Source organism: Scleropages formosus, chromosome 1 (assembly GCF_900964775.1).
Source record: "Scleropages formosus chromosome 1, fSclFor1.1, whole genome shotgun sequence".
In the NCBI taxonomy this organism is placed as follows: domain Eukaryota; kingdom Metazoa; phylum Chordata; class Actinopteri; order Osteoglossiformes; family Osteoglossidae; genus Scleropages; species Scleropages formosus.
In genome coordinates, this window is record NC_041806.1 from 27,037,101 (window position 1) to 27,317,959 (window position 280,859).

General features: G+C 45.4%; 13 protein-coding genes across 24 annotated transcripts; 8 read left to right on the top strand and 5 right to left on the bottom strand.

Moving 5' to 3' along the window:
• Nucleotides 1–21,652: 21,652 nt before the first annotated feature.
• Nucleotides 21,653–30,067, bottom strand: dnajb11 (DnaJ heat shock protein family (Hsp40) member B11). Its single transcript, XM_018732385.2, has 11 exons — nt 29,842–30,067; nt 28,634–28,907; nt 27,722–27,878; nt 26,628–26,725; nt 26,246–26,378; nt 25,966–26,108; nt 25,780–25,862; nt 25,353–25,410; nt 24,116–24,227; nt 22,881–23,040; nt 21,653–22,677 (listed from the first exon to the last, which is right to left on the bottom strand). The coding sequence occupies exons 1-11, from the start codon at nt 29,909–29,911 to the stop codon at nt 22,613–22,615; spliced, it is 1,353 nt and encodes a 450-aa protein (XP_018587901.1). The 5' UTR covers nt 29,912–30,067; the 3' UTR covers nt 21,653–22,612.
• Nucleotides 28,876–35,602, top strand: tbccd1 (TBCC domain containing 1). 3 transcript variants are annotated; one of them, XM_029250613.1, is made up of 8 exons: nt 28,876–28,923; nt 29,622–29,809; nt 30,751–31,115; nt 31,210–31,371; nt 31,643–32,009; nt 33,055–33,241; nt 33,330–33,833; nt 34,976–35,602. In XM_029250613.1, the coding sequence occupies exons 3-8, from the start codon at nt 30,786–30,788 to the stop codon at nt 35,163–35,165; spliced, it is 1,740 nt and encodes a 579-aa protein (XP_029106446.1). In that variant the 5' UTR covers nt 28,876–28,923; nt 29,622–29,809; nt 30,751–30,785; the 3' UTR covers nt 35,166–35,602. The 3 variants fall into 3 exon arrangements, with proteins under 3 accessions (XP_029106446.1, XP_018587898.1, XP_029106442.1); XM_029250609.1 differs by having other exon boundaries at nt 28,906–28,923; nt 29,567–29,809; XM_018732382.2 differs by lacking the exon at nt 29,622–29,809 and having other exon boundaries at nt 28,882–28,923.
• Nucleotides 35,603–36,561: 959 nt separating this feature from the next.
• On the top strand, nt 36,562–39,138 carry crygs2 (crystallin, gamma S2). Of its 2 annotated transcripts, none has more exons than XM_018732280.2 (3): nt 36,562–36,593; nt 37,500–37,761; nt 38,810–39,138. In XM_018732280.2, the coding sequence occupies exons 1-3, from the start codon at nt 36,562–36,564 to the stop codon at nt 39,080–39,082; spliced, it is 567 nt and encodes a 188-aa protein (XP_018587796.1). In that variant the 3' UTR covers nt 39,083–39,138. The 2 variants fall into 2 exon arrangements, with proteins under 2 accessions (XP_018587796.1, XP_018587797.1); XM_018732281.2 differs by lacking the exon at nt 36,562–36,593 and adding an exon at nt 36,724–36,741 and having other exon boundaries at nt 37,519–37,761.
• A 125-nt stretch (nt 39,139–39,263) lies between these two features.
• lcmt2 (leucine carboxyl methyltransferase 2) lies at nt 39,264–45,518 on the bottom strand. The gene is made up of 14 exons (XM_018732279.2): nt 45,372–45,518; nt 44,363–44,487; nt 44,105–44,186; nt 43,820–44,009; nt 43,510–43,666; nt 42,765–42,954; nt 42,397–42,504; nt 42,083–42,170; nt 41,727–41,969; nt 41,147–41,392; nt 40,931–41,028; nt 40,198–40,385; nt 39,801–39,936; nt 39,264–39,686 (listed from the first exon to the last, which is right to left on the bottom strand). The coding sequence occupies exons 1-14, from the start codon at nt 45,399–45,401 to the stop codon at nt 39,525–39,527; spliced, it is 2,043 nt and encodes a 680-aa protein (XP_018587795.1). The 5' UTR covers nt 45,402–45,518; the 3' UTR covers nt 39,264–39,524.
• Nucleotides 45,519–46,153: 635 nt separating this feature from the next.
• Nucleotides 46,154–54,053, top strand: rab5b (RAB5B, member RAS oncogene family). Its single transcript, XM_018732381.2, has 6 exons — nt 46,154–46,295; nt 49,018–49,261; nt 49,512–49,663; nt 50,136–50,258; nt 50,743–50,836; nt 51,157–54,053. The coding sequence occupies exons 2-6, from the start codon at nt 49,099–49,101 to the stop codon at nt 51,267–51,269; spliced, it is 645 nt and encodes a 214-aa protein (XP_018587897.1). The 5' UTR covers nt 46,154–46,295; nt 49,018–49,098; the 3' UTR covers nt 51,270–54,053.
• An 18,027-nt stretch (nt 54,054–72,080) lies between these two features.
• armc8 (armadillo repeat containing 8) lies at nt 72,081–86,543 on the top strand. 5 transcript variants are annotated; one of them, XM_018732268.2, is made up of 22 exons: nt 72,081–73,279; nt 74,914–74,990; nt 75,933–76,004; nt 76,424–76,566; nt 76,788–76,885; nt 77,035–77,127; nt 77,245–77,325; nt 77,416–77,491; nt 77,696–77,786; nt 77,898–77,958; nt 78,835–79,035; nt 79,444–79,539; nt 79,776–79,858; nt 80,105–80,186; nt 80,457–80,543; nt 81,842–81,934; nt 82,040–82,189; nt 84,525–84,620; nt 84,796–84,891; nt 85,017–85,152; nt 85,474–85,567; nt 85,939–86,543. In XM_018732268.2, exons 3-22 carry the CDS (start codon nt 75,937–75,939, stop codon nt 85,970–85,972), a joined length of 1,959 nt encoding a protein of 652 aa, XP_018587784.1. In that variant the 5' UTR covers nt 72,081–73,279; nt 74,914–74,990; nt 75,933–75,936; the 3' UTR covers nt 85,973–86,543. The 5 variants fall into 5 exon arrangements, with proteins under 5 accessions (XP_018587784.1, XP_018587780.1, XP_018587783.1 ...); XM_018732264.2 differs by having other exon boundaries at nt 72,081–72,755; XM_018732267.2 differs by having other exon boundaries at nt 72,081–72,755; nt 85,017–85,089.
• Nucleotides 86,544–88,615: 2,072 nt separating this feature from the next.
• Nucleotides 88,616–174,662, bottom strand: kcnh3 (potassium voltage-gated channel, subfamily H (eag-related), member 3). Its single transcript, XM_018732321.2, has 15 exons — nt 174,544–174,662; nt 127,176–127,409; nt 121,311–121,442; nt 119,428–119,567; nt 118,221–118,470; nt 113,441–113,598; nt 112,808–113,015; nt 108,812–109,201; nt 100,493–100,692; nt 99,803–100,052; nt 94,838–95,052; nt 92,405–92,664; nt 90,744–90,847; nt 90,304–90,356; nt 88,616–89,911 (listed from the first exon to the last, which is right to left on the bottom strand). Exons 1-15 carry the CDS (start codon nt 174,617–174,619, stop codon nt 88,979–88,981), a joined length of 3,603 nt encoding a protein of 1,200 aa, XP_018587837.1. The 5' UTR covers nt 174,620–174,662; the 3' UTR covers nt 88,616–88,978.
• A 5,543-nt stretch (nt 174,663–180,205) lies between these two features.
• idh1 (isocitrate dehydrogenase (NADP(+)) 1) lies at nt 180,206–190,429 on the top strand. The gene is made up of 9 exons (XM_018732389.2): nt 180,206–180,350; nt 181,693–181,822; nt 184,024–184,315; nt 187,032–187,134; nt 187,315–187,492; nt 187,978–188,129; nt 188,283–188,423; nt 188,554–188,716; nt 189,636–190,429. The coding sequence occupies exons 2-9, from the start codon at nt 181,701–181,703 to the stop codon at nt 189,727–189,729; spliced, it is 1,245 nt and encodes a 414-aa protein (XP_018587905.2). The 5' UTR covers nt 180,206–180,350; nt 181,693–181,700; the 3' UTR covers nt 189,730–190,429.
• A 5,757-nt stretch (nt 190,430–196,186) lies between these two features.
• On the top strand, nt 196,187–230,426 carry plekhm3 (pleckstrin homology domain containing, family M, member 3). 2 transcript variants are annotated; one of them, XM_018732397.2, is made up of 8 exons: nt 196,187–196,223; nt 199,370–200,257; nt 203,046–203,957; nt 211,343–211,488; nt 212,719–212,912; nt 217,832–217,895; nt 225,873–226,030; nt 226,904–230,426. In XM_018732397.2, the coding sequence occupies exons 2-8, from the start codon at nt 199,813–199,815 to the stop codon at nt 227,082–227,084; spliced, it is 2,100 nt and encodes a 699-aa protein (XP_018587913.1). In that variant the 5' UTR covers nt 196,187–196,223; nt 199,370–199,812; the 3' UTR covers nt 227,085–230,426. The 2 variants fall into 2 exon arrangements, with proteins under 2 accessions (XP_018587913.1, XP_018587914.1); XM_018732398.2 differs by lacking the exons at nt 196,187–196,223; nt 199,370–200,257 and adding an exon at nt 202,605–202,792.
• Nucleotides 230,427–238,367: 7,941 nt separating this feature from the next.
• On the top strand, nt 238,368–241,379 carry fzd5 (frizzled class receptor 5). The gene is made up of 2 exons (XM_018732317.2): nt 238,368–238,515; nt 239,152–241,379. Exon 2 carries the CDS (start codon nt 239,154–239,156, stop codon nt 240,867–240,869), a length of 1,716 nt encoding a protein of 571 aa, XP_018587833.2. The 5' UTR covers nt 238,368–238,515; nt 239,152–239,153; the 3' UTR covers nt 240,870–241,379.
• A 3,851-nt stretch (nt 241,380–245,230) lies between these two features.
• Nucleotides 245,231–257,307, bottom strand: ccnyl1 (cyclin Y-like 1). Its single transcript, XM_018732354.2, has 10 exons — nt 256,857–257,307; nt 252,162–252,236; nt 251,643–251,677; nt 251,447–251,547; nt 250,861–250,896; nt 250,496–250,547; nt 249,081–249,200; nt 247,953–248,119; nt 246,104–246,266; nt 245,231–245,568 (listed from the first exon to the last, which is right to left on the bottom strand). The coding sequence occupies exons 1-10, from the start codon at nt 257,023–257,025 to the stop codon at nt 245,452–245,454; spliced, it is 1,035 nt and encodes a 344-aa protein (XP_018587870.1). The 5' UTR covers nt 257,026–257,307; the 3' UTR covers nt 245,231–245,451.
• Nucleotides 257,107–261,658, top strand: mettl21a (methyltransferase 21A, HSPA lysine). Of its 3 annotated transcripts, XM_029250647.1 has the most exons (5): nt 258,050–258,375; nt 258,479–258,536; nt 260,171–260,335; nt 260,488–260,599; nt 260,695–261,658. In XM_029250647.1, the coding sequence occupies exons 3-5, from the start codon at nt 260,189–260,191 to the stop codon at nt 261,084–261,086; spliced, it is 651 nt and encodes a 216-aa protein (XP_029106480.1). In that variant the 5' UTR covers nt 258,050–258,375; nt 258,479–258,536; nt 260,171–260,188; the 3' UTR covers nt 261,087–261,658. The 3 variants fall into 3 exon arrangements, with proteins under 3 accessions (XP_018587868.1, XP_018587869.1, XP_029106480.1); XM_018732352.2 differs by lacking the exons at nt 258,050–258,375; nt 258,479–258,536 and adding an exon at nt 257,107–257,174; XM_018732353.2 differs by lacking the exon at nt 258,479–258,536 and having other exon boundaries at nt 258,049–258,375.
• A 2,056-nt stretch (nt 261,659–263,714) lies between these two features.
• Nucleotides 263,715–275,444, bottom strand: creb1b (cAMP responsive element binding protein 1b). Of its 2 annotated transcripts, XM_029250632.1 has the most exons (9): nt 274,869–275,444; nt 268,805–268,884; nt 268,559–268,671; nt 267,497–267,643; nt 267,078–267,178; nt 266,170–266,309; nt 264,796–264,978; nt 264,368–264,521; nt 263,715–264,025 (listed from the first exon to the last, which is right to left on the bottom strand). In XM_029250632.1, exons 3-9 carry the CDS (start codon nt 268,661–268,663, stop codon nt 263,881–263,883), a joined length of 975 nt encoding a protein of 324 aa, XP_029106465.1. In that variant the 5' UTR covers nt 268,664–268,671; nt 268,805–268,884; nt 274,869–275,444; the 3' UTR covers nt 263,715–263,880. The 2 variants fall into 2 exon arrangements, with proteins under 2 accessions (XP_029106465.1, XP_018587866.1); XM_018732350.2 differs by lacking the exon at nt 274,869–275,444 and having other exon boundaries at nt 268,805–269,547.
• Between the last annotated feature and the right edge of the window lie 5,415 nt (nt 275,445–280,859).

The window sequence follows — 280,859 nt, forward strand, 5'->3', positions numbered from 1 at the left end:
AATTAAATTGTGTAGCGCAGATTTAAGGCGCTCAGAAAAAAAAAAGTTTAATGGGTTGATGAGATTGATTCGGGGAGGGTGGGACATATGTGCTCTATTCACGGCAATAATAATAATAATAATAATAATAATAATAATAATAATAATAATAATAATAATAATAATAACTGCTGAGTTATTGCACATATTACACTCGACTGTCAAGGTCCAGAAAGAGTCGCTCACAGTTTCCCCTGAAAATCCTAAATTGCTCTCACACGATGCTTCTAGAATACACTTCCCTGGCTGTCACTACAGGAGGTAAAAGTGAAGTACCTTACTCCACGTCCACGTGCACGTCCACGTGCTCCCCTGCGGCCATCGTGGCTGTTCTGCGCCTTCTCTTCCTGTCACTGATGTCACCTTGTGCACCGCAGCTATGTGTCACGGCCCTTTACTCGTGGACACAGCACAGCACAGGTACTTTACCCTACTTGTCACGGCTGAAGTGACCCAGCGGGTAGTACTTCATCCGCGTGACAACATCATGACATCCTCGGCCGCGCGCGGTGCATTGTGTTTTGGCCCCACGCGCAGCTGTCATGTGGCATTTCCAAAAGTAATCATTAATCTATTGTGGCCTGACCCGGGGTGGGGGGAAGGACTAGACACCATAATAATCATAATCTGGTGTCTCTCGTGGGCGTGGAAACTTTTTCACAAATTGGGGTCCCAAAAAATATTGGCAGTTGTAAATGGGGGCTCTAGGCTCGGAGCGGGTGTCTGTGTGTGTGTGTGTGTGTGTGTGTGTGTGTGTGTGCGCAGGCTCTCGGGGCCGCAGTCTTGAGAGACCCTCCAGGTAACCCGGTACCCCAGAGATACGTTTGTCGGGATGCGAACCAGTCCCCGACTGGCACTGTGCAGCTCCGTCATTTACCGACAACCGGCGTGTTCCTTCAGCGGAGCGGCGCCCTGCGGGGGACGACGACGACGACGACGACGACGACACACACCTGTGTGTGTATATCAGCCGGTCCTTTTCCAAGTCTCATCATGGTGGAGGAAAAACGTCAAACACTGTGTGTGACCTGAAGGTCCACGCGGACCTGTGACCCTCCTTCTCATCTGTTGTGTGCGACCGTTCGCGACCCCCTGGGGACCCTTCACACTGCACTCTGTGTGTGTGTGTGTGTGTGAGAGAGAGAGAGAGAGAGAGAGAGAAACACTCATGTGTTGCTCTCCATGGTTTTCACATTTTCCATCCGTGTCGCGCGGTTACCCTGTGTGTTTCACACTCTGTTCTTCAGTAATTCCTCACACACTTCGTAAACCCCACGAAACCAGACGGACGACTTAAAATCACATATTGAAGGTAAAACGATTTGATAAGTCGGTAAAAGGGGGTAAAAAGTACTTGCTACCATGTAAACTCACTCACATGTAAGCATAATAAATACGATGAAGTGCGTTAAAGCGAGTCATATAATAAAGTGCCTTTGTTATTAAGAAAACATCCTTAATGCATGATTCATAACATGAAGAAAAAGAATATTACAATAATTATACTTTTACATTCCTTATTGTTATTATTATTATTATTATTATTATTATTATTATTATTATTTGCGGGATTTATAAGAGTCATGTCTTGATGCATACTTCAGTGCTCAGACTTATTCGTTCACATTTTCTATTCTAAATACAGAGACCCCCACTGCCCATAAGGTTCACCTGAAATGTCATCATTTTGGGGGGTGGGGGGATTGCGGGGGTGAAGAGAGAGAGAGACAGTGATTGAGAAAGATAGAAAGGGGGGAGACAGAAGGACAAAGAAAAAGAGACAGACCGAGTCGGGGGGAGAAAGAGAAAGAAAAAGAAAGAGAGAGAAAGAAAGAGAAAGAGCTGTTAGCGCCGCTGCCCTGCACTCTGTCAGAGGCCCCCAGTATTTGACAGCTGGAATTACCTGTAAATACATCATTAGTCTGTACGGTAACGTGTACAAATGACACCGTAAACAGAATAAAGGGAGACCTGCCTTGCTTTGGAAAGCAGAGCACAGCGGCTGAGCCCCAGAAGACGAAGCTGCGAACCCAGCCGGCCCTCTTTGCGCACACACACACACACACACACACACACACACACACACACACACACACACACACACACACACACACAGGGCCACTTCCATCTGTGTACCTCTTCTTCATACCCTGGACATTGACGCAAATATTTAATGCCAATACGGTGCTGAACAGCAGCAGTGCTGGGGCCTCATAGTGCCTGAGCTGCGCAATCAGGTGTCAGTTCAAATCCCACTGCAGTTTTGTGGCGTTTATATGGTATGTGGCAAAGAAGGCCACAGTAATACTCTTCTATACCATTCTTTACCATGATGTGAGGGGTCTGACTGGAGGGCATCAACCCCATCTTACCCTAGAGTGTTAGTGCTAAAAGAGAAACATTTTGTCTTTAAACAATAACCATTTTATATTTTATTTGCACATCACTCATATGCTGAAGGCAAGTGATGTTTTGAAGGTTGTAGAGCTCCATTTCATCTTATTCATTTCCAAAAGTGTTTCCATAAATATGCTTTTACCCCTGGTTTAATATGCTGGAATTTCCGAAACTCTGCAACTGAAATTACTGGCACGAGGACAGCGTTAAACATGGTCAACTGTAGGTAAATTCCCTGTTTTATTATGGCAAACCATGCATTTGTGAACCCAAAAGTCACACATAAACTAACTTACATGAAGCACAGTGAGATTTGTACAACTAGTTTGGCTGAGAGAATCAAAATGCTAAATAAAGACAAAGAAATATAATTTACTTTCTGTAAACATAAATGCACTGGTAACACACGGGTGCAGGCACTGCACACAGTGCCCAGCACAGCTTTATTATTAATAATAATAATAATAATAATAATAATAATAATAATAATAAGAAGAAGAAGAAGAAGAAGAAGAATCATCATCATCATCATCATCATCACCATGAAGAACAAAGAAAGGCTATTTACTGCCAAATTTACTTTTATAAACATGAAATTTCGCAATGAAAACAAGAAGACTAATAAAATAGTTCTTTCTACGTCTCTTTATTAAAGCAAGCAATAGAACTTTAAATATTACTTATTGCACTGATGGTCATCACTGAATATAAATCAGTGTTAGATGAGGCCTGTACACTAATTCCTTCTGCACAGAAAGAGCAGTTCGGGGGTCGTTTTCTCCAGTGACACTTGTGTACCTGTTGTTGCTATGGTTACAGGAAAGTCTCCCTCTAGCGGCTCGTAATCGACACGACTTTAATTCCGAGCGCGTGTTCTCACCACGTTACTGTATTTGTGCTGTGCGATGACATTTACTTGAGTTCATTTTCTCCAAAAGCACACATAAAGTGTCAGAGAACAATACAAAGAGTCAACTACACCAGAGATTGTGATGCAGACACGTGATTCTTAAATACAGTCCATTCATCACAAAGTACCATACAAACCAGAGTAGGCTTTTCAATTATTAAAGAAATATTTGAAATTATTAAACAGATAAGACACGTACGTGTTTATGAAGCTCTTAGGCATTCAGGGGTGAAGTGAGTATGAAAGAGGTCAGTTTTGTGACCATTCTTGAATGTAGAGGGAGATTCAGCAGTTCTGAGTGAGAGAGGGAGGTCATTCTGCCACAGAGGAGCCAAGAGTGAGAACCTTTGGGCTTTTGATTTTGCGCCTCTTGTGCGGGTGGGACCACCAAGGGGTTGAAGTGTAAGAGTCTGGTTGGGGTGCAGTGCGTGATCAGGTCTTGTACTGGGGAGCAGATGTGTTCACAGTTCTGTAGGCAGTAACCAGAGTGTTGAGTTTGATGGTTCCAGCTTTGGGGAGCTAATGGAGAGAGACTGTGAGAGGGCTACAACTTAACATCTTTTCAGATGGGAGCAGAGCAACACAGTGGACACACACATACACACACACACACACACTCTCGAGCCAGGGAGGTTCATCCATCGAGGTGTTTGGAATCCCCTGCCATAGGTATTTATGACACATCGTAAATAAGTCCCAGTAAAGAACCATGACAAAGGTAACTGAGTGTGTTGCTGCTCACCTGAAACTCTTCAATCCCTTCTTTTACTCCACACATTACAGGTGCATGAAATTCACTAAAACTCAATACAATCATTATAATAAGAAATGAATAGATAATTAAAAGAATTCTAGAAAAAATAAATAATGTCAGTTGTACTTCATTTATGTTGAAGCCCAGACGACAGCTGTATTTCAACTCGGAGCTGGTGGTGTCACATGGAGGTGGAGGATGACGGAGAGGCGACACTTCACTGATGCCGCAAACCCAGTGAATGTAGAAGGTACTGGATCGCCTACAGCTTTTTCACCTTTTCTTTGCGTCTCCGCTCTTTTAAAAAACTGTAGGCAATGCTTACTCTTTGTGATCGCGACGCGTCGGTGCGTCGGGTGATGCGCTGCTGCACTATTCTACCTGCAATGGTAGCTAAAGTTTACAACTTTTCACAAACGTTCATAATGACAAAAAGTTTGTTACTCAAAGGTGCACAGATTGCGGGCCCAGGGAATGTGAATCTGCTACTTATGTGTCCCTATGGTAAACAGGGTACTCCACGGGAATGGGTCTTCGAAGTGTGGACTCATATCAGAAGTGTCCATAAACAGCACAGATTTGAAGTCATAAAAACAAACTAATAGTTAAAACTTAATAGCTGTTATAATGAATGTATTCATGACCACTGATGTCCGTGTCCTTTGCCTCATCGGAGGCACGTAAACCAGATTCAGAGGTGGCCCAGAGGCCTTTTACTCACAAGTGAGGCCTGAGTTCCAGGTTTTATTAAAAACAAATGTAGACGCACTTGTGCAGCTTTGTGTTCACACAGAAATATACAACACAGAAACAGACAGACAGCTGAACACAAAAAATGGAGATACTTTTCAGCATGGGTAAACATGGGCTTAACCCGACTTTTATTCTGCCCTCGACTATCTAGTTACTGTTTTCGTCCAGCTATAATCCACCACCTTACCATAAAATTTGTTTTCAGAAAGAACATTTACTGAAGTAATCCCACAAATCAGGGAAAAGACATGAAAGTGGATTTTGAATAAACAAAATGCTTCACGGGGCTGCTTTCGAAACACAAGAATAGGGAGCATAGGGAAAAATCAAGATGCATTACAATCTAGTGTCATGTTTTTGGAAAAAAAGCAGGAATTTATTTTAAAAATTAACTGAGTAAAAGCGCATCTTACAAAGTATTTTGTTCCTAACAAAAATCTCTCGTACTCTGCCTATATTAAGAAAAAAGTTTATTACGAACTGCATTTTAAATCAAGAAAACGAGTAAAATACCCAGCCAAAGGGTAGCATCCTGATGATGACAAAAACAGCTATATGATACAGTTGTTTCTTTACAAATGGTGCCTTTTTGAGGAATACTTTGCAGCGAGCTGTCACCCACGTCGCAAAACACGACCTTCGGTCTTAAGGACACACCCAGGTGCGTGGGTCCTGTACCTTACCGTGGTATCCACTGAGACTTGGGAGACAGAATCTTCCCTCATACATCTGTGTGTCTATGGCAGCCAGCTGTGGGAACCGGACCGAACATCTGGGCTCAGTAACTGTTTGTTTTTTAATGGGGCAACAAACATGTACTTTTAACTGCTCACTCAGTTCAGCAGATTGATGTCATGAACTAGTTGGTGCCTTATAATAGTACGAAACATTATCTTGTACAGGTGTCCACAGCTTATTTTAAATAAACTGGTGACCATCACATGAGAACTGTAGGTGAAGGTGTGCGCGCACACACACACACACACACACACACACACACACACACACACACACACACACACACACACACTCTTGGGACTCCAGCTGAACGCAGTGCTGGCTATAAACAGTGCTGGTGATCTCCCTGCCTGGTGGTCCTGAGAAAAACTGCATCCAAAACAAACAAGCAGCACAGTCCTGTGCCATGAAGAAGGTGCAAGGAAAGGAGAGTTTACGCAGAGCTGAGCGTTGGTCCGAACCACTCGTAAATAAGTCAGTGTAAGGGTTGCTGCACAGCCTCTGAATGCCAGTGGTTTGCAGTGTGAATCACAGCAGCGGTATTGAAGGGTGGAGCTGCTGTGCTGTGCTGTGCTGTGCTGTGCTGTGCTCCACGTCACCGACGCTGTCAAATCCTCACAACGTGCAAAATGGAGAATTAACAATTAAGCAAAAAGAAAATTGGAAAAAAGCTTCTGCTAAGTGAATAAATGTAAATGCAGATGTAAATGTAAAATGCTTATTAATAAAGTGTCAATCTGGTAAGTGACAGTGTTCGGGATGTTTCATTAATTATAACCACAGTTCCTCTCAGCAGTTACCTTTAAATTAAAAAAACAAAAGTCAAACTTTTGTTCATGAGTAACTTAAAGAACTGGAGCAAATCTTTGCTCTTGACTGGTGTGTAACACACATTTACTGGACACTTTTCTCTTAAGCAACTTACAATGTTAAGGTTACAATTACTTACCCATTTATATAACTGGGTAATCTTACTGGAGCAATTCAGAGTAAGTACCTTGCTCAAGGATACTACAGCCAGAGGTGAGACTCAAACCTGCAAGGTAGGGGTCCAAAGGCAGTCGCTCTAACCACTACACTATCAGCTTTTGACTCTACCAAATGTTAAGGTGTCGGCTCTTAAAGCAACATATTTCTGTTTTAGCCTTCCTTTATGATATCTGGAGAGAAATAATTTAGCTTTAAATATTTTTTTTTTTGAGTGTGTGATGCAAGTGTCTGTATCTTCATCTGCTACAATAGCAGAATCTCTCTTATTCCAGAGGCATTCAAACCCACTCGCTGTCCAAGAGGCCACATGTAAGGGTCTTGGTACTGTGTTTACTGTGTTTACTATGTTTACTGGCTACGGTAAAATGAAAGGCTGGTGAGCGGATAAGTGAGGGATTAATGGCACAGCTGACATTCAAGGCAAAAGAAAGCATGAGATGAATCATGTATGATTTCTTCACCATCACCCCCTACGGACCAGCTAAGTACCCTAACAGAGGGTCGCCGTGGTCTGGAGCCTATACCACAAGTACAGGGTGTTGGGTAAAGAAGAGTTCACTCTGGATGGGACTCCCATCTATTGTGGGGTATTCAAGATTACAATATAATAAGTGCTGATTTGTAGCATGTTTAAAGATTCAAAGAATCGTCGACAGAAGCAGCAGCTTGATGACAGAGGGTTACAAAACAACGCTGACAGCTACTGAATTCCATCCAAACTTCAAACTTTAGAGAATCACTTGCTTGCAAGACCTCATACAGAGAACAGTATACTTTGCACACAAGAAAAAAAGATAGAAAACCATTATAAAACCATTCTGGCTTTTTTAAGAGTGCTAAAAATGTGCAGTAGCTGAAGGCAATTTAAACAATTAAACAAGCTGCTTACTTTTTACTTGCTGAGGACGAGATGTAGGTCATGGAGGTGAAGTTTTTCTAAAAATGTGAAACTTGTTAGCTTTGAACCACCAGCGACACTTGATGCGCTTTTTTGAAATTTGTCCCCAATTTATTGTATAAATCCTACTGCTGGCCGAACACACTGCAATCTCATGGTTTCTTTCTACTTCCCCAATTAATTTAATATAAAATAGCAAAATGTTTAATATATAATTAATAATATAAATTGTATACATTCCAAATTTCTTGTTTATTTGTTCTAAGTATAAACAATTAAAAATACAGGAAATACACACACACACACACTTGGGGTTGGGTTACACACATGAAACGGCTGGAAATATGAATATATATTTCCATAAGATGATTAAAGTCATGAAAACACTGTAAATGTCTGTCTGCACACACACATTGTCTGAACCGCTTGTCCCATATGGGGTCACGGGGAACCGGAGCCTACCCGGCAACACAGGGCATAAGGACAGAGGAGGAGGGGACACACCCAGGACGGGACGCCAGTCCGTCGCAAGGCACCCCAAGCGGGACTCGAACCCCAGACCCACTGGAGAGCAGGACCCGGTCCAACCCACCGCACCACCACGCCCCCTTTACAGGAAATATAAACAAATAAATACATTTACATTTATTCATTTTGTCCAAAGTGACATACATCTCAGCAAAAGTACAATTTATGCATTACATTGAGAGAAAGAGACATAGCTGCAGACAAGTAAACCTAATTTGTTACCTGCCACTTGCTGCACCGAGGTTCATCGTTCGAGTAAGTGTATAAAAACACAGGATAGACAAATCATGATACCCTCCTACCAAATTTTTTATTTATTTATTTTTTATAATATTATAAGAGCTAAAACAATGCCGGAGTAGTGGCTGAGTAAAGTGTGAAATAAATAAAGTTATATATGTATTTTATATTTATGTATGTGTTTATGTATATTTATGACTTATGAATTTTATTTATGAATAAAATTATGTGAATATGATTGACAATTTGATCAATTTTATTTAACTAGAATATCAGTTCCAAATGACTTGGAAATGGATTAGGGTTTGAGAACGGCTGCATTCTCTCTTTGAAAGATACGTCTCTCTAAGCTCAGCTCCAGGTGCATAAACCAGAGAAAGAGCTTCTTCACACGTGAGCTGAAATGAATCACATTGTTGACTGAACCATAACATCCCGCTAATATTTCTCCAACTTTGGGGCAAAGCCGCCAACTTGTTTGATGAAACTTGCAACCTCATTTGCGTTAAGTGAACTTTGATGAGGATTTTGCCAATTTAAAAAAGCATAATGATTGATTGTTATGAACTCTGTCTTACTGAACCAGGAGCAAACATGTGGACCGTCTGTTGCCTTCTTGCAGTTGCTGAAGCCAGTGCCCTTGCAGGGAGTGTCATATTGATCTATGCCGTAGTAAGGAAGTCTCGGGTCAAGGGTTATACCACTGATATTGTGGTGTTGTTACCATTTTGCCCTTGGATATGTCAGCAGACTATTGTGGACTCAAGAGGTTCTTAAGACACTATGAGGCCATGGGCAGAGCTAACAATTGGAATTTCAGAAACCATTACCGACACTTTCTCCTTCAAACTAAGGGACCACACTTGCACTTTCTGACGCACAGATCGTCTTGACTTAAAATGCTGAAAAAGGATGTTGATGGATGTCTGTACTTAGTCAGTTACTTTATGGAAGTGTCGATCAAGGTGATGACGTTTTTAATAAATGATGTATGGATGAGTGACCTATTGTAAGTAGTGTGTCTAGCAGTGTAAGTTACCTTGGTGAATAAGGTGTGTGGGCTGATAGCACTACATAGAGTTCACTGGAAGCTGCTTTGGAGAAAAGCATCTGCTAAGTAAATAAATGTAAATGTCAATGTAAATGTAGTAATTAACCCCCCCCCCCCCCCCTCCATGAGTGTGAAGTGCTGACCCCTCTTGAATAACATCAGCAAACGGTAAAAATTACCAATATTCCCACTCACTCATTACTTTATTCTAACTTGCGATGGGACTCTTAAATACAAAGTTAAAAGTTTTACAGCATTAAAACTAAAACTGGTTGATGAAAAAGTTGGTGAAAGTTTTAAATGTTGTGTTGACAGCAAAACTGCAGGAATATGAATGGACTGGTATTTTTTCTATTTAAATTCTATGTACGATAAAAATTCAAACTTAAATATCTAAACATTTTGATGAAGACAAGCAGATTTGTTTGCTGTCAGTGAATATGTTTACCTTCATCATTAATATATACTCAGCTCAGTGAAATGAATTTCATCTTATTTTTAAATGTAACTATAAATTCATAAATTTGTATTCATAAATATTTACAGTACAAAGAAAACCTGATTTGTTCAGTTTCAGGGTTTAAACGGAAAGCTTATTAACTCCACTGAACACAATAGTTCAGCACATTGTTACATTGATCCAGCTCTGATTGTCTCTATTTGTTCTTGCACAAAAGTAAACAGGTTTGGCATAGTTCATAAGCGACTGGAAGAACTGATTTCAACAGAGCGAATCCAAAACATATGATGGACATGACATAGAAAATAAGAATGTAGTGGTCCCATACCTCATACCCATGTTGGTGCCAAATGGAATTTCACAAGACCTATGCGTTGGAGGTAACAAAGGTGGAGGCCAAACCTCTCCACTGGTGGGGTGGGTTCAAGGGCTCTACTTCCTCCCCCCAACTGCTGCTATTTCCCACATCCCCACTAATGCAGAACACATTGAGAGCAGCTCCCAACCCAGGCAGCAGTTAATTGGGCTGAGAGACCCGGCGCAGCCACTTAATCAGCCATTATTTATGGGTCTCAGTGGTTTAAATCAACAAGAGCAGGAACTGGGGCCAGGCCTTATGGGTTTATAACTGCTGTCAAAATAATCACACACAGATATATTCATCAGAGTCCAAACCAGCTCACCCCGCCATCTTTCTTGTGCTTTCTCCCTATCTCTCTTTCTGTCCAGCCCTGCCTCTCTGTTGTCTGACCTGATACTTTGTTAGGTTTTCAATGAGGGAAAGGTGAACACACAGGAAGTGATGTCAACTGTACAGTCGATGGAGGAGGGACGGCGGGGGGGCAAGATCAACTAACAGTGAAGGAAAAAAGAGAAGTGCAGAATAAAACTTGTGGACAAAGACAAATGGTGATCTTGAATGAGTAACACATAAGCAATGCAGTGCAATGGAAATAAACTCTTCAGTTAGTGCGACTAAATTGTCTGGTTTGGCATGAGCAAGAAAGGGTGGGGTCTGCAGAAGGCTACAGGACTGGAGGGCTAGAGCACACGAGAGCTCCTTTCACAAAGGTAATAAAGTGATCTTTTTCCAAATAATGAGCACTTATGATGTTTTTCTGTAATTCTGAAAACAAAGTGCAAAGTGAGGGACAAAACTGACTTGATAATACGTATTCATCGGGCCTGGAGCTCCGATCGTTGCTAAAACTGATTGTAAGACCAACTAATACACAAATGTTTAATAATTCAGACATGATTGATTCACTTGCAGATTGAGTTCTGTGAAAACAGCAATTAGAGCTTTAATGAGTTAAAAATTCTCTGTAATTTTTAATTTTTCACTGTAATACTTTTATTTTAACATTTATGTTACCTCCAAGCTACATTCAAATGATAACAGATTCAAAATTAAAAAATATATATAAATATACAGTGTATGTTTCCTCAAACTCCTATTCAGTGCCAACTGCTGTTGGTGAAATTGTGTGGTGTTTGTCATCTTGTTTTTGATCACCAGCTATCAATAATTTAGTAGTTGCGGTCCGTTGTAAAATTTCAGCCTCTCATACACCTACTCTGTTTGGGTGCATTTTGCTGCCAACTAATGGTGGTTTGTGGAATTACAGTTGTTAGTTCTGCAGCAAATTTTTACACGTACATTTACACTTATTCATTTAGCAGAAGCTTTTCTCCAAAGACACACACATCTCAGAATACAAAAAGTGCAGTTTTGAAAGTAGACTGCATGCTGCTTGAAAGTATGTGACCTCCTTGTGTCCCTTATTTTTACTACGAAATTGTCATGTGACATAAGAGGAGTGTAATGACCAATTCCGTATGTTGGTTTAGAGGAAATCATGTGTGTAGTAGAAAAACAGAAGTAGTAGAGGTGCAAAAATAAGTGAACCCTAAGTTGAACTGGTTAACCCAAGTAAGTAAGAATTTAGTTTTAATAATAAACTAAAAAAAAAATAAAAAATTGTATCTTCAAAAACTCAAAAGTTCAATGTGCCTAAGACAAGATCCCAGTGTAGAGTGAGTATAGTATGACCAAAAGAAGAGTACAAAACAGTTCCTGAATAAAGAACCATTAGTTGAAATCCCAGATGACAGCTTGTGCATTAAAGCAGTTAAAATTCTCCAGATTGTTTCAAGAAAAGAAGAATTTATAATCTCTAAATGTTACACTATACACAAAAATGTGTGTTTGAATGTAAGCTCAAAGATGCACTAAGTACCCTAGCTTGACAGCAGGAATATAATTCTGAAAAATGGTCTCCATCTCTTTCTGGGATTCTGTTGCCTGCAGTTACAGGGAATGCAGACGATTATGTTCAGGTAGGCCTGCCACCCTTGTAGGGGTACAAAGTGTAGTACGGCTTTAATTGTTCCACTCTGGTTGATCAGAGCAGAGGAGACAATGTGTGAAAACATTTGCTCACCAGACCCGACCCCCGGCTTACTGCTGCTGAAGGCTCGTGATGAAGTGCTCGGAATTAGGGATGGAGCCCCGCCAGGCCAGATCTCCCAGGGTCCTGGAGTCTGGCCAGAACACTAGGGTTAACTTCCCTGCTCCTTTGCCTTCTTCCCCGTCTCTATCAGCTCCTAACAAACACAGACATATGAATACACACGTGTACATCCATGTGTAGGACATGCAGCCCCAACCATGACCACCTGGGGAGATTCTTGCTTGTTGAACACAGGTGCAGACATCTCCGTCTCTGGAGTTTTCCCTCCCATTTCACAACAGAATGTGCAATATTACACGGAAAACTGACCGCCGCATGTAGTAATCTGAAGCACTACAGAGTTTTTACATTTCAACCAGGCTCTACAATGCCAGATGTTCATTCATAGTCTCCGTTTGCTCTCTATAAGGTCACATTAAAGAACATGTCCTCGAGAACCTTTCATTGAGTTCCCGTGGAGTCCGTTTGTAACAGCAGTGCTTGTGTTTATGATCTGTGCTCTCCTGCAAATAAAATGACAACAGCATTACCCTGAGACAGATGAAGACAGAGGTTGAGGGCAAGATGTTTGTGACAGAGCTGGAGAGGAGGGCAAGAGGGTGAAAGAATGGGAGCAGCAACACTCCCAAGCACAGTTGCACCTGGCTTCTTTCAGTGTGCGGGAACCTGTCAAGGGCAAGGCCAAACCACTTTGTCTTCTGCGACGGGAGGGGATCGGGCTTCAGGGTGGCTTGCGTCTGCAGGCCGGGGGTTTGCCGGGGGTCTGCCGGGGAGCTCTGCTTGGGGAGCGCACTCACTGATTGAGGGGGCTTTGGGGAAAGTCTCTTCCTAGGGTTGACACGACTCACCTCCGAGGGCTGCTGTTCCAAACGGGGAGCTGGTGTTTTTGTGGAGGGCACCGCAAAGGGACTCGAAGGGGAACCAGACACAGAGATTGAGAACAGGAAGCAATACTTTCAACATCATGCCAGAGATGCTTGGAAGGAAACCATGAGGCTGCGCTCCTGCGGTGGCAACGAGGCTTTGGAGGGGAGAGGCCTCACGGCAGCAGATAGCAAGGCAGGCTTTCCAGGAAATGGCTTCGTGAACAGAAACAGTTTTCTCCACTTTCTCAGCTTGTATGAAATCTCACTGAGTCACTCGTCCAGTTTCATGAACCGTTTGTCCAAGTCTTGCTGAGTCAGCTCGGCGACTGTGGAAACCGCGCGTGCTGTGCGTCTCTCCTCACCCAAGCACATCCGTCAGAGGGCCGTCTCAAATACACAAACACTCCTCGCGCTCGCTCCGACTTCCTCTGTGCTCCAAAACTGCATGTTTACAACCTACTCAGTTGTGCATCGCAAAGAGGATTAACATCAAGATGATGAAGAGGAAAACCATCATACGCAAACATTATTAATCTTTGCTCCTCAAACCAGGAAGCTTTAAAAAGCAGCGAAAACTGCGTTTCCTTGAAAAAAACTTCCCGGAGTGTGTGAGTGTGTATTTTATATTTAAGTTTTTTTTTTTTTTTCCCTGAGTAAAAATGCCAAATGGTATTTGGTAGGCTGCTGCCAAGAGGTGAGCGAAATGGGGACAACAAGGGTGGAGCTTGGTATTGAATTGCAGCTGATCCCCTGTGACACACGCGCGCGCACACACACAGTTTGGTGGGAAGGGCAGGGATGGAGCAGGTAGGGCTCGTTATTCCCCTCTTCGACCCCTGTCTCTCTCCCCTGCTTGTCCTCGTCTCCGTCCACGTGCCAAACTCCAGCTCACCCCTCGAAAGCTCTGCTGACAGGCCCAGGCGCTCGAACCGCCAGAGGAAGCTCTGTTTGTGGGCTCTGTCTGCCCAGCGTCAAACTAAGTGCTCCTGACAGCCAACCGCACAGTTATTAACTATGATCCGCCACCACAGCACTGGACCGGGGTGCTGGGAGCTGGAGGGGGGGCCCAGGGAGCGCTCAGCCTGCACACAAAGGCGGCTTTCACCATCATGGCAGAAAACCGCCACCACTTTCCGACATGTGCAGTCGCCTTCTGATATATATTTATGTGCGCACATATTTCTGAAATTAATACATCCATTCATATCAGAGGGCACTGGAAGATGTTTCGGCCTGGAGAGGCATCCTGCCAGAGGCTCACCGATGGCACGTGGGAGCTGGGAGTGAACAAGCGGAGCAGCTGATGAGCGACGGCGAGAAAAGCCGCCCGATACGAAGAGCTTCGCAGCGAAAGTGAAAGGACGCGTTTGCAGCCGTGACGAGCTCATGCATCCCAAGACGTGCGCGTCAGAAACCAGGAGGCCGCGAAAGCAGCACCGCTGTGCAGCTCGTGCGTGTTGGTAAACGCGAGGCTCCCGATCCATGAGCGCCGGTGGTCCCCGCAGTCTCTTTGGGTTCCTGCAGCGCCGAGAAAAAAGTGAAGAAGGCCGTCCAGTATTAGTTACATCCAACGGCAAAATATTTATCAGACTGTGGAAGCCGGAGAGAAATAAATTTAGGAGAAAACAACATAATGAAAGCTGACTATGTTTAGTTCGAAAGTATTCCAATAAACAGGCTCTCTCTCTCCGCAAGCGAAGAGCTTAGCTGCTGCGCTGAAAAGCCGAGCCTCTCTTCCTGCCCAGGGCTCCATAATTAGATCCCACAATTCCCTGTTAAATAGTTGAGGCTTTCTCTTTGAGCACAGTGACGGTTACACAGCAATGTGATACATACACAGACCCCCCAGTGTAGCACAGCCGTCCGTGATCCACCGGCCTCCAGAGCTGCCGCAGGAGACAGGACGCGCTCCACGGCCATTGTTCCTCGGAAAGGTCGTCTCCTGTTTGCTTTTCGCTTCGTCGAGCTGTTCATCAACTTGTTTTTCGGTGGCTTTTCTGCACCGTGTTGACCGGCGCATGTGAAGGAGAAAGGCAGCGAGCTGCACATGGCCGTCGCTCCAATTTTGCCTCCCAGTGCAACGCGGAGGGGACGGACAATGAACTTTTCAGTTTGGACTTAGAAAAAGCTATTGATCACAAGGATAAAGGAGAGAGACGCGAAAGCACAATGTAGGACATGAACATGGGGAATTTGTCAGTTTTCACACTAATATACTAAATAAACCAATGACACAAACGCTTAAATCACACGGAGCTCCATGGCACCGCAGCACACGGGTCAGCCGCCTCGCAGAGCCTGAGCTGTTCAGCCGTAGGTTTGAATCCGGCTCAGTTTGAGTGGAGTCCCCCCACCCCCCCAGTGTCCATGTGGGTTCCTCCCAGGCTTTTCTCCTGCAGTTCAGGTGCACTAGTGACACTTCATTTCCCATAGTGTGTGAATGGGTGAGTGTGTGTGTCTCTGTGGCTACCCTCTGATAGACTGGCATCCTTTCCTGGGTGCCCAGCCCAGACACTTGACTCTGACCAGGTCAAGCAGTGAGTGAAAGCTTAGATGGTACGTAATTTTCTTACTCGTACAGCAGGAATTGTTCAGCAGGGGGAATTTAAGGGAGCCCTTGCGTAACAGGGAATACGAGAGATTACTGTAGTAAAAGGCTGTGTTCCTCAGGTCAGGCCCTGTTTATGGAAATCACTGCTAGGGACAGCGACTGAAGGCTCACCTGCTGGACAGAGACACACAGGAACACACAGCCTTGTTGCGCAATAACACACTGAACACACTGGGGCATCTTGGGCAACATATAGCGGCTGTTTCACACACACACACACACACACACGCACACACACAGTAACCTGCTTCACACACTGACACACAGAGAGAGTCAGTGGAGGGGCAATACCTCCCTCGTGTGGCATCTTGTGATACTGCAGAGGGGGATGATTGACTGCAGTTGCCAACTCCACACACTCGCCGCTGTTAACCAGCCTGTCCAGTGTGTTAGTCATTCACTTAACCCCTATCTCTCCCTTGTGGCCTACATGTTCCAGCTGGAATTTAGGGCTGAATTTAAGAATGTAGACTTTCTCACAGGCTGCAATTTCAAACTTTTGGCAAATTTCATACATTTCTGCTCCAACCTGAGAATGTTCCATTATTAGGTCAATCCAGAACCTGGCAATTGTTTGTACAAAACTTTCATTGGCAGTCGAGGAAACATTGTCGGCGCGTAGAGAGAGGAACCAGGCGCTACAGTCTGCAATTAACAATTCATACAGTCTCTTCTCCATCTTCTCATCCCAACTCTGCACTCTTCCTCCTGCTCTCTGTTCTCTCATCGCTGACAACCCCTCTCGGAAGCTGAAGGTTCCAACCTCTTGCTGTCGCACAGAGTCATCGTCTTATCGGGTAGATTCTTCAAAGCGGTGTGGCAGGGTTCCCCAGACTGTCGTCTCTTCAGCTTCTCTCAACTGGCGTCCCACAGGGCTCAGTACTGGGTCCACTACTCTTCTCCATCTACACTCTTCCCTTGGCCCTGTCATCACCTCCCACGGATCCCACTACCACTGCTATGTCGACAATAACTAGCTCATCCACGCCTGTCCCCTTGAGCTTCAGAAATTTCCTCTTGCATTTACCTCTTGGACATCTCTGCCTGGATGTCTAATCACCACTCACCATTCAAACTCTTCAAAATAGAGATCCTTCACCTTCCAGCTTTTCCAGCCTCTTGTTGAGAACTCTGTATCAGACTGGATAACTGGACTGACTGAAGTACATTTACTTCTCAACCTGGTCCTTCAAATACATTCTGCATAACATCCGCAGGATCCGCCCTTATCTCATAACGAATTCTACACAGTTCCTGGTCCAGACCATAGTGACATCCTGCCTGGACTATTGCAACTTTCTCCTGTCTGGCCTTCTGGTCTCTGTCATCAAACCTCTACAGCTGATACACAATGCTGTTGCACGAGTCAAGTTTGATCTGTCAAAGTGTTCCCATGTATTCATTCTCTACATTGGCTTCCTATATCTGCCTGGATCAAACTGAAGACTCTGGTTACTTCCTACAAAACTCTCAACACATCTGCTCCCTGATATCTACCTGATATGACCTGATCACTCATTACACCCCGTCCAGACTGCTACGTTCCCCCGTCTCAGCTCTTTTGGACTCACTTGTCACCTAATCTCAAACGTGTTCAAAAATGTGTACATTTGTCATGTTTAATCATTTTTAATTACAAATTTTTTAATAATGGACAAGCCTATATGCAGCTACTCATGTAATGAACACTGGTTCATATGGTGGAATGTTACAAATTAACTGAACTCAGGAATTACGTGTCTGCATCCAAATCTCTCCTCCTGTTGATGTGATGAACTCTGTATTGTTGCTTGAGATGTATCTCGCTTTGGAAAAAAGCATCTGCTATATGAATTAATATAAATACACACACACACACTCACACATGTATACACACATAGATATACTGTATACATATACATTCATATATATATCAAAATACATTTACAGTACGTATATTGTATGTATGCTATGATATCCGAGGAATTGTAGCAAAACATTCCGACTGCAGAAGCCATAAGAGCATCTCAGCCAGTAGTGATTCATCTATTCCTGTACAAATTTCATTTGACCTCAGGCCTCCGTGGATTTAGTAAAATCATGTGGAGTTCTGGGAGTGACTCAGTGTATTGTATGTGTTGGCAGAAGAGTGAGCCTAGGTCCCCGGAGCCCCATGCCATACTGATAGCGATTAGGGATGTGGGCCACAATGGGATCAGTCATCCACAGTGTCTCTAATATCTGTGGTTTCTGTGTGTGTGTGTGTGTGTGTGTGCGTGTGTGTGTGTTCAAGAGACACATGTTTAGGCTGCCCCCCCGAGTCCTCCAGATGGGAACCACCAGAAGAAGAGCACATTGAAAGCTTTGAAATGGAATATAATAACACTTGAATTAAAGGAGGTCATGAGAGAGGAGGGCGAGCGAGAAAGAAGGGAAGATCATACCACATTCTGCCAGATTTACTGGAAACAAAAGGCAACGGTCGTGGGAAGGGATCTGCAGGAGGGACAATGCATCGGCTCCAGCTAAAGATGACAGACACATACACGTGTACAACAACGTTCACGGTGAGAAGGATTTCACCTCCAGAAATGTGAACGGACACACTTACGCAAATACATGTGACACACAGTACAATGAGTGTGTAACACATACATTGACTGGTGTGAGGGGACGTGCATCCACAGACACGCGCTAAACACTGGTGCTAATCACACAGAAAAACAGCTCCCCTGAAGGCAGACAGACACACAGGGCCACACACACGTGTGAGGGGGGGGGTGGTTTTCCGGGGAAACACCGCCGTGTTTCAATTAGTAGTGCCTTTGGGTTCAGCCGAGCACCAATGGTTTCAGCGTAAGTGGAAGCAGGTGTTCCCGCGACAGGGGTCAGGCGCGGTGTAGCCCGGGTTAACCTCGTGTCACACATTAGTGTCAGCAGGCTGCACACACACTGCATATGTCACTGGAAACACACAACGTGACAGAGCCCTGCTGACAAACATGTGTGGGGTTGGGTTACACACATGAAACGGCTGGAAATATGAATATATATTTCCATAAGATGATTAAAGTCATGAAAACACTGTAAATGTCTGTCTGCACACACACATTGTCTGAACCGCTTGTCCCATATGGGGTCATGGGGAGCCAGAGCCTAACCTGGCAACACAGGGCATAAGGCTGGAGGGAGAGGGGACACACACAGGATGGGACGCCAGTCCACTGCAAAACACCCCAAGCGGGACTTGAACCCCAGAACCCTCAGAGAGCAGGACTCGGTTCAATCGACTTTGCCGCAAGGCCCCCCCGTAAATGTGATACTGTCCAAATGTAGCTGAAACTGAAGAGATAGGAGTTACCGTGTCTTTACCATTTAGCTGAATTAAATACTAAAAGCCAAAGACAATAACAAGCTGCCTTAGGTGAAGGACAACAGAAAGCGCAGTAGGTAGCAAAGCAGTGACCATGGTGCTAAGACCTTAAACTACTCTAGTAAAATATACAGCTGTACAAATAGGTACAATTGAAAGACCTTTTATATAAAGCACTGAATAAACAGCAAATGTTATGAAACAGTCTAACATGAATACTCATAAAAAGTGAGGGTGGCAGGGTGGCAGGGTGAGTAGCACTGCTGTGAGGGGACATGGGTTCAATCCCCCCCCTCAGTCTGTGGGGAGTTTGCATGTTCTCCTCATATCTGCATGGGTTTCCTCCCACAGTCCAAAGACATGCTGTACTGGTGGATTGACAACTCCAAATTTTAAAAAAAGTAAATAAAAATTATATGTTCAGGTGTTCGCCAATGAGCACCTGAACATCTCAGTCAACAACGTGAGCTACAAACACCATCAATTTTCTCTATCATTTCTAATTTATATATAAATTAGAAATGATAGAGAATATATATATATATATATATATATATATATATATATATATATTTTATTGGCTCAATCAACCAACAATCTCCTTAATCAATTCTTATGTAGTACAGAAATTTTACAAAGCTGGAAAATATTGAATGTGTCAGTTTCACTTATTATTACCACCAGTATGTGTTAGTAAAAAAGAGTGTTACTAACAGAATCTCTGCACTGGCACTGCTCACACATACTTAAATGCAGAAGAGGTTCAGCAACATCTGCCAAATTGCTTTTTATCTCCTCAATTCTGTGCGAATAGCAGAAAATGGAAAGATCCATAGGATCAACAGCACCGGAATGGCACTGGAGGCTGAGTTTTGTGGTTAAATGAAATAAAAGTCGAAGTTTAAAGATGTTCTCATCACGAGTACAAGTGGACCATGAAATATGAAGCTCTTGTTGGTATGAATATAATCCCCATGCAAATTATTTGCAGATCTGTTTTGCCTTTAAGTTTACATGTTTCACATTTGTGGAGGGGAGATGAATTGAGGCACATGCCAGCACTTTTCGGCTGAACTCCGAGTCCAGCTGTACGCTTGGGTTCATGCTTAGGATGAATGAAGTAAATTAGTCTACTGGAAACCAAGAATGAGCTTAATCAGGAAATCAAGTAAACATAAAACATGACAAATGTTGGGAAATACATTGTAATGACTGTATATTTTTATCTGCAGCATGTACTGTCTTCACACTGCATTAGTGTACAGTATGTAGTATTTAGGAAACATTCTCCCCCTTCTCTAAGGTTATAGTTTTCCTTGCATTATTTGTGTTTGTTTTTTTTCTACTTTGTCACTAATATTGCACATCTACTGTTACCAACAGCTCAGTGAACAGTGTTATTTCATTTTTAATTAGTCCACAAGGAACAATTTTAATTTGAACAGTATCTTCAAAATTTTCCATATGTACACCTCTTAATGGGGGGATAAAATATTCTCATTAAAATGAAGCATTCCTTTGAGATTACACCCCAAAGAGAAGTTCTTTTTCACCAGCTCCCTCCATGCTGATCGATGGCTGAGCAAAATCAAACTCAGTAAAATGGTATAATGAGCCATTTAAATGTTGACAAACTCTGGCTCCTATGGAATAGAGGTGAGGGACCTCGAAACGACTCGTGATGAAAAAGTGCATGAAAAGCACTTTTCTTGGTTTCCAAGATTACGTGGCCTGTCAATGCTGGAAGAAATGGTGAGTGAGAGTAAAAGCATGAAATTGCTGCCTGTATGTTTCTGGTACTGTGCTCTATTGTTCTGCTCTATTATCATTTCCACATATATAGTGGCTGCACTTTTATTAACTGCATATGCAGTGGTAGTTGAAACAGCATTAACCCTTTCCTGATCTCTATTGGTACAAAACTTCAAGTAAAACTGGATGTGATCTGCCTGAAGAGAGCTGGAATAATGTGACCAACGGACCATGCATCCAGATCCTGGTATCCACACTGTAACCACTTCAGTGGGAACCGCATATTACGGCAGCAGTCAAATGTCATCCGTCTCCATCGAAAGCAGCAACACTAGCCTATCCTATTCTATCCACACGAGCAGGCCAGTGCATCCTGGCAAGCGTTATAATATTGTTACAGTGCAGTATTTCAAGGTTACCTTGAAACCCTGTTCACAGCCATTGTGGTGGAATGTAGTGTGAACGTACAAACTACTGACCTTAACGTACTGGCCATTGGACTGTAGCTGCAAAGTAATTCTGTACGTTTCGTTAAGACCAGGTTGAGGTTGTGAAAACTTATGTATTGCTGAAACTACTGTCAGCAATGAAGGGAAACAAGAATTTTGAAGATCTGACACCTTAACAGAGTGCCTCAACTCATATTTCCTGTTCAAATTGTTTTAAGTGACATACGCCAGGTGCAGATTTTAGAAAAGGCAGCACAGCCACTATGCATAACAGATGAGAGTGCTGATCACTGCTGTAAAAGAATGCCTGTATGCCATAGATCCTTTTTGATGACACATTTGCACTTAAGCTTAAACTCTAGAAGGACAAGAAATAGAAGGGAACCAAACTTACTGAAACAAACTTTTTAATATCCAATTTTCCAATGAAAATTACATTATTCATCTTTCCTCTTGAGCACTCCACAAAACGGTCTGGTATTCACCACTGACTCAGGCAGGGGCTGTCCAGAGAAAATATAGCCTGTAGTCATTTCTGAACTGAGAGAACATGTAGTGGGGAGTGCCATTCTAAAGCTCCATCATACATCTATAGACCTGCAAGAGGTCAACTCACTTGTAAGGATGGACAAAAAAAAAAAAAAAAAAAAAAAGCCCTATTGTGATTTAAATCCAAAAGCTGATTTATAGAAGAACACACAAAAAATGAACAATCTGAACTGCAAGATGGAACAGGAAAGTAAAAACATTTAAAGTGAAAAAGTCTTAGAATTCTCCTTCCTATGCCAATCTGTTAGATATGAAAAACAAAATACCAGACTGTACTTTTTTTTTTTTTTTTTAACATGGGAGAAAATTTTTTAAAATAAAAAGAAAATTTAAAATCTTCCAGCATTTCCAGGCTAGTAGAATTCCAGAAGGGTGTGCTTGCTTTGTCACCCAATGGAGCATTGTCAAAGACGAAGCCTCAGCTTTACTCTGCCGGTGGACGTCAACAATTTCATTGTTAGCTGCAAACCTTGCAGGGTGCAGCTCAGTGGAAATTCAGGTTGGGACATCGTTATGATTCAACACAGAGCAACAGCACAAGTGGTGGGAAAAAAAGAAAAAAAAATCCAAACAAAATGCTGAAAAGGGCACAGACATTCCCTTCCACCACTGTGCATCTTCTACATCTGCATTGCTGTGAAAGGGAGTGTGAAAATAGCTTGAAACAAAATGACAGTGAGTCAAAACAAAACGGGAAATGATACCATCCTGAGCACAATGTGGAATAATAAATAGGGCCCAATGCTTTGTCCTGTGCAACTGCGCACCTTTGAAGAAACAGTTCTTGTGTGCATCCGTACATCAATATCCTTGTAGACCATTATACACCTTCTGTACCGGTGTTTGCTTCAGCAACTGCCTCACCCCTGGAACAAAAAAGGTCACACACACAGGCTGAAGATATTACTCATACTCTTCATTACCATTTACCTTTACTGAAGATGACTTACAGGAAAATGTTTAAATATGCTGCACAACACTTCCTGCCCAATGCTCCCGTTCACATCTTGCCTTTCACTCTCTCCTTGTACGTATCCCTGAACCCCGTCCAAAGCTTTCTCTCTCTCACCCTCTTTTTGCTGTTCGTCGAGCTGCTCCTTCGGGAATTCGATGTCAAATGTGACGATAAGTGAGCCCCGGATGTTGTTGTTATCAAAGTTGGGCAGACCCTCTCCTTTCTTCCACACCTTGGCCCCAGGCTTGGTGATCTTATCTCTCACAATGTGAACCTGACCCCAAGACAGCTTGTTGTTAGAGGCAACAGAACAGCAGTGCTCAAGTGCGGTCCACACATATTGCAGCACACGCTCGTCATTGCTGCATGTGCTCCAATAATGTGTCACTGAGCTGCTGAATGCATGGATGAGACCGTTCAAAACATTACACCAAGCACATTATGTGACATATGTACAGGCCAAATCTAAGAAAACTGCTAGAGGTGCACCAGTGTAATTTTTTATCCATGTGATCATTGACAACACTTGAGGAAACCTGAATAAATTAGTATTGAACATCACCTGGAGTGATCAGCCATTCCATTTCTGCAAGGTTAAGAACAACCAAGTGCATTACATGAACATCAACAAGCAAATAAGCAGTAGGTCCTACTGCTCCACTAAGTTTTTTACCGTTCTTGTACTGCTGTCACACCATAAAAGTCCTGAAGTGCGTGAAGGGGAACACTGGTCCATTCTCTAGTAGGAAACCCTCCAGGTTTGAGAGAAATTAATGAGGTGGAAATCTAATCTGTGCTGCAGGACTTTCCACAAAGCTCAGTAATCTTTACATGCAATGACTGAGGAGGCCAAGACATTTCATTTAGACTTGGTGTTGAAACCAATCTATCTAGTGGTGCATTCCAGCTGTTATCCTCTTTAGGAAGGTAATACTGTCAGATTACACCTTGTTACCTGAAGCGGGACCATACTCCTTGGCCGTTACATAATTATATCATTAAACAGAGTGACATAATTCCACACAACGCCTCTGCACACCATGTCATCCAGCCACAGTCCATTTACATTTGTTAAAAGACAATGTCGGCTGTGAACATCCTACGGATTTCTCCCATCTCCAACCATAGTATGGTACCCGTTATACGTTATATGTTCATGAGCGATTAAGATTTTTCTAATGAGAAATAATGGCAAAACTTCTTGGGTATCCAGATCCCTCCCGCCCCTTACAAGCATGTTTTCAAGAAAGAATTAGGTTTAGATAGCAGCAAAAAGACACATACACAGGCATGCGTCTGCTAACCACTTGCTAAGGTGAGACTTTGCACGAGACAGTACAGCTACACACCTTGTGCCCATCCAGGTGATGGATGTCCATTTCAAAGCCCACGAGTGCCTCCACCAGGGAGATGGTGACGTTGGTGTAGAGGTCGTCTCCTCTACGCTCAAATACAGGGTGCCTTGGAAGAAAGATGTTCACCAAGTCAATCAACCCTACATGTACAGTAGTTCTGTATGGTGATGCAAACATCCTTTTGCACAAAGCTGCTCTTTGAAGCAAAGACTACAGTAGTGCTGCTGGAGCCATACACATACATTTCTGTAGACAGACATATCCTGATGGCATTTCTCATTTTTGGTTGCTTTTTCATAATTATTCCCCACAAGAATTCACACAAAGTAATCATTTGAATGATGTAACACTATTTAACAGGCCCATTACTCCTCACAAGTGAAAGATACAATGTAATGGAGCTGAACAAAATAAAACAATCAAGTCAACGCAATTTTCTCCGATGTATGATCACACCTGTAACATGTTACATGGCTCCTCCTACCCTTTAACAATCAGCAGACACACATACTGTCTGAAACCGCTTATCCCAAGCAGAGTCATGACAAACCAAAGCCTAACCCGGCAACACAGGGCGCAAGACTGGAGGGGGAGGGGGGACACACCCAGGGCGGGACGCGAGTACGCTGCAAGGCAGCCCAAGAAGGACTTCAACCCCAGACCTGCCAGAGAACAGGACCCAGCCAAGCCCGCTGCACCACCGCGCCCCCCGCATCAGCAGACACCAGATCAAATAAATTAATGGTTCAGGCAATTTAGTGACCCTGCGTTGAGCAAAGACATGAAGATATATGGCAAGAAAGCTGATGAGGTTCTGTACTGACACCCATTGCTCTCAAAGCGAGGGCAAGTAGGTGACACAGAAGAGAGGGTTATAGCAGCCCTGTTAAAATAAAGTTAAATGCCAGCAGGTCACTCATGCCAGCTGATGGACTGTTCAGAGAGGAAGAAAGTATCAGTGCACATAAGGTAATGCCAAAATGGAAGTCTCACAAACAATAGTTACCGAAATACAATGCCTGATATAAGCCTGAAATTAACTAAACTTCTTATTGTTTAACAGGACATATTGAAAAATTCAAAAGAGCAGGTGGCAACAACATACAAACATGGTCTCCTTTCCTCAGCAGAAAAACCCATAAGTGCCACTACAAAAAAAAATGGGTAGACTGAAACGAAACATCAACATTTGTAAAATGTTAAAATGATAAAAATGCAGCGTCAGCCTTACTTCATGACTTTTATGCGGAAACGCAAATCGCCTGGTTCTCCATCAATATGTGGTTCACCTGTGGAAAGTGACAATAGGGTGTAACTGAATATGGAGAATTATATTCAGCACTCTCAACGCAACAATTTTGTTTTTATCACAAACAAAAAACCATATACAGCTACTGGTGTACTGTACATCAGTTTATACAGTGACATGCAAGAAATGTACTGTACTCAAGGTTCATAAATCTGGATCCAAATCTCTCTTCCTGTGGGTATAATGCACTTTTGTATACAACAAAACACTTTTTGGTTCCCAGAGATGTATATCCCTTTGGAGAAAAGCATCTGCTACATTTATGTTCTCTCAGTATTGTTACAGCAACCAAAAAGAGCCATGCAAGACAACAAGCCCTGCTCTTCTACGCTACAGTACCCTCGCTTACCCTCTCCGATGAAGGGGTATTCCATGTCATCCCGCACCCCCTGCTCGATTTCCACCTCTAGGGTCCTCTCCTCGTTTACCAGTCTGATGAGACACATGAGTAGTGTTACTACAGCCCCTTATGAAAGCAAGCCACATAACCTTCAAATTCACATCCAACTGCACTGCTCCGAATGCAAATACTCACTTCACATTGGGACACTCATCACAGACAACTTCCTGAGTCATCTGGAAGCGCCCCGGCCCCAGCTGTGTAGTCCTCATTTCCTGTCTACAGTTGCATTTCCTCTTCCCCGGGGCCTCTTTGGCAACTGGTTTATTACGCACCACCTGAGGAAAAAACGCAAAAATCCACCAGAACAAGAGTGAAGAGCATAAAAACAGGTGGGTGCATGAGCATGATGTCCAACATCATATTACCTTCACTGGTATGATACCCTCCAGAATGTCAGGACCACATAACTTGCCTCGACAAAGTTGCCGGAATACACCTCTTCAAGCGTGACTTCCAGGTCGAGTACAATGTCATTCCCCCGAGGAACATTTCTGTCCTGCTGCCGCTGGTTTCCACCAAAGAAAGTTCCAAAGTTTCCAAAGAAACTGGAGCACAGGAAAGAAACACATCACAACCCGATACAACGAGCAGCAGTTACCAAAGAGCACTTTCACATCTACATGAAGGAAATCTTGATCTGGAAGTTGTTTTTAAGTTCTTAAATGAGATGTGGTGTAAGGAAAATGCTGAAGCTTCTGTGGTTACAATCTCAATAAGAAACACCTTTGAATGCAGCCTCTTTATCCACTAGAAGTGCGTCCTTGTTAAAATATGCAAATGAGCGCAATACACACCTGGAGAAGATGTCATCGTGAGAACTGTGATGGCCTTCCTTCAAGCCCTCCTCCCCATACATGTCATACTGTTTTCGCTTCTCTTCATCCGAAAGTACCTACATAATATTAAGGTGTTAACACATCATGTAACTCTCATGGGTCTCCGTAAAAAAAAAAAAAAAAAAAACAAACATCCACATTTACTTATTTAGCATATCCCCCTCCCCCAGAGGCTCTCAATGTTAAGCTCCTTTCACTTATTTAAACAGTGGGGTATTATTGACTGTGTCAATTCAGGGTAAGTACCTTGGTCAAGGGTACTACAGCTAGAGGTGATACTCGAGCCACACTCCTGAGTGCGAGGCGGCAGCATTGAAGCACTATGCCACATGCTGCCCCAGCATAATACACTGCTGACCTGAACGCAACGCAATAAAAGATTCTCTGTATATACACTTGCTGGACCAACCCCCCCCAAAAAAAACTACCCTAAATTTACAGTCAATAACATTTTTATATATTCAGAAACAAGGTGAGTGAAGTTAGTTTGGATAACAGTTAAAATATTAAGGTCAAAAGCAGTTAGTGATATAATTCCCCATGCTATAGTGCATGTTTCAGACTAACACTTGATGTCCCCCATCCTCACAGTAGCGACCCTCAGGGCAACTCTCACAGAGCAAGCGACCAATCAACACGAGCCACAAAGTCTTAGCGACCAATCAGATGACTCCGTTTCCTGCGGCAACCAAAGCAGCACGTATCAATAATATATATTACGCTTGCGGTTTAATCAACCTTAAGCCCCACCAGACAATACTGGCCTTAAGTTGTTTTTTTTTTTTAAAAAAAAAAAACTTTTACCAATAAACTGATATACTGTTACAAAGTTTTTTCAAAGTGAAATATACAGAATGTTTTCCCTTTAAGATTTTGGGTGCATTTTTTTTTTTTTCTTTAACTGGCACTGTTCCGTTCAGCTTTTTGCACAGTTAGATGACAGAGCAATTACTCTCTACATCTAGTCTCTTACTGCGAGACACAACAGAGCAGCAGGCCACACGGCGTCGTTCCCGTAGCTCCTGCAAACTCTCTGTCCCGGGAAAGCGTACCTCGTACGCCGCTCCCAGGTCGGCGAACCTGTCTTGCGCCTCGGGGTCGTCCTTGTTCCTGTCGGGGTGCAGTTGCAAGGCCAGCTTCCTGTACGCCTTCTTGATGTCACGAATGGACGCCGACTTAGGCACCCCCAGGATTTTGTAGAAATCGCGTCTGGATGGAAGATGGGCAAGAAATTTAAACTAAACAATAATTAGAAAAGAAAAGGAAGAACAAGCCCAATGCCCCACATCAGGTGAGACAGATTCCACAGAGGAGCATGCCTGTAGCCCTGATTTAAAAGAAGCAGCAAAGTGCTCAACCAAATGCATTACCTGGAATTCAAGCAACTGGACAACATGACAGTTGATTCACTAGAGCTTTTCTGCCACGTCACCGATACACTTATAATACAAATGAATACATGTGCACCTGTCAGCCCTTCGCCTTCCTGCCAATCATGATTCTGGACTTTTTTCCCATTTACAAATGTATATTGATTAATAGAGGGGTGCGGTACAGCAAAGAGACAAGTGTCAGAGCTGCGCTAGAAGGACCAGTCAGTCAGTGTGTATACGTGATAAAAAGAAGCACGACACGACGTACTAGCTAGCACACAAAGTTTGTATCATTTTCCCACATAACTGACGATAATATTCAAAAATACTAGCTCATAAATTAAAAATCAATAACGAATATAACTGTAGAAACATTTTTATTTAGTAGACAGTGCCGTGCTGTGTGGTTTTCTCGATGTAAATGTCTAAAATAGAAACTTAGAGATGACAATGACAATAAATAAATTTGCTGCGGAGCAGGAGCCAGTCGCGCGCCGGCCTCAGCCGTGTCGACCAATCACAGTGCAACATGTGTACCAGCACGCGGAGCGCCGACACGATCCGGTGCGCAAGCTACAAGGCAGTACTCACCCTGCCAGCACTGCCGTCAGAAAGTAAAGAAGCAGGCAGCACACAGTCCGCAGTTTGACGCGTCGAAGAGCCACAGACATTGCCGGTTTTCCGGAGAGTCCTACCGAGCTCGCTTTTCTTTCGGAGCCGGATAAGCTCGTGTTCACCGACGGCTCTTTCCTCTTCCCGCAGACACGCGCAGCTCGGCCCGGAAGAGCCCGCCTCCCTGTGACCACTCCCCCCTTGACTCTTAAAGAGACAGCGCCCAATTCGGTCGAGCTTCGACACAGCCCTCCTACAGCGATCAAACAGTGAGTGAGCAACAATTGTTAACCATTCACAAAATGTTCAGCAAAAAGTTTTACTTATCGCCGCTATATCCCTATTAATTATTTTTGAAGAAATTATGCAATGTAGACTGATCACTCTTACAGTATTTACCAGGCAATTAAATCATTTACAGAGGGAACTAGGCTAACAAATAACATACATTTAATAAATGTATGTTGTTATCCTAGTTCCCTCTGTAAATACGTGGATGATCAAAGTGTAATTTCTTCCACTAAAGAAATCAAATAATCTTTGATCTGCACAATTCCAGTGAGTTCTGCAATGCCTGGACACATGCGATCACACCGGTAAAATAATAGTGTAATTTACATTTACATTTATCCATTTAGCACAGGCTTTTTTCCAAAGCGACGTACATCACAGTCACATCGTATGTATCCGGACGGGACGAGTACTAAACACTCGTCAGAGTGCATCAAATTACTATAGCAAACGAAACACTTATTAAAAATGGTATAAACAGTTAATGTAAAAAAAAAAACTCAATATGGTAAAAGTGTGTTTATATAAACGGCGCACAAAAGTACAACTTTGGTCAGAATATAGACTGTACTGAAAATACAGTAATTCCTTAAAGCGCGCTCTTTTTTTTCCCAAGTATAGCACGCAATACAGACTGTACGGAACTGCACGCTACGCGTTCGCTTTATGTCGCTAGGGGAGCCGACACGCGCGTGCCCGTGAGCGAAGCGCGCCACCGAGAGCGAGCCGCGCGCTGCGACTAGGAAGCGGGCGGACGGCGCGAGACTCCATAAGAAGAGAAACAGCGAAAGTTCCGCTGGAAAACAACTTTATGTGACGCGCGCGTGGGCAGGCTGGAGGCTGGCGCGGACGCCGCAGCGGAAGGTGAGCCGCCGGGTGTTGGTGGACTCACTCACTCGCGCGGGCCTTGCAGTTGCACCCGTCGTTATGATGGGAACTTGGGGGCGTTTTTAAATTGCCTTTCATCCGCTGTCGACGAGTTCCCTGCGTTCGAGGCGTTACTTCGCTTTAGTCTGTGTGTGTTTGTCCCTCGCTGCTCTCCAGGTGGCGCGCACCCCCCCCCAACCCCCCGACTGAGGTCGTTCCTCCCCCGGGGCTTAGAGCCGCGGCCTCCTCCACAGTTCCGAACACGTGACCCACATGCAGAACACACACACACAGTTGCATCACGTTCCTGCGCGCTTGTCGAATGTGAGCGCTCTCGAGAGGAAAGGTGCGAGCAACGCGTTCCCGTCACTATGTCGGTGCACTGACTGCGTGGAGCAGCAGCGAGCGGAGCCGGAAGCCGCTCTGGATTCCTCTCTGTGGGAAGTTCTCGCTGGCAGTTGATGACCGTGCAGTGACCAGGGCTGAGGACACGGATGTGATTTGCTTGCTTTACAGGTGTGACGGTAGCTTAAGGCATTTGTCCCACGGATGTGACACCAAGGAAAGGAGAGATACAACTTCACGTGGGTTGTTATAGCGCAGGGTTCATAAGTGGGGGGGGGTGGACCTTTGAGACGTGCAGGAGTGACCTGCTGCACCTTAAGGGGCAGGAAACACGTGATCCCCGTGTTCTCTTCCCGTCTGAGACTCATCGTCCACAGAGACGCAAGTTCCCAATGCGGTAACGTAGAGGAAAGGATGAGAAGAAGAACTTTTCGCTTGGACGGGATCGGTGGTGGACAAGAGCAAAACCGAGCCAAGCGATGTCGGTGCGGCCGAGGCTACGCTCTGCGGTGGAGCGAGACCCCAGACAAGACATCCCGCAGACACGCGGTCGAAGCATCGTCACCCCCAGTTTTGCTCTTGTCTCCCCGCAGGTTTCCTCCCATCCAGGCTCCCCATTTCGGCGACAATGGATGAATGCAGCGCAAGGGTTTGGCCGCGCCTCGAACCCTTCTTGCTCGGGGCGCTTCAGGTGGCGCCTCCTTCCAAGCTGAGCCTGCACTACCTGCGCAAGATGGCCACGTACGTGCGCACGCGGGACGGCTGCTTCCCCCACCTGGGCTGGCCCATGTGGCGCCACATCGCCTGTGGCAAGCTGCAACTGTCCGAGGAGCTCGCCTGGCTCTACTTGGAGACCTTCGACCTGCTGCGGCCCCACACGCCTGGTCAGAGGCTGGAGTGGGCCGAGGGCCTGTCGCAGTGCGCTACGCCCAGGGAGCTGGACAGGATGCGCAGTAGGGTGAGTACGGGCGTCACGTGCGTCGTCATCGCCATCACCACCCAGCGGCAGTAGTTGTCGCACCCCTCACGTGTGTCTCTCTCGTCTGTGGCAGCTCTCCGTGAACACGCTGCAGTTCCTGCTGTTCCTCCACATGCAGCAGTTCAATCGGATGTCTCTGCGCACCTCCCTCATCGGGGAGGAATGGCCGAGTTCGCGGAGCACGTCGCCGTCCTCCTCCTCGGAACGTGAAACGAAAGCCAGTTCTCCGAGCAAGGTGAGGACATTCCTGGGGGGAGTCTTAGCGGAGGACACTAGGTCCACCCAAAAGACCTGATGACTAAGGAAGAGTTATCAGAGAGAAGTTGCAAGTAAATAATGAAGAAAAATGAAGAGTAATACAATAAAGAGTGAACAATAAAGTTATAAAAAAAAGCAAGTTCACTGCAGCAGTTGGCAATGAAGCGTCCCGCTGCTCTGAGGTTCTCGTCCTCTCCTAAAACTTGGAAAACGGTCTCCTTTTCGTCTTCTCCACACCCGCACCGCAGAACTGGGATGACCAGGCGCACATGACCTTCATCCAGAGCCACTTGGCGGAGCTGCTCGAGCTGTTGGTGGAGCCGGGGCAGCTGAGCGCATCGGGCCAGGTGGTGCAGGACAGCCACTTGTCCCAGGATGCCCTGCAGGGACTCGGCTTCCTGCTGGAGGGTTCGCTGGGCCAAGGCGGTGCGGTGCGGCCCCTGCACCGCCTTCTGGCTCACGATGCTGTCCGAGTCCAGGCTGGGTACTCCAAGCTGAGCCGCTCGTTCTCCTTGCGACGCCTGCAGGCTTGGCTGCATCGGGCGCTGAGCCTCAACCCCTTTGGAGTGTCTGCCTGCCTGCGCTCCGGGAAGAAGTTGGCTTGGGTCCAGCAAGGTAGCGCTTGTTGCAGGGATCGTTCCTGCGGCGGGGCTCTGACCAGCCTGGACCACTGGAACAGGTCCACTATGCAGTGGTTAAAGCTGTTCTCTTTGGGTTTCAAGGCCACGGGTTCGAATCCCGCCCCCTGCTGGCAGTAGTGGCCCTTAGCAAGATATGTACCCTGAAGTGCGCCAGTACAAATGTAACATTGTGGGTGGCTCTGGAGGGAAGTGTCAGTTAAACAAATAACTGTAATTGTAGTATAAAAAAACTGAAGTAAGGATATGAGCCGCTTAGTTACACACACACACACACACACACACACACACACACATTACAGATGGATATTTTCTGGAAAAATTACCTGGACGCAACATGCACTGCATCCGTCCACGGGGGGGGGGGCAAACCCTGGATGGGACACCAACCAGTCACTTATCCTAAGTCAGGTTAGCTACACACACGAAAACCCATTCAATGCCACACACTCTGGGCCATTTGGAGTGCCCAGTTCACCTGAACCACTTCTGCGGACTGCGGGAGGAAATCAGAGCGTGCAGAGGAAACGCAGACATTAGCAGAACATGCACACAGGCTGAGCAAGGATGGAATTACAAAAATGATTGGCTGAAGGGGGAAAAACTGATTTTTTTTTCTTCACAAATTGATTTATTCCAACAGTTAATTTGTGTGCAGATGTGATTTGTTCTCAGCAGCTCTGCTGTAACTGAACGAAGAGCAGCAGGAATAAAGAGGGAATAATTGGTGAAGCACAGGGGGGTGCGGTGGCGCAGTGGGTTGGACTGGGTCCTGCTCTCTGGTGGGTCTGGGGTTCGAGTCCCGCTTGGGGTGCCTTGCGGCAGACTGGCGTCCCATCCTGGGTGTGTCCCCTCCCCCTCTGGCCCTACGCCCTGAGTTGCCAGGTAGTCTCCGGCTCCCTGTGACCCCGTATGGGACAAGCAGTTCAGAAAATGTGTGTGTGTGTGTGTGTGTGTGTGTGTGTGTGTGTGTGTGTGTGTGTGTAATTGGTGAAGCTGGAAATTGTGCCTCTCTCTGCCAGTGGAGGGCGCTATGAGGAGAGCCAGGATTGCACGGAACACTCCTGCAGCTCCGCCGGGCAGCAAGGTTGTGGTGATGGCCCAGGTGTTCCGTCAGACGCTCGCCAAGGACTCGGAGAAGCTGAAGGGGGCCAACGTGAAAGTGCACCGCTGCAGCGAGGCCTTCATCTACCTGCTCTCCCCCCTCAGGTATGTTTGTGCACCGAGGCCGCCAACGGCGGCCGTGGATGGTGCCCGCCGTGCCGATGTGCTTACGGCCGCCGTCTCTGCCTTGCAGGTCCGTGAGCCTGGACAAGTGCCGCAACAGCACAGTGGTGTTGGGCCCGGTGGAGATCGGCGTGCACGTGCAGAACTGCGAGAATGTGCGGCTGGTGTGCGTGACGGGCCGCTTGACGGTGGGCTCCTCGTCCTCCTGCACCTTCCACATCCTCACTCCCACCCGGCCCCTGCTGCTGCCCGGCAACGTGGCGCTTGTGCTGGCACCATTCCACACGCATTACCCTTCCCTGGAGGACCACATGGCCTCTGTGGGCCTGGCCGTGGTGCCGAACGCCTGGGACCGGCCGCTCTTGCTCGGTGCCGAGGGCGCGGCTCCCGATCGCACCCCTTACCGCCTGCTGCCGCCGGCAGAGCTCTGCCCCCTGGTGGTGCCCTTTAAGATGGAGGGGGACACGTGCGAGGTGCCCGGAGGGTTGCCCCCACTTTACCAGCAAGCGCTTGAGTGCCGGGAGCAGCGGCTGCAGGACTGGCTGAAGATGGTGAAGGATGCGGATCTCAATAAGTGAGTGGCTGCGAACCCGACTCGCATCACACTCATTAAATCTCTCCAACGGGCCAAAATCACGTTGTGAGAATAGCTGCAGGTTGTCCTCGGCCGCTCACGCGCGCGACTTGGGATCCACCCGTGCGCTTTGCTCATTCGGCGTAAGAGGGAGCGATGCGTCAGCTGCAGGGGAACATCGGCCGGTTGTCGAACCGCATTTCTTACCGCTCGCATCTCGATCTCCCTGGGTGTCCAGCAGCTGAATTTGTGACGCTCCTCCGTTTACGTTTTACTGAAAACGGCCAGCAGTCAACAAAATGATGGTTCTGGTGGCACCGAGAAGAAAGATGAGCAGACAATAGACAGAGAAATGAAAGTGAAAATAGAGCAGCATGGTGCACTGTACATTGTACATACTGCACTCATATTGATATGAGTTTAATAATTATTGTTCACTAAATGAAAGAAAACCGTATAGTACAGCATGTGGCATTTATGCACATTCAAGTACAGCGCTCCTTGAACGTGTGAGAAACCCCCGTGTCCCTTACTTTTACCACAGAATGGGTATTTAATGAGAATTGGTGTTTCTCATGTGACATAACGGGTGTTTAGTGACCAGTTTGACCAGTTCCACGTGTTCCTTTAAACTCTGCATGTGGGAGCGTTGAGCGCAGTGCTCGTACTCAGCAAGGGGCCGGAAAGGGTGAGTCCTTGTGCCCAGCAGGAAATTCACAGGGAAAAAGAACTTTGTTACAGAAGAACAATTACTGGCGCGTGTGTCATATAGTAGCATTCTGAGCAAATCATATATATATATATATATATATATATATATATATATATATATCCATTGACACTTGTATATATCCTCACACGTGCCTCTCTTGCTAATATGTCAGAGAGGTGTGTTGTGCGATGACGCCTTAACGTCATATTCTGTCATATGTGCTGCTCTTTGTGTGCAAACCAAGCAGGTTCCGTTTCAACGATACTCGACAAGGACGCGCTCAACAGTGCATTTTTCTTGAAATTGTCTCCGCTTGAGATGGACTTTTGTTTTCGGGCTGGAAAGGGGCCGCACTGGGGGCTAAACTGCGGCTAAACTAAGGCTTTGCTTTGCCACATCACTCTCACCCTCTTCCTGTGCTGTGTTCCAGAGAGCAGCGGAGAACCTTCCAGACCCTGGTGGAGCACAAGTTCCACGAGTGGCTGCTGGAGTCCGGCAACAGGCAGCAGCTGGACAGCCTCGTTCCGTCGTCCGAGGACGCCTCCACGTATACGGGTGGCCCCGATGCGAGCCGTCCGGACCGAAGGGAGGCGGTGATGCGGATGCCTACCGCCTGCTGATGAAGGCACCAGCTCCGGGGCGACATCGCTTCACTCCTCGCTGAGGGTGCAGGGAGACGGTGCAACTCCACTCTCCAATTTGTGGGGCACTGCCAGAGAAACGTGCCACGTCTCTCTCTTCCCCTGTGCCGTGGCCTTCGAACTGCCCCCTTGGCAGCATTTCTCTTGAGCGCGTGGAGCAACGCGAGTGCTGCATTATCGTCTCACGATTCGTAGCAGACCTGAGAAACACAAAGGGAGATTCCAAAGTGTCATTTTCCTCTGAATTTACCACTGTACATTTTACAGGAAATGTTTTGTACACCCGCCTTGCGCTGTAAATCACTCTACTTGTCTCTATTGAATACCAAGTATTTCAGCTGTAGTGTTTCTGTTTTGCTGTAGCAGCACTGATCTGTTTTGTAAGAGCACAATGAATAAATTTGTATTTCTGACAAGCTCCCCCACCCTCCCCGAAGGTCTTTCAGTGGTTATGTTCACGTAAATGTGAACAATACGCTAAGCAGTACACAAATACAGCTCATTTCCTAGCAGTTATGCTTTTATAGAGTATGAAATTGGTTAAACACTGTACTGGCCATGAAATCTCAAACACAAAATCGTGAAGATCCTCCAGAGCATCACTCACATTGTGTGATTTAATGCTTTCCTACTGTAGTGCTCAATGTTAGATGTTTTGTGTTAGCATTTACGAGAAACAGCGCAAGAGGATCCAATACTTTTGAAATGTATTGGTGAAGAAAACATTGTTGCTCGTGTTTCAATTTTTCATTTGAAGGAGATGCGGCAAGAGGTGCAGGGAAGCCTGTGGGTTTTTTCCCCCTTTTCCTTTATCCTCGTCTTTATTCATGCTTCCCATTTTATACTGCGTCCTGAAACCTTTATGACGGGCGCCGATAATTTTGAGGCCCGCTGTACAGACTACGCCTTCTGTCTTCGTGCAAATGCAGAATGATGTGCAATGAGCCCAGCTGACATATATGGACATCCCCACTCTTGCAGGACAAAGCAATCTGAAGCAGCATCGCTCTCATCCCGGATCCTCTTCTCTCCTCGTACTTCAGACAGAGCCCTTCGCCACCCGGACCGTCTCCTTCTTCTTCACCTCCAAGTCATTCTGCCTAGTTGGCAAACGCAGAAAAAGAGCCGAGTCGAGATGTTGCTTCTGTGCACTGGATGTAGCGAGACATCTGCGCCGCTGCAGTTGGCACGTTTCTTGGCGCGGATGTGAGCTGGCATCGCTCGACGTGTGCCGGTAGCTTCGGCAGCCGTGCTGGGGAGGGGTTGCTGTGGGGGTGCGTTGCAGCCGGCCCACCACAGAATGCTCAATGGGCACTCGCACTGGCCTGCCTTTATGCAATAATCCCACGTCTCTTTTCTGGAAAACATGAATAGCATGAGAATCACTGACTCAATTTTTGGATCTAATTTTCATGACAAAGCGATTGTGCCGGTTATAAAACGCGGCAGGGTATAAAAAGGTGCGGCAAGCCAGTGGCCCCTAAGCGCCGCCCCGCAGAGACTTACTTCAGGGAGACGACCCCAGCGGGATTAAGAAATGTCAAAAATGGGCCGGGTGAGTAAAGGATGGTCACACACACATCGCCAAATCTTGAACTGTTGTGACGCGCGCTCCTGAGGACACCCGCCTCCGGACAGGTGGGATGTTCTCGATCCGGAACCTTCACGCTTTCCACTGGACAGTCTACCTTCACTTGGAAGAAGGTGTTCTATGGTGCTCAGAGCTTGCAGCTCCTACAGTGCACATACCATCTCATCGCTATAAAAGTAGCGTACGAGTTGAATTAGCTAAGTAGCGCTTCTCACGCATGAGAACGTCAAGCTTCTCCTTTTACCAGAAATTTTTACGCACATACATAATACCTTAACTGCAGTTCAATGGAATTAATAACATGGTGTTACAATGATCAACACTGCTTACTGAGTGTTAATTTGGTCTACAAGTAACAGTACACAGGTGTCAGCGATAGGATCACCGACCGTGCTGCTACTGGGCTGTCCCTCGCAGCACGATACCCACATGTAACTGCATGTGTTACATTGCTGACTGTGTCATGTCAGGACAAACCGCAAAGCTGGCAAAAACAGTGACACTTGCGGAGCAGTTGATTTCTTGGCTGGGTGCAGTTCTTGCTTCCACATTGGATGGTCAACAGCTAACGAAACGGCCATGCCATTTTACCGTCTCTGCTGTGTTCTCAGTTCAGTGAGAGAAGACCTGATTGTGCTTTTAGGTACTACATACCTCACATATACCTGCTCCATCGACATATAAGACGAACCACTGACATGGTCAAGGTAAAACTGGGCTTTAACCCCTGTTGTCCTCCAGATTATCTTCTACGAGGACAAGAATTTCCAGGGCCGCCGTTACGAATGTGACAGCGACTGCACTGACTTTCACTCCTACCTGAGCCGCTGCAACTCGATCCGTGTGGAAAGCGGAGCCTGGGTGGTCTACGAGCGCCCCAACTACATGGGCTACCAATATGTGCTGACCCGCGGAGAGTACCCTGAATACCAGCGCTGGATGGGCCTCAGCGATCGCTTAAGCTCCTGCAAGATGGTCCACTTTGTAAGTCCACACTATTTACCCCACCTGTTTACCACAGGGGCTTCAAATTTTTTTGGTGCAAACTCATCCTAAACCCATCCTTTTAAGAAAGGCTGTAACAATAAAATCCAAGAAATTTACAGAAACATTTAAATAGCAGCTTTAAATTTGAATTCCACTTCTGAAAGGTTGTTACCTAAATAATACACAAGATAATAGATCTTGTGAAAATTTAAAACAAACATTTTATATCTGAGGACTGAAAAATACTGCAAGAATGGAACGGTTGCTGCAGTGGAAACCAGCAGGGAGAGAAATAGTGGTACGCGAGAGCCTCGGGCTGAGGTGCCATCAATAAGAGCTCAGTGAAAGGCCAGTGACCAGAGTTCTCACTTCATGTTGAATTATGATCACTGAAATGCTTCTATGCAAACAGTACCCAGAGCAGTAAAACAAAGAAAATTCTTTTTTTGGTATCACGGAGAACTAGATAAATGTAGATAAAAAGTGTTCCTGTGGCCAAGAGCCAACGGTCTAGACTGAAAGGATCATCAGTGAGAGGGATCAGAAAATCAATAACATCCAGCTCATGTTCACAGACTGATGACTCAGAACACTGACTCAATAATAATGCAAATGTTCAAGATTAAACACACATTCACATCAAGCATCTATATTTATGGGTTCTAACAGATATTTCTTCAAAGCTACTTAAAATGATTTACCCATTTATACGATTGAAGTATTGAGCCATTAATTCAAGGTAAGGACCTTTCTAAATTTTACTGGCACCAGAAGTGGAATTCAAACCTGACTTCTTCGAATGCAGAGTGACAGTTCTAACAATTATATCACACTCAGTATATTATGGACATTTTTGAAAAAATTCAACAATAAAAAAAAAAAGCCTGATGCTGCACATTGACCACTATCCAGTGTTCTGTGAGCAGCTACAAACAGTAAGTAATTCCAGTCTTTAATTAAAATTTAACACCTTTATTATAAGCTCTTCAGCACTGTCAAAGTCCTTGTTTTCCTTAAATAGCCTCAATCTGTATCCCTCCTACAGGCCAGTGGGACCCAGTACAAAATTCAGCTGTACGACAAGGACGACTTTGCAGGGCAGGCCTTTGAGTCAACAGAGGACTGCCCATCGGTGCAGGAGCGCTTCCGTGTGCGTGAGGTCCACTCCTGCAAGGTCCTCGAAGGGGTCTGGGTCTTCTACGAACACCCAAACTTTCGTGGCCGCCAGTACCTGCTGGAGAAGGGCGAGTATCGCAAGCCTGTAGACTGGGGTGCAATTTGTCCTGCGGTCCAGTCCTTCCGTCGCCTCACTGAGTGATCAGAATCTTGGCAGTAATTTGCCAGGTTCCCCAGCAACCCCCATAAGTGCCTGGAGGCCTGACCTTACTCTGTATGAAACCCTCAATGAATAAAGCATAATAAGTGGCAAAGAATGCCAAGAGAGGCTGTGTCTTCATTGAACACACATGTACTATGTGTAGCTGTTTTGGTGTTTCTGGGTTTGTGCAAATGCAGCATCAGGGCCAGTTTTTGTCCATCCAAACCTGCTGTCCATGTTCATTGTACCGTCGTCTTCATCAGCAGCTGTGCAGCTGCAGAACTCTATGAAGTGCTGGCTCAACTGAGAAAGACACAGCAAGGACAGGAAGCAGAATGTAGGTGATAACTTTACGCTAATCCGTCAGCCTCCAAAGAGTCCTTTTAGTTTCAGAGGCAGTGAATTTAAAAGGACTAGTGCACATCACCGGTTGGTGTTAGTGTCAAAGCACAGAAGTCAGATTTAGGCTGACGGGCTGGGGGTTGAGATGAGTTCCAAATGAGAAGCAGTTCCCCCCTCCACCAATCAGTGTAATTACTGTCCCATCTTCATCCAGAAGCTCCGAACAGAATGACTGCAGCATGAGTGGCCAGGGCACTTCAGACTGGAACAAAATGAAGTGTCACATTTGAGGTTACTTTCTGTAAATAAAGTCTGTGCTTTAACAAATGGGCAGAGTAATGAAAAGACTGAAAAGGTATTTAAAAAAACCCCTTACAATGTCCATGCTGTACTCAACACTGCTCCCAGTGGCCAAGTGAATTATTGCAACTCCTGGAACACCATCAGCCTGCAGCCAAACGCCACCGATCAACAGCAGCTGTTGGCCAATCACGTGTGAATGATGAGAATACCTGAGGAGTAGAGAAGCATGCAAACCGAATGAAGCACTTTGACTTGATTTTTCTCCAGGGTATGAGAATAAAGAGAATATAATTTTTTCCAAGTACCGCTTGTGCAGAACCGCTACACAACTCAGAACCATGCCAGTAATCACATTTTGCTTCAGGATCAGAGGACACCAAACAAATCCATTTAAAAAGTGAGCATATCTAATGTGTTAATTATGAAATAATATAGCTTTGACCCGAAATAGTAAATGACGAGTTACAAACCTGGGCACCACGGGAGGCTTTATCACAAGCTCCTCCCAGCGGAAACCAGTGGTTGTAGGCAACAAAAAGACTGCGTCTCCAAGTGGGATGCCTCCTCGGCCCAAGCCACCAGAGATCACAACACCACCTTCACAGGCACATGCCGAATGAGAGTGGCGTGCTGCAGGTACAGCGCCCTCTATAGACACCTGGCAACACAGACAAATTTCCTTAATTTGCATCCCACCTGCATTGACGATGAAACAAACAACAGGAAGCTAATTTTCTGAATTCTGTTCACACTAAATTTTTCATGCAGTACTACTCTTCTTAATTGTAAAGTAGGTGCAGATTTCAAACATCAGTTGATTTCTCCTCATCCACAAGGGTATCAAAACATCTTTCACACCCACTTCTCTGTAGATCTCCTAATTATTCTATAAAATCACTATTTCTTATCTGTTTAAAAAACTGTACCAATTCTACATGCAGCTACCTATGAAATGTATGTTGGTTTAAACAGTGAGATCAGACAAACTGTCATCTATGCTTCTGTCTGTTGGCGAAATGTACTTTTACTTTGCTTTAGAGTACAGTGCCTGCTAAATGAGTAAATATAAATGGACAAGTTTGATATTTTAACTAAATATTTAGTTTGGTTCATTTACACCATACAGTTAAAATTAAGAAAAATGTCCCTTTTTTAAATAAAAGGCTTTTTTATTTTTTTAGGAAAAAATAAAGTATGTCAGACCGTTTCCCAGCGCTGATCGTCCACATTCAGAAAGTGGCCATCACAGAGCACTGGCTCCATCTCTGTCCGGCCTCCAAACACAAACAGGAGCTTTTTACCTGTTTGAAGGAATGACAAAATAACGGCTAATCTAATTTTGTGTGCAACATCAGAAGTCCTCCAAAGGAGTGGTAACAAACTGCACATACAGTAAATCACTCCACGGCACACCCTCACCTCCATGGCTTAGCAGTGTGGCAGAGTGCCGCCATCGTGGTCGAGGCGCGTCCCCGGCACAGGACACATCGGTAACTGAGAGCCGCGGCTGGGTCGATCCCGCTACAGCATGCAGCTCCGAGCGCGACTCGATGCTCAGTGCCACCCTGAGCACTCTGCACACAGGCCTGAGTGGGGAAGAACGCCCACCCAACACAACGACACCCCACCCTGGGACAGCTGTTGCTGTGTGGTACATCCTGACACCTGGAGGACAAAAATGGGGTTTCAACTCAGTAGAAATGTCTGTTTTGTACATTTCTACAGATCCAGATACAAAGCCCACAACAGATGTATGCATTACTGATGACAAGAAAATCTTTAGAATTTTATTATGCACCACAAATGCAGTATCTTTTCTCTTTATAACTGGCAACTATAAAGTGCAAATTACTATTCGTCCATGTCTCTTGAAGAAGGAAAAAAGCTTTGTAGCTGTTATTGAGGTCAAATGGGGGCCTCTCTGTTTCACTTACTGCTATAATTTCTTCATAGATTTAACTATGAATGACTATAACTGCCCTAAAAAGGAAGCCTTTACCCCAGTCAGTCTGTGACTCCGCGGAGACACTTGTCCAGCCTTTCTGCTCTCTGAGGAGGAGCTTAGCGGTGTTCACTCTGCCACTCCGCATGGCTCCTCCGCACAGCAGGATCACCCCAGGGGTAATCAGAGCGGAGGCCATCCCGAGGCCTTCCACTGCAGGCCCCTTGAGGCCCATAGGAAGAAGCTGCACCCGAAGCAGCTTGGGATTCAACACCGGGGACATGGTGGGCAGCGGAGACACTGCGTAGAGCCGATGGTGCCACACGAGGACAGTTCAGAGTGCTGTGATTTCAAAGCAGGGCAAAAACAGAAACTAAAACACTACCCTCACAGCAGACCTTGACTGGCCTTACCCAAGGGAAAGGCAATCAGTGCCTGGCTGGTCAGAGGCCCCTTTGATGCAGTGAGGATGAAGTAGTGCGAACATTTCTGATGCCATTCCTGAAAAAGAGAATCCACCTCCAGTTAGCAAAGTAATGGGCACACTGTGGCAGGGATACACACCTGAAGACATCCTGAGAAAAAAAAAATAACGGGCTCATCACAGTGAGCTCTATTTTGTACTTATCGGAGAGCCTTAGTAGCAGCCCAGCTTTATGAAGACTCAGCTGCACACCAGTTAAGGATCGGGGCCACTTCTGGTCCAGTACTGGCTCTGGCCTCTTACCTCAAACTCATCGAATGGCTCCAGCTTCTCCACTCTGCTCCTCTCCTTCTCAGAGAGCAGACCCAGGTAGAACTGGTTCATGTCCAAACACACACAGCGCTCCCATCCCTGGGTGCAGAGTACAAGGCAGCGCACATGTAATGTAAAAGAGAGACCAGCTGCAGTGTCTCGGTGTTTGGGCAAACTGTTTCAGAAAGCTGATATGGTATAAAGTGTAAATTCTGCCTCTGTTAAATGCACTTTTGTTTACTCTGGACTGGACATGTCCTGAGAGAAAAAGATGTGCTAAATAAATAAATGTAAATTAGCGCAGTGGAACAGCATGCGCTCACTCATATGTTTAAAAGGACGAACTGCCCTGACCTCACCCTGTCTAGAAACCTCTGCATCTGGGCGCTTGTGTCCGGGTAGCGAATGAGTGCATGCAAAGCAGAATTCAGCTTCAGGAAGTGGTCCCGCATCACTCTGCCAAAGGGGTCATGTGGCCGGATCTGCTCGTACATCACAAACAGCGCGTGCGGCAGGAGCTGAGCGGCCCAGCCAATCAAGGCATCGGATCTAAGGAAACAACATCACCACACCGGGTCATTTTCCAAAAAACAACAGCAGGAAGTCAACAAACCAGAGAGAAGAGAGCTTTTAGTTGGGGAAAACAGGCAGGCGCATGCACACACAGCAATAAGTGCTGTACAGCAGAGACTGACTGTGCAGACACAGAGACTGTAGGTCAGGACCACCAGACTGTCCCAAGATCACATGGAATCATTTAACGCATTTGAAAGTGGCTTATCTAGTACTGTGAAGTCACCTTGCAGAAAGATACGAGAAACACTTCACTGTCATCACTGTATGCTGCTCTGGAGAACAGACTGTACGGAGTACTCTCAGGAGAATTAACAGTAATCTTGCTGTCATTAAGTTTCACGTGTCTTGTGCGAACAAACATCTTAGGTTCGAAGCGCTGGAGGAGATGACCTTGCCATATTTTACATGACTTGCTGTGCAAAAGCCCTCTCAGCATAGGGCTCTCAGCTGCTACTTACATGCTGGAGAACGAAAAAAGGTGAGGACACAAAGAAAGTGTGACATACACTTCTGTCTTGATTCATTCACCTCTCTGTGTCCATGTAGGTAAGAGCCACTTCGGAGAGCAGCAGCGTAGGTGCGCTCCGCTGCAGAGCCGCTGTGCCGAAAGCCTCCTCAGCTTTCCCTTCGTCCCTCACATCTACCCCCAGCAAGCGGTACTGACTGCTGAAAAGACACACGGGACCTGCACACACACAACGAGTGTTAGAGCTGTCATTACGGCACCGTGCTGGTGCCATGTAGCATCTGTACGTTGCAGCTCTCAGGCTCTGCACTGGACCTGGGTTTGAATCCAGCTCAGCAACTGCAACCTCAGCATACACAAAGTGCGAATTACCAGTGTGCAGCGGAGAATGGGGCTCCCAGTCCTTCAGTGCACCTTTCAGGTGATCACTGGCGCAGATCAAGGTGGCCTTCCGGCGAGCAACATCAGGGAAGTCCACCTCAAACACCACCAGCGACGGCGACAGACCCTCAGCATGGAGGCGGAAGTACAATGAATCAAACCCAGCGCCGAGAGACAGTATCTGTAAAAAGGCAGGAAATTGTTTTGGGGAAAAAAGAAAAAATTAAACTGCTTTTTCTGTCATACACACTGCTGGAGACTGGAGCATCGACCCACCTGCCTCTTGGCGCAGCCCTCAGTCACGTGCAAGAAGTGCCTCACGCAGTGGTCCACAGCGCTCCAGCGCACGTAATAACCCCTGATACACAGGCAGAACCAGAAGCTGCAGCACAATGTCTCCGCACGGTTGCACGTACACTTATCCATGTAGCCAACACTTTTCCTCAGTGACTTAGTATGGAAGCAGCAGATGCCATAGTGGGCAGAGCTGGCAAATCTGGATCTGAAGTGACCCTGGTTGGTCATGGCACTCACTTGTTAATAAGTGGGGCTCTTCTGGACACTTTGCACACAAAGTCCTTAATAAAGGCATCCTCAAAGTAGCCCTGGGCTGCTGCGGAGGCCTTGCTGAGGACACTGCTGTCGTTCGTCCCCTGCACCTGGAGCAGCACAAGGACACAGCATCGTTTTGTTCGCACACAGTCAAGAAGGTGAAACAACCTGGTGTCGAGCGCAGCCACCTGCACTGCTGGATCTCAGAACCCCGCTCCTTCACTTTCCTCCCACTTTCTTGACCTAGTAGTCAGGTTATTTATTTATTCACCTGTCTCTATCAACACACTGGTATTTCTATCACTCTCTCAGTAAAAGACTGTTCTGGGTCAGGAGTGTGGGAGCCCACAACCTATTTTGGAACCATTTGAATTATTTACCCTTTCATACACCTGGGCAGGGGGGATGCGGTGGCGCAGTGTGTGTGTGTGTGTGTGTGTGTGTGTGTGTACAGCTGGGCAATTTCTGCAGTATCAATTCAGTACGTTGAACTGGGGGGTGTTACAGCAGCAGGAGATGAGATTCGGAACTGGCTCATTCATCGAGGTCTGGGCCTTTTTTGTTTTCTGTAGCCAGATTCAGACTGCTGATGCATAGCACCTGTCACAGGACTTGTGAGCACTGCTGGCTTCTCTAACCATCCATCCCTGGAGTGACCTGGGACAGCAGCATGTGCCACTAACTAACACAAACAGCAGAGAATCATGGGCACAAATAATGTAACGCTGGGGATCGCTGCAAGCTGAGAACCACAACTTCTAGTACAAAGTGAGGCATTATTATTTTTATTATTAGTATTAGTATTGTCACTGATTTAGATGCCTGTGGCCCACGACGCACGAGGTGAACTCCACATACTACATACATAGCTTGGTACTACCACGCAACTCTAAATCATTCATGCCACTGTCTGCGGTGGTAAAACAAGCGAATAATAATCATGGAGAGTCTGAGTCAGTTTGCTCAGGCATTAGCAGCAACAAGAACTCACCGCCGCGTCGCTGCCCCGCTTCTCCCTCATCCCTCAAGCGGCCCACGGCCTTAGTCACACGGCTGCAAATCACTTCCCCACCGCGATCCTTAGTCGAACAACTCAAATACTCGCGACTACTTTCTCCTGGCGGCTCGATTGCTCGACAATCGACTTCCCTCCGAGGACTGAACAGGGACAGGCGGCGGTTAGAGCGCAGCAGTGAGGCGTGGAGGGTAACAACACGCAGCCCAGTTATTTCGGCACTGGGAAACCGGCATAAGTTACTGAATGAAATTTCAATAGAATACGATAAGTCATATAAAATGGGGGGGCGGAATTCAACTACTTTGTTTCTATTCAGGGGGGCGCGGTGGCGCAGTGGGTTGGACTACGGTCCTGCTCTCCGGTATGTCTGGGGTTCGAGTCCCGCTTGGGGTGCCTTGCGGCGGACTGGCGTCCCGTCCTGGGTGTGTCCCCTCCCCCTTCAGCCTTACGCCCTGTGTTGCCGGGTTAGGCTCTGGTTCCTCGCGACCCCGTATGGGACAAGCGGTTCCGAAAATGTGTGTGTGTGTGTTTCTATTCAGTATTGGCATTAATTCCCTACCCCTGTTAAGCCACACAGATGAACGCCTTCTTTATTAATTTATGGCATTTTAATTAGATTGTGGCGCAACTAAAGCAAACACAAATGATAACAGACAAGGTAGTCGAGACAAGCGCGGTGTGTGTCTGTGTGTGTGCACGCGCTTGCGGGCGGGGGAAGTGGGGAATTCAGAGCATCACCAGTGCGCATGCGCTTATTTTCAGGAAGTACCCACGGCTGAACGGCAGATCGGCGGCGGCGACGGAGATTCGCGCCCGACAGCGGAGTGTCACCGCTGCGACACACACAGAGATAAGCACACACACGCTCCACAGACACAGGACGAGAAGCGCGCTCAGGTAAGGGCTTCCCTGCTCATTACAGGTCGTCGGTGCGCGCGCTCTTGTCACTCACTGTCTTCCTCAGCACCGCTGGTGCGCGCGGCCGAAGTGGCGGAGGCGCACGACACGTCTCTCGGTCCGCAGTGCTTATTTAGTACAGAGTGCGTGTAGTGCAGAAGCAGATAAGTGCCCTTCACGAGCAGAGAGTGAAATATAGTGGCAGGTGGACCTGAAATAGTTCAAATACGAGGGTAAATCCGTGTGTCGGAAAGTGAAATCGGCTGAGGGGCGAGTGTGAGGCAGATTGCGGCGACTGAGGCGAGAGTGACGGTGACGAGCGACTCGACGAGCTTCTCCTCTTTTCTTCCTTTGCTTATTCTGTTCTTTTATTCTAGTATTATAATTATTTTGTTTGCTTGCCCGGGTTCGGCGCTCGTCTCCGCCTCTTTGACACTGCATTGGAGAAAGAAGAGTGTGTCGTTCAGGGGAATTCTGGGCAGAGCGCGAGCAACACGAGTGTCTTCCGCGTGGCCTATAGGGGGCGCCACAGCCCGCCGCTACCGGTGTGTACGGCGTGTGTTAAGGAGTGTACAAGGTGTGTACTGTTGTTTGTGTGTGCAAGCAGGAGCACAGATGATGGCCTTCAGGTGGACAGCAGTGTCCCCGAGCTCATGCCACTGACCGTTTAACCATTCATTCTCACCTGTGCCCCTTTAGAGAGACTGTTATTAACTTTCCTCAAGATGACTTAGTGTCTTACTCCACCATTTATCCAACTGGGTAACTTTGTTTTATGGTATTAGTTCAGGGTAAATAGCTCGATCAAGCGCGCTACTGCTGCTGTCCCACCAGCAGGAAGTGGGATTTGAACTGGGCTCCCTCAGATCCACAGCTCTAACCACTGTGCCCCCTGTTGCCCCGTTACGTTGTTGCCTTGGTGAACTCATGCAGGTGGTTATACACAAATTCAGTTTATTTGCTAGGGAGTAAATCAGCAGTGCAGCAACTGAGGAGCAGAAAGTATCATCAGAAACTGGCAGATTTGTGTACAGAGAGGTCTGATGGTGTTCTACTGTATAACTGGGATCCCGAAGGTAAAAATAGCATGGTGTGTTTCACTTTTCCCTCAGTGACATCTGAAAGAGCACGTGGGCTCAGACACGATCCACTGAGCTGCTGGAGTGTGGTGGCAAAGAGATGAAGTTGCTGCAAAACCAGAGCAGCACACAGTTGTGTTTGAGTGTGTCGCGGACCATTAATGTATTTCGTGTGCTAGTTTAGTTACACAATGTCTTATGTGATCTTCAAAATTTTCACACAGGCTGCAAAGATGTATTGAGATCCATTAAGTGAATTATCCCTAACCCTCAGTATAAAGTTAACAGCAGTAATGTAAAGAGGAACAAAGTTACCACTTGAGTCTGTCATGCAGTTGGAGGATGCATTTATGTGTTTTTAATCATGTTCATACCTCAGCTTCTTGTAAAAGCCCTAAAGATCCAGCTTGACAGTTGCTCTTCCTGGGGATTTGTTAGAGTAGCTTGCACAGACATTTTTGCCTGGCAGCTGAATGAGTGTTGGAGATGCAAGGCCTGGTCCCCTCGCTGCATCTGCAAAACTCAGAGAGAAAAATACTGCTGTCTGAGGGTAAGTGTGTGTGCGCGTGTGCGCGCACTGTGTGTGTTTTTGCTCGCAGTAACACAAACACGCTGTACTTAGAGGAACCGTAAAGAGTTGAAGCTGCTGGTGCGGTTTTAACCCAACCAACCATTCCAGTTCCTGTGAGAAGCAAACATTATCCTTTCACCCAATTCATATTGCATATTGATAAATGTGATACTTTTAATTGTGCTGAAAAAATATGTTGACAGGAGGATGTGCACCTCCCTCTGGTAAATGTTTATGGTAATATTGTGTATATGTATGGGTCACAATTCCCCCTGTGAAATACCCCCTTTAGGGAGAGCACCTTTATATGGCGGGCATATTTCCACTGCTCCATCAGGAAACAGTAATGAGGAAATAAAATAGCGGATTATATAAACTTATGTAGGCAACAGTCACAAAGCACATATTCAACACAGTTTTGGAGTTTTACCTACTGTGTATTAATAGATAGCAGTTAGAAGTGTTGGGGATACGATTTTACTGTGCTTAAAAGGATTTCACAGGTACACCAGTTGTACTCAAATGGATTTAAGCTGTATTTACATTTCAAAAAGTGAATATATGGTATATTTTTTTTACTGCATGCCACTAAAAATGACTAAATGCAGAAATTGCATTGTTTTTTGTGTCTGTGTATGGAATTTTTGTTATTTGGGACTCTGTTCTGCAGGGTATGAGGGTACTAAAGTAATTCCCTTAAAGCCTCTGCTTTTGTATTCTGATTTAAATTTATCATAGAATTTTTAATTTTTAGATTATTATTATTGTTGTTATCCATTTTATCCTCTCAGTTTCATATAACATGACCTTTGTCTAAGTCAAAATTTGTTTATGTTAGAATCAACCTCACCTCTAAATCTGTTAATCACACCATGTGGGTTGTGGATATGTTTTACAGTGTCAGTGCACATGTTTAAAATGTTATTAAAAATGACATACAGCAGTAGGATCAATCCTTTCACTCTGCTGGCAATCTTCATGACACATGTTTGCATCTTTAACCTCTACCATCTTCCCTCCTGTTTACAATTTAAATATCACATGTAGTAACTGACCTTGTTTTTTGTTCGAGGGGCCGAGTGGCTGCAGAAGTGAGGTTGGAAGCTGAGCTGCAGAACTGCTCCCGCACTCTTTCGCACGAGTTCTGCCGTCCATGGCCAGCAGGGGGAGCGCCAGGCCCAATGGCAGCCTGACCCAGACGAAGATCTGTCAGTTCAAGCTGGTTCTGCTCGGAGACATGGCTGTGGGCAAGTCTAGCCTGGTCCTGCGCTTTGTCAAGGGCCAGTTTGACGAGTTCCAGGAGACCACCATCGGAGGTGAGTGGGGCTCACGAGCATATGGGCTGAGTTCAATACGGGAGCGTGAGAAAGTAAGGCTGGCTTAATTTAAACCAGAGTTTGCTTTCTTTGAAAAGGATTTTTCACGTAATTTCTGTTTCACAAATATCTGCAGATCTCAAAATTGAGTGTTTTTACAAAGCACACGTGTTATTGGAAAGATGGGTGAATCTGATAGTTGGAATGCAAAGGCTCTTCTCTTTATTATTTCCTCCTCTTTCTCCTGCAGCTGCATTTCTAGCACAGTCAGTGTGTTTAGATGACACGACAGTGAAGTTTGAGATCTGGGACACGGCCGGGCAGGAGCGCTACCACAGCCTAGCCCCCATGTACTATCGTGGCGCGCAGGCTGCCATCGTCGTGTTTGACATCACCAAGCCGGTATGTCCACTAACACAGTGATAAAACATATGCCCACCGTGACACAATTCCACACTAATGAAATTATGTAAATTGTTTTCCAATGCCAGTGTTACTGTGTTGGTAGAATTGAACTTCAACTGTACTTTGTGAAAACTGTCATAACTAGTGAGAAATGTATTAATTTAGTCTGAAAGTCCACTGATAAATTGTTCCTTTATTAGACAGATTTCCGAATGTCTCTTTGTTTCAATTCACAAAATATTTTCTTGTCATCCTTTGTCTGTGTTAGTTTGTACCTGTATTACTGCTGTACTGATATTACACTCTTACTTTCCTCCTATAGCTGTATTAGTGTTACTCTCTGCTGCTTGTTCTCCCTATGTCACTCTTGTTGTCCTTCTTTGCCATCTGCTCTCTCTGTGACCTCTGTCTGATCCACTATACTGGTGTCCAATTGGTCTGTCTTCATGCCACTCCTCCGTTGCTGCAGGAGACTTTTGAGCGTGCCAAAGCCTGGGTGAAGGAGCTGCAGAGGCAGGCCAGCCCCAACATCGTGATCGCTCTAGCGGGTAACAAAGCCGACCTGGCTGACAAACGCATGGTGGAGTACGAGGTGAGTAGCACAGCCTACAACATACACACGAGCATGGATGCCTTTGGTTGACTGTCATTTGGAGGACTTGATTTTTTTCGCTCCCATTTTAAAGAATTCAATTATTGCTCAGCTCAGCCAACGAAAAACATGGACACTCATCACAACGCAAAAATTTTAGCATAGTTCTCATTTGGGATTCAGTGCGAGAAAAAGTTCAGAATTGTGTACACCTCCTCACCATTTAGGGCTTTTCGGGAACAGATGTAAGAAAGGAAGCATAAGCGTGATGTATATGTTTATATATAGTATCATTAATGTAGCAGGTTTATTGTCCTGGTTTGTCAGAGCCTGTATTGTAGAATGTCTGGGACTTGCATTCGATGAAGGTACCGACTGGACAGCGCTTTATGCAAAAGTAGTTGGGATCTGGCGAGGGGGGTGGAATTTGGAATTGTCAAGGTGTTTTATCTTAAGTATTATTCTTCTTGTTTCACCGTGCCAGGAAGCCCAGACATATGCAGAGGATACAAGCCTACTTTTCATGGAGACCTCTGCCAAAACTGCAATGAATGTTAATGAGCTGTTTCTGGCCATAGGTGAGTGCCTTCTATCCTGTACACTCAGTGCTTTAGCATCTGTGTCACTTTACTGTGTTTGTGTTGAACAATACTGTAAAACTTTCTCTTCCTTTACTCAGGCCAGACAGAAACACGATAACAATCTTGCTGCTAAATGACATTAACGAAATTATAAGTCTTGTAATGTCATGGCTCTTGACTCCTGCTTTTACACAGCCGTACATTTTCATGTGTGGTAACACACACGTCCTACATAAAATACCTTGGTGTGGCCAAAAGTGTATTCCAAGAATGTGAAATCAAACTGTAAGTATTTCCTTTTTTTATTGCTTCACCAGCGAAAAAGATGCCAAAGACGGACACCCAGAACCCAACACACGCTGCACGCCACAGGGGTGTGAACCTCCAGGACCCTGACGCTCAGTCTACGCGGGGCTGCTGTGGGAACTAATGTGCTGTGCTCCCATTTCCTGGGGCTGTGATGTGGGTCACACCCCCTAGACCCTGACCTGCTATTATACAGAGAGACTGAGTGGTATATAGAGTGAGGGCTGCCTTCAGCAAGGCTGTCTTCACAGATGCTTGAGTGTGAGTGCTGGAGAGTGCTTGACTTAGACCATAAGACAGAACAGTAGAGTCCTGTTATTAATTGGCAAAAATAGAACATTTGTTTTTGGTGTTTAATTTAAATCATGGTTCTTTATAAGTTACACAATCAATGAAGTGTTGACACACGATTAATACAGTATGAGGGAGGCTTCAATTTAGCAGACCATGAGAGGTAAGGGAGTGTGAGATCTATCAGCCAGTGGGGCAGGCAGAGAGACAGCAAATGAAAGAAGTCTTTGCTCTTCACTAGTCAGTCTTCCCCCTTTTATTTGGCTGTAGTCTGCTCTCCAAGGGAGCAGTCAGAGCACATCTATTTGTCTCTGACTGATGGGTACACGGGATTTCGGAACCGGTGCACACATCTCCAACATCCACTTTTTTGACGCAGTTTCCCCTCAGTGTTAGAAAGTTAAAACTACTCAAACTTCCCCTCTTATATTTGTAAATCAATGACTCTAAAGTAGCGGTGCCCACCCTTCTCCTATCAGTCAGCAAGTTAGGAGGGCCTTGTGCTTCAGCTTTCATCCAGGAGTAACTTTCTTTTAATGAAATGAATAATTACTTTACTCCAGATATGAAAATTATATATTTTAAGTGCTTCAAGTCATGCATGAAAGCCACAGTGATGCGTTTTAAAATTGCGGTCACCTCCTTCAGTGATAAAGGGGTTGAAAATGCTGCCAAGGTAAAGGTGGAAATGAAAGGCTTTTTGTCCTGTTGGTCTGTCTGTTGCCAGGATGAGGGTTATTGACTGCTACTTATAAAATGTACTCCAGAGTAAGCAGACAAGTAAGTCCTGGCTTCACTGATTTTGTGTACTGCACTGTCCCCCCCCCCCCACACCAACCACTGTGAGTCTGGTGAAACTGAACACTACGAGTCCGGCTGTTAATTTTCTCATCGTATTTTTAATGTAGTGTAGTTGATATCGCAGTACAAGTCTCAAGTTTTACAGACCCCCCTGCAGTTTACACTACTGTAATCAGAATGTAGTGTTTAGTGATGCAGTTCATGTCTGTCTCAATCAGTCTGTCATAGTTTTTCCACATAAATGAAATTATTTCTTTTGTTAAGCTATTCCGAAAACATAATCATAAACAAGTGCATAGACAATAAACCCTTAAAACAGGAGGGCTGGTTAAAAATAGAAGTGCCTATTCTGTACTGTCCTTATACTCTTGTAAACATGTTTAGGGTGTCGTAACAGTATTTCTTCAGAGCAGAGCAGAGGCAACGTGCTGTGAAGAATGTGTGCGGAAGGTCTCGGAGTTTGAAAACTCCACCAACTGGGCGTTTGTATGAAATGTGTGAAAGTTCGGTGTTCTTTGGTAGTAAATTGGTGTACAATGAAGAATGACATTGCCAGCCTTGAACAGTTCACAGCTCTTACAAAGGGCCAGTGACTATTGCATTGCATGTAAGACAGATTTATGAAATGTCCAGTATTTTTCCAGGACCAGTAGTCTCCCTGTGCCGAATTTACATACTTGCAAAATTCAGTGTGTTCATGCAGGTAAATACCCTGATAAAACCCTGTAGAATATTGTGTATATTTAAACACATCTCTAGTTTTTAAGAGAATTGACTTCTCAGACTTCTGTAATCCCTGAGGTTCTGGGACATGAATTCTTTGTGTCCTAGTGTTTGGCTGTGGCAATGGGTCGATGATCACCAGTTCAGTATGTAAGCCTGTGTTTGCAAGAAGTATGTAAAAAAAAAAAAAAAAAATCATTGCACAGTAACTTTTTGAAAAACTTTTTTTAAGTAAGTTGTTGAATTTTGTTCAATATGCAAAAAAAAAAAAGACTTACCATCACTCAGTAAGTAACTTAACATTATGGTAGTTTAGACATTGCTTTACTTGTCAATATGATGTCAATGTATATTTTAAACAATATTAGCATTGTCCCTGTAAGTGGGAGGTTGTGTTTCCATTAATCTTGTTTGTCCTGGTGCAATAAGGCGTATGTCAGTATACACTATTCTTAACATAAATACATGCTTTGTAGTGAATGTGATAAATAAAATTTTGAGTTTGAAGATACAGGCTCCCCATACACCATTACCCTGGAGAACTGTGCCCCATCCACTACAGGAGTAAAAGTGCTTTCTGCTGGGTATTTAATTATTGTTGTTATTATTTGGAGCTTAGTGGCCTGGTCATGTTAATGTGGAGCACAAAAATTACGTCCAAGAAATGTAGCACTAACCCTTCTGTGGAAGTTATGCCCCCAGTCTGTGCAGTGCCAAATTAAGGCAGTGCCATGTAGTCCCAGTACTGGGATGGTTAACCCTAATGGTAGTTTTCCCCTTAATGGTTCTGCACTTTCTTCACACGGTAAAGTGAATTTATTCCCTATTTACAGCCCTGAAGCACTAAACTTGATGTGCCCCCAGTTGCAGCAATGAAGTGTGACAATTTTTCTTTTAAGAGCACCTGCAACTAGGCATAACTTTGCACACCACATCAAGAGTTATAATTATATACATGAGGTTGTGGATATATGTCTGATATAAGAGGACAGACACTGAGAAAGGGTTAGAAGTTTAAGTCTAGAGGTGAAGAGGGGATGCTTCTTAAGATCTTAAAGGGACAAATTCATGTCTAGTACTAATTAAGTTGTGTACAATATAAGTGGATTTACTGATGAATAAAAAAAAAACAAAAAAAACTGTGTGTGCTCAGTTTTAGTTCTGTAAACTCTAGCAGTTTAATCTGTCATCTTTAATAAGTAATTTTTTTAAATCTAAATTGGTGTTTTAAACCCATAATTGGTGTTAATTAATGCAAAGACTGATTTCTGTGTGAAAGATGCAGAATGTTTGCACCCTACTGAGAAGACATCAGTCTTTGTCCAGTAAGACAGTAGCTTAACAGCTGTGACCTCTTTAAAACAGAGCAGAGATCAACTGAGGCTTCAAAGCACTAAGACCCCCTACAAGAGCTCACTACAAGAAGCCCATCTCCTCAAGAGTTTTCTCAAAGTCTGTTTTCCTCCAGCTCTAGGAGCAGCTACCCTGAACGTCTTGCTTTTTGTTCTCTTTAGCTGAGTGGGTTAGGGTTGGGTTGTATTGGCCTGGTTAAGGCAGTGAAGTTCTATTCTTCCTGCTTCATACCATAGCTCTGCCCACCAAACATGTTCTCCCTGTCAGCTCCAGGCCTTCCTCAGCTCAAGTGATGGAGCTTGAAGCCAGTAGAGCTGTCAAATGGTCCTTCAGAGAACACATTACAAATCTGCTGAAATGTGGCAGGAAGTAGGTTCTAGTGTTTGCTGAGCACAAACTGATGCTGGACAACATGAACAGTGAGCTAGATGACAAGGTAAGAACATTGAACCTACTTTCTTCATCCACTAAAGGTCAATCTTACAGAAAGACAGAAAATCCTCAGGAAAATAACATTAGGTGGAGGACTAGTTCTGCACATAATTCTTCTTCAGTCTTTTCGGTGCATTAAATGTTCAGGTTGGTGGTTAATGTAATTAGCATGAGTGTAACATAGGGTCAGTACTGAGTTGGAATAACATCTGTGTAAAAAAAAAAAAAAATGCCAGTAAGTTTTAAAGTAAACAGTTTGGGTATTGTGAATATTCTGAGATTACATGAAGGCCAATCGTTTATTTATTTACGCTTTCATCCAAATAAGGTCCTTAAACTGATTTACCTACTTAATAGAGTAGGGATTTGAACCCAAGACCTTCAAGACAGAGGTCTTGCCTACAGTGTATAAAGGTTTTCAGAGACGATATACACTCACTCCCCAGTATTTGCTCTCTTGATTTCTGTGTTTTTTTACATATTTGCTGAGATTTTTAATACCAGTTATCATTAATCAGTCCAGGTGTTATCTGAGCTGCAACTTTTGGTCTGCTGTGAGAAACGGAGACCACATTTGAAAATGGTACCAAGCAGATGTGTGTAGAGCGTGGGAAACACGGCGGCACAACCAGCAACGCTGCTGTCTCACAGCATCTGGGTTGTGTGAGAGGATGTGGGTTCAATCCCTGCTCAGTCTGTGTGCAGTTTGCATGTTCTCCCTGTATCTGTGTGGGTTTCCTCCCACAGTCCAAAGACATGCTGTTCAAGTAGACTGGTGACTCTAAAAATCACCCATTGTGTGTGGTGCAGGGCTCCAGACTGCGCCTAAAATGCTACCAAAAATATTAATCTGCGAGTGATATTTTTGCTGAGATCGCCACTGGCGACAATATAAATGTACACGTTGTGATCATAAAATTTGCATGTTATGACTTTTTATGCGCGTGTTCTGTGGGGAGTAGCCTATCACATCATTTGTAGCTGTGTTGACGTAATAAAATGAGACGCTGCGCGTGAAAGTTTCGCTGAGCTCGAGCGCCGAAGTACCTTTCCGCGTCAGAAAAAAAAAACCATGTCAAACGAAAAATATCAGACTTTTTCAAACAATTCTCATTTCTGTCGACACACCTGCTAATAAAAAAAGCAGGCTCTAGCTGTGTCGGCATGCGAGAGAACGAGAGTTACCAGAGAGGATCGTCGTTCCGTGTCAGTCAATGAACACCAAGTAAAAAAGTGCCGAAAGACATTTCATAACGTCTTGGATTCAAGAGTTTTCATGGCTGAGATATGATCATGAGGCAAAAAAAAACGTTTGTGACTTTGCTCTAAGCAAGCGGGCAGAGAAATAGCGGAGGAAACGGATTTAATTACCGGAACGAACCATTTTTCAAAGGCTTGTGATCACGTGATCGTGAAGAGTGCCCCGCAGGAAACACAGTTAGCGCGTGCAGCGTCTCGTGCATGCGAAGTGCATGACGAAAAAGAATGGAAGGAGCTAAAAATGAAATTCGGCACATTACGATCGCATGCGAATAGCTGCCTTTCACTAAATTTACCTCTCAGATATTATTTATGAACTTAAAATTGGACTTGATGTGTGCAAGACGTATGACAATCAATGACACAGCATGATGATGTGCTGAATTTAAGGACACTGCAGATGAGATTAAAGAAGCACTGACAGACGCTCAGACAGCTAATTACATCTCCATTATCACTGACTGGCACAGACGTTTCTGGGAAAGACAATGATATTGTGCATTACTGCAGGCACGTTTCTGCAGGTGTAGCAGTAAACCGGTTTATTGGTTTAGCTGAGCTTGAACACTGCCATGCACATGGAGTATTAGATAAAATAATATACTTGTTTGGTGATGCTAAGCAAACTGATCATGAGTGGTGGCAGACAAAAATTACAGCCTTTGGAGCAGTTGGGGCCAGCGTTAACATGGGTGCCTCAGGTGGAGTAGGTGCGCTCCTAAGAGAAGAGATTTCACTGGCATACGGCTCCTTTCATTGTTCAAGTTTCAAGCTTATTGTTATTGATTATTCTTCCTGATTGCTTCTTCACAGACCATGGACAAAGACAGAGACAATAGAAATACTGCACAAACAAAACAGGGATGGGTGCGGTGGTGCAGCGGGTTGGTCCTGATCCTGCTCTTTGGTGGGTTTGGGTTTCAAGTCCCTCTTGGGGTGCCTTGCGATGGACTGGCGTCCTGTCCTGGGTTTGTCCCCTCCCCCTGGCCTTACGCCCTGTGTGTTGCCAGGTTAGGCTCTGGCTCCCTGTGACCCTGTGTGGGACAAGTGGTTTGGACAATGACATGACAAAACAATGACAGTGAGTAGTGCAATAGCAATAAATAATGGTAAGAGTAGTAACAATAATACCAGCTGACAGCCTGAGAATGCTTAAAGTCACTGTAATTTACCAATGTGCTTGGGTGTAGCAGTCCAACTCTAGTTACTAGAGGTGGCACATTGGTTAGAGTTGTATAGTCTTACAGCAGTGGGGTAAAAGCTGTTCCTGTACCTAGCTGTGCGGGTTCGAATAGACCTGAGCTGTTTTGAAGATGCCAGGGAAGAGAAAAATACCCGTGCGGGGTGACTATGATCTTTCACGATGAGGCAGCATGTGGTGTAGGTGTCCTGGACTACACCATCAGGGCTCCAGACAAAAAAAAAAAAAAAAAATCAATTAAGGAGCCAGTGGCTCCTATGAGGAAAAAAAAAACAGGTGCCAAATTATTTTTTTAAGTGCCACATAAGAATGAATTGGTAACTGTGAGGCAACCAGCGCTGGGTCTTCACTGCAGAAGGTGTTCATATGGCACAACCTAACTCCATACCAACGGCTTTCAACTCACGCTTGCTTTTGGGGCTAAAATGGTATGTTTTCCATACTAGCTGTAGCAAGTCAGACTTTTTCAATCATTGGAAGAGACTTCTGAACACCGAACATGGCTAATTCCAGTCTGTGTGCCATACAGGACAAGAAAGCCCTACAGAGGATGGTCAGAACAGCTCAGGAAATCATCGGCACGTAGCTATGTGACACATTGTAAGAAGTGTACAGTAATAGCAGTGTAAATCACCTTGGTGAATAAGGTGTGTGGAAGCTGCTTTGGAGAAAAGTGTCTGCTAAATGAATAAATGTATTTTTTTAAAGATTGATTTATTAAAATGTGCCATATAGCCTTAGTTTTATCATCCAGTCTGCATGCCGCATCATGAAAAATTAAATCTTTTTCAAAATTTCTTTTCTTATACAGTAGACCCTTCATAAATGAAATTTCTGTGAACGTCACTGGAACAGTGAGACCACTTCTGTTACTTTTGGTAAAGCAGCAGTGAAAAGTTTACATTTGTTATAATTACACAATAAGTTGAAAGTAAACTGACATCAAACTTGCAAAAGTACTGGAATTCAATATTTAAAGTATTTAATACTGACACAGGCTGCATGGGACCTTTTCCATCATTCCATGTCGCATAGTGTATACTGTATGTGTTTTAATAACAATTAATAAGTGTGTGACATTATTTTCATTCCTTTTACTTATAGCATATTTGTAATAGTGCATTTAGTTGTAGGTGAGTGAGCAGCACATATACTAAAACACAAACTAATAAAATCAAAGGAAGCCTCGGGGTAGTTTCTAATTGAAGTACCCATCACAGTGTACAAATGGGTCTGGTTTTCTTGAAAGGATTTTAGTTGTGCAGGACGGTTTCTACTATTTATTTATTAAAGAAACATGGAGAAATGCTGCCAGCTCTGTCCACATCTTTTCTGCTGTTGCATGTGCGTTGACCCAAAGTGGGGGGCTCGAAAAGGCCTTGTATGTTTTTTCTTTTTTTTAAATTATAAATACAGTTGCAGGCTTGGTGATGATGTCACAAGGTTACCATGGTTACTGAAGAGCGTCACACACTGTAAACAAAACTAATACTGTCATCATTTCGCTGTGTGATATTCTTTTTTGAAAATATGTCTATTTAATGGAGTTATTTGGTAAACTTATTTGCCTCATTTTCAAAGGTTATATTTCATTCTTGGTTTTGATGTGTAATAGCTGTAGCAGGTACGTTAATATTGCACATAGTGACAAATTCTTTCCTGAATTTAAGTCACTGGTGTGACAGTTATTGTTAAAATGAGACTAAGAAAAAATGCAGAAATTGGCACTGTCCATAGGAGTTCACATTGGTCACAAAAATGAAGAATGCGAATGGATTTTGCTGTGGTTTTATAACTAAAAATACCCGTGACCAAGCATATCTTACAACTCAACAATTTTTTTAAAAATGCTTTAAAAAAAATTCACTTAACTTCACTGTGAATCCTCTCTCTTTGTCTCTGTAGCTAAAACCAGACATGAATGGATCTTGTGCAGGCACAGAGCTGTACAACAAAACTATTGCAAAGCTGTTAGATGAGAACTTCCATGATACCTGGAGCATCGGAAGCTTTTTGATTGTTCTCTTTTTTTGCAGCATCACATCAACCCTGATGCTGGGAGTGATTTGTAGTTTCTACTACAGCTTGATTTTTGAACCAGTAGTCCCATCAAACAGAATAGATATTTTTGTCATTGAACCTCATGATCCAAGTAACACTTCAGGGAGGGTTAGTGACACACTGGAAATGTTATGATTTCCATCACCAGAGACCTTTATAACAAGGTAAGAACATTGGGCTTAATTTCTTTATCCATTAAAGGTAACATGTAAACAGAAAGATGCAGACCACTTTAGCAAGGCTAAGATGATCAGATAAGGTTATTTTCATTGAAATTATTAATGCAAAAACTGATTTCTCACTAAATTTGTATCATATGGAGGATGACTTCAGCAAATGCCTTTTTGTGTAAAAGAAATTCATGAAAAGTACGTGTTAAAAGTTCAGAAATATTAATGTGATGCAATTGATGGTGGGGTAGAGGTGGACATGTGGGCAGAGCAGAAGTCTAATGTAGTAGGGTCTTCTACACCAGCTAGGACTTTTTAAAAAAAAGAAAAAAAAACAACATGTTACACTGGTCCTCTAACAAATTGCAGCAAAATGTAATGATACATCAGCCATTACCTCTCACCATGAGTCACTGTGTTCCCTCTTAGTTTTCTCCCCCAGTTCTCTCTCAGTGCTCAGATCAGCTCCTTGAATGTCTGCGAGTAATTGCTCATCGCTCAGCTGCACATGGCCTGGCAAGGGCAGGCAGGGGAGGGCTGTCCATTATATCCTGTCTGACTTTCAACTGGGACTCTGCCTCACACCAGATCACACCAACATATCATTGCACGTATGATACTGATAAAATATAGCATGGAATATTCTATATGTAATTTAACTCCGTTTTGTTATGTAGCAATAACATTGACATTATCATAGGATTTTCAGGAAAAAATGGCAAGTATGCATTTTTTATTTTTAAGGTTTATTTACCTGGGTCCTGGAACCTTGTATCAGGAAGCTGCTGGAGGACTAGGATGTCACCTGGATGACAGACCAGTAGCGACAAGGACAGCAGAGGCTGGCACAGCTTTTGCTGTAAGCCTGTCCCTACTGTCGGTGCTTTCGCCACATCATGCTGTGCCCCATCTGGTGATCTGATGCCCTTGATTCCCTGGAGTGGGATATAGATAAGCAGTGGAAATGGCAGGTAGGTGGGGGTGAGCCTACATCATAGCAGTCTTGGCCTATGGGTGGCACGGTGGTATAGCAAGTAGTGCTGCTGTCTCACAGTGCCTGGGTGGTGCAAGAGGACGTGGGTTCAATCTCCACTCAGTTTGTGTGGAGTCTGCATGTTCTCCCTGTGTCTGCGTGGGTTTCCTCCCACAGTCCAAAGACATGCTGTTCAGGTTCCTCCAGAGTGTGTGAGTGCCAGAGAGAGTGTGTTCCACTGATGTATGGATGTGTGACCCATTGTAAGTAGTGTATCTAGCAGTGTAAGTCACCTTGGTGAATAAGGTGTGTGGGCTGATAACACTACATAGTATCCATTTGAAGTTGCTTTGGAGAAAAGTGTCTGCTAAATAAACAAATGTAAATGCTATGGCTACATGTGCTGTGTAAACTTCTCAGGTAGTAGGCACATTTAGAGAGGCTGGTAAAGGGAGAATGGCTGGTGTGGCCCTCAGATGTCTGATAAGCTGGGAACTGCTGAGGAGGTGGGCTGAGAGCACCCAGATCTTATAGCCCAAGGGGGTCTTAGTGATTGATAACTGCCAGTTCCTCTTCCACCTCTCACCAACCCAGCACCGTTGGAGGAGAGGTCCATCCAGGTGACACGTTCCTATCTGGAGCAGCATCCTGCACCTCCATCCACCCCCATGCCTGAAAGGGAATGCAAAGTATGTCCCTACACTAGAGGGGCTCCTGGCAGGTGTTCTCAAGCCAGAGTGGAAGCCAGAGACCACCCCCAAGCCACAGCTGACAGAGCAGCAGCCATCCAAGGTTCCAGCTGGGCGAGCAGTTTGCTGGGTCTTTGATCCAGACGATTGAAAAAGCTTCAAACTCCCACCACCTCATGACTGGTGTTTACTCAATAATTTGTTGTTTTTGGCTACTCTACCCACCTGTTTACCACTGGATTTTTTTCATTCTTAATACATTGTGTCATAAATATCATTGCTGGAAATGAAGAACCAGTCATAATCATCTTTATTGATGCTGAAAAGGCATTTGACAGAGTAGAATGGAGTCTATTTGCTGCCTTGACTGGACTTGAAATGGGTAATAGCCTTAGCAGCCTAATCAAGCTCTTATACTGAAATCCTTTGGCGCCAGTTAACACAAATGGTTTTCTGTCGAACACTTGAAAAGAGAACGCCTACAAGGTTGCCCCCTCCTCCACCTTTCTATTCACACTTATGATCCAGTCCTTTGCTAGAAGCTATTAGGAGCAACCAAGACCTAAGTCCCTACCCACCTAAGTACATTTGTTACTCCCAATCTCAGTCATCTTCTAGAAACCAATTACTTGCCACAAATGGACTTCTTTACCTAATTCAGTGTTTGGGAGAATTAACGCTGTCTGAATGATGGAGCAAATGTTTTAGGTAATGACAGGTATAACAACCAAGGTAAAGCACAGTATGAGTTTTACTATTGGGCTGCACAGATTGATCAAGTTACTAATTGGTTCCAGGCCAGACCAGAGTCATAGTGGGTGGTATGTAGTGTGCTTCATGCCCCCTGACACTGTTGAGGTCTTTGCCTCTCATTCAAAAATTTCAAAAGATCTTGTTTTTACCAAAAAACATTGTCATATTCAACACTCTTCTTATTTGGAAAGAACACCTGAGGAGAAGGTGGAAACACTGGAGAAAAACACTGGAAAGACACCCGAGGAACCTGAACGGTCTATCATTATAATATCCTATTGCTCTCAGCCCAGATCTACCCCCAACTATACGCCAAATTGGGCTCCAAAAATGGCTGTCTAAAGGAGCATTGGATATTTAATTTTTATTTGCAGGTCAGTCACTGGTGAGCCTCAGCCTTTTAAGAAATAATTTCAACATACCGATACAGATGTTTATAAATATCTACAACTCCTCACTTTTAATGCTGCTGTAGAAAAGAAGAGCAGGTTATGGACAGAATTAACAAAAGCTGCGAAACAACTCATTACACCAAATAACTCCAGAGAGACGATTTCTGAATTATTTACCATTTTACAAAGTGCTGGAAGTGGAACTTTTGACGCCCTGAGGGAGAGCTGAAAACAGGACCTTCACATGTCTTTTAGGGACCATGAACAGTCATCTCTATGTGCTGAAGTCTTCCCTGCCTGCACCTTCATCAGCATCCAGGAGCAAAACCTGAAGTTGATTCAAATAATCAAACTCACTGATTCCTCCCCAAATATTCCCTTATTAAATCACAATCCAGACTCCTTTCTTGATGATGTTATGGTACCTAGATTATCCACTCTTACATACTTGGCAAAGAATGTATTTCAATGTTGTGGTCGACACCTGAAGTTCTCTTTGTACACATGTGGAGGACAAAAAGTGTTTCTCTTCAACCTGAAAAACTGACTTTTCTTTTTCATGACAACTCAAGTGAATTCTGTAATATCTGGACACCCTTGTGGAAGTTTTACAATTGTGTTGCATGATCATACCTGTGATAAATTCCAACCAACAGTAATGCGACTACAATGTCCAGCAAAATGTCAGAATAATCGAAAACCAGTGAAATATTGGGTGGTGTGTACTGCCAAATGTTCAGCAGTTCTTCCCTGGTAAAACTGATTGTAGGAGCATAACTAAAGACAGGACAAATTAACAAAAACAATAAAACAACTGTGGAGCTCCACACTGAGGCGGCCATTCGCGGTGCCATTCATACATCATCACATCATATGTCTTACTCACACTCCCTTGCATTTGTATAGAACATACCTGTACATACATACAATGTCTAGTGACTATTTTTGTATAATGGGTACTTTATATTTTTATATATTTTTTATCCTTCATTCACATGTTCAATCTTCTCATCTGTCTTGCCACTATCATTCTGTGCTGTGGAAGTTTCTGTCACCAAGACAAATTCCTTGTATGTGTGAACAGACTTGGCAATAAAGCTCGTTCTGATTCTGATGTTTTCATTCATACTACTTGATTTCTTCTTCTTTAGCAACTTGCCATTGGCTCCGTGTTCCATCTTTTTCTTTGGGCTTGGTGGTTCATGCTCATCGGTCTCTTCATCAGGTTCACCGCTGGTCCCAAGTGGGGTTGCGGCAAGTTGGAACCTATTCCGGAAAAACAGGGTGCAAGGCTGAAGGGGGAGGGGAGACACCCTGGATGGGACACCAGTCCATTGCAACACACCCCAAGCAGGGATCAAATCCCAGACCCTCCACACAGCGGGCACCAGCCAAATCTGCTGTGCCACCACACCCCCCATGAATTACAACCTTTTACATTTATTCATTTAGCTGATGCTCTTTGTATGTGGACATAGAATATATGCAGTTTATCTGTATGCTGTTCTGAACCTGTACATAAAACCAACAAAAAAAATGTTATTTGTATGATTTCTTTCACATGTCCTTACAGCAGTAGGTGATGAGGGGGAACTGTGTAATATTCCGAGTGCCGTTCAAGTCTTTAATATGTCCTCATTATAGTATCTGAACATGGCTAAATGCACTCGGACCTCATGTGAGAAGGTTCCACGCAACAAAATACCGTGGCGACAACTTTTGAAAATAAATGCCCCCTTTTCCAAACGTCTGACTTATTATTCAGTACAACAACATCAACAGATTTAAGACTCTTATTAAAGATTTTCTGGATGCTTTTTCTCCAAAGTGACTTAGTGTTAACCTGCTTGCAGTGATTTACCTTTTCATACAGCAGGGTAACTTTTACCGGAGCCATTCTGGAGAGGTGCCTTTCTCCAGGGTACTTCAGCAAGATCAAACACTTCACACAATATCTCTAACAAAATAGTGTCCATGTGCTTTGCAGAGTGAACGGCGTAGACATCTTGTGACCTTTGCTTCTTTATATCACAAGCACCCATGAGCCAAATTATCAAAATGCTTCCATCCGGATTGCATCATGTCTCGCGCCCTATGCTTGTGTGGTCGATTCTACACCTCTGTGATGCTGTAGTGAAGAAATGATAATACAGTGACAGATGAATAGATGAACAAATGGAAAATATAACATCACAAGACAAGCTAGACTCTTCCTGGATCGGGGCCTTGGTGTGGCGAAAGGGCTTGCGTGATCTAGGGATCTCCAGAGCTATGTCGTCAGGAGCATTATGCTCCTGATAGGGTCTCCCAAGGCGAACAGGTCTGGAGTGAGGATCCAGACTAACACGATCCAAAAACATCCATGAAAAATGGAAACAGAAAAACGTTTACCCTGCCCGGAATAGGGTCACTGGGACCTACCCCCGGAGCCAGGCCTGGGGGTAGTGTTCCTAGGCGAGCGCCTGGTGGCCGGGCAGCCCACGTAGCCCAGCCAGGCTCAGCCCGAAAAGGCATCGTGGAGGGGCCATGTGGGCCCACCACCTGCAAGGTCTAGCATGGGGGTCCGGTGCTATGTATACCTGGCGGCGGGAGGGGGCGGGGTGGCGCATGGCGTCATGGCCCCTTGCGACAAAAACTGGCTCTTGGTACGTGGAATGTCACCTCACGTGGGGGGAAGGAGCCGGAACTGGTGTGGGAGGTTGAGAAATACCAACTAGATATAGTTGGGCTCACCTCCACTCACAGTGTTGGCTCTGGAACCAAACTCCTCGATAAGGGGTGGTCCCTCTCCTACTCAGGAGTTGCACGAGGTGAGAGGCGCCTGGCGGGTGTGGGGATACTCACAAGTCTCCGGCTGGCTGCCATACAGTTGGAGTTTGCCCCAGTGGATGAGAGGGTCGCCTCAATGTGACTTAGGGTCGCAGAGAGGAAAACTTTGACTGTTGTGTGTGCTTATGCACCAAACAGCAGTTCAGAGTATTCGGCCTTCTTGGAGAAGGTGGGAGGGGTTCTGGACAGAGCCCCACCTACAGACTCCATTGTCCTGCTGGGGGACTTCAATGCTCACGTTGGCAATGACTGGGAAATCTGGCGGGGGGTGGTTGGGAAGAACAGCCTGCCCAATCTGAACCCGAATGGTGAAATGTTATTGGACTTCTGTGGTAGTCATGGTTTGTTCATAACAAACACCATGTTCGAACACAAGGATGCTCATAAGTGTACTTGGTACCAGAGCTCCTTGGGCCAAAGGTCAATGATCGACTTGTAGTCGTTTCTCCTGACTTGATGCCACATGTTTTGGACACTCGGGTGAAGAGAGGCGCTGAGCTGTCAACTGATCACCATCTGGTGGTGAGCTGGATCAGATGGTGGGGAAAACTGATGGACAGACCCGGTAGGCCCAGACAGTTAATGAGGGTATGCTGGGAACGACTGTCAGAGGACCTTGTCCGGAATGATTTTAACTCACACCTCCGGAAGAGCTTCTCCCATGTCCCGCAGGAGGTAGGGGCATGGAGTCTGAATGGACCCTGTTCAAAACCTCCATTGTGGAAGCAGCCAGGCACAGCTGTGGCCAAAAGCTTGTTGGTGCCAGCCAGGGCAGCAACTCGAGAGCCTGCTGGTGGACACCAGTGGTGAGGGAAACCGTCAAGCTGAAGAAGGAGGCCTTTAGGGCCTGGTTGGCTCTGGGGACTCCTGACTCAGCAGACAGGTACTGGCAGGCGAAAAAGGCAGCAGCGGCTACGGTTGCAGAAGCAAAATCCCGGGCATGGGAGGAGTTTGGAGAGGCCATGGAAAATGACTATCAGTCGGCTTCAAAAGGGTTCTGGAGAACCATCCGGCAGCTCAAAAGGGGTCAGAGGAGTTTCGCTCAGGCTGTGTTTAGCAGGAGTGGCGAAACTCTGACCTCTGATAAGGACATTGTCGGGAGGTGGAAGGAGCACTTTGAAGAACTCTTAAACCCGAGTGATATGCCTCCCTTACAGGAGTCAGGGCCAGAGGCTTTTGGGCTGTCAGAGTCCATTTCCCTGGTGGAAGTCACTGAGGTAGTTGGTAAGCTCCAGAATGGCAAAGCACCGGGGGTGGATGAGATCCGTCCGGAAATGCTTAGCGCCTTGGATGTTGCAGGGCTGTCATGGTTGACACGCCTCTGCAATGTTGCATGGACCTCGGGGACAGTGCCCTTGGATTGGCAGACTGGGGTGATGGTCCCTATCTTTAAGAAAGGGGACCGGAGAGTGTGTGCTAACTATCGAGGCATCACATTTCTCAACCTCCCTTGGAAAGTCTATGCCGGGGTGCTGAAGAGAAGGTTCCGGCCAATAGTTGAACCTCAGATTGAAGAGGAACAATGCGGATTCCGCCCTGGCCGTGGAACAGTGGACCAGCTTTTTACCCTCCTGTGGAATAGTGGACCAGCTTTTTACCCTCTCACAGATCATTGAAGGGGCATGGGAATTTGCTAATCCAGTCTACATGTGTTTTGTGGACTTGGAGAAGGCCTATGACCGTGTTCCCTGGGAAATTCTGTGGGAGGTGCTTCGGGAGTATGGGGTACCGGGGCCACTACTGCGGGCCATTCGGTCCTTGTACATACGAAGCGAAAGCTGTGTCCGCATACTTGGCATTAAGTCAGGCCTGTTCAGTGTGGGTGTTGGACTCCGCCAAGGTTGTGCCTTGTCTCCACTCCTGTTTGTGGTTTTCATGGACAGGATATCAAGGCGTAGTCGAGGTCAGGAGGGCATTCTGTGTGGGAGTCGGAAGGTGACGTCTCTGCTTTTTGCAGATGATGTTGTCCTTTTGGCACCGTCACATGGCTGCCTCCAGCATGCACTGGAATGGTTTGCAGCCGAGTGTGAAGCGGTGGGGATGAGGATCAGCACCTCAAAGTCTGAGTCCATGGTTCTCTCACGGAAAAGGATGGTATGCCCCCTCCAGGTAAGGGGAGAGTTTTTGCCCCAGGTGGAGGAGTTCAAGTATCTTGGGGTCTTGTTCACAAATGAGGGAAGAAGGGAGATTGAGATCGGCCACAGACTGGGAGCAGCGGCAGCAGTAATGCAGTCGCTGTACCGACCTGTAGTGGTGAAGGGGGAGCTGAGCCATAAAGCGAAGCTCTCCATTTACCGGTCGATCTACGTCCCTACCCTCACCTATGGTCTTCAACTCTGGGTGATGACTGAAAGAATAAGATCGTGAATACAAGCGGCTGAAATGAGTTTTCTCCGCAGGGTGCTGGGACTCACTCTCCGTGACAGGGTGAGGAGTTCAGACATCCGGGAGGAGCTCAGGGTAGAGCTGCTACTCCTTCACATTGAGAGGAGCCAGTTGAGGTGGTTCGGGCATCTGATAAGGATGCCCCCTGGACGCCTCCCTTTGGAGGTATACCAGGCACGGCCAACTGGGACGAGGCCCCAAGGTCGGCCCAGGACCAGCTGGAGGGATTACATCTCACAGTTGGCCTGGGAACGGCTGGGGATCCCCCAGGTTATGCTGGAGGAAGTTGCAGGGGACAGGGGCGGCTGGGCCTCTCTGCTCTCCATGCTGCCACGGCAACCCTTTTAGGACAAGCGGGACAGAAGATGGATGGATGGAAGACAAGCTAGAAATATTCATTTTTCTTACAGAAATTATAAAATTGTTGGTGTATTCATTGTCATGCATAAAAATAGCTTTCATTTTGGTATTCATATAACATATTTTTCACCCAGAAATCAAATATGTCTGACAGATGTAGCATTCTTGATGATGTCACCTAGGTTACCAAGGTTACTAAACAATATTACATGCTGTGAATACAACAAATGCTTTTATCATTTTGTTGGGTTCCACCAAATATTTCACAAGCGGAAGATTTGCCTAAATCGGTTAATTGGTATGTAAATCCACAACATTTTCAAATGTCCCATTAAATTTTATTCCGCAGTGTAATTTGTAATAGCTGCATTAAATTTACATCCAGCAATGAATTGTTTCATATAGATAATAAATATTAAAAGTATTGTCCCTGGCAATGCACTGCTAGTTTTGCCTAGATATCGAGTAAGTTATCAAATTTAAAGAATTTGTATGACAGTTATTGTTACAAACATTTAGAGAAAATACTGAAATGGACAATTTTCAACAGTCTTCCAATATGTGGATATGTTGTTTTATATTGTAACTACAAATACTCTTGACCCAATATATCCAACAAATTGTATTTATACTATTTTAAACAGATATTTTCTTTGTATCCATAGTTGAACGAACCCGGAGATGAACAGACCATTGAATGAGCTGTCAGAGCTGTATAACAGAACTATGATAAAGCTCACTGATGAAAACTTCCATGACACCTGGAGCATTGGAAGCTTCTTAGTTGTATTCTTCTTTTTCTGCATCACAGTAACACTGGGCTTGGGAATCCTTTGTAGCTACTACTTTGGCTCATTTTTTAAAGAATCAGTCCCATCAAACAGAGTGGAGGTGTTGGCGCCTGAACTCCCAGGCCCCAGCAGGACCACGGGGAGGCCTGCTGGAAGGATGCAGCTGTGATGGTCAACAACCCCAAACTAATGCTGGACAGCATCACCAGAGAGCTGGATGACGAGGCCAGAACAGTTGATTTCTTGAATCCAATAAAGGTAATACTTCAATGGAAAGAGATGGAAAATCCTCTAAAGAAGAAACTCAGTGCAGTTGATTTGACTGAAGATGATTTTTGTTGCAGCGCTTGGAGAGCATTGACACAGCATGTTGGCGTTCTTCTCAACTGATAATATCTTCATTGCATCTCTTACATGTAGACCAAATCATGACTACTTCTTCTTCCAATAAGTTTAGGTTTCAAAGAGGTACTTGAACACATTGTTGTGCATTATTTGATCAGTTAAATTGTTAATTTATCAACAAAGTATTGACATGTGCTCAGTATATTATTACACTTTACCTGATAAATTTTTTCAAGGCAAATTACAGTACACAGTGTTGGGTTTTTCAACAAATTGATGCTCACATACCCATTTTTACAACAGGCTACTTTACTGGAGAAATTTAGGGTTCTTCGATCAGACACGCATTTACATTTATATTTAATCATTTAGCTGACGCTCTTCTCCAAAGTGACTTACAATGTTAAGGTACACAGTGTAATTTTACTGGAGCAATTTAGAGTAAGTACCTTGGTCGAGGGTACTACAGCTGGAGGCGGGACTGAAGGAGGCAGGATTCACACTTTGAACCATTAGTGTAAAGCTAAGCTCCAGCCATTAGACCCCCTGCAGTCCAAACTCCATTAACTTGAAAGTACTTGTTATGAAGTATTTAAATTTTTGGTATATACTGTGCATGTCTTTCATGTGTCCGAACGGTGCTACAGAAAAGGCGACAGAAGGCAGAACGACTCAATTACAGAACGACATGTTAAGAACTTCTTAAGGATGTCCCGAAGTCACCATGATTAAGAAACAATGTCATGTGCTATAAATAAAACTTAACACTTCATTTTGGTGTTTGTCACAGAAATTTCTTACTATTTTCCATTTCAGTTATTCAGTATGTAAATTCAGTCATTAAATATTCAAATATCCAATTAGATTTTATTCCAGTTAAGGATTTGTCACAGTTCGCACAGCTATGTTACATTTGGATCCACAGATTATTTTATAACTGGAGTTTTATAAAAACCAACTTTTCAAGAGAGAAATTGAAGATTCAAGAGAGCAGCAGTAATATGTTCCCCAATCTTTCTGTGAAAGAACAAGTTAGACTTTCTTCTCTGCAGGTTCACTGCTTTGAGGTTTAGTGTTACATTTATGGGTTGTATGTGACTAGAACACTAGTTTTTACTGTCCTGAGAGCGAGACCCTGATTTCAGCTACTTGGATAACTTTGACATCTTCTCAGCAAAACAGCACAAGACATGCTCCATCATCTGGGAAAATAAGCTACTGGAAAATATCAATATCTATCGCACCACGAAAAAGGTCATTTTGTTACTCTGTGAAACTCTTCTTATGGGCAGCAAACAAGGTGGTTTGTTTCTCCACCTCTCTGTAAGGGCAATAACTACAGGAAGCACTCGCCATCTTGTATGTATCAGGAACATCTCCTGCCCTTCAATTTCAATTCAATCTATTTTTATAGATTAAGTGCCACTGGCAGCTCACTCCTCCTGCTGATTTTAGATGGATTGTGCATTCAGAGCACTACCTTTAAGGAATGAAGTATTAATGTTATCAATAGGTTCAGAAAGAATGGAAATTGTAATGTAAATGTATGGGAACTGGCGGCGCTCGGCTGGCGATTCTTGGCAGGAGGCTGCGGTCCAGGGGATGCTCTGGTCTGCTTCAGACAAATCCTCATAGTTTTGGATACTGGTGAAAAAGTCAAGTGGCCCTTTCTCAGATACCACTTACAGCAAAAAAGGGAGATCCAGGCTGGAACAGATGATGAAATATCAGTGAACAGTACTGTAAGGACTTTAACTATTTAAAAATTTTATTTAGTCGGTGGATAATGCTGGATCCAAAACCTTGCTACAACAAGACTGGAAGGTACTGAGCTGTTGCTTAGGCTCTACTCATAAGGTTACATGTCTGAAGACATTTAGCTGTAATTGAGAATTTATGAAGATTATTCATTTATGGGCATTAGTGCACAAACACTAAAAAACTTCATATTTTATTACTATGCTCTGCATGAGTATGGATAAGGATATACAGTATGATCAAAAAGAAAAAACATCTATTATGGGACAAGATTATTTTTGGATTAGTAATATGTAATTAAGGATTACAATTTACATTACTTCTCAGAAACATAATCCATTTCCTTATTCAGGTTTGGAAAATTTACTTGTGGCACATAAGTATATTTTTCCAGCAGATAAGGAGCAGTGCATTGTTCTATACAATGGCCGCAATGTGGTGGTATGGGCATCCCTTCTCACTCAGAACTCTGAATTCAGGAAAGTGCACTGTATGTTTTACTGACCGATAGCGAGACACAATTCCTCAAGTACACTCACTTTGTCCATCGTTGGCACTCATTACATGTATTACTGCATAGACAGAGGGCTGATAGGGAGCAACATTTTGACAGATACATTTACATTTACTTATTTAGCAGACGCTTTTCTCCAAAGCGACTTACAATGAACTCTATGTAATGCTATCAGCCCACACACTTTATTCACCAAGGTAACTTAAACTGCAAGATACACTGCTTACAATGAGTCACTCATCCATACATCAGTGGAACACACTCTCTCTGTCACTCACACACTATGGGTGAACCTAAATAGCATGTTTTTGGACTGTGGAAAAAAAATTGGAGCACCCAGCGGAAACCCACGCAGACACGGGGAGAACATGCAAACTCCACACAGACTGAGCGGAGATTATGAACGCACATCCTCTCACACCACCCAGACGCTGTGAGACAGCAGCGCCACTTGCTGTCCCATATAATGTAGCAAATGTTCACGGAGCAGTTAATAGATAAGAAGATTAGCAGGTTCAGAAGAGACACATTTAGAGGGTCAAACGTGAGAGGGATTCAGCAGCTCTGAGGGATAGAGGGAGCTCATTCTAACTGGTGTCATTCAAAGCCACTTGCCACAATGCAAAAATGCACAAAATAAGAGAAACAAACTGTTGCATCTTCAAATGCCATTTTACATCAAATCAGAATGGAGGTTTAATCAAAATGTTACCTAGTCTGTTACTGCACAGCCATGCGGTAGAGTACAGGCGCGATTTGATTTGTAAACTTAAGGACGACAAACTTAATACATAAAAAAATTTCAAACTCTGCCACGGTACGTTCATGATTTTTATTTTGTCTCCACGAGCGGGGAAAAATGCAAAAAGACCATGCAAACAAAATAAAGTATAACAATCTGGACGAATACTACTTTCGGAAAATCTCTAGCAACATCTACAGTCACTAACAGACATGCGCAGATGAGGCCTCTCTGTCGGATTTAGTACATGTGGCGGAGATTACGGGATTGCACTTTCGAGGGAAGATTATTAAACTATTAAACATAAAACTGAAGACGTCTCTACACGTTTTCCCTCTTATGTGACATTACGGAAGCCTCTGAAAAAAACTGGTATATTAATTTAATATTTTGTTTCGGCGATCCTCCCGTGAAAGTTGTGCTTTGAGGAATCGGTCAAAGTGAAACAAAATGAATATTTTACGCGGTTTTAAACAAACCGAAGTAGTCCTAAGATTCAAATTAACATTCGATAATTAAGACACGGGACACCGAATTTTCAAGAACCGGTGGAATTAAACGATGTATAGGAAAGTCAGTTAAGCCCACTCTAACCTTCCTGAAGCCAAGAACCCCCATCCCAGCGAGCCTGGACGTAGCAACGAGGAGCGTGTAGCCGCTGGTGGCGTGTTTTTTCTAGCCGAGTTGTGGGGCTGGAAGGCCGAGCGTGTAGAAAGTGGGGCGCTCGTCCGGGGGAAGAGAGATGGCGTGTATGCTGGAGGCCCCTCTCCGCATCAGCGTGCTGTCCGTGAGTTCTCATGCCTCTATCTATTGTCCTCTCTAGCGCGGTCGTTTCCTCCGCGCCCTCGGTCAGTGCGCGCACGGTGACTGGAGCTGGAGCGGCGTGTCACCGGCTGAGTTTGGACACGAAGCGAGGGTGTCCGGCGAGCTGCGCGGGGAAACGGGGGCAGCAGAGCGTGGTTTAGAATTAGAGGGTCGCGGAGCTCAGGGCTGAACGGCTCCGCTGCCCCGGACCCGCCCATGCTCCAGTGAGTGTGAGCGCCAGGGCTGCGGTGGTAACTGCGCCGCTTCTCCTCCTAGTCCTACCTGTCCCGCGTTTGTGCCCGACGTCACTCTCGTTTTGTTTGCCTACAAAGCGCGGGTGCGTCGGAGGAGCTGCGTGAGACGCGTTCAGGCTCCGCCGGAGTTGTGCTCCTCACGCCTGGAATGCTTATTGTGTGTACTGTGTTTCGCTGCAGCGGCGGGACACCTGTTAACAGACGGCCAGTGTGACTGCGGCTTGTGCGCGCGCCCCAGCACGTGCTTCCACCGGTGAGCCTCACGAGGCATCGCCGAGCGGGTTCGGAGCCCCAAGTTCTCGGTGGCGCCGGCCGGGCGCGTGCCATGGATGGACACGTTCCCCCACCAATCATTCGCCACTCTGACTGAGTGATTTTTTTTTTTTTTTTTAAATAATAATCATAATGATGATGATCATGCGACTGAGGTTTCAACATTCAACTATAAGATGAACCGACGGGCGAGAGGCGCGCGCTTCACAATCACTGACTTCCATTAAGTTCGATGGTCGTTGCCATGGCACCTGTGTGACACCAGTTATCCTGGTACTGTCGTTGCTTGAAGGTCTTTTCGAATCACCGTGCGTTTTAATGACGAAATACATTAATTGGCAGTTGAGCAAAAAGTAATGGAAATACAAAATACTAACAGAATAGAAAATACTAATAAAAATATTGGTGAATAAAGACATAGAAAATGAGTAGAAAACAGAAATAGAAAATGCTGGTAAAGCACATCATGCATTGGGGGTAACTGCTCACTTTGAAATGGAATGTGTTTCATAGTTACTGCGGTTGTCACTACTTGAAACTTGTACCTTCATGCAGAAGGGAAACGGTTTACTACTGCTCACATATTTTCCGTGACACACAGCTATGTTGCATGTTGCTCAATAAAGGCTGAAGCGTGTACAAATGGAAACTTTTCGATGTTTGAGACGCATGACGTGTAATAGACCCCATGCTGCCTTGGCGGTGCTCATAGATGCCAGTGGCTTGACCTGTACGGTGCCATCGTTACAGTTCTTGGGCCGAAATGTCCTTTCCAAGAAAAACAAATTCAGATGAGTTTTTCCTTGAACCCTTATGCAGACAGGAAATCCCCCGTTTGGAGAAAATAAAGGCTTTCACAAGTTAGAGTTTTCCAGAAAAGCAGCTGACAACCATTCACATAATTTAATATTTGCTGTGACCTACAAACACAGAGGATTTCGAGCCTGGTTTTGTAATCCTTGAGAGTGATGTTTTCACGGAGCTTTAGGTCATTCTGGAAGGAGGAAAAGCAGAAAAAATCTTACATTTTGAGTTGCCGGCACAAGTTGTAAAGTTTATACTTCTTAAATTAATTTATAGTAGTGATCAAACCTTGTGTGCATTCCATTACAGTGAAAAGTTTGTGTGTACTTGGGCAACACCTCTGTTTGGTGAACTAGATAGAAGAGTGAAATCAAAGCAACACACTAGTGTCCAACGTCTCTGGGAAGCGTGTCGGATTAAGTCCCCACTGGATCACAGTCACATGGACTCCAGTGCCGTTAATCAGTTTCATAATTCACTTTTCTTATCAGACTCTTATTTAAATTCAGTTTGGTTCTTGAAGTTAGTACAGAACAAACACAATAACTGATCCAAGCAGCAGTGTTATGATTAAGAGATTTCGGTGGAGCCCGGTCTGCCGTACGGTATCGAGCGCGTTTTTGGCCGCCCAGAGATGCTAAATGTAAACACAGCTATCAAATGACACCCCGTGCGTCCAGTGTGCGATGGGGCTTGTGGCATTTCTCTTTGCTCCATGTGAGGCGCTCTGATGCTGCTTCCTGCACCAGTCTGTTGTGTGCCGCTCTCTTTGGGTGAGAAAGTGACCAGCTTTCGTGGTTTTCCATGCAGGAGGTAACAGCTACCAGTCGCCATTATGTTGACAGACTGTTTGACCCCGACCCACAGAAAGTGCTTCAGGGAGTCATGTGAGTACTCTGCTCTGGCTGTCAAATAGCATAGTGCGTGTTTATTGTTGTCTATTGTTGTCTGTACAAATGGAAGTGTGTGTTTGTGTGTCTATGTGCGGGAGCGCGAGCGAGGCAGAATGAATGACCTTGCAATGTATAACCATGATCAGTCCATACTGACATGGTTAACGTTTCAGTTTTAGCTTTTTTGTTGCTTTGTTTTTGCCATACATTGTCCAAAAGTTGTGTGTGTGTTTGTGTTTGTGAATACTTGTGTACTCTGTCACTTCTCCGTTCAGTTCTTCCTATGAAGTGTAGACCCAGCTTTTTTCATCTTTATTTTTATCTCCAGCTCAGCTCTGGTTACAGATTTACACAGACACTGATATTGCTGTAGTTTTCCACGGGGCACCGTCTTATCCCTCCGTTAATTGTATCAAACGCTGCACGACTGAAATTGCTTTATGTTGCTTTTTTAAGAGCAGCGTATGCACCGTGTAACGTATGGACCAACAGGTGCCGCTACAAGCGCCTCGGCCGAACTTTGACACATCTTGGTGTGTTTACTGGAGTCTGTAGATTTGTGTCTTAGTGCCCTGCATACTCTGAAAGTGTCATCTCACCATTAGTCAGGTTTTGCAAGGCTGTTTGGCTGAGATGCTGCGTAGGAGCTCATAACAAAATGTGTGGTATACAAACTACAGTGATTGACACAAAGTTTTACCTACAGAAATGGTAAACTGCACAAAAAACTGCTCTCTGTCAACAGTTGTCAGCATTTCTGACACGGTATCTTGTGAACGGTATTTGTCGCTGTGTCCTACGAAATAAATATTGCTCTGATAACCGGGGAAGACTTCAACAGACAGATTCGTGGCATTGTAAGGAAGTGTTTACATGATTTATCTGTGGCAAAGCAGGTGACAGGAGGGCTCCAACCTTCTCTCCCTTTGTTTGCAGTGACATGAAGAACGCTGTAATCGGAAACAACAAACAGAAAGCCAACTTGATCGTGCTGGGGGCTGTACCCAGGTATCTCAACTGGACCTGCTTTGCTGGTGTTACTTTTTAAATGTGTTCAGCTGCTCCAAAAAAACAACACTCGCTAGTATTTTTCGTATCTGCCCTTCACGTGCATCCAGTGCGGTATGTCTGTCACGTGTGCCGTCACGCTGAACTTGTTACGCACTTTGCTCTAATATGTGGGAAAGTACCAAACTGGTCCACATCTTTGGAGGTGTGTAACCACTGAGTCGGTGCCATTCGCTATGTGGAAAAAGTGTGTTCGGTTAGTTGCCAGTACTGACGGTTCGGGTTTTCAGTGCGGTACCGTTGTTGTTGTCAGTGTCCCAGCAAGTCACGGGCTTTTATGTCGTTTTGTAATGTGAAGGTCAGTGCCGTTTCCCATATGCTTAACCCTCTGCTTGTCCCTCGTGCCCTAACCTCGTTAGACTACTGTACCTGCTGCAGCAGCCCACGTCCAGCCTGGAGCTGCGGACCGAGTGCGCTGTGGTGCTGGGCAGCCTGGCCATGGGCACAGAGAACAACATCAAGTCCCTGGTGGACTGCCACATCATCCCTGCCCTGCTGCAAGGTGATGTCCAAGAACACAGGAAACATGCTAGATGCACACATTTTTTCATTCAGTGAATACTGGGTTCCTAAATCATCCTCCCATGGAAGTGACCCTCCATGTCATCAACAGCTCCGATTTTACAGTTTACTGACACTTGTGAACAAAGGTTCTCGCGTGTTTGAATGAATCGTGCTTTTTGGATTGCAGGCGTGTCACTCTCGCCCTTTGTCTGCGTCCAGGTCTCCTGTGTCAGGACCTGAAGTTTATCGAGGCTTGTCTGCGTTGTCTCCGGACGGTTTTCATCAGTCCTGTCACGCCTGTGCAGCTGCTCTTCACGGCAAGTGTTTCTCTCACACACTTAGAGATGTGGCCAAAGTCACCAACATTTCTGGTGACTCCTGTGAAAGTGTAATTGTTACAGCAGTGTGTCTGCATGTTTGACCAGTGCCGATGAGCATCTCTCCTCCTGTGTGACATTGTGTTTAGGACCCCACTGTGATCCCTCATCTTATGTCCTTGTTGAGTCGGTCACAACGGACACAGGAGTACATCACCCAGATCTTCTCCCATTGCTGCAAGGTGAGTGGAGTACAGTCATTCTCCTGTGGTCACCACAGTTTAGCAGAATGGTCTCAGGAAGGGTCTTTACAATACAACCCATGAGCAGAGCGTCTCATTGAGAGTCTTAACCTGCAGACCCCTGAACACCAGATGATCCTGTACAACCATGGTGCCATTCAGAACATCGCACCCCTCCTCATGTCTCCCTCCTACAAGGTATGGTCCTGCACTATCGTTAATTGTTTGCTCAGCAAGCGTAACGTGGAAGACATGTTTTGTGTGATCCCTCACTGTGATACTCTGCAGGTACAGATGCAGGCACTGAAGTGCTTCTCAGTGCTGGCCTATGAGAACACCCAGGTCTCCATGACACTGGTGAATGGTAAGGTCTCATCCTGGGAGTAATTATCTTCCAGTGTTACACTTAAACCCTGCTGAGACTATTTAGACTAATAGACTTTTTTCCCCAATCACTAGTTTTTGCCTTAAGAAATGTCAGATCACAGTTCCTCTCTCTGCTAATTGCTGTTGCATGAAAACAAACTTCTTGCTTTGACTGTCTGTGCCTGTTGCTTTTCTTTCGCAGTGTTGGTAGATGGTGAGCTGCTCACTCAGGTATTTGTCAAGATGATGCAAAGGGACCGACCCATTGAAATGCAGCTCACGGCAGCGAAATGGTGGGTGACTGCAGTTGTGCGTGTCCTGGCATTTGCATTTACCTTTATATCTACCCTATTTATATTTATGTCACAACTCGGACTGACCACTGTTAATATCTTCGTCCCCAGCCTGACGTACATGTGCAGAGCAGGGGCCATCAGAACAGATGATACCTGCATCATAATGAAGGTGCGTTCTCAGGGTGTGTGTCTGCTTTGAAAGGGCCTGGCTTTGTGTGTCTGTGTGTCACTGAGTGTATTAAGCCTGGCTCTTTGAAATGTTTCCAACCTTTTTACTGTATGTATGAGTTGTTACAGAGCTGCATTATTGAATATTTCTATAGCCAGATCTTCTACCTGTTAATACACAGTACAGTACAAAAAATACTAATTCATTTAATAATAGCACTGCATAGCCAAATGCTCCTCCATGGGGGGGCTTTCCCCATTGCAGTCACCAAGTGGTGGTGCCACCTTTAGCTCCACTGAATGGAACTGAACACTTCCTGTAGCTGTTGGCCAGAGTCTCCACATTGGTGTTAAGAGTTTTAGCTGTTTGATTTGAAAAATCTGAGCAGTTTCAATGTGGGATGGATGTATGGATGGAAACTTTATTTATCCCAAGGCAAACAGAGCATACAGAGGACAAAACAGTAACTGAGCACACTGGAATAACACTGCAGTAACTGAAAAGTGCAAAAGTAGACAGTGGATGCAAAGAGTAACAGTAAATAGCAGTGCAGTCAGCTCAGTAGCACTGTGACGGTAAGAAGTCAGTTCCACCCTCACAGTTAGAGAACTCATTTATGACCACAGGAAGCGCTTCTTGGAGCAGCGCAACCAGTCCTTTATGTTGTTGAAGGTGCTCCTTTGTTTAGCCAGGGTGGCATGCAGATGGTTGAGTCATTACCCGTGATGTCAAAAAATGAAGAAGAGAAGCAGGTGAATCTGTTTCTTTCTGTGAGGACTGTCTGCTCTGAGGTGTAGGTATGCCTCTCTGTGTTTTTGTGTGTGCGTGCCTGTTCATGTATAATGTTTTTTTGTTTTTTTTTTTTTGTTTTCGTAGACCCTTCCCTGTCTTGTGCGCATGTGCAGCAAGGAGCGGCTCTTGGAGGAGCGAGTCGAGGGGGCCGAGACATTGGCCTACCTAATGGAGCCCGACGTGGAGCTACAGCGCATCGCCAGCATCACGGACCACTTGGTGGCCATGCTTGCTGATTACTTCAAGTACCCCAGCTCCGTCAGTGCCATCGCGGACATCAAAAGGGTACGGAGCAGTTGAGCTATCAGGAGGTGCACAACACTGAACTCGGACACTGAATGTGTTCTGTCACATAATATAGTCATTGCTGTATAACGGTGTGTTTTGTCTGTTGCTGAGGCCTTTCGAGAACTGAAACAGTTAAATGCCATGGCAGTGGCCATCGTTTCTCCATGTATCAAATTACTCGCAGAGTTGATGCAGCAGGAGTAGTACAGTAGTAAGCGAGGAGCTGAACTCATGACCGAAATGCTACTGACCCCTATGCTGTAGCCTTTAGCTGGACACTTACTCTGAACTTCTCCACTACAGTATGTTTATGCAGTGTGCAATACATGTCTTTGTGTGGACTTGCAAAGCTAATAAGTGTTAGAGTTGGTCTCTTCTGTTTACCTCCCTGTCTTTCTCATTCAGTTGGACCATGACCTGAAGCATGCCCACGAGCTGCGGCAGGCTGCTTTCAAGCTGTACGCATCGCTGGGCGCCAATGATGAGGACATACGAAAGAAGGTGAGACATCGACTATGAGGCATACTCATCTGTGTACGCACAGACTATGACCATATTTTGTATTTGCTACAAAAGCTGTGTGATTGTAACTGCAGTGATACTGGAATAAAGTGTTTAAAGGAGACGGTGAAATTTAGCCCTGTAGGTCCACACCTTCATCTTCATTCTCATTCCTCTTGCTGTCTCAGCATAGATTTCATTGTCTCATAATTGATCCCCTTTTCTTTCCGCTGCAGATCACAGAGACTGAGAACATGATGGACAGGATTGTTAGCGGTCTCTCAGAATCCAGTATCAAGGTGCGGTTAGCAGCTGTCAGGTAGGTTCATTTGTGCAGCCTTTGTAGTCTTGGCTTCTGGGTTTTAAGAGTTTAAGAAATCTCTACACTTTTTACATTGATGGTGTGGGTTGTTTAAGGTCTGCACTGAACTTCAGTTGTTCTTTATTTGGTCTGCACTGGAATGACAAAAAAAATGGTATTATGAGTAACAAATATATCTGGCTGTGTGGATACAGACAGTCATCTGATATGTGTCTTTGCCCAACCCCATCCCTCCCAACGCAGGTGTCTTCACAGTCTCTCTCGCTCGGTACAGCAGTTGAGGACGAGTTTCCATGACCACGCCGTGTGGAAGCCCCTTATGAAGGTGTGTTTCGGTGATAAATATGCTGTCAGAGCATTTTCTAAAGAATTACAGCCGACGTGTCCTTCAGCATTCTCTCGTTCTATGTGTCTATGCGTGACACCCGAGGCAGCGTGATCAGTTAGCTTTTGTCTTCAGCTGGTTTGCTTTCAGGGGAGCTAACAGTCATGCTGTTACTAAAAACATCACTTTGTCTCACGTACAGTTTTGATGACTTAGATGTTATGGACTGTTTTAAAAGAGCTGTCAATCATGTTGTGGCCCTTCCCCCAGCTGTTGCAGAATGCCCCAGATGAGGTGCTGGTCATGGCCTCCTCCACACTGTGCAACCTGCTGCTGGAGTTCTCCCCTAGCAAAGAGGTCAGCTGGGTTCCCGTTCCACATAATCGGGCAACAGAGTTTGGTAGCAACACGTGTGAAGATGTGCCTTGCTGCTTCACACAGAGCTCAAAGGAAAAAAGAAAGGGGAACTTGCAGCTAAACCTGAACCTTATAAATGTAGCGCCACCCTCCATTTCACCTAATTATGAGGGTGGTGCCCCGGGTTCTATTCCAACTAAATGTATAACCCAACTTGAGTATTTCGATAACAAAACAAACAAATTTATTAAATTCTCCAAACATCATAAAACCCAAAGGAATATTCAAAGTTATTGTCCCATACACACAATACTAACCCCAAACTCTCATCACATGAAAACGAATGCAAACAACCAAACATAAGAAAACACGAACTTCTTCACACGTACACTGTCAATATCTTACAAACAACAAATAACCTCGGTGCTACACTTCAACACACAACAGACTTTAGAAGTTTCTTACAGAATCTTCTGTTTGCACACAATAATTCCTCGAATACTCCGGAGTATTTCTAACATACGTAAAAACACCCTCGTTGCAGGCCTGGACGCAGCTTGTGTGCGTTGAGACCCAAAATTATGGGTCACTTCACTCTTGCGAGCAAAAGGGGGGAAAAAAAACCGCAGTTTACCTTATCCACCGTCCACTCACGTTCGGGGCGGGTGAAAACTCCAGCGATGCCCAAGGAACTTTGCCCAAGGAACTTTGCGCGTTACCGGTAGCACGAAGCGCCATCTCCTCAGTCCTCCTCCGCTCCGTCACCGGCGTAGCAGTTCGACACGACGGGCTGAAAACTCGTCGTTTTAAGTGAATGTCTCGCAGAACCACAAGAACACCCCGGAAACTTAAACTCGCCTATACAAAATCCACACGAAACGATATTTTCTCTTTGGTTGCTCTTCCAGCAACCAAAAAAATATCACCTCCTCACACTCTGTAGCGCTCTCTCAAACACCTCCTTCTCACACTCTCTTCTCCACCCTTTCTAGAAAGGTCTAGAAACTTTTCCCATTCGTTCCATCCCTCTCTTCTCTCATTGGTTCGGTGCCAAACCGAACCCCAATCAGTTCACAATATGTGCAAAACTAGCATAACGTGTAGCTTGCACCTGTTCCAAAAAGTGTATTGGTGTGGCATCAAACAAACTATATCAAATTTAAGAAGCTTTATTTAAATCTTCGAAATTGAACACACAAACTAGTAGCGTTACAGGGCTACATAGATAAACAACTGTAAAACTATAACTGCACAAAACATATAAAGTGTCTTTTGACAAACTGGACGTGTGTTTCCAGCCCATTTTGGAATCGGGGGTGGTGGAGCTACTGTGTAGCCTGACGCAGAGTGACAGCCCAGCACTACGGGTCAATGGAATCTGGGCTCTCATGGTGAGACCCACGTTCTTTTTCTCACCTTAATGCTGTTGCATCCTCACCCCTGGGTCTTTCTTGCCTTGAGGAAATCGTCAACGCTGACCTGTCCCTTCCCGACAGAACATGGCTTTCCAGGCAGATCAGAAAGTGAAGGTGGAGATCGTTCGAGCTCTGGGCACAGAGCAGCTCTTCCGCCTGCTGTCAGACCCTGATGCAAATGTGCTCATGAAGACTCTGGGCTTGCTGCGGAACCTGCTGTCTACACGCCCGGTAAAACATGGCGGACATACACCTCAACACATGTCCTGAGATACACCAACAGAAAGGGGGGTTTGGATGCAGACACCACATACCACCATATAAACGAGTATACGTGACACGGGTACCTGCATGTAGGGGTTTACGTGGTGGGAAAGATTCAGCAGTTCTGAGTGAGAGAGGGAGGTCATTGCAGCACACTGGAGCCAGAACTGAGAACCTGCGAGCCTGATATCAGTACCATTTCAGTGCTTGTCCTTTGATGCCAAGGTGTCTAAGAGAGGAGAGTAGAATCCAGTGGTTGAAAGTGTTAAATGGTGCGGGCAGGTTGAGGAGGATGAGGACCGAGGAGAGGGAGGCACCTCTAGCCGACTGGAGAGCATCTGATACTGCGGAGTGGGCAGTTTCTATCCAGTGTCCAACTTTGAATCCAGTGTGGTAACCGTCAAGGAGATCATTCTGGGCGAGTAATGCAGATAGCTGGTCCAGAGTTGCCTGTTCCAGAGTTTTTCACAGAAAAGGGAAACTGGCCTGTAGTTCTTGCCTGAGTCTGGATCCAGAGAGCATTTCTTTAAAAGCAGTGATACAAGGACAATTTTGAAGGTGGAGGGGAAGCAACCAGAGGAGAGGAGTTGATGATCTTGGAGATAAAACAGATAAGTTGTGGGGGAATGTCCTCTAGGAGCGGTGAAGGGATCAGATCAAAGGAGCAGGTGACGGATTTGTGTGACAGCAGGAGGTCGGAGACATCGGTTTCTGATGGGTTGAAATGTGGAAAACGAGACTTTGCAGGGAGACCTGGCACTATCGGGACAGCTGGATGCTGAGAACTTGTCCTTGATGGAGTTGACTTTGTCACTAAAGTCATCACTAGTGAGAAGAAGAGGAGGGCAGAGTAGGGAAGAGAACCTGGTGAAGAATCTGTGGATTGTTGACTGTCAGCTGTAGTTTGCTGTGGAAGAAGGTGACAGAAGTGTTGAAGGTCTCTGGGAGTTCCTTGTAGATGTCCAGGTCAGTGAGAGTCTTTGACTTTCATTATTGTTGTTGTAGAACCTGGAGTTTGGTCCCGTTGGCACGTAGCACATCAATTAACCATGGGCTGGGATTTGGCTGCACTGGTCTGGATCTTAAAGGACAAAGAAAGTTAAGCGAGAGGAGGATGGAGTTGAGAAGAATATCTGTAAGGTTCCAGATTATCTAGGGAAAGCTCTGAGAACTGTGCAGCAGGAGGGCAGAGGAGAGGGATAATGTAGTGGTGTTGCGGGGCTGGAAGAAGGTGAAGAAATGGTCGGAGACATGCAGAGAAGTGAGCGAGAGGACGGGATTGCATCATTTCCTAACATTATGGTGCCTCTTCACTAACTGTCACTGCAGATGTGCCTCCTGTGCAAGAAGAAAGTGAAAAACATGAAAGGTGATGATAAAAACTTTGGGGTTTTTGTTTTTTCAAAAACACCTTTTTTTTTAAAGGTGCTTTGAACTGCAGTTTCCATCCTCACCTTTTTTTTTTCCTTCTACCTTTAATACTTTCTTTTACAAAAATGACCCCTCAAGGTTTGGATCTCACAAATACATAGAAATACATGACATGCGTGTGTCTGCGTAGATAAGCAAATATCGAAACTGACTCTGTGACCAGTTCTGATGGGTGAGTATTAGAGTGCTGAACCTGGACATTGGAAAACCGAGGTCATTGTCAAACTGTTCTCTCTAGATCTTGTAAGTGCATGATAAATGTATGTTTGTTTAATATATTTTTAATAACAATTTGTTTAATAATGGAAACACATTTATGCAACTACTCGGGTAATGAACACTGGTTCATATGGTGGAATGTGACAAATTGACTAAACTCTGGAATCACGCGTCTGCATCCGAATCTCTCGTTCTGTTGGTGTGATGAACTCTGCGTTGTTCCCTGAGACGTACATCGCTTTGGAGAAAAGTGTCTGCTAAATGAATAAATGTAAACATAAATTTTTGAAGAGCCTGTAGAGTTGTATGTCACTCTTGTTGAAACCATCTGCCAGATGCGTAAATGCAGATGTTGTTGAGTCTCAGGCAGTTGCTAACTGAAATGGTGCACAGCCCTGCAGTCATTAACTGGAAGACTGAGCCGGCAGTTCTTGTTTACTAATTATGCATTGTTTATCAGTCTTGCTCAGTAAGTAAATAATTGAAGACTTATGCACGAAACCAGCATATTCTTCACTCCCATTTCTATAGCGAATGAATGCATTGTTCTCATGTGCTTGGGAGGTGAAGGCAGGTTATGGTTTGCTGGAGCATCACGGTACAATGGTACAATGACTGTTTAATTGAAAAGTACTCCATTCCTGTTCCTCAGCACATTGACCAGATTATGAGCTCACATGGGAAGCAGATAATGCAGGCCGTTACCCTTATCCTGGAGGGAGAGCATGGCATTGAAGTCAAGGAGCAGGTGAGCAGCCCAAACTGAGCTTGTAGCAAGGAGCACATCTACGTCATTGCATTGAAGTGGACTGTGTATTTTATGTTTTGGCATCGGCTGTGAAGAAGAGCACTGCAGATGACACTAAAACCTCCGAGATGTAATGTGTTGACATATAAGCATTAATTAATGAGCTACATTTCAGACGCTGTGCATCCTGGGCAACATCGCTGATGGGCACACGGCAAAGGAGCTCATCATGACTAATGATGATATGCTGCAGAAGATAAAATCTTACATGGTATTGCCTGCCTGCCCCTGTCTGTTTGCTGCACACATTGTTGGGTTCATTTATAGTGCAGGTGTGTGTGTGTGAGTGACATGCCTCTCTTTTTCTCTCTCTCTCTTTCTCTGTCTCTCCATCAGGGACATTCAAATGTAAAGCTGCAGCTGGCTGCCACTTTCTGTGTCTCCAACCTCATATGGAACGAGGAGGATGGTGAGGAAGATGCAGCAACAGCTCACAAGGGGGATGATACGGGGGGTAACCCAGTTGCAAGGGGTAGGGCAGCTTGTTTTGGGGCTAGGTGTGCGTGTAATGTGTTGATGTTCGAGGACATTTCTAGACTTTTCCGTGAGGTGTTGATAGGGAGTGTTACTACAGAGTCCACTAGGGGGAGCTGTGAAGTCACGGGCGACATTGATACTGTACATGTAGTAGCTGGTGTTGACTTCCATGCCCAGCTTTATTTTTGTCCTGTGATTTAGATATTTTCATGGATAAGAGGGTCACAGCTTTCAACAGTAAAAACTTTTTAAACCTTTTTGTTTACTGTAGCTAAATATGCCAAGTGTCCTCACCCAGTCTCCCCTCTCTGTCCAGGGTCCCAGGAGCGCCAAGATAAGCTGAGAGAGATGGGCTTTGTGGACATCCTACACAAACTCACCCAAGCATCCGACCCTAATCTCTGTGACAGGTTCGCCTCTGCCTCTGAGCCACGCTGCTTTTTAATTTTATTTATTTGTTACTGTTTGATTGCCAGTGAATGGATCAATTTTCTATAGTGTGCTGCCTCTTTGTGCATCAGAAAAGATGTGAAACACAGGAAATACAAAGTGATAATGGAGGTAATCTAGAGGCTTCAATCTACCCAACATGAGATAAACTTTCAGTATGAAAGTTGTTTCACCACATGAAAATTTGAGCAATGCGGAGGGGAAAGGAGATGTTTTCTAACTGTGATGCAATTCAGCGTTCATTGTGATGACTGCCTTTTTGGAGGGGACCGGGGGGGCACAATAAGGTAATTAGTGCGAGTGAGGAATATGCTTCTGCTGTGATTTTCAGGGCCAAGACAGCCATGCAGCAGTACCTGGCCTGATTGTGGATGCAGCAGGAACAGGATGTTACCCAGCTAACAATCACTGGGAGCTTTAACTTCCAGATCACCCTCCCCCTCTAGTTTCACATTTTTGTTTTGTTGCACAAGACACCTTTGGGTTGCGACACAAGCATCCCCTACCCATCCACTCCCAGGGACTCTGAAAGGACAGAAAACAAAGAAGAAGGTCTCTTTTGTTTTTTGATGTTTTTTTTTTTTTTTTTTTTGTTTTGCTACAGAGATTTTTGAGAATTTAGTTGTTTCTGTGGACATGAGGTGAAGCTGTGACTAGTCAAGAGTGTGTGGTGCCTCCTTTTTACCGGGTGGCTGTGCACTCCTCGAGGAGAAAAGGAGTCGGATGCTGCAGTTGAAAATTGACATTGAAGGAGAGTGTTTGGGACGACTAAAGGGTGATGCCTCTTTATTTTAATATTTAATTGTTGATATTTTCCTGACTCTAGTGTTAATGTCAGTTTTTGGCGGGGTACGGGAAAAATGAAACGGCTCACTTCTGGATTATTTTAAATTTGCTTTCGGTTGTGGACACGTACCTCAAAAAATATATATATATGTATAAATATATAAATATATTTTTTTGAATGTTAATTTTTTTCCTCGTTTTTGTTTTCTGTGTGAGTATGTGTTTTTAGTTCTGGAAACATTTCCTATCTACATTAGAGAGGGAAAGGCAGTTTGAAGGAGTCCCGTTTAGGGATGTGGAGAGTCACCCAGGACTTGGGGTAAAAACAAAACGCAGGGGCAAAAAGAGGTGTCTTAAAAGAGCCGTCTGCAGGGAGGCTGTTTTACACGTTTGTTTTTATTTTCCTTTTCTATGAGATGGCCTCCCCTTGGCGTTTGAACTTTTTTGGAAGCTATTACAGTATGAATGAAAACGGTCAATGAATGTGTCATTGAAATATATGCAAACCAAACGGTGAAGTCAGTCCGTGGTTTTGAGTCTTTTGTGTGGCCGTGCCTTAGACTGGACGTGTGTTTAATGCTTGTCTTACAGCCTTTCAGAGGCAGAGCACCGCGCCGAAGGAGAGGAGCAGGAGGCGCTGGCCTGCACACAGCCCCACACACATTAGTGGCTCTTAAGAGTTTGTCCCACATGTTTTCCCATAACTCTTCAAACTTAATCGGACTTGATGCAGCCCTTCGCCTGACATGGTTCCGACTTTAGAGAAACTGCTCTGTTTCGTTTGGATAAAATTGGACTTCCATTGTAAAACATTTGTGATGAAGCCAAACAAGGTAAGCTCTTATAAAATACTTTTTTTATTCGTAACCTTTAGTAAAATACATCTTTGGCCCCACCCCCTGTATTATAAGCAGGCACATTCCTCATGCAGTAAGCAGTGACATGCAAATAAACCCCTCCCCTCCCACTACCCCCGGACACCGACAGCCCAGCGATGTCCTCTTCCGCACAAACACAACAAAAGGGAGTCTGTGCCACGACACACCCTGCGCTGAACAGTAAAAGGAGGTCAAATCTGGGACTGTATGATAAATTGAATATGAGCAGCTATACGAAATCCAGTTTTGGTGCAGCTCAAATGCCTCGCGCTGCTTGTCCTTGCTGAAGGACCTCTAGTAGGCTGAGTTGACATCACAACCGCATAGGCCTCAGCGTAATGTGGAACGAGGTGGGGAACCAACAAGTCAAAATTTAACATAGACGTGAACTATTGTTGTAAAATTAGGGTAAAGAGAAGTGCAACGGTGGGTCGTAACAGCAGGGTGTGTGTGCATGTGAGTGTTGAACTCCAAAGAAACCCCAGTATCTATGGCATGAATCGACTGGTTTATGTGATACAAGAGAAGGCACAGGTGGCTGGATGGCTACAGCTTGGGCTTCTTTTGGAAGAGCCCAAGTCCACATACTTGTTTGGTCACAAATGTGCCCCTTTCCGCTACTGCTCATCCATGTCTGCTGTTTTGCCTCGTCGAAAGTAAGAGACCTCGTTTACCAGGTCTTTAGTGGTCGTCTACAGATCTGTGCCGGAAAGATTGCTGGCTTTTAGTTGGTATAGGCTGTCTGTCCTCTTCAAATAGACTGCTGCTGCTGCTGCTGCTATTGCCTCTGAGAAGATGGGATTTTTCCTCATGGCACGTTCATAAAATACAGGTGCACAGGTGAGTTGGTGTGTGTCCTAAAGTGTTCACTGAGCGCTGTAAATGAAGTAAATGAGTAAACAATACTGGCATCACTACCACTATATTTGTGGGCCTGCAAAACGATGAGATCCACGAGTGGTAGAGGTGGGAGAGTTTAAATGCAGAATGCTCATCTATGCCTGGTCTGCTACCTTTTACTGGAAGAATGAATAAATAAATAAGCATTTTTTCGGAAAGTGAAATATTGCTTCAGCTAACAAGTGAGAATTTGTCTTTGGGTTGGAACACAAATTGTGACTTTTGGCTGCTCAGGCGTAGAGTTGTCTGCTCTCTTCCCTCACTGTGTCTCAACACTTCACCTTCGTTCATCTAGTGTGTCGCAAACAAAGAGCTTCTGTTGCTCCACGGCTGCTTTGCTGTTGTCATTCGCTGCCAGGGTCATTTTTCCTCATACATCCCACACGTACGTGATCACAGCCACCCAGTCCATTTGTCCTCTCAAAGTCAAGCCGGTGTGCCTGGGAGTGGGGCTCCGACTGGTGCAGATGGCAGTTGGGGGCGATGGGGTCAGCCCCCAGTGCTTGGTTTCATTGGAGAAGTTGCAGGAGGGGGGCACTGTTACCTGTGCTAATATGGAGACATTGGGCAGCGCAGGTGTCAGAGAAAAATGGAGATGATGGCTGATGCCCATCCTGGCATGAAGGAGACGTCAAGGCCATGAAGAGAGCTCCGAGAAGTTCTTCTTGGTGACATGGGGCGAGGTCTTCTGGATGAGTGGAGTTGCCCTTAGCCTTTTCTCCACATCTTCTCCTCCAGCTGTCTCCTTCCAATGATGACTGGTCCCGGTGTGCATCTTTCTGTCTCTCACGCACACGCCAACACACATTAGGGTGGCCCCTCCTCATCGATGAAACTGATGTGCTCACTTTGTGTGCCCCACTCCTGCATCTCCATGGCGACGTGACCTGCCTCTAGGTTAGGGGAGCTCACGGAGGCAACAGCAGCATCCCGATGCCACTGGGGGGCGAAGCAAGCTTGCACCTCCTTCAGTGAGTCCAGAGAGCCGGGGGAAAGCGGCGAAGGGTGCGGGCACGAGGGCGGTGTGCAAGGAGGGGCTGGGATCAGTGGCGTTGAGGACGAGGAGACGGGACTAACCCTGTGTCTGTGGTTCCCGGGGGAGTTGCTGAGTGATGGTGGTGCTGAGCAGTGGGAAACATGGGCCAGGGGTGAGTCCTGGGAGGCCAGCGGGGCACGGAGAGCCCTGGCGCGGTTCGCGTGGGACAAGTGAGGGCCCTGGCAGGGTGAGGTGGAGAGGGTTGGGGAAGGAGACGAGGATATTGACAAGGAGAAGGAGAGGGATGGAGAGGTGGTCCGGGAAGTTGGGGGTCTCTGCTCCTGGACTGAATCAGTGAGTCCGTTGCTGGGAGCTCTAGGAGATGATCGCCCACCTGTCACTCCTCGTTCGGCTGGAGGGGGACTCTTCTTGGGCACACACCCAGCAAAACTCTGCGGGGATGTGCGTTTTTGTAGGGTGGTGGAGGAAGGAACGAGACAGACGGGCAGCTCTAAGGCCCCAGGTTCCACGCTGTCTATGAGGGAGCAGCCGGTTGGCTGAGGGGAGCAGGGCGGCGCGGGCGGCGGGATCACCGGGGGACTGCCGATGGATGGCGCACTGGCGCTGCTGGGGGGCGGAGTCATGCTGGGAGTCAGAGCCGACAGGATAGGCTGGGAGCCGAGGAGGAGGAGGGGTCTCAACAGGCGCGTTATCTCCTGCATCTCTTGGCTTAGCTGCGACACCTGCTGGGACAGACTGCCCATCTGCACATGTGGGGAAAAAAGAGGCACTTCAAGGACTGTGTGTCACCCCAAACACCTCCCACCCCACCCCCTGCTGCTGCAGCCCGTGCTCTTCTCTTATGGACAGAAGTGCCAGCCAAACGCATACTTGTACAAGGCCTCTGGCAGAAAGCTGGAGCTGCTGGACATCCTGTGAGTCTCCGCTGTGGTCTTTTACCCAGAGTCAGCCGATCACTCTGCAGGGGGTCTCGCTATGAAGGACTGCACCTGTTCACTTTAAGGAAGTTTGTCTTGCAATAGCAGGTGTCGCTTGGCTTTCATACATCTTGCTAAAGCGCCGGTGTTCTTGTCCTGCTTCCCCCACTGCCCGCAAGTGGCCAGAAAAAGAGATGTGACCCTTGAGAGCAACTCACCTCTTGACTCAGCTTGCTGATGCTCTGCCTTGTTTCTGCCTGCTCCTGGATCCCTACAAACACACACATGCACACACACAAGGCACAAAGCTCAAGCCTGTGTGTAAAATCTCTCCTTTCAAGATTTAATTTGACTTTCAGAAACAATTAGTTTCCAAACAGGACTGAGATTTTGTTTATGCCATCTGTTACGTGTACCTGTGTAAATTACTTGCTTAAACACCTTGTGTATCCATGCGGAACTGAAACGGCCAGCAGGTCACAGCCTTTTTAAGAAAAATTTGCATCTTCTACACATTTGAACAGTGTGAGTTCTTAACTGGAAAAGATGAAACTGTGTATTTCATGTTTGTGTTGTTACTGCTATGTGTGTGTGTGTGTGTGTGTGTGTGTGTGTGTGTGTGTGTGTGGGGATGTAGTGCGCGGGATCGCTGGGTTACCTGGATCGAGGGAAGGGGGACTGGTGCTCTGAGCTGCGCTCGTGCTGAACTCAAACTTCTGAGCTGCGTTGCCGCTGGTTTCTGTTTCAATGCCGTCCACAAACCTGCAAAAACAGCAGATTTGACACTCTGGCTAAAGGGAGGGAGTGAAGGTAGCAGCAGAAAGATTTGGTTTTTTTGTTTTTTTGTGGAAGTAGATTAGTCAACAGGGATGTGGTGGTGCAGTGGGCTTGGCCGGGTCCTGCTTTCTGGTGGGTCTGGGGTTCGAGTACTACTTGGAGTGCCTTGCAATGGATTGGCGTCCCATCCTGGGTGTGTCCCCTCCCCCTCCACCCTTACGCCCTGTGTTGCCGGGTTAGGCTCCGGTTCTCCGCGACCCCGTTTGGGATGAGCGGGTTCAGACTCTCTCTCTGTGTGTGTGTGTGTGTGTGTGTGTGTGTGTGTGTGTGTGTGTGTGTGTGTGTAAATTAGTCAAACTTTACTGTCATTCCACCTACAGGGGAACAAAATTTAGTTTCTCTTGGACCTCTGTGCCATAGAGGACATGTAGAGTCAAGACAAGTGCAAATAAGGACAGAACAAATGCAGTACACAGCTTACAGTCTGGCAACAATATACACACATACAATATAAATAATACTAAAAAGATTTACATATAACACGCAGCACAAATAAAATTATACATGACACATAATTTACAGTGCAACACTAGACATAAATAAATAGGAGGACACTGTGTGTGGTAAGAATTTAACATTCCAAGTACATTTTTGGAGTTAATGCCCAGTTTTGGTGCGGAGGATAGATCAGCACAAGGAAGTAAAGATGTAAAGATTTTTGGTAAAGGCTTGCAAACACAGAGCTGCAATTGATGCCACGTCCACAGTGCTGCTAGCGGAAAGTTCCGGGGAACGTTGTGCTTTCAGTTGGTCTCCAGTGAGAACTCCTCCTGAATGGAAACGCAGCCTGCAGGGCTCTGTGCGCAATGCAGAGCTTACGCTCTGCCCCACGTTTTTTAACGTCCAGTAGCTTCTCGCTGTACTTTTCACCGCACGCCTCGTTGCCATGGCAGCTCATTGATGTTACTTTGTACGTGGCAATTCTCACATTGTCCTCCGGGGGCGCTGTAAACCCAGGCCTTGTCTACCGGGGGTAGCTTGTTCAGCCCATTAGGCGAATTCCCACTGCGAAGGGGGTTGAACGAACAATATTTCTTCTGGGGAAAAAAAAAATTGGATCCCACACCATAAATGTGTCACCTAAAATCTAATAATTGATTAATTCCTTATCCGTAGCTTCTTGTGCAGTGTGGGGTCACGGTGGTCCGGAGTGTACCCCACAAAGGGACCTTATGCTGGACGGAGACCCCCGAAACTCTCAGCTATATCACTTTGCTAAGCACTTGGACACAGTTCTGTTGGAGTAGCAGTGCAACATTAGCAACAAATGTCTTACACAAGATGATGTGCACTTGATTTTGAGAGTAAGGCTTTACTGGTGTGCATGTGTGTCTAAGGGTTTCCATGTTAATTAAGCTGTTTATATGAGACAGACACACACACACACACACACACACACACACACACACACACACACACACACATCGTGTGCTTAATATGACTCTTTACAGAGACACATCTGTGCAGGACTGGAGCTCCTACCTGGGGCTCAGCTCTGCCGGAGCACTGCTGAAGCTCACCAGAGGGATCTGCAGGGTGGCGGGACGGATATTTTCAGTGGGGGGGCGAAAAGGGCGGGACGGCATCAGCGGGGATCGCAGGGGTGAGCTGAGGCCCCTAGTTAGCCTTAGAGGGGAGCGTGTGGCCCTGGACAGGGAGCCTTGCTCCTCTTCGTCACCCTCTTCATCCTCCTGGATGGAAGGAAGCTTGTTCACCAGTCCGCCGTTGCTCTCCCAGTCCACCTGGGGAGAAGGAAGGAAGGAAGGAAGGAGTGAGGAGAGAGGGCGCAGGAGGGGCGATGGTGGCGGGCCTACAAGGAGGAGGTGAGTAGGAAAGATGAGCGAGAAGATGAGCTGTCAGTCAGGAGCTCTAGCCTAAAGTCTCTCCTGTTCACTCTTGACTCACATTCACACAGCAGAGTGATACAGGATCATTGCTGGAAGGTCAAAGTAAAGGTCCCTATAAAGTCCACAGATGTCATTCAAGTGTCCAGTAGTGATAAATAAATTGCATTAATTCTAATTATAATGCAGAAAGCGGATGGATGGAGGTGCACTGGGCCAACGTGCAGCTCTTCCTAAAAATAGTTCCTGTTGCAAGAGAGTGAAACAGACGGGACTCCGCGTTTGTAACACGTGTCCAGTAAACGTACTGCAGCGAGACGACTCCTTTGGCTGTGTACACTGATATTCCACTTACTCCATTTTGCTTCTTCTTTACCCTGCCAGCCCTGTGCTATACCACAAATGGCTCATTCCTCAGCGTCACCCTGGTGGTGGCAAGCAGGACCACTTAAAACAAATGAAACACTTGCTGAGCATCTACATGCAAAAGGTCGGGGGGATGGGGGCATATTTTGCTCATTGATCATAACTGAAATGGAAAGAATAGATTTTTTTTTTTTTTTTTTTTTGCTTTGTATGAAAATGTCCATTTTTTTTATGCACGTGACCAAATGTCATACATCAGTATAATGTAATTACTGCCAGTCCGTTCAATCATTTCATAGACTTAGGTAACTAAATGTAACAGTGATATTAAATTGTAAATAAAATGGATTTTTGGTAAAGCTGAAGATATATATATTTTTCCCCATTCGTGTCTCTTTGTTTCTTATCCTGCTCTCGCCTTTCCTACCCTCCTCCCTTTGTCTCCCTCACATTCTGCAGCCCAACCCCCCCCCCCCCGGTGTTCCCTCTCCTCATCCTTCCCCAGATCTTGCTGTTCTTCTTGAGCCCCAATTCCCACAGCAAGGGTGTATTTTTAGTGCTCCATAACCAATCTTAGTAACAGGGCTTAAAGGCACTGCAGGACGCCTCCGTGTGTGTGTGTGTGTGTGCGTGCGTGTGTGTGTGTGTCTGGACTTCGAGTTTGTCTCATCTTCCACATTTTTTTGCATCCCATTTTGTATGTCTAAAAATGTATAAAATATATAAAAATAAAATACTAGCCGTGTGTGTTTCTGCACACTCTCTATAGGTTTGTACATTTCTCTGTGTGTTTATGTGACATTTTCCTGAGCGCATGTTCATTTTCAGAGGGTGTAATAACACTCTGGCCTTCGTGTGTGTGTGTGTGTGTGTGTGTGTGTGTGTGTGTGTGTGTGTGTGTGTGTGTGTGTGTGTGTGTAAATGTCCACACAGACATCCACGTAGCACCGTGCACAGAGCAGCCAGCGTGTGTGAGCATGTGAGCGCACAGCTTCTCGCAGCCATGCTCTGCACTCGTGTGTTCTTTTTCCCCGTCCTGCAGCTGGTTTGCTCGCCCGCCAGCCGCCTCGCTGCACCGTGGTACTTCAGCGAGATACGTGGTAAAGCTCAGACGTTTACCGCCCATGACAAAGTGCTGTTTTCACATGCAGATTCCTCACAATATTTAATGATCTCCGTCCGCAGTGGTTCTATTAAAGATTAAATTTGATTCTTTAATTCTTTAGTTTGATTAAAGATTAGGAGGCTGGCGCTGCCCCTGGGGGGATCCAGGCATCGCAGCACCAGCACTGGGCCTGAGCGCAGCCGGAGGCAAAAGGAGCGATGAGAGGTTCTCACTCGCCACCCGGCACCCCTTCCGCTATTTATATCTGCCAAGATCCAATCTTAGCTGCAACATCGGTGCAACACAGGCGGTGGAGGAGCCTGCCCTCCCCCCACCCCCCACCCCCCACCCCCCAGCCCCCAGCCCCACTGCTATTCTTAGCACTGAAACACGACGGGGGCCGCCGCGCACATCTATTCTGGTCTTGCACAGTCGGCACGTGCCAGCCGGAGCACGCGGCCGCACGTGTGTGAGTGCGCTTTCGTTCTGTTTGCGCCTGCGTGCGTGCCGTGTTTTTCTCTTCGACACGCCGAAACGCACACGGGGCCTGCCACCTAAGGTCATGCTGCGCAGGATGAGGGCAGAGCGGCTGCGACTCACATCGGCGCCGTGACCCTCTCGCAGGTTGTAGGTGAGATCATGCTGGATCTCGCTGACAAATTTCTGGGCGTATTCAGGGTAGAGACGCAGCACCTCGCGCAGCCCCTTCAGGCTGATGTACTGCAGGTCGCAGTAGGTGAGCGCCTTCACGTTGGCGTTCGTCTTTATCACCTGCTCCCTCATCAGGGAGTCCGAGCCGATGAGGTCTCCCTTCCCTGCGGAGACAAAGACACAGATCATCTGTCGGACAACGCCCTTTCGCCGGGCACACACACACACACACACACACACACACACACACACAGAGTCAGCTCCCCTTGTCACAAGCCCTCCGTTCTGCTATTAAAAATACACACCGATACCTCCAGGTGAAGACACTTTATTTTAAGAATGATTTTTTTTTTGGAATAAAACTAGAATAGCGATAAATCAAAAATTAGTTTCATAAGTCATCACAGCAGCGAGAAGTGTGATCGTTAGTAGTTCGAGTCCCAACCCCTGCTGTAGTGCCCCTGATCAAGGTGCGTACCCTGAATTTCTGCAGTAATAATGACCCAGCTCTTTAAAGCACTATAAGTATCATACAAATATGACATTGTAAGTCGTTTCGCTAAATGAAGAGGGATGTTACTGGTAAGTGAAAAGGTCGAACACCTGAAGATCTGTAAGAAAGGTGATGGAACCTGCACAGCACGGAATCTGAGTGAAAGATTACGCTCAGAAAACACTCGGCGGTACTACGTTATTCCAGCGTGGTGGACAGTGCTGCCGCTACAAGGCGTCTGACATCTCCTGTTGGGACACAGTGATCCACTGCATCTCCGGCCACTTTCGGGTCCATCAGAGCTGGATCCACCACCTCTTCTGTCTTCCACCATCCTTGATAATATGAGCACTACATTTTCAGCACAGGCTGCCTACCAACAGCAATGGTTACATGAATTTTCCTACCTTCTCCCTCCATGTTCTACTCCTCCTTACATTTATTTATTTAGCAGATTCTTTTCTCCAAAGCAACTTCCAATGAACTCTATGTAGTGTTATCAGCCCACACACCTTATTCACCAAGGTGACTTACACTGCTAGATACACTACTTACGAGGGGTCACTCATCCATACATCAGTGGAGCACACTCTCTCTGTCACTCACACATTGTGGGAGAACCTGAACAGCATGTCTTGGAACTGTGGGAGGTAACCCCTGTAGACACAGGGAGAACATGCAAATTCCACAGAGACTGAGCAGGGATCGAACCCATGTACTCTCATACCACCCAGGTGCTGTGAGACAGCGGCAGTACTCGCTGTGCCGCTATGCCACCGTGCCACCCACATTATTAATGGTGTTTTTCAGGTTTCAGGGTTCCAGTGGAATGGCCTACAGAAACTGCTGTTGTGGGCCTCATGGCTGGAAGTGAAGCTACTCAGCGGCACAAGTGTATTTCATGCAAGTGCAATACCAAGTCACGTTGCTGGTGCCGGTCTCACACCCCCCCCAGTTTGTGTTTGAACCCTGTGGACCACGGTGTGGAAATGCCAGCTCCTCCCACAACTGCTTTAATATCCTTACTATCCCTCCTAGGGCAACGGGATATATCTGGCTTGAGAAAAGTACAATAAGAGCTCAGACTCTACCCATACTGATGTGCTTTTTACACACATGCAGACACACAAAGAGCGTAAAAAATCTGAAAGTAAAGGCTTCACCATTCCAATGTATTTAAGAAGCAGGTACTGAAAGGGAGGGACTACAGGGGGAGTAGCAGAGATGCTATGATGTGCAACCCAGAGCTATGAGCAGGAAGGCCAAGAAAGATCTCTGATCGGAAAAATGTATAGTTTACCGGGTTGAAAAGGGCTAAGTAATCTCCAGCACAAGGGATAAGGGCAAACCGTGGGGGGATGTGGTCAGATCTTATTGATTTTGGTGATTTTGGCTTTCAGGGATCCACCCATCTGGTCCATCTCAGCACTTCAAAGAGCACTGGCAGGTTCCTTTGGTGCCTTATTCTGAGCCTTCCTACAAAGGGATACATTTTTTCTTGGGCCACTTGGATCAATTGCACAAATGATCCAAATTTGTTATGCAGGTCACGTAAATGAAGAAGCACACAAAGGACACTATTGTGCTGCTCACTGGTGTTCAATCACACAGATGCACACTGGTGAATTTATCTTGTGTCAAACGTGGGATCAATTGTTGATCGAATGAGTCGTGACGTCTCAACAGCAACATTGCAAACAGACAAAAAAGATTCTGTATTGCGAGGAATACCACATGTCCACAGTGTCCTGTAAAATATTAATTTAATTTGTGCTCTTGCGGTGTCAGCCGATCACACACCCTTTCCATTTGTGATGCTCGACATGCTGGAACAGCACTTTGAAGTGTAGCCTCCGGAGATGCAATTTCAATTACACCAGTGAGGGAGGGAGGGTGGCTCTACAGTGTGGAACTTGCAACTCCCTGAAATAGAGTTTCAGGATCAAAACATCTGCTAAATGTTGCTGAGTCCTTCTTCCGCAAAACGGCCTTATATATTCATAACAGTGATAACAGTGATAACACGGTATCGAATTACGAGAAGCCTTGGGGGAAATGTTGAACTGGCTTCCAAGGGAAGGTCAACAAGAACCTGCGCTGAAGACAGATTGTGTGCATTTTTGCATCACTCACAAGTAACCAGACAGGAGCCCCTTTGCACAAAAAAGGCAGCGGAAAGAGTGAGGACAGAGAGCGTTCCGCACGGGGATCTATACACGCAGCCAGAGGCTTCCGAGGGCCACTCGACTCATTGTGCTCCTCATCCGACCTGAAGAAGGTGGGAAGGGAGGTCCAGGCGGGGGGACACTGGTCACACAACCTTGTGTGATGACGCCCCCTTTCCTTTGCACTCTGTTTTGGCACCAGGTGCAGGAGGAGCGTGGGGAATTCATCATTTATGCTCAATTAAAGTGTTACTTGGCTGCTACCTGGCAAACGCAGTCCTTCTTCCAGTGCACCGTGCAGCCTGTGAAAGGTGGAAAATGAAGGTGAGCGAGGGGGACAAAGGAGGGAGAGCAGTAGGAGTGACGGCTGCTGAAAAAAAAAAGCCCACATCCCCAAAAACATGCTGACTGCTGGCCAGCAATAGAGTACCATGTTATACATGCATGGCCAAGTCTGACAGTTGCACCCGTTTCTAGGCAACACTAAGCTCTTTCAGCGAAGCTTTCCTGGTTTTCCCAGCATTGTGTGGCACGTTTGCCATGCTTGGCACAGGTTTGCTGTGGCCAGACGCTGCTGGCTGGGCACTTCAGAGGGCTGCCGAGATCAGCTCTCTTGTGGAGAGAATATTATAATTAGCTTAATGATAGACCTGGTGTGGAGGATGAATAGCCAGAGGGAGAGATGAGAGGGAAATGAGAGCTGCACAGTGGAAGAGAGTGAGAAACCACTGTGATTGCGGAAGGACGGCTGCGTCTGCGCGTCCACAGGGGGACACACTTGGGAGTCATCCGAGGACAGACAACCGGGGATGGTGCGTTGCAGGGCTCCGCAACACGTTAGCTGGGCTGTGGCAAAGCCAGTGGAAGCAAAGCGCACTGACCACAGACATGCACTGACACACACCACGCGGTCTGTTGTTATACATGGGAGAAAGAGCCTTTTGCTTATTAAGCACAAGAAATTATCTGCAGCCTAAGCTGTCAGGCAGGATGGTGATTTCCCTCATATGATGCTGAGACCCTGAGGGCTCCAGGCACAGTTGGACACAGCCGATGGACAGTTTAGATCCAGCTAATGATGAAGGGCATCAGGATTTAGCAGCTCATGTCATCGCATTATGGAAATATTTCCTGGTTTCCTAATTTGCTTAATGAGCACACCATGCATGTGTTTGTGAAGTCTATTTCCATTATAAGGGGAAGGATTTCTTTTCTTAAAAATTACAGTAAAAAAAGTTACCAGAATCTGAAAAAACACTGTCCCGACCAGTATAAATGATTTCAGTAAATGTAAATAAAACAGCTCAAAGAACAGAATAATAGATGTTATGATACAATGGGACAGCTAGTAATGTAGTGGTTAAAGTAACTGCCTTTATATCCAAAGGTCACAGGTTTGATCTCCTCCTCTGGCCATACTACCCTTGAGCAGAAACTTACCTTAAATTTCTCAAGTAACAAATTATCCCGCTGTATAAATGGTTAAATAATTGTAACCTTAACAATGTAAGTGCAACCTTTGGGTACAAAGGCGGTAACTTCAATCACAACAGTAACAGCTATCCCAGGTTAAGGGTAGGGTTAGGGTTTACTGTAACCCTACCCCTTGTCCTAACCATAAACCTAACCCTAACCTTAGGTGTTCACCAAGTCCTACTCCGTAAACACTCACCATAGAAATAAAAGCTCTTGTAAGTGCAATAAAATGTCGCCAGAGAACTTTCCAGAAATATCCACTTTCTTTCTTTGTTGACTTAAACATATCATTTCAATAAAGTGGTCTGACTCATCAAACTGAACCAAACACATATAATTTGAAATTAGTATATGAGTGACAACATACCATGGGTCTGATAAACAGTTCATGCTATAATGAGAAGTAAAGGGACTATTTGTGCTATTGCATATAGTAGTTCTTACACGTTGTTAAATTAGATACGTGTGTTCTGTCTGAACGCAGTAAAAAAGACTAAGCTGAATTGCAATATGGTGTGGGTTTCTGTTCATTATCTATTTTTGCTGTTGGTGTAAGTATGAAAAGACACAACCCAACACAACACAACGTGCAATATCTATGTGGCAAAAGTGATGACCGTGCTCAGATCATTGTTCATTAGCAGGGTACATTTTACAGTGCTGTGAATGAGGGGTTGACATTTTTAGTAGTTGTGTGAATGTTCAGACGAAGACCATACAGATGTACTCATGAGTGTGTGTGAGAGTGAGTGTGTGCGTGCGCGATATGAGAGCGCATACCCAGAATGGCCAGCACCGTATTGTCCTTTAACACCTCCATGGAACCGGAGCACACAAAGTAGATGGCCTGCAGAGCGTCTCCCTGGCGGATGAGGAACTCCCCGGGAGCACAGAAGGATGTCTTGATGATGAGCGATAGCGAGCGGAGGCATCCCCTGCTGGCCGACTCGAAGAGCGGCAGCTGCAGCAGCTCTTTGTTCAGGTGCATGGCGATGTCGGCACGCAGCTCGTCCGGGAAGTCCTTCAGCAGCTGGCCGAGAAGAAGAGCGGAGCGAGATGAAGAGGTGAGGGAGAGGGAAAGAGTGCAGCAAGTACAGAGCTGGACATAGGAGGACAAAGCGGAAAGGTCAGCAGATGACATGATTATGGAAGCTGCGGGACCGGAGGTGACAGGGCTACCAAGTGTGAAATGAAATGAAATGAAAGGGTTTTATGGTGGTGCCAAGCAGTGAAGCCTTCAGTAGAGTCTAAGAATAGATGGCAGTGTCATTATTCAAGAGTAAATAATCCTGCAGCTCTTAGGCAGTCAGTGAAGAGTTTGACTCAAGGGCCACAAATTGAGAGGAGTAGAAAAGAAGAGTGTGCAGAGGTGGCAAGTGGAGGTTGAGAAAGTTAAACTGTGTAGATGCTCCACAGGCAGCCAACGGTTATGGCCTTTGTAGGGCTCCATGACTGTGACCTGGGACCCACCTCGCTAACGTCAATACCGTTGTTGACGGACCAGGTGGTTTGGAAGCACTCCAGCACGCGCTGCTCCAGGGCCTTAGGGAGCCGATGCACACGGATGAAGTCCTTCAGGTCCTTTGTTCGAGTGTGGTACAGCGAGCGTCGCGAGTACATGCGCTGGATGATGGCGGTCACATTCCCGAATACCACGGCGTGCATCAGTGCTACGGAGATGAGCACAGTAGACAGGGTTAGGGTAATGTTTCTCATCTTGCTCCCAGGGGCCTTTGGGGTTTCCAGCTGCTGTCAAGTCCCTAATGAACTTGGCACTGAGAGAAAATGCTAAGTTAGTACTTGGGATCCCTCACAGCTGCTGAATCCTTTTCAACATTCAAGAAAGATCGCAAAGCACATCTGCTCTCCTGATCTCCCAACTCTTCTGTTGTGGACTAACTTCAAAGATTACATCTCTGCATTTGTGTCCATCCATCCATCCATCCATCCATCCATCCATCCATCGTCAACAACTGCTCGCCCCGAGTGGGGTCGCGGCGAGCCAGAGCCTTACCTGGTAACAAAGGGCACAAGGACAAAGGGGGAGGGGACAGTCTGTCGCAAGACACCCCAAGCAGGGCTCAAACCCCAGACCTGCCACACAGCGGGCATCAGCTGAACCTGCCCCCCCTTGCATTTATATCTGCAATTTCAATTCCAACTCTGCTATACATGAAAATGATGAAATATCATTTTACACACTTCGGTTTCATTTGGATTTATACGTAATTAGCAATGATTGTGGGGTGTAGATGTTTACACACAAACTTGATGTTATCTATTTTTTCTTTGCTAACTATAGACTATAATTATATTTTAAGAATGGAAGGAAACTTCTGTTGCACAAAGAGACCAGCCTAAGGAGGTTCATGATCAGGAGTTATATGGCCTTTAAAAGGGGTTTCTGTGCTGAAACCAGTAAAATATAAAATATGTTTTGGTCAATTAATTTTGTTCACTTTGTCCCCATTTCCAATATTAAGCATAATTAAGCCCAATAAATTATTCAATTAGCTAATGGTTCAAGAGCTTGGAAAGATTACACAACCATGAATTAATCAAAAAGACTGATTGTAATTAAGTTTAACACTATTATTTATTAATTATTTCACAGGCACGAATAGAAAAAAAACTGTTACTCATAAAATCTTATAATCTTTCACAGTAAAAATTCAGTAAACAGTCTTATTAATGTAATTAATTAAGCAGTTGATTAAAACCAGCATAGTTTCCCTAGGAAAAGTGATAATAGCAGTCTATGATAATTCATACAACTAATATTTACGGAAAATGAAAACACCGCTGAGCTGTTACCTAAGTTAAACTATAGTTACAGCTATACATTTATAGACTACCTAGCCTTCATACTATAATAAATATCAGTCATACTGATATCCCATAATTTTCAGTTCATAAACTGGAAACTATATCCATTTCTTGTTGAAAGCCATACTAGAGTGTATAACCTCCACAAATGCTTTCCTGACTTTCAGTTGTAAAACACAATAAAAGAAGTAAGATTTTTTTGCTATCTTTTTGGGGTGGGGGGGATAATCCAGGTTAACCTTTTTTCATTAGTGACTGTAACTAGACTAGCATGTACTAAACAGTTGTCTACCAGGATTTTTAACTAGAAACATTGTTTTGAAACAATTATCTACAGTAAATATGTAATATTATGATCTTCGGAGGTACTGAGTAAACATGTTCCATCCATCCATCCATGTTAACATGCGCATTTCATACAGTGATATATTACTTATACAATACACATATCATAAATTATTATTCTGATATATTACCTCTGCACATTATTTTAAAAGGGAATTAACAAACATTCTATTTTTCCACCGTTTTATTAATTTTAATACCTGAACAGTTCAGTATCTCCATGAGGGACCTGTTCATTTCAGCAGAATTTGCTTAGCTTTCACTTTACTCGTCCTGAAAACACGCACATTCATGTCTCCAGTGAGGATCATGGTAAACGAGGTTTTGCAACTTTTTTTTAAATAAATGACCCAGTGAAACACATTACAAAACACATCTCCCAGTTCTACAGTTACAACATTTACACACCTTACACTGGAAGATATTATTGAACAGTTATTTCTGCAGAATTATACTTGTTTCATTTTTTAGCATTTAAAAACAACTTTACGTATTACACAAAAAAACCTTTAGCTTGGACTTAATTTGCAAACTTAAAATAGACTAACAGGGATTAATTTGTGCAGAGCTGAGGATTATTAGTTTTAACACTTTAAAGCAAACAATGAAGTAAACAAATGCACTGCTGCAAATTGTAATTACCACTCTATGTAAATATGTAGGTACAATTATTAAAAAATAATAATAAGAGACCTGCAGGGGGCCATGAACTGCACGTCTGCTTTGGAAAGAAAACCGTCTTAAAGGAAATAAGGGTTATGAATGGAACACACATCTATAGCATCATTTGGTGTGAAGTTTTGCTGCAATCAAGTGAGCTCCTTGTTTTCGGAGGCTCTCTGTGCTGCGGGAGGCGAAGGCTCATCAAATGATGCTCAGATGCGTCCGTGCACATGAGTGGCAAACTGCTTTTAGTGCCCTAAGGATTTTTCCCACAAGATAATTAAATACACACACACACACAAACACACCAGCTGCTGCTACCTGGGGGTCAAAGGGCCAGCGCTGCCCCTGGTGCTTCCCTTGTTGGCAGCATGGATGAAAGGCTGTCACCACCTGACACTTTGCTGCACTGTTAAGAATAGCGCGGTCCGATCCTTACGGCGCAGACTTTCCCCAGGGTGCACGCCACACCCCCACCTCCACCCTTTGGCAGCTCGCCAACCTTGTCTGGCTAACAAAATCAGCCCAAAACACAAAGGCAGGGCTGCCGCACTTTGCCGCCACGTTCAGAAAGATAATGAGTAAAATGTCACGTCTCTTGAGCTGTTTGACTGCGCAGCAGCGTGACGGAGGAGCTGTCGCAACGGGGGTCTGCGGTCCTGTTTCTGGCTGCTCTGCGCATCCACCGCTGTCCTCAGGATGCTGTCAACTTCAGTACCAAGAGGGGAAAAAAACTTCCACGTGTTCTGTGGACTTAAATACGCGCCACAAACACAGTAAATACACTTTGGGCCAGAGGTACTGGAGACCCCTGGTTTAAGCTGAAGCTGTGATTGTTTGTCCGTTGCTCCTGTGTTTCACCGTGACACACACTGCAGACACGTGTCCACACCCGCCGCAATCTACGCTGAAGACACTGAAAGAAAAGGCCGAGGGCCCCTGGGCAATGCATGCTCTGTCACTCGATCGCTCTTTGGAATTCAGCAAAGGCTGAAACAGCCACTGGACAAAACAGTGACACATTGTTCAGCCCTCTGATGCAGGAGGTTAATGATCCAGCAGAGACTGAGGGACCTCCGAACGCTGTCCAGAGAGCAGTGAGGGCGCGACCGCCGGCAGTCACCCTAACTGAAACCCCGACATTAATCTCACTGGTAATTGGGGACTGTGTTGGGGGGGGGGGGAAATCTGGGTACAGTGGTGGGTGTCCCTGGGGTAACCATGGCAACAGCCTGCATTACCCAAGAAAGTCCAATGTGGAATGACACTGCGCTGACCCACAAGTCCAATCTCAAGTGACTGCTGCAGTGAGAATGTTCATGTATATTACTTTTCAATTTTAGCATTGCCTCTTCTAGAATTCTCTTATTTTATATGAAGCAAAGTGCAATTACACTAATGTATATGGTTAGATGTTGGGCAAAAGTTCACCATGCTTCTGCAGCACCTGGGACTCAAACCAGCATCCACCTGTTGCTACTTCTTGCTTGGTATGATGTCTCGAAAGGGGGGAAGAGGAGGAGATGAAAGGCAGAAACAAAAACATGGGACTTCTCTAATAATTCGCCGGACTGTGTTTGGCTAGACATGCGACCAACGCTAAATGTATAGAGGAATGCAGCACTACCCAAAGGCTGGTGCTTCCTCATGAGACAGGTACCACTGAGTGGAGTCCAGCACGTTGCACCACGCATGGTTTCCAAGGCAGGGGAGGAACAGAAGAGGCTTTCAGGTGCTCTCTTCTGAGCATGTTTGATGGTACAGACATGGGGAAGCAACCTCTGCACGCACTCAGCTACACTCAAACCCGACACCCAGCAAGCAGTTCAGGTACCACCTCAGCTGTGAAGTACCAGCTTTACCTGTCCTGGCCCTTAATCCCACTTCTCTGCGATTGGAAGTGACTTTAATCCATCCCTACAAAGGACCTACTCGTCACATCTGCACTTCAAGGCTTCTCGGTCCAGGCTGGACACAGACTTCTGTCGAACCCCAACCCTAACCCTTTGGACATTAAATTATGGTCAGATTCCCATTTGCTGCATATTTTTTCTTTGCTCTTGGAGTATTTTTTTTTACTGCACAGATGCACTTTCTAATAACCTTTAAGTGCAGAATACATTAGTGGATGGACCTGTGTCCCTGCGATGACACAGAACTAAAGTGAGGGTGGCCTTTGAGAAAATTACGCCACATTTCATTGGGACAGTATGCCTGAGCAGCAAAAGCGCTGAGACGTTTCAATCTACGCTTCATGTTTAATTATTGTGCAATTTGCCATCCAGTTTCTTTCTTCTGGTTTATCGTCTTGATTATAAAACAGAACATTTGAACAAATGCCTAGTGGGTCACAGAACAATGAGATGGACTCGGGTGTCGAACTCAAGGAACCTTCTTCATAGTTCTTTATGTTCTCATCAAAATCCACAGTGAGAAACAAATGAAGCCCATCTTAGTGGTTGTAAAGCATGGTCTTCGTGGGCTTAATGGTGTCCTAAGTCGAAGTGGATGCTGTGTGGAGTATGGTACCGAGGTTGACTGCGGTGTAAACAAAGGGAATAGTTAGGGTAACCTTTCAGACAAAGCACAATTCAGTTCTCTCACCTGCGCCTCACCTTGGCCAGGCTACAGGGCTCTGAGAAGAATGGTATGCTCTGTCCTCTCTTGCCCCCAGCCTCCTGTCCCCAGTCTCCTTTCCCCAGTCTCTTCCCTTGTTAAGTCACTAGTACTAGTTTGTGACGTGCTTCCTCTCACTGAATGACAGAATTACCCAGAGGGCTCCTACACATTATTCTCCTTTTTTCCAGGCAAAATCACAAACCAAACTAAACCTCTCCTATCAAATGTATATGATTCTTCCATATCCTTCAGTATCATAAACTCATTACAGTTTAGTCCCCAAAATAACCCTAACGTAAAACTAACTATAGCCTGACTACACAAATGAACCAGCTGCTAATGGATGGGACCCACCCTGAATGGTTAACAGAAGGCTGGACAGTCCTGATCCTGAAGGACCCCCAGAAAGGAGCAGTCCCATCCAACTATCGCCCGATAACCTGCCTCTGCACAACATGGAAGCTGCTCTCAGGTATCATAGCGGCTAAGATGAACAGGCATATGGCTCAATACATGAGCGGGGCCCAGAAAAGAATTGGTAGAAACACCAGAGGAAAAAAACACCAGTTACTGGTAGACAGAACAGTCACTCGAGACTGCAAGACCAGACAGACCAACCTGTGCGCCGCCTGGATTGACTACAAGAAAGCCTATGACTCGATGCCTCACTCATGGATCCTGGAATGCTTAGAACTATACAAGATCAACAGGACACTAAGAGCCTTCATCAGGAACTCAATGGGGCAGTGGAAAACAACCCCAGAGGCCAACTTCAAGCAAATTGCGCAAGTCACCATCAAGTGCGGCATCTACCAAGGAGATGAGTTGTGCCCACTGCTGTTCTGCATAGGCCTGAACCCCCTCAGCCACATCATCACCAAGACTGGCTACGGATACCGACTACGGAATGGAGTAAACATCAGTCACCTCCTCTACATAGATGACGTCAAGCTGTATGCCAAGAGTGAACGAGACATCGATTCCCTGATCCACACCACCAGGATCTACAGCAATGACATCGGAATGTCATTCGTATTGGATAAGTGTAGCCGGATGGTAACAAAGAGAGGGAAGGTAGTCAGAACTAAGGGGATTGTACTACCAGAAGGCAACATAGCAGATGTTGAGGACAGCTACAAGTACCTTAGAATCCTGCAGGCGCATGGGAATCATGAAGAGGCCGCAAGGAAAGCAGCAACCGCCAAATACCTGCAGAGAGTAAGGCAAGTCCTGAGAAGTCAGCTGAATGGGAAGAACAAGGTCCGGGCTATCAACACCTACGCCCTGCCGGTCATCAGATACCCCGCTGGCATAATAAGCTGGCCAAAAGAGGAGATAGAAGCCACTGACATCAAAACAAGGAAGCTCCTGACAATGCATGGAGGGTTTCACCCCAAATCCAGCACCCTGAGTCTGTACACTAAGCGGAAAGAAGGAGGCCGAGGACTAGTGAGCGTCAGAGCCACTATCCAGGATGAAACAACAAAGATCCTTGACTACATCAGGAAGATGGCCCCGACTGATGAGATGCTTAGTGAATACCTCAGGCAGCAGAAACCCGAGAAGGAGGAGGACGAGGAATAACAGCAACCATCATGGAAGGACAAACCCCTACACGGTATGTACCACCGGCAGATTGAAGAAGTGGCTGATATCGAAAAATCATACCAGTGGCTGGACAAAGCTGGACTGAAAGACAGCACAGAGGCACTAATCACAGCAGCACAGGAATAAGCTCTAAGTACAAGATCAATAGAGGCCGGGGTCTACCACACCAGGCAGGACCCCAGGTGCAGGCTGTGCAAAGATGCCCCTGAGACAGTCCAGCACATAACAGTAGGGTGTAAGATGCTAGCGGGCAAGGCATACATGGAACGCCATAACCAAGTGGCTGGCATAGTGTACAGGAACATCTGTGCCGAGTATGGGCTGGAGGTCCCAGGATCAAAGTGGGATACACCCCCAAGGGTGGCCGAGAATGACCAAGCCAAGATCCTGTGGGACTTCCAGATCCAGACTGACAAACTGGTAATGGCTAACCAACCGGACATAGTAGTGGTGGACAGAGGAAGAAAGCCTTAGTGATAGATGTCGCCATCCCAAGCGATGGCAACATCAGAAAGAAAGAACATGAGAAGCTTGAGAAATACCAAGTACTGAGAGAGGAGCTAGAAAAGATGTGGAAGGTGAAGGCAACAGTGGTCCCCATGGTAATCGGAACACTTGGGGCTGTGACCCCTAAGCTGGGAGAGTGGCTGCAGCAGATCCTCGGAACAACATCCGAGATCTCTGTCCAGAAGAGTGCGGTCCTAGGAACAGCTAAGATACTGCACAGAACCCTCAAGCTCCCAGGCCTCTGGTAGAGGATCCGAGCTTGAAGGAGTAAGACCGCCCGCAAAAGAGGGGGGCGAGTGGGGAATTTTTTATATATATATATATATATATAATATATATATATATACTGTTTATATACTTATTATTATTATTATTACTGTATTTATAGATATATATCAACTGTGTATATATATATTTCCTATTTGGCACAGTGGTGCAGCGGGTTTGGCTGGGTCCAGCTCTCTGGTGGGTTTGGGGTTTGAGTCCTGCTTGGGGTGCCTTGTGATGGACTGGCGTCCCGTCCTGGGTGTGTCCCCCCCCTCCAGCCTTACGCCCTGAGTTGCCGGGTTAAGCTCCGGTTCCCCATGACCCCGTATGGGACAAGCGGTTCAGAAAATGTGTGTGTGTATTTCCTATTTGGCACAGTGGTGCAGCGGGTTTGGCTGGGTCCGGCTCTCTGGTGGGTTTGGGGTTTGAGTCCTGCTTGGGGTGCCTTGTGCTGGACTGGCGTTCTGCCCTGGGTGTGTCCCCTCCCCCTCCAGCCTTACGCCCTGTGTTGCCGGGTTAGGCTCCAGCTTGTCACAACCCCACTCAGGACAAACGGCTTCAGCAAGTGTGTGTGTGTGTGTGTGTGTGTGTGTGTGTGTGTGTGTGTGTATTTCCTATTTTTTTCTATGCATGTATAACTGAAAGAAGGAGGTGTGTTGGACTGGCATCCTGTCTGATGTGTACCCCCTGTCTAACCTAGAGCCCTGTGCTTCCAGTATAGCCTCTGGGGCACTGCAACCCCAACTTATAGGATAAGGTAGCTGGTTATCAACAATGACTCAGTGAGTGAGTGAGCGAGTGAGTCCGTGAAGCCACTCAGGTCATATAGAACACGGAGAAACAGTTGAAAAAAGTAACGCAACTCTTACAGAAATAGTAGCCTGTTCCTGATGAAATTTCTGCACTGAAGTCCCTCCAGGCTTGGGTCATTAGAATGGTGGTTGTGGAACTCACCCCCGATGAGCATGGTGCAAATGGAGAAGATCTTCTCGGAGTCAGTGTTGGCAGAGACGTTGCCGAAGCCCACGCTGGTCAGGCTGCTCAGGGCAAAGTACAGCGACGTCACATAGGAGCTGCGTACTGAAGGCCCCCCTCTGAGCTCAGCCCCAATCTCGTTGAGCTGGGTCTCGGTAGGGGATGTCGTCTGCCCCGGCGTCACCCCAGTCAAATTCCACTGACTGGAGTTCCAAGAGTCCTGAGCCAGCAGCTCGGCCCCAGATGCATTCCACCGGCTGCTGTTGTGTGTAGCGGTGGGGTGCAGCGGGTCCGAGGCTCCAAGCAGAGAGGTTATGGGAGACAGAAAGTAGGGTGTGCCCAGGCGCTTCGCCAGTTCATGCAGCCAACCTGGAAGAAGAGTACGAGAGCTTCTCTGTAAACAGTATGCAAATATCTGCATTCTCGATTTCACTAGTTAAAAAAACAACATAGTACGAAAGCTTTTCCAATTCTGAGACAATTTGGAACAATCATTAGGGGACAGACAATAAATAAATAAATAAATAAAGGCTGTTTTTTTTTCCACAGCCAATCTTAAACCCATTTTAAAAAAAATCTAATAACTGTTTCAAAGCAGTGGACTGATTCGTCTTGACCATTCAGCTGCTCTATTGTAGTGCCAACAGTGTGTATGGCTGGACTGCTGCTGCGATACATTGATGTGCTCCCTGAGCTGAATCATAACTCCAGGGTAGTAGGACCAGCTCACCACCCATGTCCTCAGTCCAGAACCCCAGAAGGACACTCAGTTACTGCTGGATACAAACTGCTCCTCCAGTGAGCTCCTCCTTTTTGCCCCACTCTGACAGTTCTCTAAATCTGTAATGTTGGCTTTCCGGTGTGAAGGTAAGCTCTGGGTCTTTGATGAGATGTTCAAAGATACATCTCCAGGATGAGCTGTCAGGCACTGCTGGAGCAGCAGGAGTAGAAACGTCCTGTCTACACAGTACATACCATGGGGCAGAAGGCAGCAACGTGGTTTGGACAGTTGAATTGCAATACGAAGGTTCCTGATTCAGATCCCACCACTGCTTTGGTATCCTTGTTCAAACTACAGTGCTTACTGTATTGTTTACCTTAATTTCTTTACTCTCATTTTTCCATTATTTGTATGGTTTTTTGTGCTTTCCAAACCCTCCTGATCTTATTCTCCAGAAAACAAAATAAAATTTTAGAACTGCATTGCTGGACCAGTAAAGCAAGCAAGAATTTTCCATTAGCTGCCATAATTACATAAATGCCAATGTGTGAAATTCACTCATTGCACTTCAAGGTAAAACATCTGTATAACCCTAATTAAATACAATTTTCATTTTCAGCAGTGCTGCCTCACAGTGCCTGGGCTGTTTGCTGTAGGTTCGAATCCAACTTACTCTGTGTGGAAATTGCACCTCTGGTTTCCTCCCACAGTCCAAAGACATGCAATTCATGTGAACTGGGCACTCTAAGTTGACCAAATGAGTGAATTTTGATTTATGTGTATAGTTTGGATCGCTGATCTGCTGATGCACACTGTACAGGAAAAAGCTGCCAATATTTATTAACATTCTTCTGTTCAAAATTTCACACAGCTACCTTTAATCAGCACTATAAATGTAAATTTGAAAAAAAAGGAGTGTGGGGATTTTGGCAGCATTTATTGTATGAATGAAAGAGCAGTGCCCACATATTTCACCAGAGTCTGCAAGAAAGAGGAAATAGTGGTGTTTGTTCCTAGAGGGCTGCAGTACAAACCTCTCCTACAACGAGGTGATGACTGCACACATAGCAGAAGGCTGCTTAAAATATTCTCGAAAGAATGCCATGTAAGAGGGGGTATGGACTGTCGAGAATGAACCTCACACTTGGCAGTGGCCAGATGAGAACAGCCTACAGTGTTTACATTGCATCCTATGACTTTCTTTTTCCAGCTTATTAATATCAATATTACAAGAATTCAATGTCTGAGCAAATAGATTATGAAATATTGAGTAACGTACTGTTTTTCTGTACAGGTGAACTGCCACTGCTATCGACAATCTGCCGGCCCCTCTATTCCCAGCTGAATTAATTGCCGTCTGATTTGTGTAACATTGGTGCCGCATAATCAATACATGTGTCAGAGCTGGAAAACCTTTCAGGGTCAGAAATAGAGGAGAGGAAAAAGAGGGAGCACTAGGTATGGCCATGCAGCCTGAGATCAGGTCATGCGTTACCTGAAAGGGAACCTGAAACTGAAAGGGAATCTGACAGCTGAAGTAAGGCAGAGAGTGTGGCATGCTGGCAAAGTGGGCAGTTCTGGTGTTTCACAGCTCCTGGGATGTACAACTGGATGTGGGTTCAATCCCTGCTCAGTCTGCATTGGATCTGTATGTTCTATCCATGTTCACATATGCTCTTCTGGGTGCTCTGGTTTCCACCCACAGTCTAAAGACCTGTTTCAAGGGAATTGACTATAAATTGTGTGTGTGTTACACTGCTCTGTTGTAAAGATTTGTGAATGATCATAGGGAATTTAATGCAATGTATCACACTCTAAGTGCCTTGAATAAAGGTGTCTGCTCAAAGCTACCTAGTAATCATTGTCTGTCTTTTTGAAAAAAAACTTTGCTAAATAAAAGTAACCAGATGTCAATTCCTGACTGTTATTGCAAGGGAATTTCATCTCATTTCACCAGAAGAAAACAGCTGCAGAAAAAAATGTCAAGGTAACAGGAAGTTGTACATGCGCCTGAGTATAGACAGTGCGCATGTTGGTGGTAAACCTGCCTTTTCCTCAGTGCCATTTCTACTGAATGCTTACACCATGTGGCCATTTCATGCCCTCTTTTCCACTTTCAACCTCACGCCACCCCAGTTCCTCTGCTGCTACCTGCAGCTCACAGCCTCACGGTGCAGGAGATCCAAAAGGACAGCCAGAAAATGATGAGGCTGGAGCAGGTGGTGAAGGCAGGTATGTTGAAGGAGGCCTTTAAATAGCCTGTCGAGTAGCTCCTGTGGATGATATAAACACCTACTGCCTACACACACCTTTCCACACACGACTGATAATGAAGCGTCTGTACTCAAACTGTGATCGGTCAAACATCAAACTCACACACCCAAGTCACCAATGTCACTTTTTCATTCATATTTCATAATGCGTTTGTGATGAACTCTGCACTTCAAGGGTGATGTGACGACCACAGCTCGTCGTGCCACCCCCGGTTGGCGTTGTTTTGGGGCTGTGGCGGGAGGTGTGCCTTTGCCTGCTGAGCACAGACGACTCTTACTATTGTGGCAGATGATTCCCGCTTAAGACCGTTCCAGCTAAGCAGCAGCTGACTAAATGGTGACTTATTCATGCACGTTGGTTTTTAATACTCACATAGTTTCCACAGACCATCTCAGTGGAAGCAGTGGCAGATGGCCAGGATGTGGAGGAGGACAGCGTCCATTAAGGACATTGGCTAACATCCGCTCTATGAACTGATCACCGTGAACTTCTTAAGCCACCAGGTTACTCAGCTACAGGTGTGCAAAGAGATGCTTTTGGGAGTCTTTTTCCCCAACAGCCATCCGCCTCCACAATGGCTCTCAATGGCCTGTTAGCTTCTCAGTGCAGTGAAGTAGGGAAGTGCCTGGTGACCTTAGAAGCCTTGCACTTGTTTCTCTGTTACCATCCTGTCCTATCCTATCCTATCTTATCCTATGTCACACTGTGTGCAGCAATTTTATGCCTTTTGAAAAGTCCATAACAGTGTCCACTTTTCAGTTATGTTTCAAAGTTCCCTACAAGGTGGACAGGGAAATTACAGCTCACATGGGACATACTTTAACTATGACTCAAACTGCATTGTAGGTGATATGACTCGGGGCTGAAGGCCTTTACACATTGAGCTGCATGAGAGGGGAGCTTCACTGTCACACAGTGAGTTTGTGCTGTGACTAAAGGGACACTCTTAAGGTTATCTGCAGTGCGGCGACTCCACTGACCGATGTCCCAGCTGCCAGGGCTGTTGTTCTCGATCTCACGGCGGCCGATGAAGTACCAGACGCAGGCCATCCAGTGGGCGAGCAGGGCAAACATGGACATGAGCAGTGTGAGCACGACGGCACTGTACTGCGAGTAGCGCTCCAGCTTCTGTAGGAGCCGCAGCAGCCGCAGCAGCCGCACCGTCTTCAGCAGGTGTACACCAAAGTACTACACACAGGAATGCAATTTATGTTTAGTGTTCCTTCCTCCTAATTCTTTCTGTTTTTTCTTTCTCTGTATGTTTCCTTCTCTACAAAGAATATGGCAAGTTTGAACTTTTACTATGGATAAGTGTCATATTTTCTTAGACCATCCAAAATTATAGCATGTTCCTTCAGTCACATTCAACACAAATTCAATAAGGAAACATGCTATTTCAAATGACTCAATAAAGTAAGGAGAATGGCTCAATAGTATTAGAATTCGGCACTTTGGGCTCCCAGAATGAGCTGTAAATGACTGACAGCTCCATCCATTTTGAATGGTTACTACTGCAGATTCCAGTATGTAATGTGTTCTTTTTCTTGAGTCATCACCGGTCATTGAGCCGGAACTGGACTGTGTCGATGTCAGGCTCACCGGGGGGGACTTACCACGCTTACGTTGAAGGCATAGAGCAAATCGAAGGGCAGCGCGGCGATGAGGTCTACAAAGAGCCAGGTGGTGGCGTAGTGCACACAGATGGCGCGGGCGTCGTACACCACCTGGCCTGACGTGCTCACATAGGTGGTGCGGAAGTTCAGCACAATGTCTGTCACCAACACAGAGCACAGGTGTGAGCACAGCAATTCCTGACCTTTGGAGGTCTTCTACCTGCTAAAAGAGCAAATGATTGCATTAACTGCCCATAACCACAGTTGTTTTGTTCAAACACTCCGCATGAACTTTATTGCTTTGTAAAAATTTCAAAGAGATGGTGTATTTCTGTTCACGGTTCATCTGCAAATTAATTAACAGGTAAATTAACACAAAAAGCCCCTTATGAAGAAACTAAAACCAAGGCTTTCATTTACCCCGCCCGGTATGGGGTCACCAGGGCCCCACCCTGGAGCCAGGCCTGGGGGGGGGGCTCGCATGCGAGCACCTGGTGGCCGGGTCTATGCCCATGGGGCCTGGCCGGGCTCAGCCCGAAGCCATGACGTGGAGCCGCTCTTCGGTGGGCTCACCACCCTCCGGAGAGACCGTAAGGGGCATTGTGATTTAGGCGGTGGTCGGGGTCGAGTGCCTGGCCGACCCAAACCTCGGGCGCCAACTCTAGTTTTTGGGACTTGAAATGTCACCTCACTGGCGGGGAAGGAGCCTGAGCTGGTGCGGGAGGTTGAGAAATACCGTCTAGATATAGTCGGGCTCACTTCCACTCACAGCTTAGGTTCTGGAACCACTCTTCTCGACCAAGGGTGGACTCTCCACTATTCTGGCGTTGCCCAGGGTGAGAGGGGGCGGGCAGGTGTGGGCTTATTAATAGCCCCCCAGTTTAGCCGCCATGTGTTGGAGTCTATCCCGGTGAATGAGAGGGTCATCTCCCTGCGCCTTCGGGTCAGGGAACGGTCTCTCACTGTCGTTTGTGCTTGTGCGCCTAGCGGCAGTGTAGAGTACCCGGCCATTTTAGAGTCCCTGGGGGGCGTGCTGGAAAGCGCTCCCACTGGGGACTCTGTCGTTCTACTGGGGGACTTTAACGCCCACGTGGGCAGTGACAGTGACACCTGGAGGGGCGTGATTGGGAGGAACGGCCTCCCCGATCTGAACCTGAGCGGTGAGTTGTTATTGGATTTCCGTGCTAGTCATGGTTTATCCATAACAAACACCATGTTCATGCATAAGGGTGTCCATCAGTGCACTTGGCACCAGGACACCCTAAATCGGAGGTCGATGATTGACTTTGTAGTCGTTTCTTCTGATCTTCGGCCATATGTCTTGGACACTCAGGTGAAGAGAGGGGCTGAGCTGTCAACTGATCACCACCTGGTGGTGAGTTGGATTCGATGGCGGGGGAAAAAGCTGGACAGACCTGGCAAGCCCAAACGTATAGTGAGGGTCTGTTGGGAATGTTTGGCGGAGGCCCCTGTCAAAGAGGTCTTCAACTCCCACCTCCGACAGAGCTTCAACCAGGTCCCGAGGGAGGTGGGGGACATTGAGTCTGAATGGACTATGTTCCATGCCTCCATTGTCGGGGCGGCGGTTCGGAGCTGTGGCCATAAGGTCTCCGGCCCCTGTCGCGGCGGCAATCCCCGAATACGGTGGTGAACACCGGAGGTAAGGGATACCGTCAAGTTGAAGAAGGAGTTCTATCGGGCCTGGCTGGCTCATGGGACCCCTGAAGCAGCTGACGGGTACCGACGGGCCAAACGGAACGCGGCTGTGACAGTCGCCGCGGCAAAAACTCGGGCTTGGGAGGAGTTCAGTGAGGCCATGGAAGAAGACTTTCGGTCGGCCTCAAAGAGATTCTGGCAAACTGTCCGGCGACTCAGAGGGGGGAAGAGGTGTTCCACAAACACTGTTTACAGTGGAAGTGGTGCGTTGCTGACCTCAGCTGAGGATGTCTTCGGGCGGTGGAAGGAGTACTTTGAGGATCTCCTTAATCCCTCCGACACGCCTTCCGTAGAGGAAGCTGAGGCTGGGGACTTGGAGGGGGACTCGTCCATTACCCTGCCTGAAGTTGCTGAGGTAGTCAAAAAACTCCTCGGTGGCAAGGCTCAAGTTTCTCAAGTCTCTGGATGTTGTGGGGCTGTCTTGGCTGACATGTCTCTGCAGCATTGCGTGCAGCTCGGGAACGGTGCCTCTGGACTGGCAGACCGGGGTGGTGGTCCCTCTTTTTAAGAAGGGGGACCGGAGATTGTGTTCCAACTATAGGGGATCACACTCCTTAGCCTCCCTGGGAAAGTCTATGCCAGGGTACTGGAAAGGAGAATCCAATCGATAGTCGAACCTCGGATTCAGGAGGAGCAATGCGGTTTTCGTCCTGGCCGTGGAACACTGGACCAGCTCTATACCCTCACTAGGGTGCTGGAGGATTCGTGGGAGTTTGCCCAACCAGTCCATATGTGTTTTGTGGACCTGGAGAAGGCATTCGACCGTGTCCCTCGTGGCATTCTGTGGGAGGTACTTTGGGATTACGGGGTTCGGGGCTCGCTGCTACGAGCTGTTCGTTCCCTGTATGACCAGAGCAGGAGCTTGGTTCGCATTGCCGGCAGTAAGTCAGACCTGTTCCCGGTGCATGTTGGACTCCGCCAGGGCTGCCCTTTGTCACCGATTCTGTTCATTATCTTCATGGACAGAATTTCTAGGCGCAGCCAGGGAACGGAGGGTGTCTGTTTTGGTGGCCGCAGGATCTCGTCTCTGCTTTTTGCGGATGATGTGGTCCTGTTGGCTTCATCAAATCAAGACTTGCAGCGTGCACTGGGGAGGTTTGCAGCCGAGTGCGAAGCGGCGGGGATGAGAATCAGCACCTCCAAATCCGAGGCCATGGTTCTCAGTCGGAAAAAGGTAGATTTCCCCCTCCGGGTTAGGGGGGAGCCGCTCCCTCAAGTGGAGGAGTTTAAGTATCTCGGGGTCTTGTTCACGAGTGAGGGAAAAATGGAGCGGCAGGTTGACGGACGGATCGGTGTGGCATCCGCAGTAATGCGATCATTGCACCGGTCTTTTGTGGTGAAGAGGGAGCTGAGCCGTAAGGTGAAGCTCTCAATTTACCGGTCAATCTACGTTCCTACCCTCACCTATGGTCATGAGCTCTGGATCATGACCGAAAGAATGAGATCACGGATACAAGCGGCAGAAATGAGTTTCCTCCACAGAGTGGCTGGGCACACCCTTAGGGACAGGGTGAGGAGCTCAGTCACCCGGGAGGAGCTCAGAGTAGAGCCGCTGCTCCTCCGCATCGAGAGGAGCCAGGTGGCTCGGGCATCTGTTCCGGGTGCCTCCTGGACGCCTCCCTGGTGAGGTGTTCTGGGCATGTCCCACTGGGAGGAGGCCTCGGGGCAGACCCAGGACACGTTGGAGAGACTACGTCTCCAGGCTGGCCTGGGAACGCCTTGGGGTTTCCCCAGGGGAACTGGAGGAGGTGTGCAGGGAGAGGGAAGTCTGGAAGACTCTGCTCGGACTGCTGCCCCCGCGACCCGGCCCCGGATAGCGGAGGAAGATGGATGGATGATAACTATGCATATGGTAAAGTCAACAAGGTTTAAGTTTTCAGTGTGCTGATGCTGTGCTGCGCTACTGTACTAATACCAGTTTGTGCAGTACTCTAACTTAAGAATTTATATGTATATACAGTATATAAAATTTACTAGGAAGGAACCGTTGATATTGAGATAAAGTTTTATGCAGCTGCTCGTGTGATGTGCATTGATTCATATGGTAATAGAAACAAACTAACTGTTCTTAAGAATCACACGTCTGCATCTAAGTGTCTCTTCCTGTTAATGTAATGAACACATTGTATTTTCTATGAGATGTACGTCGCTTTGGAGAAAGTATCTGCTAAATGAATAAATGTAAATGTAAATGTAATTTCAGGGCATATACCTTGATTAAAAGTACTAAAGTAGGGGCTGCAATTCAAACTGGGACAGCCATTACCACTACTGTACCTCAAAAAAAGAGTATTCAATTTGCACGGCAAATTGCAGGTGCACTCGGTGCATTTCTGATTGTTTCTGCCCATTTCCTCTGTTAAACATCACACTTAAGTGGGAAGCTGCAATAAATGTGGGATACAAATCCATGAAACACAGAGAGGGAGGCTGATGCTGTATTCATCTGGAAATGTGGACACTGTAGACAAGTACAGCATTCAGATGTAATCTCCCCAGATACGTGTGAGCAGATGATATTTTAGGTGGTTATGTTTATGCAAATAATTTGCTGATAAGGACCAAAGTTGTATTATTCTAATTGAAGCTGCTGCCAGCCATGAATGCTCTTCACTCCCATTGACACGTTTTAGATTCACATTGTGGGGGTTCCCTGTTGTCACAGAGCTCTGTCAGGGTAACTTGTCAAGCATGCAGATAAGTCCCTGGCAGCGCAATAGATGTACATAAGCTGGGACACACGACGTGGTCCTTATTTAATATCAGTTTGGTGCCTGTGGAGTCATTAAGTCTCTGACTCAGAGTCTTTGGACTGGTGCTTGTTTGCCTTGTAGCACGTTTCATTGCTTGTTCAACCTGAGCCAGGAGCTTTCAGCCTAAAGCAGCCCACACTTCTCATAGGTTATGTTCACTTACAGTTTGGAGATCACATTATGGGAGAAAAACATTACCTCCGAACAATCCGAGCAAGCAGCAATAATTGGGTTTTCTTGGCGGATCGTTGGCTGATTGATTCGACCCAACTGTAAAGTGTCAAGTGCGCAACTCTCCGAAGGACCTTTACCCAGTATGAAGAGGATCTCCACCAGAATGTCACTGACACTTGGAGGGCTGCGGGAAGCAGAGCTCCCCTCATCCCGCCCAGCAGTGAAACACACATTGTAGGGAACGGTAACTGCCACGTAGAAGGTGGCCAGCAAAATCAGCCAATCCCATCCCGCCTTGAAAGTGCCATAGTGAAGCAGGATGAAGCGAGACTTCTGGATAGCAGCCACCTTGTACTCTGGGATGGGTGGTTTCTCTCCAAACATGTTCTGAAAGGGAATCACAACCATTAAACATCACTTTAGAGAAAATGGGAACTAGATGATGAAACACACACACACATACACACACACTTACACAATGGAAACATCACTTATCTGTGTTTGTATCTCGTTCTCTCTGTATGTGCGGTGAGCAATACAGGCCGTGAGCATGAGAGGGGTCATCTGTGACTTGTAGTACTTGCTCCTGTCACTCACAGGAGCAGACTGTGAAGGTGCATTGATCTGTAACTATCTTTGACAAGATCTTATCCAACAGATGAGAACTATTATCCAGCAGCCCTTAAAAAATCTCAGTCATGGCAGTTGACTGAATTGAACCTCATGTTCAGCAATGTGGAACAATGTTCAAGGCATCAAGTCCAGGTGATGGACAACAGTACTGTGGTAGCTATGAAACCCATATGATTCAGTAGGTGGATTGAACTCACATCCCAGGAGGACAACAGGAGGCAAAGACTAACAATCACCTCACAGCAACGAGGTAACTGCTAACAGAGTAAAAAAAGGGGCAGCAAGTGGCACAGTGATAAAAGCTGCTGCCTTGCACTTGAAAACCCAGGTTCTGATCCCACCTTAGTACCCTTGATCAAGGTCCTTTCCCTGAATAGATACAGTAAAAATTACCAAACTGTATAAATCTGCAAATAATTGCAAGTACCTTAACACTGTAAGTCATCTTGGAGAAAAGTGTCAGCAGGAACATACTCAAAGTTTTCACTTCATGTGGTTTTGTCATTGGAAGCTAATACTCATCACATGAATAACACTGAAGTTGGTGGGTTGAGTTTAGACAGCTTTGTTATCCAGGCTTATGGCAACAAAAAGCTGAAATTGTCTGAAAATTTTAAAATCTGTGGGAACACCTGTGTTCAGGTGGAACCTGCAGGAGAGGTTAAGAGTGTGATGTGTGCTGGCCTGCAGTGTGCTCACGTGGGGTCTCACATTGTTCAGTTTCAGCTTGCCCTTGTCCTGCTTCTGCAGGTGACCTGACAAGTGGTAGAGCACGGCACGGCTGCGGCGCCGGTTGGCGTTGAACCCTGGGGGACGGGTGACCCGGTGCACCTGCAGTCCAGTCTCCTCATCTGAAGAGAGAGAGTGCAGGTTGGATGTGCTTTCCTTCACTGCCCCGGTACCATCATTTACCTCTCTCACATCTTCAGTGAGCTTTTCTTCTGCTCCCTCCTTCTCCAGCTCCCAGTGAGGTACAGTGTGTGAGGATTCCTGGAGCCTCTTTAATAAGGCACTAAGTTATAATTCTGCAACTCAGGTGAACAAGGCCAGTTTGTTTAAAAAATACAAAGCATGATAAACACACACACGTTGGGCTGCGTATGGAAAATATGCTGTCTCTCTTGCCCGCTTCCTTGTTAAACCATTCTGACAGAAATGATCATAGTACTGCTAAATAATACAAGGCACGTTTCAATAGTCATTATTTATTAAAAATAATTTTAAAAGGGAATAGAAACAAAAAAATACAGTAGTACAATGAAATAATGTAATTTGCATTTCTGAATACTTTGCTGGTGACCCTGTGGCAGGAATTATTAAATAATGTGAATATCCAATGTCTCAATTGCTAGGATTAAATTAACTTTTTCCCACTCCCAAGAGTCGAAGCAAATCTGAGCAGTGAATTAGGATGTGGCTGTAACTTGTTTAATCCTGCACACATCTTTCTTCCCTGTGTGACTTGACCAGCAGTGAAAGGCAGATCTCAGTGTGAAACGATTCACTCAGAGTCATTTTTCCCGCCAATCAGGGTGCCCACACTTCCATCTCAATTTCAGAATTCATTCTCACACCGTGCAGTGTGCCACATTTCACCTTTTCCCCACTGCACAACACCCGTGAGTAGGAGGGTTGGGGGAGGGGGTGAAGAACATTCCGCTTATTCCCAGTTAAAACTGAATCAATGGGCTTCTCTCAGTCCGTCCTTTTGCCCGTCTTTCTCAGTAGTCCAGTGAAGCCCAAGCAATCGATTAAACTAAGTGGACCAGTCCCTGCAGTGCTGTACATAACCTCAGCGTGTGCATCAGAAAATGAAACAAATAATATCTGCAGTGGTTATTTCAAATCAGTGAGGAACCTCATATTTGGTACAGGCCTCAGTTACAGTATCACACGGACACACCGCACACATGAATAGATGGATCATGAGTTCATGACATACAAATACAGTGTTGCTTGAAAGTATGTGAACCTTATAGGGTGGTCATTATTCTTGAATAAAATATTGCAATAGACTCAAGTCTAAATCAAACTAAACTTATAAAATAAAAAAAATTATTATGATTTACAAACCTGATCCTACTTACCCACTTAGTTTAACCAGCAAAACTTGAAGTTCACTTAATTTTTCATCTGCACTACTTTTGTTTTTCTAGTATACACACAATTTCCTCTAAAGCAATGTATGGAATTGGTCATTACCACACCTATGATGTCAAATGAGAGAGACTGGTTCTGATTAAATAATTTTGTGATAAAAATAAGGGACATGAGGGGTTCACATACTATATACTTTCAAGCAGCACTATAGCTGACAAAAACTCACCTGAGATGATTTTCAGTGACACAGGACCAGAGTTGGCAAGGTAACCTATCAGTGCCCCTTTACTGAGATTTCTCCTCTTATTCACCCATGTAAACCCTTCCTTGGATTATAGGAGTTCCATGGTCACCTCGTTGGCTTCTCCACTTTCCTCACCATGACCCACCTGTGCTGCCATCTAGCCCTTCTGCTTTGTGACGTACTTCTCTTCTCCCCGCCCTCCTTCCTGTTCGCCTTCCCCCAAGTCCCCCCTGACCCCATAGCAACTCACCCACATCTGGACCTTGCTCTGAGTCCTCCGTTTTCTTGTCGGTGATGTCCTTGTGTGACACCAAGAAGAGCACCACCTCCCCCTTTTCATTCTTGATTGGCACAATATCCAGCAGACACCAGAACTTGGTACCTGCCACACACACACACACCAAGGCAAAGGACATGCTTTACACAAATAGAGCAATTCAGAAAAAGTTTGTGAACCCTTTGGAATTATCTGGGTTTCCACATGAGGTTCACATACTTTCCCCATCAATCTCTTTCATTATTTAACCATTTGTATGAAATAGATATGGAAATATAAAACGGTGTGTGTTTTTTGTTAAATAAGTTTATATTTATTATTATGATTTAGACAAAGATCAGATCACATTTTAAGAGTCATTCATGCAGAAATCTGGATAATTCATAAATGTTCAATTGTTCGCAAACTTTTTCTCGTAGGTGTTTGTAAGTTGTTCACAATTGTAATTGCAGCTGCTATGGTGGAAAAATGGTGTGTGTGTTTGAGTGTGTATGATGTGGTATCCACATTATACCACATAGTTTTCTGAAAGGTACTGTCACGCCTGCAAGCTCAGTAGCTGCACCTGGTGCCAGTCAAGACCAGGGATAAAGACAGTGCCGTCCCAGCACCAGGTTACGGAATCTTGCAACGCTCTGGCTTGCCGATTCAGCGATTCTTCCTGACGTCCTGTTCCTAGTCTTTGTGTTCACCTGGCTTTTGACCTCTGCTTGACTTTTCGTGTACTGAGTATTGTCTTGCCCCAGAAACAACATTTGCACATCGGAAGACCCACGCCTGTCCCTGACCTTCGGGTTCGTCTGCTTTTGTGTCTTTGGATTTAGAATAAACGCACCAGCACTTGGGTCCAAACACCTACCTCCCATCTCCTGTCTACGGTTATGACATTAGATTCCGCCATTTCTATGGACCCAGCGGAGTGGGAGCACCTGCAGGATGAGGTGTCCGCGCAGGGAGCCCTGCTGGGCTCTCATGATCAGACCCTGCGGCAGATGCTAGAAGCACTCCAAAATCTGGTACACGAGCCGCTGGTTGCCAGACCTGCCATGATGCTCGAATTGGCTGCCGTGAGAGCGCCAGCGGCTGCTTCCACAGCACTCCCCACGTCATCCGAAGTCACCCTGTGCCTGCCAGCGATGGGCCCCTGGCTGGCTACTTCCAAAAGGTACGACGGCTCGCCGGAGAAACGTCAAGGCTTCATCTTACAATGCGAACTGCTGTTCACAAGCCAGCCTTATGTTCATCACTCTTACACAAGTAAAATAACTTATTTAATTGCTCTCTGCACCGGACCCACGCTGGACTGGGCTATGGCGGTCTGGCACAAGCGGGAGTCCACTACATACGAACGCTTCTTGAAGCAGTTTCAGGCGATGTTCGACGACCCGCTGTCGGCGCGCTCAGCCAGCGACCGCCTGATGGTGATCCAGCAGGGGAACCGGTCCGTGGTAGCCTATAGAGTTCCGGACCCTGGCAGAAAAGAGTGGCTGGAACCAGGCTGCCCTCTTGGCCGCCTTCCGCCACGGGCTGCACCCGCAGCTACAAGCTGAGCTCGCCTACTGTGGGGAAGAGTGGACCTTGGACCGGTTTATTGATACAGCCGTGGCGATTGACACCCTCCCCTGGGACCCCTCCGTGGCACTGGACACCCCTTTGATACTAGGATTCACCTGGTTAGTGAAACACGATCCGGTTTTTTCATGGAGCACGGGTGAACTAGTGGCGTGGGGACCACAGTGCCCTCACTCATGCCTAGTCCTGCTGTGCCGTGGCACTTCGGTAGAGACCCCAGACACCACGATGATGGTAAATATCCCCGCGGAACATCAGGACCTCGCGGAGGTATTTAGCAAAAGCAAGGCCACCACGCTTCCCCCGCACCGACCTTGGGACTGTGCAATTGATCTGTTGCTGGGCACCACTCCACCTCGGGGTAGAATCTACCCGCTGTTGCTGCCAGATCAAAAGGCCTTGGAGGAATATGTGTCTGAGGCTTTGGCCTCTGGGATCATATGGCCCTCCACTTCCCCAGCCACAGCAGGTTTATTCTTTATTAAAAAGAAAGATGGAGGGTTGCATCCCTGTATTGATTACCATGGATTAAATGCTATCACCGTCAAGTATCCACATTCCCTGCCACTCATTACTGCAGCGCTAGAACAGGTTGCGGAGCTCTGGTGTTCACGAAGCTCGACCTGCATAGTGCCTACAACCTGATCCAGATCAGGGAAGGGGATGAATGGAAGACTGCCTTCAGCACCCCCCTTGGTCATTATGAGTATACTGTCATGCCTTTCGGTCTTTGCAACGCACCGTCAGTCTTTCAGTCCTTTGTCAACCACGTGCTGGAGGACCTAATCATCCACGGTGTCCTGGTGTACCTTGATGATATCCTGATCTACTCACACACCATGACCCAGCACGTGCAACTCATGCGCCAAGTACTGCAGCGACTGCTAAAGCACCATTTATATGGCAAGGGGGAGAAATGCCTTTTCCATCAGCAGCAGCTGGCCTTCTTAGGTTTCATCTTGCAGGTGGATGGAGTAGCCATGGACCCAAAAAAGGTCCAAGTGGTGCTGGACAGGCCCTGACCCACGACAGTTAAAACCCTGCAGCGGTTCTTGGGTTTCGCAAATTTTTACCGCTAGTTCATACAGGGGTTCAGCTTGGTAGCCTCCCTGCTGATGGTCCTGCTGCGGGGAAAGGGAACACGGGTGGTCTGGACAGACGACGCCTGGCGTGCTTTCCAGACCCTCAAGGACCGATTCATGACAGCTCCGATCCTGCGACATCAGGATCCCTCACTCCCATCCGTGGTGGAAGTGGATGCCTCAGAGGTAGGGGTCAGAGTGGTTCTGTTGCAGCGTCAGGGAACCCCATCAAAACTGCACCCATGCACCTACTTTTCCCGCAAGTTAACAGCGTCCGAGCGTAATTACAATATCGGAAACCAGGAACTGTTGGCCATAAAACTAGCCCTAGAAGTATGGAGGCATGGTTGGAAGGCGCTGCACATCTGTTCCTCGTACTCACAGACCATCGGAATCTGGAATACCTGCAACAGGCAAAACGTCTAAACCCACACCAGGCCCGCTGGGCTCTGTTATTTACCTGGTGTAGACTCACATGTCTTACAGGCCAGGAACAAAGAACGCCAAGGCCGATGCCTTGTCCCGCATCTACGATAAAGAGCCAGGCCCGGGGGTGCCTGAACCACTTATACCTGATGAGATGGTGCTAGCCCCGGTCCGGTGGCGGTTTGACCAGGAGCTCCAGACAGCCTAAGAGGGGGACCCAGGGCCAGCCAACAAACCAGCAGGTAAGGAATATGTTCCTATTTGCCTCCGACCTTCACTCCCGCAGTGGGCGCGCAATTCTCCAGCGGCCGGACACCCAGGCCACCAACAGACCCTCTCGCTCATCCAAGGAAGGTATTTGTGGCCCTCCATCTGGGAGGATGTGCAGGAATATGTAGAGGCCTGTGAAACATGTGCCCAAGCTTAATCTCCTACCCAGAAACCAGCTGGTTTGCTGGAATCCCTGCCGGTCCCAACGTGGCCCCGGTCTCACATCTTGATTGACTTCGTGGTGGAGCTCCCCGAATCCCAAGGTAACATTGTGATCCTAACCATCCTTGACTGATTTTCAAAGGCCTGTCGCCTGGTGCCCTTGCCACAACTCTGGTCAGCCTTATAAACGGCGGAAGTCCTCTTCCATAATGTCTTCTGCCTCTATGGCCTTCCAGAAGATATCGTGTCTGACCGAGGCCCACAGTTCACGTCCCAAGTATGGAAAGCATTCTGGTACAAACTAGGGGTAACCATTAGTCTGACTTCCGGGTACCACCCACAGGCCAGTGGGCAGGTGGATAGACTACATTAGGACCTGGGGAGGTTTCTGCGCAGCTACTGCAGACAGCACCAGTGGGCTCGGTTTCTTCCCTGGGCCGAATACGCCCATAATTCGATGCCTCACACCTCCACGGGTCTTACCCTGTTTCAGTGTGTTCTAGGTTACCAGCCTCCCCTGTTCCCGTGGCACCCAGAGCGCACCGAGGTTACCGCTGTGGATACCTGGTACAAAACCAGCTAGGAGACATGGCAGGCAGTGACAGCCTGTCTCCAGCAAAGCGTCCGCAGGTACAAAAAACAGGCCGACTGTCGCAGTCGCCCCGTCTCCTTCCACCCAGGCCAGTGGGTTTGGTTATCCACCAGGGACCTGAAGATGCGACTCCCCTCCTGCAAGCTCAGCCCCAGGTACATCGGTCCTTACAGAATCGTCCAGCAGATCAACCTGGTCACGTATCGGCCGAAGCTGCCATCAACTCTCCGAGTCTGTCCTTCGTTCCACGTATCCCTCCTTAAACTGTACAACTCCGGGCTCTTTCTTTCTGTTTTGTTTTTGTTTTTTTTCTTTTCTCACACTTCCGGGGGTGAGGATCAGTCAAAGTGTCAGCAATTACAGTGCTATGCGAGGGGTTTAGTGAGTGTGTGTGGGGCTTGCCACCCTGCTTTCCATATTTTGTGTGGTAAGCAAACACACAAAAGAATTTGTGTGTGTGAAATACATTTTTTGCTGTGTATCCGTGTGTCCCACTGCATCAGTGAACTTCAGGAGGAAAAGCAGCAGAGAGACATGTAGGTGGAGGGCAGTTGTGCCCTCTATCTGAAACAAGAAACAAGAGGGGAGCAAAGAATCCAGCTGGGAGTCCAGTTCCAAGGCTGAATATTCTCTTTGAAACATCTGCAGTTCGTGTCTGAACTGCAAACCTGTTGCCACACAAAAGGAGCTTTGGTTCAGAGCTTTGGCTGCTTTATCAGCCTTGCTTGGGACGGACAACCTGCCGTGGATGTATTTCTGAGATGGAAAAGTAGAATCTGATAAGCACCTGCAGGGTAAAAATGTGAACTTATGTCCAATGTGAATGCATTAATTCTGAATCAAAGTGCAAGTGATGACATCTGGCATTTAAACGCTGCAGTAGACCAACTAGATGTTTGTTGCAGTGTTTTCATTTCCATTGTGTGTATCTCTCTCTCCCTTGCTCTCTCTCCATATATATATACAGTATATAAATTAGATAATGAGTACATAATTAAATATGTAAATAAATTATAATTTATTTGTATATTTAATTATTTAATCATATTGTACAAAATTTTCTATAATTTATTTTGATTGCGTATATGTGTACATTGGTGGAGAGTAACAGTACTAAACTTCTGTGTGCTGTTTACATAGTATAGGGTTACTCTGGTGGTGTAGGTGACTGAATGTATAGTTACATTAATGTCACCATCTTCCGCACCACGCCTGCCACCCTTCCTGATATGCCTTCACAGGAATTGAGCTGGTTTGATTACTTGTCGCTCTCCCATTTGCTGCTGTGCCTCTGTTCCATGTGATGGACGGATAAGAACAGCGGTTTGATGGCAGTCTCACTCCTCTTTTGCAGAATAGAGTTGAGTTTTCCTCATCTGAACACTCACCTAGTTTAGACTGGCTCCATCATCATCATCATCATCATCATTTGCTCTTCTCTCTGCATCTGTCACTCCTTTACCTCTCAGCATTACCTTTCCTTTTACTCAAAAAAGCCCTTTCACGTCGCCCCTTCCTCTCCCTTCGAACTTGCACCTTTTCATTTGTATCAAAAAACTTTTGAATGCTACATCTGTGATGCCTTCCTCTTTTCATTCCATTCTCCCCTTGTGTTCTTTTTGTCTGTTTTTCCTGCAAATTTGTTCCTGCTGCCCATCCCCGACACCCCGCGCACCATGTTTTTGTAAGTGACAGCGGGCGAAGAACATTCCCGCTGAGTTGATGTGATCTCACCTCCCTTCTTGTAGAAGATCAGCTCCGTCTTGAACTCCCTGCGCTCATCCAAGGCCCCCTGGATCTGCTCCGTGAGGCGGTCGCTGGTCTCGGGCCCATACAGGAAGTGACACGCACAGCTCTTCTGCATCAGCTCAGCACGGGCATAGCCTGTCAGGTCACAGAAGCCATCTGAGCAGTACACGATCGGGTAGAGGGACTGGACCTGGGCATTCCCCAACACGAAGTTACTGTCTGTCACAGAGAAAGAGAAACACATGAAGAATCGCTGAGGAGGAGAGACACAGGCAGAGGGAGACAGATAGAAAAACCATTACGTTACCTTGTTGATATCTCATGAGGTGTTTTTTTGTTAAAACATTTTGCTTGTGCGGTCCATTATGTTACACTTGAGATGGCAAAATAAACATCTAGAGTGACTGAGGGGAGCTAATGTTGCCACGCCCACATCACTGATATGACAGGGCATACATGGGACTCGACGGAGACGGAGGCATAAAAGGCAGAGGCAGAGCGATGGTGGACGCGGAACCTTGTTCGCCTAATGCTCACTCACCTCGAGAGTCAGCCTTCGGTTTCCTTGTCCTTGTCCTTGCCCTCGTCCCGTGTTCCTTCCCCTTCCTGATCCAAGTTCCAGTCTTCTAGCGTTCTGACCTTTCGCCTGTCCCTCGACCACGCTTTCTGGATTGCCTTTTGTACGACGTTTGCCAATCGAAGACCATCACCTGTCCCTGACTACGTTTCTTGTGTGTTCCCCAAAATAAACACCAGTGCGCTCTGCAATTGAGTCCGACTGATCGTTTCCGGAACGGATCGTGGCAAACGTGGATATGGGCTCCTCAGCTTACAAAGACAACCGAGAGCGGAAGTTGCTTTATGATTTGTTTTGTTCATAACTCCCATAAGTCACAATTACAATCAAAAAAGGGTTAATAATACAGACAACTCTTGCTTTATGAAGGTGGTTAAGTTTAAATACCTTAACCGGTGGCTAAGATAAATAAAAAATACAGCAAGGCTTAAAGGGCTTTTATTTTAATATTTTTATTAACTTTGAGTCCACATTATTATTACTTCTCCATTTAGCTGCCCCTTCTCTCTGAAAATAATCTGCAATGCAAGGTTTGTATACTGATTATTATATTTTTTATTGGTAATTTTTTTTGTTATTTATCAGTTTTGCTGGTATAAGTGTACTTTGTTATGTGTCCTGTTAAGGTTATGTGTGTTAATCTTCCTCTCGAGATAAAGAATTCTATCCTATCCTATCATGTCTTGTCTTGTCCTATTCTATTCTAAGTATTTACCCATTCTTAGAGCACAGTAATTTTTTTGCCAGAGTAAATCAGAGTGAGTACTCCTGAATACTAATGTGATATCACAGAAAATGAAAAAAAATAGTTGTCTTCATGAGCTCCTGTTGAATGCCAGTTGTTGAACAAGTTATCTCATGAATGCAACTTTCATCATCTTGTTCTCAATCACTGACTCTCATGACTCCAGCTCTAAATACCGGAAACCTGTTGAATTAACAAGGTTTCACATCTGTGTTCTCATTGTGCGCATTTTACTGGTATCTAAGGCTGGCAGTCTCAAATTTTAGAATGTAGATAGAATAATTGTAAAATTAATAAGCCAGAAGATGTTTGTGTTGTCTAAGCATATTTAACTATTTATCTTGTGCTTAGATTATTTGCCTCCTCACTGCAAGAGACTCTAAAAATAGCAGTTCTGATTTGTTTAAACACAAAAAATCTCACTTGCAAATATTCACCATTTTAATTCCAAATCCACAACCACTGATTTTCCTTTTCATTTATAATATATATATATATATAGTGGCTGGATAGTGAAGTGGTAATGACACCAGTTAACACCTGGGCGACTGGGATTCAAATCCCAGCCTGTGCCACCCACCAGTAAGGGTCCTTTGGCAAGACTCCTAACGCTACACCTGTCTTCCTCTACATGAGAGCTACAAGAACAAAGAGAGTCGGACTGGCTCTGACATTGCCTGGCTTAACAAGGTCTGTGCCAGATGTTGGGGGACCAGGACACTGGTGAAAAGATGGCTACTGGAACAAACCACACATGGACTAAAGCAGAGAACCTGGAATTGTAGCCCATGGAGTGTGGCTACAACAGCAAGCAACGTAGCAAGAGAGAGGCTACATTAAGTGCATGTGGGAACTGTGAATGGCTAAAAGACCTGCATCAACACTAACTGCAAAACAACTGGTAACACAGCACTTCAGCATTGTCAAGAGGAAGTTACTATCACAACTGCAGGCAAATAGGCTGCAAGAAACAAAATTCCACAATGAACCTTCCACTCCCCTACAAGCTTCACTGGAATACTCTGGGGACACTATGCCAACCTTGCATCAACCACAAACCTTGCATGGTACAGCTGCTGATGTCAGAGGGACGAGTCAGACTACCCAAGCTAGACAAGATAAAACCATCAGATGCTATGCCAGCCACTGTCAATGCAGCAGTGCTTAATATCTCCACCACTTCTATCACAGAAACCAATAACCTGGTATATGGAACAGAAACAGTGACCCCTGAGATGCACGAGATCAGGAAGGAATCCAATGGCAAGCAGTACCCCCCATAAAGACTAAGACTGGAGGTCAAAATAAAGGCAGGACATCATTAGACTGGTCCAGGTACAGAATGGTGTTAAGATCGAGGATAGGCACTGAGTGCTAAAGAAATACAAGGGAATGGCCAAAGTAGAGGGCCTGGAGACTACAAAACAAAGGCTCACTGCGCTGTCTAAAATATTACAGATATACACCAAAGAAGCAGAGGCCAGATGGACAAATGCCCTGCTCACCAGAGAACCAGCCAAGGTGTACTCCTGACTACAGCACAGAAACATCCAAAACTCAGAGCCACCAAGAGGTGGTGGTGGATAAAAAATAAAAAACAGGAGATGGCAGTGGTGATAAATGTAGCAGTCCTGAATGACAGCAACATCAAGAAGAAGGAATATGAGAAGCTGGAGAAGTACCAGGGGCTGAAGAAGGAACTAGAATGGATGAGGAAGGTAAAAACCAAAGTAATCCCAATGGTGGTTGGAGCCCTTGGGGCAGTGACACCCAAGAATGAGTTGTACATTTTCACTTTTATGAGTGGCTTTTACTAGTAGTCATGTGTAACACTGTAAACTAGAATCTGCTGAAGCTGAATCTCGTAAGAGCACCAATGTAAGATCTATGTTTATTAAATCACCAAGCTTTGTGAAAGCACAATGAAAATGAATTCATTTTTTTCCAGACAGAAGCATGCCTCTTCATTAGGATGAAGCATGCAAGAGGGCAGAGTTCACACATTGTCAGACCACAAGGACTAAAACTGGACTCAGCAGTTGTACCGCAGTGGCCCAGTGCAACCTCCACTAAAAGGGAGCAATGAGGCATTAAACTGGGTCCCTCCCTACACATTTAAAGTCAAGTCTTTGGGTTCTAAAAGCCACTTTTTGGTAAAATCCTCCACATCACCCTCCCCACCCTCCCCAAGAAGGCAAATGGTCACACAACAAAGAACAGACAGTCAAAATGCATATGGACACAGAAGCCACTTCAGGAGAGAACATCAAAAGTGTGATCTGTTGAGATCAAGAAAAATGTATTTAGCAGGTTCCCGCTAGCAAAACAGGGAATTTGCTTTGAAATTTGACATGAACGAGAAAAGGCAGGACGACCCATCATTCATGCACAGGTTTGGTGAAGGGGCTGCTAGAGCTCTGTTTAATATTTCATCAGCATGTACCGTGTTGTTGAAGAATATTGAAAAAAGTCCAATCATAGTTCATTTGGCAAAAATCAGATGATAAGATTGCAGGCGTACAGGAGGGTGGTGCTCAGATGGACCTACACCTGTCTGGACTACTAATGGCTCATAAACATCATAGGTCGACGAAGGAACAAGACATGGAGGTCATGGGCAGATGGGCAAAGCAGACTGGGGATGATTATGTGGGGTGTAAGAGTGATCGTGAGTCAGAAAATCAAAGACACATTTTACACTTTCTGAAGTCCAGAAAGAGTTGAGGGTTGTTGTAAAAGTAGATACACACCCTAGAGAAAGTGCCCGGATTGTGACTGCAGTTTATCACAAGTGACCATTGTGAGTCGGAGGGTACAGAAACCATGGTAAGGAGCAGGGTTGAACCTGATAGATAGCTGTTCACTGCCCACTCCTGCCCAGGTAATGATGACCACCTGCTGGCTACAGTGGATCATCAACAGAGACATTTAAGCAGCTGGTCTGGGACACTGACAGCAGGAGTCTTGTAGCGAGAGCAGGAATGTTCTCAGTAATTGGCCAGGGTGTTTCTCCAATGGCTGAAATCTGCTGCTCATTTTGTGCCTGATTTGGTTTTTCCTATTCTGGTTATACCTTAAAGGGGTCACATCCCCATTTTGTTTATTATTGTTTTGAAAAGTCTACTTTTTGTTGTGAAAATCTGCAGGCCTTGGCCTTTGTCCCATCCATGTAATCCCATAACTGAGCACTCGAGCTGGAGTAGTCCACTGAATCTGCTGCAGAAGATACACAACAGTAAACTGGAAACACTCTTCCCATTCCTCACGCACTGCAAAAATAGACTCCTGCTTGTTTCGGCAGTTAGTTTTCATAACTGATGTTGTGGAGAACTCCTACAGGGTCCTTTGGCCACCCGTGGAGAGTAACTGGGCTGCTGGTACTTGCTGAGCCCTGTGGCTGGCTTGGAGATGCAGAAACCTGTGTGCAGTGGAGACATGCAATGATATCGACAGAGTGTGTGTGGTGTGTTACTGATTGTTCTCTGCTGTTTCACATTCTGGTCTGTTCTGATCTTGAAACAATGTGTATGGTTTTCGCATGTTTGGAGGCGATAAACACCGTCAGGGAGGATTTTGAACCACATCTCACCTGTTGGAAGAGATGCACACACAGTTCGCACCACTAGCACGACTGGGACCGCATAGCACAAGAAAGTGCGATAGTGGAGCAGCAGTTACACAAATCTTTGCTTCTCAAATGACCAAGCCATCACTAGACAATGTAACCCCTGGAGCTGCTTAGTGAAGCCGAGCAAAGGCATTCACAAAACGCACCGATCTCATTTTTCCACCACCAGGTTTCTCTTCAGCCTTCCGTTAAGTGTCATGTAGTGGTGAACTTTTAATAGAGTGACAAGTGAAAGCTGTTCATGCATTTCACAAGCACCATGATTGTACTCAGCTATCTTTTACAACAAGGATTTTGTCACTGAGTGAAACCACTTGTTAATCAGGCTGTCACATCCACGCCCACAACACAAGCAACAACACCTGACTCCGCACTAGCTCATGAGTAATCGCTCACCCTATAAAGACCCTCTTCAGCTCCCGTACTGTTGCGGAATCTCGTTTGGGACAACCACCCTTTCTTGTGTTACTGCACTCTTGCTCTGTCCATGATCTCCAGTTTTTTTGGACTCCTTGCTTCGTTCTCCGACCACGTCCATGGATCCTCGTTCCTGTTCCGATCGACTGACCCTTCGCCTGTCCCTGGTTTTGAAACCTTGCCTCTTCCCTCAACGTCTAACGAACAACGCTGCACTTGGGTTCAGCCATCTTGGCTCCCTGTGTTCCACGTGACACAGGCTTTGGTGAACAGGTGTGTTTCAATCCCCCTGTTAATTGTTTGAAAGTGTTTACTTTAAACTGTTTCAAATATGGTAATGAGTTAATTTCTTCTCATTTAGTAGCTTAAATTGGAAGCAACTAATTCCAGTGGGTTGGACCAGGTCCTGCTCTCTGGTGGATCTGGGGTTCGAGTCCCGCTTGAGGTGCCTTGCGACGGACTGTCGTCCCATCCTGTGTGTGCCCCTTCCCCCTCCAGCCTTACGCCCTGTGTTGCCGGGTTAGGCTCCGGTTCCCTGCGACCCCCGTATGGGACAGGTGGTTCTAACAATGTGTGTGTATGTAATTCCACAGGTTTCACAATAAATGAATAATTTTGCTTCTCTAAACATTCAGAAATGCACAACAATGTTTACATGAAGTGAGCTGCAATTGCACTGTAAATATGCAGCAACTACAGGAGTACAGTCAGAACTGCAACATTTCCACACACTAATGCAGCATCACGTGTCTAAGTTAGTATGTAACGTATAACAGGTGTGTAGAGTCAGGTGCAGAATTTTGCTGGGTTTATGGAGGCCTTGGTGGGAACCATCTGCACCACATAAATAATAAAGAAATCTAAGTCATACCTTAGCTTAGTTAGGGGTTCCTGAAATGTATTTGATGGGGCCCATTATAAAGTTACATATATCCTAAGGGTTCCATGGTCTCCAAAGCTCCTAAGTTAACGCATTTATACAGCTGGATAATTTTTACTGTATGAGTTCAGGGTAAGGGGGTGCGGTGGCGCAGTGGGTTGGGCCACAGTCCTGCTCTCCAGTGGGTCTGGGGTTTGAGTCCCACTTGGGGTGCCTTGCGATGGACTGGCGTCCTGTCCTGGGTGTGTCCCCTCCCCCTCCGGCCTTACGCCCTGTGTTACCGGGTAGGCTCCGGTTCCCCGCGACCCCGTATGGGACAAGTGGTTCTGAAAATGTGTGTGTGTGTGTGAGTTCAGGGTAAGGACCTTGATCAAAGGTACAATAGCTGGAGGTGGGACTCAAATCTGGGTCCATCAGCTGCAAGGCAGTGGCTCTAACCACTTCAGCACGTCCTGTATGGGATAGGCGCTATGGCTGGAAGCACAGCAAATGCATCTCAGATCACTGCTTTATCTACATTACTGCACCCTTTCGAGCTTCTTTCAGAGTTCACACACATCATAGTCAAACCATTTAGCCCTAAACTCACAGATTGTAACGAAGTATGGCAAAAACGCCAGCATGAAATATTAATTTATTGTGTGGCCTCAGTATTTTATGGCTTTAATTGATACACGTTATGGATTTTTATAGTCCACTGTTCGAAGACAGTTTTTATTATTTATGCCACAACTTTATTTGTGTGCACTTTCTGTAGACAGCATGACATTATGTGATTCATTATGTGCGAGGATAGCTTTTCAGCACATTAGCAGGGACATTAGGGAAGGTGCGCCACACAAGTAATACGCTGAAGTCATTGTTAGTAGTAGGACTGCCTGGAAAGGTTCTAGTGAATTCACCGGTCGTTTAATCTCATCCTCGACTGGAGCTCCTGCCATCATCGGAGTACACATTGACTTTGCAGTGCTATTAACTCACCGCAAAAACGAACGATGCTCCTGGGTGCGCTGGCTAGGGTTCAAGGAGCTACCCCTACGGTGCCTTCTCGTGCATTCAGGCAACATGCAGCTACGTTAAAGTCTTTCCAGCTTCCTCCGCAGCAGCATCAAACATGCGACTTCTCTCCTCCTCTATGTTCACACACCTCTGCTGTGTCCACATCACCACTGAGTCCTGGAGGTCCACTCGGGACCTGACTCGTTTATTGGCCCTACACATGCGATCCGACATGGGCCATTTTTCCAGAATATACCGGCCTTTGCAGTCTTTCAGAGGCGAAAGACGAGCGCTGGTAAAGCATTCTGTGCCACGGAACGAAGCAGGTGGTTAGGTGTCTGGGGTACAAAGCGACTGTGTGGGCTAAGGGGAGAAAATTGGCAGGGGAGACATTTTGCAGACATTCTGAGGAACAGCAAGAAGGAGAAAAAGCTGTGAAAACTGTGTTTTTTTCTTACTGTCTTGACCGGACCTCGGCCATTCACGTGGTGACAGCTCATCGACATTCTCCCTGTCAGTGGCAGAGCTGCTTTAGAGCCCTGACCGGAGCGCGGTGCTGATTGCTGCCGTGCCAGAGTATGGCACGTGGCCATAAAAGCGGCCCCCTTCCAAAGGGCTCTCTGGAAGTGGATTAACGCTGGCCTCCGGCCGTCGTCTGCCGGGCCGTGGAGATACCTTGTAACAACCCCGCCGCAACCTTCATGAATAAAACAAGGTTCCTTCAACGGCAGCAGCCGATGACTGATAGATACAGTAATTTCTCCTTTCAGGGTTGTGGTACAAAGGGGTGGGGGCTGTTTGCTGGTGATTAGGAAGGCGGCGCTGAAACGGGCTTGTCAAACCCAGTGCTGGGTTACGAACCCCATGTCACTCCTCTGTGCAGTTGTAAGCAGTTGCCATGGCGCTGACTCCTGTCATACCCAATGCTCAGCACAGCCCATCCACCACCACCACTTTGACCCCTGTGGTGATGTCTTGGAGTCCTCACATTGCATCAGTGTGTCATCTGTACAATTACGCCATATCTGTGCTATTAACTTTGTGAACATTGCATACCCCCGGGCTGTGTACGTGAATATGGATTCTGATGCTGGCACAAAGAAGAAGACATGATATGCAGGTCCACAGCAGTAGTTTCTGCGGGTGTTTTGCCCAAGTTTTACGTTGAGAGATTGCAGAGAGTCAAGGCTGATGTTCAAGGGGACGGGGCTCTATGAAGGTTCCACGCCACATAGGGGCACATCCTCTTTCACATTAGTTTGCGGTCACAGAGATGCTGTAGAGCAGCAGAGAATCTTCATACCCTCATGAAGAGCGCAGTGCACTAGGCTTGAGGTCACAGGTGATGTTCTGAAGTGCTCCCACACTTCTTGGACACACCAGTGACACCAGTGGCTTGAGAGCTCATCTCACTTGCTTCTGGCTTTGGTAATGTTGGAGAAGGGCCTTCAGCCGCAGGGCTCCCACACTGCCAGCATATGGAGAGCAGCGGCTGCGAGGGCATGTTACACACAGGTGGAGGGTCATCTCAGGTGCTTCATCTAACCTGCTTTCTTCCAGTTCATCAAGGGATCGAATTCAGCAGAGAATGGCTGCATGTTGGCAGACTGTGATACAAGTGAACTGAAGATTCCTGGAAGAAACTCAAAGGCCAGATATGTGTACTGTAGTACTGTAAACAATAACTGTTTCATTCTTCTGTACAGATTTTATACCAGGTGGGCTGTGGCACACCTTTGATTTGTATGGAACATTGACGTTAAGAACATCAACGTGTTTCCTAATACAAATTGCAGCTCCTCTTGCCCCATATGAGGCCGCATTCATTCTCCGAGGCTGCGAGAAAAAGAACAGGACTCCGTCTGAATGGAGCTGCACTGTGACATATAAACTTGATTGCAATATTGCCTTGAAGAAGCATTTATACCCTGCATTGTCTCATCATCCTCTAAGAAAAGAGTCAGGCGCAATGCACTGGCAATGTCTACGTTTAGCTGCCTTAGAAGAATCAGCCAATTTTGTTTGTGATTTTAGAGCTGGATTTAAGAAGAATCTTTTTTAATGTAAATGTGCCGCTCTGTGTGATGCGTAGCAGAGCGGCCTGGAGTTAAACCATCGATTCTGTCTGAGTGAAAAAAGGCATCTGAAAGATGAAAGACTAGGGGTGGGAGGGGAAGCTGTAGAGTGGGGGTGGGGAACAACCTCTTGCAGGAGAAGCTACTGCTGTGTGAGTCAACATACTGGGGGTCTCCACAGTGGCACAGGACTAAATCAGCACTCATCTGTAGGGCTCACAGTAGAATTAGACTCAGGGTAGAAATAGAAACCAACACTTCTCCATGGGCCAGTCAAGTGTGCAGCCATTAGAATGAACACAAGTAGACTGCATGGCAGAACTGTGGACATGGTGGCACTGTGGACACGGTGGCACTCTGGAATGGTGACACTGTGGACGTGGTGGCACTGTGGACATGGTGGCACTGTGGACATGGTGGCACTCTGGACATGGCGGCACTGTGGACGTGGTGACACTGTGGACATAGTGGCACTGTGGACATGGTGGTACTCTGGACATATTGGCACTCTGGACATGGCGGCACTCTGGACATGGTTTCGCTGTGAGCTGTCGAGCTGCGGTATAATAATGAGCCATGACGACTCTCTCACCCCACGCCCACATAGATTTCGACGACCAGAACAGGGTATGCAGGGTGCCGAAAAAGCCCGTTACAGAGAAGACGGCTTGTGGGACATATCTGGAAGGTAGGATTAAAGCACAGAAAGTTCGCCCTCAAAGGCAGAAGATTGAGACAAATGCCATTGGCTTACAGAAGTAGCCAGGGCTGCGTCCTGCGCCAGGCTTGGAGACGGAAAAGGGACGTTTCCGTGAGCGATGTACGGCTAACAGCACAGGAGAAGCCGGTCCTGACGTGTCACTCATGTAAAATAAGAAATGAATGTCTGCCTAACCCTGGCTCTGCACTAACAGACCGCTGGCTGACAGTCACACGCGCTGGCGCCGGCTACGCTTTCTAAAGATGTTATGACTGAAATAGCAGAGAGACACTCATTGAAAAACAGTCACTGTGACAAACAGCAATTAGAAGCAAATTATTCTCCTGACATCAGAGGAGTTCAAGCCTTCAATCACGCTGGCTATTCATGGACAATCCGTCCACCTGACGCCATTAACACAGCAGAGCCTTCCTTGGCTCCCCTCTCATTCAAGGCTGAAGAGGAGCCTTGAGTAGCTCTAGCTACTCCAAATACCGTGGAAAGATTACCGTTGTGATATGACAGAGGGGTGTGATTTTTACTTTATTAAAAACTTTACTGCAACTCTTTCTTCCTCTGTGCAAATTGAACTAGACAAGCATTGAGTCACAGCACGGCCTAACGCAGCTTCTCAAAATAAGTTTTTTTTTTTTTCTTTCATTAGTTATTTATTATCACCCACCAAGGACCCAAGGTCATGCACAGCACTTTAAAAACACCGTCCAGTAAATAGGATGCTGATTGCTAATGGGTTAAGAAGGTTACAGAAGTCTGTGCCTTTGCATTTGCAGGAACACTTTGCTGAAGAGTCTGAACTGAACCTCACTATTTGCCTAAACATGAATAACATGGCACTACTGGTTCAATTTCACTGACCCTACTTTTAAATTTACATTACATTTATCTGATGCCTTTCTCCAAAATGACTTAGAGTGTTAAGGTTACAATTATTACAGTTTAACAATTACAATTATTACTTTTGAACTATGATTGAGATTAAAGACATTAATTTCTTTGTGCAACTTGCCACTCAGAGACATACCACAGTGGCACAGTGAGTAGTACTGCCGCTGTCTCAAAGCACCTGGGTGGTGTGAAAGGACATGGGTTTAATCCCTGCTCAGTCTAGGTGGAGTTTGCATGTTCTCCCTGTGTCTGTTTTGGTTTCCTCCCACAGTCCAAAGACATGCTGTTCAGGTTCACCCATAGTGTGTGAGTGACAGAGAAAGTGTGTTCCACTGATGTATGAATGAGCAACCCATTGTAAGTAGTGTATCTAGTGTAAGTCACCTTGGTGAATAAGGTGTGTGGGCTCATAACACTACATAGAGTTCATTGGAAGTTGCTTTGGAGAAAAGCATCTGCTAAATAAATACATGTAAACATGAGAAATGCATAAAATGAACTTTCAAACAAGCAACCTTCAGGATAAGAATAGACCTTGGAGACCAGTCCTCTGTAAGTCAAACACATCTGCCTGAAAAGGTGGGGTAAACAGCATGTTTTCCTACAGGGTCAGTGAGACTCCTGTCTTACAGTCATTACATGAACAAAAAAATTCATTATTTAGGGCAGTGGGGAGATACTGCTGAAGTCTGTGAGACAGAGGAATAAGTTCACAATTTTGACAGCTCCAAATTACTATAATTGACATTCGTGTTTAATGCATCTCGAGATTTCAGCCAAACGTAAATCTTAACTGCTCGCTCTTGGGAAAGACTGTAAAAGAGTGGTTTAACATTTCCAACCTACTAGTTCTTTGGCCGTCCTGTAATCACTAAAATCATTCATTTGTAATATACAAAACACATAAAAACCTTTAAAATAGAGTCCTGGGGTCTTTTCAGCTCAATTTTCTAAAGTAAGCATTTTCACATTCTTAATTATATCTGAAAAAAAAATCCTAAAGCAAAAATGTAACAAGTGAAAACAGAGTAAAAAGTTTGTGACCTGCAGCATCATCTCAGGGGGGTGTAGTGGCACAGTGGTGCAGTGGGTTGGACCGGATCCTGCTCTCCAATGGGTCTAGAGTTCGAATCCCGCTTGGGGTGCCTTGTGATGGACTGGCGTCCCGTCCTGGGTGTGTCCCCTCCCCCTCCAGCCTTACGACCTCTGTTGCTGGGTTAGGGTCCGGCTCCCCGCAACCCCGTATGGGACAAGCTGTTTAGACTGTATGTGTAAGCTTTATCTCAACACCTGATATTTTGTTATGACTGGTACAAGCTCAGTGAGGCAGCAACATAAGCAGAATATTTCAAGTTCTTTATCCAGTCTGATTCTATGAACAATCAAGCCCATATTAGTCCTTTTTTATTGAAACAAACTGTTTCATTTACGGGGGGTGCGGTGGTGCAGTGGGTTGGACCGGGCCCTGCTCTCCGGTGGGTCGGGGGTTCCAGTCCCACTTGGGGTGCCTTGCGACGGACTGGCATCCCGTCCTGGGTGTGTCCCCTCCCCCTCTGGCCTTACGCCCTGTGTTGCCGGGTTAGGCTCCGGCTCCCCGCGACCCTGTATGGGCCAAACAGTTCAGAAAATGTGTGTGTGTGTGTTTCATTTACACTCCTTTCAAATTATTAAATCTGTTTCTGTGTCCTGCTCACCATCTTCATTAAAAAAAGCCAGATTTTGTCTTAAAATGTAAATCTTCAAATTTTAGTGGAGCCATAAGTGTTGGTAACGTACTGCTGCTCAGTCACATTGAAGCGGCACTCAAGCAGCAAGTATATTATAAAAAAGTGCAAGAAGGAAAGTAGTAAAAATAGGGTAAATAATAAACACAAAAGGCAAACGCACTCCATCTGTAAATATCATGTATATAAAGAGACAGATAATTTCAGAGGGACAATTTGCAATTTAACAAATGTAACAACACTTTTATCCATTTTATACTTCTGGGTCTCTTACTACATAAATTCAGGCTTAGAACACTCATTGGACAGAAATCCTGAGACAGCAATGGTGGTCGGCAGCTCTATTGCAGGGTGATGCAAAGTAGTTTCAAACGAGGACTAAAAGATGGAGAAAAAATAAATAATAAACAATGAGGGAAGTGAGCTAAGAAGAGAACGTGTGTGAGGACACAAGCAAAAAAAGCAGTGAGCTACTGTAAGAGTGCATCAGCAAGAAGGGGAAGGTGAGGGAGGAGTGCAGATAGGTATAATTTATAGATGTCTTGTCCCTGCAGCTGAGAATGACACCCACTGACCTTCGTTGTTCTACTATATTTCCTCCATTAGTATTAAAGCAGCATCTATATTAATAAAAGTCTAACCTTGGGTGGCCCCAGAGCCCTGGTTTGTGTTACTCTTGGTCTCCGTGATCAGGGATCTGATCCATGCCAAGAGGTCTCCACATACTGCAGCTTAGTCCTCTCGCCTTCACCCCTCCTGCTACCAAAATTCACCAGACGCGTCTCCTACAGAACATTTCCAGCACATCACGGGCCAAGACCCGAGTAATGGGATAAGGGAGTTAAGCAACGACCAGGTCACGCAGAGGGCAGCAATCAGATGAAGTCACATTCTATTAAAGTGACATCTGAAATGCATGAATGTAATGGCTTCACTTGGCTCAGGCCAAGAGTACATCAGTCTTTCCTCACTACGGATGCAGACATGACTGGCAGGTAGGCAAAGGGAGAATGGGTTACAGTTAGAGTTTGGACTAGGTTTTAGGTAAGGGTCAGAGTTGCTTAGGGTTAGGGTTAGTGTTAAGGTTAGGGATAGGGTTAGGGTTAGTTGGTCTGTCTCGTAGATCTGCTGGCTCTGGTTTCTGATAGCAAACACAAAGCACACTAGTAGAGGACAGGTGGATACACTAAGGGCTCATGTTGCCATGGACAATGGTTACATATGTGCCCATGCTTCAACATGAGGATTCACATACACCACATGAACAGCAGCACAAAAAGAGCCACATGCCACAGTCTTGCACCTGTGACGCATTCTGGAATAGTTTAAGCTTTGCACGTGATTCAGTACACAGTCTGTGCGTTTTCTACGGTTCACCGTCACGTTATGTCGTTCCAAAGAAACGGCTGCTTCCGCTCAAACCTTTAAAACGCCGCACCGTTCCCGGAAGCGCACTGCTTTAATGAATGCTTTCAAGTCACCTAAATATGCCAGAGACATGTCAGGTAGATTGTATTTCGGATTTAATGACACAACGTGAAGAGCTCTTTGCATCTGCATCACCGCAGAGAAACGGTGTGACATCCCTCTGTCAGATGAACGTATTACTTGCTATGCTTAAAAAATGTGTAGCAACTACTTAGCACTGAGGGAAATGAAAGGAAAAAGGAGTAGGATGCAAATAGCAGCGCCCCCTGTGGCTGAGAGTTCTGGGAGGGGTCTGTGTGATGGGCTTGGGTGGGGTATCTGTCTGTCTGAGTGCTGTGCTACCAGGCCACGTGGTTTCTCCACCCCCCCCCCCCCATCCACAGGCCTCGGAGATGGTGCTGGTACAATGGCGTGTCACACCTCCTCCGCGCCAGAAATCCGAGTGTGAAGTACAGCCTCATTAAGTGGCCGGCTGCTCAGCAGGGGGCGCCGTCCATCCGTCTTCCAAAAGCCCTCCCTTTGCTGCACCCACCCTTCTCCCAGCTACACCCGTCACAGGCAGCAGCGTTTCCTCCAAGTCTTCAGCCGCACCTCCCCATCTTAACCCAAGAGCGAGAGCCATGAGGTTGAGCATCCCTTGTTCTCCAGCATAGCTGCGATCGCAGTCTACCTGCGCAGGACAGCGCCCCCCTGTCCTTCAGCGGACATCACAGCACCATGAATGCTGAAACATGCAGCGCTACAATGGAAGCTGCTCCATGCTGAAACATCTGCCTCACAAAAACTGAGCTGAAGAGCTAGGGCACGTCACTGATGACATGGCAGGCGACTGGCACTGAGGATCCTGGGCCAGGAACAGTGCGAGGGACCAACACTTGGAACGTCATGCACCCTGGTATTGCGCACGGCATCGGCCTTCGGTGCCAATGCCCCCGCCCCTGGCTCTTTCTTCGACAGGAATAAAGCAAATTAAGACTTCTAAAGCAGACTGTTTTGCTCACGGCCCTCCAGAGAGTGCAGCTGGGCAAGTCGGGCACAAATACAGCGTGGTTCATGCAGCACACACATGCACGTGAGCCTTTTATGGAGCTGGGTGTTTAATCAAAGCCTTAAACAAGTTGATCAAACATGCCAGTCGGGCCTCCGGCACGAGCAACTGAGGCTGCGTGACCGACTCGTGTAGCCGCTGCCAGAGGCTTTTGCCTGCAAGGTCTTCGGCAACGTTGCCAGGCGACAAGAACTCATTGTGGTTTCATGGGTTGCCAGGGAGACGGAGGGCCAGGGTGGGGCTGGATGGGGGAGGTACAGACTGTAGCTCTTGCACATTTGCATCTCTGCAACACACACACACCCCATGAGGCACCCTTTCTCCAGGAGATAATGGCTGAGCAGTGAAAAACTTTCACGGTTACACAACATACAGGGAAGTGGCCCCGATACACTGCCGTTACCCTTCTCACATGTATCCACGGAGAAGTACATGGTGCTATATGCTATGGGTAGAGAAAAAGAATAATGGGTTTGGTTTGGGAAAATACCACATTGTCTATTTTTAACTCATGATCCTACATGAAAATCATAATTAAATTATTCACACAAGTCCTATTTATGTTATACTTGCCATGGGTAAAAACACAGTAACCCAGAAAATACAGAATTTATTATTCATTTTGTTTGCAGCTGCTCAGCATCATCATGGCGCAGCCCTTATGAATTTTGTGCCAAAGTGCAGCTGATGATGTCCCACGTGTCCCTTGTCAGCAGATGCTTTCTTCTTCCAGGTCCACCAGCAAACTGTGTCTCACTCTCAAGGGCTTCTTTCTTGCATAAACTGCTCCTTGGGGCAAAAGCAGTAAGTGTGTCTGAGGAATATGGCCTGGTTGTTGACTTACAACAATACACGTTTCCTGGGAGATAAAACACAACACTGAAAATTCATTTACTGCTACAAATTTGCCAATATTTCCAATTGAGCTCCTAAGGCAAAAAAAAAAAAAAAAAAAAAAACGTGCACAGCTCTTACAGCTAGGACACACTCGCAAAACAAGGCACATGGCAGCGCAAGATAATAACAGCAATAATAACTGTAATCCAGTTACTACAGCACTTTAAATCCCGAGAACAATAAAAAGGATATTATAATTTTTTTTTCCTTTTTTTTTGAATTATGCTTCATTACAGAACTTTTTGAGGTTCAGTGCAAAAAGTCCAAAGGTTCAAAGAACTGCAAGGTAACAAGGTCAGGTAGTGAACTCATTCCTTGAGTTTAAGGAGGAGAAACCGGCTTTCGGGTGGATCTCGTCCTCTTGTACCTACGATGGGATCAACAGGAGGTTCTTAATGTGTGTGTGCGTGTGTGTGCACTCCAGGTGTGAAGTCACATCGGCAGTCATCACACCTGGAGCGCACACGCACGCACACACACGCTCGCATGAACGCAAACCTCCGCTGATATAACTGCTTGACAGAGGTTGCTGTGGCCCTAAGGTGGGCTGACACACATTGAAGGTGTTCTCTGACTAAGGGTCTTATGGTTGTTCACCGGGGGCCAACTGTCAAAACTCACACTGATCTCACTGCAGCTTCCTGTCTCTCCTGGTATCATTAAAGCCCCAATTATTGGCGACTGTGCAATGTACACATTTTCTACGTCACACTTTGACAATTGTGCTCATCAGTACGGCGGATGTATGGATGTTGCGCTCCGTCGGAACGCAGCCGTGAATTGCAAACACGGAGGTGGCCCGGGTTACTCATGGGTGCTCTTCTCCCGATCCAAAAACAACATTTGCTTGCAGTGAGTCATGAGGCATTTGAAAGTTCCTCCACACTCCAAAGTGAAGACTGCTACTGAGTATCACAGCAGCATCAAGTGAAAAAGTGAAAAAGTTTCCGACATGCGCCTAGTGAGCACACGCACACGCGCACGCACACACACACACACACACACACACACACACACATACACACACACACGCAAACATATTCGTTCGCAGACACACGTTCTCTCACCGCTGGGGTGCATCAACACCACTGTTGGCCAGATGTAGCTGGAACATTTCATGGCAGCTGGGTGTGAATAGCTTCTCACCTCTGTATCACGTAAACACTTAATTGGGGATTTTGCATTTTACCAGCACCTGCCCCGCCCCCACCTGTTCTTGCCCAATCTGCCAGCTTCATTAAACAGACATGAATGCAACAGCATGCAACAAAGCGATGCTCTCACTGGGCCTTCCACGATGCCCTCTCCGCGTTCCCCACTGCCGACTTTAATCATTTAATCATTTGAAAGTGGAGGGATGCACATCTCGGGCCCGACTTCAGTCCTTCCGGTGATCTCTGATCTCGCTGCTCTTGAAAGACAACGAGCAGATGATCCTGAAGGACCTGCCCAGGCAGTGCTCTTCATCAGCCATCCACAGACACATTGATGCCATCGCCGATGAACCCGAGCCGTTCCGAGAGCGCTGACCTACACGGTGTCATGAGTCCGTTGTGCTGGTACCGCGGGATGGAGCGTCCCTAACAGGCAACACCGTCACAAGTAGCTCTCACACTTCCAGAAGACAATGTCCTTGCTTCCTGAATCGATTCGTTTAAGGGGGTTTCACGGAAAATAATATCACAGTTATCAGGTCAATTCCTTCAGACCGATTTTGACTTAATGAAATTTGGCATGTTAATTAAGTTGGGCACATTTCAGGAATCTCATTGAATGTCTTGGATGTAGTGGAGGAATAAAAGGAGAAGACTCACACTTTGGTTAAAGCCAAAGTATCGATGGTAACAGGAATGCAGTCCACTGGCTGGGATGAGTCTCTTTGCTGGACTAGAGCTAGAGACGTTGCCATGAAGCTATGACCTTTGCAGCGAGGACACCCAGAGGACGAACAGTGTCCCCATCTTGGCCTGCATTATTGATCGGAGAAGATCCATCAATTTCCTTCCTATGTAGATCCTGGTTCTTCACGTGTGGACGGGTGATGTCGGCATGGGCTGTAGAGCATTGTTTGTTTTCACAAAGAGAAACTTCTTCCCTCTGCACTATGGCAGCTCTGCTCACTGCTTTGACTTGGAAATCATTTATGGTAAAGTGCACTGTGTTGCAAAAGCATCGGAAGGAGCTCAAGTAATCATTACCTTAGCCGAAGTGTGTGAGTTCACATGCGTACAGTGTTTGCATCTGCGTGTATTTACACAGCATTACAATCTCAGTGCCCGACTCTCGTCGAAAATCTGCCCTTGCCACTGGGGCAGGGTCTCCTAGCAAAGTAAATCAAACAAAGCAACGTCAAAGTACACAGGGAGCCAGTGTAGTGATGTCGTGTGTGGTTGTGTGTGTGTGTGTGTGTGTGTGTGCGCGCACAAGCCTGACCATAAAGTACACACATATGCACGCGCAGCTCAAAGGTAAGTACAAACACACGTACTCAGAGTGCAACTTTCCAAATACGCACACACCCACACCGCATAGACTCAGATACATACTATAACACACAGACACACACAAGCAGTAGAGCTGAACATTGTCTCATTTGCAGGTCCACCAGTAATAAAAGCAGTTGATCATTAGCCTATAAATGAGGAAGAGCTGACAACCCTCGGGAGCCGAGTTTCCCCGCAGGGCTGGATCTCCACCCAAGCCCACGCCTCCCAGGCAGAATGAGCCCCATCACCAGGCAATCACCAACGAACACTGTTTATTGCAATCATTTTATATCGGTGCCCAACGCTGAGCCACCAGCCCTGCAGCCATTCAGCCATTGCCCTTGATGTACGATTGTCGCTTCCTCCGAGCCTCGTCTAAAGTGGAAACGGGGAGCGAGGAGGCGTTTGGGATGAGTCAGATCAAACAGACATCCTGACAACCTCATGGAGCTGGGATGGTAGCTCAGTTCCAGCCAGCAGGGATTTGACACGCGATTAAGAACACGGCGACGAGCTGCTGAGTTTTAAATTATCGTCAATTCAATAAGGAGATATTTCTGTTTTACGGTACAGTTTATGGAGGCTGGTTTTACACTAAAAAAGAATTACTGACACATTTTGGTTATTAAGTGCCTCCAGTGCCTTTGCCAAAGCATATGCTACCATGCAGCTGTATACAGCATCAGAAGGAAAATGAAAACATTGAGTGGAATCACAGAGTAGCATAAAGCAGAGCCGAAAAGATCCCAATCCCGCTAGAAAACAGACACGATCACACAGCACCAGCTAGAAGTGTTTTTGTCAGAACATTGGGTACATCTGAGCTCTTTTTAAGACCTCTAAGATGCATGGAAATCCATCAGTCATCAAGTCTGAAGCTCACGCTTTAAGCAGTTTTATTCCCACCTCTTGAATAAAAGTTAGAAGCTTTAACATTGAAACTAATGTAATTACTGACTAAGTGTCAAAATTGTATTCTTTTAAATACTGCTGTTATTTATGGAAAAATAAGTTATTTAAAGGTTATGCTGTGCCTCTGAATAAGGGACACAGAGTCAATCTATAAAGCTGCAGTGGACCGAAGGGACGGGACCAACAGAGCTATGATGCGACATTGACTCCAAGCTCGAGGGACCTGCTTCGCTATGAAGCCTCGCCCTTCTGCTTCAGCCTGCCATTTCCTGGACTGTCGCTGACCTCAAGGCACCGTCTAGCACTTTGAAATGTGACATTTCCACTGAAGTCCCTTCATGTTGGACAGGGGAGGGACCCAGAAGCGAGGCGACAGACTCTGTTACACCCACTCATGTTCACCATGAGAGGACTCACTAACAAGAAGCATTTTTCTGCTTTTCTGGAGACTTGTACCTGGCAGGTATATCTTCTACAATGAATTTTCCAAGTCCCCATCACCCTAACCTCATTACTGTCTAAGCAAAAAAACAGCACCTGTCCACACATTTGTGCAATGACAGTCGCGCACATGAGGAGAAAGGCTGCAAGAAGGTCTACATGGACATGTCACAAGTCCTACAGAGGGTACAGATGCTGGCCTGGCACCTCCATTTGAGCAGGAGGAGCCACTGTGTGTGGAGCGGAGTGGGGTGTTTACGAAGGAAACAAAGCAAGATCCTGAATGTGTGAAAGCACCAATGTGTGAAAGCACTGTCATCTGTTTCACTGACAAATCTGGCTCTGGAACCGCCATCAGCTTTCCAGCGGCAGCTCCAAGGTCTCATATTTATACAGCTGCAGGTTATGCAAATTAAAAAGATCCAGTGCCGGTCAGCAGAGCTCAAAAAGAAATATATTATTAAAATCTCACATTTGAATCTTAAGCGGAGCATCCAACATGGATGAGAGCTGATTTATCTAGGAATATTTCCAGACCTATAATTTAAGAATACTACAACTGCCACTCTTCTTTCCTGAAATCATGATCACCATGCAATAAAAAGCACCCTGAACAAGAAACAGAACTCTGTGTGGCCATTAGATAGCTTATCATTTTTAAATAGGCATTTAGCAGCATATAATCTGTTTGGTAATATAGCTGAAGCTTGAAAGCAATGGGTAAAGGGCTGCTGAGGTGTGCACAAAGCTGACATTTTCTATGAGGAAAGTCTGGATGATTAGAAAAGCTGCAAATACAACCAAAATTCTGTGATCGACTAAAACTAATCGAATCATCATTAACAAAGGATCTGTAAAATGGTCCCTTTCATTGTTAACACACACTGGCTGAAATTGCTTATCCCAAGCGGGGTCGTGGTGAACCAGAGCCTAACCCGGCAACACAGAGTGCAAGGCTGGAGGGGGAGAGGACACAACCAGGATGGGATGCCGGGATGCCCGTCCGCCACAAGGCACCCCAAGCAGGACTCGAACCCCAGACCTGCCAGAGAGCAGGACCCAGTCAAACCCACCGCGCCCCCCTTTCATTGTTAACTTTTCTTCAAAATCAGAACAGCTTTGGCGCTTTAAAAAAATAAATAAATAAATATCATCCAAAATACTGTGTTAAAATACTGTGTAAAATTAGTGCCAAACAGAAACATCAGCAAGTGTCTTTTTTCTTAGTTTATGTTTTTATCCAAAGTGTCTCATATTATAATTTCATATTTTCTCCATTCATATAATGGGACATTTGCAAACAGCTGTTCGGTAAAATGCAGTATATTTCCAATTAGGACGCAAACATGTAACTTTTCTTTATAAGCACAGCACATTAAGCAAACAGAATTCTCAAAATGCCATTTAAATATGTATAACAGAAGCAAGCTAAATAAGAATAGGACTGAATCAAGTAATAATTGTGTGAAAATGTGTGTCCAGTATTTCCTCCTTCCAGTACTTTTGCAACACAAACCATTGTACTTTAATAGTGAAAACAGTGGTACATCAATCCTGTCTCCACATCGCTGCTCTCTTTATTTTGACTGGGGCATTGAGGAATGATCTCAATAGTAATTTTATAGTACGTTGTAGAGAAAAAGAACTTAAACTGCCACACACATTTACTTGTAAAAATCCATGAAAAAGGCTGTGCACTAAATTGAGAGAGCTTTCTGCGGCCCAATGAAATCCGGGGGAGTTTTGTTAACACTAAATAATTATTACCTGTCATTTGTGGAGTCAGTGCTGTCTTTCCCACTCAGCCCTCTCCATTTTTATAAGGCTACTGTTGCACTTGGGGGGGCGGGGGGGAGAAACAAATGGTGTTACTGTAGTGTGAAAAGGAGCGGGGCACTTAAGTAAGGAAAGGAAGACGGAATAAAAAGCACAATCAGTATTTTTGTACTTGCGTCCTGGTGGGGACCCGCGCTTTCAGCTCTTATATCTATCTTGTGCACCCCTTCTGGCTCCCACACAGACAGCCTCCCACTCCTTCCTGATTTTTCTTCTTTTTCATCCCAATAATGGCCTTCTAACTGAGAGGATCGATTCTTTTAATTATTTCTCAACTATTGTGAGATTAATTGTAGAGTGTAATTACCACATATTCATTTATTCACAGAAATATGCCACATATTTTCACTCAGTCTCTCTCTGTCCTTAACCACTTTTCGTACGGCAGGGTCATGGTGGGCACGGAACCTATCCCAGAAGCGCAGAATGTGTAGTTAGTCAGGATACACACTGGACGGAATGTCAGTTCAGCACAGATGCCAGATAAATGTCAACGAATATGATCACAAGTAGCATATTGTTCCCAAAGTATTGTCAGTAAAGGGCTCTGCTGATGGAGATAACTTGTACACAGTTGCTAGGTGGTGGAAGAAATCACTGTAATGTTTGTAGCAACATGCAAAAAACCTGCTCTACACCAAAGAGGTCTTCAGAAATTCAGTGGCAAACCATGAGCATTAATTAGTTTGAACACTTACCAACTTACAGTAATTATCCACTTATACAAGTGACTAGCTTCACTGGAGCAGTTAAGAGGGATGACATTGCTCAAGGGTATGGGATTCAAACCTCCAATCTTTGGATCCAATGGTATTGGCCCTAGATGAAGCAATGGAGATGTTTTGTTCATTCCAGAGAGGCTGTAACACAGTTTAGTTGGTTCCTCTGATTAAATGTGGTGTTAGACTTTCAGTATCACTTTTTGTGCGAGGCAGTGGTGACTTTCTCTTCACTTCCTCATACCAGAAGGTCAGGTAGCCAAGGAAGAAGGTGATGGGAGCAGTGAATAAGGTTAGGAACACAACAGTTAGTCAGTAATTGTGGCTCATTTAATTTAGATTCCTTATTAAATTCATCAGTTCGAAGGGATGCTTAAGATCCCAGTGCAGTGGGTATTGGTATAGACTGCAGGTCCATTACGTGGGCTTCAACTACGGGATATTCAATTTTTTCCAAGCAGAATGATTGCTCAGGTGACTCACAAACTGAATCTATAGCCAAGTCTAATCCAATGACGTGAACAATTTAACAAAACTCATGAGGAAAAATAAATGTGTACAGACCAATAGTTGCTTAAGGGTCCTGCATGACTGAGAGCAAGAATAGTGGATCCCAAGACTAGAGCAGGCTGTCAATTAGATGTTACTGTTACTTGTTACAGCCTGCAGAAAGGTTTCAGATACACATGCAAAATGATCAGTTTACAGGCACTCACTCATTGACTTACAACATATATGTCACTTAAGGCAACCAAGATTTACAATGGCTGTCCAGTCAACTTTATTACATTGTTTTCAAGTCCCAATGTTTGGTTGTAACAATGACCACTCATCGTGCTGTAATATGTTGTTGTTGTTGTTGTTGTTGTAATATGAATATGACTTCATAAAGGTAAGGACAAGGACAAGGACCTTATCACAGGTAAGGTAGGGGTAGGTGATTAAGAATGTGCAACTAGATGTTTGCCCTTCATCCTTTATCTAGTACTGGGTATCGGGCCTTCATCGAGGTCAGATATGCTGGTGCTGCTGTGTAGAACCTGGGTGGTGTCCCTTTGTTTATCCTGGGTATTGTTTCCTGGGATTGTGAGAATTTATCTTTATGGTTTATATAAAACACGCACACACACACATTTTCTGAACCGCTTGTCCCATACGGGGTCGCGGGGAACCCAGGATTTGCACCTCACGATGAGCCAAATTATAGATGGGGTAATTTGGAGTGGAACAGCATCATAAGTCAAGGACTACCTGTAACGTTTTCTTAAAATAGCCAAGTATGCTGAAAATAGTTCAAAATATGTTTTGCTGTTAAAATATCAGAAACATTTTTAATAGCCTTTACTTACAGTTGAAAGGTCATAACACTTAATTATCATGTTGCATATTATTTAGTGTACTGATCGTTGAAAAAAGTTAAAGATGTTTCCCTACACGTGAGTATGACTATTGTTATCTTGGAGAAATGAGCCCATGCTTTCCTCACACTGGTAGGAACTTGTAAGAGGAGTTCAGTAGGTTCAGCTAAGACAATCACCACCCAGACGGAATAAAACCTGCCACAGAGGATATGGAACAACTCCTACGCAATGGGCCATAATTTCTTTAGCAGGTAACTTTATCCAAAAAATATTGACAGCCTACGATTTTACACCTTTTTCACTGGGCCTTGTCACTGACTTTCTTAAATACTTCACAAATATCAATCAGTCTAACTGTATTTTCCTCTGAATGTTTTCTTTCATAACTGTGCACCATCACGGATATCTGTAGGTTAATGGTTCAACAGAGTTCAGTGTTGAGACCAATATTGCCCTCTTTATATGTTATTATGAGTGCTTTATATGTTACTATGAGTGCATAATTACATTTGTTTGGTATTTATCACAATGACTCAGTGGTATTTTCTTGTGATCTCATAGAAGACTATTTTCTCAATTAAAAAAAAAGAACTGATGAAATGTCTCTAAATCAGAAAAATACTACATTTTGTTTGGAGGAAATAAGGTATATAATAATTTATCATGATCCATTATACTTTGAAAATCTTAATCTTTTGCTCTGCAGAGTCACCCAGGAATTTAGGAACTCTATTGACTATGAGCACTGCATGAAACCCCAGCCGGCGGTAGTTCTGTGCTCTTTTCTCTTCTTGAAGCATAATTTACACATCGCAGAAGTTTTTATATCCTATGTATCAGAGCTCATGACTAAATACTAAGTCTGAACTCTCTGTGACACGATGCAGGCTTTCTTTTAACTGACAGAATGGATAAATCAAATATTGACAGCAAAGCCTTCAGTTAAATGACCCCGGTATAAAAGCGTACCAGCCAGTGCTAGTGATGGCCCTTCAGTCTACGCATTAAAATTTACACTTAAAGTCCACTTTTCTTCAGTATAAGTTGAGTAAAGTTGTGTCCATTTAAATCTGTTCTCCCTTCCAATGGCCCTTGGGTGCCAGAAGACGAGGGGTGGACTTCAGATCAACTTCAAGCCCTCACTACTGACACTGTCTCAATATCACCAGCTAATAGAACATGGGGCCTCTGTATGTTCACCTGGTACCTCTTTACCTCTTTCAGTGTCTTCTGATTCTTTTACCACACATTGTGTATATATGTGTGTTGATCAGAATAGCAAGTTTTGGCTGCACCAACACAACTGAAAATGTTTCTTTTCCATTAGGACCACAACCAGTATAGTTTATCGTTGGGACACTGGAGTACTGGCTGCTGAAAATGGGTTTTGTCGTCACATGTGAATATCCATCCATCCATCCATCCATCCATCCATCCATAATAAATTATAAATCAGTCATTTCAAACAGTAATAGCCATTTGCAGCATTACTAATGATGTCTTGGCTATATTTTTAAATCAACTGAATGGCCCCTTGATTAAAAAAAGTATGTAAAATTCTTTGAAAAGCATGAAAATTGGTGGGTGATTCCAAACTTTTGAACCCCTGTGTATTTTAAACTACGCATCATTGCCGTATGTTTCATGTCATTCAAAAAAAAGTGTAAAATATACCTGGATTAGTAGAGTCAAGCCCAGTGGAGGACAAATGAACAGAGGCAGGAGGAAAAAGAGAGGAGCCTTTTACTGTAATGCACACCGAAAAGAAGAAACAGACGGAGGCCAGGTCCAGTGAAAGGTATTCATAATGTATCTTAGTATCCCTTTCTGGAGAACAATGTCACCCAGAAACCATAGATAGGCATCAAATACCTCTCCACTGCTATGGTCAAAACCCCAGGGGCATGGCCTTCTCCAGCATTGTGAAAGGGCACAGCTGGTAATCAGAGCACGGCCTTGCATTGTGCCCCACATTGTACGCCTCGGGCTCGGACAAACAGTGAGATGGGGGCCAGTGCCAGGTGGCACTAGGTGTGGGTAATTTAAACCTCTGACTTTAACCTCGTTTGTGAACTCGATTTAGTTCAGCCTTGTGCTCATGGGCCAGATGATTTTGTTTCTATTGGATTTACTCATGAAGTGTGCTGTGTGTGTATATGTGTGTGTGTGGGGGTTGGGTGCGGACAAGAACACTTGATAAGCACACCAGTCTGTTAGGTGTCCAGATAACAAAGCCTTATGGGAATGTTATGGAAATCCTCTTCTCGTCACCCATTGCGTATTCATTGCAACTCATCTGTTGTCCACCCGATGCTCAGATGAGTTATGGAAGCTGCACTTTTAAATATGAAGTGGATTTCTTCAACAACAGGCTGTGTCATCATAACCTTCCAAGTCATCTTTCCCTCTGTCACAGTCCAGTTTTTAAAAGCTGGAAAGAAAGCTTCCTTTGAGGCCATAAAAACAGCATCAACATCAGAAGTTTCATTTTTTAGTTCTCTAGTTCTCTTTGAAAAGATGAATCAACAATTCTGATACAGTCTCCATGAAAGAGAATTTCCTCTACCTATTATTATTCATTATTATTCATTATTCATTATTCATTTGCCCAAGGTAACTTACAATGTTATGGCTGTGCACTACTACTTACAACCATTTCGCCATTTATACATTTAGGTAATATTTTATAGAGCACTTAAGGGTAAGTACTGTGCACATGGGTATTACCGCAAGAGCAGGGATTCAAATGTAGGTCCTTTAACTGCAAGACAACACTATTAAACACTTCTTACCTCCTACCTTTGACTTTAACATTTAACACTGAAGTAAAAGGTCATTGAATGGTTTCAAAACTCAACTTGTCAGAAAAACAAATACTTCATGTCATGAAGTTGAACTCTGTGCTATTTGTGATTATTTGTTGTACACCTACATGATTCGCGCTTTGGACAACGGTGTCAAGTAAGTAAAGCAATAACATAAACGCTTGTCATCGTTCTCCAAAGTGTGGATAATGTCGCTGTACCACATATACAACTTTAGCAAGACAGCAGTGTTCAATAGACTGATAACAGCTTCATGCCACTGTTTTCAAAGGTGATTGCTCTGGTTATTGTAACTGAGAAAGAATCCACCCTGACACACCCTTAGTGGGACATGATGATGTAGGAGAGGGAAGAGGAGAGCAGGAGGGTATTTGATCATCATCACAATATAAGCCAGCACGAGAAAGGGGGAAGAGAAAAGAGACTCAATATACAAGATGTGGATTCATGACACACTAATGTCAGTGTCAATATTCAAAAGTCAAAGTGTAGAGAAAAAAAATGGGACTGCAATTAAATCAGAAGGGAACTAGAAGCAGAACATTGGACTGCAGCAAACAGTGTTGATGGTGAAAACTCGGAACTGACATTTTGCCTTTTGGTACTGGTAATAAAGAGATCTAGTAATGAAGAGATACACCAAAGACTAACACTTGGCAGGACTGCAATGAAAGATCTGGAAAAGGTCCTCAAATCTGCTGAAGTATCCACAGGAACAAAAAGTACAATCTCTCAAGCAGTGGTGTTTCCCTTAACATTACATGGATGTGAAGGCTGGACTTAAAGATGAAAAAAAAATAAGATAAGGAAAACAAAGAATGCTCTGAATGATGGTGGAGGATACTTATGAACTTCTAAAGACAGACAGAAAAACAAACTGACTGATTTTGGTCAAATCAGGCCAGCACACTCACGGAAAGCACAAATGATGAGGCTGAGGTTTTCGTTTGGACACTGTCAACATGCAGTGGTATAGTATGTTGGGTTCGGGGAGTGACTAGGCTGGGCATAGAAAGGGGCTGAACTGCGTGATTGTTCATTTTTTGTTCCCTTAATTTACTAAATACACCCTGCTCATCAGAAGCATCATCGCAGGATGGTGCTGTTCTTGGAAGGATAGTGTTTCTTGGTGTCATATTAGGTTCTTGCCTCATATAATCTGTAGAATTTTCTCCAGAAAGTTATATTTTCTTCTCATCTGACCGCAGACCCTTGGCTCAGAAATTGGACGATCACTCCAGTGCTGCTGGCAGACTATAGGCGGGTTTGGTGATGGCTCGTTTTGTTTATTTACTGTCACCCTCCCTTATAGGCCAGTGCTTCTTAAACATGTACTCTACAATTTTCCACATAACAAAGAGAGTCTTTCAAAGCAAATTTTGGCCTCCCTGTCTTTATTGTTTATATTCTTTAATATAGGGAGGACTGCATGAGATGGGGATGCTTGATCTTCAGGGAAAGCTTTTTGACGATGACGACGAAGCAATGACAATGCTATAAATTGCCACTGAAGTTGACTGAAAAGTCTTTTTCTATCTATAGTGCCCAGGTGGGTGAGCAGCACTTGGATCCCCAGAGGTTTTTTCCCCCTTACTATTCGGTTGGGAGTTTTTTTGTTCCTTTCTTCCGCAGCCAGTTGGCTTAAGTATAGCTTTAATGATTACATAATTATTGTAGTAATTAAATCTATAGTCAACCTTTTATTTGTATCCTGTCTCTGATCCTTTGTTCAGTGCTTTGTGTCACCGTGTGTGAAAAAAGCTCCATAAAAATAACTGGACTTGAATTTAATTGAATTTTCTTCACCTGTCTGTGAAGAAGTAGCAAATCTGTTGTACATACATGGTCCTTGCTTAGAAAAAACTATTCTTTAAAGAACATCATACAGTAAGAAAAAAACTGCAATTATGAAAATGTAGTGACTAAAAAACCAATTTCAGCAATGACTTTATGTCTTAACACCTTTAGTACAGCTGGACTGTAAAAACCCAGGCTTCCGTAGAGAATTAAAAATAGTTTCCACTATGCCACTGCTGCGAAAATGTTTTATTAAGAGTGTAGTCAGGTTATGTTGACCATTTATCTAGCATATTTTAATTGGACTGAAATCTGCCAAAGATTGGCACAATAGCATCAAACTAAGTAATTTAGTGGGACTGAGGGTCAAGGTCTGAGAGGCTCTGTGTCATACCACTGCCTTTGTATAGCCCTGCCAACCATTCATCTTCTTGATGCAAGGGGCAGAGAAAAAGTTAATTAAGGATGCGGACGATTACTGCTTTCCTGACTAAGCTCATGAAAAAAACAAACATCAAACCAAGGTAATCACAGTTTCATATTCCCTTTCCTATGTGGCATTAAAGAGAATTTGGGTAGCAGGAGCTCCACTGAAGGTTGGCTGATGGGCGAGCTGATTTAGCATTCATTTGGGGGGCGACTGCACCCTGCCATGTGGGACCTGAGCACCACTTTCATCTTCCCAGAGGCTTCTCAGATGAAAAGGCCGTTCCCTTGTTATCCCACAGGGGCAAATCGGACCAGGTGGCTGGAAAGGAGGGCCGCAATCAGCCGTCAGTATCTTCACTGGTGTCTGGAGCAACTTTCCTCCCTCAGTAATGCTCCTGTGACATTATGGGGGAGGCCACATAACTTCTGGCAATCCTCCTTGAAAATCCTTTGCCTCCTGTTATAATATTGCATGGCAGAAGCCATTTGCCTGGTTTTCTCTATTTAAAACACTTTCCCGCTTCAGTCTCTCATGAGTGACGATGTATTGTCTCCTGTACAACACTATATGACTCTTGTCAAGTACAGCCATTCCCTAGGATGTGGCAGTTTCGGTTATGGGTACTTGACTTTACAAGGAGTTTCACTGAATACCGTAATTTGACTTGCAAGGCCTTGCTGTGAGTTTACGAAGGCCGGATATGGTTTTTGCATTTCTCCTGACAGCTGAGTGGTGCGAGACATTTACACTTACATTTATTCATTTGGGGCGGCTGGTGGTGTTGTGGTTGGAGCGGCTGCCTTTGGCTTCGAAGGTTGCTCTGGCTGTAGTGCCCTTGAGCAAGGTGCTTGCCCTGCAATTGCTCTGGTACCTTTGCCTGGCTGTGTGCTTGGGTAACTAGTTGTGGCCCTGCGATGGACTGGCATCCCGTCCAGCTCGTCCTCTGAGCCCCTTCAGCCTTGTGTCCAGTGTCTCTGGGATAGGCTCCGACTCAAACTCTGTGGTTTGTGTTGGGTTTCACAATAAAATGCCCTGTAAAATCAGTTTAGCGTTTAAACTTTGGCATCTCTGTCTTGCAGCACAGCAGCCTCCTCTCCAAACCTTTCAGCTTTTCTTATTTTCTCTGTTTCTAAAATGTCACACAAATAACACCTGTGCTGCTGCTGGCAAACTAATAAAAGTTCATGAAGGCAGAAAAGCCATGCTTGTCGGGTGATCTGCCTGAAAACCACAAAACATGTGTCAACCCAGCTCCAGCTCCAGCCACCGCCCTTGACTCCTTAACTCTCTTTGATAGCGTTCATCCACTGAGCTGTCAGAATGAACAAAAACACAGGGGGGAATTTGCTTATCCAGAGCTGTCATTGTCAAACCTTCATTCTATTGCCAGCCTTCACCACGTTGAAGTATTTAGCTTGATGCAGTGAGGTTGTCACCTGACAAACAGCGTCAAACCTGCCAAGCTGACTCTGGAACCCGTGTGTGTGACACCTGATGGCTCCGAACACCCGTCGGTCACCCAGGAGACATATAAACACATTTCAGGAGTATTGCTATATGCCTGCCTCTGGATTATTGTATCTTGGCTTACGTATTAAGAACTTTATTTCTTTAGCTGGTGCTTTTCTCCAAAGCATCATTTGGCATTGAAAATTATGTTTGTATAATCTTGTGATGTGTTTTCACACACATTCAATAGAAAATATTGAATAGGGATCATTTCTGGCATTAATGCTGGATTGACACATGAGTTATTATTTCATTTCTTCATTTAACTGATGCCTTTCTCCAAAGCAGCTTACAGTGTTAAGCTACTTACAATGATTTACCAATTTATATAGGTGGGAAATTTTTACAGGAGCAATTCTGAGCTAAAGCATCGCTCATGAGTACTACAGCAGGAGGTGGATTCAAGCCTGGGTTCTTTGAGTGTAAGCTGGTTTTTCCAACTACTCTCCCAATTAACTTATAACTTACCATAATGCTTAAAGTGTGTCTCAACTTAAACCTGAAGAACTGGCGGTCCAAAGGGTATTGTACATTGTTTCGAAAAGAAACAGAAAGGGTTCATGACCATAGAGCCCAGTAAAGACCCAAAACTGGACACAGCCCTGAAAAGTCCACACTGCCTGCTGACAGTGTACCTTGATGGATGGTTGCAAAAAATTAACCCTCCAACAGGTGGCACAGTGGTTGGCGCTGCCACCTTTCACTTAAACGCTCCCGGTTTGAATCCCACCTTCTGCTGTAGCGGCCTTGATCAAGATACTTACTCTGAATTGATACAGTAAAAATTACCCTACAATGTAAATGGGTCAATCATTGTGAGTCCCTTTGGAGAGGTAAGCTAAATAAATGAATGTAGAAAAGCACTTTTCGTTACCGACAAGCACTCAACAGGCCCCCTGCTGACAGGCTGATGTGAGGTGATGTACACCAGGTCGATCACTGGCTGTTTGCACTCGCAGTGTGTTAAGCCGTGAACTCAGCTGACAAAAGCACTGAGGAAAACATAGCTGAAAGCTACTAAAGCCACAATGTGTCCTAGAGCACACTGGAGTGCCAGGCCTGTCCACCCACGGCAGTTAGCACGCTTAATTACAGACGGGATTAGACACCTACTGAACGTGTTAGCAGGCGATCCAGAGAAAGAGATGGAAAAAAGAGAAATTTCATTGCGGAAATGTCATATTTACCCTCTTGCCTTTTTTATTTTAAAAATCAAAATTAAGGGTCTAGCATGAAAAAATGCCAGTGGTTTTCTTGTACTACTACTTTGTTACTTACCTGATTCTCGTATCAAAGTTATCTGCAAAATCACCCATTTAGATCACTTAAGGAATTTGGATAAAGTACGATGCTTAAAGGCACCCGAGCAGGTGGTGGAAAAGTCATGCAAAAGTTAGTCATTAACTGCTTTGAGGGCCTTTCGCTTTCAAAGCATAGGGAAGAAAGCACATGGAAGAAATTCCATGGTAAACGCGTAACACGGACATTATAATATATAACAGTATATAACAAGCATATACTGTATATACAGTATAACAAGGATATTCAGTGAAAGCTCCCATTTCATTTAGGTAGGGGCTACAGTTCATCCTCCACTTGTTTGTCTCCCCCCCCCAACTGCTGAAGTCATAGATAGCTTAGTTCAGTACTGACACAATGATTGAGGTAGAGTAGAGAAAAATGCAGACTACAGTAATCAGAATCCCTTTAACTTTGGCACATTTCTTTCTCTTAAAAAGCAGTGCTTTTCATGTAAGAGAAGTGAAATGATCAGTAAGTCAACATCTTTCCCCAGTCAGCCTTTTCAACGAAGTTAAGGTAAAATTACTGTAATAATGGCACATAATATGAACATCAATCTCCCACTGATTTGTGTTGTACTGTAATTTTTTCCAGGCTGGGGTTACCATCCAACATTTACAAATGGATTGAAGCCAGGAGCAAAAGTTCAGTGGAATAAGGTCAATTACTGACATGCTTGGGGTCAAATGACCTTGAACAGAACCCAGATGGAGGACTTGCTTGTCTGTTGGCACTGTTATCTTGTCTTGTCATGGAGGTCATGAGGTCATAAGGCATCACACATGTCTAGATGTGACAGTGCAGCAATGTGTGTCTAGGGCATTTTCCCTTCGCTAAGGTGTACACTGCATGAGCTTCCACTCACAGACTTACTATTGATGACTGCTTGTCCTAAACCAGGGTACCAGAGGTCCAGAACCTATCCCGGAAGAATGGGACACGAGGCTATGCAGGCTGTAGGCACACCCACTCAAGGGAAAATCAGAGAGAGTTAAGCACTTTTAAAATTTGAATACCTAAAAGTTTTACTGAGCAATGGGTTTCTGCAAGTGATAAATATGACATTCATGTTGTCCATCACTTTTGGTTGATATATATATTATGGTCCAGTGGAAATTTTAAAAAAAATAACAAAACCTATTTCAGCTGTTCTGCTTGGCTGGAGGTACAGTGGGACTCATACCTTTGTTTCTCCTTACTCATGCGAAAGCTCATCCTGCTTTTATGTGATATAGACACCCACCTTTCCTTTAGTTCAGGCATCCAACCTATGTTGCTGCATATCATCCCTGAGGGAGAGAGAGAAAGGGGACTAGAGGATCTTGATGTGCAATACAAGCACATATACTGTTTGAATCATGTATGATTCATGTTGTGCACACATTTGATCACTGTATATCTCATCATGTCAGTGTAAGGAACTGGAAGGTTGTTGGGGAAACTCTCTGGATGGTTCTGGATGCTGTTGGCAGAGCTCCAGGTTATGCAGACTCTTGTCACCCAATCTTTGGTTCAGCGCACTTCCTCAACTCAGCTGTAAAGAAAATTGTCCTCAGTGGGCGAATGTTGGCCTGCGGCTGCCATGCCATGTTGATTCTCCACTCTGCCACTCTACTGGTGCAACCACTCTTTCCCAGTCTCATTTGTGAAAAGACAAAATATGATTTCCTCCAATCGCATATACTAGTTCAAGTCCCAGCTCATTGGGTCCTCTTGTTGGCTTGTCTCCAGCCTTTGCCAGGATGCCACTATCACCCAAAACTGGGCGCTATCTTGTAATGAAAATATCACAAAAGTAAGCACAGATGGAATGCAGAAAATACATGCAAATCACATATATTTATGGCAAAATCAATGTTAAAACACCACTCTTTATTAATTCATAAAGCAGCCCTATTATGGTGACCCATTAGAGGCTTCCAAGTTTGAGGATTGCTAAGCATCTCTATCACCTTTTCATTGTCTGAACTGTTTGTATGAGACAATTGTGTCTGTAATTACAGACACGTGATCAGCGAATTGAAGGTGCAGAAATTCAGTGTTTTCTCACTGGCCTCTATTACATTCGCTCCTCGACTTACACTATCTTTGGTTCTTCTACGTTCCCTGATATGCAAGAGGAATATAGCATGTTTGACAAATACTGGAATTACATTTCTCACTTAATGACCAGATAGTGTTTTGGGGGTTGATGGATGATGTGCTATGTTAGTTGCACCTGAGTGAAATTCTGGAAAGACACAAGAAGAACCAGCTGGAGAATGCTGAGGACCAGTATTCTCCATTGCTTCCATGGTAACCGGCACCAAAGTGCATGTGTCTTCTTGGAAACCCATGCATGAGCAAAGAGTCACTAAGAGAGCTCCTCCATGGGGAAGGAATATATTCGTACCCCTTTGCAATCTGGGGAAAGGAGAGGAGCCTGACACAGAGGACAGGCTTAACTGTCTATGCTTCAAATGATGTGGAACAGCACTCAATGTAAATCCACAGTCGTTCAGGGAAGTTCAGAGAAATGGACCTCATAGTAGACTTCAAAAGATTTGAAATCCTGCTGAATATTGCAGACTAATTGGGAGTGACATGTCTGTCCTTTAGTCTAAAAGATATTTAAAGCGAGGCACCCTGGGAACATGACATGCTGGGGAAGGAACAGAGTGAGGCCCAGTGCTCCGGGCCATCCTTCTGAGAACGGGGCAAGAAGCATTAAGGCTGTCCCAGCACAGACCTTTTGGGGCATCATTGGGCCTTAAGTGTTCAGACAAAATGCAGCGAAGAAGCAAACGAAGCATTCATGACACTCCATGTGGGCTTTAGTGATGCTCAGGGAATGAAGCTGTCTGCTCTGGATGCAAGCTCCAACAACTCAATTTGCAATGAAACAAAGATCCTCTGTTTTTACTGCCTTATGCAAAGCTGTGAGGTGAGCAATTCGCCGTTATTTCCAGACTCAAACATTTACCAATAGGGGGGTAACAAATAATGTCAAGAAATCAGGGACTGAAGGGACTGATGGATGTCAATCCATGCCAATATCATCCATTCTGGTTCCTTAATGTGTTATACCCATTATACTCAGGAACACTTTGCCTGGGTATAACAAAGCAACCTTATACATTGATGATGTGGCATGGCTCCGAAGAGTGGTGACATGTTGTATGCCGCTCCTCACAAGTACTCACACCACAAGACTCAGGGACAGCTTCTACCCACAAGCCATAACGTAACTCCACACCCACCCACAATTACAGCTGCACAGACCGACTTGACCAAATGCTTGTTTCTGTATATATTGTCTTGTTTCATATAATGTTCCAGTGTTACATTTACGGTCTGCATGTATTGCCTAGTTTGCATTTCTAACCTTTACAGCCTGCAGGAGACAGGCAAGCAAGAATTTCATTGTGAGATGTACACCAGTACTACATTTATTCATTTAGATGAAGCTTTTCTCTAAAGCAACTTACAGGGCTAAGCTAATTACAATTATTTACCCATTTATACAAGTGGGTATTTCACTGGAGCACTTTAGGGTAAGTACCTTGCTCCAGGGTACTACAGCCAGAGGCAGGGATCAAACCTATGACCTTTTGATCCAAAGGCAGCAGCGGTAACCACTACACAAGCAGCTGTCCATAGGTACTATGTACACAAGACAATAAACTCGACTCGACTCGTACTTTTCTGTTGGTTCGCATCTGTGCTCCAATACTGCATGAGGTCTCCAAATCAGTGAGCACACGGCAGCCAACATGCACTGTGTCCACCCAATTAGGCAATTAGACGATGCCAAATTATCAGATACTGCTACCAGTAGCAAAGCTACCCTCTGATTACTGAGCTGTACGTAGACCAGATCTGTGGCCTAAACATGGTGCGTATGTAAGTATGACGGCAGTGTAGAGTGTGGACGTGGGGAGATGAGCAGGCCCAATGAACATGGCAAGGAAATGGAGAGATGGAGAAGTTCCACACAAGGCTGGTCATTACTAGTTCACAGCTGTGACCCTGGCTTCATTGCACGGCACAGCTGCAGAGCCTCTTCAGTCCACAAGAGACAAGCAAGAGTGTATCTGCAGAGAGAGTCAGGGAAGGATACGGATATATGAGGGGCCCGCTGCGTGGACCTGAGAGAGGCTAATAACTCCCACTCAGCACCCACCGTCTCCGATCACAAGGACTCCCGCCTCTTAATTACTGACCCCTGTGTCAGCTGTCATCCCATTAACCGACAAGAACACAGATGCTGGCTGTTTACATGCTTAGGAGAGCTGTCCGCCACCTGAGCCTTGAGCCCAGGCCCAGAATGTGTGGCCCTCCACCCTGGTCTCGCCTTCCTCTTCATTTGTAAATATGCCTCATTCCTTCCACTTCATTTAATTTCATGTACAGTAAGGGCTCCTCTTGGCAGTTCTCTTCACTGGCCAATCTTCCCCTCCCTTGTTTCTGTACCTCTCTCTTCACAGCATCTTTCAGTGAACCTTTTCTTCCCGTCTCTCCATTGTTGCCATTTCAACTTTCCCTGAAGCACCACTTCTGCAAGTGGAAGGCATCATGTTGAGGCTATTAAGAGGAGCCAGAGCAATCAAAACATTCAAACTCTGTATTTTTCAAGGAATCTCATTTTTTTTTTTTTAAAGTCAAATTAAATTACTAACACTGTCAAACTGTGAATGACATTATAAGCAGCTAAGTGTTTTTTTCTGTCCTTTATTTTCACTCCGTTAAGAAAAAGTAGTGTAAAACCTTATACATGAGTTATAAGCAAAGGATCACATCTGCTGCTTGTGCTTCATGGATCACCTTAAGCCTGCCAAGGATTCATTTAATAGAAATGAATAGAAAATGAATAGAAAAGATTCTGCTTTTGCGCAGGTTTACTTCAGGCCGGTTCTTTAAGATGGTATCGATGTCCAGAAGTACAGTACTGTGTATACAGAGACCAGACCGAATGCACACAGACCCCCCGTAGCTTCCACTCTCTAGAGGGGCGGCGGTTGGACAGACTGGGTTTACACTGCTTGGGGCCACGTCCTCATTTCAGTGTAACAGGGGACTCTAGCTCAGCCCTGATGTTCAAGCGGGCCTGAATCCACAATGTGCAGCAGGGAAAAATTCACGAGCCTCAATGTGTGGGAGTGCAAAGGGAACTATATCCTAAATATACATAAACGTGCCATTTTCTGAGGAGCATCATCTTCGTCTAATGTTCAAATGGGTAATCGGTCCCTTCAGATGTAGCCCTGCTTTCCTGAAGTCATGTGATCTCCTTTTTATCTTCCAACTGCACTCTGGGTGTTGCTGTTATGAATGTCAGCAGGTGCAAACAGACCTTTAACTTCAGTGTGTCTCGGTAAATACTGAGAAGCAAATGAAACGGTTGCCCATTAAAAGACCTGCCCTTGATACATACGTGGCTGCTCTTTCCTGGAAGGCTATGTCCACGGAGAGGCCTGAATCAACCATGTGCTCTAACACTTACCAGCAGGTTTGGCACATGTATCCCAGCCGCGTGCAGAAATGTGTACGCGCCAACGCAGAACCCCCCTGCCTGCCCATCTTCACCCGCTCCTCAGAGTGGGCGTGTCCTCTCACGCTTGAGCTTCCAGAAAATCATCTTGAATATCTAGATCAAGCTTCCCTAGTCCAGTCTGCACGGAACAGCATTTTACACACGCTCTGCACTGCACCGTAGGATCTCGTGCACACCGCCCTCACAGAGTGAAGCACCAAAGATTACAGTGAAGTCATGAAACAGTCGCTCAGCGATCCAGAAGGCACACATTGGCACACGCTCGCACGCACTCATGAAAAAGGCTGGGTTTGCTTTCAGAGCAAAGCGCATGTTGATATTTCCTTGCAGAAGCAGAGCAGGTGAAAAGAGTGGATTGGGCGATTTGGAGATAGCAAGAGGGAATGGAAGACACGCCTTACCGAGCATGACAGCCTCTCACACGCCATATAACGAGTCCACGGCTGTCACCAAGAAATTAACAAACGTTTTAATTGGTTCTATAATTAATATACAGGCAGCAAGATTCATAATCTAAAAATGATTACGTTAACAGTGCCTTTCTTGTTTTCAATGAAAGTTAAAGCACCGATTATCTGCTGCACATAGAACAGGGATATTTTATTTAGGCAGAAATAGACTGATATTTGTTTAATAATTAATGATGGGAATGGTTGATGCAGATAAATCCTCATTCAGTGCAAGTATAATTAAAGTGTAAAAGTTCGATGCGTAGTCCCTCCTGTGCCATGATGCAACTTCTCAGAGTCAGATGTCAGTGCCTCCTGCTGGAGCAGAACTGACAAACAACGAGTAAATAACTGGCACCAGGGGAGGAGTCCAAATGCAGGTCCAAGCAACAAAAAGTCATTAGCCTATAATACTGTGCTGCAGAGAAACAATATGAAAGTAATATATTTATTGAGTAGATACTTTTCTCCAAAGCGACTTCCAATAAACTCTATGTAGTGTTATCAGGCCACATACTTTATTCACCAAGGTGACTTACACTAGATACACTACTTACAATGGGTCACTCATCCATACATCAGCGGAACACACTCTCTCTGTCACTCACACACTATGGGAGAACCTGAATAGCATGTCTTTGGACTGTGGGAGGAAACCAGAGCACCTGGAGGAAACCCACACAGACACAGGGAGAACAAGCCAACTCCACACAGACTGAGCAGGGATTGAACCCATGTCCTATCACACCACCCAGACACTGCGAGAGAGCTGTGCCACCGTGCCACCTGAATATATTATTGTATATAATAATATAACTGTCTCCCTTGTCCATAACTTTTATATAGTGCTCAGGTAATGTTGTCACACAAAGAACTCTTTATTTTTACTAAATATGTCACATTCACACTCTGACTTCTGGTTCTAAAACTTGGGAAAAATACTTATTTTAGTCATGTCAGACAGAAACATTACAGCTGTACAATAGGAATTTACACAGAAAGATGTCTAAATGTAATACTAGAACATCTAAACAGTAAAGCATATTTGAACAATAAAAAATAAGACATTGAAGTGAAATAATACATCTGAATGCGGAGTATCTGTCTTGGATCCCCTCCACAATATAAATTCACCAAGGATTTGCAAATAAAATTGTGATACCTGTGGTGGACCTCTGTGACATGCAGTATGTTTAATGAGACATTCAATGTTACTTTTGTGACATTAAACCTGAACCAAAGAAACTAAGATTTTGCTGTTTCATCTTTATTTGGACTTGCACGGTGTTTTAGCACAAGAGCCTTAACTCTCGGTTGCTGTTGAATAAGTCAAGCGGCTGTTTTCTTAACCAGGATGGAACCAATCACGCTACAATTAGGCTGTCTTTCTGTACGTTCTGGGAAAAGTGAGCTGAATGTTGGGCCCCAGAGCAGGGAAAACTTCATACATACAATGCCAGCTGTTGACTGAGAACGGTGCTGTTAAGGGTGATGGCAATTAGGCCGAATTCTCAAAGACACAACTGCACAAGAGCGTGGCAGTTATTGGCTGAGTTCGGTCAGCAGCTCTTCGGCTTGCGTCCGGGCCTCAATTCAATATTTATTGACCCAAAAATGGTCCCTTTGTATGTATTGCACACTGTTACTGGACGCACTAACCCTAGTGAATTTCCTCAAAATTCCATCACTGCTACAAAATTTGGACCAGGAATGAACAGTTTAGATGGTTTAGATTTTGCTTACATTTAGATATGATTCTTGCAGGTTTTTTTGATTTGTGGCTTTATATGGCAATCCGTGTTTAAATAAAGAAAGCAGCTTTGGAGAAAAATTCTTACAAATATGTCAGCTTGTCCTTATTGCAAGTTTTAGAACCCAACGGTTCCAACAAGCCAGTCGGCAAGCAAGGCCTCCTTAGCAACTTAGCAAATTTCTTTTTGAAGGTCTCCTGGACGTCTGATTATTTTACATAGGATATTAGGAATATATGTCATTATACTGTATTAAAAACAAAACTGTATATGTAAATGACCTTACATTTTGACACAAAACAAGCAAAACTGTACTTAGAAAGAATGTCTTGCTTTCTATTTTGCAAACTCTTTCAAAGCTTGGGTCAAATGGTTCAATTCTCTTAAGGGTGATGCTGTCAGCAAATCCTGCTATGGTAAAGTAGCAATTTGTGACCGAGATGTTGAATAAGCCCATATAGTATGAACTGCAGCTCTCGGCTCAAGAAAGACATCCACTGGTGGAGGCTTTTGAAGAAGAAAGCATTGTCTAAATTCAGTTCAAGACACAGTTACAGCTCTGTGTCATGCACATGAACGTATCTGGAAGGAGAGGGTGGAGGCCAATGACAGGGAATGGGAAGGTGCCACTGGAAAGGGCTCTATATGTTAATTAAGGAAAATTCTTTCAAACTCTTAAAAATATCACTTGGGACCAGATGGAAGAAAATGATTTAATATCATTCACTTCAAGGTTTTTAAGGGCAGTGTTATCAATATCATTCTCATTATTATATTTGCACTGTGTAAACTAAGCTAAACTACTGCATAAATGAACACTTTAATTGTCTGTGCTTTGCCAAATCTCAGCGAGGCTTGTGTCTCCGGGGCTGTTTTTTAGATTTGTTTTTTTTTTTACTATTGAAATAATTTGGTTTTAACCATTTGGTGTCTTTAGTCAGTATTCTGTCAGCTCCTGCTTAATGCATTACCTCCCAGCAACCGCACTGGAACACTTGTTTGAAAGCCATGACTGCGTTCCATCAGTATTTAAAATAGGCATATCATTGAAATCAGCTGTTATGATCAGCATATATGAAAACTCATACCTGCCTCAGCAGATTGATACTGAGCTACTGACTCCCAAAGGGGTCCAGAGCTCAATGTGAAATCTATAGATGAATTAGTTGCTCACTGCAAATTGCTAAGAGCAAGCCATCAATAAATGACTACGTGTGTCATCAGTATATAAATCAGATATTGAGCCAGTGCATAAATCATGCTGTTCCTTAGCAAGCAGCCAATAGCGGATCAGTGTGCTGGGGGGCTGCACACTTTTACTGTCAAGGCCTTAAGGGACCACAAGAGTGGACATTCCTAGTGGAATTGAAGTAAGTGTGATATTAGGGTTGTGTGCCTGACAACACAGTCCTTTCTTTGACTACTTTTATTACCTATAAATCTATGTTTGCTCATGGATAAATAAGACGGGACAATGTCTAGTGCACCATCCATCAGTGGATAGATAACACCGAGTCTGTTCAAAGAAAAGGGGCAAAGCTTGGGGAGAGAGGCATCGCTGTCTCCTCTCTGGGTCAGTGGTTACTGTCCTCTCAGACCCCTCCATGTCAGTGTATGCTGGGAGTCAAAGGACCACTATGGATAAGGGTTACTAACCCTAACCCTAACTCTAACCCAACCTTCAGATGCTCAAACTGGAAACTTACACTCATACCTCCCCGCATATGTAGAACTTAGTGCTTTTCTTTAAACTCTTCCTTCAATGTGTGTATCACTGCATTAACAGGAAATTGTTTATGCTCACTTCAAGCCCATGATGACCCTAATATTTCCTGGTTTTCAGAAAAAAAAAAGAAAGAAAAAAGTTCCGGCTACTTTTTTCCAGTCTCAGGTCCACCCTAAAATGTTTCCAAACTGCATTACCCTTTAACACATTGACTTTCCACAGCACTGAGGCTATACCCTTCATTTCTTAAATCTCCTTAATTCTTCTCTTAATTCCCATAAACAGCTGAATGTTCCTATGTGCTTTCTGTTACAAATCGACGGAGCCACGCTGTGTCCTTCATCCGAAGAACAGCCCCAGGGCTGTTCCTAAAGCAAAGTGGGCTGTGAAATAAAGATCTCTCCTGGTACAAGCGAGGCATCACTTTGACACTTCCTGCCTTCCTTCCCTGTGTACCCACTACTACCATGAGATGTATCCGGCTCCCTTTCCTTTGTGAAACTCTTATTTCCAGCAGCAGACAGCAGGTGCAGTGCTGCGAGACACAACATCTCTATACCCTGCTGGTAGGAAAGAGCAAGGAGCACAGTCACGGTGACACCGGGGATCCGGATTACAAATCACTGCATGTGCACATCTTGGGTCGTCTTACCATAAATCCTCGAACTGCTGTGATTAAACACACAATCTTGTTTCTTTTTACACAAATGGAAAGCAAGGCTATTTCTTAACCATGATGCAATCTGTTCATTTTGTTTACTGGGACTCCTGGGAAATCCCAAGAGAGTAAAGAACACGTAGAAAGAAGCATAATTTCCTATGCCATGTGCCATGGTAGAGGGGCGCGAGATCTGGTTGTGGATGACCTCTTCATGCACCTCATGTGCCTAAAACCTAAAGTCATTGCCAGTGGCTTTCCTTGTCCTCGGATGATGTGTCCTTCTCCCTGAAGACCAGGACATCCAGTGTATGGTGCGCAACAAGAGCACACTGTGCCGTAGCTGCAGTGAATACACTACTGTGGGACCTGCCTGAGTGTAAACAAACTACATGAGTAAATCGCTCCAATTCACACTTTTATCTCAATTCATGTCTGAGGCGAGTAAACAAACAAAAAACTATTTAACTCAAAGGTAATTACCACATGAGTTTAAATACTGTGTATAATTTGACACATATAGTTCAGTGCTTCATGCATAATGTCATTGCCAGCTGCATCAGTAACAGAAATACTGCAGGACTGCACTGCATTAACGAATATGATAGCTTTTCCAAACACAAACAGTGTTTGAAAAGCCAATCAGTAACATACAGAAATTATATTACAACAGGATTAATGTAAATATGTACATGTATTCTGCAGTAATTTGAAGTCAACATAGAAATTCAGGTCGCGCCACAAGATTCACACAGAAAATATAGTGTATGATCACTAAAGGGAGAAAGAAGAAAAATGTTAAGACTGAAAAGAGGCTCCACAAAACTGATCTAATTAACAACTGTATATATATATATACACACACACACATTTTCAGAACCGCTTGTCCCATACGGGGTCACGGGGAACCGGAGCCAACCCGGTAACACAGGGCGTAAGGCCGGAGGGGGAGGGGACACACCCAGGACGGGACGCCAGTCCGTCGCAAGGCACCCCAAGCGGGACTCGAACCCCAGACCCACCGGAGAGCAGGACCCGGTCCAACCCACTGCGCCACTGCACCCCCTTATATATATATATATATATATATATATATATATATATATATATATATATATATATATATATATATATATATATATATATATATATATATATATATATATATATATATATATATATATATATATATATATATGTGTGTGTGTGCTGTATAATGTGGAGAAAGTCAGAGTGCTCAAAAGGCAGTCTATTCAGAAGTCAGTCCATAGAACTTTTCACCAGGTCACAGGTTTAACCGTGAACAAAACCCTTTGCCTCTTCAGGGGACATAATTTTTACATATATACATCTTCTATAACTGCAAACACAGTCAGTCGGATCTCAATCCATTTATACATTACATTATGATAACAGAATGTCACTACTGGTTACTTTTTTAAAAACATTCCTGAAGTTGGTTTTATATTTTATATGCTATATACTGTATTACTTGTACAAATACAAAGCAGGAACCCTGACTTGGACAAGTGGTTACCAATAATAAGTGCTTCAAAAGCACAATCCATTGTTCTGTTACATTGTGATAGAGGATCGTGGAGTGTTCACCCTGGGCGGGATGGTCCACACACACAGTCTACACACACTATTCAAACCTCACTCACACATCCACACGCTACAGGCATTCCAGGGTCATTCATTCACGTGAAACAGGTTTCTTTCAGGTGTGGGAAGAAACGAGAGCACCTGGAGGGAGCCATGCGAACACAGGGAGAGTGTGCAAACTCCACACGGACCACCAATCAAACCCACATCCAATCGTGTAGCCCAGGCACAGTGAAGCACTCACACTACCTGCTGCACCAGAGAAAATTATTGTTTAAAAAATATCCAGAGAGGATTTTGAAAAATTGTAATGCTTTTTAATATAGACTTCATATATATCAGTGCTGATAAAGTATAACCACATTCTTTTTGAATTACTTTTTTTAGATTACTTATATACTATATACACTACAAAAAACATATATGTGTGTGTGTGTGTGTGTGTTTAATGGCAGCTCCTGTGGATTACCCAAAAAGTGCCACAAACTGGCAGAGCCCTGTGGCACAACCAGCATCAGGACGCAGTGACTTGACACACTCCGTGTTCAGCATCATCAACACACCCCTGCCTTGGTGAGACTGGGTGTCCTTGTTCAGGCTGAAAGTAAAGTAAAGCACATACTCAAGAAGGTGTGACAAGCGTTGCAGCATGTATTCCATGAATGAAACCAGCTGGCGCTTCAGGAGACACCAGGCCAACGGAACACACTTTGACGGCGTACAATGCAGCAAGTGCACAGGTGACATTACGCCGAGTGCCAGCGCTGGGGGATGCAGTCATTAGGGCACAAGCAGTGTGTTCTGACAGGATGCAGCAGGCCCAGCACCCTGCCCTGATGCACAGGAAGAGGTGTATTACAGTGAAGACACTTCCACGCCCTTCCTGTGTCATTATTATCTGTGCATTGGTGCACATGCCACATCCTGAGTCTATAATTAAGACAAACTCAGATTTCCAAATGCATGATTCACTCCTGAGGTGTGAAATTAGCTTGATAAGCTGAATTGAAATAACCAGTTGCTGGGCGATTTCAGAAACCTGACAGCAAAATTTTGCCGGAACTCAACCGGCTTCATGTATCAGAAGTGAGTGTTGAGAGAAGCTTTTTATCAATTGCTTTATTAGTTAAAAGGATTCCAGATTTAGGTGTCTCCGTTCTCTTGGATTTCTGGTCTTGTGTTCTGTATCTGTGTTACAGCTAAGGATGCGCAAAACAAAATTAGTTTTTCCATTTTCCTCAAACTGAAATAATTCAGAATCTGGAAAAGAAGGTATTATTCGACAAGTGAAACTCGCCAGGCTCAAGGACACCATTAAATTGCTCCATTTTTAACATCTACACTTGTGCTCAGCTGTCTGACAGCCCAAAAGGTCAGGACAGAATTTTGACACGTGCAACAGTTAATTATCCTGATTTCAGCTACACTGCTGCACATTTGTACTTCCTCTCACGTGAGATGTTCACGCTCTGCGAAAAAATGCGCAGTTACGTTTTCACACATTGATTTCATTTTTGCATAATTGTTTTTTTTTTCCTCTCCTCGTGCTCTGTACGTACAGTACATATGAAGGCTGAATGTCACCATGCTATTACCCATAGTTTTAACCAGTATTTCACATTCACAGTTCAGGTCAACTGGTTCGAGCCCAGCCTCAGAGCTCCTCCTGAGATTTTATGGCTCTACGGCACACATGTCTGTATCCTTAACCAACATGCAGCCTACTGGTAGCACAGAGAAATGTTTTACACTTAATGATTTTAAATTGCACAGGTCACTCAGACCATACTGCGCACACAGTAGCTGCTGGCCCGGTAAAAAGAGGGTACGTCCAGGTCCTCCGTGAAGTTGGTCTTGAAAGCGAGTGGCAGACTGTAGGTAGGTGACACTGCGCCCGATGGCGTGAGGCACGGCGCAGGCTATGCGCCAGCCCAGACGCTAAAGAGGGGACAGATTTTCAGCGTGCAGCACTAATTCCCTGTCGACACTTCGCTTCACGAGGCTCACAGGAGAGCTTGAGAAGGCCGCGAGCGGAGAGCACAGCAACAGCCAGCCCACGCTCGGCGCAGCGGCGACTGCACTTCCACAGCTCCTCGAGCAACTTTGGGAACGGAGCCATTCCTCACGCTTCGGCGCCAGACCTCCTCCCTTCTCCCTCTTTTTCCGCTGTTTTTCTAATATCGGCACACAAGGCAGCCTCCCCTGTTCGTAGGACACTCTGGGAAGCATCTCGTTGCCTTTTTCCTTCGCTGTGAGCAGAGATGGACTCGTTTGCACCCGGACCTCCTCTTTCTGTACTCTGCACACTCTGTCACGGTGTGGAACAAGTGCGAAACAACACTGAATTAGAGCAGTAGAGCGGTAATAAACACGGGCCAGACTCCGCTAATGTGAATGGAGACAAAGTGGACAGCCCTACTGGTCGCCGGGGTCAAACAACTCTACATTACTCATGTGTACATGGGAAAAGTTTTTTTTTTTTTTTTTTTAATCAACTAAGATAACGTGAGGAGTTAACTTGAAAACCTGTCGTGACAATTTGCAGGACAAAATTAATGTAGTTATCATATGGCTGTATTTCCAGATATTTATAAGGCAAATGTCACTATAATAGGAATTTACCAAAATGTCAAATTACACACACACACGCATACACACACTTTCAGAACCGCTTGTCCCATACGGGGTTGCGGGGAACCGGAGCCTACCCGGCAACACAGGGCGTAAGGCCGGAGGGGGAGGGGACACACAATGCAGTAAATAACATATGATGCAGGAACAGTCAACAAAAACAAAACTTTGAAATCTTACAAGGAACTGCTTAGTTAAGTATAAATGCAGGAGGACCAAAACGAGGTAAAGTACACTGCTGTTCTGGGAAGTCTGGGCTCACTGTGTAAACATGTGAATGGGCACTTACACTGTTTTTTTTTTACCGCGGTCAATTAGCCAGAGCGCTGGTCTGACATAAAAACGATGAATATTCGCTGGGCCCGTATTACTGTACACATACTGTACATTTAGTGACCTCTGTAGCGCCTCCCGAGAACGGAGCCACGTGGACAGGGCGCGAGAAGGTGCCGAGACGGAGGGACGGACGGACAGGAAACACAGGTTGAGAGGCGAGCTTGTTCTGCTCGAAATCATGTGCACAGCAATGAGCCTCTGGAGGTCCGAGCGAATCTGTACCACGTTTACGCCACAAACACGGACACGCGCGGGTAATAACTCGCGCGAAGCGTCAGCTGGTGGCTTTCGGTAACAATGTAACAATTTGTCCATGAATCATGAATGTGGCACGCGGCTTCTCGCATACTATTTGTGTCATTCATTCTCTTTACGTGGCAACCTTACGACCTTATATTATTACTATCATTATTGTTGTTGTTGTTAATAATAATAATAATAATAATAATAATAATAATGATAGCTGTACACCGCACAGACCTCAGCTACAACATCTCTTTTGAAGAAAGACTGTGTTTATAAGGCCACCTGCTGTCCAGAGCCGCACCGAAGGAGCCCAAATACGCGGCAGCAGCACAAAAGACCCGCCGCTCCGCTTTGAAGTTGGTCGCGCGGACCTGCGCTCAAATATCACACACTCTGATCATTGTACAGTAAACATTTACAGTACTGTATGTTTAATGCGGGATATTTTACGTGTACTTATATCTTCTTGTAATATATATATTGTTGTCTTTATTTACTGCCTTTTTTGCAACTCTAACGCAAGAGACAGGAATGAAACATATTATGACTTTTTATTACGCGAGGGTTTCGGAAGTACAGCTCAGACAACATGATAAACCTGCGGCGAAACACAGCCCTCCTCTTTTTTTTTAACCCTAGTAAAAGTGCAGTGACACACTCACTGCCTTTGTCGTAACGTCAGCCACAAGTAGCAGGTTACGAGCGCGCGGAGAACAAAGACTGTTTAAAATGCAAGAGTATGGCTGAGCGCGAGGCGCCCCTTCCGGCTCACTTACGGGTGCCGTCGAAGCGGGTCGCGATCGTGTCCAGGAAGGTGTTCTGCGGGGCGAGCAGACCGCGCATCACCGGCATTCTGCTCCGGGCACAAGGGGCTTTTCTGGATCGGCGTCCCGGGCCAGCGGACTCGGACTCGGACTCAGAGCCGAACCCGGGCAGAAATCGGGAGGTACCGGGCGCGCATCCGAGCCCCTGGAGGAGCGCGCTGATCCGAGACACACGTGGCTCCACTTTGAGGCCGGGGTTGTGACCATATCCCACCAGGGCAAAACTGGCACGTCAGGGCGCGCCCCGCCCCCTCCCCCACCCTTCTTCCCGAAGTGGACGAAGTGAAAAGAAGGAGCTGAATGAGGCGCGAGACAGGTGCGTGTGCTGCTCGAACGGGTCGAGTGCCGTCAGGACGCGAGCGCGAGGCGTGCGCGCGCCGCTGGAGCTCCGGGAGCGAACCTGCGCGGCGGTGCTGATGCTGCGCTCTCTGGTACCTGCTGTCTCCTCCCCCCCTCCATCCCCCTCTCTCTCTCGCTCTCTCTCTCTCTGCCGCGTCTCGATCACTGGCTCCCTCCCCCCTCCGTCCCTCCTTCCCTCCTTCCCTTCTCGTTCACTGTTTCCCACCTCCAGCACCACCAGGCCCACCTGCAGCACATGCCGGACCACGTGGTTTCTCTGCGGGGGTCGGAGAAATTCGAGTCATTTAAATGGCCGGTGAGTGAGTGAGTGAGTTAGTGCCAAAGTTGACAAAGTTGGGCTTCCTCCTGGGTTCAGATCAACGCTAAATGATTTAAATGTACTTACACGAACACGTTCCCGGGCCACCTGGGACAGACTGCCGAAGAATGAATCTAAGACTTCACCAAGAAACACATCCTCATCCCAGATCTTTTTACCTATATTTTCCCCCCAACTCACCGTATTTCGCCGTATTCTCTGTTATTAGACTTAATGGCTCAAACCTTTGAGTTCCTGATACGCACACAGCCGCCAGCCCTTGTGCACAGAAATTCCAGAATAGGCGCCGCACCACCGCCACCCTGTCTCGGACAAGTGATTAGCGATAGCAAGAGGTGTTATAGGTAAGAAATGCACTCACTGTTAAGGAGCTCCCTCTTATCCAATGTTACATACTATCACCACTGATTTAAATTCTCTAAGCTTGTGCAAGAACTGTAAACTCGGTAAATTACTCATCCTGTTGTCCATGTTTGGCTGCATTATTCAACAACAAGAGCAACACAGGCAATACAGATGTTCTCCACTGTCAATATACACAAATATGGTGTATATATGGTGCTGCTGTGGTGCTACTGGTGAAACAACATATAGCAGAGCAATTTTTCCCAAAAGAAATAATTGATAACTTTGTTATTGATGAGTCACAAGAGCAACAGTGGGCCACAGCAATGTAAACAAGAACCAGCAGGACAGACACATTATGAATGGTCCGCATATGTAAAGCAAGTGGAAAAAACTGCGGTATTTAAAAGGTGTGATCAAATACCATGTCGGAGAAGTCCACTGCCGAAAAGATGTCCAGAGTTCGTATGTTTTCATACAGATTAAATTTTATTTTTTTTCTAGCAGCAGAAAATTCTTCCCTTGAATCATCCATATATTGCTTTTACAGAGAGAATGTCAGGTATAGAGCACCACAAGAAATTACAAATCCATTGCTTTCCATCCTTATTCTGAGCTTTATATAAAGAGGGCATTAGTTATATTACAATTTTTTATTACAAATATATTTATATAAGTAATAATATAATGATTGAAGCGGCAATTACTGTATTGCAGACACTGTGCGTACATAATTGTATTTCGGCTGTATAAATGTGTCAACAACTGGAAGTATCTTACAACACAGTGTGTGCGCTTTGCGGAGTGACAGACACGGCGCTCTTAGAGACTTTATTCCTTTATATAACAAACCGCTGTGAGCAAAATCACCAAAACGTCTCCATCCCCAGCACTGTGTACCGTGTCTCACACCCTGCGTTTGTGGGTTAGGCTCTGGACCACTACGACCTTGCAATAGACAGGTGGTTACTGAGAATGAATGAATGAATGACATTGAAAGTTCACGTTTGTGTTACTTCCTTTAGCAGACACTTTCCTTCAAAGCGACTTCCCATGAACGCTATGTAGTGTTATCATCCAACACCTTATTCACCCAAGGTAAGTTACGCTGATAGATACAGCATTTATAGTGATTTATTCATCCATACATCAGTAGACAGGCAGTTGAGAATGAATTCATGAATTAATGACATTGAAATTAAGAGGGAAGTAATAATTGTGTTATAAAATATTTTACAAACATAAATAGAAAATTTAAAATATGTCACTATCATGCGTAAAAATAGCTTTTACTTTGGTTTTAAGTGACATTTCTCATGATTGAGCCGACTTTTTCCCATAAGAAACAAGTCATTTTGATTGGACCCCCCCGCAGCGGGAGATTTCAGAGAATAAATGAAGCCTTCCGTTGAGTTTAACATGTTCAAAATGTCGCTATTACGGCGAATATTTTTGTTGAAAGAGATCAAAACATGAGAACACTGTAAATACGAGCACGTTACAATGTTACAAAGTTAGAACGCTGTCTGGACTGTAGTGAATATTGAATAGAAACAGCGTCACCTGGTGGCCAACAGGCGCGTCGCTTCGCACTGATTCAAACGTTTGCCGGTAAAATCGAGCGGTGTTTCTCGAAAGTGGCCCTTTGAACATTTCAAGGTCTCACGTAAGGAGAAAGTCGCCTTGCACAATGTCAGTTCAACACATGGTCTTGTTTTCAAATAAATCCTAATCTCAGAAAGCCAGCATTTTACTCATAATACACAAACCTCAGGAATTCTCTCTCTCACACACACATACTGTCTGAAGCCACTTGTTCCAAGTGGGGTCGTGGCAAGCCGGAGCCTAACCTGGCAACACAGAAAATCCATCGCAAGGCACCCCAAGCAGGACTCGAACCCCAGACCCACCAGAGAGCAGGCACAGGCCAACCCACTGCACCACCACACCCCCCTGCTCAAAAAATAAAAGGATCAAAATGTGAAATTATCAGATGGTGAAATACAATTGGTTGCAATAATCTGAACTCATTTTCAGAACAATTTCAATAACTAGTGGATGCTCACCCCATGTCATGCAGGAAACAAAGGTTCAAGATGGTTCTAGAGCTTTGGGGAAATCTACTTCTTCCTTTTTTCACAGTATGCACCTTTCCAATTTCCACCACTGCTATAATCTAGGAAAATAAACCTGGTGACAAATGTGACCTTTTTTCATTTGATAATTCAGCAGACAGTTAAACTCCATGACATGTCAATTCTGCACTAAAGCTAGAAAAGAAAAATCTTACTGCTACTTCAAAGTAATCGCAGGTGTGTCTCCTGCATTATTATAGCATAATGTATTTTTTGAGATTGTTCGTTTTCTGGCTAATGGTTGCAAATTCTTTTTTTTTCAGGGTTTAGAACCTATACATCTTTGAATTCAGTGTAACCCCTCAACCCAACAAGTTTCTGCTATAAAACAGAGTGAAACATTTCTTAGTCTCGTCTATGGTGATCTAGTCATGGATGCATGTAAGATGACCTTAAAGTGTCGGCTGAAGTTACATAAACTGGGACATCTCGTTCAAAGTTTTATGCTGTAAATCACAATTGGCTGAGCAACGGTGTCTTGGCAAACACCCCCAGAAATGTTTGGTGGCCATGGTGAGAGGTGCTCTTGCCAATCAATCCATCTACATTACATCAGCTGACAGTACAACTGGGTCAAAGACATTTCACAGAGATTCTGACAAATGGCTGCTGGTCAACCGGTCAGTCACCTCGGCTGGACCGCAGCCACACGGACATCAAGGACTCGGAAACTTGGACGGATTTCTTCGCAAGTTCATCACAAGTTGTGGTCATGATACAATGTCACTGCTTGCACAGAGGGCTGACCAATAAATGTTCCAGGAAGCCTCCAAGAAACCCTGGAAAACGAGGAAAGATTTACAGGCAAGTGTTGCCTCAGTCAACGTCAAAGTCCGCGAGGGAACCATCCAGAAGAAAGTGCAAAACTGCATCGACTCCACATGACAGGTTGCAAAAAAGAGTATAGATGCACGACTCAAGTTTGCCACACAACACCACACAACACTAGGAAAAGATCTAGACAGCTGCAACAATGTGCCTTGGACAGATGGAACAAAGGTGGAACTGTTTGACCAAAAGTAACTCATAGCAACTGTAGAGCATGTTGGTGGAAGCATTGTGGTTTGGGGCTGATTTTCTTCCTTAGGACCTAGTCAGCCTGCCATCATAGAGGAAACCATGAATTCCACGTTGTACCAGTGTATTTGAAAAGAATGAGGCATTCTGTCAAAAAGCTAAAGCTGAGCTGCAACAAGATGACCCAGAAGAGTCAAGCAAACTAACAATCAAAGGGTTCAAAAAGAAGAAATGAAGGGTGATGGAATGACCAAGTGAAAGCCTAGATCTCAAGCTCATAAAAATGCTGTGAGGGGGCTGAAATCCTTAAACTTCACATAGTTCTGTAAGGAGGAACAGGCAAACATTTCTGCAAGTCACTGTAGAAAACTGGTTGACAATGACTAGAAATGCCTACAAGAAGTCATTTCTGCTAAGCGAGGCAATGCCAGCTATGGAAGCTAATGTACTTGTACTGAACTTTCCCACAGTAGACAGCTGCATTTCCGAATTTTATTACTGAGTACATTATTGGATAGAAGAATTTCCATTATTTGATAAAATAACCTTTATCTACTAATGCTGTGGACACACAAACAGGTTTAAAAATATAACCTATCCTATGGGATGTACTTAGTTTTTCGTAGCACTGCCGAATGAAGTGCAGCAGTTATTCTGTGCACTGACACAGAAATGTACAATTATTGCAACACCAGCATGGGCTGCAATCCTAGAAAAATTACTTAGAATTGTGGTGGTGCAGTGGGTTGGACTGGGTCCTGCTCTCTGGTGGGTCTGGGGTTTGAGTCCCGCTTGGAGCGCTTTGCGACGGACTGGCGTCCCGTCCTGGGTGTGTCCCCTCCCTCTCTAGCCTTACACCCTGAGTTGCCGGGTAGGCTCCGGCTCCCCGTGACCCTGTCTGGGACAAGCAGTTCTGAAAATGTGTGTGTATACCAATTTTTCAAAATGAAAAGTTGACCGACTTCAGAAATGTTTACACATTTGCACCGAATGAGTCCATTTACTTCTCAGCTATGTGCCAAATGGTCCCCCGTGCTTTGGAAGTGAAGCTCTTATTTATTTCTCTGTAACAATAACCTGCCATCAGAAGCAGCGCTCAAAACTCCCGCGTCACTCTTTTCCCGCCTGTGTTTCAATGCAGCCGGGTAACTTCCGTAGCCACATTAACTAATCCTCTATTGGTGTTAAACGGTTAGACTGTTCATTGCCTTCGTACGGGAAAAGGAGCTCTTTTATTGCGCTGTCACCGACCGCCGGATGAAAGGTCGGGACGCGCCCAAGTGGTACCACGCGGTGCGCAACTTCCAGTCCTTCCTATGTCTGGCCATGGAGGTGGGACGTTCTTATTGGTTCGCGGCGTTTCCTTAGCGAGTTCTTTCTGCTCTTTGATTGGCTTTCGGTGTTTTGATGGGCGGACTCAATGCACGGCTAAGGGGAACGCATTTGGCCGCGCGACCCATCTTGTCCAGAGTGCGAGAGCGCGCTGCGAACGAAAATTACTGTATTTCTGGAGTCTTGTCGCTCTGCATATTACTTGCAAGTTGCGCTTCAATTTTTACCCCCCCAAACGTTACATTACGAAGGTAAGAGCGCAGCGCTGCTTTTTTTTTTTTTCTCCCACGAACGAATACGAATGCAAGAAGACGAAGACGCTAGCTGTTGCTTTGTCTCACTCACTGTCAGGTTTTATATTGAATATACTGTATCTGTGGTAATAAAAGGCGAATGTGATGTCACACGGAATCCGTCATTGATCTACTTTGGACACGTCGCGATGATCCTTGACACTACGCTTCTCAGCTGCGTGCGTCAAGCTGCCAGCTGAGTGAGTGTTGTGTTGATGACGTCATCCGTTTAGTAACGTGTAGTCGCGAACAATCAATAAGTAACAATGTATTCGCTCCATTTGCTCCGTGTGCCACCAGTAGTAACGTCCGTCCCCCGTCGCTTTGGGCGTCGCGTGACTCTGACTGTGCGGCGTGGCGCACGAAGGGTTAAGGACTTCTAGGAAAAGTGCCGGGCGTTGCACATTTATTTAGATATTAAGCAATTAAAATCGGCTAAATAATCGAATATTTAACTCAAGTTTACCGATCGCCCCCCTCTCATGCATTTGTTTTTCGTGAAATTTTACAAGGTTTACTTGGTAACATGTCTAGAGACAATTGACAGCTTTAAAGACAGGCAACATTTGCACAAACTTAAGTACTTAAATGAATACAATGAATTAGGACAAGGACTGTAGGAACATTAAACCGCAGTGTTTAACACACAATTCAGCTTTAAACAGTTTATAACGCATGAAAAAAACATGTCAGAGATTAATAAATGGCACCACAGCTTATGTATAATGATGGTATTATAGCCCTTAATAGAGACCACAGCCGGCGTCTACAAGTACGAGTTACTTGCTTACGTCTCACCCGCTCAGCGTTCTTATTCAGAGCCTCCAGGAGACACATGAGTTTTGCCCCATTTTCTGGGCCAGTCTTCTTGCTAAGTTCACGCTGGACAAGTGGACAAGTCCAGATGTGCTAAAGACACCGCTCTACGTACTGTGTGCCCAGGATGCAGAGGCACAAAGATGCCAGTTGACAGCATCTGTGGCTTCTGCATCAATGACATGACTTTTGACAATTTCAAACAATTTCAGGAAGAAAACAAATATGTTGGTTATATTGCTACTAAAACAACCATTAAGAGTCAGGGAGACTGGTCAATATTTTAAAAAAAAAAAAAATACAAGAAAATTCCAGCCAGCCCTGAAAAGTGCTGATTCACTGTGTTTATGGGGCATTTTGCAGTGAAAGTCATTCATTGTGCACAAGGAACCTGCAGAGCGTGTCATCCAAGGCTTCCTATCATCTTGACTTTGCCCTGTCCCCTTGTTTGTGTGCTCTCCCCTGTGTCCTTCCTTTCTGCAAGGTTCAGCGATGTTGCAGAAGATCAAGGGTGGATCGGTGGTGGAGATGCAAGGCGATGAGATGACCAGAGTGATCTGGGAGCTCATCAAGGAGAAGCTCATCTTCCCTTATGTAGAGCTGGACCTGCACAGGTGGGCAGCTGGCGGCGGTGACGGCCTGATGGGGGAAGGTTCTGCCAGCCAGCACGTCGAATCAGAGAGAGTTCCGAAACACCAGGGCTCCTGAATTTCGGGTCTAACTCAAAGTTTTTTTTTTTTTAATATATATTTTTCACCAACCATGGTGCTAGAAAGTTCCATCTGAGAGATTGGGATCAGGCTGGTGAGCCAACTTTGCTTTTCTTGATCAGATAGCCTTACAAAGCACAGCCAGAGTACAGCAAGAGTCGTCCTTTATTGATTCTATAAGCTTTGGTCCATATTAATCTCTGAATTTTGTACTCAGGATTGTATTTCATAAAGCAGAGCTGTGGGAAGGGTGGGACACGAGCTGAAAGTTTGTAACCGGGACACTGCAGCGGCCAAAGGTCAGGGACACACCCAGGACGGGATGCCAGTCCACTCCAAGGCACCCCACTCTCTTTATTTCAATGGCTTGTGAATAACTGTCCTTTTTGTTTTTCTTTTTTTTATTACTATTATTATTTTTATTGTTGTTTTGGTACCCATATCTAATAATTGTCTTCACATAATCAGAGGTATTTGCTGTAGGTTAATAATGCAAATGTTGTTGGAAAAAGTGTATCTTATGTTGGGGTCGTCTTTTAATTTGTAAGTTTCTGTCGCTCAGTGTGTTAATGTTTCAGTGTCGCGCAGTCTCACGACAGCAGTCATGTTCTCCTTTAACACGGCTATTACAGCCGCTGGACTTTTCACTCTGTGCCCGAGTGCATTTCGTCTTTACACTGTGATATGAAGTTGGGGCCATAGGGTGATGATTTGTACTCTTCCCACGTGGCGGTTTGCACAGCTTGACCTTTGAATCCATATGGATAGTTTGTGATTTTCTGAGTTGCGCTTGGTGTCGAGTGCCGTCAGTGTCCAACAGTTACTGAGCGCTTAGGAAGAGGACATGCTGCACACACCATATTCTTCATAATGATATAAATCACCTTTTTTTAAAAAAAAAATCACACACACACACACATTTTCAGAACCGCTTGTCCCATATAAAAAAAAAATCAATGTAATAAAATATTTTGAAGAGTAAATTGATTCCCAACCCCCCTTTAAATTAACTGACACCTTTGTTCACAGTGACATACTATGATAAGGAGTGTGCAATGACTTCAATATATATACAATAGGGTGGTTTACCAGAGTAGTTGGGGGTAAGTACTGCATGAGGAGGTGGAATTCAGATGGCACAATGACAGCCCTAACCACTGTGCCAGCCACTGCCCCAGTAAACACTTGGATTGGGTCCATATGGTGTGGGCCTAGTAGAAATACACAGACATACACACACTGACTGAAACTGCTTGTCTCAAGCGGGGTTGCAGTGAACCGGAGCCTAACCCGGTAACACAAGGCACAGGGCTGGAGGGGGTGGGGACACACCCAGGACAGGATGCCAGTCCATTGCAAGGCACCCCAAGCAGGACTTGAACCCCAGGCCCACCAGAGAGCAGGCACAGGGAAAACTCACTGTGCCACCGCACCCCCTCTAGCAGAAATACTTATTAATTTATTAATACTTAGTACAGGATCATGGAAGAATTTCCATTCAGAGGGGGGACATCAGGATAAGACTTTAATGGCCACTTGCTACAATTGCACATGCAGTGAATGTGACATGGAGGAGACTTTTGACACATGATAGTCATAGGTCCATCGTGGAGGTCTGGTGCCCCCGTCACTCTGTATGTTGAAATATGTTGAAATAGGGGGTTGGGGGGGTGTCGTGTAAGATAGAAATGAATACAAATAATAAAATAAAGAGTAAGGACCACTTTATGTGACCTCCTTCGGCACCCATTTTATACATATTTAGTGGTGCTTCCCCACTCATACCTAGATGGTTGGCCTGGCGTTGCTTCTTCTCATACACATGGATTGACGTACAGGAAGTGTGTAAACAAATTAAAACGATGCTTTAAAACCAACCTGTTGTAAGCAGAGGACTGCAGTGTGTGGGCTGAGTTCCCCAAGTCAGTCTGGATACAAACTTTAGCGACATAAAGAATCAATAGGAACGAAGACGAGAGCGTTCGAGTAATTGTTTTTGGAACGTTGCGCTTTATGGTGAAGGACTTTGTATCGATAACGGTGTAGCACTGATGTTTGCGCTCAACTCCTGCTGCTTTTTTGCTCCCTTCCTGCCCATCGAGCAGTTACGACCTGGGCATAGAGCACCGGGATGCCACGGAGGATCGAGTCACCGTGGAGGCAGCGGAGGCGGTGCGGCGCTACAACGTCGGCATCAAGTGTGCCACCATCACGCCCGACGAGAAGCGTGTGGAAGAGTTCAAGCTCAAGCAGATGTGGCGTTCGCCCAACGGCACCATCCGCAACATCCTCGGCGGCACCGTGTTCCGTGAGGCCATCATCTGTAAGAACATCCCGCGCCTCGTGTCTGGTTGGGTCAAGCCCATCATCATCGGCAGACATGCCCACGGAGACCAGGTACACCGCTCTCCGAGGACGGCGGCAGTAGTACGTGCCGGGAAGGGGGAGAGAAAGTGTCCGGAAACACTATCCACCAATAAGTGCAGAAAATACACACCGCTGGGTTACTGCAATGCTGCGGCGGTGTGGAAATACATGGTTTTGGTGACAAAAGTGAGTCGGTGCAGGAAAGGGGTTTCCAAACTTAGCATTGCGTCATCGTTTATGACACCTTATGTCGTGCAGCATCATTACGGCAGGTATTTTGCTCAAGTGCACAGTACATTCAGCCACATGGGCCCTCAAGAATTGACGGGGGTCTGATACAGCTCCTGCACTCTGTGCGTGTGTCACGAAGGCGCACGGTGTGAATAGTATGAATGTGTGTTACTGTACGTATGACGTAAGGAAGACGTTCTTTGTGTTCGGGAAATAGCTTTTAAATGAAACGCGAGCCGAAAATACGACTCGCTAGTTTTCGAAAGCATGTCATGAATCGGCCTTTTGCGAACTGGACTGTGGTTCCAGTTCCAGTGCATTTTGCAATTTGAACAAGTAAAGCGCTCGGTTAGTAGCGGAAAACGGAGACGTGTGACCTGCCGCAGCACAAATGAGCTCCTTGTCATATTTTCACGCATAAATGTACGTTTTCCTCATCTGCCCAAGTGTCACCATTGGCTCTGCAATGCAGCCACTTGGCTTTTCCGCTTCTGTTGTCTACACTCCAGGAGGGTGGGTTAGTAAAACACCATATTCATGTTCCTTCCCCCTTTGGCCCTAGTAATTACTCTGTTCACGCAGTAATCTGTTACACATTTCACATACCACAGGGTGTCTATAAAGTCCTTCCTTCATTAAGATTTATACAACCTGTAAAACACAACAGAGGCAGTTTATTCAAAATTAAAATAATCCATCCATCCATCCATCCATCCGTTTTTCTGACCGCTTGTCCAGCTAGGGTCGCGGTGGCAATAGGAAGAGCAGAGAAACCCAGACGTCCCTGTCCATCCCACCTTCCCCCAGCTCAACCCGAGAATCCCCAGCCGTTCCCAAGCCAACTGTGAGATATAATCCCTCTAGCGGGTCCTGGGCCGACCTCGGGGCCTCGTCCCAATTGGCCGTGCCCGGTATACCTCCAAAGGGAGGCGCCCAGGGGGCATCCTTACCAGATGCCCGAACCACCTCAGCTGGCTCCTCCAATGCAGAGGAGTGACGGCTCTACTCTGAGTTCCTCCCTGATGGCCGAACTTCTCACCCTGTCACGGAGAGTGAGTCCCACCACCCTGCGGAGAAAACTCATTTGAGCCGCTTGCATCTGAGATCTTATTCTTTCGGTCATTACCCAGAATTCATGACCATAGGTGAGGGTAGAGACGTAGACCGACCACTCTCTCACCCTGTACAACTCCTGAGTGGGAGAGAGACCACCCCCTATTGAGAAGTTTGGTTCCAGAGCTGATACTAAGTGGAGGGGAGCCCAACTATATCCTCCTGCACCAGTTCCAGCTCCTTTCCCCCCAAGTGAGGTGATATTCCACGTGCCAAGACCCAGTTTCCGCCGCCAGGGTCCGCGACACCATGCACCACCCTGCCCCTTCCTGCTGCCTGAAAGGCATTGCACCCAACTCCCATGTTGGACCTTGCGGGTGGTGGGCCCACATGGCCCTTCTGCGTTGCCTTTTCAGGCTGAGCCTGGCCGGGTTACGTGGGCTGCCCAGCCACCGGGCGCTCGCCCCGGAGCGCTCCCCCCAGGCCTGGCTCCAGGGGTAGGTCCCAGTGACCCGATTCTGGGCAGGGTAAACGTTGTACTCTTAATCCCTTTCATGGGGATTTTTGGATAAATTTGGGTAAATGATTAATTTGCTCAAATTTCTCTCTTGTATTTTCCCACTAATAAACTGTGCTCTACTGAATGAGCGTCAATTGTGTCCGGAACACATTAATATTCCTGCACTGCACATGTGCTGGAATTTGAGTGAATTCCCTCTGTGTTTAGAGCTCCTGCTGCGACAGCAAGGCGGTCAGTAAGTACGAGTCTGTCCTGCTTGTCTGGATTGTCCTGTTTCTCTCCATATTTGAACGTGCAGTAAAGTCTCGTTTTCCCGCCTACACGGGAAAGGTGATTTTTTTTTTGTGGAAAAAAAAAAAAGAAAAAAATCCAGAACCACATGTAATATGAGCTGTACCTGGAAGCAGTTGCATGGAGAGGTTAATAATGAAGTAAAAAGCTGTAAAACTTTTGTCGATTAGTTTTCAACCCTGGAATGTTTTTTTTTTTATTATTATTATCTACAGTGAAGCAAAATTAAACTAAAGTTTAGTGCGGTGCCCTGTCATAGTTTTACACACAACTAGTGCAAGTATTCAAAAAAAAAAATAAAAATAAAAGGAACCAAAGAAAAATCCCCAGGAAATAAGTGTCTCTTTCCAGTAGGACGCTTGGTTCCTGCATTTTGAAACTCTAAACTCCCCAGTCAAAGGCTTTTTCCATGATTTCTCCATTAAAAAAAGACAGAAGAAAAAAAACAAACCCCATGGCTGCATAACACAGATCATACGGTGGAGACTCTAATATGTGTTACTGCACTGTGTGTGTGTGTGTCTGCGCTTGCTCTATACTGTCAGCATCTCCAAAACCCTCCCCAGGTCCAAGTGCTGTCCCCCCCCATCTCTGTTGATGTGTGTGAGCTGCTGCCCCCTCCAAGTGTGAACTGGTGTGTGTCCCACGCAGTACAAGGCCACGGATTTTGTGGTGCCGGGACCGGGCCGAGTGGAGATGACGTACACGCCAAACAGCGGGGAGCCCGTCACCTTCGTCGTGCACGACTTCAAAGGTAGGCGGAGAAGCTGACGTGTGACGCGAGAGAGCCGTTCTGCCAAAAGGTCCACGTTCGTCCTCCCGTGTCCACGTATTCGGCGAAAGGCGAACGACTCGAGCTCTCCTCCCGGTATTGGCTGCTGCGGTATGAAGTGCGTAAATGAATTTATTTTCTCGTGTATGTGTGCACCAACAGGCAGCGGGGGTGTGGCGCTGGGCATGTACAACACGGACACGTCCATCCGGGACTTTGCCCACAGCTCCTTCCAAATGGCCCTGAGCAAGAGGTGGCCGCTCTACCTCAGCACCAAGAACACGATCCTGAAGAAGTATGACGGGCGCTTCAAGGACATCTTCCAGGAGATCTACGAGAAGTAAGCGGTGCCCCACCACCCCCCCACGAAGGGTGTCTCTACTCTACCAGGCCTTCTTCACTGAGGTTAAATTGCTGTGATCCGGCGCTGTCCGTTACTGTAAGGTCTGTAACGCCCACCTGCAACCTGGAGTCTTGCCATCATTTAAAAATCGGACGTTGTTGTATCTTAAATTTTCAGACTAAAGTGAAATATGTCAATCTGTCAGCGTCGGTGAGTAATCTTGCTGTTCTAGTGATGTGTTGGGGGGGTCAGAGGCTGAGCGCCGTCTCCCGCCAACCCGTCAGCGTTATATCAGACATTTTACCATTTAGCCGCACAAGTGCTCACTGTCGAAGTGGGGGAAAAAACAGGGTGAAGTACTCTTTGTCTAAGGAGGGTCACCTGCCAAGAGCAGGCGAGCTCCAACCTTTACCGCCCCGCGGTAACTCTGACACCCTGTTTACTTGTCCAACTTTTGAAGACGATGGTTTCTTGCTCTCCAGGGAGTACCAGGGCAAATTTGAGGCCGATGGCATCTGGTACGAGCACCGCTTGATTGACGACATGGTTGCTCAGGCCCTCAAGTCGGAGGGGGGCTTCATCTGGGCCTGCAAGAACTACGACGGAGACGTGCAGTCGGATTCCGTGGCACAAGGTGAACCGCTTCTGTGTGTGCTGGTGTGTAGGTGGTGTTGGGGGGGCGGGGGACACGCTCGGGGCACATGGGCTTCGGTGCCATCTGTGCGTCCTCACTCTGGAAATTGCTGGTTCTGCTGGCGTGACCCTCCATGTGCTCCCCCCCCACCAGGGTATGGTTCACTGGGTATGATGACCAGCGTGCTCGTCTGTCCGGACGGGCGAACTGTGGAGGCGGAGGCTGCTCACGGGACGGTGACCCGACATTATCGGATGCATCAGCAGGGCAAGGAGACGTCCACCAACCCCATCGGTACGAGCGGGACCGCGCGCTCTGCGGGGCTGTCTGCGCATGCACGCAAACGCGCACAGCACCAGAATAAATGACAGTAAAATAATATTTCAATTCCCTGTGACATGTGCTTCTCTTCCCCCCGCCTCAGCCTCCATCTTTGCGTGGACCCGGGGGCTGGCGCACCGCGCACGGCTGGACGGGAACAAGGAGCTGCGGGCGTTCGCCGACACCCTGGAGGCCGTGTGTGTCGAGACCATCGAGGCGGGTTTCATGACCAAAGATCTGGCTGCCTGCATCAAGGGCCTCCCCAAGTACGCTCACTTCACCGCCTGTCTCCCGTCACGTTTTCGCTGGGGTTCCTTTGTCTAAGGTGGAGCCTTTGTGTCTCTCTCCACCCCCATGCCACTATGCCTGCGAGAGAGGTAAAAGAATAAGGCCAGGGATCCAGATAAAGTAACATACAGTGAAGCTCAGCGCTGTTCCTTGAACCGTCACCTTGAAGTACGAAGGTTAGGGGTTCAGATCCCATCTCCTGCAGTTGTACCCTGGATCAAGGTACTTAGCCTGAATGAACTCGGTAAAAATACCCCAACTATATAAGTGAGTCAAGTAGTGTAAGAAACCTGGTATACAAACCTAACAGTGTAAGTGAGGGAGCGTGTTGTTGCTATAATAATAATAATAATAATAATAATAATAATACACACACACAGTTTCAGAACCGCTCGTCCCATACAGGGTCGCGGGGAACCGGAGCCTAACCCAGCAACACAGGGCGTAAGGCCGGAGGGGGAGGGGACACACCCAGGACGGGACGCCAGTCCGTCGCAAGGCACCCCAAGCGGGACTCGAACCCCAGACCCACCGGAGAGCAGGACCTGGCCAAACCCACTGCGCCACCGCACCCCCTATAATAATAATAATAATCATATTTCAATTATGCAAAGGCTGCTCATAGTGTTGTACACAGTAAACTGAGCTACTTATGAACACATACCCATCCACACAGCCAAGCGCTCGCGCGCACACACACACACACACACACACAAATGCAGTTTAGACTGAGCAGTGCACTGAAAGCCATGCAGACACAGGGAGACACATACAAACTCAGCCAGACAGTGAAGCCCCAGTGCTACCCGCTGTGCAGCCCCCACCCAGGCATGAGCTTGAAGTGCGCTGCCTTTCCGCACTCATTCTCGCTCTCTCTTGCCCTGTGTGTCCACGCAGCGTCCAGCGCTCAGACTACCTCAGCACCTTCGAGTTTCTCGACAAGCTGGCGGAGAACCTGAAGCTGAAGCTCTCCAGCCAGCCCAAGCTGTGAGTCACCCGCGCGGCCGGCAGCACGTGGGACGCGCACCCGTGGACCGCAGACGAGGCTGCGCTCATCGAGACGGCCTCTTTGGGAATGTTAACGGAGCGAACCGGCCCTACCTGCGCGGACAGCGGGCGGCACACACACGCCACACCACGCACCCAACTCTCGCTGTCGCTCAGCCAGCGGCGACAGCAGCACCGGGAAGGTCTCGCCGCTTCCTGAGACCCGCAAAATCCACGGCGCTCAATGGCCTGAGTGTTTCCCGCTGCCCGTCGGGTGCCACGGACTTCACTGGCGGAAGTGCTGCCCTTGCACTTCCACTGTGTTTGCGTTTAGCTGTGCGTGTGTGTGTGTGTCTCTCTGTCTCTCTTTCCCTCAAAGGCAACGATTTGCTTATTTCCCCACTGAGAAAACGTGTCCATGTCACTTCCGTAGCTCCGAACACACAGTTCACGTGTGATTTTTAGTCGCATTTCTAATGTTAATAAAGCTCTTCGGTCGTCCAGTTTGTTGGAGTGAAACCTGCTCACATTTTAAAGCTGCCGGCACTACTGTGTACCTAGAAAAGAAGCCTTTTTTAAAGTGATACGTTGAAGAATTCACGTTCCATGTGGTGGAGATGCTCTGTAGGCTTGTGCCCCACTGTCCTCCCAGGATGAACACAATAAATGGTGTTTTGAAGAAAAACTGATTCTTCTTCTCAAAGTCACTCTCAAAAGCACTGGTAGAAACTCTGCATTCAGTCTTTTCTGGATACTTGTCTATTGTATCGTGTAGAACTACTGATGGCTCTATTGCTTTATCTTTGTTCCCTCCTGAAATAATGACTATTTTTATTTCCCAGTGCGTTTGTTTTTTTTTTTCCAAGCATCTACATTTACATTTTTTCATTTAGCTGATGCTTTTCTTCAAAGCGACTTGCAGTGTTAAGGTACTTACAATTATTTACTCATTTATATAGCAGGGTAATTTTACTGGTCATGTGGTACTGGTATACCTGCTTATTTTTCCAGCATAAATCTACAGGTGACTAAAATCAATAACGATGTTGTATTTCACACTGACCACAAGGCGGCGCGCAAGTGCTAGTTTTACAAATTGACCACAAGGTGGCGCGCAAGTGCTAGTTTTACACACTGACCACAAGATGGACAGAAGTATTATATTTCACACTGACCACAAGGTGGCGCGCAAGTGCTGCATTTGACAGTGAGCGCCTGTCACACAGGTGAATCTACAGAACTCATCTGTGCCCTTTTTATTATTTTTCTCACTCGTGAATAGCCCACGAGCCAGTTATTAGATCAAATAAAAACTAGTTTTCTAATCATATCCGATGAAAGTAGCTTCTTGAATATTACGGCTCTGCATGTGGTTTATCCGAAGGATACAGTGAAACTGCCCTTTTTTTATCAAGTGCTTGGTGAAATGATGGTAAAACCTAATCAGTTAAAGTAATTGGGAATATACGCACTAAACACTGCTGTTCCCTGTAGATTTTTGGAGATCATGTTTGAGTGCAAACACATACGCATATACCTGAGTTAGGTCTGCAGTGTGTGCGTGCGTGCGTGCATGTGTATTCTTACGTCCGAGCAGCTCAGTACACACTTGAGGCTGCTGGCGAATGGTACAGGTGGAACCTTGCTGGCTAATTTTAGCCCCCCCCCCAGTGGAGATGTGGGGATGGGGGGCACGGGCACCCTCAGGCATCTGATGTAGGCGCAGGGTCTCCAATAGGTATCAAAGCTTTTAGGCTGCTTCCATTGTGCCCCTGTAATTGGATTTTGCCTGGAAGAAGGGAGACTCATTTGGCAGCCTGAGTCGCACAAAGATGACTGCGCCCCCAAAGCCGGGATCATTAGCTGTGAAAGGCTGCAGCAACGCGCTGTTTTAATGCGGAGCGCCGTCGCCGAGAGCGTATTCATGGCGGCCCTGTTTGTTTGTGTCTCTCAGTCTTGTTTGTTTATTGGTCCCTCCGCCTGCCTTGGTGTCTCGCTCGCCGTCCAGGGCTCAGTCATCAGAAAACGTACGAGGCTTTGCAATAAGGCCACTTCCCGGAGCTTTTCACGTGTGTGAAATACACACACAATGTCTACAACCGCTTGTCCCGAGTGGGGTCGCAGCGAACTGGAGCCTAACCCAGCAACACAAGGCGCAAGGCTGAAGGAGGAGGGGACACATCCCAAATGGGACACCAGTCCACAGCAAGGCAACCCAAGCAGGACTTGAACCCCAGAACCACCATACAGCAGGCCCTGGCCAAACCTGTTGTGTCATCGCGCCCCCCGGTGTGAAATACAGTATCTAAATATATATTTTGGGGGGGCGCGGTGGCGCAGTGGGTTGGACCGGGTCCTGCTCTCCGGTGGGTCCGGGGTTCGAGTCCCGCTTGGGGTGCCTTGCGATGAACTGGCGTCCCGTCCTGGGTGTGTCCCCTCCCCCTCCGGCCTTGTGCCCTGTGTTGCCGGGTTAGGCTCCGGTTCACTGCAACCCTGCTTGGGATAAGTGGTTCAGACAATGTGTGTGTGTGTGTGTGTGTGTGTGTGTGTATATGTTTGTAATACATGTATTTTAACAGCCACTTACAACATGCAGACAAAGCATTTGTGCGTTTTGTGCTGTAGATCATTTTTCTGGGTGCAGAATAGTACCTCTGTGTGTGTGTATGTTTTCAGATTCAATCTGTTGGAGAGTGCAGTGTGTTTCCTTTGCGTCTTTGGCCTCTTCTTGATTTCCACCACAACTCATAATGCATCAACACAAGTCCAACAGGTTTTATTTAGCTTCATGCCTTCAACTTGATTTGACTCATTAGCCGTAGGTGTCCGTGACTCCGAGAGTTTCATGAGTCAACATAGAAAGGACACGACTGCTCAACACAGACAGATCACATAGAGGGAATTACAGAATAATCAGAGCATCAAATGTTCAATTATTTAATATATTCATATTTTCTCTATGCTTAATATTTAAAGAGTATTTGCAATAAGATATTTTTAATGAGGGATGCACAGCCATGTCCAACAAAATTAAATGTCTTTGTAACAGTTTGACCACTGTTTTCCGCCAAAGTAGTAAAATGTCTAGTTTGTGTTCGTATGCGTTCAGCCAAACTTTCTTTCTTTCTCTTCTTACCCGTAAGAGTAAATAACTCACTCCGATACGGGGCGAAAACAAGGCTGCGCTGGGGCGTTTCCATGGCAGCACAACAATCACCGTCCTCATCAAAAGGCGACTAACAGAGGTAGCGGCCCTTTGTGGTGGAGAGGAGGGGACAGAGAAACACCGGCTAGATGAAAGGACCGCCATCCTTAAACACAATCATAATTTAGTCATCAGTGTAGGAGGACATAATCAAAAAAGCAGGATGAGATGGTGAGCAGGAGAGTGCAAGACGAGGAGGGAGGGATGGAGGGTGGGAGGGATGGACGGATGGAGAGATAAGGGACGAGGAACGGCAGCAGGTCAACAAAACACGGTGGAGGGGAGAGCAGCAGGAGAAAAACACGGGCAGGAAGCGAGAGGAAAGAGCTGCTGCTTCAGGTTCACATCTAGCCTCGTTATGAAGGTTCGAATCTCAGTCACTGACACAATACCCTGTGTGATCAAGACCTATATGAGCACGGAATTTAAATAAATAAATAATTCGCACACTGAAGCAAACACGCGTCTTCATTTGTTTTACTGTCATTTACCATTAGAGGTTCTCCCGGTAGAGTGTGGTGAAGGGTCCCTGGCGATGTGACCTGCGAAAGGCAGGAATTGTTATGAACCTCCATGTCCAACAAACAGGGCTCATAAATCCTCACGAGTCTTACGGTCACCCTTTGATACACATTTTTTTGGAACAAGAGAATTGTTTCATGCTATATTTACAGCAGGCGGCGTGGGGGCGCAGTAGGTTTGACCGGGTCCTGCTCTCCGCTGGGTCCGGGGTTCGAGTCCTGCTTGGGGTGCCTTGCAATGGAGTGGCGTCCCATCCTGGGTGTGTCCCTTCCCCATCCAGCTCTGCGCCCTGTGCTGCTGGGTTAGGCTCCAGTTCGCCGTGACCCCGCATAGGACGAGTGGTTTCAGACTGTGTGTGTGTGTGTGTGTGTGTGTGTTACACAGTTTTGTTTTTTTATATTAGGTACCATTTACAGTGATATTGGGATGAACTTGGAATGAGTCTGAACGAACTGAAATTAATGATGGAATAAGTATTTGTATTTTCTGGGTTTTCAATATTCACACGGTTTTCAGGAATGGTTAACGGGGGGTAAGTGTGTAAAGGGAAAGCCAGCAACCAAGGGCTGACGCACGCTTGAACCACCCTCAATGGGAACGGAAAGTTCCGGATGTAGCCTGACGGACTGCTCCAATTTGAAATACCGACATCTCTAAACTTACCTAGCGTTCAGTGGCGCTCTCTGTCCCGGCCCTTCTTTCCCTCCTCGATGGTTTTATTGAATAGGGGCCCAACTGCTGACTCCCTTAATTGACTCTGTGAACAAAGAGCAGCGTTGCTGGGGCACAGTATTATTTGAAGGAGTTCGCATGCAGGTCTACGTGGGTCACACACAATATGACACCTACACGTCTACAGCTGGGACTCATACCACCATTCTCTCGCAACAATGTGCCGGAGAGGAACTTTTTTCGGCCCATTAGCCCGGCTCACCTCCTTCTTCATTAAGAAACTTTTTTCCTCCCTTAAACAAAGACTGTGGAAGCGGAGAGGGGGTTACGAGGGCCCGCGTGGGGACAGGCTGAGTCTGCGATGGGGGTGCAGAGGGTTAACAAGAAAGCCCGCGATCATTATTGTGTTTCCCTATCAGCTTTGAGGAAAAGACTCGAATAATGTTTCTCTTTCTGCGGAGGTGCGACAATAGAGTGTGTCGCTGCTGGGGTTGCTAGTTGACAACGCCTGCAAATGCTGACTTCCCTGCTTCTTAGACCCCCCCCCTCCACACACACGTCACCCTTCTGCACGTGCATTGCTGTCGCATATGACTTTACAAATTACGCTTGTATATTTTTATGATAAAGCTGCTGTTTGAGAGCGGTATTTGCATTTTAATATTTGTCTTTGGGGGGCGTGGTGGCGCAGTGGGTTGGCCCGGGTCTTGCTCTCGGGTGGGTCTGGGGTTCGAATCCCGCTTGGGGTGCCTTGTGACAGACTGGCGTCCCATCCTGGGTGTGTCCCCTCCCCCTCCAGCCTTACGCCCTGTGTTGCCGGGTTAGGCTCCGGTTCCCCGCGACCCCGTATGGGACAAGCGGTTCAGAAACTGTGTGTGTATTTGTCTTTATTGATGATTGAAGCACTTTTGCTTGCAGTGGTAAAGACAGTAAGAGAAAAGCTGTTATGTGACACAATGTAGAGCAGTGACTGAGATTTAGGGTACACTTAGAAGGTGGAGTGTATGGATGAAGAAGGAGTGTGAAGAACAAAACTTTGCTATTATATGATGAGTTTTCTTACATGATAATGAGCAGAAGAAATGAAGGAAAGTCATGGGAACTGAATTTTGTGGGAATTTAAGGCTTATTGTCACATGCTGTTTATGTTACATGAGCAGCGGATAGTGTTGTGGATACAGATTCTCTGTCTGATATTAGATGTTGCAGGTTTGAATCCCACCCCTTGCTGCAGTACCCTTGAGTAAGGAACTTACCCTGAACTGATACAGTCAAAATTACCTTGCTTTGTAAATGGGGGATTCAAGGTAGGTAGTGAGTTGCATTGGAGAAAAAGCATCAGATAAATGAGTGTGTGTGTGTGTGTGTGTAGAGAAAATATCTGAAAATAACACCAATATTTTACATTGAGGCCTTTTTATAATGTGTATTTATTACACCGCAATATAACGCTCCATAGCCCTGCTTTCCTTTTTGCAGGTGAAAGCACATGATGCGCATATTAATTTCTGTTCAGTGGATGAAAAAAAATATTTGACTGCATATGGCACAATAATAAGAAAGTGCTGCTGCTCAAGCCGAGGAAGAAGGTAAGTGGAGCGTTTTATACCCTGTTTGAGGCCTTGTCAACAAGGACCGTATGAAATGGCCTCCACATTTGCACCTGCTCGCACCTTATTGATATTCACCGTGCTGTCCAAAGAGATTTAATTTGCTGTAGGCGGCAGGGGCCGATGCCACAGTCTCCGTACGCCGTGGACACATCAAGAAGCCCCTGTGTCGGCGCATCGCTGTGCCAGCAAGCCGTCTTTCTGCTTCAGCACCTTCGTACCTACGTTACAGAACAAAATGAGAGTCCAGCTTTCATACTTTGCCTTCCAGCTCTGTTTCAGCTTCATGTATTTCATCCTTGCATTGCAGTAATAGCTAATCACTGGTTAATAATGGAACATAACAAGGAAAACACACAAAACCAGTACACATCTGTGGGCCCACATTCCGGTGCCTGGGGGGCGGAACCTTCGTTCGGTGGTCTGCGTTTCTGCCCGTGAACATTTTTGCCGACGGACCCGAGACTGACAGATTGTAAACAGAATCAGGTGAGTCACGGGTTGGACAATAAAACAGCTGCATTATCTCACCCGAAGGCTTATACGTGGTGATATACGTTTGCCAGAAAGGAGTGTGATAAAGTGCACTTAGAGTGAAGACAACAGAACTGCTCGAGTCAGCTGAGTCGCCCGCTTCTTCAGCTGCCCGTGAGCTAGCGGGCTAACAGCGCGGCTACCTGGCTAACGGTGAAGCTAACAGTGTTGCTAACGGTGGAGCTAACGGTGTGTCCGCGGAGCCGCTGCGGTCCCAGCAGGTGTCGGTCACGCGTGTCCTTCTAGGACAGCAGCACAAATAAAAATAGCGGCACATTTGTCAAGTGGTTTCCTGGTTGCCACTTCGCCGGTTTTGCGTTGCTCTGCTTCTTCTTCTTCTCTGTCTGTCTGTGTCTGTGTGCTTACTTAGCGACGCATCGACCACCGCGATGATGATGATGATCATCATCATGATGATGCGTTTAAAAAAAGTGGTTTATACTAGGAGTAATTCGTAACACTCTCTCAGACGGAAGCCGTTAAAAGGACATTGATGTCATAAGTGCTCTTTGTAACAGTTATATGTATTCTCTTAAAGGGTCTTTGTGCTGTGTGGCAAACACCGCAGGGACATCATCATCCATGATAATATGTCTCTTGTCTGGCAGTAAAATGTGACTGATTCCCAGTGCAAAACTGAGTATATATAAATGCGTCTACATAATAATAATAATAATAATACTAGTACATGTTTGCAGATACATTATATGATGCATCAAGGACTTGTGGCTCACAGCTCCCGAGGTGCTCCGTGGGTTCGAGTCCAGCTCATGGTGTGTGGAGTTTGCCTGGCAAACCACCTGCGGTCCTCCGTTGCCATGGAAACCCCACAAATGGTCCCTCTGAGTCGGACTCAACTCGATGGCACTTCCATCCATCCGTGTGTACATTAGAGTATAGTACTGAAATGAGTATATAATGTACCACGTCATTGATATAAGAGTTCGCTGTTGTTCAAGGTTACTTTAATAAAAGGGGTATTTTTACCTCATCGGGCTGATCTGGATCTGGTACTTTTCTTGGGGTTACTGCAGCAGGACCTATGATTGGAACCTGGCAATGGCCCTGAAGACTATACCATCTACTCACCAAAAATATAATTTTTTGTACCCTTTTCCAGCGGGGAGTGCAGTGGTTAGAGCCGCTGCCTTTGGACCCAAAGGTCATAGGTTCGATTCGCACCTCCAGTTAAAGTGCTCTTATCAAGGCACTTACCCTAATCTGCTCCAGTAAAAGTTACTCATCTGTATATATGGGTAAATAATTACATTACATTAATTAAAATACCTTAATGTTGTAAGTCGCTTTGGACAAAAATGCCAGATAAATTAATTAATGTAAATTTTGTAGGAGAGGTAATTGATTCCAAACGTTAGATGAACAAATGGTCGATATCAGTTTATCTGCAAGGTTTTTATGGGCTGAATTCCCACTGAACACTTGTACCGCAGTGTTTACAAGGACAACGTTAAGGTTGGTGTTTCCCCGTTTTGACACCCAGCACCTTTTGGCAGCTGTTGAAGGTGTGCACTTCAGTATTGATTTCGAGCCGTTAAACGTCAGCGTGTGCAGACATTCCTGCTGAGAAACGCCAGACCTGTAGTTGTTTAATTATGCCTTTAAATCAAGGTTTTTTTGTTGTCGGATTCTTTCTGGATATTTGTAATGGTTTGCTGGGTGGGGAAATGGGTACGAACAGTTTAATTTGCAAAGTATCTGCAGTGACAGTTTCCTGAGGAGATCAAACATACGGACCATGGTTCAAATCCCACTTCTTGCAGCCGTACCCTTGAGCGCGGTACTTACTTTGTTCCCTGCTCTATAAATGTCACATCATGGTAAGTGCAGAAATATAAACTAGGGTTTGGAAACTTTTTCTTGTATTGCATTTGCATCTTTCTATTGTAAGTGTAAAGGCAACGTCTTCCGAGAAATTGTGTTGTTTTAGCAGAGATCCGTGATGCCTAGAGCTTCTGGCCTTGGATCTGTAGGTCGCAGGTGCGAATCTCCCATTCAGCTATACCGTGGTAGTTCTTCACATGACCTAAAATCACCCGGCTTTGTAAACGGGTAAATTATTGTAATGGCTTTGGAGAAACATGTCTGCTGAAGGAATACATGTAAATGGGCTGAGTGGGTGGCGCAGCGAGTAGCACTGCTGTCTCACAGTGCCTGGGTGGTGCCGGAGAACGTGAGTTCCATCCCCGCTCAGTCTCTATGGAGTTTGCATGTCCTCCCTGCCTCTGCATGGGTTTCCTTCCACAGTCCAAAGACACGTTGTTCAGGTTCACCCATAGTGTGTGAGTGACAGAGAGAGTGTGTTCCACTGATGTACAGATGAGTGACTGAGTGTAAGTAGTGTATCTAGCAGCGTAAGTCACCTTGGTGAATAAGGTGTGTGGGCTGATAATGCTACATAGAGTTCATTGGAAGTCGCTTTGGAGAAATGCGTCTGATAAATAAAGTAATGTAAATGTGGTTGGGAGTGGCACCCTTGTTCCTTTCCAGAGGGAGGGGCATGTGGGGTTAACATCACACTGGAGTGTCATGCAGACAGGGTTGGCAGACACCCTGTGGACCCCTTCCCTCCCATAAGTGCCTGCAGGTTTCTGTCCTACGATTGGCTCACAGTGATGTAATGGGGTGTAAATTATTAATAGCGTTAGAGAAAGTGAAAGAGCCTTGAAAGGCGCACAGGGCGGAGAAATGGATGGCATGTTACTGGAGCGGGAAGGTGGAGGCGCCCAGGAACAGCTGGACTGCTGAGTACTGGACCTCTGGCACTGAATCGCATGTAGACAGAGGGGCAGCCCGGCTGTGTCTCGTACTCCGTGGCCTGTGTGCCTGGGGCCTCGGGGAGCCGCTCTTGGCGGATACTGCTTGGGGGCATGGATGCCGTGCTCGGCCAAGGTGAAAGATCCTTGAGTTACACAGCTCTTTGGAAACGACGGGTTATGAAGGGTTGTATAATAGTGTCATTGTATGACAGCTGCTCAGTACTTACACTTGAGACAGGTGGATGTTCCTGAGATTACATTGTGTTCAATAATATTGGTCCTTCGAGTTGAACAACTTGCTCCTGAATGTTTTCTGTGTTACAGGTTGTGAGGCGATGTGGCTCCAATGACATCGCCAAACACCCACGAGCCCCCTTGTGTGGCCCGCTCTTGTTCTCGCCGTGGCTCCTGCCGAGGCCCCTAGAGCAGGCTGCGGGACCGGGTGCGATGAGTGCTCCGGGACCTTGTGTAACCTTCCAGACCCGTGATAATCGCGGTGTGCCTGGCGCTGGCTGCCACCTCTGATGCTGCAAAGCGTCCATTAGTGTCTGTTGGCAGGGTCTGTAAACAGTCATCCCCTCTGGAAGGAGACTGAGCCCCCAAGGAGCTCCAGGCACAAGCAGTTTCCTCTTGGCTGCAGATTGCAGACAGCAGCTCTGTGCTCCTGCCCCGGAGGATTTTGGAATCTCTCCTGTCTGGGATCTCAAACGAGGCCATTGAAGGCTTTAACCCCTAACTGGCACGCGGGACGCTTTGCTTAGGAAGTGATGGACGGACTGGATATGGAGGACATCAGCCCCGCGCTGGAGGTAACTGAAGACTTCCTACATTGCCTGGAAGGAGCTCCTGTGGATGACGGTCGCCAGTGTAAGTTACAAGAGGTGTCAGCACTTGGCCGCCTCGGCTCCAGTGGCTTGTGGGGGATGCTGGCTGCTGATCAGCTAGAGGTATCGCCTTGCAATGTGGCCTGGGCCGGCCAGCCAGCACCCTTCAGTATCCTTGGCCTGCGACAGGGCAAACGGAGTCGCGCTCGCTCCACCAATGACCTGGCTGCCCACACCAAGGACGACAACTCCTCTGCAGGCCCCTTCAAGCGCGGGCACAACCGCTCCCGTTCTGACGCCAACTACAAGACATACATGGACAACGGGGTGCTGGCGGTGGACAAGAACATGCTGAAGAACATGGTGGTGCTCAGTGACAAGAGACAAGGTATGGAGCAGACCAGCAGTGGACACGTGTCCATGTTTGTCTTTGCTGAGATGTTAACACCACTAGCAAAGTGCTGCGTACTCCTCGTGTAGTTTACGAGCAGTAGACGTGAAGGTCCCGGTCCACACTGCCTAGGGTCACTTGCACACATTTACACAACAAACATGCAAAGTTTAGCAGCAACAGTTGGTAGCATAGTGGTTAGAGATGCTGCCTTTGGACCCAAAGGAATATCACCTCCAGCTGTAGTAACCTTGAGCAAGGTACTTACCCTAAATTGTTCCAGTAGCACTACACAGCTATATAAATGGGTAAATATCTGTAAATACCTTAACACCAAGTCACTTTGGAGAAAAGTGTCAGATAAATGAATACATTTAATGTCCCTGCTTTAGCTGACTCTGCGTTTCTTAGCATTTACAAGGAGCTGATTTCAGTGACACCCCTCTTCACAGCACAATACTTTTACATTTATCCATATAGCAGTTCCTTCTCTTCGTTCTCCAATGATTATTTACTAGTATTTAGCTGATGCCTTTATCCTAGGTGACTTACCGTGTTAGATACACTGCACTCAACTCCCTGCAGCATTTGTGGTAATTCTGTCCATTTTAATAGGATTTGGAGATATTTTAGCTCGACTGCGTTACACTTTCAGGGCTCAGGAACTCATCAGAAGTTTTACCATTGAGACAAATGATAATTACCAGTTGTCTTTGTGTGAGAATTCACCCTCGAAAGTAGGAAAAGCTTTTTAGGAACAAATTACGTTGGTAAGGTGGGGGAGAGGACTGTAATAAATAGGAAGGATAGAAAATCGAATGTTTTTGAAGCTGATTTTTCCCATCTTTAAACAGCTTTGCAGTTGTTTACCTGTTAAAAATTAAAATGAACGCACATTCTTGGGCAGTTAAAATGCAGCATCGCTCTACGCACGTTCACTGCTGTGACGAGGTGTTGGGTGGGATCTTTCGCGCTTGAGCGAAGCAGCAGCCAGTCGGCACTGTATGCCGGGCCAGGACACGGGCCACACCTGGTTGGTGTCTACATATCTGCATATTGATTAAAGTTGAAACAAAGCGTTTCAGTGTAAACGTGAATAGAGTGACATCCATGTCTCCGTTTTCCCAGTGAAAGATTGATGGTCTTTGATTAGGAATCGAAACGTATTATTGTCGTCTTGTCCTTGTCTGAAGAGGCACATCTTTCTAATAAAGATGAAAACAACCTGTCCTTGTCCTCCGCAGATCAGCCAAAACAGTATGAAACCAGTACATCCATCTGGGTTGTTGGGATTAACTGAGTGGGTATCTGTAAGATCCATAATATTAATTCTATTCACGATTGTGTTTGTCATATGTCAGTGTGATGAGTTAGGCTCTAAGAGTATTAATTTGTATTATAGTGTCTGCTGCAGTGTGTACTTGTGTGTGTGTGTACCTTCGACCAGGCTCAGCCCACCTGTCACAGGGCTCTTGTGGTGTCCAGCTGTGATTCCATCTCCGCTTCTGCCTGGAGACTTGTTTCCTGCTCGTTGGACAGCTCAGGGACTGATGCTAATGGAGTGACGACGGATTGTCTCCCCTCCTTCTTTGCCGTGGAACGAGCGGCGCCTTACTCTCTGTCCTTACAGTCGATTCCGAGCGGGAGCGATGGACAGGAGAAGGAACAAGGGGCGACTGCAGTACTGTAAAGGGAGGCACTGGCTCTAGTTTCTCTCTGCTGAGCATAGGTGCCATTCCTGGAAAGTGGACATAACGCTGCCAAAAACAGAGCGGAAATGTCGTCAACCTGCTTTGAAACGGTGCCAATGAGCTCATGGGCAGTGCACGGGCTCAGAGACCACCTTCGAATCCTCCTCAGAAAGCGTTTTGGAAAGTGCCTGCAAGTATACTCCCACACACCACTTCTCCCTTTAGCCATTACTTTTTCTTGCGCTTTGACCATTGGTTATTTACGCACCGTGTCTTCCCCTTAAAGCACGGGACCTCCGGTGCGAAGGGTGAGCAAACGCCCACGTGGTGTGAGCCGCCTGCTTCTTTTTAAATGGAGGGCTTCCAGGCTTTATGAGGTGATAGGAAACACTTTAAGGAGAGTGTTATTTACGTAATTCCGCTCTACACTCTATGGATGGTGATGCTAATGTCACTTAGCAGCATGTTAGAAAGGACTCTTGCTGTGTCCCTCACCTGGATCAGTGGGCGTTGCGTCCGTCGTCACTCTGCACGCCTTGTTTTCTCACTCCTTTCGCTGTTAAACATGAGCACAGCCGCGGATACAGGCGTGCAGCAGTCTTTGCTCCGGAGCTTTAGTGGGGCAGCAGACCACGTCACAGTGGAGGCACAAATGCAGCCATTGTCTCCTGTGCCAGAAGACGTTCCGGTTGCTGAGGTGCTGATGCCATCGCTCGTGATCGCACGCGTTCCGGCGCCATGGAGCGCTCTGGGCGGCAGTGGTTCGGCGTGTTGTGGAGGCACTCGGCGAAGCAGCTCATTGAGACGTTTCGGCGCTCCCTGGGAAGATGGGCAGGCTTTGGTGGGTTTGTCTAGGAAGAGATTGTTCAGAAATGGCCATATTACCTTCTGCTTCCTGCAGGGACCGTGTGTCTGCATGTAGCTGTAGTCTGAATTGGGACTGTGTTTTTCTTACAGATGAATTATAGATCCATGGGGATTTTTAGCAGATATCTTGTACTGTGTGTTACAGGTCGCAACGTTTCTTTCTTTGACTGTCGGTGTTGCTCTGAGAGGTGAGCATCCTCTGACTTGGTGTGATCACTCTCTTTCAGGGGACAAGGAGAGCAGCTCCAGCAGGGTGAAGCAGGGCGAGCTGGAGCTGCGCGAGGGCTCTTCGGGCCGCTGGACTGCCTGCCACGTGGAGCTCACGCCTTGTGAACTGCGCATCTATGGCCTGGACAGCAGCGGCAACCGCCAGCTGTGTACGGCGTACTCTCTGTCACACTGCCAGAGCGTGGGCGCACCGCTGGCGCCGGACGGCTGCGTGCTGCAGGCCATCTTCTTCAACAGCACTCGCCTGCAGCTGCGAGCGCCCTGTCAGTGGGAGGCCCTGGAATGGCGCCGGTGCCTGTGGGAGCATGTGCTGGCCGCCCGCCCTGCCCAGCAGCAAGGGGACCTCCCTAACTCTGCCTCCGTCACTTCCCCTGGGCCCACCCCCGGCCCGCTGCTCCGGCCCACGGCCCTACCCATCTTCACGCAGCGTTGCCCCGATGTGCTAAAGTCCGGCCTGCTTTACCAGCAAACGGACCAAAACAACTGGCGGGCCTTCACTTTCGTTCTGAGCAAGACGCAGCTGCAGGCTTTCCCCACAGAAGGCCGGGGCCCTGTTTCGGAGCCCGTGCTGCGGTACGCGCTGTCCGGCTGCTTGGCGGTGCAGCGCGATGACTCGGAGGGCAGCCGCGCTCGCTTCCAGGCCGTGTTTGACCTCGAAGTTCTTCGGCTGCAGGCTGAGACTGAACGCAAGGCTCAGGATTGGGTGGAAGTGCTGCGCACTGCCGCTGCAGCCCAGCGAGCCTCCGGCGACGGTCCCGCACCCGTCCAGCTCCGGAGCAAACATACGCGGGAGCGACGACACCGGGACGCCCAGCGGGGCAAACGCCAGTCGGTCACTACCAGCTTCCTGGGCATCCTGTCGTGCTTGGCGGTGGAGAAGGGCCTGACAGCCCAGAGCTTTCGGTGCGCAGGTGAGAGTCTTTGTCCCGAAGACCTTCTTGACGAAACCCTCTGCAGGGGGCAGCAGGTTCCTCGCGTTTCTCGCTCGCCTTCCGTTTTCTTTCTGCTCGTTCTCATAAAATCACCACAGTGTAATGTCTTCTCGTTGCAGCCATTTAGGGAACCCTTGACATGCTTCTGCGCTGAAATAATCAGTTGCTTCCCTTTCGTTTCTTAGCGCTGCGGTTTTTAATACCCACTGAATAGTCCTGAAGTGGACAGGATTGGTCTTGAAGAATAAAACCTTTCACATGTAATCGCACTGTTGTAAGATGTCTCACTCCACATTTGTAGAAAAAAAAGGTGAGTGGCTCTATGGCATTACCCAGCATCCTTTGCTAACATGCCTTTACCTTTCGTCTGGACTGTTACGGTTTTCATCAGAGGTGGTAGGAAGATTGGTGGGAATCGAGGCATTTTGTCGCTCTACCTGCTACTCCAGTCCATTTTTGCTTTTATATGGCAAACATCTGTTCAAATATCATTTTATATGTTTGTTTTAACTCTTCATTCATGAATGTGAATGGCATGGCAGGGTAAGTTTTACACCCATAAATAACACTGTCGTGTGGGTAAAGCCCGTCGGGGGTCCCTGGGTCATTTTACAGCCTGGAACTTAGATTTTTTTTTTTTTTTTTACTTTATTTAGATTCTCAGCAGTGCGTAGGAGCACCTTGATGCCAAAGGAACACCTTGGCCTGGAGAACCTCTGCATGTTTGTTCATGTTCATTAGTTTCTTAACACTGCTCATGGTCCTTTTGACTTCTCGTCTACCGTGACTGGTTTGAGATGCTGCGTCATACCAGGGAGGTGACTGGGTTCCTTTCCACCCTTCCTCTGGCGTAACAACTGGCCCATTTAATGTGCAGAATTTCAAAGCCACAGTGAACAAGAGGACCAGGCACCTGACAATAATTGCCCTATAAAAATTGGACGGGGGGGGCTCCCTTTATTTTAAAATCAAAGCAGCCTTCAGGCTGTAGCCACAGCGGGATCTAATTGTTTGATACAGGGGTGCAACTTTGCTTTTAATTGAAACATGTCGACCCAGAAAAGGGAACAGAGGACAGTGCTCCTGGGGACAGCATTCGAACTCCAGGCCCTTTCTTGTCAAATTGCACACGCACGCTCTCCGGTTCACCTCCTGCCCCCCCGTGGGTTTGTCCGCTTTTTCTTCATCGGCCAGTTCCTGCTTTTGCTTGTCCGTCACCGGGCTGCACCGGGCCGCTCTGGGGCCAGTCTGCTACAGTTTAATCGCTTCTCCCTAAACAAATATGTTGTGCCTCCGAGGAGCGGTTGGAGGGATTAGGTGGGGGTGGCGCGCTGCTGCGTGGACTGAAAGAAAGGAGGGAGGTGGCTATTGTCCTGTCCCACCACCCCCCCACACACTCTCCTCCAAAGAGACCATGGCAGAGAGTTTTGGGGAGAGTGGAGGGCTTTCAAAAGGGAATTCTGTCCCCACCCATCTGAGAGGGCTTTGATTTGGCACCCCAGCCTCTCTCCTCCGTCACTCCTCACCCCAATTTGTCAACCCTTACAAAGCGGGGCTCCCCCCCACCCCCTCCTCCGACCCAACCATTTACTAGGACCACGCCTTCCCTAATGACTGCCGCTGGAATTTGCAAGGGCAGGGAGACGCAGTGTCAGATAATTTGGAGAAGAACACGTGTGTCACGCAGCAAACCGCTCTTTCCGTAGCTCTGGTGCATCTCCACAGTGTGAAAAATGAATATTGGTCTCAGTTTTTCCAGTTGCAGTAGCGCTTACATGACTGCTGGGGAAGGAACATATAGAATAAAGCCAAAAATTAATTCACCTTATAAACTTTATCCGTAATACTAACATAAACTTGCCCTTATGTGATTATGAAAAAAAGGCATTTTAATTGTGCATAAAATAGAGTAAAAAAAAATTAAAGCCAGTATCCGCTGTGCATTTTTGCATGTAGTAATATGCTATTACACTGTTTAGCATGTAGTAGTAATGCTTGTTTGCTGTGTGTGTGTCTGTGTGTGTGGCTGCCCGCCCTGCAACAAACCGTCATCCCATTCAGTCTGTGCCCCCCTCAGCCCTGCACCAGGTGATTTCGGGACAGACTTTGGACTGCTGCGACCCTCATCAGGACAAGCACTTAAAGAAAAGGGATGGATGTTTTGTTTTTTTAAACAGTCTTGCATTTGTTGAGTTAAATTTTAAACATCTATTCCTTTTTTATTTAAATTTGAGCTTAATGGTGACAGATGTCAGGTTTATTGTATTTTTCCTAAAATAGATAAATCTTTTCCTAGATAAATCTTTTATATTTCCGTTAAAAAATGCGTTAACTTACATTATTTTACATAATATACAGTCTTTTATATTAGATAATCTGCTACTATTGTTCAGTTCTTATTTAATGTTACATTTAGGTACGATATTTATAACTTGTAATTATGTGCATGAATTATTTTAATTTTATTCAATGACCCAAGTCTCACATCTCGTCTGAGATGTCAGATACATCGTGGACATGGAGTGAATGTAGCAGCAGTCTTTTCCTTTCTACCATGTGATGCCCACCCCAGTGGCACTGAAATGTAATGCCCTGGCCTCCTTGCTGCCCTGCAGCAGTAATAGGTCCATCCGTCTTGCAAAGGGCTGGTCCTACATCAGACATGAAACATTTGGTAGCGTAATGTTGTGTAGACGCAGTTTTAATGTGGCCACCCTAAGCGCATACGCATTCGACCCCACAGCCGAACCTGTTTAATTCTCCGCGTGACATCAAAACCACACCGAGTGCTGTTTAATGAGCGGTATTTACTGATTTAATGGAAACGGTGAATGATGTGGGTTGGTGGAAAAGGGGCTGACGATGGCCGTTTGATGCCCAAGCGCTTCCCTCCCTCACCCGCCAAACATGCTGTCCGTTTCCCAGACCGCCTCTCCAAGTTTGCCTGACCTCTGTAATTCAAAGTGTTTTTATTCACAGTGGCAGAAAAAAGGGTGGATGTTGCAGGAGGCTTGGGGGGGGGGGCTGAGGTCATCGGGCCGGGAGCAGAAATGTCACATCAATAGGAGTTGGGCTGCTGCTCGGACAATGGCTGGGCTACAGCAGGAGCCGGGGAAGGAGGGGATTTTGGGTAAGGTGGGAAGGATGTGAAACGTTTACATCAAAGGTGTGTATGGCGCCCCCCCCCCCCCACCTCCCACCATCTTCTGCTGGATTACACATCTTCATTAGAGTGCCTGTCACTCTTGCGAGGCACATCAAAGCCAAGCTCTTGTCTCTTCCCATATAAAGTTTTTCTCCCTTTGAGGCACTCAGTGTAAATAAGCAGACAGTTGAAAGAGTGTGTGAGCTGCGACCATCTTGAGAAGACATAACTGCTCGCTGTTCATTCATTGACCTTCTCTCTGTGTGAAGGGAATAGGGGGTCTTTTGCTGAATGGGCACGGACCCCATAACAGGCCCTTCTGTACGAGGAGCTTCTCTAGACTTCACCCTTCTATCTCCCCCCTCCTAAGTGAGCAAATTCAACGTGACAAGAGGCCCGGCATTGGAAGGGATGCTTGTCTGATGTTCGTCCAGTTTTGTCTTGTGTAGCTAGACCCGGGGACCTACGTGTACATCTCCTCCTCTGTATTTCTCACAGTCACCATGGCCAGCACTGCTCACTTTGCCCTTGCTTCATTTCAGCTAGTAGGCTCTTTTTACGCTGCTTCAGTGTCCCGGAATGATCTAATGATATGATACTGGTTCATATTTTGGAACATGGCAAATTGAACTCGGGATCATGTGTCTGCATCCAAGTGTCTTCTGTCGATGTACCGTACTCTTCATATCGTTCTCTGAGATGTACGTCACTTTGGAGAAAAGCGTCTGCTAAATGAATAAATGTAAATGTGAATGAAGATCAAATATCCATACATGTAATTAGGTTGAAAAACACACCTTTTCATGAGGTGTACTTACTTTTCCACAGTACTATACTTACCCTGATTTACTCTAGTGCACTTGTCACGTGTCCTCTTCCTCTCTCACGGCCTCCTGCTCACTCTGCTTCCTGAGAGGTCCGTGTCACTGGAGGCTCTTAGATAAGTGGTCTTCAGCTTTCTGTGGCAGCTTATGGATCCCACTGTGTCCATGGGGAAGAGGTTCCTTCCAGGTGTCTCTACCTCTTCCTTGAGTCCTGGGTTTTTCTCCTTGCCCACCGGTCCATGTGCTCAGTTCCCCATCATCGCTGAAAAGCCATCCACCTGAACCACTCTGGTATCGTTCTGTGTCATTCTCAGTTCAGAAGCGAAACTGATCCTCTGCGGTCATGGAAGGGTGAGCTTGACTGCTCAAACACCTCTTGGCTCCAGAGGAGGTATGTCCAGTTGAACTCTTAAACTTAAACTAGAGTTTACGTTTCAGCACAAAATCACATAGTTCACATATTTGGGACACCTGGTAGTGTAGTGGTTAGAGCTGCTGCCTTTGGACCCAAAGGTCACAGCTTTGATTCCCACCATTGGCTGTAGTACCCTTGAGCAAGGTACTTACCCTAAATTGCTCCAGTAAAAAATTACTCAGCTGTATAAATATGTAAACACTTGTAAGTAACTCAATGTTGTAAGTCTCTTTGGAGGAAAGCATCAGCTAAATGAATCAATGTAAATGTATTGTTATTTGGGGGGCGCGGTGGCACAGTGGGTTTGGCCGGCTCCCGCTCTGTGGTGGGTCTGGGGTTCGAGTCCCGTTTGGGGTGCCTTGTGATGGACTGGCGACCCGTCCTGGGTGTGTCCCCTCCCTTTCCAGCCTTGTGCCCTGTGCTGCCGGGTTAGGCTCCGGTTCGCCACGACCCCACTTGGGACAAGCGGTTTCAGACTCTGTGTGTGTATTGTAATTTGCCTCAAAATGTGATTTTACTTTTTGAATGGCCATGTCAGTATTATAAATAATGACAGTATTTTCTCACGTTTTATTCTATCGCTGTATATTTAAAATATTCTTACAATCTGCACGCCATCGTCAACGTTATTGTAACTTTTCGATCTGTTTGCTATGGTGATGTAGTTGAATTTGTAAACAGTTCTCCCGAAAGTGTGCTGCATTTAGTGGCACAAGGAGCATTGTTGTCGTCATTATTTAGTCATTGGATGGACACTTTTCTCCAAAATGGTGCACAGTGCTAGGCTTGTGTGTTAAGCTACTTATGATGATTTACGCATTTGTACAACTGGATCGTATTATTAGAGTAACTCAGGGTAAGTACCTTGTTCATGGATACTACGCGGGGAGCAGGATTTGAACCCAGAGCCTTAAGATTGCGAGGGGACGGCTGTGAGCCCTACGGCACCTTTCAGCATTTGCTGTCATTCTGGCCATGCGGTTATCTTTCACTGAGCAACCCTTTCTTGTGCCTAATAGTCATCACCTTTGCACGCTGGCCACACTATGTACTGGATGTGTTTCCTCTTTCTTTCCACCTGCCACCTCCTTGCTCTGTGCCTCTGAAGTCCAGAGGTGCCATGCTTTGCTGAGAGCAGGTGTGCAGACAGGCCTGTGTTGGCTCCTTCATCGTCCCCCCCCCCCACTTTTCCCTGTGTTCTGCTTCTGATTCAACCTGCCCGCATGCGTGCGATAAGGGACACCTGTGTGCTGGCGCGCGGTCATTGTTTGGGTTTGTGTGCACTGTGTCCTCCTTGTAAAGTCAACATTTGGCCAGAGATGGAGACCAGCGCGGCACCGATGGCAGCTACACTCCTTCAGCTCAGTGCACTTCTGCACCGAAGCTCCTCAGATATGGCTGAAGGAGAGGGCTTGTGTGTCCTTTTGATCCACCTGCCTGTCTCATGCAAGTGTGTGTGTGTGTGTGTGTGTGTGTGTGTGTGTGTGTGTATCTGGACATGTATCTGCAAGTTTGTGCTCTTAACCATTTATCTGCTCAGCCCTAATGGTCTGCAGTCGCTTTGGGAAACACTGGGAACGGTGCCGTGTGTCATGTGTGAATTGGGCGTTAGCCCTGGTGGTCCTTGACTTATGATGGGGGGGGTTTCCTTTAGATGATGTGGTCGTAAGTCAGAAATATTTTTGCTCATTTTTCATTTAATATTCTGTATTAAATGAACCATGGAGATATATAACCAAGGAACGTGCATGATTGTTCTGTGTTTATGCCATCCTGCTATGTTCACTTTCATTCGCGATCTGTTTTCTTTCACTTTTTTTTTTCTTCACCACCTGAACATCTTTCTCAGTTGCTGGCCATTGAGAGGAAAAAAAGAAAAAATTGTTAATGCAAACAAAACGATTCTGTAAATAATACACAGTTGGTGGCACACAAAGAGAGTGAGTAAGAACTGTGATGTCCTGTGGCAGTGCAGCCAGTCGATGTTACCAACAGGTGGAGCGGTTCTCCTTGGACGGTATGACGTCTGAACGTCCCGCACATATAGTAAGGTTAATATGGAGGACCGTCGTAACCACATTTTTCATAAGTCGAGGACCAACTGTGGTGCACGCTTTTGCCGCTTCCCTGCATTGAAGGATCAGACAGAACGGAGGACACTTGTTCATCAGTCATCGGGGAGAAGAAATGAGCACATCCTAAGTTGCAAATACATTTACATTTACTTTTATTCACTTAGCAGATTCTTTTCTCCAAAGCAACTTCCAATGAACTCTATGTAGTGTTGTTAGCCCACACACCTTATTTACCAAGGTGACTTACACTGCTAGATACACTACTTACAATGGGTTACTCATCCATACAGCAGTGGAACACACTCTCTCTGTCACTCACACACTATGGGGGAACCTGGACAGCATGTCTTTGGACATAAAGAGATAAAACACAGTGAGATAAGGTGTTAATGTGCATCTCTTGCTTGTATATGCCGATGAATGCGTTGGCCTCCAGGACAGGTCCTCGACAGGTTTGGAAGTGCAGCCCTTGGACCACAGTTACCGCTTGTCAGGAAAGTGGTTAGCAGTCTGCTAAACTTCCCCAAAACGGCATGCTCTGGCCTTCCTGTCATCGGTCAGGTGCCGGTCTTGCAAAAGGTGTCTCGCAGAGTGCAGTGACGAACACAAGTGACAAAAGGAGGACACGCACACATTTGGTGTGTGCTTTAAACTGTTCTCTGCTGTGCTGTTCTAGTTGTGCTCCGTAGGGAATGGGAGGGCGAAGCATGTGCTGCGATACTTTCTGCGAGGGTTCAGGGAGACTCGTGTCAGCAAGAAAAGACAAATCCCCAAGTATTTTCTTCCTTCTGTCGTTATTAAAAGTAAATGTCTCACTCCATACTGCTGCGGTGATAAACGCTGAGAGGTTTGTGTAAAAACAAGGTAAATGGTGAGTGCAGCTCTCTGCCTGTGCTCTCGTGCAGGGTGTCAGAGGCCTGTGGGCCTATCCCGGGGCAAGGCCAAGGTGTGCTGCTACAGTGGCTGGTACTACTGCACCAGCTGCCACGAGGATGACCTGTTCCTCATCCCCGCTCGCCTCCTGCACAACTGGGACACGAGCAAACACAAGGTAAGTGTGTGTGTGTGTGTGTGTGTGTGTGTGTGTGTGTGTGTGTGGCCACATGCTGCTGGTGACACTTCTGCTGGCAGCGACACCCCGCTGTTGCCGTCTATATTAATAACTGTAAGACAGAGAAGCCCGTAAGGTTCTACAGATAGAGAAGTGGCTACAAGAGATCATAAATAGCAGCATGTGGAATAAATGAGCTCGACACTTGGCAAGGATGTTATTTTATAACCACCTACATTTTAAGCAGTAGAAAGTCTGCCCTCCAGGACATGAGTAATATTTTACTGCCCTGGCAAGATTACTGCAGGATGGCTGATGAGAGACTTATATGAGCAACACACTTGCAGTGGCCCAGGCATACATCTCAGTGTCTAATTTGTGTCATGTATTGTCATGTAAGTGACGTGTCAGTGCTTATGAAACTACTTTCTTAGACATGGGGAGCAGCAGGTGACATAGTGGGTAGAGCCACCGTCTTGTCATCAGTAGTATTGTGCGTTATATTTTGCGTTGGAGGTGCGTCGCTGCTGTTCGTGGTGTTTCGGGTAAATGTAGTTGTTTTGCTACCGCTTTTTCCCGTCGCTCATTCGTGTCGTGTAGCTGTGCGGGTTGATAGATACAATGTTTTATGCACCTACTCGAACGATGAACCTCGGTGCAGCAAGTGGTAGGTAACAAACTAGGTTTACTTGAGTTACATGTCTGCAGCTATGTCACTTTTTCTCAATGTAATGCATAACTTGTACTTTTGCTGAGATGTACGTCGCTTTGGACAAAAGCGTCTGCTGAATGAATAAATGTAAATGTAAGTAGTACCCTTGAGCAAGGTACTTAAACTAAATTGATGTAGTAAAAATTATGAGTTATAAATTGGTTATTTCAAGCACTCATAGCCATTTGCAGAATTAGTAATGTTTATTCTATATGTTTAAATCTGTTTAACAAAAAGTATCAATTCTTTCAAAAACGTGAAGATTTCTGGGTGGTTCCAAACTTTTGAGTCTTAATGTATGTATGTAACCAATGCTTTGTATGGTGAACTAGATTTGTTTTGTATGGTAAACAAAACGGGAGTAAATAGATGGTCAAGGACACAGAGACGGTATGAAAGGTACGAACTGGCACAGCGATCCCCTTCCCTCGTGGAGCCTCCGCCACCCACAACCCCTGGACGTTTGCTGGTTCTTACTGCATGTTTCCTGAGCACGTGTCCCCCATCTCTCGGCACAGGTCTCGAAACAGGCTAAGGAGTTTTTGGAGTTTGTGTACGAGGAACCCCTGCTGGACGTGCAGCAGCTGAACCCCTGCCTGTACGAGCACTGCGAAGCACTGGCGGCCGTGCTGCGGCTCCGGCAGCAGCTCCAGTCGCTGCGCGCCTACCTCTTCAGCTGCCGCGCTGCAGTGGCAGAGGACTTGCGCCGGAGGTGAGCGCTGCCGCCTATGTGGACGGACGGCATGGGATTGAAGCGGTCGCGGGGTCGCTGTGAGACACGGTACGAAGCGGGAAGAGAGAGGTTGTTCCTTCCCGGTCCAGTGGGTCTGAGGAAGTCCCAGCGCGGTTGCATAAATGTTTCTCGGGACGGAGTGCAGCAAGTAAACATGGTAACAGCGGCTTTTTTCTGCCTTTCTTTCATGTGCTCTGTGTTGTGACACGCATACAGAGAAGTGCACAGGGACACAATGCTGATCAAATGGCACTCAGGTTATCTGACGCATCGGCGCAAGGTGACTTTTTTTCCCCCAGGCGACACCCTCTCTGAGACCGTGTGTTTCGGAGTCACCCGGCCTTGTTTTGTCTGGCAGCCCCACGAAACAGCTGCCTGGTTTCCTCTTCTTTACCTTTTCCTGCTTTCCCATCCGGCCTGCGGAACTAAAAGAGCGCAACTAAACAAATGTGTGGAAGGAGAGCCCTCTGACTGCTAAATGCTCACATCATCCCCCAGCCAAGAAAGTTAGGAATGGGTGGCGGCGGGGGGGGGGACCCTTCCCAGAACTGTTATGCAAGGCATCTCCAAGAGTAGTTGAGAAAGAAATAGGAAGCCATTAATTTCATAGTGCTTTACCATCCTACTGTTCACAGGTCTTCTTTCATCCTCCGCTCTTCCCCTCTCCGGATCACTGACGCAGCCAACCTTTTGTAGCGAGGTGATGCTGGGTGGCAATGGCAAAAGGGGGTCCCTTCAAAACGATGCAGGGCTTAGGCCTTCAGCATAAAGCGCCAATGTGTAGGGAGGGAGCGGTTTTAAAGGCTCTCTGAGCCTTGATCCGGTCGTTCTCTGTGAAGGGTTGTGTGTTGTGCTCACAAAAACCAGCCTGTGGTCCCATGTGAGATGTGTTGAGCTACACTGTGATCCCACACAGCCAGTGTGTTTGGGGATGTGTCGAGCTGGTCTTTACACAAGAGAGGTGGATTAGCCCTCGGGTTGCGTCCCAGTTGAATTTGACTCATTTATTATTTTCACGTGTCATAAATATGATGGTTTCCATCTGATTGAAATTGGGCTTCATGACATCCTTTACACTGGGCATCTGAACACGTGAAATTATTGTTTGAGAGTTTCGTTGGATTTTACATTTCAGTGAATTTTCTACGTGTGCAGTGTGTATGTGGTCAGCTGTGGCCAGCCAAAGGAAATGAGTGGCTGAGACTATAATAAAGAGCAAAGAGTATCAAATGCCAGCTTCAGGAGTTCAGACACATATACACACACACGCACGGAGACTGATATCATTTCAGGTAAGCGAGATCTACAGGGCATAAATTTAATAAAGAAGTGTAGAACTTGTTCTAACTATTAGGAATGAAGTTGGTTAGAAGATGTAACACAACATTAGATGACAGTCTCTTTTAGAATTGCTTTATAAACAGTTATGGCGCTCTACTCCGTTTTGGATGGGACCACCGACAATTGAAAGCTCGAGCGTTAAGGGAGCTACGTGATGAAATGAAGTGTGCGGTAAGCTGAAGTACTGCATTCCACAAGTTTCTTGCAAGCCTAACCTCTCTAACCTGTTTAACCTCGGTAACCTTGATCCACATGAGAAGAAAAGGCTACTCACTGGTCAGCTGTTGATGAGCCATTCATAGGAAAAGAGGCGACTGTGGGACCATCTTCACTCGTTCCTTTGTGTTTTCTTAATTTCTGGAGCTTTGTACCCACATGTGAATATGTACAAACAAATGGCTCCCAAGTGGTTGTCGAGTTCCCATTTCTTGGAAATTAAGCTTTGTGTGCAGCGGAATTCCACTGTGGGCAGGACACCAATCCATCTTTTTAATGTGGAGCGCAGAGTACGGAAGGGGCGCCACCATTTTTAGCAGCTTTGACATGAGCCGGCTGGGTATTAGACCCATTACCTTCCGCCTATGGGGCCGCTTACGCCGGGCTGCACTTGGCTCACACAGTGTAAACACAGCAAAGCATCACCTCCGTTTCACTGACTCTACCTTTCATCTCGGCCATACGGTCCTTACCCTGTGTTGTCGGCATATCGGGCCACTGGATTGCGACATAGGTGTGTATTGCTTCTCGTGTGCAAGGGCATATTTCACAGGTCCACTTGCACACGTTCACACTGTAGGTCTGTGTGTTTTGTCATTTGCGTGTTTTGCTTAGTGGTCGTCAGTGAGAAAGGCTTTGGGATTCTCTCTGTGTGCGTGTCTGTTTATTCGCACCCGGGACCTTTTTGTGAATGGAAACGCCCATCTCTCACCTGCTCCTTTGATGCCCCGCTTTGTGACGTCAGGCTTGGGGCTGTTCGAAGCCCCCCCGCTGACGGAGGGGGTTGCCCGTGCCTCTGCACACACGAGTGATCGCAGCTGCCCCAGCTGACAGGCCTTCCGCTGGCAGTGCTGTTTACGGCAGCTTCGGCGAAGAGCGCATACACGGGCCTGTGTTTATGGCTGCACACCATTAGCTAACGCCCCGAACTTCAAAACAGTGTTGAATTAATGACCGCGGTGGCGCTAAAATATTATCCCAGCCATCAATCCCATGGCAAAATTTACAGATCTCCATGGCTGGAAAAAGCCTGTGTGTGTTTACACTGCCCACGCTGAGACAGGGAAGAGCTGTCTGAACCCCTGCTGTCAGGCTGATCGAATGCGCACTATAACCCGCACACACACCAGCTAGAACGCTGCTAAAACTACTGTCACTACACACACACACACACACACACACACACACACACACACACACACACACACACTCTTTTTGCCTTACCATATTACCTACAGGCGGTCTGATGTAGTGTACCAGAAAGGCTGTGTTAACAGTGTTGTTAATCACATCAATGTACAAATATTTAATGGATAAAAATTCATTTTGATATTACTGGCCTTTCCAGTTCTCTCCTCTGGTCACGATTCCTGGTGTAAAATGGCGTTGGCAGCGATGTGATTTTTGATGGGTATTTTGGCACGTCAGCAGCTCACCCAAAGTTTTTGCCCCAGAGGTAAAGCCAACATTTGTGTATGTGAAGAGTAAACAAGTTTGGTAAACATGGCCCCAGTGTTGGCAACAGCTGCCTTGGAGTTGGCTTCAGTCTCTTAACTGACCTGGTACCCACAATTCATCATCATGGCAAACCTTTGAACGGAGAGCACAAAGCAGGAGACGCTTCCTCACCCAGTAGTCTTTGTCTCTGTAGAGTATTAGACCTTCCCGAATGGTCATAGCTTTTCAACCCTCACCGTGTGTTCCCGTCAAGTTGGACTCATTTGCAAATAAAAAAAAAAAAAAAAAAAGTCTCATTTCGCTATCATAAGTCTTTCTATCTGATTGCCACAAGGTTTCGTGATGTCCTGAACACAAAATTAAGCATCACCAGTGTAACTGAATTTTTACCTGTTTTATTCACATCTTGTACATTTGTGGTGTGTGGCCAGACCTGGCTGCTTATAGGAAAGGAATGAGTGTGACTGTAATAAAGAGTAAAGAGCATCAAGTGCCACATTCAGGAGTATACACACACATACACACACACATACACACAGAGTGGTATTCTTTTGAAAAAATTAGGTATGTGGGTCATACATTCCAAAAAAGAAGCCCAGAACTTGTGATAATGACTAAGAATGAACTCTGTTAAAAGGTGTAACACATCACATTGTCATCTACGTATGTGTTACGATTGCTTTTGAGAGGTGTGTCGAAGGACAACCTATACCATCGATTCATGGTAAATTTGTCACATTATTTGCTGTCCTTCAGTAGCTCCTTTTTATAATGAGCTCCTGCTTCATATCTTCTCCATTATGAGTAGCAGAATGTGATCTGTGAATCTTAGAACATCCATAATTGACCTTCCTGTTTACAACCAGCTGTACCTATATGCCGAGTGTGGAATTTTTTTCATGAGAAATTTGTGACCAGTTTATCTGGGAAGGGAGTGCATTTCGGTGGCATTTTTTGTTTTTCGCAACCTTTTGTGTTGCATAAGAGTTGTTTGCTCTGCTGAATGTTTCATACTCTCGCAAGAGGGGCTCTCCTACTTTGATCAGGAGGAGAACATGCAACTTGCATGGCTGTCCTCCACGTGGAGCGAGTTCCTCTATGCAGGATGCTGTAGCACTTGCTTGTGTTCACACTGGGGTGGGGGAGGGCAAGTAGGAATACGGCATGATTTTCTTTTTTTGGGGGGGCATTGTCCACTTTTGCCATTATGATCCTATGGAATGGTTAGTCTTTCAGCCATTCCCTAAAACTTGAAATCGCAGCCTTGATGATCACTCGATGCATCCACTGAGTCAGGATATGACATGGGTGGATTGCTTGGGCTGCATTAAGCTTAATTTAGAAGCACAACACAAAATGGGACATGAACCCCTTTTTGCCCCAGCCACTGCCTCTGTCCGCTCATTTTGAGCTCCTGCCAGGAGCTCTTGGCGAAAGAGTGAGGAGGCAGCGCAGCCCAGTGAAGTACTGAAGAGGGCTTTAATAGCTGGGCAAGCTGCATGGAGCATCCGTACTTCATCTTTAATAAGAGAGAGTGCTTTTAAACGCCTGTTTCACAGGCTGCATGGATTCAATTCAGTTAACCCTCATTTTGAAGGCAACTTGGCTCCGTGTTGCTGTGGTTACTGAGTATTATGGAGGTGCTCCACACCTTAGCTTTTTGTGCGTCTTTCATTGTGCCATTTTTGCATTTTGCCACGACTGGGCTGATTGCCGTTACTCTCTCCACGTGTCAAGTTCTGAAGTAAATTCGTAGAAGAAAGAACGAGAAGAAATGGCACATTTAGAGAATTGCATTGAGGTGGTTGGCCTCCCTTTTTCCCAACTGCTATTCCTACATTCCGGCCTCCGAGTGCTCATGATGCTCTTGTGTTTTCTTCCAGAATCTTCCCCAGAGAGTACCTCCTGCAGCACATCCACCTGTATTCCCTAGCTGACTTGCAGCAGGTAAGACGCCCGACGAAGCACCAATCACCTGATGTGCCTTAGAGATCACTACTTCCCTTTCACACCTTGCCTGTGAGGTGTGTGTCATGATAACCCTTCCCTTAGATAACCAAGCTGTGTTTCAGTCTTGGGCTCCAGTTCTGTATCCTGGAACGCTTACATTTATTTTGGTCGTGTCAACCTCGGTCATACCTCACACCTGCTGCTGGATGGATTTGCTGTAACATGTTGAACTTCGAACCTTTGAGTGTGTGTCCTTTGTGTTGACTTTGCTGTCTAAGCAGTGCTTATGACTCCCACTCTTAACACGCTCAGTTTTGTCACATATGAAGATATCGTCGGAAAGGTGACAGAATTGCAGGACTGCGGTGGTGTGGGACGTCCCAGTCCGTGTGGCTGACACGCTGGAAGCCGACAGCCAAGTGACGAAACAGCTGTACGTGATCTTGCTGCTAAGAGCCCTGGTGTCTCCAGGGCTCTTCCTTCTGTTGGCTCTTGTGTGCATGGCCAGTGTCACGGTCACCGGCTCGCGTCCCTCAGGCGCAGGGAACGGGGCAGCGCTGCTTTCCCAGGAAAGATTTGTGCTGCCCCGCACTTGTTCTTCACCCTGCTCTATCTCTGCCCCCACACTTGTCCCTCTTGGGCCCCCCTTCCCCGTTTAAGCCTAGCGCTGACCCACAGTCAGACACGGAGGCAGCGCCCAGTAGGAGGGCACAATTGTCTCTGCACCCCACCCCGTCTACACTTCCCCCAGGCCGCTAACTAATTGCACACATTCAAAGCTAACAGGCAGAAAAACAAAGCGTGACAGTTCTCCATTCTTCCCCAGTTTCCAGGCTGTCGACGAACCGTGTGCCAGTTTGTGTGTGTGTGTAGCTGCCATCTCGGTGTTCTGATATAGCACATGTCAGCGTAGACTTAAACTATGTCATGTGCACACATTGAGCTTTATTAGAAATGACCAGAGACGGTTAAAGAATCAGAAGTATTTTTTTGTGTGTGTGAGAGTACAAACAGACCTTTTACCAAACAGTGAATTTCTTAGTTTATCACCAGTTTTCCGTCGGTTTTTATCCGCAACACTGTTATGTGCTGTAGCCGGGACAGTTTTGCAATTTGGTGTTCGAGTCATTTTTGAGAGATTCTTTGTGGTCGTCTTGTCATTTAAGAATAAATAAGAAAGTAAGAAAAGCCTTTTACACCAGGCAGTTCAATTCATGTCAGCGTCTTTCTGATAAATATGCTTCTGCGTGGTTTGAGACTCGCGCAGGGCACTGTGCGTTTGACCTTTTTGGTCTTTTGCAGCCCGTGGCAGAGAGAGGTCACATTTACAACTCGTTGTTCTCCTCTTTAGGATGTCATAATGGCCTTTTCCCTCTCTTTTATTTATCACCTCGGCCAGAAGGTCCGTCCTTCACGCGTTCCGTTTTTCTTTTGCGAATTCCATGAATGGAGAGCTGCAGGAAAGTGGTTTCAAAAACAGTTCTGTGGATCCTGTGGGGTTGAAACGTGTTTGGCGTATTAATTCATCCTTATCTGTCAGATCAAATCTTTCGTCCTGTTTGTTTACACGGGCTTCCCTTGTAAGATGGAGTGTTGGACCATTAGGTCCCTTTTAGTGACAGTTTCCTTTTCTTTCACCTGTCTTTAAGTTTTTTTTTTTTTTATAAAATTGCCAGTCCTTTGTAAATGCAAATTGTATTTCCCGCATTGTACGGAGAGCCATGTTAGTCTTACCAGTAACGTAAAAACAACTGGCGGAGACAAGAGGGAATTCATCGCCCTCAAGTAACACGCACATGACATGCAGAGCCGCAAGTTCACACACTCTTAAACGTCTTCATACGCTGGCACATTCCAAGACAGACCTGCTTGGACGCACTTTGCAGTGGTTTAGCCTCTAAGGTGAACCAGTCGTCTTTATGAAAGTTACTGCTGGAGCTGAGGAGCTGCGCGGCTCCGGGCGCCATCTCCATCAGGACTTTCACAGCTGTTGAGTCACTTTCATGGCTCCACACCTCTGTCTCTGACACTCAGAGCCACGCCAGCAGTCACACTCGCATTCATGCGATCGCGCGCGCACGCACGCACACACATAGCAAGACACACAGTGTGCCGTTAATCCTGTTTTCCAGTCAGAGGCAGGGCGTTATCCAAACAGGGCTCACCCTCTCTTTATCTGTCTAATCCTGGGCCTTTCTGAGCCATTTAATGAAGCAGGCGAGGACATTTGGGCCTTCATTAGAGCTCGTGGTGGAAAGGCTAAAGTGCTGGGTGTTAAACAGTGATTTTGGAGGATTAAGTGTCACATAACAAAGCTGTGTGGCACAGGGGGCCGTGGAGGATGTGGGGGGCTGTGGGATGCTGTCGGCCCGCTCGTGCTCCTCTGTGCAGCCCCGGCTCACTTCTCTGGCAGCTGCCTCTCGGCACAGCAGCTGGAGGTTGGCTCACGCTTCTGTAGATAATTCTACAAATGAGCTCAACTTCGGCCCAACGGTCCGTCAGAAGTGGCAAACCTTCCTTCGCAAGGTCTTATTGTGAAGGATCTGCCCATTGTTACCGAAGAAGGCTGCTGCTGCTGCTGGGGGTTTCTTCTAGTGGACAATCTTTCAACTGTTGTGGTGATCTTGTTCGCCATTGGCATTGTTTACATTAAAGTCAGATTAGATTAAAGTGTAAGTGGTTCAGCATATTTCTAAGCATTTCTGGTGCGTGTTTGTTTTTAAAGCTCTCTTCCTCTGCAGGCTGTTCCATTGAGGCCGTGTGTAAGACCACTCAGCTTTTAAAACCGTAACATCACCGGGTAGGCAGGTGGTAGATAGGAGTCACATTTTGCAGAATTTTACCCCCTGAGTGTGAAAAGGAAGCCAGATTTCCGAGTGTTTTTGTTACATCAACTGTGATATTGCAGTTTGTTGACCAACTGTCTATGTTGTTTCCACTCACTGTAGATACATTTACATGTATCCATTTAGCTGACACTTTTCTCCAAAGTGACTTACAGTGTTAAATTGCTTAAAGTTATTTATCCATTTGTAGAGCTGGGTAATTTTTACTTTCTAATTTACTTTGTAAATTCAGGATACATGTCTTGATCAAGGGGGATGGGATATGAAGCTGGGTACTGCGAACACAAAAAGTTCAGAGGCTGTACTCTGATCACTATGCCACCTGGTGCCCCAAAGCACATCTTATTAGGAAATATGGTTGGAAAATCAGCAATGCATAGCATCCGAACCCAAAAAACCATGTCATGCTTTAATTTAATCATCAGCAATGTCTGACCAACACTTTTTTCCCCCTCCCACTGTGCGGATCTCCAGACAACATGATGATCCAGCAGTTGTGTTCCTTCTCTAAGTCTAATGGTCTTTCTGCATTTGCTCCTACATCATGCAAATTTGTGTTCCTCTGTCCCCATCCTTACACCTGTAAGATGTTAAATGCTGCTGCAGCCTCTTGTTCACAAGACACATTGTTGCCCAGCTCACACAATTTGGGTCAGAAGAGCAGTAATAATGTGAAGACTGCAGCATCTGGAATGGCTCAGGGGTTCGTTGAGGAACAGTGATCTTGTTCCCGTTGCTTTCTTATTCAGTTGCTTGTGATGTGGAAAATTTGTGTGAAACACCAGAATCACGGTGAAAATCATATAGTGTACATGCAGCCAAGGACACATCACCCACACGCAGGTAAGTGGAGTAGAACTTAACAGTTTGCAATGTACTGTCTTCTAAGGTATTTATAAAAAAAAAAAAAGATTTTCTGTACGTTTGAAAGTAAAGCATTAGGTTTAACGTAATAGAAATATAACTTTCACATGAAAATACAGTGTACCAAACAGTGAATATGATTCTGATCAATGGCAAAAAAAAAATATAGAAGCACCATAATAGTTAAGAATATTTTAGGGGCCTTCTGATCTTTCCATAGTGGATATGAATTTGGAATTTAGCTATTATATAGCATCCTAATAGCCCTCCCCCCTCTCCTCTAGCACAGCTCTTCTATTCCCCCCCTCTCAGTTTCGAATAAATCTTGGATCTAAGTGTGGGCCTGTTGCCTGTATTAATTTTCTCAGCTAAATTATCGATACGCTTAATTAATCCTACTGTCAGTATTGATCTGGGGGTATATGTTTCATCTTTATGGGCACATAAATCAGCTCTTGCATGGGACTTGATTGTTGCCCTTGTTTGGCACTTTCTTAATAGCGTTATTTGGTCCTCTGTGTCGGAGGTGTGCAGCGAACGTGTCCCGGGAGAGATGGCCAAGGGACCTGACCAAACAGTACATCTAGACTGTTACAGATTTCACACAATTTCTGTCTTGTTGAAGGAGCAGTTATTCATAATCTTTTCAAGGTCATTACTTTTTCTGTGTCATACCATTTTCCTTTAACGGTGATTGACAAATTTAAAATTCTGCCTTGTGTCTCAGTATGAAAGACTTCTCATTTCATATCGAAAGAGATGTGAACTGAACGCTTTCAGTACTAGTGCTTTTTACCCTAAATGTTTATGGTATAAACTTACCTGTAACCTTGGCTTCATGCTCCCTGTGTCCACTGAAAGGAATTTTCTTGGCACTTTTAACTTGTGTTCATCTTCCAAGGTCTTTCCATATTAGCACTTGCACTGTAGAGAAAAAAAAAAGTGGTACAACCCCCCCATGCCAGCTTTGCACTCAAGCCTTTCTGTAGTCACAGGGGCCAGCATTTTATATGTAGTTGCTTTGCTTATTGTGTATTTTATATGTGGTCACTGTATGCTGTTGAGGGCATCATGGGTAGTGCCCTCAGGGTGGTCAGTTGTCTTACTGGCAAAGGGGATAGCACAGGTATGGATTGTAGGATGGAGGGTCAGCACCAATGTGTTTGGGAGAGGGATACTTCTGGAAACATGTATTAGCGGTGTGGAGCAAGAAGGTTGTGGGCCAGAATAAGCGAAACATGACCAAACTGCAGTGTGATCACAAACCACATTCATGGAAATATCGTCAGCCTTCAGACCCACAGCAATTAAATGTCAGATGCTGTGATTCATGTTGATACCTGAATTCTTTCAAATGCCCTTGTGTGCAAAAATAGATGCATGAGCCCAGGCACAGTCTACACTGCAGCAAAACTGTGTATGTACATATATATATATTCTTTTATTCACCTAACTGATTAGTATACATCACTGTTCTAGTTATTTATCCCTTTGTCTTCAATGTATGTCTCTATATATGTATGTTGCATACTGTACACTGCTGCAACCAAACAGAATGTCCCTCTGGGATCAGTAAAGTTCCACTCATTCTTATACAGAGTATGTCCGTTACACCGTTCTGTCACCTCAGAAAGGCCGATAGCAGTGGATGTGCTGGTGGTGTACCTTCTGTCCCTAACTGTCTTCCTCTTTCATAAGAACGAACCAGCGTGTTGTACTGGGCACCTCTCGCTGGGGCCTTTTCTGCCGCTTCCAACCCTCAGAAACTTAACCACCACTTGGGACGAGGTGGGGGGGCTCCCCTCTTTCCTCACCCCCACACTCTCACCCCTTGTCGTCCACCCCACCGCTTTGCTCTCCCTCTTTTCTCTGCTCATTCTTGTGGCTGAAGAATGCTCACAGGGTCTTTAATTGGTGAGCCGCAGCTCTGCCAGGTGTAGCCACTTGTCCCTGCCCCCTCGGCGAATGTGTGCTGGAGGTCTGGGCCCCTTCCCTCAACCATTCAGTAGCCACAATGCACATCCTTCAAACCCCTGTTTTCAAAGCCCTGCCGATTCTTAACTAGCTGGCCAGTAAATGGCATTCACATATTATTTTTTGAGGTAACTAGAAAAAGACCCTCCCTCACTCCAGCATCCTTTAAAAAAAAAAAAAATCTTCATTAGTTTTCAGGTTTACATTCCAGTAAATTCTTTTGCATCAGCCCTCTTTAGAAAAGGTTTTTCTTCTCTTGCTTAGATTATGAAATAAAACTTTTTCCTACAATCAAAGGCCATAATTTTAGAATATAATGCTGACATTGCTGAGTCAAGCCATTGTAATATTTTGGAGTGTTTGGTCCACTTTATCCACCTGTACTTTATAACTTGCTGTGCATTTTCTGTTTCCATCATTTAAGGAGTTGAGTGCCTCTAAGTTCCCTGTTCACTAATGTATTAGGAGTAAATATGTAATTTTATTCAAGTCTTGGTTATGAGGGCTGCATTAGGTGGAGGGCTGGTTTGACTGGATTGGTTGCCTACATAAACCATTAAGGAGGGGTGTGTGTGTGCACACACATTTGCTTGTGTTTGTTGGGTGGTCATAGGCTTCCAGGAAAAGAACACGTAAAGCTTATAATCATCATTTCCAGCTTTTGTATCCTTGACTTATGCCACAAAACAACCTTGAGTCATGCTCTCATTACATTCACCACTTCCCTTCTTTACATGTTAAAAAAACTGGTTTCAAGGAGAATACTTGTTATAATGGTTGCAGTTTTATTTGTGGGTTGGCATTAAAGTTGCATTTTTTTGTAAGAGGATTATGCACACCTCAGAGTAAGCAGTTCTCAGAAAAAGTAGTTACCCCCCTTTCTGGTTGTCTCTGTTTTTGCAATTCTTTGACACTGAATCTGGTCATTTTGTTAGATGTAATAGTATATGTGGGGAGCCTAAAAGAAAAAAATGACACCAGCATTCCTTCTTTGTTGTGGAAGGTAAACTAAGGTTCAGTCACCAGGTGTGAAAATGTAATTCCCCCATACATAAAACAACGTAATTAATTAATCTAGAAGTGGCTGTCCTACATATTGTCAATGAGGTAAGAAAAATAACTGACAACTCTATTCACTGTGCTGGAGACCTCTCTTGGCTGCAGACCGCTCAAAATTAAGTTTGTGTTCATGGTCCACAGTGATAATGAAACTACAAAAACGAGATACATGAGGGAGTACCTAGGTAGAAACTGCTCACTAAAAAAGAATGTGACAAAGGATATCTCCACTTTGGCAAAAGTCATCTTTCAAGATGGCACAGGCCTTGCTCAGCAAGGCGCTTGGTGAAAATTTTATACGGTATTCCACAATAAGGACTGCCTACTAGTGAGTAAACATGGTGGTAGCAGTGTCATGTCCTGGATGATTTACCATCACTGAATACAATGAATCAATAAATCCTTCTCTGTATCATAACATTTTAAAAAGACATCTGTCAGTGAGCTGTAGTGGAAGTGCAGCTGGGTCATGCAACAAGATAGTGATGGCAGACACAAGTAAATCACATAAATCAACATTAGAATGGCTGAGGGAAACTAGTTGAAGTCCTGACTTAAACGTCATCAAAATTTTGTAGCAAGACCTGAAAAGAGCTGTCCATGTTCAAAGATGTTCATGCTTGATGTGTTGCTGGGCTAAAGGTGTTCTTCATCCAGTGGGTTAAAACTCCTCATCAGCAATGTGAGGCCTTGGACAACAGCTGCTGGAAGTGTTTATTTACAGTTATTGCAGCAGAAGGTGGCACAACCAGTATTTTTTGTATTGTTTGTTTACCTGGGCTTCTATTACCAAATATTATGTTTGGTTAAAGATGTGACCAAATTCAAAAATGTACAGTAATGCAGAAAATAAGGAGTATATACTTTTTCTCAGCACTGTAGCCTATAGTACAGAATATGCAATAAATACTTTTTCATTATTTTAAATGGGGGTACACCATCTAGAAAGCCTCAGAGGCTTTTTTTTGCATAGTCTAGAAGTAAACCTGAGGCTTAAATGAGAGACAGAAAACATGTTAATAAACTGAACTGGAATTCTACAGTTGCATATGTGTTTTATCATTTCTATTTTGTCTTTTTTCTCAAATTTCACTCTTTCAATCTTCCACTTTACTGCCACCTCCTCCTTGTCTTCAATTACCTGTTCATTACATATTCTGCCTGCATCCCATCTCACTTTCATTACCATTCCTCTCCTTCTTCATCCTTTTCCATGTGGACACCTCTGCAGGTCATAGATGGGAAGCTTGCCCCCTTCCTTTCAAAGGTGATCAAGTTTGCCAGCTCCCACGTTTACAGCTGCAGCCTCTGTAGCGAGAAGGGCTTCATCTGCGAGATGTGTCACAATGGCCAGGTCATATACCCCTTCCAGGAGAGCGCCACCAAGAGGTGAGACCCAGCCTGCTTTTTAGTATCCCAACATTTAATTATTGGGCTCTGTCAAGGATAATCGGTTCCGAAGTGGACCACTTTTGTAAATAGCGTACTTTGTTTTGGTTCACTACACCTGCTTCACTACAGTGGAAAAACCTGTCATGATGTGTCCACCTAAAAGGACATATTAATGTTGTGCAACACATGTGCACCCTTGAATAGACCTGTCTCCTGCTGATTTATGGCATCTTCATTCTGATTATGCCTTTCCTGCTTCTTGGGGTGTGTGTGCAAGAAACGGACTATGTGGACGTTTCCTAGAAGTGTTGAACAGGACAGATCACTAGACTCTGTCACAATAACATTTTTAATTGTTTCAGTCAATCCATGCCAGAGGTGTGTCTTTAATCCCCTGCACTGCTGCATGCTGCACATGACATTGTATTAGTCTTCCTTTGTATTGTGCCCATGATTTATATTGTTATTGTACCATGTAGTTTCTCTTGTTTGTTCTAATAAATAGACTCCTTAATTTTTTAACTGGTAGGGTTTTAATATGTTTTTAAGTGCACAATCTTTCTGTTTCTATTTCTTTATTCAAGCAGAATTATACGTGATCTGACTGAGGCAATTAACTCATAAAAAACAAAAATGTAGCACCTCACATCAGAGTTGAAATTTTCCATACTGGACTGAGATTTACTAAATCCATCACTGTAGCAGTGGCGATGGGACTGCTGACCTCTGGATAAGCATGGATCTTCTTTGCTTGCACCTCTGATCTTAATTTTTCTGAAGCAGTCGACTACTTCTCCTACCTGATAGCACCTTAAGCTTTGGCTTGGCGTACTCCAACACTGACACTGTTTTGTGTGTGTCCGTGTCCAGGTGTGAGAGCTGCGGTGCTGTTTTCCACACTGAGTGCAGAATGCGGGCCCAGCCGTGCCCTCGCTGTGTGCGCAGAGAGTTGCACAAGAAGCCGTCGTCATTTTGGAGAAGACTGGAACCCCAGGACAGCCCCTGCGATGACCCCTACAGCTGCTTTGAACTGCCCTTCCAGGACACCTGAGGGCACGTTGGGGAACAGGGAGCATTTTGGGGGGGGGGGGGTTACATCAGGACAGCAGTGAGCACCAAACAGAATGAAGAGGGGAAAAAATTGGCAAGGTTTATAGCCTTACTGCTGCTCTGGCAAACAGGGAATAGATTCTATATCTGAAGTAGACTCACTCCTAGTCTGGGGATGTGTGTGTTATGTGTTTGTGAGTTTTTGTGGGGTCATGTTGTACAGTTGTTGTACATGTTTGAAAGCTCAGGGCCCAAAGGAGGAAGCTGGACTGTTGGCCTCTCACCTGTTTTGCTGCCTATCATCTGATGGAGTTAGCCAGAACAGGCAGATCCTCTTCACACATCTCCTACAAGAAGTGCCGCGCCATAATGAGACCAAATGACCTTTTCCTTTCATCTTCAAGATTACTGCCGAGGCCAGGAAGAGTGCACACAACTCCAAGGAACACACAAAAAAAAAACCACACAGACTCGCACACACAGATGAAAGGGAAGAGGTGCTGGCTTGGAGGGCCTGTAGTTCCAAAGGAGCGGTGCTATGGGAGGAGACCCACACACTGTTCTCCCAGGTCTCATGTGACTACTGCAGCTTCCATGAGCGGGCTGTCACTTCACTCCACAAGTCCTGCTGGACCAGCACTTTCTGAACACTTTGGGATGCTCCTCCTGAGGGACAGAGGGCCATGTTTGTAAGCTGCAGGAGAGGTGACCATGAGCACGCTGGGTGAGGGTGTTGTCAGTTACATGCTGAGAAGAATCCAGCATGAACGATATAGATCTGAAGTGTGTAATGGTCCTGTTCTTCCAGTGGCTTGGACCACATTAGATGACTGTTCACCCTGTTCTCTGTACCAGCCTGTCAAACTTGACAGCGCTTCTTTATCCTCAAATATCCATCTTCATTTGCAATGTCAGATTTACTGTCCACATGCTGTGCAAATGTTCCAGTTATCTGCTTCCAACTGAGCATCTCTGTTTTAGCACCACTGTTTGTAATTCTAAGCTCTCATTAATTCTAATCTTTGTGTTTATCTCTGAATGTTGTGAGTCCCAAGTTTATTTCCTTGTAACTCAGCACAGGATGCTTTATGGTGAGAAGTGGTGGGGTCGTTTCTTAGAACGTTATACTCAAATATCTTCGTTCTGCTGGGCTTGGTGGAGACCAGGGCCTGTCTTGAAGACCCTTGTCTTTTTATATTAGCCTTGCAGGCTTTTTAGGCCACTCTCATTTCAGAGACTCATCTTGTCATCTAGGCTACATTCACAGCTACGACACAGCCACAGAAGACAAAAGCAGCAGGCCAGGACATCAGCTTCCTGTCATGAGCACAAAACTCCAAACCCAAGAAAAAACCCAAAGCTACTGTTGAACTGCTCAGTATCAGTTTTGCTCTTCTGGCTCCTCACTGTTCAATCTGAACATAAGGCAATAATTGGTTTTACTTTGCTGTAATTGTTTGCTTCTGTTTACTGAAAATACATGAAACTCGTAAATATTTCCTTTAGAAACTGGTGGCCTTGTTTGTTGCTCCTTTATTGACCAAGGAGCTCTGACTTGGTCCGGGTGCCTTCTCCAGCATGTTTGGTGTGCTTCCCTCTTCTCCCTTTTCTCTCCTCTGTATCATTTGACATAAAGTCCATGAAATGGAGCAGGGTAACCAGTGAACTATACTCCATAAGTAGCCATATCCTCCCAGCAGTCTCCAGTGGGCACTGGGATGTTGTGCTACACTTGAAATCTGTAGAAAAGCTGTTTGAAATGCTTGGGCTTTTAGGGCTGTAGGCTGGTTAACACTGAAATTAGTTTTGGAAAAGGATAACAACAATGCTTGGTGTGAATGGGAGTAAAGGTTTGCTCTTTGAGTGCTGCGTATGGCTGATCACACCTGCCCCTCTTACCTACTGTGGACCGGAAGGCATTATCTTCAACTTCCAACTTAAGCTGTTGTAGGAGTGACTTTACCTTGGGGTCACTGCCTAAATTCACCTTCATCTACTTGAATTATATAATTCCATGGATTTCTCAGTTGTTTACCAATGCATCTGTCCACTGGTCACTAGCACATGATCCAAAATGAAAATGATTGGTAGTCTTGTTTGAAAATGTATGTAGTTGGGGTGGAACAAGAAAGAAAGATTCATCATTCATGTGTTTAAAATAACAGTTTCATTATTGCCTCCACTTTTGTTGTTTTGGAGCATTGCACTAGCACCAAGGGACCTTTTGTTTCGGACGCTATGCTCTGTAAATGTGTAAATATTGTATGTATCTTAAGGAGGTGGAGGATTTATTTGTGCCACTCCTCAGTACTTAGAATATCCTATTATTTATTGAATTACTTTATCTTTGCTTGCCTTAAACTGAAAGCCAAGATAAAAGCCTGTTGATGTTCTGTGTTTCCCTTGAATACATTTTTGTGCAACTGGGATAGTCTCATGTTTTGAGAAGTAGGATTTGTTTAGCTACAGCTTTGTATGTAAACTGTATATTTCAATCTCACTGTGCATAAGGGAGCCTTGTATGTTGGCAAGACTCGTGCATTTTATTTTGTTGCTGTTGTAGGAAAATGTGTGAACAACAGTACTTTTGCTTCCTTTTTAAATGCATGGTGAAAAATGGACTACTGGTTTTCTGGAAAGAAACATTTCATTTTTAACCCAGTGCTTTCCCTGTTCATTTAGACGAGCCGGATCCCTCTATGGCTTGTCGAACGCTAGGGAGAGAAAAAGTTCAATGGGAGAGCCATCACTAAGGGCAGGTCAGTTCTTAATAAAGAAAGAGGGTTGTTACTGAACATTTGAATAAATAGGAACATAGTGGGGATTTCCATCTATTCAGGGATGCAATTATTTCAATGCACTAAATTCAGAAGTCCTGCTAGGCATCTGTCTTTGTGAAAAATTGAACTTGAAAATAATATTAATAATGAACAAGTTGTAAAATTCAGGGATCTGCAACATTATGGTTGCAGAAAACAAAAGAGAATTATGGACAACAGAACAGAACTCAATGTGTACAGGTTGCGATGAAATACAGGTTTTGTTCTGAGCACGAGACTTTTTTTTCCCCGCATAAGGTGAAACATGAAATACTTACTCAGATGTTTCCTTGGATGTTTTGGCATCGTGTTGCAACCAGGTTATAGGGTTATTTATTGAGTATTTATTATTTTTGTTTCTCTTTCTTTGGGCCTTAGCACTGCTTCCCATTTGTCTGTGAACTGCTCTGTGTGTGTTGACTCCTTGCTGCCGCTGATCTCTTATGCAGGTATTGAGACTGTGTGTCGAAACCTGTTACTTTTTTTCTACCAATGATGCCAATAAAGCCATTTATCACAGTCAATTTGCGGTCTTTCGGTCATGTGAAAATGAATGCCATCCCTGGACTGTGATGAAACCCTTTCCTGTGATTTCCGACCCAACCTCAGTCCCACATCTCATTTTTTAAAAAATTTCTTGAGTTTGGTCCACTTGTGATGACCTGCCTTATTGACTGATCACGGAACTATGCGTTTGTTGGCTATCTGTGGGCTCTTTGGAGTACAAACAGTCAACCTCTCGCACACCCCTAGTGTTGTCAGTAATACAGAGTTTGCTGTTTTGCCTTTGTCCACCGCCTTGCATCAAATTGAAAACACCCAATCTGCACTTATTTTTGTCTGGTCTTTGCAAATGTCTGCGTGAGGCTGACAATCACATTCGATGAGCAAATGCTGCCTTAATATTTTCCATTTCGGGTGGGAGGCCTCCTCCTGTTCGCTGTTGTGTCTCCCTCCTCCTCATTTCAGTCCAGCAGCCTGGAGCACTAAGCCCTGCCTTTCACCCATCAGGGTTCTGAGGACAGTGTCCTCTGCTTTAGTTCTGCAAGCACTGAGATGTTGAAAGGTTTATCTTAGGGATTTTTAGTCTTGAGTCAAGTCCCTCTGTTGATTCTAAACTCCATTAACGTCTTAATATATGGTGGGCCGAAGTTCACCACTTTTCCGCCCAAGTTTACTCTGATAGATTCATCAAAGATTTATCCAGTCCAACAGAGAATACATGCTTTTTGTGGTAAGGCTGAATGTAAACATATTTCTGAGTAAAGATGTTTTTTTTTGCTGCTACATGTACACATTGAAGTGGGAAACAACGACTCAATTGGCTCAGAATCTGCATATATTCCTTTTTTCATAGACTGTTGTAAAAACTCATCTTTCAGTTATTTACTGAAATAATCGTCTTTTTCCTGTCATTTTTTCCAATGACTGATCCGTAAAAATCACTGAAATTTCAACAATTCAACCTTGATAGCAACAAAACAGGTATACACACCTCCAAAATGAGGTAAAAAAAAAAAAAAAAAGACTTTTGAATGCAAATGCAAATGAATCCATGGAAAGAATTAAGTTTTGTGTTGGATACCTAAAACTGCATGGGTTTTATAGGCAGCACATTAAAATAATGCAACCTTTATATGGCTCATCCAAAAATAAATAATTGCAGAAGTGCATTATGCTCTGTGAATCCTGAAAACATTAGTCCATGGCATTTCATGAGAGCAGAGCTGTGAACGATGCCCTCAGAGTTCTGATCGCTGCGTTCGCTACTCCCGTACCGCCTGACCCACAATCCCTCATCTACCTGATTTAAGAAGTCTAGGGAAAGAGAAGTGTAACCAATTTGTTGTGTGCATGCGTGTGTGCTCTCCATCGCCTGACTCATTTGCCTCTGATTTGTATTGAGCTGCAGGCAAATTGAACCTGAGTGTGTGCAGCGCTTAATTGTCGTTGCCAATTAGTGCATTGTTGATAACCACAATGGCTCAACTGTAGCGAGTGGAACGGGCTCCTTTGTGCTTCTCCAGTGGTCTGCTGGCCAGTCAGGACTCATTTAGGGCCCTGACAACTCGGGGCTGAAATGCCATCAGAAAAGGAAAACAAAAGACGGTTGAAGGAGAAAAAGATGAAGAAAAGGGAGGGTCGCTTGGGGTTGGGCTGGAAGGTTGGGGATGGGATTGAAGGTTGGGGATGTGTGTGGGGGCTGACAGCCGCATGACCCGTCTCTGTGAAAGGGAACGGCGTAAGTTTTTGCTGCCATTCTCCCTACACACAGCGAGAGCACAGCCTCCTTCAGATCCATCAAACATACCAACGTGTAGGGGGTCTCCATGTGGCCAGAGGGCTGCAGCTGTGCCTCCTTTTATTGGGACATTTGAGAATAAAATCCTTATGGCTGGTCAGTGATAGTTTTGGCTCTAACCCTTCGACATGACTGTGTATACATGTTACTTGGTGTTTTGATAGACAGATTCAAGGGTTGTTTGCTTGTTCGCTCCGTTCTTGAGTTGTACGTTTCACCTTAGATTATTTGCAGAAAAATAATGTGCACTAGTAAAATTACAGAGTACAATGGAATGTGCTGGGGAGGTCAAAGAAAAGATCTCATCATAGGTTCTCCATGAAAACGAAGAGGCCTAAAAATGAAATAATGAATATGACTGCGAAAGTTACATCTGTCAATTTACAAAACTAAACAGGCAAGTGAAAGACCTCTATACGGAAATAATACATAAAAGAATAGTAAACATGAATAACATAATGAAGGAACCTTATTCAGTATTATATTATTCCAAAAAGATATTAGTTTCTTGAATAATGTAACAGGAGAACACTTTTTTCCATACATGGGGACCATGGACCTGTAATGCGAACTGGATTTGGGCAGCTCTGAAGTAGGGAGCTTGATGGTAGGATAACCATGTATGAATATTATTATTAAAAATAAATCAGTTGTTAGAATGTAAAGGAAGGAGATTCCTGAATGACTGATAAACAGATATATTTGAAATTCATTTCTTTTGAAATCATTCAAAAGTTCAAGACTAGTAAAGAGGAAAGAGGAACAGTGGGTGGAAAAAAAAGATGTTTGAGGGAGTATTTGTAGGTGCACGCCCATACACTAAGTATAATACAAAGTGATAAGTTTGGCAGATATGATACATCTAAGCTGACTGATGATGACAGTATTTTTTTTATTTAACATTGAACATGAAGAGTAGGGGGCACAGTGGCGCAGTGGGTTGGACTGGGTCCTCCTCTCTGGTGGGTCTGGGGTTGGAGTCCCGCTTGGGGCGCCTTGCAGCGGACTGGCGTCCCGTCCTGGGTGTGTCCCCTCCCCCCCTCCGGCCTTATGCCCTGAGTTACCGGGTAGGCTCCGGTTCCCCGCGACCCCGTATGGGACAAGTGGTTCAGAAAATGTGTGTGTGTGTGAGAACATGAAGATTAAAACATTAAAAGGTGTTTTTTTCTTACATTTGTTCGGTAATAGTGGTTTAAGATGCTTAAATCATATGGTTTTTCTTTAGATCTTTGAACTATACAGATTCTGTCCTGCAGTCCTGCATATCTTACTAAACCCGTGTGTTGTTTACAGTGAGATCTCCAGTTGAATCACGTTACTTGGTATGTTGTACAAAATTCCAGAGGACTGTACTTCCCGTAAGTGCCATGTTCTTGGTGTGTGGGCCATCACTGCTAATTAGTCAGATGTAATCTTGATTCCACCCAATGTCAACAGTAAACGTCCAGTGACTCTCACCCACACACACGCAAGATCTTCCCTTATCTGCGCCCGTCTCGTAGACAAAGTCTTGGTGGCATTTCAGGAGCATTCCTGCACCACCCTCCTCCTCTTCCTCTTCCTCCTCCTTTGCCAACATAGTCATGAAGAGGACCATCCTTTGCCGTACCAGTCGGAAGTGATCCTGCTCTGCAGACAGCTGTGGGTTCGATTCTGCCCACACCTGTGACCATCTGCTCAGTAAGGACTAAACAGCAGCTCAGGTTAGTATTTTATGTTGAGTGTAACAGAGTTCACAGCTGTGCAACAGAGCTTTCGAGATTGTTTCGTTCATAAATTCCAGCCACTTCCAACACATTGCAGCGGCGAGGCTTTGAGAAACAGCAAACCACGAACCCTAAACAAACACGTCATCTCATGTCGAGTTTTTATCAGGAAAGATATCCTTCAGTTTTTAAAAGGAAACATTTTCCGTATAACAGTGTTCATTGTTACTGGAAGCCATACAGCTGCAGTCATGTCATGTTGTCTTAATGACATACACGCTTCTTCCTTTACTCGTACTCTCCTATCGAAAGTGTGTGCACATTGTCTGGGCAGCAGCTCCCTGGGGGTGGGGGGTAAAGAGTGTCAGGAAATGTTTGTTTGTGTTTAGGAGCCTCCACCCTGTGAGGATGCCTGCTACAGAGAATCATGAGGTTGGGTCATTCTTTCGACATCAGTTAAGATCACACTGTATGTAAGAGAGAATATGGAAAGATACTCCTCCACAAACTTATTGTGACAGTGTGCACAGAGCGGCTTGAGGAAGACGAAGGCAGTGCTGTGAGGTGGAGAGGGGTGGAGGAGACTGGGACAGCAAGGTGACGTTTTCAGCTCTGGCTTTTATTTGGTCTCTCAGAGAACAAATAATTTGCACTGTGGTTTTAGACAAACCCGACGAAACATATATTTATGTCTTTCGCCACCTTCAATACGCTGAAACACTTCCAGCATTTTCCCAAACTATGACCCACTCCTGGACGCATCTTCTCCATCTTAGCTAACACTTTGAAAGTGTTTTCTTGTTTGAGAGCCTTTTTTTCCCAGAAATGCAGCACTATGGTTTGTAAAAGAATATTCATGAAGTGAAACCACAATGATGCAAAGGCAGACCGCAGTATGCCAGGAGACTCGTGAGGGCGTCGGTACGCAGTTCCCACAATGCAGTGCATCTCGCAGTATCTCTCACACAGCCACTTGTGGCAACTTTCAGATGCGGTCTCACTTTATCATGCCAGACTAAATGTTGTGGCCCAGACCGGAGTCAATGATAGTCTGGACCGATTACAAATGAGTGGCATTAATAACAGCTGACCAAATACATAAAAAACCAGATATCTGGACACAGTACAGGGGAATGAGTGTACATGAACAGGGTACAATACAGGAGTCATGAAAGGAGAGAGGGACACAGGGAGCAGCTGGGTCGACACAGCAGGCCAGAGCTCATCACTGTGTCAGTCACTGTCTGTCGCTCCTCACAGTAACACTCTTTAGATTTGTCAGTTACTGACAAGAAAAGACCTGTTCACGGTCACGGTCATGGTGAAGAAGAGAGCTGGGAAGATCGCTGGGCATTCCACCAATCCATCTCAGATGGAGTGCAAGTCCTTCAGCACTAGGACCGCACAACACACACACATCGTCTGAACCACTTGTCGCATACAGGATCGCGGGGAGCCGGAGACTAACCCAGCAACAGGGCGTAAGGCTGGAGGGGGAGGGGACACACCCAGGACGGGACGCCAGTCCGTTACAAGGTACCCCAAGCGGGACTCGAACCCCAGACCCACTGGAGAGCAGGACGAGGTCCAACCCACTGCGCCCCCCCTCTGACCGCATAGCATCTTTCCTGAAACTATATAGTTCCATAATTAATAACCTCACCTGGGTCCCACACAACACGTAATGGTCAGTATTACCTTCTACTTTTTTGTACTGTGTCTGATAACTGGTTTATATTACATACATACACAAGGCTGTAACATATTGTAACGTAAATGTTTATACGCATCTCAAAAAAAATATTACTAGGAAATTACTAGGTGATCAGGAATCACGGATATTCTGATAAAGTTCTATGCAGCTACTTATGTGATGAACATTGGTTCATACGGTGAAAGAAACTAACTTAGAATCATGCGTCTGCATCTAAGTGTCTCTTTCTGCTAATGTAATGAACACATTGCATTTTCTATGAGATGTGATATGAGAAGCGTCTGATAAATGAATACATAAAAATGTAAGGCTGTGTATTCGCACTCCTTGTTTGCACACTGCTGTCGCTGGCACTCGTGTTTTATTCTGAACTGTCATCTGCAGTTTGCTGGTGTTTGTTCTGTTGTCATTTTATAAATTTTTCTTGCTAAACTGTGCTTGTCTTGTATATTGCTATTATCCTGTGTTTTTATGCTTGACACCAAAGCACAGCCAGCTCCTGTATGTTTTACATACTGCTAATGAAGTGCCATGGGTCTCCGCTCCAAGGGCTGTACAAGACAGAGTGTAGTGGGATTTATGGAATGCCAGCTCAGCCCTTCGGTGCTACATTTCTGCCAACACTGACACGGTGTTCATAAATGCCAGCCCCATGACACGAAATTTCCACTTGTTTGGGGCGTCATCAGCACCAGTGCCGTGGAAAACCTTCTTTCTGTGCTGCAGCAGGTCGCTGGTGTCCTCTCCGCACTCCAGCGCTGCTTTAAATGACCGTACCTATTCTTCAGTGTGTCAAGGTGTCAGTCTAGCAGCGGCAGACCGTGGCTCTACACGTAGGAGTGCGGTATCACCTTTAGTGGCCACAACAGTCGGGGGAGAACATGTGACAAGTAATATTTCAGTGTGTCGGTTCTTTTCTTATTTCATTCGAACGTGGTGAGGACACTTTCAGGCCTGCTGTGTATTTGTGTGTGTGTGTGTGTGTGTGATTGATTAACTCAAAAGCCTCCAGACTCCTTCAGGCACCTCAGGAATGTGATACTCTTTGTTTGCTCTCATTTATCTTCCCTGTGGCAGTTTGTCCCCGTAATCTAGGTGTGAACAGGCAATACAAATGCACACCAAGCTGTTAAATTACACACCTATGATGAACTTTGTACTCCCACCTTGTTAGATTGTTTCTAGACAGGAAACAAACTGCATGAAAAACCACGAAAAAAAGTGCTAAACAAGCGCTTTTTAGTAAACATCAATGGAGTTGGATGCACATCCACACCCGATGCTGATATCACACATGTTAAACACAATATTTCCACCGTGATCTTCCCAATGGGGGGGTTGGCCAAGTGCAGAAAATGTAAGCCGCGCACATAGTATTGCTTTACAAGTGTTCACCTTGTTACTTTTCAACCAGAGCGAAGTTAATGCGAAGAGGGAAGGGAGTTCGTCGCTGAAACACCGTCGCACCCCGTGCCACTCTTCGTGAGTCAGTGCGACTCCGGCACACAGCAACTGTCTGCACTTTTTGAACCTCAGCACCTGAAAAAGAACGAGTCACATGATGCCTGAACTCTCTTGTTGCGTACACCTTAAGAAGGAAAAACAGTGTACAGCAGCGGAGGTGCTGTCACCAGGAACACTTCACCGGTGCACAAACAGAGATTCGTTTTAAAGTTCCCCGTTAAAACTGACGGGTTTAGGTCGACATTTTACTCCGGTGAAAAACAGCAATCGGCAAACAAGAGAATGACCTTTGAACCTTGTAGCCCTGGCATAATGAATTCGGTGCTTGCTTATCTCCTTTGAAATGTGTGTTCGCTTTGATAGTATCTCTAAGGTAACCAGTGCCCATGGCTGCTTCTTGATCGGGTACCTGTGTTTGCTTCGAGAGAATTAAGCCTCCATTAGCACCATTATCGCAGTGTTTGCGCAGCACTGTATGTCTTCAGCGGGTCCCTAAAGTAAACACAGGGTTGGTGCAAGATCTCCCCCGAGGCCACAGCATCAAACTGCAAGGCGTGAGACCCTGATCTCTCTGCTTTCAGCTGCCCTGAGTCCACATGGCGGATCACTCTGAACTGTGGTCTTCCGTCTTTCTTAGTCATACCTGTGGGGACAGATGGTATGAGTTAGCACAGAGTGCTCCTCAAGGCCTCGTGCGCATTAGGGCTGTGTCATGGCGTTTATTTAAGTTCCCCTTGAAATGTGGGCGTTTCACCAGGAGAGGCACCCTAAGATTATCCTAAAGCGGAGGCTTAACTGGGGGGACAGGTGGCGTGTCCTGCAGCGTTTAAAGCAAACCTAATTTTCCCCCAGTATTTGTGTACAATTCCACTGAGTACCATTACTAATATTTATTTTTGTTCCCCCCACTGTACCTGCTAGGTTATAGTATAGTGGCAGCAGGTGGCACATTGGTTAATGCTGCTGCCTTGGACTCCAGGGTCCAGGTCCAAATCACACCACCACTAACACTTACCCAGCTGAATGAATGCGTAAAACAATGTAAGTAGTTTAATATCATCACTACTTTTAACATTGTGTAAGCTGCTTCGGAGAAAGCCAGATAAATAAACGCGCGTTGTTACGCCACTGTCCTAAAGACACCTGTCTGGCAACCGGCTTGGACTGGCGAGCACGCGCAGAGGGGTGTGACGTTAGGTGCGGTTGGCTGTCTGAGCGAAGTGGGCGGGGCAACGAAGTGGAATGGGCGGGGCTTACTCCACTTGGCCGGACCGGCGCTTACAGCGCTTGTTAAGTTACACGAAACTGGCGCCGCGAGCTGAAACGGCCCGGAGTCCGTTTCCATAAAGAAGCGCGACGCGTGTCGAAGATAAACGGGTGAGAGTAACGGAACAGAACACGAGCCTCGGCTGGATTATCAAAGTTTGGTGAGAGACGCGCGACACCTGAAACCGCATTTGCCTCCGCGTAGAGTGACTCTCCCCCCTCGCTAGTTTACGACGCTGTGTGCGGAACCTCATTTCTGTCACACTGACTTAGTTCTGTATCACACTGGGGGGGGAGAATCCTCACATACATCTGTAATGTTATGGGCGTCCAGCGGAGCGGTCATGCAGCGGGAGGACGCTGAGCGAGGCGCTGCGAGGCTGGCCGCGAGGACACCTGGCGCGCGGGGAGCCGCGCGCGAGCGTCCCGCTGAACTTTGAGCGGAACGTCACAGAGCGCGGTGAGTGAGTGCAGTTCGGTTCCAGCTTTTTCGGGCGGCGAAACTAAGTTTCCACACCGCGCCGCGCCGCCGGGTCTCTTTCTCTGCTCCATTTGCACACCTGGCCCGTGTCGCTGTGTGACAGAATGGGAGTGTGTTTCTGTGAGGAGAGCTGAGGAGCCGCTTCGCCTCGGCGCTGGAACATTAGCGGCAGCAATACATACAGCTGCCTTCTTCTGTGAAAGCAGCGTGTAGCGTACATAGTAACGTACACCTTCGAAGAGTGTGTCCGGAGTCCCGTCTCTCTTTTTCTTTTCCCCCTGTTTTTTTTTTTTTTTTTTTTTCCCGCTCCTGCTAGAAATGGCCCGCGCGCGCTTCCTGCAGGGCTGCGCGGTGCGGCTCGCGCTCCTGTGCAGCGGCTTCCCGTGGCACGCGCTCGCCGCCTCCAGGGATATCACGTGCGAGCCCATCACGGTGCCCATGTGCAAGGGCATCGGCTACAACCTCACGCACATGCCGAACCAGTTCAACCACGACACGCAGGAGGAGGTGGGTCTAGAGGTGCACCAGTTCTGGCCGCTGGTGCGCATCCGCTGCTCGCCGGACTTGCTCTTCTTCCTGTGCAGCATGTACACGCCGATCTGCCTGCCGGACTACAAAAAGCCGCTGCCGCCCTGCAGGTCCGTGTGCGAGCGTGCCAAGCGCGGCTGCTCACCGCTCATGAGCCAGTACGGGTTCGAGTGGCCCGAGCGCATGAGCTGCGAGCGGCTGCCTGTGCTGGGGGACGCCGAGCGTCTGTGCATGGACCAGAACAGCAGTGAGACGACCACGCTGTCGCCGCTCTTCCAGAAACCCACCCCTAAGGGCCTTCCCCGCCGCAAGGTGGCCGCCCCCCAGGAGTGCCGCCGCGAGTGCTACTGCCGCGAGCCGCTCGTCCCCATCAAGGCTGAGGGCCACCCGTTGTACAACCGGGTGCGCACGGGTCCCCTGGCAAACTGCGCTCTGCCCTGCCACCAGCCCTACTTCTCGGCGGACGAGCGCGCCTTCACCGCCTTCTGGATCGGCTTGTGGTCGGTGCTCTGCTTCATCTCTACCCTCACCACGGTGGCGACGTTTCTCATCGACATGGAGCGCTTCAAGTACCCCGAGCGGCCCATCATCTTCCTGGCCGCCTGCTACCTGTTCGTGTCGCTGGGCTACATCGTGCGCCTGGTGGCCGGGCACGAGCGTGTGGCCTGCGGGGCGGAGCAGCAGCACGTGCTCTACGACACGACGGGCCCCGCCCTCTGCACGCTAGTCTTCCTGCTGATCTACTTCTTTGGCATGGCCAGCTCCATCTGGTGGGTGGTTCTCTCCTTCACTTGGTTCCTGGCGGCCGGCATGAAGTGGGGCAACGAGGCCATCGCCGGCTACTCGCAGTACTTCCACCTGGCCGCCTGGCTCATGCCCAGCGTCAAGTCCATAGCGGTGCTGGCGCTCAGCTCCGTGGACGGAGACCCGGTGGCCGGCATCTGCTACGTGGGCAACCAGAGCCTGGAGAACCTGCGGGGCTTCGTGCTGGCGCCCCTGGTGGTCTATCTCTTCACCGGGTCCCTCTTTCTGCTGGCTGGCTTCGTGTCGCTCTTCCGCATCCGCAGCGTCATCAAGCAGGGCGGCACCAAGACGGACAAGCTGGAGAAGCTCATGATTCGCATTGGCCTCTTCACGGTGCTCTACACGGTGCCTGCCACCATCGTGGTGGCCTGTCTTGTCTACGAGCAGCACTACCGACCCGTGTGGGAGGAAGCGCTGGGCTGCTCGTGTGCCGCCGAGCGCCAGCGTCTCGGCCCCGACTACCCTGTCTTCATGCTCAAGTACTTCATGTGCCTAGTGGTGGGCATCACTTCCGGCGTGTGGATCTGGTCGGGGAAGACGCTGGAGTCGTGGCGCAGGTTCGTCACTCGCTGCCGGCCATGTCGCGCTCGCAAGCCCGCCGGCGCCCCCGCGTATGGCGAGGTCGCGACTGCGCTCACGACGCGCGCTGGGGCTGCTGGCATGGGCACCTACCACAAGGCCACTCCACTGTCACATGTGTGACCTTGTGGCCTCTGTCCACGCTGCTCACACATCTTATCCTCCCTGATGGGGTGAGGTTGTGAACGTGGATAATTTCCCATCTTGTAAATACCATATTTATCTCGCTGGCTGCCCTCTGTCTCGAGGTGGGTCCCTAAAAACACTCGTGGGAAGCGACTGCGCAGAAGAGCTGGTGCCATCCGGATTGCTGCGCGAGTGTGAGGGCCAGTGTTCTTGCTGTAGCTCTGCTGTACTGCTTTGGTGTAAATAGTGTGTGAGTGTGCGCGCTCCATCACTGTGTAGAGAAGCTCCTCGCACACTCTGGATTGGTCTTTATGTGATGGTAAAGCAGAGGAGTTACAGAAATACTATTTATTTGTTTATACGCGTGTGTGTTTTTTTTTTCCAATACCTGCAGTCCAGGAAGATCCAGATGGTTCTTCACACTGTGATTCTGAAAGTTGTGATCGCATATTGTGCCGTCCCTTCATTCTTCCTTGAAGTCTCATCCTTGCCCCCCTGACCAAACCCCCCCCCCCCCCCCCCCCATGAGTGAATGTTTTGGATTTAGAGGAAGGCTTACTGTTGGGTGTGTTTTAGCAACATGTCCTGTCACTTGTTTCCATTTATTGTTGTTTATTAAGCGGACACTTTTTTTTCTTCAGTATTCTACAGTGTTAAGCTACTTTGTGATTTACCCATTTATACCGTTCTGTAACGTCCACTGTCAGTATAAGTAACTTACCGCAGCAGGAGGTGGGATTCAAACCTGCATTCTTTGTATCTGAAGGTGACAGTTCCAACCACTACGCCCCCTGCTGTCTGCTGTGTTCTTAATGATGCTGATTCAGCGGCTGATATTTGTGTGTGTGTGTGTGTGTGTGTGTGTGTGTGTGTGTGAGAGAGTGAATGCATGTGGGGGGGGTCCGTGCCTTCGTCACAAAGCAAACCTGACACTGGGTTCCGTGAAAGCCGAGGGGGATTCTGGGAACGCCGTGTTGGCGAGTGCAGTGCGTTAAGGTCGTTTGGACTGCGATGACCTATCAGATGTTTACTGTGCTACCGCTGTTTTCCGAGGCCTCTGGCGACAGGTGGGAGGTCGCAGACTCAGAAGTGGGGCGTGAGAGATACACAGCTCGTTCATAATTATGTTCATAGAAGCTGGTGAGGTAAATGGTACCGCACTTCTGCGTAGAGGCACCAGTAGCATGTTACGACTTGTATTTTGAGTCTACAATTTTTTTTCTTTTCTTTTTTTTCTCCCCCCCCCCTTTTGTAGGTGAATACAACACTTTCGTGTTGGCGCTGTTGCCTTTTTCATGGTTACCGTGCTGCAGTTACAAGGACTCAGTTCTGGGCCATCAGCTCCAAGAGCCTGTTTGGTTCGGCACTGTATGCAGTGACGGTGGAAGTGCTTCTGCTCCGCACACATCGGTACGCTTGGACCGAGTCCGTCTGGGCCTCGCAGTTGTGTGATGGTGTTACCATGGTGATTTTGTTTGGTGTACAGTATTGCTGACCCCTGGTGGCTAATCGTGTCTGTTGCAGCCATAGTCCATTTGCTGTCCCCTGCTTAGTCTTTTCTCAAATGTATTTTTTTTTTTTTTTTTTTAAATTGAGGATCAAATGCGGTATTTGAAAATGTACAGAAGACACCCGTGTTAAATTTGAGTCTACGCTGAGCACGATGCCTTATTTTGAAGGTGTAGGAGTTCAGGTGCGGTTCAGTCGGGCCTCGCTTATTTGTACCTAGTCAGTCTTTAGCTGAATCACTCTGTTTACAGGCCTTTGCTGCTTTTACCGCACTCAACTGTAGGGGCAAAGTCCCTTTGTACTAGTGTGTCGGCTGTATAATCTATTCGACCAGAAGTGATTCACCAGTTTGCAACGATCTCGACTGACCGTGCGTTGGAGGTCAGAGATGCCAGGGCTGAGGAGCACTTTTCAGGTGAATTTCAGATACAAAGTCCCACGTCACTGTGTCTGTCTGTTTCTCTGAAATCTGGTGTAATTGAGGTACTACGGTTATTTTTCAGTCCTTGAAATTTTACACCGGCACACAGATGTTTCACGGGGCCTCTAGTCTCACCTATGAATTGATTGTTGATTGGAAAAAAACACAAGTGGAATTTTTTTTTATTTTTCTTTCATGTGTAAATCTTGTACAGTAACCTTTCTAAAAATCATTTGTGGGAAATAGTCCTCACTGTAACATTGTAAACTTTTTTGAAAATGTCTGACATGTTGAGATTTTAAAGAGATTTTAGATATTTATGAACCTTCAGAATGTTTTAATTCTACTTTTTTCTCTTTCGTAGAGAATAAAACTGTACGTGAAGAGTCTTATGTATCTTTATTACATAATACAAATTCTCAAAATGCTGTAAGTGTTGCATCTCCTTTACTATGCATTCTCAGCACTGTTGCTTTGACTGGGCTTTTTCCCGTTTCCAGGGACATCTGCACTTGGTTGCTTGTACAGATGCAGAGTGTCAGTGGTGCCTGAGGTTTGAATCGTGCACATAACACTGCTGCTCTTGGAGGTCAGCTCTTTCTTCAGCTGCATGTTCGATCTGTCCTTACAAGCGTCCTCAGTAAAGCTATGGTGTCTCGGGTGATTTTGGTGGCTGTGTTGATGGGTGATGAGGTGGCACAGCGGTTTACTACAGTACTGCAGCTCCTGGCATGAGGTTTGAATGGAGCTCGGTGTGCTGTGACCAAATCATCTTTCAGGTGAATCTAAACTGAGGGTGTCCAACTTTCTTAGGCCAAGGTCCACATTCGTTATTGTGAATGGGGCTCAGTGCCCCATGGGTTTCAGAAAAAATCAAAAAAGTGGGCTCTTAGATATCTACATCATCTGAAACTGTTTGTCCCATGTAGGGCTTGGGTGAGCCAGAGCCTAACCTGGCAGCACAGGGTATGAGGCTTTGGCGGAGGTATGCACCCAGGATGGGACTCCCGTCCGTCGCAAGGCACCCCAAGCGGGACTCGAACCTCAGACTCACTGGAGAGCAGGATCCGGTCAAACCCACTGCGCCACCATTCCCCCCTCAAATATCTACATTGAAATATTTTTGTTTTGTCTGGTGCCCTGTGTGGTTAAATGTGTATTATGTGATTCCGTGAAAGTGGTAGTGTTTGTGATAGGTGTAATACATTAATTTTTCCAACACTTGTAGGCCACTTGTTGGACACCCTAGCTCTAAATTCTTTTGTGTCTCACTGTCCCATGACTGCATGTTATTGTCCTGTTGTAGCATAGCGTCCCATTCAGGGTTGATCCATTTGTAGATGATTTACCAATTTATAGACTGGGGCATCAACTTATGAACACAGCTATGGCACAGAAGACTGTCTAAATCCAGAATCACTTTTACCACTGCTTCATAATACAGAAGTCCCACAATTTAGGCAGCACAGGTTGTGTAAAAAATCTCACAGCTAGCGTGGACATTCTCAGTAAAAGGCTTATTCATTCCTTTACCTGCCGTACCAGCTGCCTCTACTGTATAAATAGGGAAGTAAAATGCATTGTCTCGTTACATATTCAACTCCCAGTTTTCGTAACTACATCTTCGCTATTCTGTTTCCTACAGTTTCTGTGGCTGAGTGAAAATAACCTGCATTTCTACTTGCTGTTTGTACAGTGGGCAGCTTCATAGGGATGTGCAGGATGGATTTTGCTGAGTATTTATTAAAGCCACGTAGTGTACTTGTATGCAAAGTACTCAGAAAAATTGGTGTCTACTGCACTTAATGTTATTAATCATGGCTTTTTTTCCCCCCCCAGAACCTAATTTTTATTTATTTATTTAAATCTTGCACTGTGAAAGGGACTGAGACTTGTGCTGTGTCTGAGCTCCAAGTTTGAATCCACATGCTGTGCAACGTTTGCGTGTTTTCCTTGTTTACATGCAGTTACGGGCAATGAACACAAAGGACCCCCCTCCCCCTAGCATTATCAGTTTAACCAGGTCATAAGTGAACATTCATTAGATTATATGGAATTTCTGAAGTCCGTGAGAGTTGTGGACTACAGACCTGCCAACATACTTATCACCCCATGACCTCTCGTTTGCCAGAATGGAGCCTTTTTTTTTTACACAAAATTCTAACTCCTGGGGGGGTGAAACTTGCTTACATTTTAGCTGTTCCTGCATTCTCTATTGTAAAGTGATTTTGTCTGCTTCATTTAGAAAGGGGGGAAAACAAATTGAACTTGTTGAAATGCAACAAGTTTTGATCCACTGTCATAGAGCTGCTATGGAAACACTCATTTTGTAGTTCCTACAATGTTTAAATACTTAATCATTTACACTCCCCCATATAAACATCTACAGGAAAAATTAAGAGGTAAAAATTTGATTAGTGTTTATTCAAAATCTGCAAATGATTAAAAACAAAATTTCACAGCTAGTAGCCTACACAGTAAGCAAAAAAACAAAAACAAAACCCTTGTTCTTTATCGCAAGTAGTTGCTCTTTCTGGCTGGAGATGGTCTTGGTGTGTTTTCCACTTGCCAAAGACAAGTCTCTGGGGGATTCAGAGGCTCAGTCCTGTGGTTGTACCATGTGGGGCAAGTGCTTCAGATGGTCTTCAGTTAGGAGATCACGGCAGCGGATCGCCGAAAGCCCACCAGGTGGTCAGTGCTGAAAGACCTCCGCATGGCTGCCTTGCTTAGGTCCCTGTACTTGTCCTCACAGAGCCTGGAAATGGCCTGGATACACAAGACCAGGTGACATGGTGTATGTGTGTGTGTACGAACAGAAAAAGCTGCATAGATACATTCCCTGCCTGTTACATTCTTCTCTCTCATGGGTGCCCCACCCCAGGGAACATCATGTTTGTGACAGTCATGGAAAGTGATGTGGTTTGTCTCATTGTTCCAGTAACACAACTGCCACTCTGCTGGTAAGTGGGGATAAGTTACTAGTGACAAAAAGTAGTTTTAATGGCACCTGCCCTTAAGTCACTCCTCCTCTGTGCCCCCACACCCTTGTAGAAACACTTGTCACCATGGCAACACACAAGCTAATGTAGAGCTAATGGAATATAGGCTACCTCTGCTGCCAGGGTCACCACTGCTCTCACACCTTTAGGAGAGTAAACCTCAAAGTTTGAGTAATTTCACATAAGTGTCAAATTTACAAACTGCAGTCTGTTTCCCGCACCGGGTCCAGACCAGCAGGACCTTGACTTTGACAAAGTCAAGGAAGCCCACTGGACTACCCCAGTGGCTGTTGTCCTCTAACCTCTAGCTTGTGGGCACGCTCCTTGCTGAGGGGCTCCAAGGGGAAGCTTAAGTTGTTGTCGTCGGCCAGGGAGCGCAGGTCAAAGTAATACTTGGCGTAGACACTCGCTGGAACGTTGATGTTGAACTGCAAAAGCTCCAGGAAGTGTCTCTCCATTTCGTTCCTGGGAGCGAAGGGAAAAGAGAGCGAGCACTGATAACAGACAAACCTCATGTCGGCAGAAGGTAAAGTGTATGAGAGCGTGAGAGTTGACTGGAAGAGAACAAACCATTTCTTGCCTTTCGATTGGGACAAAGGTCTGCAATCTAGCGAATGCTTTTTATTCATATCCCAGAAAAAACCACCCCCCACAAATGCTTTTACATTAGGAAAAACAGCACAAAGAATGTTTAAGCTAACTTCAAATTCAGATCCATGGCATAGTGCAGCGGTCGTGCGCTTGACAAAGCCGGGTTCAAATCCCAACTCTTGCCCTGATCTTATCCTGAACCGATACAGTAAAAGTTACCCAGCTGTATAAAAGAAAAGAGAAAAACAGCTAAATAAGTTAAAGGTGTCAGTTTTAAGCATGGACAGGTAGGGTCAACTTACTCTCCCTCCACCTTCAGTTTGAGGCTCTACCACGAGCGGACAGACACCCATCAGAGATGCGAAAGTAACCCGTACTGTAAGGCAGGCAATAGTGTTTTCTGAAAACACAGGCAAGAATATTGCTCCCAGCTCTCCAGCAGACACAGACGACAATCCCGTGTTTACTTGATAATGTGGTCCGGGTGTGTGGTTGCTGATGGGGGGGAGCACGGTCTCCAGGGGCAACTAATGGAGTGGCTAGAAGCCGTGGCATTATCCAGCAGATATAAGAGCACTCAAGCAGGGCTAGTCGCGTCTTACAAAAATGGTTTCAATAAAGGGAATGAAAATAAACCTGTATGCCTGTGATGTGGAGAGCCAAGGAACATGTCCACACACACACAAACAAACGCACAGACACAGCTCAAGGACAAGGGTCTTCAAAAACCCATGTGCCTGTTGCACAAGACAGTCTGGGTATATTTTTCTTCTAAGAACCATATATTTCATACACACCCATAAATATATTTATATAACCCCGGAAGCCGTGGTACGCGCAGTATTCCGTGTGTGTCAGCAAAGCTAATTGCAACATTTCCAACATACGGGCAGCAGGAAGAACAGCGGTTTGTGCTCTCGCTCTGTCATGACACACACCATACTGCTAACAACACACAGATTAGTGCACAGCACCAACACTCCATGTTACCAAAAAAAAAAAGTCAGCAAAATAAAACAAAGGTCCTTCAGAGCTACAGAGAAAGCTTTCAACAGTGAACTAGTGCCCCTTCTTAACATTAAACGTCATTTTTCAGTCACACACAAACCTCAAAAAGTACTAACCCCTTGGAATTTTACCGTGTACTTTGAATCACACAAGATTTAATTAGGCTTCTCTGACTAATCGATCAACAGAGAAGAGGTTGAAGTGAAACTACATTTCTGCAGATCAACTTTACACTAATGAGGAATGTAAAACAAGTGTGTGGCTGTTCGCCCTTTCAAGACGATATTTCTTAGTGCCTCCTTTGGCAGGCAACAGTTTACTGGTGCAGGTGTGTATCAGCTTTGTACGTCACGCTGCAATTTCTGCGCACTGGCGTAGACGCTCTTCTCTATTGATCGTCAAAACGGCGCTATTAAATCTGTTGAGATTCAGTGTTTCAGAACCATAAAGCAGGTCCTAGGGGGTGAATATTTGTTACAGGTATTGTACATGAAGACAAGGGGCAGGCAGCTGTCGGTGTTGACAACAGCAACAATGCACGGAGTTACTCACATGTCCTCGACGGTGATGTCCTTGAGGATCTGGCAGTAGTCCACATTCCACACGGCCTGGTCATCCCACACCTTGGAAGCCAGCAGGATGGCACCCAGCACGATGCGCTTCCAGTTGCACGGGCAGATATCGATCTCCGCATACGTAAGAAGACGCTCCAGGTACACCTGAGGGGGTACCGGAGTAATCTGCCCTCAGAGGGATACCTAGCTCTCAGCACGGAGCTGTCTTAAGACAAGCAAGAAATTAAAACGGCCTGACCTGCCCTGTGTACCTTGCTCTGTCGCAACTGGCTTCAACACGCTGGACACAATTTAACCACTAATGGTATAAAAAAAAAAAATCGAAACCCTGCTGAACACCTGTGTTCTCTCTCTCTCTCACACACACACACACACACACACACACACACACACACACAAAGCAGCCAGTAGCACCAGAATGGAAAATATGTGAAGCTGAAAGATTTTAAGAAAACTCAGTTTGTGCAAATTAAATATTTGCAGGGTAAACTTATCTGATCACTCATAAAAGTGGCAAAAGTGAACACATTAGCACTGAAATTCATTCGCTACCTTCTCTGTGCATCGAGGGGGATAACAAACATCTCTTTATTTCTCCCACTTTGAGTATTACAATAAATGGAAGATGTGCTCAACGTGAGGATCCGGTTAAGGGTTTGGCTTCTCGGAACTCCCTGGTATAAATGAAGCTAAAGCAAAGATGGGAGGGCAAGCACATGCTTAACGAAACTGTTATATTCCCTGTATTGCGACGGATGGGTTTCAGATGGATGCCTTCATCAGTGGTTATGAAAACTAGAACCATTTTGGCAAGCTTATGTGTGCTTGAGTATTAACTGAACAACAAATTTAACGCATAAAAGATACTATTATTACAGCTAATGCACTGGATTTAGTTGAGAAGTGCAATGTGTGTGATGGATTCAATTAGCAGCTCAGTGTAGGCGAGAGCTCTAGTGCAGCACTGCGGTGAACCATCTCCATGGAGGATCATCTCAGTTTAACACATCAGTGGTCACTCACTCTTGTGGGCCCAGTTTAAAATACTTTGTAGAAGGAAGTGAACACCAGTCATGGCTTGCTGTAAGGACACACACACACTCACCAGAGTGACAATGGCACATTCGGCAGTCAGCTGGGCAGCACTGAAGAGCGTCCGCACGAAACGGTAGATGAGCTTGTGCTCGGGGTCGATGAGAGAGTAGTTGTCTGGGACGTGCTCCCTCTGGAGAATGAACACACACACAGTCCCTATGACTTTGCACTCCCGACGAATTGCACACGGAGCTACTCAAGTGACTGTACCTGGGGAACTGTCCGTGTATCTGCTGATGATGCACTTTTGTTTGCTCTGATGTATATGCGATGTTGGAGAAAAGCATCTGCTAAATGTATGAATGTGCAGTTTATTGCTATTAATAGAAATATATGAAATTATTTTTCCCTTTTAGGCAAGTTACTATTTTTCTTTTGACCTTGTGCATCGAAAAAAAGATTACGCCTCTTAATTTTTCTAAGCAGTTTTTGAAGGCTCCTTTCACAAAGCCTGACAGAAGTGACAACGGTGGCAGAAACACAAGTAGATGCAGGAAGAGAAAGCGCAGAATGGTGTCGCTGGGCTGGATAACTAAAAGGCCTGCGTGCTCAGCACTGTGCGTTGCCTCTCACACGGATGGAGACGAGAGCTCCTGCCACACCCTAAACTAAGCCTGTACCGGACTGGAGGAAAGGGTTACCCATGTGGAGCTGGATGAATCCAAGCTTTTACAGCAAACTGCTACGGAACAACAAGGACGCTGCGATGCAAATGAGCACTTTCATTTTTATTTATGGTAACGCAGGTCCATCATCGATGGGTCTTGTTATAACAACCGGCAAATGTGAGAAATCAGGCTTTTTAAAAAAAAAAAAAAACCTGGAAAACATGGGCACCTACTGTGGTGAAATTGTACACGTTGACAAGACTACAGCCAAAGAACTCAGGGGCATTTTTCTGTGCTGCACTACCGCCCCCCACTGGAGAGAATAACAAACTTGTACAAAAGAGGGACATGGTGCATGACACATTGGGGGGGGGGGGGGGGGGGGGGGTTACCAGAACTCTGTAAAAGGCCCTTAAAGGTCCAAGGTCGAAAAAGGCCCAAAAGGAAAAACTTTTATACATTTTCAGCACATAATTTCAGCGCTTAGTTTTGGGGACGTCGGACCAGTGAAGTTGCACCATGTTGCACCCAGCAAATCCAGATTTGTGATGTTTTGGTGCCAACGGGCAGTTTTGCACACAACAATGAAACAGTGTTTAACTCATAACGTATCACTTACTTCCCAGTATAAACATGTAGGATTACAGCTGTGCTCAGTAAATCTGTCAAGGACAGTGTGTGTAAATGATGTAAATGTTACCTAGTGGTGGGTCACTCAGCCCAGGGACAAGTGTGAGTGTGTACCGCGATCGTGGAGCTACTGCTCTCCTCCCAAACGGCACGCTTCCCCTCCCGCGTCTGACGGCGCCTCACTCACTGAAAGCGGATGAATCTTCTCATCGAAAATGTCCAGAGACCTGTCCGAGTCCCTGGGGCGGGGGGAGGGGACATGGCAGCACACAGGTTGGTCAAGTGGACATCGATAGTGATATTGGTCGCAGCAGCGCACAAACACACAGGCACCAGACACATACATTCTCCTGTGCTCCTCCCACCCCCACCCCACCCCACTACAGTGGGCACAGCAGACGCATGAGAAATATTTTCACTGCGGTACACTGGATTGGCGTCACACCTCAATCACAGTTAGAGAATTACATTTGTGGTGAACAAGGTACACACACACACATTCGAGGTGTAACTGTGTGTGCGAAACAGAAGCAGATGGGAAGTGACACGTACCTGTTCTTTATGTGGTAGAATATCGCCAGTGTGACGCTGCATCGAAAGAGCGGAAACACGGTGTCACTCAGAGGTACGTGTCAAAGAGCCCATTACACACAGGGCACAACGTCGCCCTGCTTTGTTGTCCACCACTGATCCTTTTCAAACCACGAACCACATGGAGCAACACATATTCCAGGAGCCGCGGCTCCGCCACACTATACAGGCACAGTGACTGCTTGACAAGAATGTGCTTCCTGTCATGATCCTCTTACCTTAAATTGCTCCAGTAAAGTTACACAGCTGTATAAATGGGTAAATAACTGTCAATACCTTTGGAGAAAATTGTCAGATAAATCTAAAGGGTTTATACAGGTCATGTGACCGTCCCACGCAAGAAGAGCTCTTCCACAAGGGAGTGCCTTCTGCCTCGCCGACTCCACATCTACCATCTGTCACACCCCCACACGCAGGATCGATCGATCAATTGATCAGTCGACTCAATGTCGTTCAACTATCAGATATCGGTGGTCTTGTAGTGTCCCAAAGTGCCCCCCCCCCCGCCCCCGCCGGCCTGCTGCGTAGAGCGGCACAAGACACTCACCATTTGATGGTGCTCTTGAGGTTGGGCTGGCTCACCGTGCTGTCGTCAATGAATATCGTGGAGCAGGAGCTGTACTTCTTGGAAAGGACACCTGGAGACACCTAAAGGCACAGCGCACACGATGGGGGACATGAAATAACCGGCATGTCTTCGCAAACAGAGCCCTTCCATTTCACTCTCTCCTTATGTCACTCACATGGCTTGTATGATTGCTTTTCCTTCTGTCCCGCACTGCAACAAGAGTAGAAGCAAAGGTTTTATTCACGTCGCCCAGCTTGGAGCGATAATCGGTCTCTACGGAAAATGTCTTCATGTTTCACATTTAAAACGGTTAGTAAAAAGAACAGTAACAGAACCTCTCTGTTATCAATATAAACAGTATGAAGTAACGAGAGCTTCACGTTTATAACCGTTTGCAGTGAAATATTTCACAGCGTCCGAACATGCGTTTCTCCAAAGCATCCTTAAACAATGAATGCCGGCGAGCCAATCGGCGCTGAGCTCCAAGGTCACAAACCCACATCAGATACCCAATGGTACCCCTATGGCACTGGACTAAGTCCTTCAGGGGTTCCCATCGGTCACAGCGGTGCTGTGAAGGGTTCAGACTACAGCGAATACAGGAATAACAGTGGAGATGTTCAGCACACAGTCACATTCGGCTCCTACCGGTTCCCAAAAGGCTTTGATCACATAACCTGGCTGTGAAACTTACCGTCTGGCTGAGACTTGCTGAGGAAGATGGTACTGGCCCGGGCGTGGTCTGACGGGTTCGAGTCGAGAGCGACATCTGGAAAAGGACGAGAACATGTCACCGCACTTGGCTCTCGCTCCTTTACACACCCGGAGGGTCTCAACAGCCTCTGAGAAATCAAACACTCGACTCAAACACTGATGTAATAGGAAAGGTGACCCACAGCGAGCAGCAGTGACACACCTGCAGTGTATGTATATACACACACACACACTTTCACTGCACTCCTGGTGCCAGGTGTCTGCTGGCACTTCCTCCCACTGCACAAAAATTTAAACCACACTTATTTTGCTGCTTTGTCTGACTTCCAGATACATGTTTAAATTATTTTTAGATAACTTTAAACCTTCCTGGAGATTGATGCAAATTGTTACATTTATTTATTTAACTGACACTTTTCTCCAAAGCAACTTAAAGTACTTTACAATTATTTACCCATTTATACAGCTGGGTAATTTTACTGGAGCAATTTAGGAGAAGTACCTTGTTATTTCATAATGGATAGAAATAAGTGAAGAAAAAAACCATCATTTTCCTCCATCTGTTATGAAAAACAGCTTTTATGGTGCAGGATCACGGTGGTCTACTTTACCTTGTAAACATGTGGCGTGAGACAGGATATTGATTTCAAAATATGTTGAAATTAAAACTTGTTTAAAGTTACGGAAAGTCTGGGATGTAGCGTTTGCCAGCCAAACCTAAATACATTTGTGCTGAAAACTAATAAATCTGTACAAACTGCTGGTATACAAGTACATCATTTGCATAACTGGCAGGGAAAAGAGAAAAAAAAAAAAAAAAAAAAAAAACAAATAAATGGGGGGTGTCCATTGAATAAAAACACAGGTATATAAAATTAAATAATTTGCAAAACAGAAATTAAATTTACCATATGCTTTTCTCCAAAGTGACTTCCAATGAACTCTATGTATTATCATCAGCCCACACACCTTACTCAGCAAGGTGACTTACACTGCTAGATACACTACTTACACTGGGTCGCTCATCCATACATCAGTGGAACACACTCTCTCTGTGTCACTCACACACTTTGGGTGACAGAGTCACCAACCCACCCGAACAGCATGTGTTCGTGCGTTTGGGGCCTTCGCTCCTGCGTGTACAAATAGTGAAAGTGATCAGAGTTGACGTATCGTGTGTGAAGGTAAGGTAAGGTAAAGTAAAGCATGCCGTAGCGGTACACACTGCTACAAGGCTGAGGAGCGCTGGGATCGGGGGGGACGGCAGTAAGAGCGGGTCACACCCACAGCGGGGGTGGCAGCGCAATACAAGCAGCCTTTTGTTTGTTTTCATTGAAAACAGAGCCTTTCAGCACAGTTCCGCTGTGAAGGGAAGTGGCTGGAGCTGGAAGGAGTGTCACTGTTAGTGTCACTTAGAGCTGCTCTGTGTATGCCTGACAGAAGGTTTGTTCATCTAAAGCTAAGAAATAATAAATTAATAAATAAATAAAATAAATAAATAAAGACACTGCATGGCTTGATATGTGATCTATTCTTTCCAGCAAGAGTTCAGTGTTGAAATGCTGAATATCCTTGATTCGAGAACCTAAAACTGACGGCATGGAGCAATGAAAGAGAAAACGGACGCCGTGACCAGCAGCAGATACCAGTCGCCGCCGCCACCAGCCGTCTCCATCAATCACAGCCACGGGCCATTCCAGCGGCTGCAGCATGGACTGCAAGGGATTGCGCCAGGGGCAACAGTGCTAGGCATGGGATAGCAGGCATAACTCAGCAGGCATAGCTCAACCAGGGCACTGCCCCACCCCCCACAACTCCCCAACTCAATGGATATGGCATCCAGACTCCACCCAGCACGTGGATGAAGAACAGCGAGAGAGGAGGACTATTAACGCCATGCCATGTGGCTAGGAGCAGGAGACACGGAGGTCACACTCGGACGCCAACGACGCACTCGTAAAACCCAAGGAAAAGGAAAAGGTTCGCGAAGCGTCGCCGCCCAAGAGCAGAAGGAAGTGGAATGAACGAGCGCTTGTTCACCTGGACTTGGGACTCCGTGGCAAACAGGGCCGTAGGCACAGGGCTCTATGAACAACCCAAGTACGGGCCGCTGCCGCCCCAGCGATGGCCCAGCTATACAAACAGTGCACAGTGTAATGGGATGCGACAGTTACACCTGATAAGCAGGCTATCAATCAGCATCACGTCTGCAGCTGGAGAAACTGCCTGGTAGCCTAAGCCTGAACGCCTGTGAGATCTCAAACGCAAGAGTTAATGTCATCAATGATCAAGTGACCAGGTGAACTGGAGGGTCATACGCTTACATGACGACACACACTTAAGGTCCTTAAACACAACGTGACACCAGCAGGCAATAATTCGGCATAACTTAGGATACATTAGAGAAGAAAAAAAAAAAAAGGCACCACAGTGGGAAGGGGCTGCATCCTCACAGGGCGGCGGGACAATGTGGGTTCAATCCCTGGTCAGCCTTTCTGGAGTCTGCATGTTCTTCCTGTGTGGGTTTTCATCCAGGTGCTCTGGTTTCCTCCCACAGTGCAAAGACACACAACTCAGGACAACTGGTGACACTAAACCGTCCATAACTGTAAGTTGCTTTGGAGAAATAACTCAGATAAATGAATAAAGTAATGTAAAAGTGCCCGTTCTGAATAAACTGATAAAAAGGACGACGCCCGAATACTTCACAACGTTAATGAGAACATGTATTCTGCCCTATTTTGCAAACAAACTAACAAGACTTCGTCACGAGTGTTATAGGTACTAGAACGGACCGATTAAGGAATAAGCAGAGTTAACCCATGTGCTGTTAAACACACATAAAGTTAGGGCACTTCCTCAAACGGGCTACTCCACACGGCCCATAAATGACTGTCAAAATGAGCCGATAAAGGGAGGTTTGGCGGCCAGGCTCAGGTGGCGCAAAGGCGGAAGTGAGCCGTACCACACTGGTGCGACGCGACCTTCCTCAAGGTCGCTGCCAAACATCCCGAGAACTTTCCCGTCTCCTGTCACGACGACGCAGCAATTGCAGCGACTGGAAACACACCCGAGCTGTTCGTTTTGCCCAGCGACGAGCGACAATTACTCCTTATTCGGCCATGATAAAATATATTTACTCATATACTGGAGGACTTGAAATTTCTCGAAAGCACTTCTGGATACAATGCAGCGGCTGGTAACACACTGGCCAATGGCCACAAGTGGCCCTTTGTTTGTAGAAATGTGAGGTCAACTCGATTTTGGTGAACCCAACTATTACATTACACATATTTAGGGGAAAAAACGTTTGAATTACTCTACGAGTGTCTGCCATCGGAAGAGCAATAGTCAGACCACTTATACATGGTGTTCAAAAAATTCTTTTCATTTTTGCCTTTTTATTATGTTAATAAGGATGGAATAAAATGTTTAAAAATAAATATAAGCACATTAAATTTTAGGTATTGTATATACACACACCTGAGTTTGAATGTCACAGTTCTGAAAAAAATGACAATTTTTAATAAAGTGATTTTTTTTTTTTTTTTTTTAAAGTGTGAATATTTCTGTGGATGACCAGTCACAGAAATGCCCAGGAGAAAAAAAAAATGGTTTGAATATCCTGGTCATTAAATAAGCGCAAGCATTTGTGTGGATTTGGCCGTGTGTGTGTGTGTGTGTGTGTGTGTGTGTGTGTGTGTGTGTGTGTGTGTGTGTGTGCGCCAAATCCTTGGAATACCAAGGGATAGCTTTGAAATTCCACGGTGGACCTTCTGCTCTGGAAACCAGAATCCCATGACACACCCATATACAACTTTTGTAGTTGTCAAACGTTAAATCACTCTACGAGAAATGAAAGCGTGACATGTCAAACAGCTATTTTTAGTTTGTTCGAGAAAACTGAGGCAACAAAACAGCGTAAGGTGTGAAGATCCACTGGGAGGCCTGGAAGAGATGAAGATGTCCTACAAGACACCACTGCGTGCCTTGTGCCCTGAAGGTTCTGGATTCAAAGCTGACCCCTTGCTTTGTACCCTGGACCCACGTACTACGAATTACCACACAGTAAGTAAGAAGACCCTGCTGTCTAAACTGGAAAATTGTGCGTACACGTGTAAGTTACCTCTCAGAAAGGAATCCGCCAAATTAAGGTGAATAATAATAATAATAATAATAATAATAATGTGAAGGAAAAGGTAGCAGCTCGTTCGATGGCGATGCCATCATGTCACAGAGCCGGTTCGAGCGGCGCTCGTGCTGTGTCAAGTACAACGAAAGAGTAAAAACTGCCCACCTTCAGATCAGAGTCAGTAACACTAACTCAATTGGGGAAGGGGTCATATAAATAAATGTTATAAACAGTAATGTCAATGAAAACTGATCATGTGCTGTCTGGTTAATAATTCTTGCTGTCACAGAGTCTGTGAGCACAGTATGATTTACAGTACGTGTCATACTCCACTCACTTGTGTCCACACACACAGGACATTTAACGTGTCGTTCCACCCATTGCCGCACTGTCACAATCTCACTAATATCGTTACTTTCGCTGCAAAATGTGATCCTCCTCAGGAAAGTAGAGCGCGCGCAAAAGCCAGTTTCTTGCGTTTCGCGCGACACGGCGTCCCTGAGCACGCGGCCTCATTAGCATAAAGGCGGACACGTCACGTACCGTCGGGCGCCTCGCGGTCGCTGATGTGCTGCAGGAAGGGGGCCGTGGTGTCCTCGCTCAGCTCCGGGTTCGACTGCTCCTCCTCGGTGGCTGCGCGCTCCCACTCCCGCTGCCTCGAGAGTCGCGGACTGCTGCCGCGCGACACACAGCACGACAGCGCGTTCCCCATCGCCGCGCCGAAAAGACCGACCGCCCGCCCGCCTCCTTAGCGTTGCGCTCTGCTGCGCCGTCACAACAACATGGAGCGTCAGGGAGTCCGCGGGAAAAGCGACGGCCAGCCGGAACAGCGCGCCTGCGCTCGGGAAGTACGGCCACAAGGTGAGCGCTCTCACAGCGGACGGCTAAAGGCTCCGACAGCGTTCTGCAGCGCTTGCATGATGCCCCGGTACCCGACCGAGTGAAAGTGGGCGCATAATGGTAGCAGAGAGAGCAAACCGGGGTCGCGGTCACTTCCCAACTCTTCCCGAAATCTGAAACTTTTCGGCGCGTCCGTCTTCCTCCCGGCTCAAACCATCGCACTTCCCCCGAATGCGTACCTGCGCAGGGTTTGTTTAAGAGAGCTCACAGTGGGGTTGTTAACCGTCTCTTTTGCATGGATGTTGCTCAGATTTGAGCCACAGCCCGACTCTAAAAATATCTTATACTCCTCTCCACCTCGCTCACAAACTCCACGACCTGCTCCCAGCCGCCGGCTCCTCCTCCTCTATCCACCCCTCCGGCCAGCGCCCCCCCCCTCCAGAACTGTCTCTGCTCCTATTGGTCATGCTTTCACAACAGTATAGTCGCTTGAATATTATTGGCTCATGTTATCTCTCCATCGAATAGGGCAAAACTAATGAGCCGACTGGACACGCCACAATTATTTACACAATTTTTTTATTCGCTTGGTCTATCTGTCAATCAACAAACTCGGCCCCGCCCATCCCGAACAGTAAACTCCACCTCTCCTGACGGCGGTTTGAAAAACGTGACCTGGATCGTCTGCTTGTGCAGTCAAATTTTAAAACAAGTAAGGCACTGTGGAATAAACGAACTATGACTGTTGTAGTCTAGAAGTAAGAAAGAAAAACAGGGTCCAGCGATTTACGTAATGTGTCCTACATGAGCCTCCAGTTCAGAAAATATTCTAGCAGTCTACGGTCCTGCTTTAAACCAAAGCGTAAATTGATTTCTAAGATATGTTGATTATTATTGTTACTGTGTTCACTACTGTATAAAAATATCGTATAAAGAATGCACAGTACGCAAGTGAATCAGCGGTACTGCATCCAAAATAATCCAGTTCCACGTTTTCAATACGGCACAACAGCAGGGAGGGACATTCTTTCATCGCGAGACTTGAGAACCTCGCGGCTCCGAAGTGTGAGACATATCATGATCATGTGTCCAGTCTTGTCTTTTTGAAAACGCATAGTTGGACATAAAGGAATGCAGTTAATCTGAGGGATATTTACATTTGCTCGGAAACATTTTCTGGCTCACACTGTTAAGTCCTACGTGGTGAAGTGTAGCAGCTCAGGTGAAAGGTTTTTTGCTGCGGGACTGAATGAATCGTGTTGTTAATACGACGATGTTTATCATCATGTATCTAGACTAAACTGTAAACGTGTCGATTACTGCAGTGTAATACATGTGTGAGGAGCATCTCAGCGGAATCTGCTGCGTTTTACTTCTCCACAGGTAACACTAGAATAAGATAACGTGCTGTTTTCTCGGGTTGCGCACAGAACCGAAACGACAACGTACAGGACAGGACTTCTTGAACACGTGTTTTTATACTGGAAACACGATTCTTACGCGTATATAAGAAAATCGGGATAATTAAGGAGAGAAAGAAAGTGTAATGGAACATGATGCGGGGGGGCGGTATCACGACCATAAATAACAACTTTGTGTTAAGTTTAGGAACAAGATAAAGCTATAGTATTTACTAGTTACACAGGTGAGGTGTAATCCTCGTCAGCATCTATGATCTAGGTACTCTGTTATTTATTATTGAATCAATAAATGTCATTACATTTTCAGAACAGGGATATGTACTGCTTTTTTTTTTTATTATTATTATTATTATTATTATTATTCTTGTCAAAGTCTCGGTTACAGCTAGGGGGCGAGGTTAGTGTTAAATGTAGTGTTAAAATGACTGAAAAGAGACATTAATTCCCAGGAACTCTTACTGAGTTCCGATTGTTCTGTTCCTTTTCTTACTGATACTTCAGAAACACCAGACAGAAGCTTGGAACTCCATAAACATTTAGGGAAAAAAAGAGGAAAATAAACCCATGGAATGATGAAAGAACTTCTAGACTTTTACTGGAGTTTCTGTTTTGGGTTTGCTTCCTGGCATAATGTGGAGATGCAGGTTATTTTTGAAACCTTAAAAATACATTTACATTTATTTATTTAGCAGATGCTTTTCTCCAAATTGACCTCTCATAAAAAAAACAATTTGTGCATTATATTAGGAAAAAGAGAGACAGAGTTGCAGATGTGTGATTTTTTTTTTTTTTTTTTTTTTTTTTTTTTTTTTTTTTCTTGGTTTCCTTCAAAATACAACTGTGAAGATGAAAATGCAAGTAAAATTTGGGAAATGTTACCCCAGTGTTTGAAATATGAGAAGCCAGTGTCTCTGTGATTTTTTTTTTTTTTTTTTTTTTTTTTTTTTTTATAAAGAATTCCTTCTAGTGATATCCATGGTTTTTCAGAATCTAACCCAATAAATCGAGAGACAGGTGGTATTAGCCTTTTTGTTGAATGGAAGCTAAACTGACTTTAGATTTATGAGCAAATCAAAGTACACTATCTGGTTATTAGATAGACTTTAATCAAACTTCCAGTCCCTGTGTTTGTATTAACTAGTATTAACTGCTATATTATTTCTTTAGAAAACTCTGATTAAATTCAGCAGTTATTCCAGGCTTTTTTTTTTTTTAAAAATGCTGTTTCCTTGAAGAGGGGGTGTGGTGGCGCAGTAGGTTGGACCAGGTCCTGCTCTCCGGTGGGTCTGGGGTTCAAGTCTCGCTTGGGGTGCCTTGCGACGGACTGGCGTCCCGTCCTGGGTGTGTCCCCTCCCCCTCCAGCTCCATGCCCTGTGCTGCTGGGTAGACTCTGGTTCCCCGTGACCCCGTATGGGACAAGCGGTTCAGACAGAGTGTGTGTGTGTGTGTGTGTGTGTGTGTGTGTGTGTGTGTTTCCTTGAAGTTGTAGTGAGGCAGATATTCTAAAACATTTTTCAGTATTTAATATTAATTAACAAAGTGAATGTTAAAAAAGCAGAGCTGAACCATATTTTTTTTTTTTTTTTCTGCCAGCAGCAAAGAGATATTATTGTGATGGCGCTAGTCCCATATGAAAGGAACTGTTTACCATCGCTCTCCAAACTACACGACACCTCCGCCGAATTCTTCTTCGCCAGTCACCATTTTTGCATTTCCCAGGACTGGAACCGACTTGGGGTGGCTGCAGTAGTCTGGGATGCAGTGAGTGTTCTCCTAAGTGTGTCGGGAAATTGAGCTGCAGTGCTAATTATCAGTCGTTCTTACTGTGTGCATAGGAAGCAAGAAAGCAATGTAGACGGTGACTATGCACCTGTTGGATTTCTGATCGCTTCATGCCTTTTGTGTCCTGGCAGGCTGTAGTGCTGTGCATGTACTTGGAGCTTGGTCAAGTTGAGCTAAATGGAAGGACAGCCATCGAGCTGGGAGCTGGTACCGGCCTTGTTGGCATGGTAGCTGCTCTACTTGGTAAGGCTTAAGGTTAACATTGCTGGCATGCATGTTTCTGTGCCAGTCATTTTGAAATAAGTAAATAAATGAATAGTGAAGACTAATCTCCACAGGTGCCAAAGTGACAATTACAGACCGGGCACCGGCCTTGGATTTTTTGCAAGCCAATGTGAGGAAGAATGTACCTCCAGAGAAGCAGGATGCCATTGTGGTGTCTGAGCTGACCTGGGGAGAGAATCTGGAGAGATATAAGGCAGGAGGCTATGACTTGATCCTTGGAGCCGACATTGTGTATCTTGAAGACACTTTTCCGGCTCTGCTGCGGACTCTAGAGCACCTGAGCTCCAACAAAACTGTGGTGCTGCTTGCTTGCAGGATCCGATATGAGCGGGATCAGAACTTCCTGGACATTCTGCAGCAGCGTTTTATACTCCAGGAGGTTCATTATGATGCCCAAAGGGATATTCATATTTATAGAGCTCTGAAGACTAAACAGGAGCTATGACTGATGAAGTGAGTGTATGAAACCTGAGCAGCCTTAAAGATTACAATTTAACACTGTATAATAACAGTTATGGGCTTGAAAATAAATGTTTATGTGCAGAACATGAGTGATTATATACCTTTTTTTAAGGGAGGATGAATTGTACCAGAGAAAAAGATTTATAATTGCAGTTCATCATTCAGGATTTCTAGAGCGCCAAACACATTTTTTACATTTAGTTACTAGTGTGCTTCATTACACTCGAAACAGCGTTCTGTCCTTCTCTGATCCTTCTATCAAATGTTTCTCTGAAAGACTGGTGGACGGCAAGATTAAGTTGTTCAGAGAGCAGTGAATAAAAATGGATGCTGGAATGAAGCACAGTTGTTTACTGGCCAACTTCTCATCTGCCAGCAAAAGACACTATGTTGTTTTCGCACTGGATTTATAGATGAGTCACAGAAAATTGGTGTAACACTATTTTGTGACCACAGATTCCCTTTCATAATATGTTATACATGTATCTTTGCTATATAATGTGAGAAAGATTATGTTCGTGGGACCCCCTGCATCCCTGTCTTGACAAAAGCTGATGTGTTTCATTACTTGTATTTTTCAAAACTGTTTTAAACTAGTATAGCTGTAGATTGCATCCGTAAGAACTAGGTATTATTTTGGATGCTGTGTAATAACGCTGCTGATTATTACTTAATACAGCTGCTTAAGTTTGCAAATTTCAACATAGTGAGTGTAACTGTATCTGCAATAATTTTGATAAAATTGGACTTTTGTCATCTGACTGACAAAAGATGAAGTCCTTGAAATTACTGCTTGCAGGAGATGTCAAAGCTCTCAATGTGGACTCTTTTTTTCACTGTCAAAAATGCTGAATTTAACATCGAATATATATAACAAGAACCTATTTTGAGTGTTCTATCATTTAATGATTATGGAATACATCTAGTGGATAAAATTCACACAGCAAACAGTATGATGTAGTATACTTTCAATACAGGCAAAAGGAGTGCAAAGTATGTGTAACAGATGCAGATTAGCAAAATTAATTCATACAGCTGGATTTGGGCTGGACTGTACAGAATCAGGAAAGTATAATGCATTTGACATGAGTGAATATTAAATTAAGTAAACAAGCTTTAAGGACGACCATATTCATATGCTGTTTCAAATAATGTTTGTACTGTATATCAGATATAAAAAAGACTAACAATAATAAGCCAGTGAACAATGCTGGTAGAAGCATTCACAGAATCGTACACAATATAACAGAACACCAAAACACTGCTTTCCTCAAAGGCTTTCTTTTTTTTTTTTTTTTTTTGTCAAATAGCTGCCTAAAAAGTTGTAGCTGGATAAACTGTTCCAGTAGACTTACATGTTTTCCTATTTATAGCTTTAAATACAAACGAATGATTTCTTTATAGCCTTAGACAGTGAATGGAAAATACAAAATGGCAACAAAAACAAAAGTACATTATGTAGCATCTAAATATGACCGTTGGCTCTATGAAATGACAAAACAATAAAAATAAAGACACATTATGGCATCTCTTCAACCAACAAAAAGAACACAACATATTATCGCTCTCCTCCACCTGTTGTGAACCATTTACGATAGATCCCCTTGGCTCAAGGCATGTGTCACAGATGCAGTTCAGGATGAACTGACACCAGCATCACTGAAATGACAATTGAGCACAGTTGTACTGTGGGACTAACTAAGGAGATACCGTATACCCACTGGTCTGAAATGAGTAAATCTGAGGTGATCTTTGGAAAGTCTAACAAACCATTAGAAGGCATAATCATTTTGTATGTACAATAAGTACAGCATTAACACCCCCTAAACTTCACTTACATACTTTAGTTCCAATTTCTTCCCCGTTGACAGTAAACAAAATCATTTTTACAACTATCTTATAAAGGATCCATTTTGCACAAATATAATGACCAATTATTTTAAATCTTTGCCACTGTATGGAAACAGATGAAAAACTGTGGATTACCAGAAGAGTAAAATTTTACTGTAGGATAAATTCAGTTGTACTGCTGAAGAGCTCTGTGACATGTATTATCAACACAAGTTTTAAAAAACTGCTGCACAGACACCTAGATGTGTTTCATACAACCGATACTGATCCCACACCAGCCTCAGGGTTCATGCCAAAGGCTGGCCAATGAATTCTGAACAAGAGAAAGCCAAGCAACTGTAGGTTAGAATAAGTTGAAGGTAGGGTGGCGGCCACCTTTTCCTCAATGTAGTGAATATTCCTATTCCTCTCCATCATGTGGTGGGGCTCTGGCAGAAATGGGAGATTGGGAAACATTAGAAAAGGAAACATGATGTTGTGGTTCTAGGCTTTTTTGGGCCAAAGGCTTTAGATTCCCCAGCGATGAGATGTTTGTTCCAATGAACGTGCAGGAATTCCTCTCGATGAACCAAAATTCTTATCACATAAGGAGACCCGCAGTTTGGATTTCTTCTTGTCATTCCAACAGACAAAAAGTGAGTGACAAAACAGAGGTTGATATTCAAGATAAAAAATGCTTCTTACTTTTCACAGTCCACTAGAAAAAAGGGATGTGATCAGATTTAAAGGTTTTTTTTTTTTTTTTTTTTTTCTTTTCCATTTAGGTATTCTGTTACAGGCAGTTTATAGCTTTAAAAAACATCTAGAAAATAGCATGTCCACACCCAAATGGCTATCTCTGGGCAGTCTCTGTACTGCACTTAAAGCCAGCTGGGGATGGGGAGAAGACTCAGCTTCAGAAAGGAGAACAGAGAAGGTTTTTTGGCCTATTCAGATTTATGGCAGTACAGGTCTTTAAGTGCTTTAAGTTCCTCAATGAGTGTTTTGTTCTGATTTTCCAACACAGCCACGCGGTTCTCCAAACACTTAACATACTCCTTCTTCTTTCTGCGACATTCACGGGCTGCCTCCCTGTAGCAGAAGGACATACAACAATCAGAGCAGTGCACCAAGTACGTATGATAATGAGCATATAGGGAGCCCTTACACTACAGTCCAACTGCAATGTATCTAACAAATAACAATTTATGTCATCTAACTGTAATAGAATGTTAAGGAAACACATAAAACCAGAAGTTCATAAACATATACTTGCAAATCAAAGCTTTCACTTGTGGTAGCATATGTAACAACTTCTAATTATATAAACTCTGTAAAGTTTTTACTTGGATATTTCGAGGAAATATCGGTAGCTGTGCATTTATAGTCGTTTACTTAAGAAGGAAATGGTTAGGTGTGTCCCTATCTGTATACCTGTTTTTCATGAGTCTGACCTCCCTCTTGCGAGTAGCTTCCTCTGCACCCCCCTGACTGGGCAAGGCAGGGGAGGAGGCCATGACCACCCCTGGCGCAATGGTGCTGGTGGGAGCCGTGCGGATCTGGTAAGCTTGAACATCTCCAGAGGCAGCTGCAGCAGTGAGAGTGGAACACCCAGTCAGTAAATCAATATGGAGAAATAGTCTGTATTATGACAGCAGCGAATGCTCAAAAAGATCACAAATCAGTAAAAAAAAAAAAAAACTCTTGACTGACTGTCATTTAGATTACCAAACTCAACTACAGATCGTGGTGTATGTGTATGGCTAAAATGATGCTATCGTAGTGATTCTGAAAAGAACCAGCTTCCTGAGGATGTGGAGACCCCTGTGTGCCACACTGATGTCATCACGTGGTCTCATTACCTTGCACCACCACCTGGTTACTGGGCACCAGGATCTGCTGGCCATCGGTGGTCTGTGCATATTGCAGGATGGTTGTGCCTGGCTGGGTGGCCGTTGCATTAGTCATGGTCAGGGTCTGTAGCCCCTGGACACCGTCTGTGCCATTGTTGGCCAGCTGAATTGCTCCCCCCTGGGTAATGGCAACTGTACAGATAAAGAAAGGGACTGTCTGAAATGCCATAGGTAAAGACAAGGGGACAACTGGAACTGGCTGACTGATGCAAAGGGAAAACATAATATGGGTTATGTAGATCATATTAAAAAGCATCTGCTTCTGACCCAACAAGGATATTATGAGTATAGGAATAAGATTATTATCTTCTTGGCCTTCAGCTGAAAACAGCTAAATGAGGAGTCTTTTAAGGCTGTGCAAACTTTCTCTGGTTTAGCTGCATGTGGTGATTAATAACATTTATACTAGGAGTATGGGCTCAGAGCTGTACTTCTTAAAATGATCCACTTATTCCTGATGGGATTTAAGGGACTATACCAATCAATGCTATCTGGGAAAAATGCAGGATCTGTTGGCTTTCCAAAAAAATTTCTTGGCTGGAATATAGTTTATATTTATGACAGCAGTTTACAAAATGCTTACACAGGGTCAAATCCCAGACTCCAGGAATTCAAAGACAACTGAGATAAAAATCCACAGGAATGTTACACTTTTTGTCCCATGAGTCTACTTAATATGGATTTTAAGATTATATCCATGTCCTTGGTTCTTTCTGAAAATGATCGGTCCTGTTCGGACTGGATTTATTGAAACCAGGTATTGCGTTGATAATGCGCTTTGTTTTAAATACTCCATTTATATCTCACAGAAAAATACAATGAGTGCATTACATCAACACAAAGAGAGATGCATTTAGTCTGGAAAAGTCTCATAATGCAAGTGTCCTGGGATGGTATTCATTTAACCATTTAAAAGACCATTAATAGAGTTTGATTTGATACATTAGCAAGCAAATGTATTGTGTTGATATGATTTATATCAGAAGCTTTAGGAATGTGGCTACTCAAGCGTTTAAATTTCTTCCACCTGAAATGGAAACATTTGTCCTGCATCATAACTGTAATGAATTTGGAAAGAGTTGGTCACCTTTTCAAATAACTTTGTCATAGCAATATAGTACACTCCTTATAAAACGTCTTTTTAAACACAGAATAATTTAAAATGTCCTAAAACTTAATTACGGAGGTAGCACAATTTCACCTGAAATATTTGTTTTAAAATAACTTTCTCACGTAATAAATAAAACTGTCTTCGAATTTAAATGCCCTGATGCCTGATGACACACCTGAGTCTAAGTATAAAAGCAGTGTGAAGTGACGTACTGTACTGGCCGCTGCTGGTCTGGTAAATTGGCGTTGGCACGGTAACAGTGGTGATGGCAGGTGCTGCTTCCTCCTCGGATTTTTCCTCCTCTATCCGTGGGACACCTGGGGCATCTGATGACAGGTCATTGAGGATCTTCCTGTACACATGCATATCACAGCAGTGTTTAGTCACAGGTGATGGCAAAGCTTCACAGTGCATTGACTCTTGCCTGCATGGAGTTAAAGCTTTCACTTCTTTAGCCATTCACAGTGGTGAAGGTGGATAATCGTGAAAATGCACTATGCTGCTTAAACTCATTTGCTGTGATTAAGCTTGTCAATAAATGAAATACATGAGCCAAATCATGTAGAACTCAATGCATTCAGTGAAGTTTTCATACTTTATTATGTTAATTCAAATTTAATTTACTCAGCAACTACTAAATGTGCAATTGTTTTAACAAATCACTGCATCTGTTTTGTTTATTCTGATCCTTGGAATAAACTGAAGATTAGTTTTGGAAGTTTAGATATGGTTGTTAAAACTATGGCCAGCAAAAGTCAAAGAGTGAATAAAATGAAAAAACTAAGTGAACAATTAGAACTGAAGAATGGATAATTATTGATGTAAACTAGAAATACCTGGACAAAAACTGAAATAATTGGCACAAAGCCAGTTTAACATTATTGTGATTCATCAGTTCAGCATGATTTTGAACGTGACTTTCTGATTTCCGTAGCCCATCAAAAAATGATTCCGACACCCCAGTCGTTAAATATGAAACAAGCTACAAGCTTTTCGGCGTCTGAAATAACCACACGGCGCTGCTCCAGTACAAACACCCGCAGCACGCAGCAGTTCACTTCTGCTTTATATGAACCAGCACAGAAGAAAAAAAAAAAAGAACGGAGAGGGACCGCCACACCTATACGAGGGTCTCCTCGATAGGATCTCCCTGCGTTTCTGGGAGTCTGTCACACTGTCCACCGACTCCTGCGAGTCTTCGCTCTCCGCAATGGTGGAGATCTGGAAGTCACATTTTAAGCAGCGTTGCCTCACAATTCAAACCAATTGATAACCATACTGTTCAATCACTGAATCGCAAAATTCATACATAATCAATTAATCTGTTATCAGAATGAATTCAGACAAAAACCACGACACATTACACAAAACAGATGATATTTAGTGGCGTATTTTCCCATTTTCCCTGAAGTACGATGTTTAAGACAGTTATCATTCACTATTATACTATTTTTTGTTTAGGTGATACCTTTGTCCAAGGTGAACTGCAGGAATCAAATACTTGCTAAAATGTGATTTTGAGGAACACAGTTGACGTACCTGGACAGTCTGCACCTGCGGAGACTGAATGACAGAAGGCTGTGCAGCCTGGATGACCCCATGGACCTGCACTGTCTGACCGTTGGGCAGCTGTACAAGGGTGACCGTGGGACCACTGGAGTTGACATGCCCTGCAGCCATGGACACCTTCAGACAGAGACATGCTTCATTTTCCACATGCAGCCAGCAGTGGACTGACCTGAGTCAGTGCTGCCTACACCACTGCAGAAAGGGTGCAGAGGGGTGAGAAGCACCTAGGGAAAGGTGACCACACCCCAACAGTATACACCCGACACACTAAATCCGCAGCCTTAGGCAAATTTCATCATCACTACTTGTTCACAAACAATTATGCATGGAAATATGGAAAAACTGTGACAGGCTTTATTTCTTACATCATGAGCACCTGAAATAACTGAACATGACGTTAGGTGGCCAATAAAAAGACAGTTCACTCGTTTTAAAAGATTAACCTGTTATAAGCAATTCCTCTCCCAGCAGACGACCTTGTGAATTTTGTAGTGGTGCCGCGTTCACCCTCAGTTCATCATGAAGAGCACCAAAATGTACCACCATCTTCCCAGTGAACTGTTGTCTTATGCCACTATGATGTAGAACTCTTTACTTCAACCATGCATAGACAACTTCTGCTAAAGATTCATTAGCACATTTTCACGGGAATTGGGCAACTTCACTGATAACCACAGAAACAAACTGAAATTTATACCAAGGGGAGCGCTGGAACAAAATATGGCACCAATCATTCATTGTAAAGGTTTTCGTTAAACAAAACGAAAAAAAAAAACTGCGATTAAATTTACACACAGTTGTGTCAGTAAGTTGTTATAAGACCAGTGAAACAGAAAGGAGGCCGCGTTCGTGGCCGAGTGTCACCCGTTCAGGTGATTCAGACGCACTGCGGATGGCGGAAGGGCAGTACGCTTTGCCTATACCACAGTCCTCACCAGGGCTCAACGGACCGATTTCTACGGGATACAGAAACGTTGCAGGTAAAAGCTTGACACATCCGAAGAGCAAGAGGTGTGAGTGTAATGATGTTACCTGTGTGAGGGTGGCGATCTGAGCCTGGGCAATCTGCTGGCTCTCTGTCTCCGACACAGCAGCGTCAGCGCCCTGCTGAGCGTCTGCACCCGATTCCATGGTCATTTAGTCAGCTGGGGGCCCACAGTAAACATATTCATTTATTTAGTTATCTCTTTTACTTCTCTTACTTCACCGCAACATATAGGCCTACTCAGCTTAGTATATACTTACTTTCTTTTTAATGAAACAGGGTAAAGTACCCACCTTGTTCTAAGGCTCTGAACGAAGGCTCCCGCAGTGGACTTGGGGGGGGGGGAGGGGGGGAGGGGGGTGGTCAGTCTTTTCTGGAAAACAAGGTTTGCAATCATGTTGTGGTCACAAGAATGCAGGTTTTCTGGTCGTTCTAATTAATTCTTCTTTTTGTCATACCAGCTTCTATTTTTTATTCCCATTTTTCCTTAGACCTAAATATATTATGTGTACATGTTTGGTTAAATGCGTGTTGACTTTACATTTCTGGGACAGTGCACAAAACGCTTGGATTGCTTTGACTCTGTAAAAAATAGATTTTGCTTCTACAAGATTTTCAAGCATTCACCACAGTACAAAGGGTGCGGGAGATTTAACAAGGGGGGTAAAACGTAAGCAGTCAAAGTGTGTTCAACAAAAACCATAAAGCACACCACAATAGGTGCTTTTTCTTTATAGAACAACTACAATTTTTTTCACAGTGCAACACCTTTTAGTGTTTAAAGAGCACTGGAAAATTGCTCTCCCCCGCCCAAATAAATTCAGTCATGTTGTGCTACAAACACGTGCAAGTTCACTTTTCCCTTGCATAACAAAAAATTAACTATAATACTATTTGAAAATATGTGTCCTTTCCCTAACGTGAAAGTCACTGTGACTCGACATACAGTGCTGCTTGACAGTATGAGAACCCCGCAGGGGTGGTCGTTACTCTTGTATAAAATATTAAAATATAAAGTAAATTTTAAATATTTTAATAAATACAAACACACACACACACACACACACAATGTCTACAACCACTTGTTCTGAGCAGGGTCGCAGCAAACCGGAGCCTAATCCGACAACACAGGGTGCAAGGCACCCCAAGCAGGACTTGAACCCCAGACCCACCACGCAACAGGCCTTAATAAACATATTTTATTTATTTGTGTCAATATTAAAATAAACTTCTAAAATCAAAATCTTATTAATAAATAAATTATTGGTAATTATACATCTATTATGTCAGATAAGAGAGACTGCTTGTCATTAAATAATTTCATTGTAAAACTAAGGGGTTCACATATTTTCAAGAAGCACTGTACCTTCAACCCTCATGTAACAGGGTCCCAGCCTATAAAAACACTTCCTTTTTTTTTTTTTACAATTCAGTGCAAGAGGACTTTGTGACATTTTAACAGAGCAGTTAAAGGACAGAAAAAGCCTTGATATAAGAATGCCAGTTAAATTGTGTTATTTCACCCAGTGGCAGGTTTTTAAAAGGAGCAGTTCAGTCCCAGTGCACCTTTCAGGATACCTTGCACACTGTAAAAATTGTTTATAAAAATATTAACATAACAAAGACAGCTGTCCACATTGCATTATTTTAACCAGTAGTTTTTTATAAGTGAAGTGAGCACTTGGGCACCCAGTTTCTGATCAGCTTCAGGTTGTCAGGAAGAGAGTGTAAAGATGGCTCAATAAAAACAGAAAAGTTCGAAGCCACACCATACACACCCTGCTGTGTGTTTCTTCTCTTTAGTGTTTGCAATTCCATTTTTAGTTCACAAACACTCCACTCAGGCTGGACAGCTGCTCTAAGTGTCCCGTAACTCAGCTCAAAATTAGTAAAACTGAGAACTTTAAAAAACAGAAAAGCGCACAGTGCGCCACACCTTTGGCTTTTAATAATTTTTTAAAGGAACCTCTTAGTATCAAAAAAGTTTTAACTCAAAAGTAGGAAAAGTGAACATTTGCTGGTGAAATACTTCTTCTAAATGAGAACCTTGCAATTTAAAACACGACCTGTCCAAAAACACAATAACACACAAGAAGTTATGAAAAAAGTTTGTGAACCCCTGGATGAATGACCCTGCATGAATGGTCCGTAAAATGCGATCTTATCTTCTTCATAGTCATAATAAAGAACAAAGACAGTCTTATTTAACAAACACACATTTTTGAGCAAATGGTTTAAACAATCAAGGTCATTGATGGAACAAATAAAAACCATATTTAGTACTAGTGGAACTATTAGGAATAACCTCAACCAAATGCTTTCTGTAGGTCCTGATCAGACCCATGAAGCAGTTAGGATGTATTTTGTCCACTTCCTCTATACTGTTTCATTTCCTTATTTCATGTATTTTTTGGAACACCTGGCTTGAACATCTTCCTCAAGATGAAGCCATAGCATTTCAATGGGATTGAGGTCAAGACTCTTGATTTTGTCATTTGAAAACATGGATTTTTTTTCTTTGTTGTTGATTCACTTTTGGACTTTGGATCATTGTCAGATTGCATTGCCTAGTGCATTTTCTATTTTATATCAGAGAGACATATGCCCTGACATTCTACTGTATAATTTACTGATACAATTTGGAATTTATTGATCTCTCAATGACTGCAGGCACTGAGGCAACAACGCAGCCCCACGACATTATACTCCTTCCACCATGCTTCACAGCTGGGGGGAAGTTTGTGTTGGTATGGTGTCCTATTTTCTCAAAATATAATGCTGTGTACATGCCACAAAAATGTAATTTTTTTTCTCTATTCTATCCATAGAACACTATTCCAGTGGTGGTGTAGAACATCCAGGAGGTCCTTAGCAAACTTGTGTTAGGCAGCAGTGTTTTCTGGAAAGCAGTGGTTTCCTGTGTGATAACCTCCCATGAACAACACTCTTCTTGTTCTTATGGTAGACTCAAGAAGACTGACATTATCAAATGCAAGAGTTGTCTGTAGAAGTTGTTAACCAAGGGTTCTCTGTCACTTGTTTGAGGGTAGTATGGCATGCTCTTGCACTGATCTTTTTCGGACGCCCACTCCTAGGTAGATTAACAACGGTACTGAATTTCTTCCATTTGCCTGTGGACTGATGGGCCAAGTTTTTAATAATCCTTGTGTAAACCTTTTCCAGTCCTTTAAGCTTCAGCAAGTATTCTGAGGTCATCTGAAATCTCTTTTAATTGGGCCATATTGCACTTTTTCAGAATTCTGTTGGGAAGAACAGGTAACCAAAATTGTGTGGTTTTTATACAGCAGGTCAGGTCCAACCTACGTCTGAATTGACTAGAATACATGACCCCAATTACCCTCTTTTCAAGATGTCATGTTTATTCAGGTTCAGACACTTTTTCCACCAGTGACCTTGAGAGTTTCAACAATTTGTTCAATAAAGCTATTGGGGATCTTAAATGTTGTTTGTTAAATAATAGCCTATTTTTTATAACGATCCAGCCATTCACAAGAAATACAGAGAATTCCAATGGGTTCACAAACTTTCACCTATATATAAGACATTATTACTCACATTTTACTTTGTCTATTTGAATATCAGGTTGGAGTGTCAGGCACTGCTCAAGTGGCTCCATTCTCACTCACTTTTGTTAATTTCTTGTTTTTGCCAGTGTGCTGCCAATACAGAGTTTTTGTTTTCCTCTCTTCTGTTGCTAGCTGACCACCTCAGGATTATAAAGTCTACAGTTTACTTGTACTTGTTTTTGTTGATGTATTTATTTGTCCTTTTAACCTTAATTTTACTTTAATGATATTTCTTGCAAATATATGTTACACGTGATGGTTTTTCCTGTTTTTTCTGTACCCAATTCTGAGTCTATCTTTAGAATAAAGTGCTATATAAGAATACATTTAATTCACCAAAGCTCCATAGTAGTTTCTTCAACTGATGTTCATGTTTTAAAAACGTAAAAATCCAGACACCATGACCCTGGATCCAAGAAATGGTTACTGAATGATTGAAAATATAACAGTACAAGACGAGGTAGATTTTTCTTTTTTATCACAAAACATTTAAAAAAATACAAAGTATGTTAGTGTCATTTTCACACACAAAAACATCTTTTCCCTTTTTATTTTAATGGATTTCAGGTTAATTTTTAATTTTTTTTTGTCTAGGAACTTGCCATTCATTTCATAAGGAATAATGACAATTGAACCCCTTCACAATGGGAAGGAGGCCAACAGGGTGATTTTGTAGAAAAAACTAACCCTGTTATACGGAGAATAGGTGCGGTGTGTTCATTTTAACCATAATAGGATTATGTCCCTCAGTGCTTCCGGTTTAACATGTCCTGTTGTTTGGTGCTATAAACAAAACATCACGGCCTAAGTATGTTATTAAAGATTTTTGTATACTTAAATATAAATACAAAATATAAATTTATTAAATATATTTTATATATTAACATAAAATACATTTTTATTTGGCTAAACAAGATCTTTATTTTATTGTGTGTATATTGAGTCTGTTTCGAATCCACTTCTGGACACACCACTTTAAACACGGTCCATATTGCTTGATCACCACATGCAGAGGAGTGTGCGCTGTGCACTAAATACTGTCATAAATATGATAAAATATGCTGTTGTGATCATTTCTTCTGCAGTGTGTCAAGTCATTTTTTATATGTAAATCTGTGAATCTGTCAACCTGTGACTTTTTTCCCCTTCTTAAGAAATCTATCACGACAAAAAGGTACAGAACATATATTGATTATTCTTACAAATCTGGCAAGGACACCAATTTTCTTTTCAGCGAAAACTCAGACAAAACTGCAGCACAGACATCTGCATGTTTCATAAGGAAGAGCTCAGGTGGAATATGTACAGTCCAGTTTCCATAAGGCAGTCCTCATGTCACCCAGGTAACTTCCCCTTTACTGCTTGGTGCCACTGTGTATGGCGGTAAGTGACACCCATGCCCCGTCGAGAGGGTCGCAAAACGAATTGTCGGCCACTGTCCGGGGGCTGTTGCGGGTGGGGGGGGGTGCGACTCTTTTGTTTTTCCTGTTTAGATCTGGGTAAACTGCCAACAGCAATGGTACAGTGACACCCAGAATGCCTTTGGCCTTTCTCCCAGCCTCCACTCTGACACTAAAGGTGCCATAAACACGCCTCGCAATGTGGGAGAGGCTTTAATATGTGTGTGTGTGTGTGTGTGTGTGTGTGTGTGTTCCCAGGCTCTCCATAGGTGTCTCCTACATGTTCCCTATGCATGGCAGTCTGTGCTGACAGGTGCGAGCACTGCGAGGTGGGCGGTTTCTCTCAGGAAATGAAAGTCACACCAGAGTGTAAAAATATTCACTCAATATCATCAACTGCAATTCCATGTACTTAGTAAGGAAGGCTCTAAACACTACGCCCCCTGCTGGCCACACTGTCAATGAGCTCGAACTGAAGCGTCGGCTAAACGCACGAGCATAAGCGTCGCTACTTGTCACAGCGCAACACGTATGACAAACACGCGTGTGTGTGTGTGTGTGTGTGAGAGAGAGACTGTCGCCCGTCGCCGTGACGCACGTGAACCCTCACACTGTAATTTAGTGGACGGATTAGCAGGAAGTTCGCGTGTCTCGAGCTGCGCAACAACGTCCTCGTCCTTTTTTTACCGCAAATGTCACACTAAGGGCGCGACCTGGCGTTGCATTCCGACCGGAGAGACGGGCTCTCGCTCGCAGGGGCCGCTCACGCGCACGACCGGAAAAACACGTCGCTCTCCAGTGACACACTGAACACCAGCGGCACCGCAGCGGGAAACGCGCACTGCCCACACCCAGTGAGTGACACACGCACACTGTCACTGGCCACCGGGCTCCGGCTTTCGCTACTACACCAACATCCATCGGCTCGGGTTCACCGAGACGCCCACAGCCGCGTTTTCGCGATCCCAGCGCGGCAGAATCTCCGTTGCGAAGAGCTGCCTGCGCCGTGCGAGCGACTGAACGACGGGGGACCGAAGGCGCGGTTTATTTTTGGAGGACTGCACTGCGTTCCGCCGCAGCGACCGCGCCGAAGCTCCACTTTTCGGACGACGAGCACGAGGCGAGCGCGCCGCGTCCGCCGCCAGCCAGCCAGGCTCGCCACTCGTCGCCCGTCACTCTCCACCCGCCCGCCCGCTCGCCCGCCCGTCCGTCCGTCCGTCCGTCCGTCCGTTCGTTCGTCCGTCCGCCCGCCCGCCTGCAACAAGCGCGCCGCCATGATCTCTTTGTCTCTTTGCGGGCAGATCGCTGCAGCGCCGATAAACAGCGCGACGCGCCCCGCCACCCTCCCCCGGACACTTGTCTTCTCTTACCGATTCACACTCTCTCCGTCACTCCCAAGCCCTCGGAGCTCCACTTTTATTCAGGCCGACACGTAAGAGATCGCGTCAGGCTACACCTCCGTCGCGTCACCGAGAACAACAACGCGCAGAACGAGGGAGACGAGCGTCCGCTGAGCGGCAGCGCCGGAAAGTGCCGAACGGGGGCGCGGGGAGTCGAGCCGATCCGAGTCTAGCCGAGCCGATCCGATCCGGTCCGAGCCGCTCCTCTCGCTGCGGCTCCAGACACCGTTCAGACGGTGACAGAAAGTTCCCCAGAAAGAGGTCTTGGTCGCTCCTGCTACTGTATCCACTCAAAGAAACATTACTCAGTTAGTCTTAGCGCTGTGAAAACATTTCCCCCCATTTCTCTTCGCACGTATCACCTGCTGTTGATAATACAGTATAATAGTGGGAAAGAGTCATTATTTTCACTCGCCTGATAACGTATTGTATAAAGTTTATTTAGTGACGCAGAAATTGTCCCCTCATTTATAAATGAAGTAAAACCCCAGAGCCGCTATAACCTCTGTTGGCATCTTACATTTGTGATGAATCTTTTTCTTTCTTTCTTTCATCCATGTCTAGATCTTGGTTCTCTACATGATGTAAACATTTTCACTTCATATTCTTAACAACGTTTAAAAAAAAAAAAAAAAAAAAAAAAACTGATGGGGCCGTTATGTGATCTTACATTTTCCGTATGGTTCACGTTACTTGAAACATTTTAATTTGTCAAGTAATTAATGTTGTTAATTTTCCTGTAGGGATGAATAAAACACATGTCTACCTCCTACCCAATGTATCCTGTCCTGTAATGTTTTGTTCACATAATTATGTAATAACATGATGTATTTCAAAGTACTCTGACTCGGTGTTTCCAACTTGCATAAAGGTTCTGTTCCAGAAATCCTTACAGAACTTGATTGTGTCAGAATTTGTGTGAGTCGGAATTGCCCACCGCTCTGGTGAGGGCGAACATCTCATATATGTGTGTCTGAGTGCTTTTAGTCCCCGGTGGGACTATGTGCAACATATTTATAAATAAAAAGGCCTGATGAAGAACCCTGCCTAGAGCTACATCATTGTGTTGGTTATCACCTCTGACACCTTGATTCCTTCTTTTGACACATCACAGGAAATTCATTAATACCCAATACATGTATAATAAAGAGGGGGGTGCGGTGGCGCAGTGGATTGGGCCACAGTCCTGCTCTCCGGTGGGTCTGGGGTTCGAGTCCCGCTTGGGGTGCCTTGCGACGGACTGGTGTCCTGTCCTGGGTGTGTCCCCTTCCCCCTCCGGCCTTACGCCCTGTGTTACCGGGTAGGCTCCGGTTCCCCGCGACCCTGTATGGGACAAGCGGTTCTGAAAATGTGTGTGTGTGTGTGTGTGTGTGTGTGTGTGTGTGTGTGTGTGTGTGTGTGTATAATAAAAAGAAATAAAAGTATAATTGTAAGAAATTAAAAAAAGTTGTATGCTATTTACCTTGCAGAGGACACAAAAACTTCATATAAACTTAGAGTCAGATATACAGTATTATGAGGAGGAGGAAGGACAGGTGACAGTTCATTGGCTGGTTCAGACAGAAAATGTAGAAGGTAAAGGATCATGTACAGTTTGTTCACCTTCTGTCTGCTTCTTTTACCACTTCTCCACTCTTTTTCAAAAACTTATCAAGTGATGTTCAGCGAGATGACCTTTTTACTCCTTTGTAAATTACTTTACAGCACATAAAGGCCTCAGAGACTAAATCTGACACTTTAGTAAACCTTTCAGTGTTGGGGACTGGTAACAGGAAATAAGGTAACGCCTCTATCAGCCTGGAACCTTCCAGTCAAGGCAGCGCTTACTGTTTGCAATCACGACCTGTCGGGCCATCAAGTGACACTGTGGTATGTGATGTGAACTGCTATGCCAGCCTTCTTTTTATAATAGGAAAAAAAAAAACTGAATACTTTTTAAAAAAGATAGTATCAGCGAGATGTTTGCTTCTTGAAAGTTCATAAGTTGAGGATGAACTGTATAGGTGTTTGTAATGGAGGGTAGTCTGAATTATTCAGCTTTTAGTGATTATGAATTCTAGGTAAAAGCAACTTTGGAGTTCCAATAAAGCAATCAAGCTGTAAAACACTTGTCTGGTCCCTGTTGTGTTTGTAAGTTGAGTCCCCAGTTTGTTTGTGCGTGTGTGTGGGTGTATACGATACCAGGTGGTGCCAAAAAAACTGAACGAGTGCTGGGGAAACCTTCTTCAAACTATTATACCACCAGTCCGTACAAGTGACACCAGGTGTGATGGGTCTGTGAGGTCAAGTTTTTACTTCAATTTCTGATCTTGCCATCAGCACATCAAAATAGTAACCGGGATTAAACAGACCAGGTGCTCTTTTTGTTTTCTTCAGCTGACAAATGTTTGTGACTGCATATCCACCGCAACTTTGTTCTCACCCAGATGTAGCTTCTGTGGTCACCTACTGCTGTAGCCTTTTTGATTTAAGGTTTGACATGTTGACCAGAAGATTGAGTAAATATTTGCATGTACTCTTCAAGTACCCTTTTGAATATACTGGTGTCAGGTCCACAATAGCTTGTGCTCATGCTTACATGTATTCATTTAGGAGACACTTTTCTCCAAAACGATGCACATCTCATAGAAAATGCAATGTGTTCATCACATTAGCAGAAAGAGACGCTCAGATGCAGATGCGTGATTCTAAAGTATGGTTAGATTGTTTCTTTCCACCATATGAACCATTGTTCCTCACACGAGCAGCTGCATAAAAGTTTATCCGAATATCAATGATTCCTGATCACCTTCCTAGAATATATATAATATATAAAAGAAAAAAAATATATATAAAAGAAAAATAATATATTTATATTATTTTTCTTTTAGATATATATATATAAACATTTACATTACATTACAGGAGAAGCTGTGTAAAGGTTTATCTGGGGATGATCTTAAAGTTACACCGCATGAACATTTACACCAATCTTCTTGGGATTGAATCACAATGAACCTACTTAGGTAAGTAGAAACCAAAAACGAATGTAGTAATGTCTTATTTAGTGGTGCCAATTTTATCTGGGAAACAATTGCTATAACCATTCTGGAACTGACAGTATCATCAGTATGTTTGACTGGTACACATGAATTTTATGAACACAAAGGGGCAGTATTAAATCACTTTCAAGAATGCTCAAGCTGGAAGAGGATCGTTTTCCACAAACATCTAGTTTAGCTTTGACGAAGAGCGATGCCTAGTTGAATCTATGCCCCTAGTCAGTACAGCAAGGTGAGGTTGCTTTTCTGTCTGATGATTGCAGGTTTATTGAGGCATTTTTACAACCCTCCTGATACCCATTTTGTATGTTTTATCTGCCCTATATTGCTTTGCTGCTACAAACCCATAAAAATGCCTTTTTGCCGTGACATGAAATGTGTATGGGAAATTGACAATGTTGTTTGATGGGGGGGGGGGGGGGGGGGGGGGGGTTGTGAATTTGTAACTGCGGATATCCTGGAGGAACATGACATTTTTCTCGTTTTACCAATTTGTGAAACAAGCATTCAAAGGAAAAAAATTATGGTGCAGTAACAAACACAAATTTAATACTAAGAAGCATTTCATTAATGTACGTTTTTATAAATACACTATTTTTATATTTTACAGTATACATTTATATATTAAAAAACCTGTAATTTCATTTATTTGCCGTACTTACAAAAATCATGGAAGAGAAGAATTGAAAAATACAAATTTACACATTAGTTGCCTTGTTTTTTGTTGTACCAACCTTGTAGCAGAAAAATATTAATTACAGTATTGTGCATTTGGGTGAATTCACATTAAAACAATTTTGATCTGCCTGTTTTAATTATACACATACGGATGTTTTCAATAATGCGGGGATAGTGTGTGCGTGTGTGTGTGTGTACTCTGCACATTTTTTGGGTATTTTTCTTGCTGGATGACAATTTTCATGAGTTTATCACTGATGTTTGTGTGTCTGTGCTATTGTGTGTGTGTTCAAAAGCGCACAACACGTGTTTATTTTAAAGCGTGCGCCTGTTTGTTATCATGTGGTGTTTCACTTTGCTGTTCTCTGTGTGCTTGTGTGTCTGTGTGATTTTTTAACACATCTCTGTATGTTTGTGTGCTTGTATGTCTGTGTTATCTGTTGCAGTGTGCCTGTGTTTCTGAGTCTGAAAATGTGATTTTCTGTGTTCTTTGTGTGCGCTTGTTATATTAACACGTTAAATGAATGTGCACGCCTCTGCATTTGTTTCTCTCTCTGTGTGCCCATGGTTCTGTGTGTGTGTGTGTGTGTGTGCGCGAAGCTCAGCAATTGACCTTGAGGAGGCAGCACAGTTGGTGAGTAGGCTGCTGACTCTCTCTCCGAACCCCCACTGCGTGCCTCCCCCAAACAAGTGCCCTCATGCTGTCTACTGCTCTGTACTCAGCAATGCTGGATCCTTCAGCCAGCAAGGAGCCATTCTGCTCCGCTGCACTTTTTCTCTGTCTCCCCGTTCCAGCAGGATGGTTAAAACACACTTCAGGGGCTCCTGAAAAATACATCAAAGCATAACCATGCAATGATCTTTGAACATGTGTATCTGATTTGACATTCAACTGATGCCTTATCTGCAGAAAACGAAAAATTGCTTGGATCATGCAAATAACGTTTGGATGAAATCTGAAATTTAATTTTACAAGGCTTTTCTCCAAGGACGTACAAAAAAAAAATCAGCATATAGTGTGTGCAATTATCGACACAATAAGCTAGTACTGATTCACTCTATAAAGTTCAAGGTGGTTACTTCCAAAAATAGCTCTTGGAAATGTGAAAAATTAAATACTACACTAATTGAAGTGTATCTTATTTTTGACATTAGTAATTATGGATAACTGAGATGCCTGTGTAAGGGGTTCTGTTCAAGTGCTATCTTCTTTAGGTTATAGAGCTAAGGGAGGTCGGTCTATGACTAGCACATCATCCCTGTTCCACACCACCCCCAGGCACATCAGTTGCATTGATTGGACTTATTCAGTTGCACTGTGAATAAGACTGTGCTGTCGGGGTGTGCAGAACCACAGAGGAAGAAACATAAGAAGACAACTGCTGTTTCTGTCTTACCCCAGTGATTTGCAAAATCACTATTCCCAAATGGGGTCTTTCTTACCTTGCCTGGGGTTCCCTTTCACTAAGAGCAGGGCTGCTGGAGGAGTCGCTGGCATCTCCTGATGGAGTGAATGTCACACAGCTGCAAGCTTCATTGGTGCCATTTCCAGATTGTCACTGGAACATCAAGGAGAGCATTGATTCATTCTGAACTGGCACAACCTTTATCAAGAAAGCGCTGAAAAACCAGAGAGGAGGAGGACAGCTGTGTACAAAGAGTTTTCTTCACAATCCGAAGTGGTGGTTCAACACAAAGTCAGCTGGTTTGCAGAACAAGGGATTACTTGAGCTGGCAATGAAAGTCAGCCTCAAATAAATGTCACATGCAACTAGTGGATATGGTTTTAGCTGGTGTTCCAACCTGTGAAGAACATCTTGATGATGAAATTGTTTATTCATCTGCCTGGACCAATCATATTTCCCTTAAGGAAATTTTCTATTCATCCATTTTTAATACCCACTTGTCCTACTCAGAGTCGCGGTAATCCAGAGCCTATCTTGGAAGTATTGGGAGCAAGGCTGAGGAGGGTTCACCCTGGATAAGAAACCAGTGTGTCGCAGGGTTTAAGGAAGTTTTTTGGCCTTTTAAAATTATGAGTGAGTGAGTTTGGTAAGGAGAGTTTGGTTTTAAAGTGAGTTTGGTAACACAACTAACGTATCTTGGCAAACAGGTCGAAAAAGGTGAGATTCATAATGTTCATGCTAAGAGGGGGTGGTTATGTCCACAAGGGAATTCATTTGTTTTATGTCTTTTTGATCATCCTACCCCTGAGTGGAATTGGATGTGACACCTGCCAAGG

Coding starts and splice junctions, on each gene's coding strand:
- dnajb11 (XM_018732385.2), bottom strand. CDS start 29,911: ATGAAAGGCAATTTAAAAACGCCCCCAAGTTCCCATCATAACGACGGG. Junction 25,863..25,965: donor GATGAGTGTCCCAATGTGAA/GTGAGTATTTGC, acceptor GTGTCTCATCAG/ACTGGTAAACGAGGAGAGGA. Junction 22,678..22,880: donor CGACGAACAGCAAAAAGAGG/GTGAGAGAGAGA, acceptor TTTTTGTTCCAG/GGGTGAGGCAGTTGCTGAAG.
- tbccd1 (XM_029250613.1), top strand. CDS start 30,786: ATGGATGAATGCAGCGCAAGGGTTTGGCCGCGCCTCGAACCCTTCTTG. Junction 31,116..31,209: donor TGGACAGGATGCGCAGTAGG/GTGAGTACGGGC, acceptor CGTCTGTGGCAG/CTCTCCGTGAACACGCTGCA. Junction 31,372..31,642: donor AAGCCAGTTCTCCGAGCAAG/GTGAGGACATTC, acceptor CCCGCACCGCAG/AACTGGGATGACCAGGCGCA.
- crygs2 (XM_018732280.2), top strand. CDS start 36,562: ATGAGAATCACTGACTCAATTTTTGGATCTAA. Junction 36,594..37,499: donor GACTCAATTTTTGGATCTAA/TTTTCATGACAA, acceptor AAACTGGGCTTT/AACCCCTGTTGTCCTCCAGA. Junction 37,762..38,809: donor CCTGCAAGATGGTCCACTTT/GTAAGTCCACAC, acceptor TCCCTCCTACAG/GCCAGTGGGACCCAGTACAA.
- lcmt2 (XM_018732279.2), bottom strand. CDS start 45,401: ATGAGGGAGAAGCGGGGCAGCGACGCGGCG. Junction 44,187..44,362: donor AGAGCCCCACTTATTAACAA/GTGAGTGCCATG, acceptor CCTGTGTATCAG/GGGTTATTACGTGCGCTGGA. Junction 44,010..44,104: donor AGGGCTGCGCCAAGAGGCAG/GTGGGTCGATGC, acceptor GCCTTTTTACAG/ATACTGTCTCTCGGCGCTGG.
- rab5b (XM_018732381.2), top strand. CDS start 49,099: ATGGCCAGCAGGGGGAGCGCCAGGCCCAATGGCAGCCTGACCCAGACG. Junction 49,262..49,511: donor CCAGGAGACCACCATCGGAG/GTGAGTGGGGCT, acceptor TTTCTCCTGCAG/CTGCATTTCTAGCACAGTCA. Junction 50,837..51,156: donor TGAGCTGTTTCTGGCCATAG/GTGAGTGCCTTC, acceptor TTGCTTCACCAG/CGAAAAAGATGCCAAAGACG.
- armc8 (XM_018732264.2), top strand. CDS start 72,711: ATGGCGTGTATGCTGGAGGCCCCTCTCCGCATCAGCGTGCTGTCC. Junction 76,005..76,423: donor GTGCTGGGGGCTGTACCCAG/GTATCTCAACTG, acceptor TAACCTCGTTAG/ACTACTGTACCTGCTGCAGC. Junction 80,187..80,456: donor TGTGGAAGCCCCTTATGAAG/GTGTGTTTCGGT, acceptor CCCTTCCCCCAG/CTGTTGCAGAATGCCCCAGA.
- kcnh3 (XM_018732321.2), bottom strand. CDS start 174,619: ATGCCGGTGATGCGCGGTCTGCTCGCCCCGCAGAACACCTTCCTGGAC. Junction 119,568..121,310: donor AGAGCAAGGTCCAGATGTGG/GTGAGTTGCTAT, acceptor CTCTCTCTTCAG/ATGAGGAGACTGGACTGCAG. Junction 118,471..119,427: donor GCAAGCTGAAACTGAACAAT/GTGAGACCCCAC, acceptor ATTCCCTTTCAG/AACATGTTTGGAGAGAAACC.
- idh1 (XM_018732389.2), top strand. CDS start 181,701: ATGTTGCAGAAGATCAAGGGTGGATCGGTGGTGGAGATGCAAGGCGAT. Junction 184,316..187,031: donor GACATGCCCACGGAGACCAG/GTACACCGCTCT, acceptor TGTCCCACGCAG/TACAAGGCCACGGATTTTGT. Junction 187,135..187,314: donor CGTCGTGCACGACTTCAAAG/GTAGGCGGAGAA, acceptor GTGCACCAACAG/GCAGCGGGGGTGTGGCGCTG.
- plekhm3 (XM_018732397.2), top strand. CDS start 199,813: ATGGACGGACTGGATATGGAGGACATCAGCCCCGCGCTGGAGGTAACT. Junction 200,258..203,045: donor GCTCAGTGACAAGAGACAAG/GTATGGAGCAGA, acceptor ACTCTCTTTCAG/GGGACAAGGAGAGCAGCTCC. Junction 217,896..225,872: donor CCCTAGCTGACTTGCAGCAG/GTAAGACGCCCG, acceptor ACACCTCTGCAG/GTCATAGATGGGAAGCTTGC.
- fzd5 (XM_018732317.2), top strand. CDS start 239,154: ATGGCCCGCGCGCGCTTCCTGCAGGGCTGCGCGGTGCGGCTCGCGCTC.
- ccnyl1 (XM_018732354.2), bottom strand. CDS start 257,025: ATGGGGAACGCGCTGTCGTGCTGTGTGTCGCGCGGCAGCAGTCCGCGA. Junction 252,237..256,856: donor CGACCGCGAGGCGCCCGACG/GTACGTGACGTG, acceptor GTCCTTTTCCAG/ATGTCGCTCTCGACTCGAAC. Junction 250,548..250,860: donor TTCTACCACATAAAGAACAG/GTACGTGTCACT, acceptor CCCCCGCCCCAG/GGACTCGGACAGGTCTCTGG.
- mettl21a (XM_018732352.2), top strand. CDS start 260,189: ATGGCGCTAGTCCCATATGAAAGGAACTGTTTACCATCGCTCTCCAAA. Junction 260,336..260,487: donor CTGCAGTAGTCTGGGATGCA/GTGAGTGTTCTC, acceptor GTGTCCTGGCAG/GCTGTAGTGCTGTGCATGTA. Junction 260,600..260,694: donor CATGGTAGCTGCTCTACTTG/GTAAGGCTTAAG, acceptor TAATCTCCACAG/GTGCCAAAGTGACAATTACA.
- creb1b (XM_029250632.1), bottom strand. CDS start 268,663: ATGACCATGGAATCGGGTGCAGACGCTCAGCAGGGCGCTGACGCTGCT. Junction 264,522..264,795: donor TAACCAGGTGGTGGTGCAAG/GTAATGAGACCA, acceptor TCACTGCTGCAG/CTGCCTCTGGAGATGTTCAA. Junction 264,026..264,367: donor GTCAGACTCATGAAAAACAG/GTATACAGATAG, acceptor CTTCTGCTACAG/GGAGGCAGCCCGTGAATGTC.